Source organism: Hemiscyllium ocellatum, chromosome 2 (genome assembly GCF_020745735.1).
Source record: "Hemiscyllium ocellatum isolate sHemOce1 chromosome 2, sHemOce1.pat.X.cur, whole genome shotgun sequence".
Taxonomy (NCBI): domain Eukaryota; kingdom Metazoa; phylum Chordata; class Chondrichthyes; order Orectolobiformes; family Hemiscylliidae; genus Hemiscyllium; species Hemiscyllium ocellatum.
In genome coordinates, this window is record NC_083402.1 from 94,646,360 (window position 1) to 94,934,717 (window position 288,358).

Below are 288,358 nucleotides of genomic sequence, written 5' to 3' on the forward strand. Positions count from 1 at the left end.
AATATCCCCTTAAGTGTTTGCCATGACATCTCTGTTGATCTTTCATGGATCTGCTGACTGGATGGCTAATTTACAATGCAGAATGATGCCAACAGTGTGAGTTCTATTCCTGAGCTGGTTGAAGTTTACCAAGATGTTGCCTGGAATTGAGAATAGGTTGTATGAGGATAGGTTGAAAGTGCTAGGCCTTTTCTTATTGGAACAGCGAAGGATGAGGGGTGACTTGATAGAGGTTTATATGATGATCAGGGAAATAGATAACCCCTGGGTACAAAGACAAGGGGACATAAATTTAAGGTGAAGGGTGGAAGGTATAGGGGGGATGTCAGGGGTAGGTTCTTTACCCAAAGAGTGGTGGGGACATGGAATGCACTGCCTGTGGGAGTGGCAGAGCCAGAATCATTGGCGACCTTTAAGCGGCAATTAGATAGGTACATGGATAGGTGCTTAAGCTAGGACAAATGTTCGGCACAACATCGTGGGCCGAAGGGGCTGTTCTGTGCTGTATTGTTCTATGTTCTATTCAGGGAAGGCTCTTTTAGATTGGAAAATAGCTACTGTCGTTCCTTTACTCAAAAAGGGAACAAAGCAAATAAGCAGGCCAGTTAGTTGAACATCTGCTAAATGGAAAATATTAGGGGCTACTATTAAAGATCTTATAACAGAAAGCTTGGATAAGTTTAATGTAATCAGACACAGCAAACATACCTTTTTTCAAAAGGAAATCATGTTCCCAGAAGGCATGGTGGCTGAGTGGTTAGCACTACTGACTTATTATGTCTGGGACCCAGGTTCAATTTCACCCACAGGCAACTGTGTGGACTTTGCATATTCTTCCCCCTCTGTGTGGTTCTTTCAGTTTACTCCCACAGCCCAAAGATTTGCAGGTTGGTGTATTGGCCATGCTAAATTGTCCCATCGTGTGCAGGGCTGTGTAGGTTAGGTGAATTAGCATGGGAAATGCAGGGTTGTGTGGATACTTTTCAGAGGGTCAGTGTGGACTCAATGAGCCAAATGGCCTGCTTCCACACAGTACGGATTTTCTCTGTTTAACTTATTTATTGGAGTTCTTTCAAGAAGTAACTTTTACTGTATATTGCGAAGTTGGCATTTAACAATGGTAAAATGGGGTAAACATTGCATGGTCCCTTTAAAAGGTGGTGCTTTTTGGTGCTTAGAGTTAAAATGGATGTCTGAACAGCAGTTAAAGTACAGCTACACAGATTGAAACGTTTTGTATTGAACAGTCAAGCAGCATGATTACCAAAAAAGTTTTTTAAATTTAGCCAATTAACTTACACCAAGCATTTACAGATTGAAAGACAATGAAATTTAAATCTGGTGTTGACAACCTTGAATCAATCCAGTTGTAAAGAAATTAATAGGTTAGCACAGGTATAAAGACAGGAGAAATTGGACACAGAGGGGAGAGCCAACTGCCATCTAAGAAATAAATACCAAGCACTCAAAAGAACATTCCAGCTCTCAGGGGAAAAAAACACAATCTATTCATAAAGGTACCCTGCACTCTTAGACAATACTCCTGACACCAGAAGTCAACAGACAGAGGTGTTCAAAACAGAAAATGTTAGAGAAGACGTCAGAGAAGGCATTTCAGACAGAGGAAAATGACTGAGGGGTGGTTTGGAAAAAGATAAGCAGAAAGGGTGAGGAACATTTCGGAAGACACATTGTGTGAGCTTTGAGAAATTAAGTTTTAATTTATTGTTTTCTTACTTGGATTTGTACAAGTGGGACTTGTATTTATTCTAACTGCACACTATTAGAATCTTGTTTTATTCTGGAATAGGTAGTTAAAGAGGGATTGTTCGGTTTGTTAGTAATTCTATTTAATTTGTTTATTGTTAGAATTAGATAAATAAAGTTACTTGTTAATTACAGAATGGGTAAAAGGCTTCCATTTCATTTAACCTCTCCTTTATAACAGATTGAAGGTAAGAGGTGGGTTATACCACTTTTCACACCTCATCAGATTATGAGGCAAGGTAAGCTTCTCTGGCTGTTTTGATTTTAATTATCAGAGGGATGTCAACCTCTTTTGTAAAATGTAGATAAGGAGGAACCGGTGGATGTATTGTATATAGATTTTCTAAGGGCATATAAGGTGTCAAGTCAGGTAGAATTGATCAGGGTAGTGCATTGATGTTGTCTATATTGATTTTAGAAAGGCATGTGTCAAGGTCCCATACAGCAGACTGGTTAAAAAAAAGCCCATGGAATATAGGGTGATGCATCAAAATCAATTGAAAGTTGGCTTAGTAACAGGAAACAAAAGGTAATGGTATAATCAATTGCTGTCATTGCAAATGGGTGGAGTTCACTTTGGGAAATTTGCAATGACACTGCCTAGTGGATAGTGTAGAGCTATAAGTTGTAAGCTCCAAAATTATATAGATGGATTGGTGGAGTAAGCAGGTAAGGGGCAGATTGAATTCAACTCTGCTAATTATGAGATAATGTATTCAGGGAGGTCAAACTGCAAAAGGGAATTCACAATAAAGAGAATATACTGAAAGGGGTAGATGAAGTGAACAATCAGTGTACAAATACACCAGGTCCCTGAAGTTGGCAATACAGGCAGATAATGTTGTAAAGATGACATATGGACTGCTCTCCATCATTGGCTGAGGTAGGGAACACAAAAGTAGGGATATAAATGATAAAACGTTAAGTTAAAACTGAGGTCATTGTAATTGCTCTGGAGTGTGTGCAGAGATTTACTAGAATGCTACCAAGGCTGGAAAACTATGAGAAGACATTGGTGAGGTTGGGGTTGTTTTCCTTGGAACAGAGAAGGCTAAAAAAGTGATATGATTGAGGTATTCAAAACTGAGAGGGGTACAGATAGAGTAGACAGGAGGAAACAGAATTTAAAGACCAGGAGTCAGAGATTCAAACTAAGTTACAGTAGGATTAGAGGGGATGTGAGGAAAAAATGTTTTTTTTAAAAAAGAGGGTGGTGGGTGTCTGGAGTTCACTGCATGAGTTTGTAGTGGTGACAGAGATCCTAAACTCTCTTAACAAGTACCTGTGATCTGTACCTCAAGTGCTGAAAACTGCAAGGCCATGGGCCATGTGCAGGAAGCTGGGATTAGAATGGGCATCTGGGTGTCTTTGTGTTGGCAGAACCAAAAAATGGCTGAATGGTCCCTTCTGCACTGAGTCATTTCCATGGTTCTGAACGTTCTTTCGGAAAATAAAAACTCATGGTATTGGTTGTAACACAATAACAGATAAAAGATAGCTTGTTCACAGGGATCACAGAGTAGGAACAAATGCATCTTTTCAGGCTGGCAGGATGTCATGAATCTGGATTAGTGGTGCTGGAAAAGCACAGCAGTTCAGGCAGCATCCAAAGTGCAGCGAAATCGACGTTTCGGGCAAAAGCCCTTCATCAGGAATAAGAGTTTTACCAGGAGGTCATGAATGGTGTGGAACTGGGATCTGATCTGGAGCTTCAACTCTTTACAATTTATATCAATAATTTGGAGAAATGGACTGAAGGTATAGTAGCTGAATTTGGTGATGACACAAAAATAGGTAGGAACACATGTTGTATAGAGGACATTAGGTGCCTACAAAGGGAAACAGGTAGATTGAGTAAACAAAGACCGAGCAAATGGAATATAATGTGGGCAAGAATGAAAAAAAAGCATATTAGACAAATGGTGAGAGGTTGAAGAGTTCTGAGATACTCAGAGATCAAAGTATCCTAGTACACAAATCACAGGTTACTGTGCAATTTTGAAAGTGAGTAGAATGTTATGTCTTATTGCAAGGAAAATGAAATGCAGGAATAGGGAGATTATGCCTCCGTTACACAGGGCATTGGTGAAACTGCATCCGAAGTACTGTGTACAATGCTGTCACAGTACTGATGGAAGGATATGAATACATTCACAGCAGTTCAAAAAAGGTTTTCTAGACTAATACTTGGATTGCCTAATGAGGAAAGGCTAGACATGCTAGGCCTGTATCTTCTGGAATTTGAAAAGTCAGAGGTGACTTAATTGAAACATACAAGATCCTGAAGGGACTTGAATGGATGAATGTCAAAATAATGTTTTCTGTTGTGGGACAATGTAGAATGAGGGGTAATAGTTTCAAAATAAGGGGTCACCCATTTAAGACATAGATGAGAGAACCAAAATTCCCTGAGAAGGTTGAGTATCTTTGGAACTCCCTTCCTCAAAAAGGCATTGGATGCAGAAATGTTTAAATTATTTACAGGTAAATAGATTCTAAATGCCAAGGGGATGACAAATGTTTGGGATATGCAAGAATGTAGATTTGAAGTTAAAATCAGATCAACCATGAATGGCATATCAGACTCAAAAGGCTGAGTGGCCTAATTTTGTTCATATTTCATTTACTTCCTCCTTGGGATATTTCATAGTTGTACTCAACTTCAGTACTTCTGCATTTGGTTTGTTAGATGCCAGCCAATTCAGTTGTACAATTATATTTCACAATGATGTGCTTTCAGATGCCGGAGCACCTTTTTGTGAGGTCCTACCTGGCTAATGGTAATGGGGTATCATTTTTCAAATAAGATTGCTGATGTAAAGCGACTCTTGATCCATTCTGTCTGATTTCCAATCCAATGTACATAAAAGGCCCAGAAACGTAACTTGCAATTTTGAATTTTGTTTTAAGCCTATTTATGACAATGTTTTCAAATACACTGCTCCCACCTCAACAAGAAAATAACCTACATGGATGGGAGACCAAAACAAGAGAACATACATTTAAAAAGTGAGAGGAGAAAGAGTTAAAAGGGACCTATGGGGCAACTTTTTCACACATGGTGGTGTGTTTATGGAATGAGTTGCCAAAGGAAATGGTAGAGGCAGGTACAATTACAACATTTAAAAGACGTTTGGACAGGTACCTGAATAGGAAAGGTTTAGAGGGATATGGGTCAAGGACAGGTAAATAGGTCTAATTCAGTTTGGGATACCTGGTTGGCATGGACAAGTTAGACCTAAGCTTGTAACCTTGTAGTTCTTGTTGGTTTCTGTGCTGTATCATTCTAGGACTCTATAAAAGATGCCTAAAAGCTGCCCCTCATGCAAGTAAAATGTGACAGGGGTTGCTTTTAACTGAAGGCAGCTGAATTTTAATAATAATAATATGGAGGTACCGGTGTTGGACTGGGGTGGACAAAGTCATACAACACTAGGTTATTGTCCAACAGGTTTGTCTTAAATCAAAAGTTTTTATAGTGCTGCTCCTTAGTCAGGTGAAGTGGAAGGAAAGCACACAGGCATAGATTATTTTTGATTTTTAATTCATCGGTTCATAGATCATCCCTTGACCGGCTATTCAGCTGTTATTCACACTGCTTGACAGTTATGATCATCTGCAAAGACTTATTACTCAGTCTGTCAGTACTCCACTCACACTATTTGTACTTACCTGTTGACACTCTTAATTACCTGGAATTATCTTGCTACGATCTCTCTACCTATATATTCTGTGCCTGTGCGCTTCCCTGCACTACGTCGGAATGAAGGAGCAACACTCTGAAAGTTTGTGATTTCAAATAAACCTGATGGACTAGAACCTGGTGTCGTGCGACTTCCAAATGTAATAAAACAGGCCTTACTGAGATGTACCAAACTCAGAGGGCATAATTTATGCCATTAAGTACATCTGTGTTCACACAGCACTTGCTGCCTATTTTGGATCTTCCCTCTGGAGCTGATCTCACCGCAGACATGCAGTTTAAAATCAACTGATCTACACTCCCAAACATTTGCTGCTAATAAAACCAAGAAAATTTCAAAAACTGCTTTACCTGCTTTTACATCATGGTGTAAACGCATACCTTTTTTACTTCTTGGTCCCTCACCGTTTCTTCAAAACCTCATGCACTAGCCCTGCTTTAGCCTTAAAACATCCAATCAGGAAAACCTAAGCAATTACGTTTGTTGTTCCTTTCTGGCAACTCTTTGTACACCCAAACCTTTACACAACTGTATCATTCTTGTTTAACATCTTTTGTTAACTTGTCTCTAGTTTGGTCATGGTCACGGATACTTCACGATCACATGGTTTGTCCTAGATGTTTCATCTTGTTAAACTATGTACTCTCGTCTGTCTTCTTTTTCTTTCTGGACTGCTACTGCTTGATTTCCCCCTGTTACAAACAGGATTTATTTCAATGGTTTGTCATTTCTTTCTATGGGCATGTTCACTCCCAAATCTACTCTGAGGTGACACTGTCCACATACAATGCATTCCAATGTTCCAAAAAGATTGTTGCCATTTCCCAAGCTGTAACTTGATTGCATAAATTTAAATTTCACAGATTTTCCAAAATATTATCATTTTCTTCATCCAGCAGCACACCACCACCTTCACCAGAGCAGGCAATAAATATTGGCCAGCCAACACTGCTCTCATCCCGTGGATGAATAAAAATAAACTTAATGCTTTGAATCATACCCAAAACATTGATTACCTACACCTTGAGCATTTCTGGAATTATTTTTCTATTGCAAATCCCAAATTCTCTTCAATACTCAAAATTATCAATAGCTTTTCTATCCTCATTTCTTTTGGTTGTCGCTCTCCTTTCACATTGTCACTTGCAAAATGTATATAAGTGGTTTTGAAAATTTGTTCACACGGTGTTGTCAATTTCCAGTTGTAAATTGCTTCCTTGGTGTTACAAATGGTGCTGGAAAGGTTAGCTTTCTGAATCTGTTTATCTGTAAATTTAATTCCTGTCAAAACTATCAGTCTTCCCTTATTTGATAAGTTGGCACAATTCAATAACTTATCACCACAGATTGGTGAATTTTCAAACGTATACTTCAAGACTGCAGAAGTTACAGAATTCCATTATATGTTCTTCCATGGTACTATCCTCAGTTTATCTAAATTTGTCAAAATCTGACCATACCCTTTAAGCAATCAATAAATTATCTTATGAGTTTTATTCATGGAAGTACACAATCGTCCAAACATACATCAGTGCTCAAATCATCAGGCTCAAAATCCCTAAAAAAAACCTTTGCTTCTTATCCTGTTATAGTAATGGAAGAGATAAGACCATATAGTGTTTCCTGTTTGTTACTCAGGTCTACATTGTAACTTCTTTTTCCTCTGCTCATACCCCTAACATTATATTTTGATTCAATTGCCCTCTACACCAGAAGTTAACCATGTCAGAACTTAGGAATTAGGAAAGACAGCAGGCAATCCAACCCTTTGAGCCCACTCTGCCATTTAACATGATCATGGCTGATCTTTTCCTGGTCTCAACCCCACTCTCCTGTTTGCTCCCCATAGCCCTTTATCCCATTTTTCACCAGAAACATATCCATTTTTTGAATCGGTTAAGTGATTCTGCCTCCACTGCACTCTGGGACGGTGGATTCAACAGATTAACAACCAGAGAAGTACTCAGTTTTGAACCTCTCTCCCTTCTGTATCTATGACCTCTATCTTTAAAAGTCCAAGTTCATACTTTTAGTGAGACCTTTATTTTGGTTAACCACATTCACGAAACTCACTCCACCAATTACTATCTCTCCAGGTTTCTACCAGCAATTCACACCCAATTAACCTTGAATCAATGTATCCATCATCTGAACCCCTGTTCCACTAGGTCTCAGGCATTCCATCTGATCATGTTTGATTACAAAACGAATACCTGTATTGATCATCAAAATGTACAAGTGGATATGGCAGAGTAATGGTTATGATTCTGGATTATTAATGCATCACTGAATTTGTGAAGTGGAGCTGAACAAGTCTTATCATTTTGAGGCTGGTACCAAACGAAATAATCCAGCAAAATGTTTAAAACATGTGTTCTTAATGTTTTTCTGAACAGGAACTCACCTCCATTATAGTCTGATCACACCACATCGTCGATTCTCAACACCTATTAATAATTTGAAGGCCTATAACCAAATGCTTGCCATGAATGTGATTACATCAGTAGTGTTGATTGCATAAACTTTGTTAGCACTACCCATACCCTGTTCAGAAACTCAAAGTAAGAAAACTAACTTGAATAGAGTGCCCAGTTAAGTTTCAAATTCTTTTGTGATTGGATGTTGCATCTTATATTGGATGTTGTAATTATGTCTCAAGCTATCAAAGAACCCCACAGTACAGATAGCAGGTTACAAGTCATGCATCCCACCCAGAACCATCCACCCAACCTTATCCCTGTATTCCCACAGATACCATGACTTAATCCACTTAACCTACACATGCCTGGATACGATGGGGCAATTTAGTATATCCAATCCATCTAACCTGCACATCTTTAGGCTACTAGAGGAAACCGGAGCAAACTCAATACAGTCACTGAAAGCAAGAATTGAACCCAGGTCCCTTGCGCTGAGAGTCAGTACTGCTAACCACTGTACCACCATGTTGTCTTAGGTTGTGAATACAGTAGCGCCTCGACATATGAACGACCACGTTCATGAACAAATCGGTTTACGAACAGGATTGTACATGAATTTCATACATACGTTGAAGCAAAATTTTAAGGTACAAACGTAAAAAGTCAGTGTGCGACCAGGTGGTTTCATTGTTCTGCTTTGCTACGCGCTTATTGAACGCAAAAGCTCTTGGGCCCCATGTGATCTCATTCAGTTCGTCTTTGGCGCATACGCGGTGAACAGCCATCCAAGCATTTTTACGCTACCATGGGAACAATGGGAAAAATTGATTCAGTTTGCAAACTTTTCGGAACTGATTTAGTTCGTAAGTTGAGGTGCTACTGTAATGTCTATATTCATTGCTGTTCAGGTAACTGCACAAGAACTAGATTGGTTTCACAGATGCCTGACTTTTTTTTTAAAAAGTCAACTCTGGACAAATGACTGTCTGAACAATGGAAAATCTGGGGCAGAGTAGATGGGAGTTGTGCATGGGAATCCATGGGGAGCAGATTCTAAAAGAACCACCGAAAGTCTCTATTTAAATCAAAGGATACGTTGGGGTCTGCTGAAATGAAGTAAATAATCATGCAGGAAAAGCTAGACTATCAAATATATCGTCCTGGTTCCTTATAACTACTTAAATGATCAGTCATCCTTAACAAAACCACACCTGCCCCCCCACCCTACCCCAACACCTCCATCTTTGGAACCTATTATTAGTGGTGTGTCACAGTGATCAGTCCTGGGGCCACGATTATTTAGAACATATATTAACAACTTTGCTGAGGAAGATAGCCAAATTTTGCTAAAATTATACAAGACTATAGCTGGAATAGTGAGAACACCTTATTTAATACAAGAAAACTGATATAGCAGGCAGACCAGAGAAAGTTCACGCGACTAATATCAGGTATGGAAGAAATGTCTTACGAGAAGAGTTTGAGTACATTGGATCAGTACTCATTGGAATATAGAAGAATAGAGGGGACATCTTATTCAAGCAAACAGGATTCCAAGAGGACTTGACAGGATAGATATGGAAAGGTTGCTTTCCCTTCTGAAGACTCTAGGACCAGATGGCACATATTGAGGGCAAAGATGAGGAAATTCTTTTCTCTCAGAGGGTTGTGAATCTGTTGAAATCTTTACCAGAGAGGGCAGTTGAGGCTGGGTTATTAAATATATTTAAAGTTGAGATAGGCAGATTTCTAATCAGTAAGTGAATTAAGGATTATGAGAAAAAAAAGCAGGAAAGTGGAATTGAGGATTATCGGATCAACCACAATCTTATTGAATGGCGGAGCGTAGTTGATGGGCTGAATGGCCTACTTCTGCTGACTCTTCTTACTAACTGGCATTCTATCACCACCAACTCAGCCAGCTGGCACCCTGCCATCTCAGCACCCTAACATATACTTACCATAGAAGCTGTCAAAGCAGTTGTCTGGGCATTGAACATTTCAGAATACAGACAGCTGATTGCTGTAGAAAAGGGATGTGGTTTGCCTTGCTCTGACAGATAAGGAATATGGAGGAACTGACTGAATGTAAGAATGGCTTTGCACCACTGAAGCTCTGACAGGATACACAGTAGAAATGTAGAGCTTTCTCATAAAAATAGAGCAACAACCTGCACAAGATTGCCTCCCTTTGGAAAATTGTAACTTAATTGGAAACTGAAACAGTTTTAAACTACAGATAATATTAATAAAAATACTACAATTCATAGTCAAATATTTTGGACTGTCAATGAGTAATGAGGGTCTGGAAATGAGGCACTAAGCCTGCCAAGCTAACAGTAGGTTTACCATTCATAACGACATATTATGTCATTGTCAAGATGATATAAAATCCAGGCATGGAGATGCAAAGGAGAAAATCTAAATAAAAAGCAGAAACTCTTCACATATTGAATTTCAAACATGCCATGGTGAGCATCTTTGGAAATTTCCCACTTTACAAAAAGCAAACTAATTCATCATCAACAGGCCTCAGAGGTCAAAAAAGGTTTTGCAGTATGCATTGTTGCAAACTTAGGATCAGATCTTTACTTTAAACACAGTCCATTTTAATAACTTATTTTGAATTAATATGTGAACTAACCACAATATATTCCATGCACCTGACATACAAGTTCACTTGCACTTGCTCCTAAAAGATTTGACTTCTTAAGAATTAGCTCATTAAATGATGACATATGGTTCGATACTCAGTGGAGAAATAAATGAAACTTAGACCAATAGAGGATAAATAAAGTACAATACAGGAAGATTGTTAGTGATTGAGTCAATGTGGACAATTTCAAAAATATTACTGTCAATAGATAAATTAAGAGATTAGCCACTAAGGGGAGATTTTGATTTCGATGTATGCCATTTTTAATGATGCAAGCACAGTGCAGATCTACATGTAGCCAGCAAAGTTCTTGCTGATTGTAACATATTCCACTTAAATGCATTCTTCTGCTAAATATTGACTTTGCACTTTTGAGATCAGATGGTCAAATGCATTTCAAAATATTATTACCAGGCAGCAAATACATCATAAAATGCACAGTAGGTGTAGTATTAAGAAAATTGGACTTTATGTCATAGTCAATTAGAATGCTATTGAAGAAAACATGACAAAGTCATGCTCATAATTCAGGTGCTAGTCAATGTACCAGGGCTACTTAAACTAGGCACCTAAATTGAACACTCTCCCCACAATCCTATGGATGGATTTCAGAAAAATTGTAGTGTTGGTATTAAGACATTGTAAGTATGATATGCTACATTACTCGTTTTTGGTTCAAAGTTTTTGGATTATATGAATAGGAAATGGAAATCACAATATTGTACCTACAGTGTTAAAACGTGGAGATAAAGTGCTCTAAGGGGTAAGTTGATATGGTAATTCCAATGCTTTTAGACTAAAAGAATTTGAACAAAAAAGTCACCAGAAGGAATTCATCCTAAAGTTGAATCTGAACCTGTGTTGAATAATACACTTGATCGCAGGAACAAAGTGGGATGCAGAAATACAAACGACAGTGAATTTTGGCAATTCAAAGAATGCAGATCTGGAGTGGGAGGACTTTTAGATCTTAACTGGACATAATAAGCCATTAGTATTGCTATAGACCAAAGACCAAATAGCTAAACCATTTTCCCATCATCATCTAACACATGGGACTATCATCACTATCATCACAGAAATCATAGAAACCCTCCAGTGTGGAAGCACACCATTTGACCCATTGAGTCCACACCTACCTTCCAAACAGTGTACCACCTAAATCACACCCCTACCCATGTGACCCTGCATTTCCCATGGCTAATCCACAATGCCTACACATCCCTGGATACTATGGGACAATTTATCATTATCAATCCATCTAACCTGCACAACTTTGGACTGGAGGAGGAAAACGGAGCATCTGGAGGAGACCCACGCAGACACAGGGAGAATGTGCAAACTCCACACAAAACCATTGCTCAAGTGATGGGTTTCTACATATCCTGGGAGTGGGAGATGGGGGGGAAATCAGACCCAGGTTTCTATCACTGTGATGCAGCAGTGCTAACCACTGAGCCACCACCCAGGTCTAATAATTTAACAGAAAAATCTGGCAATAATTTGCAATAGAAAATATCTGCATTCAAAACACAAATCATCATTTATTAATTGATTGTTAAAGGACAACACAATATTAATTCTACCAAAAGCAGATGGTTTCAGAGTGCCTCAGGTTGTCCTCCCAATGGTAGTTCTTTTGAGCTGCGGGTGACATCTTTTCAGAGACTCAGTTCAGAGATATACTATATTAAACAAAGTTGTACAGTAGACCCCCATACCCGCAGGGGATACGGTCCAAGACCTGCCACAGAAGTATGAAACCACGGATAGGTGTGAACCCATTCTTTTAAATGGGAAATGTATCTTCCTGGAAGCCTCCTGGTCCCTGGTTCTGGAACGTCCCCTTTTATGTTTTTTGGGCTGCAGTAAACTGCGGATACCTGAAACTGCGGAAACCGGACCCAAGGATACGGGGGTCACCCTGTATTGAAAGTCAACCTATGGCTTACCTAACACTACAACTTCCTGAGCCAGCTTTTCCTTCTCCACTGCCATAATTTTAGCTGAAAAACTGCTTATGTGTGCAAGCAGATTTCTGAAGTTCAGCCAAGGCCACAATCACTGAGTGAGAGATGTCCCAAGGAAACTCATCTCTTAATCTATTATTGGAAAGTGATAATAAATTAGTTTCAACATAAGAAGCTTAAGATTTGTCACTCAAGAATGATATACAGTATACCAAATACAAATTACATAAAATTTGCATCATTTAACAAATATGTCAGCTGGTGCTTGACTACTTCATGGGGGATCAATTTAGTAAAATCATGTAAGGGAAGGTAAGAAATGTAACTGAATGTAAGAAAACATTGTTTTTCATCTAATTGTACCTGACTAAAGTTTGAAAACGTAGCTATGAACACAGGAACATGCTGGACCACATTAGTTGAAGTAATTATACAAATATTTGTAGCAGTAACAAGCTTTGCATGTAATTAATTCAATGGTGATTCAGTTTTACTTAACGTTAACAAATTTGTCCTCTCCTTAGTCATAGGATCCATTTATGGGGCCATGAAGTATTTTTGCATCCTCTCTAAAACAATTGTTCCAAATTCACATTTAGTCATTTGAACTAACTCTCAACAGAAAATGAATTCACAGTACTCTAGCTATTAATCTATTGCACTTATATTGATCAATTTCCAGTGCCAATAAAGTCTGTTGTCAACTACTTTCTTGTCTCCAAAGGTTTCACCTGATCATTCAGCACTGAGCAGCATAATGCAGGCCACTGATTAGATTACTTACAGTGTGGAAACAGGCCCTTCGGCCCAATAAGTCCACACCTACCCTCCGGAGAGCAACCCGCCCAGACCTATTCCCCTACATTTACCCCTTCACCTAACACTACGGGCAATTTAGCATGGCCAATTCACCTAACCTGCACATTTATGGACTGTGGGAGGAAACCAACACAGGCACGGGGAGAATGTGCAAACTCCACACAGACAGTTGCCTGAGGCGGGAATTGAACCCAAGTCTCTGGTGCTGTGACGCAGCAGTGCTAACTAACCACTGTGCCACCGTCAAACTAACTTCCTGTACAAAAGGAACTTCTATCTTCTTTCTTAATTTTTGGTAACTGTTCTTCCTTTCCAATCAAAAAGCATAGTACCAGGAAATACATTATATCACTCTGCCTCTAAAAGTAAGATAAAAACATCAAATTCAGTTTTGAAAGCAAGTTTTTTTAATATGATAAAAGTCAACAAGTAGCAGAGGTAAAGATTTTCATATTCAGCCAGAACATGCACAATTAAGTAACTATTGAGTGAATTAAATTGATTTTATTTAAAGATAATATATATTTAGAACCATATTGAGTGTCAATCTTGATAACGACAAAGTTTCAAATTTGAATCTCTCAGTAACTATTTTTGTGCTCTTAATAAACAGTAATCTCATCATTAGAGATTAATATTCTTTGTCAGATAGCCAGCCAACCAGAAACAAACACAGTCTTCTTTGGGGCTTCTCCTACTTCATCGCTAAAGCTCCAGCTGAAATAATCCCATTTACATGTGTAAGCAGATATCCAGAGTTCAACCAAGGCTACGTTGACTGAATGAAAGAAGTCCTAAGGAAATTTACTCCATATTCTATTAATAGCATGTAATACTAAGTGTGTTGCAATTTGAGCAACTTTGGAAGTGTGCAATAAAAAATTCAACGATGAGATGTACTAGAAATATCACAATTACGTAATATTGCATCATTTTGAACAATGGTCACAATACATGCACATTTATACCTGCAAAGTACAGTGGATTGTTGATTTAAGTTTTATTGTGCAAGTCTCTGTAAAAACATACTATTTCAGCTTATAATCAAAAGTAATTAATACATATATTCACTTAATAAAAAAAAACCATAGTACCACATATAACAAGCTATTAGCTAAGTGAAAGATATAAAAATGAAAAAGTCTTTCTAGGTCCCAGATAAACTCTGTTTACATTATCATAAAGTACAAAGATTCTAACAGGATATCAGGGACTGGCTTTGAACTTAGAGAAGTCTACAGAATTCCAATATCACCACATGTAAAACATTCTTCCTTGGTAAAGAAGAGGCAAGTTGCTTCAATGCAATTAGGGTGGCCAGGTTTGCCTCTATCCTGCTTCCACTTAATAAAAAGTTAATTACTCCTGTTAGCAGATGGTCACTCACCAATAGCTTGACAGAAGAGGTGAACAGATCCAGGGCTACACACATTAAGTATCTGGTCGCTCAGCAGTGGTGGTAACAGTTGAACCACTGTACTGTCTGCACTGGACCAATCATGAGAAGACCCTTCAGGTGGGGTAATAGCAAAGGGAGAAGATGGACCAGGCCCAAAAGGTAGAGGAGGGACCGATAGGAGTGAAAGGTAAAACAGGAGAAGCTGTGAGACAGAAAGGTACAAAACAAACAGAGTTCTAAAGACACAACAAGATTGATCATGCATTAAAAAGGGATAAAAAAAAAGGCGATAGATTGAGTCAGGCAAAGTAGTAGTGGTATTTAAAGGACTGCATAAACTTTTGGCATTGCAATGCAGATGCAGAAAAACACACAAGGCTCAATTAAATTTTCACTGGTTTAAAATATCTCTGTACAGGACATTTTTGCTGGCTTTAACTTTTTACACAATTAAAAATGAAACTTTACACACCATTTCCTTTATGACTTGTACCACTAAATGTACCACACAGAATGCTCATTTCCCTAGAATTTAGCTCTATATAAAACCTTTTGAGACTTTTTTCTTGAAATAAAGTAATTTCAGAAGGAACATGTCTTTGCTTATATACACAGTAGCAAATAAAGATGCCAGAAAACAGAATGAAATTACTTGTCATGCATAAACTTAAAAATGTTGCGGCAATGGCAGATTAAAAAGCCAGTTAATTACACCAGTGGGTCTTGTTCTAAATAGCAGTTCAGTAGGTTACTAAAATGACTGAACGTCTATAGCAGCAAAACACAGGTTCCAATGTTGGCTTTTTTAGTCTTACCAAAGTCCACTGGATCAGCTTTTTAAAAATCCAGTCTCAAACATTAATGACTTCACAGCTGTAAGAATTCACTCCTTCCAACAATGTAGCCATACAATATATTATAATGTGTCCACAGCATACGAATTTGTCCCATGCCACACTGTTTGGAAAAATTAATCTCTATGGCAATGTGGCTACAATTGGTTGTGTGTTTGGCTGAGCATCAAAAGTCTTCCACAAGTATGAAAAGTCTTGGCAACTAAGCACTCTATTGTGGCATGGCTCAGCAACAGCATATTAAAAATGTTAGTTTTCCCTTTTAAAATGTTTCACCACTCAATCACATTTTTATGGACCCCATGTTTTACTGTAGCATACACATATTGTAAACTAAAGCTATCTAAAGTTTGTACAACACACAGCCTTTTGGCAAGAGACAAGCTAAAGAAAACACATATCTACTGTTCATTGTTTGATCCCTGAGTTGCTGTACAGTGTTAGCATAAACAAAAGCATCAACCTACATTAGATGCAGCAACAAAATACAATAATTTCTAAACAGAATATTACTCCAGATTTTCAGTGCAATACAAAATACCATATATACAGTATATGCAAAAAAAAGATTTATGCTCCAATTTGGACAGCACTTTTGAGATTTACCAATTTGATAAATTATTAATTTCCAATTTGGAATGAAACTCAAATGACCTGTATACTGAGCACATGAAAACAATAGAGATTGCTGAATATAATGCAGGTTGAAAGTGAGATTGATATTCACTTTTAACATCATTTACCAAGAAGTACGCTTATCTAATAAAAACCTTTTAAAGTTTTACATGATTTTTCTCTTTTTTTCTAACTTTCTGTACTCACGCTTGCAACCAGCTGAACTTCAATAAACCTATGAGAAATACAAAAATATGCTAGCAAAGACTCTGAACTTCCTCATCAATGAATTTAATGTCAGGAATATCTGCATCTTTCTCTGCATCAATCGAACCAATGGAGTGGTTTTCTTGGATTTGCTTGAGCTCTTGAGCTTTCTCTGAACTTGGAATTTTGCCATTCCCACAGTCTGATTCTGTTTCATAACCCTTGTCACCAGCAGGAATTTGCTCACTACCTTGATTATCTGAATTGATTTTCACTGCCTGGTGCTTTACCAGCTCCTCAGACACATCATAATCAAATTCTGGTTTCTTTTCATTACTGACTATACACAGACGTAGTTTCAGGCAAGGACCTGGCAAGTATTTCATGTAACAATTGTAACAAATTAGGATTAGGAAAAGAAGTGTAATCACTACAAGTAAAGATAATAAAACTCTATCATTACTTTCTGCAGTTGAAGGCTCACTAATAGCTCGAGTGTCTACTACTGAATTTGGAAGTGGAGGGGCTGAGAATGGGGAGACTGAAGTATATGGCACGGTTGATATGAACATATCAGTTTGAATCTGGGGTGTGAGTGTATGAGGAGATCTCTGTTCTTGATCTGTGCTTGTCCGAGTTGTTGCAGAATTACCTTCCATTTTGGCAAAGGGTGTAGTTGGGGAGGTTGTTACAACTTTAGATGGACCCTCTACGATCAGAGAATACTTTTGCACCAGGTGTTCATACAGGCGTCCCTTCATAGATTCTACTGCCCAGCAATCATAGGTACCAGAATCATCTTCATTTACAGAGAAAATCAGCAAATTGTTTTGAACAAGTCGGTATTTTGGATTCTCACTGAGAGTATTGTTATTTAACTTCCATATAATTTTAGCCAGTTTAGACATGGGTAAGCATTTCAATTCTTTAAATCCTCCTGGATCCACATGATGTTCTTCTGATATTGCAGATTCCACTATAAAATACAACAAAGAAGAAATAACGCATATTTAATTAACATGGTCAGATCAAATTGCTTTCTTAAAAGTACAATCACAAAGGACAATTTGAATATTCAAAATTTATGTGGAGCTCCAACAGTGCAAAATGCACACCAAAGTATTGGCTTAAAGATTTCCAGTTTTGTGTATTTATAAATAAGAATGTAGAGTTTTTCATTTTTTATTATAATCAAATAAATTGCATTATGGTTAATTATAAATTGAAATCAAACTATTATTATATTAAGCATATTTATTGTCATGTTCATTCAACAAATGCCTTAAATGAGCTGCGAACTTAAAATATGAAGATTTGCAAGATTTTAAAATGTCCACCACACACAATAGTTTCTCTTCCTTTCCTCACCTCTTTCATCATAATCTATTTTTCATTCTCAAAACTTGTATCTAGGGACCACTGCATAAAGTTTAGTCAAGACAGGGATTAGAGACTCTGAAATGACTGTGGAATGAGAATTCTACATTCAAATATTCAAAGATAGTGTTTCAATCATTGTATATTTGCATTTGACAAATCACCAATTTTATTTGGCCATTATGTTAATAGAAATTCAAGTATTTTTCTAATTGTGACGAGCCTACTTTCCAAGTTCAAAAACATCAAAATAGACACTCCTTGTTAGATTACTCCAGCTATGTTATATACCTATATATGTATGATATTTGTTTTAAATAATGACAAATTTGAATTTTTCTTGATAGTAGTTCTGCTAGTGGACCATTTTTTTTGTTTCACCAGTCATATATGACTTGAACACAGATTTTAGGTGATAATAAAGAAAAGGACTTTTTGTTCAGAGAAAAATTTCTAAAGTTTTTTTTATTTTGTAAGGGAGAGTCCACCTTTCAGTTATTCCCAAACTATACACAAACCGTAACTGAATGGTCTAGTTATTCCAGGGTCTTCACAAAGCATTACTCTGAAATTGGCTAGTCAGAGTTTGAGTGCAATCTGGGCACTCAGATTTAATACCAGATTTTCCTATCTCCAATTGGAAAGCTAATTAGTCCACAGGGAGTCAGAACTACATTTGAAACTCGGGGTTTGGATTCAATGCCACAGTTATTTATGAAAGTCAGTTGTTTAATTGTCCACCATGAGAGGAGAAGACTCCACAAACACTCCAATTTTGAATGATGACAAAACCCAGTACTTCAAGTGGATAATTTGTATCAGTCTCCTCCTGTGGTCCCCAAAATCAGAGATGAGAACATTCAGTCACATGATATCAAGAAAAATATAAACTTCTTTGAACATAGCCAAAATTATGGATTCTGATCATATTGTCAGTAGCAAACAGAGATTTATACTCTGGAAATAGCTGTGCCCTAAGCTAATCTGCAACATCTACAACACTATCTTCTACTCTAAAACATGGAAAATTGTCAAGGTATGCCCTATCTGAAAAAGAAAGGCAAATCTCTCAAACATCAGCAAATGATGGAAGAAAAGTGTTTCTGAGTGGCACTTACACAGCAATAATGTGCTCAAGAATGTGCACTTTTGAGTTCCTCAAGAATCTCTTAGCTGTCAATCTCATTGTAAATTTGGTCCAAAATATAAACAAAAACGTTGCATCCCAGAGATGAATTACAACCAAGTCAAAAATCAACTGTGGTATCGTGGAGCCTACCAAAACTGAAGTCAATAGGAACTGGGGACACCATCACCAACGGTTGGAGACATAACTATCACAAAGGAAGTCATTTGTGGCTTTTCAAAAGCCAATCACCTCGGGCCCAGGAAATTGCTACAGCGGTCCCTCAGGTCAATGCTCTAGGTCCAACTGTCTTCAATGACCTTCGCTTTAATATAATTTCACAACTGGGAATGTCTACTGATTATTAGAGAGTGTTCAGTTCCATTTGCAACTATTCATATACAAGGTGTGACCAACATTCAGGGCTGTTGGAGGTAAGCAGTGCTCCCTGAATTGTATTTTTTATTCTGCATGGACCTGCAAGATTTGAGCACACAGCAATGTCCAGAACTGGAAAACAATGCCATGATCAGAGGCTGCATGGAATGTAGGACAGGCTGCACATATACACTGCCAAGCAGCTTAGAGGGAATGCTGATTATAAGTGACAAGTAACATGTGCACAACCTTTCTGAAATAATCTAGTAAGCCATTTAGTTGTATCTTCACAGGGATGTCATTGGCCTATCATTACTATGCTGGAAAACAGATCTGACTACACAAATCCCATTTTCCAGCTCTTGGCTCATAGCCCTGGAAGTTATGGAAACAAAAATGAATATCTAAATACTAATTAAATGTTATGAGAGTTTCTGACTCAATCACTCTTTCATAGAAACACAGAAAATAGGAGCACGCGTAGGCCATTTGACCCTGTGAGCCTGGTCCACCATTCAAGATGATAATGGTTGATCTTCCAGTTCAGCACCCCCATTTCCACTTTTCTCAGATATCCTTTGATCCTTTTAGTCCTAAGAACTATATCTACATCTTTATTGAAAGTTTTCAGCATTTTGGCCTCAATATTTCCAGTTGCAGAGGCTCACCACCCTCTAAGTGAAGAAATTCCTAAGTTATACTTTATTTGAAGACTGTGAACCCTGGTTCTAGAATCCCCAATCATCGAGAACATGCCTCTTGCATTTTCCCCATCTAAGCATCTATTCAGTTCATTCAATAAATAATTCATTCCCTATTTCCCCAAAGCCTGACCCTATTGACAAGTTATAGGTCAGGAGTCTTCATTAGGCTGAATGTGTGCAGCTCAGTTGGCACCCTATCCATTACCTTAAGCAATCAGTCATACAGTAAGGATACAGACCTTTCAGTTCAAATCATCCCTGTCGACGAGACATCCCAATCTGACCTATTCCTATTTGCTAGCGTTTGGCACATATCCCTCTAAACGTTTTCTATTCATTAACCCACCCAGATGCCTTTTAAATGTTGTAATTACACCTGCCTTCACCACTTTCTCTAGCAGTTCATTCCATACAGGCACCATCCTATGCATGAAAAATTTCTCTCTCAGGTCTTTTTTAAACCTTTCCGCTCTCACCTTAAACCTACATCTTCCAGTTTTTGACTCCCCTAACCTAGGAAAAGACATTGGCTATTCACTCTATCCACGCTCCTCGTGATTTTACAAATCTTTACAAGGTTCTCCCTCAGTCTCTGATGATCCAGAGCAAGAAATTCCAGCCTGTTCAGCATCTCCCTATAGCTTAATCCCTCCAGTACCAGCAACATCCTGATAAATATTTTCTGCATCCTCTCAAGTTTAACAACATTCTTCCTACAGAGGGACCAGCATTGTATGCATTATTCTAAAAGTGGCCTCACCAATGCTCTGTACAGTTGAAACATGGCATCTCAAATGTTCATTCCTGAAGAAGGGCTTATGCCCAAAACGTCAAATCTCCTGTTCCTTGGATGCTGCCTGATCTGCTGCGCTTTTCCAGCAACACATTTTCATCTCAAATGTTCACTCTATCTACTTGTGACTCGACTTTCAAGGAACTGCACCTTTCAATGTCTTTGTTCAGCAACACTCCCCAAGGCCCTACCATTAGCTGTGTAAATCCTGCCTTGGTTTGCCTTACCAACATCTCAACTCCATTTGTCACTCCTTGGCTGATTGGCCCATCTCATCAAGGTCCCTTTATACTGCAGAGGTGCATGTACAAGATTCACTGTAGCAACTCAACAAACCTTAGTCAGCAGATTCCAAACCCACAACTTTCCAACAGATACAGCATGGATACCATGCTCATTGGCACACTACAACCTGAAAATTCCCCGCCAAGCCTGACACCATTCTGTCTCAAATTTTTATTGCCATTCTTTAACAGCTGCTGGGTCAAAATTTTGCAATTTATTTCTGAACAGCACCACAGGTGAACCTTCACTATAAAAATGGAAGCAATTTATTATGTTGACTAACAATCTCATATAGACACATTATTCTAATGCTCCAAGGTTTCACATCATTGCAACATCAGAATTTTCTGCTCTTACCTAAATGTAATTTTCATTTAGGGTGCTGCTCTATACATGATTGGTTTGTCACAGTCAATACAGATGTAGATCATCCAGATCGTCTAGCTTTTGATGCACAAGATCAATGATACAAACTGATTCATTCGTAAGACTTTTTTTTGGAACACTAAGACTTAATCTGTCAGACATCTAAATGCAGACTTCTAGAATGCTTTGCAAAAATATTGGTGAAAAGCTAATCTGGCTGCTGGCATCAATTTCACTAGCACATTACCATCTGATCTGTCTAGCTGGTGCCAATGAAAAGACATGCAGTTCTTCATGAGCAATATAACTCTTGTAGAATATATTAGTGTCCCTACCTCTGGACAAGGAGGCCTGCGTTCAAGTCCCACCTGCTCCCGAGGTGTAAAATAACATCTCTGATCAGGCAGATTCAAAATAAGTTCTTCATTAGCAATAGTGGGCTCTAGTGGAGCAATGGACATATCCCTACATTTGAGACAGAGAGATCTGCTTTCATGACCCTGCTCCAGAGGTGGGTCATAACATATCTGAACAGCTAGATTAAAAATATCATTCATTATGAGCAGTAAGTGTGGAGCTAATAGAATAGTGTACTATTGCTGGACTAGTCATCCAGAGATTTGAGCAAATCGCCACAACAGATGGAAGTCTGGGTTCAAACTGCATATGCTCTAGAGGTATGTGATAACTTGTCTGGACAGATCGATTGGAAAATATCTAGTATGTTAAGTATCACAATTACTGGTGGCTCCAGAACTCATCAGTACTTGAAAGATATTCGTCATAAGCATCGGGCTCTTGCGGTTCAGTGGTAGCATTTCTAACTCTGACCTAGAAAACCCAGGTTCAGGTCCCACCTGCTCTAGCGGTGTGTAATAACATCTCTGAACAGATTGATTAGGAGAATCCTTTCATTATGTATGAACATCAAAATTTGTCCACATACCATCTTCAGCTCTGCAAGGAACTGTAAATCCATTCAGGCTCTGTATCAAATTGCTGTGGAAAGAAAATAATTCAGATCAATCATTAGTAATTGCTAACTATTGATATCTGGTTATAATATTTAGGGAAGAAAGTAGTCAAAATATATCTATACATTTATCAAGTCTTTCGTCCAGCATGTCACGTGCCAAAGCCTTACTTTCTTGGGCTTCACATTTATATTCAAATAAAAACAAACATTTATAGAATGCCTTTCGCAATCACAAGGCATCCCAAAGCACTGCCAACTCAGTACTTGGAAATATAGTTACTGTTGTGATCTGGAAAGTGCTTCAGCTAATTAGCACACAACAGGATCCCACAAACAGGAAATGACAGTGACTAGATGGCCTGTTTTGTGATTTTGGTTGAGGAGTAAATATCCTGATGAAGGGCTTTTGCCCGAAACGTCGATTTCGCTGCACTTTGGATGCTGCCTGAACTGCTGTGCTCTTCCAATACCACTAATCCACAGTAAATATTGTCTGGCTACCAGCAAAACATTCCTCCTCCCTCCCTCCCCCACCTTTCTTTAAAAAAATGTTGCTGAATCTTTCACATTTACCTAGATGGGAAAATGGTATCGTGCATTAATTTAAAAAAAATGCATTCCCTCTGTATTGTTCCAGAGGTATTCGTCTAGGTTGTGTTGAAGTCTCTGGTGTGGATTTGATTCCACACCATTTGATTAAATGGAGAGATGACTATTGACTGAACCATAGCGAACACTTAATAAGTTAAGTAAGAAGAAAACAGAACTGACCACCATCTATGCAAGAAATGTCAGGAGGAGATTTTCGCCTTTTATTTTGAGCTGGGAGATAGACAGGACATTTAACTTCTGCTCAAAAACGTCTTAACAAATCCAGAGATTTATGGATTGCCTCTGCTCCTGTTGAACCATTGCACCTAAACTGCCCAACAAAGACATCCAGACAGGAGAACACTGAAGAGTTTCAGGTCCAAATTAGGATCCAGTGGAGGACAGGGTACTGCAGATAATATCATTCTGCTTGTGTGAAATTACAATATTCACGGTCACAAAATCACAGAATTGTTACAGCATAGGTCATTTAGCCTATTGGGTCTGCACTGGCTTAATGAGAATTTTTAAACTTAGTGCCAAATTCCTGCATTTTCCCTTTCAAACTGCACATTGTTTCTCTTTAAATGATCATCCTATGCTATCTTGAATCTGACAGTTGAACCCATCTTCACTGCACTTCCAGACAATGCATTTCAAATGCGAAGCACTCACATTAAGAAAGATTTCACACCTTGCATTTTCTTCTTTTGCAAAATGCTTTTAAATTGTATCCTCCGGCTTGCAATCCTTTATAAGCATAAAGTGACTCTTCCTACCTACTCTCATCATTTTGAAGGTTTGTAACAAATCTCTCCTCAGCCTTCTCCTCTTAGAGGAAAACCGCCCAAACTTCCTCCATCTATTTTCATAACTGAAGGATTTTAACCCCGAAACCATTCTCATAAAACACTTCTGCAGTCACTCCGATACATTCACATCATTTCTGCAGTGTCACACCCAGAAAAGAATATTCCAGCTGAGGTCTAATCATTTTGTCCTGCATTAGTTTAGCCTCATGTCTCATACTCTATGTTGCCATTAACAAAGTCTAGAATACTCTTTGCTTTGATAACGTATGCATATACACACACCAAGGTCTCGCTATTCCCGCATACCCTTTAGAATTGTGCCCTTGACTTTGTATTGACTCTCCATTTTCCTTCTACCAAAATGTGTCTTTTGCCACATTTCCATGCTAAACTCGTCTGCAGTCTAAACTTGTATGAAGCAGTTTGTTATTGACTGTAACTACAGGGTGAAGTCAATAAGCTGGGCTTTGATCATGCACACTTCATGGTTATGCAGCAGCAGTGAAAACTACCTTCAGCAATGAAAATGCAGGTTCAGGTAGATTCAACATCCATCCAGATTTAGGTTGAGAAAAATGATTAATAATGCAAAAAAAAAAGGATTTTTTGCATCAGAGAAAAAAAACAAGCAATTGTATCTTAAATGCAAACTAAAAATCCATTATGAAAAGAGCAAAAAGACATTGCATAATTCACCTGTCTCTCCTGATTCAAAATCACTTAATTCAAATGATCTTTTTAATACCATAAACATTCATTTTGCAACGTTATAATGGCTTAAAAATCTTATAATTAAGATTAAGTCCACGAAACAATTTTGATTTATCAACAACAAGGTAGTGGCTCTGGGATGGACAAAGTTGAATGTTAGATAACCGGTAATTCAAATATATCCAAAAGTCATACTGTCATAGAGATGTACAGAAGGGAAACAGACCCTTCAGTCCAACTCTTCAATGCCAACCAGATATCCTAACCCAGTCTAATCCCACCTGCCAGTACCCGGTCCAAATCCCTCCAAACCTTTCCTATTCATATACCCATCCAGATGCCTTTTAACTGTTGCAATTGTACCAGCCTCCACCACTTCTCTGGCAGCTCATTGCATACATGTACCACCCTCTACATGAAAAGGTTGCCCCTTAGGTCTCTTTTATATCTTTCCCCTCTCACTCTAAACCTATGCCCTCTAGTTCTGGACTCCCCCACCCCAGGGAAAATACATCGTCTATTTATCCTATCCATACCCCTCATGATTTTATAAATCTCTAGAAGGTCACACTTCAGCCTCCGACGCTCGAGGGAAAATAGCCCCAGCCTATTCAACATCTCTCTATAGCTCAAACTCTGGCAACGTCGTTGTGAATCTTTTTTTTTTAAGATTAGATTAAATCACTTAACAGTGTGGAAACAGGCCCTTCGGCCCAACAAGTCCGTGCCGAACTGCCGAAGTGCAACCCACCCAAACCCATTCCCGTACATTTACCCCTTGACCTAAGACTACGGGATAGAAGTCACGATACCACTTGAAAGCCTAGAACTTTGTGGGCGGCACGGTAGCACAGTGGTTAGCACTGCTGCCTCACAGCGCCAGAGACCCGGGTTCATTTCCTGCCTCAGGCGACTGTTTGTGTGGAGTTTGCACATTCTCCCAGTGTCAGCATGGGTTTCCTCCCAGTCCAAAAATGTACAGGTCAGGTGAATTGTCCATGCTTTTTTCTGAACCCTTTCAAGTTTCACAACATCCTTCCGATAGGAAGGAACCGAAAATTGTACGCAATATTTCAAAAGTGGCCTAATCAATGTCCTATACAGCCGCAACATGACCTCCCAATTCCTGTACTCGATACTCTGACCAATAAAGGAAAGCATACCAAACGCCTTCTTCACTATCCTATCTACCTGTGACTCCACTTTCAAGGAGCATGAACACCTGAATCTGTCAGCAGTAGACAAGTAGTAAAGTGACTCTTGAGCTTGCCATATGCATATTACTTCACCAATTTTGCTGCCTCGTAATAATGGAGGGAGAAAGTGAGGACTGCAGATGCTGGAGATCAAAGCTGAAAAATGTGTTGCTGGAAAAACGCAGCAGGTCAGGCAGCATCAAAGGAACAGGAGAAATGTCGATTCTCCTGCTCCTTTGATGCTGCCTGACCTGCTGTGCTTTTCCAGCAACACATTTTTGGTGCTTGATAATAATGTCCTGCAGTGCAATCTTTGTATGACATTAAAACTGAACACTGACACCTTAAGAAACTCCACAAGTTAATAAAATAGCTCTACAAATTTAAATATATTTTGTGTTGAATGCACAGACCTCTTATTGGTATGATTTTTCGTAATCCAGTCACAACTTTTGTTTTCGGTGCTCCAAACACAATAGGGATCTCTCGCCAAAATGCAATCCGTGCAGGTTTTATACTTTTCACAAAAAGCAGCAGGGGCTTGAACAACACCAGAATGAGACCCTGCATAAAGATACTTTTTGTCCTATAAGTGAAAAGTCAAATATTAATTTAATCTGTTTAGTGTTATCAATTAAAGTTGTGTTTTTAAGCTGCAAAGAGTATGAATACTATCAAGTACAATCATACTAAAAGTTACTGGCAAAGATCAAAGTAGCATGGAATGCTAAAAATCAAATTCTAAATCTCTCAGCAAAATTCCTATTCCTGAATATGTCCAAGTTGAGCATTATTGCTTGATTACATTTCAAAGAATCCAAAATAGAGGTGAGAGGAAAAAGATTTAAAATTTACATGAGGGGCAACTTTCTTGACACAAAGGGTGGTTCATGTGTGGAATGAACTGCTAGAGAAAATGGTGGATGCAGGTACAATTACAACTTTAAAAGACATTGGATGAAAACTTTAGTAAGTATGGTTTGAGGTTCGGGCTGCGGGGGGGGGGGGGGTGGTGGTGATATGGGCCAAGCGAAGGCAGGTGGGACTAGTTTAGTTTGGGAGGAGTACAGGACTGTATGGACCAAAGGGTCCGTTTTCAAGCTATGACTCTGTTTCTGCCCTTACTGTTAAGTTAGCATTTGATCAACTATCGATGAGCTGTATTAAAATTGAATGGAAATAACAGAAAAAACATCCATTGGCTGAATCATGTTTAGGACAGAGGATAATGACTGTCGCTATTGCAAATCATCCATGACAATTCCACAAAAGTCATTGCAGGAGTTCCTTAGTAATACGTCCACCTATTACTTCATCAATGAACTTCCCTTTGATTATTTCACAATGCCCAGTTCATTTAAAACAGTCCATGCCTACATGTAGCAAGACTTGGAGAATATGTGTGATCAGAAAGATATACTGTCCATGTGCCATGCCATGCTACACATAAAAAGAAATGACTATTCCCAAAATGTTAGAGAAATTAGTTATTCTGTCTTGATTTTTAACAGCAATACCATCACTGAAGCAGTCAGTCATCAACATCCAAGGGATCACCATGGATCAAAAGTGGAATTGAACAAGCAACATATACACTGCAGTTACAAGAGCAAGTCTGTGAATGGATATTCTATGATATGTGACTAACTTCCTAACTTTCTTGCCGTTGAAAGGCACAAACCAGGAGGGGGATAGAAATCTATCCATATATGGTTAAGTGAAGCTACAACACCATTCAACAAGCTTCACATGATCCAAGGAAAAGAAGCTTGTTCAATTCGTGGTCCATTTACCACCCCTTAAAAATCACCATCCAAACTAATGAATACATGGGTTCAACACACTGAAGCAACTAGGCAAGGTTCCTTTAAAACCTTTCAAACCCACAACATCTACTGTCGAGAAGAATGAGGACATAGTGTTTACTCAATCATGTGAAGGTTCCATTCTAAGTCACATGCCACACTGATTAGGAAATACATCGCTGTCTAATCATCATCACTGGGTCAAAATGCTGAACTTTCTTTAACATTGTAAAGTACCTACACCACAAGAACTGCTACAGTTCAATACTAACTTCTCAAAGATCATTTAGGATGGATAATAAACGCCAACCTAGTCAGCAACAATCAAATCGCATTAAAAAGTAAAATAAATGGACATTGTGGGATTGAGGATCCCGCTGCGTGTAGCGACATGTGATGAATTTCCCATATGCAAAGAATTTTCAGATTTGGAATGGCTCTGCTTCTGTTATCATCTGGACGGTAGATGTCATTCATATCCAACACAACTGTATTGAGAGATGCCACGTTATTGGAGGAAAAAATACACACAGAAAAAAAACAGGCAAATGTGAGGGCCTCCAGCCATCATTGGTTGGAAAATGTGCTTCAGTGCACCCAAGGTAACATTCTCTTGAATTAAACAGGTCAAGAAAAACAGAAAAGCTTTCCAAGTAATAATGAGCAATTTTAAAAACAAAAACAACACTTCCTACTGGAATTGCAACAGTTATGAGATTGCTGACAGTAAGACAGAAAGAAGAACTGAGGACCAGTTTTATGCAATGTGGGATTCAGAGATTTCAACACAAGTATAATATCCAAGTAACTCTAATACTGGACCAGCAATTCTGAAATCCTGAACTGAAATCCTACCACAGCAAGTTGTGAAACTTGATGCAGTAAATCAGGCAATTTGTCACATCAGAAAAGTAACTGCCTGATTGGGTCATCAATGTTCTTCATCTGCCATAATTTGGCCATATGACTTCAGTCTCAAAGATCTGAATGACTCAATGCTCCTTTCGCATTTAGTGTAATGTCAATCACATTCCCAAAATAAATATGAAGCAGATAAAGGGCAGCACTTAGATTTGAAAGAAAAATTTTAATCCAACAACAGCTTCCTGGCTGCTTCCATTGTTGGTCAGAATTACAACAAATCCTGCGTCACAAGTGGCTGTGACCTTAAAGACTTTGGTGAAGAACAGATCTAGGTCCTTTGACCAACATTAAAAGTAGGTAGATTTACTGTCCTCTATCCTTTCCTCAAAATTACAAAGCTCAGATTCCAAGATTTTCCTAACAGCAATCATAACATGGCAAGATATTACAACCTACGATCATCAGGATACCCGAACAGTTCAAACTGTACCTTGCATTGTACTATGGTGGTCAACAAATCTTCCAGTTTGACCATGAGACAACACTAAATTAGTTGATCTCAACTGGGTGATGCTGTGACCATTATAGATGCCTATGACATATATGAACAACGGGTTTTCAATTGGATTTCAATGAGAATATTCACATGACATATTCTCAAATAAGAGCAATTTGGGTCTTGGTATTGAAGGGATATCAGTGACATGATCATAAAATCACACTCTTGTCATGAGTCACCACTTTTAGAAGGGCAGATAATTGGAAGCATTGGGAAAAATGAGTAGAAAAGAATGAGGCATATTTTAAAATTAAAATTAGAACTGGGCCAATCAGAAGCAAAGTCAGGAAGCAGTTCTTCTTAAAAAATATAGGTAGTGTGTGTCTAGACATCCCACCTTAATTGATGAGCCTAGGTCAATGAACCTTTCAACTGGTGAATGATTGATTGCTGTTGGCAAGCATCTTGTTAATAGACCATAATGGAGAAAAATGGAGTTCAATAGTGGTCCAGCGGAAAGTGACAGGGAAACATGACATGAATACATTCAATGAAAGATTCGTCCAAAGAAATGTTGGCAGGAGAGATTCATCAGGCAATCATGCAAATTAGCACTGTAATATGCTCTTGAAGTATGATAATAAGGAAACTCAGATTATTCATTTACCAGATTATCGTCACTAATTTAATGATATGATTGTCTCAAGAAGATTATAAAAATTAAGTTTACACTTACCTCTTTGGACAAGAGTAATGTCTGCACAGGCTCAGAGTCAGGGAAAATCTGGACTTCTTCAATTATATGCATTTCATTACCATAGTTAATTGCTTTGTGCAATAATCCTTTGTCTGAAAAACAATGTATATTTTAGAAAATCAATTTTACAATCTGTAAATAAAACCTAGCATTTTAAGTGTTACAGCATTAGAATTGGCACATCATCTATTCCTAGCCTTTTAAAAATATCTTTGCAATTTCTTTTGCAATTTCCTGAACAGGTATGTTCAGGAACTGGGGGAGGCTGGATAGCAATAGTAATTAATCCTCTCTGTGTTGGCATTTTTTGAGTTTATTGTTTGGTGAGCCCAAGGTGGAGGGAACCTTTTTGAAAAACAAGCAGAACAGTGAGATCTCTAACTTGAGCCAATGTCAACTGCTGGGACCTGCACATTCAGAGTACCAACTTATCCTTAACAAGATCCTTTCCACTCCTATTCAGAGATCCTTTGGATCCTAGAATTTGGCCAATCAACCAGTGAAATATCTAATAGTAGAAAATACAGCCTTGAATGTTTGCTTTGGCATCAAGTATTTGGTTTCCAGGCACCATAATTAAACAAAGTCAGCTTGCATGCTGCGATGGTGGAAAGCATCAGCTTAGGATCCTCCACATAAATTTAAGGGTAATTTAAACTGCAAGGTAACACACTACAGTACATAACAAAATCAGAGCATTAGTGATGGACTGCCTTCATTTAAATCATGATAATCAAAGGTTCTATTTGCCTAATGGCTGTATTTAGAAGAGGCATTTAAGGGCATGTAAATAGTCATTGGATAAACTTACGGATGAAAATGGAGTAGTGCAGGATAGATTGGTTCCACAGGTCGGCGCTACATTAAGAGCCAAAGGGTCTGTATTGTGCTGTAATATTCTATCTCCCCAGGCCAATACTTAACTCTTAACTTTTCAAAATTGTATCTGAGTTTGCAGTGTAGAAATTGCTATGTTTCCTAAATTACAACAGTACTAACAATTCAAAAGCAATTATTTTGGCTGTAAATTACTTCAAGGCATTGAGGTAATGAAAGGTGTTATACAATCAGAGTCCTATAGCACGGAGACAGCCCCTTCGGCCCAAACTGGTCCATACTGACCAAAAAGTGTCCATCCACGCTCAGCCATTTCCCTGCACTTGGCTCATATCCTTCTAAACCTTTCCTATCCATCTATTTGTCCAAATGCCTTTTAAATGTTGTTAAATATACCCAGCTCAACAACTCCTTCTGGTAGCTAATTTCAAATCCCTGAAAATTGCTACCTAGGTTAATAGGGATGTTAAGAAGGCATATGGTGTGTTGGCATTTATGGATAGGGGGATCAAGTTTCGGAGCCATAAAGATCATGACTCAGCTGTACAAGACACTGGTAAGGCCGCACCTGGTGTATTGCGTGCAGTTCTGGTCACTGCATTATAGGAAGGATGTGGAAACTTTGGAAAGGGTTTAGAGGAGATTTACTAGGATGTTGTCTGGTATGGAAGAAAGGTCCTACGAGGAAAGGCTGAGGGAACGGAGGCTGTTTGCATTGGAGAGAAGGTTAAGAGATGACTTAATCGAGACGTATAAGATAATCAGAGGGTTAGATAGGGTGGACACTGAGAGCCTTTTTCCTGGTATGGTGAAAGCAAACACGAGGGGACATAGCTTGAAATGGAGGGGTTATAGATTTAGGACAGATATTGGGGTCGTTTCTTCACTCAAAGTAGTAAGGGTGTGGAACGGCCTGACTGCAACTGTAGTAGACTCACTGACATTAAGGGCATTTAAATAGGCATTGGACATACATATGGACAATAATGGAACAGTGTAAGTTAGATGGGCATCAGATTACTTTCACAGGTCAGCGCAACATCAAGGGCCGAAGGGCCTGTACTGCTCTGTAACATTCTATATGCATACCACCCTCTGTGCAAGAGTTGCCCCTCAGGTTCCCTTTTATTTTTTCCGCTTAACCTTAAACTGATGCCCTCTAGTCCTTGCTCTCCACCCGCACCCCTCCCCCCACCCCCAGTCTCCTATACTCTAATGAAAAGAGCCCTAGCTTGTCTCACCTTTCCCTATAACTCAGACCATTGAGTCCTGGAAACATCATTGTAAATTTCTTCTGCAATCTTTCCAGTTTAATAACATTCCTTCTGTAGCAAAGCGACCAAAACTGAACACAATAGTGCAGCCTCACCAACATCCCATACAACTGTAACATTACTTCCCAACTTCCAAACTTAGTGCCCTGACTAGCAAAGGCTAGTGTGCCAAATGCCTTCTTCACTGCCCTGTCTACCTGTGACTCCACTTTCAGAGAACCGTGCACTTGAATTCCAAGGTCCCTCTGTTCCACTACACTCCTTGAGGGTCTACCATTCACCATAAAAATCCGACCTTGATTTGAATTTCCAAAATGCAAGACTTTACATTTATCTGTATTAAACTCCATTTACCACTTATTGGCCTACTTCCCAAGCTGATCAAGGTCCTTTTACAATTTCTGATAACATTCCTCATTAACCATGATACTGCCTACTTTAATATCATCTGCAAATTTACTAATCATGCCTTGCATGTTCTTATCCAAATCATTGATATAGATAACAGCAGGCCTCCAGTCTGACAAGCATCCTTCCCCTATTACCCTTCACTTCCAACTATTCAGCCAATTGTGTATCCAATTTGCCAGCTCACCCTGGATTCTATGCAATCTAACCTTCCAGAGCAGTCGACCACGCGGAACCTTATCAGAGGGCTCACTATGACTACGTCTATTGCCCTGCCCTATCCACCTTCCTGGTCACTTCAAAAAATGCTAACAAATTTGTGAAGCGTGATCTCCCACACACAAAGACATGCTGACTACTGCTAATCAAAGCCGGTCTTTCCAAATGCATGTATATCTTATCCCTCAGAATCTTCCCAAATAGCTTCCACACTGCACACACTATTTTATGTCTAACTTACCTACCCTACTGTTTTGGATATGGAACAGCTAGTGAAGAGGAAGGAGGAAGCTTACTTAAGGTTGAGGAGGCAAGGATCAGATAGGGCTCTAGAGGTTTGGAAGGAACTGAAGAATGGACTTTGGAGAGCTAGAAGGGGTCATGAAAAAACTTTAGCATGTAGGATTAAGGAAAACCTTAAGGCATTCTGCACTTATGTCAGGAACAAGAGAATGGCCAGAGTACGGGTGGGGCCAATCAGGGATAGCAGAGGGAACATGTGCCTGGAGTAGGAAGTGGTAGGGGAGGTCCTTAATGAATACTTTGCTTCAGTTTTCATAACTGTGAAAGAATTTCCCATTTGTGAGGCCAGCATGAAACAGACTGATATGCTCAAAAGGTTGATGTTAAGAAGGAGATTTGCTGAAAATTTTGAGAAACAAAGATAGATAAGTCCCTGGGCCAGATGGGATTTACCCAAGGTTACTATAGGAAGCAAGGGAAGAGATTACTGTGCCTTTGACGATGATCTTTGCGTTGTCTCTGTCCTCTGGGGTAGTAGCAGATGATTGGAGGGTGGCACATGTTATTCCCTTGTTCAAGAAAGGGAATAGGGATAATCCTTGGAACTACAGACTAGCCAGTGTTACATTGGTGGTGGGCAAATTACTGGAGAGGATTTTGAGAGACAGGATTTATGATTATTTGGAAAACCACACAGTTTGATTAGAGATAGTCAGCACGGCTTTGTGAAGGACAAGTCATGCCTCATAAACTTTATTGAATTATTTGAGGATGTGACAAAACACATTGATGGAGGTAGAGCAGCGGATGTGGTGTATATGGATTTTAGCACAGTGTTTGTTAAGGTTCCTCATGGTAGGCTGATTCAGAAGGTAAGGAGGCACGAGATGCAGAGAAATCTAGTTGGCTGGATATAGAATTGGCTGGTCCATTGAAGATAGAGGATGGCAGTAGAAGCAAAGTATTCAGTCTGGAGCTTGGTGACCAGTGGTGTTCTGCAGGGATTTGTCTGTGATCTCCAGTCCTTGTGATTTTTATAAATGACTTGGATGAGGAAATGGAAGGGTGGGTTAGTAAGTTTGCTGTTGATACAAAGTTGGTGGAGTGGTGGATAGTGTGGAGGGGTGTTGTAAGTTGCAATGAGACATTGACAGAGTGCAGAGCTGGGCTGATAAGTGCCAAATGGAGTTCAACCCAGAAAAGTGTAAAATGATTCATTTTGGAAGGTTAAATTTGAATGTAGAATACAGGGTTAAAGGCAGGATTCTTGGCAGTGTGGAGGAACAGAGGGATCTTGAGATCCATGTGCATTAGAACCCTCAAGGTTGCTACCCAAGTTGACAGGGTTGTTAAGAAGGTGTATGGTGTTTTGGCTTTCATTAGCCAGGGCATTGAGTTTAAGAGCTGCTCTATAGAAATCTGGTTTAGATTACACTTGGAATATTGCACTTAGTTGTGGTCACCTCACTATAGGAAGGATGTGGAAGCTTTAGAGAGGGTGTAGAGGAGATTTACTAGGACACTGTCTGGACTGGAGGGCATGTCTTCTGAAGGTTGAGGGAGCTAGGGCTTTTCTCACTGGAGCGAAGGAGGATGAGAGGTGACTTGATAGAGATGTACAAATTGGTGAGAGGCATAGATAGAATGGACAGCCAGATTTGGAGATGCTGGTGTTGGACTGGGATGTACAAAGTTAAAAATCACACAACACCAGATTATAGTACAACAGATGGTAGTGGAGAGCTCAATCCTAACACACAGAATTGTGTGTGTTAGGATTGAGCCATCCACTACCACCTGATGAAGGAGCGATGCTCCGAAAGCTAGTGTGCTTCCAATTAAACCAGTTGGACTATAACCTGGTGTTGTGTGATTTTTAACTTTGGATAGCCAGAGACGTATTCCTCCCAGGCTGGAAATGGCTATCACAAGGGGGCATAAGTTTAAGGTGATTGGGGGAAGGTTTGGGGGAGATGTCAGAAATAAGTTCTTTACAGAGAGAGAGTGGTGGTAGTAGGGTCAGATACACTACAGACATTTACGCGACTCTTTGATAGGCACATAGAAGATAGTACAATAAAAGGGTATGTAGTTAGGTTGATCTTTGAGTAGGATAAAAGGTCGGCACAACATTAAGGGCCAAAGGTCCGATGCTATGCTGTACTGTTCAATGTTCTATGATCTATAGTTTCAAAATTTTTCTTTACAGTCCTTCTTGAACACGGGATAACATTGGCTACCTTCCAGTTTTCCAGGATCTCACCTGTGGCTCATGATGCTGCAAATGTATCAGCCCAGAGCCCCCCACAATTTCTTCTCTAGCTGCTTGCAGTGTTCTTGGATATATCTGGTCAGGACCAAGAGATTTACCCACCTTCATACATTCTAATACATCTAACACCTCCTCTGCTGTGATGTAGACTGTCCCCAAGATAGCACCACTAACTTTCCCAAGTTCCCAAGCCTTCATGCCTTTCTCTACAGTAAACACAAAACAGAAATAATCATTAAAAGAACCTTGCCTATCTCCTGTGGTCCCACATATAAATGTCTACTTTGATCCTTGAGGAGTCCTATTCTCTCTCTAGTTATTCATTTTTCTTTAATATACTTAAACAACCTCTTTGGATTCATCCTATTCTTCTCTGGGGAGACTATTTTGTGGCCCCTTTTTGTCCTCCTGATTTCCTTCTTCAACAAACTCCTGTATCCCCTATATACATCCAGGGATTTCCTTGATCCCAGCTGTCTGTACTGAGCAATAGCTTCTTTTTTCTGGTCAAAGCCTCAATAATCCAGGGGTTCCCTATTCCTGCCAACTTGCCCATCACCCTCACAGGAACATATAGACATTGAACTCCAGCTATCGCACTTTTAACAGCCTCTCACTTGCTGGAGGTCCCTTTGCCTGCAAACAAACTACTCCTATCAACTCCTGCAAGCTCTTGTCTAATTCCATCAAAATTCACTTTTCCCCAATTTAGAACTTAAACCTGTTTTGTCTCTCCCCATGACTATTTTAAAATTATTAGAATTACAGTCACTGGTCTAAAAGTGCTCCCCCACTGTCTCAAGTCAAATGTCCTGTCCTATTTCCCAAGAGTAGGTAGAGTTTTGCCTCTTCCCGAGTAGGACAATCCATATCTTGCTTATTCTAATTAGGTTTGTAAAAAGAAGAAAATGAGCAAGGACAAATGACAGTCCATTACACATGGAAACAGGAGGATTTGTAAAAACAGTGAAAGCAGAAAAACATTTGGTACCCGCATTATTGAAAATACAGAAAATCGTCCAGAAATACTAGCAAACTAAGGTACTTGTAAAAATATGGCAATGAAAGAAATTAATATTAATAGAACAGTACTCCAAATGTTAATTGGAATGAAAGTTGTTAAATCCCTTGGTTCAGATGTGTTGATAGAATCATAAAATCCCTAGTGCAGATCGAAGCCATTTGGCCCATCGAGTACGCACTGATAATCTGAACAGCATCCCATCCAGGCCCGCTTTCCATCTTATTCTGGTAACCCCACATTAAGCATAGCTAACCTATCTAGCCTACATATACCTGGATACTATGGTGGAATTTAGCATTGCCAATCCACCAAACCTGCACATCTTTGGGCTATGGGAAGAAACCAGAACACGTGGCAGACATGGCGAGAATGTGCAAACTCCACAGACAGTTGCTCAAGGCTGGAATTAAGCCTGGTTCCTGGTACTGTGAGGCAGTAGTGCTACCATGTCACCCATGACTGAGGTGTTCATTGCAATATGGATGCGGTGGTCATTACCTTTCAAAATCCCAAAAATTCTGTAAAAGATCCTAATGACTGCAAAGTAAAAATGTAACCCCACTATTCAAGAACTAAAAAGGTCTGTTTATTCGATGTCAATACTAGGGAAAATATTAGAATGTATTATAATGGACGTGATACGGTGACATTTATTAAAATATGATTAGGAGGAATGCACATAGATTAAAAAGGGAATTTTTGGCCTCCTTATCTAAGCTGGATACATTTGCCGTAGCGGGGATGTAATGGAGGTTCACAGAATAATCTCTGGGGAGGCTAGTTTGCCTTACAAGCAGAGGTTGAGGCAACCAGGGCTGCATTTCCTGTAGTTTAAAAAAAAAAATGGGTGGCTGCAGCCAGGATGCTTCCCCTGGCTGGTGAACATATATCCAGAGGACAGACAGAAAAAGGGGTAGAATATTCAAGATGGAGATAGAAGGAATTTCTTTATTCAGAGGGCATTGACTCTGCCTGTGGGCTGTGGCAGCTCAATTACTGAGCATGATAAAGACAGAAGTCAATAGGTTTCTTGAAACTAATTACATCAAACAGTTAAGCAGATAGCATGAGGAAAGTGATGTTGAGGTAGACAACCCGCATTGGTCTAAGTGACTGACAGAAGGTTCAATGGGCTGAAAGGCTTTCTCCTGTTCCCATATTCCAAAACACAGAATTTCTTGACAAGATTTAATATTAACATTTGATCTTCCTGATTCCGTCTTCCATTTTTATTATTTCAGTAATAACTTGAAATTGTTTTAAGTAACAGCCTAAATTTTAAATTAAACTTTCAGATGTCTATTTTGTTAAAATTTGAACATTTATTTGTATCACAAATGCTGCTTGTTTGAACAGTGCCTCAGGCTGGATCATCCTCCTGTATATTTTATATATAGTTAAACATAAAAAATACTTAACTTTTTTTTTCTGGGAGTCATGTCATTAGAGCCATCATCCTAATACTAGCTCAAGCTGAAACTGGGCTTTTTGCTTGCTTCTCACTCAATGTCAGAAGAACAGAAGAAGTGATCATGGACTTCAGGAAGAAAAGACAAGGACATGCCCCTATCTACATCAACAGAGCTGAGGTGGAGAGATTCGAGTGTGTCAGGTTCCTGGGAGTGATGATAACTGACGAGCTGTCCTGGACTTGCCATGTAGATGTGACGGTAAAGAAGGCACAACAATGTCTCTTTCTTCAGGCCATTTAGGAAATTTGGCATGTCCAGAAGGACCCTCACTCACTTTTACAGATGAACCATAGAAAGCATACTAGCCTGGTACTGCAACTGCTTTGCCCAGGGGCCCAGGATCATGAGATATTACAGACTGTTGTGTGCACGGCACAAGCCACCATGGATGACAACCGCCATTTATACTTCTCTTTGCCACAGCAAGGCTGCAGACATCAAAAATCTCTCACACCCCGATAATGCTCTCTTCCAAACTCTTCCGTCAGGCAGAAAATACAGAAGTGGTTATTAAACTGCTGAATGGATCTCTCTGATTTCAAATCTAACGTTGATCTTGCTTTGTTTACCTCCTGTGCAGCTGTAAACTTGTATGCCTCAAGCAGCCAAACCCTTTTAATGTATTTAGGTACATGTGACTACAATATATCAAAAAACCAAAATCACTTTGGAGCTCACATGAGAACTGGTCTTAAACAGTGTAAATAGATAACAGCGAGATCTACTTCTTTATCAACCAGGAACGCCAATAATATCAGTGATTACAGAGAAATTGGTTTCCATTTATTCAGGTTTTAGGCTTCAAGTAGCACGTTGAATTCTATCGTAAACTATTCTATAGTTAACATGGCTGAATATTAACTATAGCGGGTTGTCTACCTCAAGTGTTTCTTTAATGCACAGTAATAGATCAAAATTTATCTTTCTCTCCAATAAAAAGCATATTCTGCAGTATTTTTGTACCAATTAAGGTAATGTTTTCATAGTTTGGGCAGAATCAACAAAATTAAAATACAAAAAGTACAGTAGAAATTCCAGCACATCCAGGAGGATGGGCAAAGACAAAGACATAAATTTGAAATTTAATTAACTGTTTCTTGAATAGCTTAATGAGTACATATGATCATTATTCAATCCCAAATGATTTTAGAGATGTGATAAGGCACTATATTTTTCTAAAGATTAGAAAACTCATTTTTCTATGCAGCATCCCATGCCTTGTTTGGCCACTGCCCACAATATTCTGTAGTTTTCTTTGTCCATAGTTCACTGTGGCGCCCTGTACTTAGTCCCCTAGTGTATTCCCATGACTATGTAGCCAAATTCCTTACAAACACTATCTACAAGTTTGCTGGTGACACCACCGCCAGATATCAAACAATGATGAGGTAGAATACAATGTTATGCGGTTGTAGGTATACCGTACCTTAAAGAGAGTTGAAAGGCTGGCAATGACTTAGCAAACATACAGAGTACTGGAAAATTTTAAATGTAACATCTGGTTGAACAACCAGCAGGAGCTGGGTTACTATGAGACAAAATAAATTCAAATTCGGCCAATCAGCTTAATTATGCCCCAAGATACCACATTCCAATCATGTTTGAATTTAGTATGTTGACAGTATTAAAACTGATGAAATGATCCGAAGTTTCGGGGATAAATATCAGACATTTTGAACAGTTAGCCAGAGCGGCAAAGAGCAGCAAGCCACCACCAAGTACACACTGCCAGCAGAACTGCTCTCGAAAAGGTACCTTTATCTATCAAAGACCTGTGAAATAGAATCCTATGAAGTGGAGAAGACAGAAAAATCTACAGAGGAAACGCGACAAAGCTGACTAGTTTTGAAACGTGATTATGATATTTTGTAAATTGTAATTGGGATTTTTGTTTAAACGGGACTAGTATTGTAGAGGGGGAGGTAAAAGATGAGTTTAAGAGAAAGGAGTTGTAAATAGTTGTTAGTTAATATTCTCTGTTAGACTTAAAAGAATAAAGTTGTTAATTTTTACTTTAAATAGTGACTTTTGCCTATCGAATTTTCATAGATTACAGCATGGGGTGAATCTTACCTGTGTTGCTGATTTAAATTAGCAGAGGGGTTTACCCCGTGTCATAACAGGAAGGAAAGAGTGTGCTTGGTGTCATGATGCAACGATAACATACTCTCTCTCAATGGCAGCAAAACAAAAGAACTGATATTGACTTCAAGAAGAAAAGAAGGAGGACACGCCCCTATCTACATCAATGCCACTGAGGTGGCGAGGGTAGAGAGCATCAAGTTCCTGGGAGTAACGACAACCGACAATCTGCCCTGCTCCTCCACGTAGATATGATTGTCAAGAAGGCACAACGCACTTTTTCCTCAGGCAGCTTAGGAAATTAGGCATGTCTATAATGACCTTGACCAACTTTTACAGTTGCATCACAGAAAGCATTCTATCCAAGTACATTTTGTCCCGGCATGGCAAGTGTACTGCCCAGGACGGTAAGAAACTACAGCAAGTTGTGTGCACAGCCTCTCATTTATGTTCCCCATTTACACTTATCATTGCCATGAAAAGTCTGTGAACATTAATAATTCTTTCCACCTGGTAATGCGCTCTTCCAACCTCTTCCATCAGGCAGAAGATACAGAAGCTTTAACACATGCACTAATAGTTCAAGAACAGTTTCATCCCTGCTGTAATTAAATTCCTGAATGGACTCTCTAACTTCAAATCATACTGATCTTACTTTGCACACTTCCTGTGCAGGTGTAACTTTGTATGCCTCACTCTGTCTAAACACCGCATGATCTGTACTTCTTTGTTTGCTGTGATCTGCCTGTACTGCTCACAAAACAAAGCTTTTCACTGTACTTAGGTATGTGACTACCACAAGTCAAAAGATTTGCAAATTTATGAGCTTAACAGTCACAAAATAAATGCTTAAAAAAATCTCTAATTAGCTCATATTAAGTTGCTAATTGACACATGACAGAATGGCAATATTGGAGCGAAGCAAATTTGACACCAAGCCATGTAAGAACAGGAAGAAATCAGTTTTCAACTTTTTTTAAATTGGAGAATTAGAGATTTAAGAAAGGAATTCCAGAGCTTTGAAGGCTAGAGGAGTGGGCAAGCGGAGAACCTGGCTTGAGTGGTTTCAGCTTCAATTTTAAAAGCTGGAAGTCGAGACACTGGAACACATCAGGGAGAGGAAAAGTTACCTGGACGATTTATCCCAAATAGCAGGCACATCTCTCAGGATAGAGTTTGCTCAGGTGTCAGGGAAAGGAGGATGTGACTTTGCGTGAGCAGGAATGGTGAGTCAGGCGCAAAGGTGTACGAGCTTCAGCCTTTCCAACTACCCAACAGCATTTTGTTCAGTTTAATGGATTGAGGTTGAGGCCTACAAGATGGATGAGATAACTGGGTATGGTACTATGGTACAGAAAGCAATCAAGTCAGGGAAACAAAACGGGATGCAACAATAGTAAAGCGAGAGGGTTTAATACTGTTTACTGCAGCAAACAGCAAGAAACCAATAACCTGTAGTATTTGCCTAGTGCCAGGGCTTGGGACATTTGCTCAGGGCTCAAGGGATATTTACAGTGGGATGGAGAGGATGCAGTACCTTGTGGTTCATGTGCACCAACAGCATAGGCAGGACCAGGAGAGAGGCTCTGCATAGTCAGTACGAGAAGCTGGACACCAAATTAAGAACCAGAACCTCAAAAGGTAATAATCAGTGAAGAACTGCCCGTCATCTGCAAAGTGACATAGGACAAATTAAAATAAGGAAATTCAAGCGTAGTTTAAAGACTGGTGGAACAGAGAAGGGTTCCCATTCGTGGGGCATTGGCAAAAGGAGAACTTTTGAGACATCACCATCTGAATTGTGTGGAGGCTGGGTTTCTGAACCACATATCTGGGGAAGTAAGTAGCCAGGAATCAAATTTGAGAGGTTATAGGAAATCAAAAGAGTACAATAAAGGCCAGAGAGAAAGCTACTGTTACGGAATGATAAACAGACCATGACAGAAAAGGATAAGCACAGATCAAACAGTAAATCAGCAGTTGAGGCTAGAGGTCAAAGAGAATAAATAGGACGATACTAAAGGCTGCTTAGCTGAATGCACGTAGCATGCAAAACAAAAGGAAATTAATTGATAGTGCAAATAAAAATTCATGAGTATACAGATGGAGTTTAATTTAGATAAATGCGAGGTGCCGCACTTTGGGAAAGCAAATCTTAGCAGGACTTATACACTTAATGACAAGGTCCTAGGGAGTGTTGCTGAACAAAGAGACCTTGGAGTGCACGTTCATAGCTCCTTGAAAGTGGAGTCGCAGGTAGATAGGATAGTCAAGGCGGCGTTTGGTATGCTTTCCTTTATTGGTCAGAGAATTGAGTACAGGAGTTGGGAGGTCACGTTGCAGCTTTACAGGACATTGGTTAGGCCACTGTTGGAATATTGCGTTCAATTCTGGTCTCCTTCCTATCAGAAAGATGTTGTGAAACTTGAAAGGGTTCAGAAAAGATTTACAAGGATGTTGTCAGGGTTGGAGGATTTCAGCTAGAGGGAGAGGCTGAACAGGCTGGGGCTGTTTTCCCTGGAGCCTCAGAGGTTGAGGGGTGGACCTTCTAGAGGTTTACAAAATTATGAGGGGCATGGATAGGATAAATAGACAAAGTCGTTTCCTGGGATCAGGAAGTCCAGAACTAGAGGACATAGGCTTAGGGTAAGAGGGGAAAGATATAAAAAGAGACCTAAGGGGCAACTTTTTCACGCAGAGGGTGGTACGTGTATGGAATGAGCTGCCACAGAATGTGGTGGAGGCTGGTACAATTGCAACATTTAAGTGGCATTTGGAGGGGTATATGAATAAGAAGAGTTTGGAGGGATATGGGCTGGGTGCTGGCAGGTGGGTCTAGATTGGGTTAGGATATCTGGTCGGCGTGGACAGGTTGGACCGAAGGGTCTGTTTCCATGCTGTACATCTCTATGACTCTATGACCTAATAGCCATTACTGAGACAGGTTTGCAGGCTGACATAGATTAGGATCTAGCTTTTAAAGATTACGTAATAGTCAGGAAGACGGGAAGCTAGGAAAAGGTGAAGGGATGGGTTTGCTAAATAACAATAGCATTAGCACAAGAGAGAGATGGATGACGTCAGCTCAAGAAATCAGATCATGACAACATATTAAACTACGTATAGACTAAAATTCAGATGGTTGAAAATAGTTTAGGATTCATTAATTATTTCAAACAGCAAACATAATGTGAATTTTACATTCAAGTTTAAGTGAGAGAAGAGTGGGTCCATGAAAACAAAGGAAGCTAAAAAGTGAACTAGCAACATTGGCTTACAAATAGGTTAATAAAGATGCAATAGCAATCACTTTAACATTTTAGAATAAAAAGAGGAGGACCCTCCTCTCATGATTAACTAAAAAAAACAGTAAAAGCTAGGGATCAAACTTGAAAGTTACAAATAGGGAAAATAGGTACTGAAAAAACTGTTGGATCTATGAGACAACAAGCCCTTGAGTTCTGGAATTTATCCTAGGGTCTTAAGAGAAGTGGCGAGTGAAATAGTTGATGCATTGGTTTTAAATTTTCCAAAATTCCGCACATTTGGTTAAGGCATCAATAAATTGGATACCAGCAAATATAACTCCTTTATTCAAAATGGAGACAACACATTAAGCTAACTGGTTTCTATCAGTCAAAGGCAAGATGTTAGAAATACTTATTAAAGACACCATTGTAAAAGGCTTAAAAAACAAGGTAGAGTCAACATGGCTTTGTTGAAGGGGATTGACGTTTAACAATTAATTGAAGTTCTCTGAGGAAGTCAAGTGATATCAATAAAGGATATAATGAACTAGTACCTCCAGAAGATATTTGATAAGGTAGTACATTAACAGTAATTAAAGAGAAAAAAATGTTCATGGAGCAGTGGGTAACATGAGCATGCATAGAAGATTGGGTGAATTCAGGAAACAAAGTTGGCATAAATGGTCAATTTCTTGTTGGCAAGATGTTACAGGTAATATGCCAGAGGGATCAGAGCTGGGGCCTCAACATTTTACAATTTATGTAAATGATGGAACCAAAGGTATGGTTGCTAAAATTCCTGGTAACCAATTTATTCCCGATCTATTTCCTGTCCTTAATATAGCATGTAATTGATTCCCTGTACTAAACAGTCACTCATGTCCATATTACTACAAAAACTTACCTGTACCCACAAACATGACATCATAGAGGTTGTTATCAAGTGCCCTAACTCTGTCCACTACAATCTGCATATAGTTTGCATTCTTCTTCACCAATTTTGGTCTATTTCCAATAGGGTTCACTGGGTCTGCCATCAGAGGGTGATCCTTCACAAACTGAAGAGTTTTGTCAGGCAACATCAGTGAGCTGTTGATATTCAAAGCTCTCGCTTCATTGTTTATACACTAGAAAGGAATAAAGAATTTGAATAATGAAAACTACACTCAACAACCATTATTACACACATCAAATGAGTGCAAGTCACTTTTCAATTCAAAAGTCAGCACAGTTTGAGCAGCCTGATACCTTCTGTGCTCCCAGCCAATGAAATGGTTGAAAAAAAAGTTTTAAAATTAGAATATTTTATTTCCAGACATTCTCATAATTTTTACTAAAGCACACACTTCAGATACAGCTATGTTAGCAACCAAACAGTATCAAAGTATCCAATGCCTGCACATAACTATGAATTAGTTATACTATTGATCCGCTCAGACAGGATTAATGAAGTTTCACCAGCAAATAAAGCTTTTTGTAGGCTGCAGAATCACAAGCTAAGAACTTTTTACATACTATGTTAAGGACACTGTGTGCCCCCCAGTGGCTCAGTGGTTAGCACTGCTGCCTCACAGCGCCAGGGACCCTGGTCCAATTCCAGCCATGGGTGACTCTCTGTGGAGTTTACACATTCTCCCAGTGTCTGCATGCTTTTCCTCCAGGTTCTCCGTTTTGCTCCCACAATCCAAAGATGTGCAGTTCAGGTGAATTGGCCACGCTAAATTGCCCATTAGTGTTAGGTGCATTAGTCAGAGGGAAATGGGTCTGGGTGGGTTACTCTTCAGATGGTCAGTGTGGACTTGTTAGGCCAAAGGGTCTGTTTCCACACTGTAGGAAATCTAATCTAAGTTCTACATCTACATAAACCAAGCCACACAAATCACTGTTAAAATGCAGTTAGAAAGATTTAAACCAGCAAGTAGTAAATTTATAGTCATTATTGAAGTAGAACAGGTGATTTAAAAATGGCCAAATCAAACAAGCAGATATTGAATTTCATTTAAAATAATCAAAAGATGAAAACAAAATGATTATAAATACTCACTGAGCCAGGGCGAGGTTTTGGAACTTGTCCATTGTATCTGACCCATTTTACATGGGATTGTTCAAATGTAGCACTTTGCATATATTTCCCTTTAGAGAAAACATCTTCTACATTGGACATGTTAAAGGCACAGACTGCTGATACTTCCAAATTACTCCTGACAAGGTATTAAAAACACATTTTATTACAATATTATAGAGATAGTCTGCATTTAACATTGCCTCATTTAATGTTAATTCCTTCAGATATTGTTTTATTTTTAAGATCTGCTCCTTAAAGTTATTCTCCTTTTACGTATTGTTATTATGCTGGAGTGCATTAGCACTTCTGATTTTACATCATGTGTTCTGTGTCACTTCATCCACATTTTTGGGCATCAGCACCCAATTAGCACCACGAGAACTTGGCCTTTTTCTGTGTTCCCGCTTCCTATGCTTCTCAACTGTGGCATTTTCAAACTCAAGTTTTAAAACTCCAGTTCTGTTTACACCAGCAACAGCCACTCCAAAGAATGCATAATTTACTCATCTACGTACACTGTATATATTTGCATATTTTAGCCACTGAAGTACGGGAACGTGGAGAGACAGCAAGACAGATGATAAAGTCTGAACTTATAAATAAATGTACATTGTATTTGATATAACTCAATGAATTAATTTATTCTTCATTTAGCTTGTACATCAGACATTTTCTTGCAAAGAAAAGTAAAAAAGATCACAAGAAAAAAAACAGCAGATGTTGGAATTGAAACAAAATCAGAAATTTTGTTAGGTCTGAGCATTGATAGGCAGAAAGCAGTGTTAATGTTTTATTAATAAAGGAACTCAACTCCGGCTTTAATGTAAATTCCTACAGGAATATCTGATTCACTTAAAGAAGCAATTATAGGACAATAAGAAATAGGAACAGGGGCAGACTATTTGACCCCCAAACCTGCTTCAACATTCAATTCTCAGTAATTAAACCAGAAACCTAACTCAGGACTACCTGTACCTATTCTGGACAACATTTTAGATACAGTTTGCCAATGTCACAATCATTAATCCAGATTCACAGTTTCAAACTTCTGCACATCTCTTTAAACAAAGAAGAAGCCAGAATGTGCACTGGTCTTTAACTGACATCAAGTTTTAATTTGGAGTAATACTCTATTTTGAATTCTGAATTCAGAAGCACAGGATACCTTGACTGTTATGTATACAGTTGGATGTGAGCAGCCCTTTTACAGAGTTTGTCAGGTGACCCAAAGACAGAAGCAAGACGACGCAGTCTAAACAGTTGATGGAGCTGAGACCTTCTGTCTACCTCGTGTTCTATTTGTGGTTCATAGCAACTGAGGACAGGAGTGGCATCCGGACCACAATCTGTGTGCGAAAGCTGTTGTTTTTCTGTTGGGAGGAAGGGGATCACCCATAGTTAGAAAACAGCACTGGATTAACCTCGAGGGAAGTGGTCAAAAGTGGACTCAGCCACAGTCAACACTAAAGGGGGAGAACTCTCCCAGGAGCTTATTGAAGTTATCATGGAAAAAGCTTGGGCTGCAGGCAGAGAGAATTCACCAAGGGGTCTTGGGCTGCGACAGCTACTCGAATTGAATGGCAGAAAAAATTCCTGATGGCAAGAAACCAACTGGTGGATCAATTTGGGGTGATGGGATGTTTGATGAAAAGATAAAAACTTGAATTCTGTGCACCAAACATTTTAATATGTATTTATAAGCAAACAAAGACATAACGGTAAGGGTTTTCTTAAGTACCACTGGAAGCAAGACTTTCACGAATCTAACGAGTCTGATGCCACCAGAGAAACCAGTGGAGAAGATACATCAAAAAGACTACATGAAGCGTTGGGGAGTTTTGCACAAAAGCCACTCAACTACCTTGGAACATCCTAATTTTTATAAATGGGTACAGCATGAAGGACAGTCCATTGGCTAAATTATGGTCACCTTGAAGAAGTTGGCAGTACATTGCAAGTTTGGAGAGAGACCTGAATTTTAAGGTAGGTTTGAAATTTCTACCTCAATGGATTTGGTGAAGCAACCCAGTTGAGTGATGACATCCAGCACATAAAATAGTGAAAAATCAGAGCACAGTACCAATCATAGAATGCCACCAATGTGGCATCAGTGGCCACAAGGAGTCAATGTAGTGGACTCAAGAAGCCCAGTGCCGCAGGTGTAAATGATGAGCCATATTGTGTAAAATTGCCAGACACAACTCAAGTAAGAGAAAGGGTGCCTTAAGGTGACAATTCAGATTATAAGACATAACACTCTGTCAGCCAGAGTGTTACTGGGAGCCAGCTGGGTTTGCAGGAGAAGCAGATGGCCCAGAGTCAGCAGAGTTTTGGTTAAGCAATCTGCTGATTCAGGGTGAAGCTGACTGATTCTGGGTTCTTCCCAAATTAGACGGGAAGACAGTAAAGATAGAAGTGATGCCAGTGCAATGGTGTCTTGGATTCCTGAATCAATACAAAGGAAAAAATTAAAGGCACTGCCACTGAAGCCTGTCAAGATTATACTGTGGATATACACACAGAAAAAGTGGTGCCATTGCAGGGCTGTGAACTGGTGAATGCACAACTAAAAGAACCAGTGCCAAACTGTCTCCGTATGTTGGGAAAGGCAATTACCCTGCATTATTGAGCCCTCCTTGTTAGCGAAATTAAAATTGACCATGGGCCACGGTTAATAGGCCTGCAGACTCAAAAACAAGTTTGCAAGAGATTTTGGCATAAAGATGTCTTCAAGGGAACCCTGGGTAAATGAAAAGGAGTAGAAATTGTTTTGCTTGAAGTAGGAGGCTCATGAAAGGAGTTTGAAGACACGACCAGTACTACACGCAATACAGCCTAAAGTGAAGGCACAACTGAAATGGTTGGTGAACCTGAGATAATTGGAGCTAGTAACCATCAGTAAAAGGGTGACTCCAATCATTCCTGTCTTAAAAACAGATGACAGGGTGAAGACTTGTGAAAACATTAATATCAAAGTCAACCCAGCCCTGTATGTAGATCAATACCCACTTCCACTTATTGAGGACTGGTTGGGGGAAAACCACTCTCAAAAATGGATCCAAGCAGGCCTACTTGCAGATGGAGGCAGGGAAGGAGTTCCACCAGTCAATGATATTAGTGACACACAGGGAAATGTTCCATTACAAGCAACTTCCTTCTGACATCATATCAGCACCAGGTCATTTCCAGAGGGCCATGGACCAAATTTTGAGTTGATTGCCAAGTGTTACCTGAATGAGAGTTTAGTTACTGGATTCTCAGAAATGGAGCATTTGAAGACCTAGAAGAAATACTAAGAAGGTTGCAAGAACAAAGTCTATAAGCAAAAAGGAGAAAAATGCAAGTTTTAAGAGTCCACAGAGTACCTGCACCATCTAATCGATGGCGAGGGATTCCCAGGGCACCGAAGAAAATGGAGGCTATCGTGAAGGCCCCTAGACCAGAGAATGTGTCTCAACTGAGATTGTTCTTGGAACATGTAAATTGTTATGGCAGGTTTGTGTCTGATCTGGCAACCATACTAACACCCCTGTTATGGTTGCTGAGAAAAGGGTGGCCGTGATATGGACCCAAGGATTGTAAGAAGGCTTACCAGAAGGTGAAACAAACTCTAAAGAGGTGCATTAACTCATTTTGATCTGAGTCAGCAGATCAGTTGCGGAAAACTACCCAGAATGACCTGGGTGGACTTGTTCATGAGACGAAGGACTTGTCATAGAAACCATCCAGATTTACACCCTTATCTGTCCATGAGGTGGGAGCTGTCCGTACCAGACGGCTGTTTATTTTTAAAAATGAGAGTTGTTATTCCTCCCTGTAGAGGGAAGGTGCTGGAACACGTGCACCAAGAACACCCTGCTTGGTGCGAACCAAGGGAATATCGAGAAGCTACCTTTGGCGGCCAAATGTGGATTCCCAGATTGAGGAAAAAGCAAAAAAGATGCAAAACCTGTGCATTAGTAAGGGAGGCACCACCGTTATCACCCTTTCACCAATGGGAGTAGCCTCAATCACAGTGGCAACAGATTAATGTCGATTTCATAGGACCAACAGAGGTACATACATTATTAGTGGTCATTGTTGCTTACTCAAGTGGTCCAAATGATAGTCATGAAGTCGGTATCAGTGGAAGCACCAAAAACCAACTGGATGAAACATTTGCCAGTTCAAGAGTCCCAGACAAGTTGCAAGTGACAGTGGCCCACAGTTTGTGGCACAAGAGTTCGACTAGTACCTGGAAAATTATGGAGTCAGACATGTGCAATCTGCTCTGTATAATAAACGGCCAGGCTAGATTTGTATAAACCTTGAAGCAAATTAAGGTTGCTTAAAGGCCTCAAAATCCTCAGTATGTTCCAGAACACACCACAGAGAATGACCCAGTGCTTACAGTCATCCTTAATGTTGCACAGTCAGCTGAGAACCAGGTTTGATTACTGTGGCCCGAAGAGACCAGAGAAATGGTAGAGTGAAATCAAGAGGAACCTCAACAGTGAGGTTATTCCAAAGAGGTGAGAATGAGTTGGTCTGGAATTACATACCTGGGATCCCAGCAGTGGTGGTGGCTCAAACAGGACTGTTGTCATATACGATACAGACAAGGGATGAACTGGTCCGAGGAGGCACACAGAACAGCAGGTTGCTCATCTCACCAACAGGGACAAGTCCCTCAGAATATTGAGCTAGTCCAGATGGGACCAGTGGTGTCAACTGAGTCATGTGCCTCCAAGCCAGGGCTGTCCATACCCAGGGAGGACACAACAGCTAATCAAAGCTGGACAAACTTATGGAACAAGAGGAGCTTCTGGAGGTCCAGGAAACATCACTAGAAAAGCTTCTTGGGATGAGGAGATGATGACCCTCAAGGAATCGCCACCCCTCTGAGAGACTGATCATGTCAATCTAAACTACAGGAGTGTACAAATTCCTGATGATGTATACATGTTAACCAGAATGCCTGTATAACAAGTTACAATTGTTCGATGTATATATACTGTTAAAGAGATTATTGAAATAAAGGGTGAAGCGTATTATGTACATAGTTGGGGGGGTGTTGCCCCCTTAAAGACAGCGGGTCAGGTAACTCAGAGACAGGAAGGGGGGGGTGGGGTACAGTATATAAACTGACTGTGAAGCTGAGAAACTAACAATAAAGTGTTTCTTGTTGAAGTTACCCTCCATCTGTCTTGTGTTCTACTTATGGTTCTAGTGAACCTCAAACATAATGTGGTTCGTGGCCTCTTTCTTACTGTAAATCATTGTACAATGATTCTACAAAGTAATGGTTAGGTAGTGATACTGAAGAATAGTTAAAAATTTTTAATTAGATAAATATTTCTGAATCATTCATGATATCCACTTTGTAAATAAGTAAGAGGGATATTTATTTATTCTTAGAGACAACTTGAAAATATTCAGGTATTGAGCAAGGATTGCATTTAAAAACAGCTGAATTCAGCATTATTTGTGCAATCCCACAACTCCATTTATGCAAACTACACAGGATTTAAAATAAAGCCTGTTGTATTTTGTCTCATGGTCAGTAATTCAGCCCAAGTTTCAGAGAAATGCTCACTTCATCACTGTATCACAGTACATAAGGATAACAGTCACATACTCCATCTTACCTCAGATCATTTGGAACACGACATTCTACTGAAGCCTCCCCCTTTGTTTTACACCAATAGCTTAATACTAGCCCAGACACTTGTAATCTGACTAATGCAATGTTTCTATACAAAACTTAGTTGCAATAAATGTCTATTGAATTTTTCAATTCCATTATATCTATGCCGGTTTCTTATATTACAGGAGATAACATAAGCATTGCCAGATCAGCTTAAAAACCCCTGCTGAAGGCCAGCACAGAGCGGAGTTCTTCTTAACAATTCTCTCTATTGTATGCAGGTGAAGCACTTACTCCATGACATAGTGACTAGAGGAAAAATGACAAAGACGTTCTCAAATAAACCAAACACAAATGTGGAATTCGATATTGAAATTTCTACCTTTGAGCTGATTTGTTGATCTTTAATTTTTGATTTGAATTTTTAGGTGCTTACTTCTGATCACTGTGATAGTTCATTTATAAAGATTGCTGAAAAGAAAGTTAACTTATAATAAAGGGAGTTGGAAGATTTGCATTATCCCTTGAGGCACTGTTCCTGGTGAAGCACTATTCACCTTATTGACCAAAGTTTGATTCATTTGCACTGCTCATGTATGTAAGTCAATGAACAGGAGTCTTAGCTGTACAAATGGATTACCAACATAAGCAGTATGTGGATATCAAATGACAATTTTTAACTATAGTTTGTCTTTGAACAGTAAGATATTGCAAGGAGCTTCAAAGATAGGTTAAGAAACAAAATATGACAGCTAAACTCAAGGTGATATTAGTTCAAATGTAACAGGCCTTAATGAGGGCCTGAAAGGGGAAAAAAAGATGGGGAGAGATGAGAGATGATTTAGGTCAGAATTTCAGAGCTCATGGTCAATGCATCTGATGGTACAGTCACCAATGGTGAAGCAATTAAAATCACTGATGCTTAAGAGTCTGCAATTAGAGAAGGTTTAATAGCAGGTTGTAGAGCCTGGGGAAATAACGAGGTAAGGAAGGACCAGACCATTAAAGGCTTTGAAAACAAGAGATGAGAATTCAAAGTTTGTGAGAAGATTTGTAGCTCGGGTGCTCGTTGTTGTGGTTCTGTTCGCCGAGCTGGGAATTTGTGTTGCAGACATTTCATCCCCTGTCTAGGTGACACCCTCAGTGCTTGGGAGCCTCCTGTGAAGCGCTTCTGTGATCTTTCCTCTGGAACTGACAACTGGAAGCGGCAGATTCAAACCACTACAAATGCCGGAGGAATGATCACAGAATAGTTTCACAGGAGGCTCCCAAGCACTGAGGATGTCACCTAGACAGGGGACGAAACGTCTGCAACACAAATTCCCAGGTCAGCAAACAGAACCACAACAGAGATGAGAATTTTCAAGTTAAGGTGTTAACAGGCAGCCTGTGTAGTTCAGCAGAAAAGTGATGGTTAAACAGCATTTAGCTCACTGTTGGACAATCAAAGTAGTGATTTGTATTGATGCTTGTAGTATAGAATATGGAAAGCAGGCCAGGAGTGCATTATAATAATCATGTTTACTGGTAACAAAGGCAGGAATGAGGGCTTCAATAGCAGAAGACGTTGTGACAGGGATGGCAACAAGCAACATTACAGAAGTGGACATTGGTAGTCTTAGTGATGTGGTTAAAAGCTGATCAAGCTCGAATATAACAGCAAGATTGTAAACATTTATGTTCAGCTTCAGTAGGGGGAGGGACATTTGGAAACTGACGTCAATCTCATCAAAATCTAATCGGCGGAGGCTTTGCTCATCCAGGACTGGATATTGAATAAGCACTGAAAAAGGGAAATGGAAATTTTAATCTTTTGCACAAATGTGTTCAGTGCTGAAAACACATCTCACAAAAAAAATAGAGTGAGCAAGAATGTGTAAGAACTGATGGAGGATTAATGTTGAACAGTTAGGACTTGCTAGCTGATGAATTGTTTTACATTTCTGCTCAGCAGCTCTGAAGTGCACACACAGCCTTTGTTTCAGCTCTATCGAAAGAGTAACTGTTGAGACCAAACTAGTTCGTTACCTAATACATCGTGAACTATGCACAGGGAAGAAAGGAATACACAACACTAAAGATAATGGTTTTCTGAATGAAGCTACTTGAAAATGTATAGAACTTAGAATATTGAAAACCACTGCAAAAGATGTCAAATTACTTACCACTGGGATGTAAAAACACCATAAAACACTGTTTCCTTCCAATTTGGTGTTTTCAAAATAAAAACATCCTGTATGACATTGAAGACAAAATTAGACTCAGGTAGATTGCAAATCAGCTTAGCTTTGAGAAATGATGTCCATCTCTTCTGCAGAATTCGTGATCCTCCATTATCACCCTAAATATAATTAAAATGACAATTACTTTAAGGTTAATGCACATTTGCACCAGTTTTGTAATACATGCAGTTAAACAAACCTTGGCAAAGGCCTTGATTAATGAAGAACAATTTAGCTACATGAATTAATTTACTCTCAGTGGCTAACAAAAATTTTCTAAGATCTACCAGTCTTCATTGCCAAACACCAAAGTTCAGGCTTTTTGTTCTTAGCCAACTTTATTTTTTACCCTAAGCGGACTAATTGTTAGGTAGCTTAATGTGACCCACTCATTCTGACATAACTCATGGCTTTTGTTCAGGAAGGGCTGTTGTGACACAGTGCTAGTGTCCCTACCTCTGAATCAAGAGGCTCAGGAATGGCATCTCTCAATAGGTCGACATTTAAAAAAAAAGCTCACACCATTATTTGCATGCGAGTCTTTACACAAAGAGGCAAGAGATTATTTCACCATATTAAGCATTACAGCTTTCAACAAGACTCATAGAAGTGATCAGGAAATAGATTACTATTCCTTGGTCTGGGACCCAAGGCCATGTTGTTAACTTTAGCTGAGATAAAAAGAATAAATGCAATCTATTCTGTACAGCTTCACCACTCATTGATAAGCTGCAAGTGCATGTTTGAAGAATTGTGCTTATATGTATAATGCAATCTCAAAACAGCAAATAATTGTAGCAGATAATGGCAGCCCAAAATGCTGTTAATTCCTCTGGCAAGTTTTAATTTTGAATGGTCTCGAGATGGATTTCGAAAATTAACATCTTGCTTTTCAATTCCTTCAGGCAGCACAGTGGTTAGCACTGCTGCCTCACAGCACCAGAGACCTGGGTTCAATTCCCGCCTCAGGCGACTGACTGTGTGGAATTTGCACATTCTCCCCATGTTTGCATGGGTTTCCTCCGGGTGCTCTGGTTTCCTCCCACGGTCCAAAAATGTGCAGGTTAGGTGAATTGGCCATGCTAAATTGCCCATAGTGTTAGGTGAAGGTGGAAATGTAGGGGAATGGGTCTGGGTGGGTTGCTCTTCAGAGGGTTGGTGCAGACTTGTTGGGCCAAAGGGCCTGTTTCCACACTAAGTAATCCAAAACATTCAAATATTCAACTCTAAACTCTAAGCAAATCGTTAATGTAGGCTAGTATTTGTGCCATAGCTAGACATAACCTTAATTCAGGCAATTTGGACATGAAAGTTATTGGGTTGAGATGGAAAGAAGTCACGAGCAGGAATGATCTACAGTCCCCTGAACAGGAACCACAATGTGGGACAAAGCATTTATAAAAGGGATTGCAATAATCATGGGTGACTTTAATCTACATTTAAACCAGAGAGAAAAAAAGAATTAGATTGGCAATAGTAGACTGCATGAGTTCAAAGAAACTATCCCAAAAATGTTCTTAGAGCAGTGTGTTCTGGAACGAACTAGAGTGGGTTATGTAAGACTTGGCATTGTGCAATGTGAAAAACGTAAATAATGACCTCTGAGGAAAGACACATCTAGGTAACAGCAACCTCAATATTGTTTAATTTTACATAGAACATAGAAAGATACAGCGCAGTACAGGCCCTTCGGCCCTCGATGTTGCGCCGATCGAATCCTACCTAACCTATACTAGCCCAATAACTTCCAAATGCCTATCCAATGCCCGCTTAAATGACCATAAAGAAGGAGAGTTCACCACTGATACGGGCAGGGCATTCCATGAACTCACAACCCGCTGTGTAAAGAATCTACCCCTAACATCTGTCCTATACCTACCACCCCTTAATTTAAAGCTGTGTCCCCTAGTAACACCTGACTCCATTAGCGGTAAAAGGTTCTCAGTGTCGACCCTATCTAAACCCCTAATCATCTTATACACCTCTATCAAATCTCCCCTAAACCTTCTCTTCTCCAATGAGAACAGCCCCAAGTGCCTCAGCCTTTCCTCATAAGATTTTCCTACCATTCCAGGCAACATCCTGGTAAACCTCCTCTGCACTCGTTCCAATGCCTCCACATCCTTCCTATAGTATGGCGACCAAAACTGCACACAATACTCCAGATGAGGCCGCACCAGAGTCTTATACAGTTGCAACATGACCTCAGGACTCCGGAACTCAATTCCTCTACCAATAAAGCCCAGTACACCATATGCCTTCCTCACAGCACTATTTACCTGGGTGGCAACTTTCAGAGATCTGTGTACATGGACACCAAGATCCCTCTGCTCATCCACACTACCAAGTAGCCTACCATTAGCCCAGTAATCCATCTTCTTGTTACTCCTACCAAAGTGAATGACTTCACACTTAGCTACATTGAATTCCATTTGCCACATTTCTGCCCAGCTCTGCAACTTATCTATATCCCGCTGTAACCTACCACTTCCTTCCTCACTATCCACAACTCCACCGACTTTTGTGTCATCCGCAAACTTGCTTACCCAGCTTTCAAGCCCTTCCTCTAGATCATTTATAAAGATAACAAAAAGCAATGGTCCCAAAACAGATCCTTGTGGTACACCGCTAGTAACTGCACTCCAAGATGAACATAGTCCATCAACTACTACCCTCTGTCTCCTTCCAGCCAGCCAATTCCTAATCCAAACCTCTAATGTATCCTCAATGCCATACCTCCGTAGTTTTAGCATTAGCCTACCATGGGGAACCTTATCGAACGCCTTACTAAAATCCATATACACAACATCTACTGCTTTACCCTCGTCCACTTCCTTAGTCACCTTCTCAAAGAACTCAATAAGGTTTGTGAGGCACGACCTGCCCTTCACAAAACCATGCTGGCTATCCTTGATCACGTTATTCCTATCCAGATGTTCATAAATCTTATCCCTTACCATTCTCTCTAAGACTTTGCCCACCACTGAAGTCAGACTCACTGGCCTATAGTTACTAGGGCTATCCCTACTCCCTTTCTTGAACAAGGGGACCACATTCGCTATCCTCCAGTCCTCTGGTACTATTCCCGTTGACAATGACGACATAAAAATCCAGGCCAATCTAGCTTGAAAGGAAAACATTAGGTTTAACACTAGAAATTTTAAACTTAAATATGGCCTCATTTGTCAAATACAGGTAGTTCTCGTAATCACTATAGTCACGTTCCAGAAAAACCTCACTTAACAGAAGTAACGGGGCCTATGGAAAAAAGGAGGTTAGGGCAGACCAGCAAAACATATCACTCATGATCACTAAAAAAAATCACCCAAAAGTCTAATGTGAAGTCTAGCATAGCCTGAATGATTGTTGAAATCATATTTATTCACAAAACAAAAGTAAATTTAACACAGTAAGTTTATGTATTCATGTATTTATCCAAATGGCTTTTCAACATTGTAACCTGCAACCACCACTTCCTCTGGCATTCTTTCTACATACTAAGCACTTTTGTATATAAAACATACATGGCCTTTTTAACTATTTCTCATGGCCTTTTTAACTATTTCTCCTCCCACCTTTAAAATCGCCCACCTTAGGGAAAAGACTTTTGCTATTCAACTTATGTTGTAATTATATCCGACTCCAATGGCAGCTCATTCCATACACATATCACCTTCTGTGTGAAAAAGCTGCCCCTTTTAAAATCTTTCCTCTCTCACCTTAAACTTACACACTCTAATTTTGGACAAACCCCCCCCCCCCCCCCCCCACACACACACACACACACACACACACACACACACACAGAGAGAAATAGACCTCAGCTATACACCCAATCCATGTCCCTCATGGTTTTATAAGCCTCAAAAACTCTTGTGCTCAAGTGAAACAAGTGCTAGCCTATCCATCTTACTTTTATGCCTCAATCCCTCCATTCCCAGCAACATCCTGGTAAATCTTTTCTGAACGCTCTCCAATTTAATACTATCTTTTCTATAACAGGGCGACCGTAACTGCACACAGTACTCCAAAAAAGACCTCACAACCTTAACGTGACATCCCAATTCTTATATTCAAAGGCCTGAGCAATGAAGGCAAGTGTGCTCAGCACCTTCTTAACCACCCTACCTGTGATGCAAATTTCAAAGAATTATGTACCTGAACCCCTAGGTCTCCCTGTTCTATAAAATTACCCAGGGATCTACCATTAATTGTACAAGTCCTACCCTTGTTTATTTCACCAAAATGCAGTATTTCACATTTATCTAAGTTAAATGCAATCTTCCACTTTTCAGCTCATTGACCCAAATGATCAAAATCTCTTTGTAATCTTAGATAACTTCCTTCACGGTCATCTGCAAACTTACTAACCAAGCCCCCTATATTCTCATCCAAATCATTAATATAAATGACAAGCAACAGTGGATCCAGTTCCAATCCCTGTGGAACACCACTGGTCACAGGCTTCCAGTCTGAAAAATAACACTCCAACATCATTCTCCATTTCCTGCCATTATGTCAATTTTGTATCCAATTGACAAGCTCTCCCTGAATCCCATGTGACCTAACTTTACTAATTCGTCAACCATGCAGAATCTTAGCAAGGGCTTTACTAGAGTCCGAGTAAACAATGCCTGCTGCTCAGCTCTCATCAATCTTTTGGGTTACTTCCTCAAAAAACTCCAAAACATTTGTAAGGCATGACTGCCCTTGTACAAATCCATACTTGACTATCCCTAATCTTTCCTTGCCTCTCCAAATGCATGTAAAACCTCTCTCTTAGAATTGCCTCCAACAACCTACCCATCACCACTATCAGACTCACAGGTCTACAGTTCTCAGGCTTTGCCTTACATCTTTTATCAAACAAAAGCACATTAGCCACCATCCAGTCATCTGGCACCTCACCCGTGGTTATAGATGGTACAAATATTTCTGATAGGGAGGAGATTGCAGAGACCCTAACTTCCCACAACATCCTCTGGTACGCTTGAGAGAATAAAAACACTAATAGAGAATGATAAAAGGTCAATCAGGAGAAAGAAATCACAGAATGAAAGGAAGCTAGCCTGAAATATAAAGTCAGATAGCAAGAGTTTCTAGAACTATTTAAAGGCAGCGATTAAATAAAATATGTTGAACCTGTAGGGCGACAGAGAAAAATAGGTTGCTATTACTAGATAACAGGGAAATGGTGGAGGGTATCAACAATTTTTTGCTTCCATCTTCACAATATAGAGGACACAAAAAAAACATTATTGTAATAACTGGAAATCAGGAGGTGGGAGGGACAGAGGAACATAATGAAATTACACTCATATGGGAAATAGTAACAAGCAAACTGATTGAACTACAGGCTGACAAGTTCCCAGGTCTAGATGGTCTTCATGCTGCGGTCTTAAAAGAAATTGCTAATGAGGTAGTGGATGCATTGGTGTTCATTTTCCAAAATTTCCTAAATTCTGGAAAGGCTTCATTGGATTGGAAAGTAGTAAATATAACAACTATTCAAGAAGGGCCAGAAGCAGAAAACAGTAAACTACAGGCCAATTAGTCTGATGGTTGTCATGAGGAAGGTATTAGAATTAAAATGACTTTAACTGTGCATATAGAAAAAGGTCAGGATGAGTCAGTATGAGTCCTTCATTAAAGGAAACCATGCTTAACCAATTTAATTTCATTTTTCAAAGATTTTTTTTTAAAAAGGGAAGTGTTGTAGACAATGGGGTACTTTTGACAAATTGCATTTCCGGAAGGCATTTGATAAGGCACCACCCAAAAGGTTATTGTGGAAAATAAAAATCAGGATAGAGATGACATATTGGCATGGTTTGGCTAGCTGGCAGAAAACAGAGTATTCAGAGTCATACTGGACTCAAATAGTTAACGCTGTTTCTCTTTCCACAGAAGCTGCCACAAATGTGGAGTTTCTCCATCATTTTCTGTCAATAGATTCTTGTTAGGCAAAGGAATTGAAAGTTCAGTTAGATGGGAGAGTGGAATTCTGAACACATTTAGATTAGCCACGATCCTATTGAATTGAGGGCTCAAATGATCGACTTCGGCTCCTATTTGTATATACATTTAACAACAATTAAACAGATATTTAAACCTCAGTAAAGGGTCACCCTGTTTTCACCTGAAAGTTCCAAGTTTCTTTACGGTCAACTTCTGCACTCACTCAATGTTTGTTCATTCATTAGCATTTCTTAAGACCATAAAATATGCTAGTAGAATTAGGCCATTTGATCAAGTTTGCTAAACCATTTGATCACGGCTGATATGTTAGTCAACTGCAGTCTGCTGCCTTCTTCCCATAACCCTTGATCCTCTTAGCAATTAAGGAACGATTTATGTCTGTCTTAAATGTATGCAATGAAATGGCCACACAGTCCTCTGTATCAAAGATTTTCACAGATTTACCACCCTGTGGCTGAATAAATTCCTCCTCAATTCAGTTTTAAAAGGGTCGTCTCCTCACTCTGAGGCTGTGCCCTCAGATCTTTGTCTCATCGACTAGTGGAAATATCTCTCTACATCCGCTCTATCTAAGCATCTCAGTACTGTCTAAGTTCCAATAAGATCTCCCTCAACCTTCTAATCTCCATTGAGTACAGACCCAGAGTCCTCAACCACTCCTCGTATGACAGCTTCTTCATTTTTGTGAACTTCCTCTGGGTCCCCTCCAATAGCAGCACACCCTTCCTCAGATATGGGGCCTAGAACTGCTCACACATACCAAATGCAGCCTGACCAGAGCCTTATACAACTTCAGCAATGCATCTGCTCGTCTTCTAGCTTTCTTGAAATGAGTGCAAGCATCGCATTTGCCTTCCTAACTGCTAATTGAATCTCCATGTTAACCTAAAGAAAATCCTGAACTAAGATGCCCAAGTCTCTTTGTGTCTCAGATTTCCAAAGCCATTCCTGGTTTAGAAAATATTCAACATCTCTATTCTTCCTACTAAATTGCATAACCTCACACTTTTCTACATTATATTCCATCTGTCACTTATTTGCCGCAGTCCTTTTCTAGTTTCTCCACACTACCTGTCCTTCCACCTATTTTTGTGTCATCTGCAAATTTAGCAAAAGTGCCCTCAGTTCATTGATGTATAACCTGAATAGTTGTGGTTCCAACACAAACTCCTGTGGAACTCCACTAGTCACCAGTTGCCAACCTGAAGAACAACCCTTTATCCATACTCTTTGCCTTCTGCCAATCAGTCAATTATCTATCCGTGCTGGTACTTTGCCCCAAACATCATGGGCTCTCAGCTTATTTTGCAGCTTCCTACGAGGCACTTTATCAAAGGCCTTCGGAAAATCCGATAGATTTGGTCCAATGGCTATCCATTGTCTAACTTGCTTGCTATCTCCTCAAAGCATTCAATCGGATTTGTCAGGCATAACCTCCCTACAATGTAGCCATGCTAACTCAGTTGTATTTATCATGCATTTCCAAGTGTTCTGCAAACTCATACTTAATAAGATACTCTAAAATCTTACCAATGACTAAAGGTACACTAACTGGCCTATAATATCCTGGATTCTGGCTCTCTCCTTTCTTCAACACGGATATAACATTAGCCATTTTCCAGACCTCCGGGACACTGATTCCAGCAATTCCTGCATGATCACCACCAATGCCTCTACAAACTCCTCAGCTTTCTCCTTCATAACTCTGTGGAGTAGTCATAAGAGACAGAATCATATGTAAACAGACCTTTTGGTCCAACTCATGCGGGCTGACTAGACATCCCAATCTGATCTAGTCGCATTTGCCAGCATTTAACCAATATCCCTCTCAACCTTTTTTTTATTCATACTTCCTATTCATATACCCATCCAGATGCTTTTTAAATGTTGTAGTTGTACCAGCTCATTCCACACATGCACTCACTTTGCATGGAAACAGTTACCTCAGGTCCTTTTTTAATCTTTTCCCTCTCACCTTAAACCGTGCCCTCTGGTTTTGGACTCCCAAATCTAGGGAAAAATAACTTGGTTATTCACCCTATCTATGCCTTTCATGATTTTATAAACACCTATGAAGTCACCAGTCTCTGACGCTGCAGGGAAAACAGCCCAAACCTATTCAACTTCACCCTATAGCTTAAACCTTCCAGTGCTGGCAAAATTCTTGTAAATCTTTTCTGCACCCTCTCAAGTTTAACCGCATCTTTCCTATCCAAGAGCAACCAGAATTGCGAGCAGTATTCCAAAAGTGAACTGTAGAGCTACACATGGTTTTCTAACTCTTATACTCAATTCATTGATCAATGAAGGCAAACATGCAAAACACCTTCTTCACCACCCCGTCTACCTGCGACTCCACTTTCAAAGAACTATGTACCTGCACCTCTAGGTGCTTTTGTTTGGCAACATTCCCTAGGGGTCTACCTTTAACTGTATGAATCCTGCCCCAATTTGCCTTATCAAAATGCAACACCTTATATTTATTTAAATTAAAATCCATCTGCTACTCCTCAGTCCATTGACCCATCTGATCACAGTCCCAACTGGACTCCGAGTTAATCGTCGATTTAATTCCTCTCCCATTTCTTTGTTCCCCACTACTACTTCTCTAGCCTTATTTTCCAGAGGTCCAATGCTCACCCTTCCCAATCTTCTGAAAGCCAGCAGAGGATAATTTTAAAAAACAATATGGGGGAGAGAAGATGAAATATAAGAATAAGCTGGCTAATAACAACTCTTCCTGAGATCTTTTAACAAGTTGCCAACACAAACTCATTTATTTCTTAACAAGGACTTCTTAAACTGCCTTCTACAGTCAAATATATCTGAAACTTTTGTTTTACTAACATTAAGCTACTCAGGACTTTTTTCCATCTGGCTTGATTAACTTGAAGACAGTTAAACAGAAATCCTGATGTTACAAAGTTTTTTATTTCTGAATAACCTGCTTTTATCTTTGAAAAGAATCTGCCCACTCCCTGATATTTTGGATGGTGCTGTCTCTCAAAGAATTTATTTCTATTGCTGCCTCCTTGTGTCATAGGACAGTTTCGTGCTAGTCATCAGCCCAATTCTGTATCCCTGTTTTTTACTCATGTTTCTAAAGTCCTGAACTGTTCACCTTAAAAAAAAATCCAAATTATTATAGAATAATCATGATCTTTCATCCCACTTGGGACACCTTCTAATTCAACTCTGCAACCAAATACTTCCAAGTAGTTCGGGGTTAATACAAATCGCACTGTCAAGCTATTTAAAACAAATCACATTGATACTTTGAAAGACTCCAAAGAAAACATGCAGTCTTTACATGTTGCTCTGCTTTGAACTGTTATGATCGTTGCTGAAAAATATATCTCTTGGGTATCAACAGCTATTATATAATCCACATTTCAGAAATCAGTCAAAATTTGGGTGGCACGATGGGTCAGTAGTTAGCACTGCTGCCTCACAGCATCAGGGACCTGCATTCGATTCCAGCCTCGGGCAACTGTCTGTGTGGAGTTTGCACATTCTCCCCATGTGTGCTTAAGTTTTCTCCAGGTGCTCCGGTTTTCTCCCACAGTCCAAAGATGTGCAGGTCAGGTGAATTGGCCATGTTAAATTGCCCGTAGTGTTAGGTGCATTAGTCAGAGGGAAATGGTTCTGGGTGGGTTACTCCTCGGATGGTTGGTGTGGACTTGTGGGGCCAAATGGCCTGTTTCCACACTATAGGGAATCTAATCTAATCTAATTCAGAGTAACTGGACAGAAGATCCGATTCAGGTAACAGAATATCCAAAACGCTTCTCGCTCGTCACAGTCATTTCCTTTTAACCAAGTTAAGTTATAATTAATGATTGGCAACAAGAACTGATGACTGCATGAATGTTTTCCTCATACTTAGGTCTTTTGTATGACTTTATTAGAATTAATTGGATACTACTGCCAGATCTTACCTTGCACACTCGAGCTATTCGTGGCACCAGAAGTTTGCTATTAAATTCATATTCAACAGACACTTCAGTGAAGAAGAAATAAATTTTATCACCACCATCCAGACTATTTTCACTGTCTCTTATAACATCGGAGTAGACAAAACTTGGCTCTGCAGAAAAGAACAAACATAACTGGAAAACTATTTGCATATTTTGTGACTAACAAATCCTTAGCAGAAACAAATTTCCACTGGTCTTAATCCAGTAAAAATGGGCAAACTTTTGAGATGTGATTTGTACCAGATATGCATTTAAATATTTTGCTTTAAGAACCTCTTTAATCAAAACAAAAATAATTACATGCTCACTTTCTACACTTTTTACATACATCTAGGGTAGAATTCTGCCAGTTTGTGGGTGACAGGAACAGAGGAAGGAAGAAAGCCAGTAAAACAGCTTGCCATCAATGCCCCACTGCTGGGGAGGATTCCTAATGGGGTTGCAAGGAGCACAGAAAGTTTACACAACTAGGACCCTGATTAGGAACCATTATACTTGGACACCAGTAGTTGGTAGAGCTGCCATCTGACATGTGGGGGTGCCACCAATTTCTCAGAGGCCTTTGAAGCTTGAGGTTGACAGAGGAAGCCATGGACAAGAAAAGCAACCACAAAGGCTTGAACAATTCCTTAGAGATTTCCCCTGTGAGTGCTGTCGTCTATTACCCTCAGGCAGTCAGAATTTAAATTTTATATAAATTTGCTGAAGAGTACCTTCAACTGCCACCAGCCAGCGACACCAACCCACCCCCACCCCATTGGAGACCCATTTGTTGCCCTTAAGTGGACGATGGGTCCCGAGGAAGCTAATTGCCCATATGCAGTAAAAATGCCAAACTACTCGCGTTAGTAATCTGCCATCCCCAAGCCTGTGGTAAAGTTTAACACACAGGGACAAACTCTTCCTACTCTGGTTGAGAGTGTATAGGATAATAAGAAACAGGGGCGGGAGTGCCACTTGACCAATCTACTTGCCACACTATTCCCTAAAATCATGTTTTACATGAGCTTCACTTGCTTGCCTGTTGCCCATAACTCTTAATTCTCTGATTGTTTAAAACTGTGTTCATCTCAGCCTCAAGTACTGTATATTCAATGAACCAGTTTCCACTGTTCTCGACAAAAGAAAATTTCAAAAGCAACCACTCTGAGAGGGAAGTTCACTTCATCTCCCTCGTAATAAGGAATCTACTGATTATATGTGCTCATTGGTTCCAAGTTTCCTACAAAAGGAAAAAATATTCTATTCTATCCACATTTTGAATTCCCTCAAACTCTTCGATGTTTTAAGAAGATCACCTCATTTTTTTAAACTCCAATGGGTGTCAGCCAACCTGCTCAATCGTTCCCCATTAGGCAAACCCTTAATCACAGGAATTAGCCAAGAGAACGTTCTCTAAACTGCTTCCAAATTCAAGTATATCCCTCATAACGTGAGGAGATCAAAACTGTACACAGCACTCCAGGTGCCACCTCACCAGTACTCTGTACAGTTGAAGGAAGATTTCCAGACCATTAAAACTCATTCCCATTGAGCATAAATTTCAGTTGGGGGACAGGGACATATCATCAAGGACACTACTGAAGTTTACCCAGCTAAATCCATGGAGTTTACCAATCCAAAGTTCTGATCAATTGTCAGCTTTTTCACCGAGCTAGTCCCATACCACTGGTTAGAGCAGAAGTTTCTAAGGTAAGACAATCCAACTATCATACAATCGAACAATGCTCTGTATGATGGTCAATGCTAGTGCTTTATCGGGTATCTTGGATTCTCACAATTGGCTGATCAAATCAAATAATGAGAGGTCTGCAGATGCTGGAGATCAGAGTTGAGGATGTGTTGCTGGAAAAGCACAGCTGGTCAGGCAGCATCTGAGAAGCAGGAAAATCAATATTTCGGGCCGGAGCCCTTCATCAGGATTCCCGAAACGTCGATTTTCCTGCTCCTCAGATGCTGACTGACCTGTTGCATTTTTCCAGCAACACACTCAACTCTCAAATAGCACATTCTTTCAAAAAGCAGAGCACAAAATTGTATTCAACCAGCCCACACTTACAAGATCTAAAACATACTGTTCGATTCAATTTCAGTATTGGACAGCACTTGTCCTACAAACTGGAAGATGCAAATTGCTACACTAACATCCAATTTAAAACGATCAGTTCAATTCGCAAGATCATTCATTTATGATAGCTTGAAGCAACATACATTCAAACTCAGGAATATGTTCTTTAAAAATAAACAAATATGCTGTAGCTGTGTACCTTTTTTTTTGACCTACCTGCGAACCAGGGATCCTATAATTCTCCATTGCATACTCCATGGTAACACTTCAGCCAGAGTCAACTTCCAAACATATATTTTTGTGAATTTTTTAAGTTCAGTACTCTAACATTTGGCCTAATGATTACAAAAAGCTACAGCAACATACCTCCTTTTTCAGCAATCTTTAAGATTTCATGACACAGGGGATTCTTTGGTGGGTGGAGGGAGAGTGCAGGGAAGAAAACATAGTAGAAGTGAATATGTGACAAAATATTTTACCAACTCTATTATTAGGTCAGTGGAGCTCGTTTGCTTTAATTTCTGCTTGGATATTTTTTTGTCTAAATACGTGAAATCTGTTTACGTTTAGGTGGCCAGATTTCTCCAAATATTATCAGTCCTTATCAGGATTGTAGTAGTTCAGGTGAGGTTTGGATCATGCTTTAAAATCATGCCGTGAAGTTCAACCACTTGCACTTGAGCTGGCTTTGGAATCTTGGAAGATAAACTGGCAGGATGAAATACAAGATACTGAGGTGTTCATCTGAGCTGGCTTGACAGCCATACACACAATACTGAGATAGTCGGAACAGATGGTCATGCGGCCAGAATGTTTGATAATTACTTGCCGAAATGAATCATCCATGGAGAGCCCATGTCTGGATGGGGCTCTCATGTCAGTCAAAGGATGCATTAGGACATGGAGGGTTTCATCTAGGAGGTTCAATATTAACTTGGAGTCCTAGCAGTAGCTCTCCCAAGATTGTCACATTTGGCCCAACCAAATTGAAATACAAAATGGCATGGCTTCCATCAAAAACTAGTGTTCAAAGACAGAGAGAAAATAGGAGAGGAAAGCCTAGGTCAGTAACCTTTCTGTCTCATCAGTCTGTGGTATCCGTCCAAGTGGCAACCTTCAGGACATAGACTGGCCTTGATCATCTACAGATCCAGCAGAACCTGAACAAACAACTCTGATAACAGAAATGTTTATCTTTACATCCAGGAACAAAAAAGACAAAGTGTTTCTGCTGTTTTCTTAGAAATTGCCTTTTATGACCAAATTCCAACTACAGCAGCTAAACGCCATCGTTGTGTTGCAACGTTGGAAATTCTGCAGCCAACTTGTACACAGCACAGTATTATGAAGTGCAAGGAAATAAATGATCAGCTCAAAATATTTTTGACATTGCTAGAAAAGAACAGCAATAATCCAATTATTGTTAGTCAAGGCAGTACACTCCTTCTGTATTGAAGGACTTGGAAAAACAACCCAAAACAGAATAGAATCTATAACTGAAATACACTTACCATTTAACCAGGGTATTGCATATTCTGTCCGCAAATGGCTCCGTAGAATGACTGTCTCACTTCCCAGGAAATTGAAGACTGTTCCCGAGTAAAGCTCACCATCTGAAGTAGTACAATAGATTAGATTACTTAGTGTGGAAACAGGCCCTTTGGCCCAACAAGTCCACACCGACCCGCCGAAGCGCAACCCACCCATACACCTACATTTACCCCTTACCTAACACTACGGGCAATTTAGCATGGCCAATTCACCTGACCAATTCACACATCTTTGGACTGTGGGAGGAAACCGGAGCATCCGGAGGAAACCCGCGCAGACACGGGGAGAACGTGCAAACTCCACACAGTCAGTCGCCTGAGTTGGGAATTGAACCCGGGTCTCAGGCGCTGTGGGCAGCAGTGCTAACCACTGTGCCACCGTGCCGCCCCCAAAATAAAAGTGGCCTTTCAATAAAAAGCAGCTAATATGTGATCAAACAACAAGTATGGATAGTAAGTATTTAAGTATTGTTTAATCAATTCAGCTATTGGTTAAGAACAATACCTACCCCGTTTGAGTAGGTTTTAAAAGACATGGATTGCCAGAACTATTTCCGAATCAGTTTTCTTTCGGTATTTTTGCTCTCCAACTGACATACTTCTATTCATGGAAGTGAAAGATGTCAATATCGTAGATTTTCTATTTGGCAATGATTGAGAGCTCCCAAACAAACGCAAATATCCTTTCATGTACTTTGACAATATATCAAACCTTAAATGTTACGCAGAATCTCCCGTTTCTACAGTTTTGTGAACTCACGTATCACACAAGTTAATCTTAAAATTAAGAATCTGGGTGAGCGGTAGGTACTATTGAACCAAAACCAAGTACGAAGTGGCTGAGACCATTAAGCTCATCTCACATCAAAACCATACAGCCAGGAAGAAGGGAAAGCTTACCTTTTTTTTTAAAAAGCCCCATTTACCATCTCCAGCAATTAGCATTACTTTCAAAACATGAACGCATAGTGAATGCGTCTTGTGGCCTTTTCCCCAGCAATTGCTGAAAAGAAGGGGATGTGGTGGTATAATGGTCATGGCACTGGACAAAGCATTCAGAAACCAGAGATAAAGATCTGGTGACATAGATTCACATCCATGTGAATCAGATGGTGAAATTGGAATTCAATTTAAAAAAATCTGGTTTTAAAATCCAGCCTAATGACAACTATGTAACCATTGTGGATTCTTGCAAAGATCCAACTGATGTACTAACTTCCTTCTGTAAAAGGACTTTATTCATCCTTACCTCATCTGGACTTTACGTGACTGCATTAGAGAGGTTGATTCTTAACTGCCCTCTTAAGTGATCCTAGCAAACCACTCAGTTCTTGGGTTAATTAGGGACAGCCAAAAATTGCCAGCCCAGCTAGTGTCACTCAATCAATCAATGAATCTTCAATATTTACATCTGTGTGGCGAGATTCAAGCCCAGCTACATAGCAGAAAGATCATTATGTGAATGTACTTTAACGCAATATTTATCCATTGAACATAATTAACTTAGAAATTAAGATTAAAATAATCTTAAGACTTTGTAACTGAGTAGCAATCAATCTTACAATTGCGTACTTACCAACCATAACTGAAGTATATCTTTGAGCAGGATCAAATGGACACTTTCCTTTACCCTCTTCATTTCGCCCTTGCAGAGTAAAATTCCCAATTGACTGAGTAGAAAACAAATTGCTAAATAAGTCGTTCAGTTTAAATTAGCCAAACAAATTTATGAATATTTTACCAACATTAACAATCATACTTACAAGGTAATCACAGGTTGGTTGAAATGCATAAGTTCCACACACATAGAGGCTTTCATTACTAAATTCATGTAAGATGCGTATGTAGTTCAGACACTCAGTCTATAATAAAATAATAGATACATTTTATAAATACATTAAGGAAAAAAGGGTAACTAGGGAGAGAATAGGACCCCTCAAAGACAAGCAAGGCAACTTATGTGTGGAGTCACAGGAGATGGGGGAGATACTAAATGAGTACTTTGCATCAGTGTTTACTGTGAAGGAGGATATGGAAGATATAGAAAGTAGCAAAATAGATGGTGACACCTTGCAAAATGTCCATATTACAGATGAAGTGCTGCTGGGTGTCTTCAAACGGATAAAAGTGAATAAATCCCCAGGACCTGATCAGGTGTACCCTAGACATCTGTGGGAAGCTAAGGAGGTGATTGCTAGGCTGAGATATTTGTATCATCAATAGTCACAGTCACAGCAGACTAGAGGTGGACTAACGTGGTGCCATTGTTTAAGAAAGCTGGTAAGGAAAAGCCAGGGAACTATGGACCAGTCAGCCTGACATTGGTGGTGGGCAAGTTGTTGGAGGGAATCCTGAGGGACAGGATTTACACGTATTTGGCAAGGTAAGGATTGATTAGGGATAGTTAACATAGTTTTGTGCGTGGGAAGTCATGTCTCACAAACTTGATTGAAGTTTTTGAAGAACAAAGAGGATTGATGACGGCAGAGCAGTGGACATGAAGCATATGGACTTCAGTAAGGTATTCAACAAGGTTCCCCATGGGAAACTTGTTAGCAAGGTTAGATCTCGTGGAATACAAGGAGAACTAGCCATTTGGATACAGAACTGGCTTGAAGGTAGTTTCAGACCAGAGGCCTGTGACCAGTGTAGTGCCACAAGGATCAGTGCTAGGTCCACTACTTTTCGTCATTTACATAAATGATTTGGATTTGAACATAGGAGGTGTAGTTAGTAAGTTTGCAGATGACACCAAAATTGGAGGTGTAGTGGACAGCGAAGGAGGCTACCTCAGATTACAACAGGATCTTGAACAATTTAGGCCAAATGGCTGAGGAGTGGCAGATGGAGTTAAATTCAGATAAACGTGAGGTGCTGTATTTTGGAAAGGCCTCCTCCGTCCCATACCCTTACCACCCACGCTTGGAGGAAGAATGCCTCATCTTCCGCTTGGGATTCTCCAATCGTATGGCATCAATGTGAACTTCACCAGTTTCCTCATCTCCCCTCCCCCTCACCTTACCTCAGTTCCAACCTTCCAGCTCAGCACCGTCCTCATGACCTGTCCCATCTGACAATCTTCCTTCCCATCTATCTGCTCCACCCTATCACCTTCACCCCCACCTCCATCCACCTACTGCATTCTCAACTACCTTACCTCTAGCCCCACCCCCCTCCCATTTATCTCTCCACCCCTGAGGCTCTCAGCCTCAATCCTGATGAAGGGTGTTTGCCCAAAATGTTGATGTTCTTGCTCCTCGGATGTTGTCTGACCTGTGTGCTTTTTCAGCATCACTCTAATCTTGATTCTGATCTCCAGCATCTGCAGTACTCACTTTCGCCAAATCAGAGCAGAATGTAGCTACTTAATGGTAAGGTCCTAGGGAGTGTTGCTAAGGAGACCTTGAATGTGAAGAAGGTGTTCTGTATGCTATGTTTTATTGGTCAGCACATTGAGTATACGAATTGGGAGGTCATGTTGCAGCATGTACAGGACTTTGGTTAGGCCACTTTTGGAATATGGCATGCAATTCTTCTCTCTTCCATCTGGAATGATGTTGTGAAACTTGAAAGGGTTCAGAAAAGATTTACAAAAGATGCTGCCCGGGTTAAAAGATTTGAGCTAAAGGGAGAGGCTGAATAGGCTGAGACTGTTTTCCGCAGAGCATCGGAGGCTAAGGGGCGACCTTATAAATGTTTAGAAAATCATGAGGGGCATGGATAGGATAAATAGTCAAGGTCTTTTCCTTGGGGTAGGGGAGCCCAGAACTAGAGAGCATAGGTTTAGGGTGAGAGGGGAAAGATATAAAGGGACCTAGGAGGCAAATTTTTCATGCAGAGGGTGGTACGTGTATGGAATGAGCTGCCAGAGGATGTGGTGGAGACTTGTACAATTATAGCATTTAAAAGACATTTGGAAGGGTATATGAATAGGAAGGGTTTAGAGATATATGGGCCAAATGGGACTAGATTAGGCTAGGATAACTGGTTAGCACAGACGAGTTGGACCAAAGGGTCTCTTTGCGTGCTGTAATCTCTATGACTCCAATAAAAGTGTTGAAACAATGCAATAGGGGAACCACTTATAACAAAATCAATAGATTGGTATGGTTTACCATTACAAGCTCTGAGGGCTTTTCTTAATCTACATAATTGCATCAGGAGATTAAGCAGAACCTTGGAATACCCACAAAAACAGCAAATAAATGCTGTTTACTCCCTTTCTCAGAATTCTGCCAGTGTTACCACAGTTTTAATCATAAAAAGGAAGTTGATAATCTGTTTAAATCCAAATTTACCACTTCGGATTTTCCTTTAGCTGCACATTCCCTCTGTTTTTTCTGTGGGACTTTCCAGAATACCTGAAAGAAGAACATTATAAAACCCAGTTAATAGCTATCGAAAATATGTGCATTCTTGTGAACATAAAAGCACGAATAGCACTGAAATGGATTTAAACCCACAACCTTCTGGTTCAGGGACTAGCGTTCTATCAACTCAGTCACAGCTGATGGTTGAAAATACTTGGGCCTTAATAGAATACAAATGTTAACTATCAATAAAAGTGAGATTCAATATTACTAAAACAGTGAATAAAAGTGTAAATAAAATCATAGTAAAACTGGGATATTGGGCCAGACACTGCAATTAGCATTGATCTAATAGGAAGTTCTTAAATAGGAGCTTAGTGGTAAACTATGGACTGCATGTTCTCATTTCTGAGAAGTTGAAAAAAAAGGTTTTAAAAGAAATTGAAGATGGTCATTGCTAAACCCAATAAAAAGAAGAAAAAAATTAAAATGAATACTCAGAATGTGAACTTGTTACTATAAGTAGCAGTTGAGTTAATGCATTTAAAGTGGAACTCAACAAGTACATGAAGGATGGATTAGACTTGATACACAATAATGAAACTGGCCAAGTGTTAGATTTGGAGATTGGTGAGCACTTTGGTGATAGCGACCACAATTCAGTTACATTTACTTTAGAGATGGAAAGGGATAGATATACACCAGAGGGCAAGAGCTACAGCTGGGGGAAAGGCAATTACGATGCAATTAGACAAGATTTAGAATGCATGGGATGGGGAAGGAAACTGCAGAGGATGGGCCCAATAGAAATGTGGAACTTATTCAAGGAACAGCTACTGTGTGTACTATGTACCTGTCAGACAGGGAGGAGATTGTCCTGTGCAGGAGCCATGGTTTACTAAGGAAGTTGAATCTCTTGTCAAGAGGAAGAAGGATGCTTCTGTAAGAAACATAAAATCCCTACAGTGTGGAAGCAGGCTATTTGGCCCATCAAGTCCACGCTGATCCAATGAAAAACATTCCACCCAGACGCCCAACCCCTGCTCCCCTCACTCTAACTGTGTAACCCACATTTCCCATGGCTAATCCACCGGCATCTGCTCCTCCCTTGATTCTAGGGATTTAGCATGGCACATCTGGTTAACCTGAACATCTGTGGAAGATGGAAAAGAACTAGAGCACGCAAAGCAAACCCACAGAGACTTGGGGAGAATGTCTGTGAGGACTTTGCACAGTCACCTGAGCCTAGAACTGGACCCAGGTGTCTGGCACTGCGAGGCAGCAGTGCGGATGAGATGTGAAAGTTCTGTTAGGGCAATTGAGAGTTACAAGGTAGCTAGGAGAGAGCTAAGATGAGCAAGGACGGGACATCAGAGGTTGTTGGTGGATAGGATCAGCGAAAGCACAAATGATTTCTAGAAGTATAGAAGGGATATAAGAATGACTAGAGTAAGATTAGGACCAATTAAGGACAGTAGGAAGAAGTTGTGCATGGAGTCAGCGGAGATAGGGGAAGCATGTCATAAATATGTTTCATCAGTATTCACACTGGAAAAAGACAAATTTTGTCAAGAAGAATATTGAGAAACAAGATACGAGACTAGATGGGATTGAGGGTCACAAGGAGGAGGTGTTCGAAGTTCTGAAAAGTGTGAAAATAGATAAACCCCCTGGGTTGGATTGAATTTATCCTAGGATTCTCTGGGAAGCCAGGGCCATTTGGCTTTGATCTTTATGTTGTCATTGTCTACAGGAATAATACCAGAAGACTGGAGGATAGCAAATATTGTTCCTTGTTCAAGAAGGGAGTAGGGACAACCCTGGAAAATTATAGACAAATGAGCCTTACTTTGGTTATGGGTAAGTGTTGGAAAAGGTTATAAAAGATAGGATTTATAATCATCTTGATAGGCACAACTTGATCAGGGATAGTCAGCATGGTTTCTTGAAGGCTAGGTCATGCCTCACAAACCTTATTGAGTTCTTTGAGAAGGTAACCAAACAAGTGGAGGAGGGGAAAAAGTGATTGATATGGTATCAATTTCAGGCAGGTAATACTGTGGAGCATAAATCACTGGCGGAGCATAAATCACTGGCTGAGACCAGTTTGAGTAAATGATTCTTTTTATTATAGTTAGGCAGAACAAAGAACAGTCTACAGAAGAGGCCACCAAATGCCAGAATCTTCAAATTAGACACAGAATCACCACACCACACTTCACTAGGAAGACAGAGGATATCACTGAAACACTTCCTCTGTCTACCTGGGGCTTGGTGAGCCTGGTGTCGGTCATGCAGAAGACGGGCCCAAGCCATTATAGTTGTTCAAGTTGATCTGGCTTGGTCTGGGATACTGGTGTTGGTGTGTCTTTCTTCCCAGTGGATTCGCAGGATCTTTCGCAGGCATTGTAAATGGTACTCCTCCAGCTCCTTGAGGCGCCTGCCGTAGGCACACATTTTGGTGCAGGGGAAACTACCACAGCTCTATAAACCACGATCTTGGTGTCTGATCTGATGTCACTGGTCTCGAACATGTTGGTCCTCCAGTAGCTGAAGGCTACACTAGCACACTGGAGACACTGCTGCATCCCTTCACCAAAAGCTGCTTTGGCCAACAGGACATTCCAGAGGTATTGGAAGTGGTCAACTTCCTGTAAGGCCTCCCTGTAGACACTGACGATTGAGGCTCACTCCACAATGCCGAGCCAGGTTGGAGGATGACGTTCATCTTACGGATGTCTAGGGTCAATCCCATGGTCTTGTATGCCACTGTAAAGGTGCTGACAATGGTCTGGCGCACATCCTCTGAGATTGCACATACAGAAGTATCATCTATGCACTACAGTCGATGATATTGGTTGGGGTGAACATAGAACAAAGGACAGTATAGGCGCTTTGGCCCTCATTGTGCTGACCTTTTATCCTACTCGAGGATCAACTTAATTATATATCCTTCATTTTACTATCATCCATGTGCCTATCCAAGAGTCGCTTAAATGTCCCTAGTGTATCTGACTCTACTCCACTGCTAGCAATGCATTCCAACACTCTGTGTAAAGAGCGTATCTCTGACGTCTCCAATAAATCTTCCTCCAATCACCTAAAAATTATGACCCCTCATGTTAGCCATTTCCACCCTGGGAAAAAGTCTCTGGCTATCCACTCAATCTATACCGCTCAACATCTTGCACATCTCTATCAAGTCACCTATCATCCTTCTTCACTCCAATGAGAAAAGTCCAAGAACCCTCAACCTTTCTTCATTAGGCATGCCCTCCAGTCCAGGCAGCATTCTAGCAAATCTCCTCTGCACTCTAGACCTTCCACATCCTTCCTATAATGAGGCAACCAGAACTGAATACAATATCCCAAGTGTGGTCTAACCAGGTCTCAGAGTTGCAGCATAACTTTGCGGCTCTTAAATTCAAACCTCTTGTTAATGAAAGCCAATGCACCATATACCATCTGAACAACTCGATCAACTTGGGTGGCAACTTTGATGGATCTATGGATGTTGACCCAAGATCCCTTTGTTCCTCCACAATGTCAAGAATCCTGCCTTTAATCATATAATCTGCATTCAAATATGATCTTCCAAAATGATTCAGTTTACACTTTTCCAGGTTAAACTCAATCTTGCCACTTACCAGCCCAGCTCTGCATCCTGTCAATGTTCCATTGCAGCCTACAACAGCCCTCCACATTATTCACAGTTCCACCTACCTTTGTGTCATTGGCAAACTGACTAACCTACCCTTCCACTTCCTCATTCAACTAATTTATAAATTCAACTAATTTATAAAAATGACAGAGCATAGGGTCGCAGAACAGATCCCTACAGAACACCACTGGTCACCAAGCTCCAGGCTGAATACTTTCCATCTATTACTACCCTCTGTCTTCTATGGGCCAGCCAATTCCATATCCTGACAGGCCAAATTTCCTTGTATCCCATGCCTCCTTATTTTCTGAATCCACCTACCATGGGGCACTTTATCAAATACCTTGCTAAAATCAATATACACCAATATGCTCTACCTCCATCCATGCGTTTTGCCAAATACTCAAAGAATTCCATAAGGCTTGTGAGACATGACCTGCCCCTCACAAAGCCATGCCAGTTATTTCTAATCTAAGCTGGTTCAAATAATTATAGGACCTCTCCAATCATTTGCCCACCACCAATCTAAGGCAGACTGGTCTGTAATTTCCAGGGTTATCCCTATTCCCTTTCTTGAACAAGGGAAAGGCATTTGCCACCTTTCAATCATCTGGTACTACTCCAGTGGACACGGAGTTTGGTTTTGGCTTGAAGGCGGATGTTCAATAATTTTCCACTGGTTCTGTAAGCTAGCTCCACTTTAGGGTGGAACTTGGTGGCAGGAGGGTGAAGCATTGCAGCAAGATAGATGGAGATTAGAGTTGAAGTGCTGACAAAACCCTGCTTGATACAGGTCTGAAGGGGGAATAAGTTGGTGGTAATCAATTTGTCATTACCATGTTGTCATGGAGGTGAAGAATGGTGACAAATCTCATGGTGCAACCAAAGAGAAGGACACTCCATAATGCTCCCCAATTAACAGTATCAAAGGCCTTTGTAAGATCAAAGACGGCCATGTACAGGGGTAGGTTCTCTCCTCTGCATTGCTCCTGCAGCTATCATGTGGCAAAGATCATGTCCACCATGGTCAAAGGCCACACATTGAAAGTGATTCTGGGAGAATTCCTCAGCCACAGTGAGGAGACTGTTGAGAAGGATCCTGAAGATGACTTTTCCAAAAGGTCAAAAGCAGGGAGATTCAGCTGTAGTTACCAGAGTTAGACTTGTTCACCTTTTTGAAAATACTTTCAATTGTGGTTCTTCCAGGATGCTCTCCTCCTCATAGATAAGGCAGACAAGGGTGTGCAGCTGCAGCAGGAGTGGTTTGCCTCCACATGTCAATGCCTCAGTGTGGATATGTCTGCTCCAGCAGCCTTGTTGTTCTTAAGCTGTTGGACGGTATCTCTAGTGTTTTGGGCTGGGATTTTGCTGACATCTCGGCATAAAATATGCTATTCAGATGTGTTCAAGGATGCTTGGATTGATGACAGAGCCCTGGTTGAGCAGCGCTCTGATGTTCCACCCCCAGTGTTGTTTGATGGCTTCTTTGTCTTTGATAAGAGTCAGTCCGTGCTTGGCCAGCAGTGGGGTGGGGCCTTGGATGTTTGGTCCATAAATGGTCTTAACAGCACAGAGGAAATCTTGCGTATCATGTTTGTTGGCTGTATGTTGGGCCTCCAGTGCTTTCTACACCCACCAACTGTTCTTTGTGTCATGGGCTTTTTGTGGAAAATCAGCCTTCAGTCACCTCAAAGGCCTGCCTTTTCTCTTGAGCTCGGTTGTTGCTTTACACTCAAAACTGTCATGCGCTTCCGGCTGATCAGTTCTTGGATCTCCTGATCATTCTCATCAAACCAGTCTTGGTGTTTCCTGGTTGAGTGACTGACCTAATTATTGCAGGCATAGAGGATGGACCAGAAGCTGGTGGGATCCTGAGACTGTGTCATTGAGGGTCGCTGGGTTTGTGGAGACGAGTTGGTTGTATGAGGTTATTTTTTTCCCAGGTCTTTGAGTGCTCAATGTTGAACTTCTTGCAGCATTACTTCTGTTATCTGCACTGCTGTGGGGCTATATTTATGGTGATCCTGGCTTGGATCAGGTGATGGTCTGTCCAACAGATGTTGGGTCTTGTCACTAAACAGGTGATTTTACTGTCTTACCGATCCCTCACTCTGATGATGATGTAATCAAGGAAGTGCCAGTGTTTGGAACGCAGGTGCTGCCACATTGTCTTGTTTTTGTCCCTTTGGCAGAACAGTGTGTTGGTGATGAGGAAGTTGTGTTCTATGGCATTTGGTCAGGAGATGAGTGTCGGTGAGAACCGTTTCCCAAGTCCTTTGCCAATTACATTGCTCTAAATGTCTGCACTTTTACCAATTCGAGCATTGAAGTTGCAGAGAACAATCAGCTTGTCCACTTCAGAGACCCATGAGAAAGATTGTTCAAGGCTGGAGTAGAATTCCTCCTTGCCCCCAGCTGCTGCATCTGGCACTGGTGCTATGCACGGAATACAGTGGCATATTGGGTCCAAGCAAGGTTGAGTTGCAGTGTCATGAAGCAATCACTCATTCTGCAGGCTCTGTCTTTAAGTTTATGTAGAGTGCAAAGGAAAAGCATTTAAAGCAAGGAATATCAGATTGGTTAGTTGGGGCTCCATTGTGTGGAAACTACTAAATTCATACTATGAAATGACATTAATGAATGATTGCAAAAGAATGGGCCAATTAGGCAGTATGGATTTGTGGAAGGCTATGCTGGACTAACAATTGATATTTTATGGTCAATAAGTAAATATACTAATAAATAACTGCAGGAAGCTTCAACACAAAGACGTGGGAGTACCTGAGCACAAAATACAGAAAGCTAGCACACAGATACAATAGGTAGTCAAGAAGGCTAAATGGAATGTTGGCCCTTGCTTCAAGGCTGTGGGAATATAAGAGTAGGGAGGTCTTACTGCAATTGTACAAGATTCTGGTGAAACCATATGTGGAGTATTGTAAGCAGTTGCCATTCCCTTATATAAGAAATGATCGAATTACATTGGAGGCAGATCAGGGAAGATTCATTAGGATAATTCCAGGTACGCAAGGATTGACTTGAATAAAGATTAAACACATTGGAACTCTACTCACTGGAATATGGAAGAATGAGAGGTAATCTCATTGAAACGGTGGCCCAGTAGTTAGCACTGCTGCCTCACAGCACCAGTGACATGGGTTCGATTCTAGACTCTGTCTGAATGGAGTCTGCACATTCACCCCACATCTGCGTGGGCACCTTACGGGGGCTCTGGCTTCTTCCCACAATCTAAAGATGCGCAGGTTAGGTGGATTGGCCATGCTAAATTGCCCATAGTGTCCATGGATGTGCAGAGTAGGTGGATTAGGCATGAGAATTGCAGAGATACAGCGATAGCATAGGGGGTGGGATGCTCTTCAGATGATTGGTGTGGACTTGATGGGCTGAATGGCCTATACCCACACTCTAGGGATACTATGAAACCTATAGGAATCTCAAGGGGCTTGAAGGGATAAATGATGAGAGGATGTTTCCCTTCTTGGGGAGACCTAGGACCAGAGGGTGTTTTCTCAGAATAAAAGGACACCAATTTAAGATTGACTATGTGGAGGAATTTCTTCTTTTACAGGATTGAAAGTCTTTGGAATGCCTTGTCAAAGTTGTGAGGCAAAGTTCTTATGTATATTTAAGACTGACATAGATAGATAGATTCTTGATCATAATGAGAATCAAGGATTACAAGGAAATACAGGAAAGTGGGCAAGAGGACTATTGGACCACCCGTGACCCTACTGAATGGCAGAGTGGGCCTGAGGGGCCGACAAATCTGCTCATTTTCCTATTTCTTCTGGTCTAATGCTGCCTGACCTGCTGAGTATTTCTGGCAATTTCCTTTTTTTTTCAGATTTCCAATATCCATAGTATTTTGTTTTTGGACTTTGTTTTAGATGTTTGCTTAGGTGCCACATTAAGAGATTTGTTATGAAAACCAAGGCATATAGCATTAAAGAAAATCGGTGCCATGTGACTGGAAGGCTGATTGGATGTAGAAAGCAAAGATTTAGATCTTGCAGGCTGTGAATACCCTTATGGCTCTGTATTGAGAATTCAGTTATTTTTTATTCATATCAATCATGTGGTTCTAAGTATAAGAGGAATATAACATTTCCTGATAAGAAATTATGAATTTTGGCAAAAATGAAAAAGAATGCAGAGCCTGGAGTACGGTTTTAACTATACAGCAAAGTGAGATTCTAGAAGACAGATGCAGTTCAATAGCTAGAAATGTGTGGTCATGTTTGTGGGAAAGCACCAGGCTCAAAATTATTTTCAGTGATCATAGAAGACCATGAAATCTAGGGGTGGATCAATATAAGTATTTAAAGTTGCCATGTTGGTAGAAAAATCACATGAGCAATCACCAGCAATTATTTGAAATAGACCTTTATTGTTCTTGGAAAAGTCTGTAAAATTGACGATAACTGACAGAGCTCACTAGATGACATGTCTGAACACTGCAGAGTTGCAGGGAAATATATACATGTCACTACATTCAGAAGAGAGCAGAAATATTGGGGACAAGGATGGAGGACAAACTAATGACAAGTATAAAAAACTAAAAGATAAAAATGGCTTTTCTGATTAGCGCTTAAAACTATTTAAAAATTATTACCTCATGGATTTTACTTGAAATGTCTGACACGTTCACAGCAAAGATGGCTTCCTGGGCACCTACATACAGCACACCTCGATCTTCACTCAGCAACAATGTTGAATAGTTTGACACTCCACTAGCAGAAAATGTGATCAAAGGCACTTCTGTAAATAATTAAAGTAATTAATAGTCTTTTTAAAAAATCAATATTAATATCTAATGTTTGAATGCACTGGAAGCCTGGGTGCTGCTTTGGATTATTATACTGGAACCCATAATGATTCATGACAAATCTGTTCCTTTTACCATCTGTACATGAAGTAGGTTTGACAAATCTCAATATAGCCTTAGTCAGTACAAGTTGATTGCTGCACTTTGAAAAAAGAATACAAGAATATTTACAGTTTGGAAACAAAGGCCTTCAGACTGGTGTGGTGTAAATTGTTCTTCAGTGAACTGGATAAATGCTTAGTCTGAGCATGGGTATTATTCCATTTTCCTGATCTGGGGAATTGTTCTGTCATCAAGTACAAATGGCCCTTATCTGGACTGTATTTCAAGTAAATTATTAAGACTCAAATTAACTGAGATTTGACTTTTTAAAAAATTAAAGAAGTTAGAAACTGGAGTTTAATGGGCAGTTGATTAACAATTGATAATATTAGCTCGATGCTTTGATGTTTCTGGTATCCCGTATTGTTCAAGTCACACAATCAACCAATTTCTCAGGTTACATTAAAAGGGAAGGTGATGTCAGAGTGGTATTAGCACTTAACTGTTATTACAGAGACCCAGGTAATGTTCTGAACTGTTATTATAGAGATCCAGGTAATGTTCTGAGGTCATGGGGTTTGGAATTCTGCCACTGTAGACATGGACTAGCATACATTTGACTCTAGACCCACAAGCAATGGTTGACTCTTAAATGCCCTCTAGACAATAGTAATGTCTTCATCGTGGCTTAATAAAAAAAACAAATCACAGTCTTTGGCATTATTGAGAATCAGTTTCTGATGTGCAACAATGCTGAATGGCAAATCAATTTGTTCATTTATTCTTATACCCAAGAAACTATTAATATCAGACCTACAGAATTTCAGGCTTTGGTTTATTGTTCTTCATGCAGTTCATAAACGTTTAGCAAAATTAAATTACAGTTTAAAATGTGATTATTTTAATTAAACTGCCTGTCACAGACAAAGATCCTAGCTACTCTTGACTTTTTTTTTTTATTTTCTTCAGTTTTGCAAGAGGAAAGGTATTGGCGGAGCAGAGAATATAGCCACTTCTGATAACGTTATACTAACTGCAATCACAACAATTTTAATTACTTGACACCTACAAATAAAAATTACATTCTCCAATACCAAACAATTTCTTGGTAACCTTCAATTCATTAGTTCACAGTCTAAATGAAAGCTCTCTGTGTTCAATAACATTGCACATACAAACAGTTCATTACACATAACACCGACTGAGCTTCACTGCATTGTATCTATATATAGAACATAGAACAGTACATCATACTGCATGTCCTTCAGCTGATGATGTTGTGCTGAGTATTTATCTTAATCTAAGACCAACCTAACTTACACACCCCTCAATTTACTGCTGTCCATGTGCTTGTCCAGCAGTCGCTTAAATGTCCCTCATGTCTCTGATACCAATAGACGATAGGTGCAGGAGTAGGCCATTCAGCCCTTCGAATACCACTGGCAATGCATTCCACGCACCCACCATTCTCTGCATAAACCATCTGATACTACTCCTGTGAAGAGTGAGGATGCAAAAATCATCAGAGGTGCAACAATCTCATTCCCGTTTCCTGTAGTAACCCTGGATATATCTGGCCCAGCTCTGGGGTGTTACCTATCTTGACGCTTCCCAGAATTTCCAGCACATCCACTTTCTTAATAACAGTCTTGATTTGGATGAGCCAGTATTGAACTGGGGTGGACAAAGTTAAAAGTCACACAACACCAGGTTGTACTCCAACAGGTTTATTTGGTAACACTAGCTCATTCATCAGGTGATTGTGGAGCAAGATCATAAGACACAGAACAAATAGCAAAAGATCTTAATGTCATGCAACTGAAATGACATATTGAACAAACTTTGAGTGCTGTTAAGTCTTTCATCGTTTAGAATGGATTGCAGGTTTTGGTTCTTTAATATGTAAATCCCAGAACTACTCTCAAGTCACATTCTAGAGATAACTTAAGAATTTATAAAAATAGGTGACATCTCAGCTCAGACAATGCATTAAAGGTGTGAGGTTAGAGTCTGTCTGCATCCCAATCTTGAGTCAGACTGGTTCTATTTACAAAGTAGGAATTTATAAAATATTACATCGATTGACTGCCTGTCTGCAAATATAATTGTGCAAATGCAAATTCACCCCATAGACTGATGTGGTTTTACATGCATATGAGAGAGCGAGAGAGATTGCTAAGAGAAAATGAGGTCTGCAGATGCTGGATCTTGTCACTAGAAGGCCACTCCTGGGTTGTATGCTAGCCTCTCCTAAGTTTATTGGCAACCTAAAGCAGGGTACAGATAGGACAAGGTAATTAACCAAATAGAGATAGTAATGAATAGTCGAATCAGGATCTCAGAAGAGATTACAAACGTGGCAGGGAGGCCACATCAGCAATGACCTGTTGAAGAGTTTATGCTCGAAACATCAACTCTCCTGCTCCTTGGATGCTGCCTGACCAGCTGTGCTTTTCCAGCACTGCACTCTTTGACCCACTGGTCTTGCAGCAGACACAGAGGAATTCGTCAAACGAATGAGAATCCGAGAATTCTCCCAAGATGTCAGCAGTGATCCCAATCAGCCAAACGACAATCCAGAACAGTCATTAGAGACATCTATAATGGAGCAACCAAAGGAGTCATCGATTTGGACTCCTCTATAGGGTTGCTGCCCTGGCTTGACATTTATGCTCAAACCGTCAAGAAATGTGTAAATGCCAGATTCATCAGCCACACCCACAGGTAGAGCAAAACATTACCCGATCACAACGCAATGTCATCCATGCTCTCAAAACCAATTGCAGAATGGTCATGAACCCGGCAAATAAAGGAGGAGCCATTGTCATTCAGAATAGAACAGAACCACAAGGAAGTGTACTGACAACTGAATAACCAGGAACACTATTGGCAACTACCGGCTGATCCAAACAAAGAACACACCCGTGAACTAAACACATTGATCATATTTTTCCTCTGGACCAATGGCAAGGAGTCACTGAAACAACTACACAGTAACATTAACGAGTTTCATCTCACCATCAAACTCATGATGGACTTTAGTAGCTGTCTCGTTCTTGGACACATGCATCTCCATCAAGGACAGGCATCTCAGTACCTCACTCTACCGTAAACCCATGGATACCGCCACGATGCTGCACTTTTCATAGATTAGATTAGATTACTTAGTGTGGAAACAGGCCCTTTGACCCAACAAGTCCACACTGACCCTCCAAAGAGCAACCCACCCAGACCCATTCCCCTACATTTACCCCTTCACCTAACACTACAAGCAATTTAGCATGGCCAATCCACCTAACCTGCACATCTTTGGATTGTGGAAGGAAACCCACGCAGACACAGGGAGAATGTGCAAACTCCACACACACAGTTGCCTGAGATGGGAATTGAACCCGGGTCTCTGACGCTGTGAGGCAGCAGTGCTAACTACTGTGCCACCATGCCAGCTTCCACCCTAAACATATTAAAACAGCCATCCCCTCTGGACAAGCCCTCCACATACAAAGGATCTGTTCAGATGAGAAGGAACACAATGAACACCTGAAGGTGCTCAAGGATGCCTTCATAAGAACTGGGTATGATGGTCACCTCGTCAATCGCCAGATCCGACATGTTACACGAGAAACTGTAAGGACATCCTCAAGAGAGGCACTGGATGCAACTGATAGGGTACCTTTGATGTTCCAGTACTTCCCAGGAGTGGAGAAACTACACCATGTCTGCAATACATTATCAATGAGAACGAGCACTTCCCTTCGCCTTTAAACAACTGCCAAATCTTAAACAGATCATTGTTCACAGCAAACTACACAGCTTTCAGGACAACATGGACCACAACGCCGCCATGGCAGCCACTGCAAGATGCGTCAGAGTGTCAATATGGATACCACCATTACACATGGGGACACCACCCACCTTGTACACGGCAGGTAATCATGTGACTGGGCCAACGTTGTCTATCTCATACGCTGCAGGCAAGGATGCGCCGAGGCATGGTACATTGGCGAGACTGAGCAGAGGCTATGGCAACGGATGAGTGGACACCGCACAACAATCACCAGATAGGGATATTCCCTCCCAGTTGGGGATTACTTCAGTGGGACATTCCACCAAGGATCTTCAGGTGTCCATCCTCCAAGGTGGAATTCAGGATATGCAACAACACAGAATGGCTGAGCAGAGGCTGATAGCTAAGTTCAGTACCCAAGAGGATGGCCTCAACTAGGACCTTGGGTTCAACACACACACACCCTCTGTCAGAGGGACACACACACACACACAGGCTTATACTCCATCACACTCAGTTTACCAAGTTTGCGCGCACACTCTCACGCACACTCACATGTAAACATTCATATGCAGTGTGTGATTAATATTAACTTAATACCAATCCGTTCAAGCCTATTAACCTGGTCCACATGTTTTCACTATCAATAAGGTTCCTCTCTCTAGTGAATACTGAAGCAAAGAACTCATTTACGGCCTCCCTGCCTCTTCAGACTCCAGGCACAAGTTCACCCCACTATTCCTGATCGACCCTCTTATTAGAACATAGAACATTACAGCGCAGTACAGGCCCTTTGGCCCTCGATGTTGCGCCGACCTGTCACATCAATCTGAAGCCCATCTAACCTACACTATTCCATACATGTCCATATGCTTGTCCAATGACGACTTAAATGTACTTAAAGTTGCCGAATCTACTACCGTTGCAGGCAAAGCATTCCATATCCTTACTACTCTGAGTAAAGAAACTACCTCTGACATCTGTCCTATATCTATCACCCCTCAATTTAAAGCTATGCTCCCTCGTGCTCGCCGTCACCATACTTGGAAAAAGGCTCTCCCTGTCCACCCTATCTAACCCTCTGATTATCTTATGTCTCTATTGTCACCTCTCAACCTTCTTCTAACAAAAACCTCAAGTCCCTCAGCCTTTCCTCTAAAGACCTTCCCTCCATACCAGGCAACATCCTAGTAAATCTCCTCTGCACCCTTTCCAAAGCTTCCACATTCTTCTTATAATGCAGTGACCACAACTGTACACAATATTCCAAGTGCAGCCGCACTAGAGTTTTGTACAGCTGTAGCATAACCTCATGGTTCCGGAACTCAATCTCTCTGTTAATAAAAACTAAAACACTGTATGCTTTCTTAACAACCCTCTCAACCTGGATGGCAACTTTCAAGGATCTGTGTACATGGACACAGAGATCTTTCTGCTCATCTACACTACCAAGAATGTTACCATTAGCCTAGTACTTTGGTCGGAGTAACCAGAATGCAAAATGAATCACCTTACACTTATTCACATTAAACTCCATTTGCCACCTCTCAGCCCAGCTCTGCAGCTTATCTATGTCTCTGTAAACTACTATATCCTTCGTTACTATCCACAACTCCACCGACCTTAGTGTCGTCTGCAAATTTACTAACCCACCCTTCTACACCCTCATTCAGGTAGTTTATAAAAATGACGAACAGCAGTGGACCCAACACCGACCCTTGTGGTACACCACTGGTAACTGGACTCCAGGATGAACATTTCCCATCAACCACCACCCTCGGTCTTCTTTCAGCAAGCAATTACTGATCCAAACTGCTATATCTCCCAGGATCCCATTCCTCCGCATTTTACTGTGGGGAACCTTGTCGAATGCCTTGCTGAAATCCATATACACCACATCAACCGCTTTACTCTCATCTACCTGTTTGATCACCTTCTCAAAGAACCCCAAGGTTTGTGAGGCACGACTTACCCTTCACAAAACCGTGCTGACTATCCCTAATCAAATTATTATTTTCAAATGATTATAAATCCCATCTCTTATAACCTTTTCCAACACTTTACCAACAACTGAAGTGAGGCTCACTGGTCTATAATTACCAGGATTGTCACTACTCCCCTTCTTGAACAGGGGAACCACATTTGCTATCCTCCAGTCTTCTGGCACTATTCTTGTAGACAATGACGATTTACAGATCAATGCCAAAGGCTCAGCAATCTCCTCCCTGGCTTCCCAAAGGATCCTAGGATAAATCCCATCCGGCCTAGGGGACCTATCCATTTTCACACTCTGCAGGATTTCTAATACCTCCTCCTTGTGAACCTCAATCACACCTAGTCTAGTAGCCTGTATCTCAGTAATCTCCTCGACAACATTGTCATTTTCTAGAGTGAATACTGTTAAAAAGTATTCATTTAGTGCTTCCCCTATCTCCTCTGACTTCACACACAACTTCCCACTACTATCCTCGATTGGCCCTAATCTTACTCTTGTCATCCTTTTATTCCTTAAATACCTATAGAAAGCCTTAGGGTTTACCCTGATTCTATCTGCCAACAACTTCTCATGCCTCCTCCTGGCTCTTCTGAGCTCTCTCTTTAGACCTTTCTTGGCTACCTTGTAACCCTCAAGCTCCCTAACTAAGCCTTCACATCTCATCCTAACATAAGCCTGCTTCTTCCTCTTGACCAGAGATTCCACTTCCTTTGTAAACCACAGCTCCCACGCTGTACAGCTTCCTCCCTGCCTGACAGGTACATACTTATTGAGGACACATAGTAGCTTTTCCTTGAATAAGGTCCACATTTCTAATGTGCCTATCCCCTGCAGTTTCCTTCTCCATCCTATCTTCCTAAATCTTGCCTAATCGCATCATAATTGCCTTTCCCCCAGCTGTAACTCTTGCCCAGTGGAATACATCTATCCTTTTCTATCACTAAAGTAAACATAACAGAATTGTGATCGCTATCAAAGTGCTCACCTACTTCCAAGTCTAACACCTGGCCGGGCTCATTACCGAGTACCAAACCTAAGGTGGCCTCGCCCCTTGTTGGCCTGTCTACATACTGTGTCAGGAAGTCCTCCTGCACACACTGGACAAAAACTGACCGATCTATAGTACTCGTACGTAGTGTTCCCAGTCAATATTTGGAAAGTTGAAGTCCCCATGACAACAGCCCTGTCTCTCTCATGACAGTGCAAATGCCTTTGGGTTTTTTTTAATTCTTCTTGCTAAGGCTTTTTCGTGACTCCCTCCTAGTTCTCCTCAGTCCATTTTTTATACTCCACAGCTTTTACCTAATAGCAGTATAATTTCCCTCTTCCAATTAAATACTTTCCCATACAGTCTGTTCCTATCCCTCACCTGGTAAAGGTGAGGCACTTGTGACCACTGTCACCGAAATGCTATCCCACCAAGACACCTGGCCTGGCTCGTTGCCTAGCACCAAATCCAAAATGGCCTCCCTTCCAAGTCAGCCTATTTACATATTGAAATCAGGAATCCTTCCTGGACACACCTGACAAAATCACCTCCATCCAGACTGTATACAATAAGGAGGTTCCAATCAATATTGGAGAAGTTGAAGTCACTCATGACAACAAACAGTAACATCTACACCTTTGCCCCAGTTTAGAACTTTAACTGTTAGACAAGGTCTATCTTTTTCCATAATTAATTTAAAACTAGTACAATTCTGGTCATTGGTCTGAAAGGTCTCCCTTATTAAACACCTCAGTCTCGCGCCCTCCTTATTTCCCAAGATAAGATTGAGTTTTTTGAATTTTGCTACTTCTCTAGTAGGTACATTTACATATTGATAAAGAAATTTCTTTAGAATACACTTAAATTCCTCCCTATCCAAGCTCAACACTATGGCAGTCCCAGTCTGTTTGGAAAGTTAAAATCCCCTACTATATCCCTATTATTTTTACAATATCGGTGACTTCCTTACATATTTGCTCCTCAATTTCCCACTGAATATTGGAGCCCTACAGTACATTCTCATCAAGGTGATCATCCCCTATATCTCAGTTCCACCCATATAACTTCATTTGACTATCCCCAGGAATAACCTCTCAAAGTACAGGCATGATGTCTTCCCTAATCAAAAACACCACTTCTCCATCTCTCTCGCCTCCCTATCACTCCTATAGCATCTGTACTCCAGAACATTGAGCTGCCAGTCCTGTCCCTCCCTCAACCATCGTTTCTGTAACATCTATGATATCCCAGTTCCATGTTGCCATCCATATCCTGAGTTCACCTGCCTTACCTTACATTGAAATAAATGCAGTTTAATTCATCAATCTGCTTTGCAGAACACATACACTGTCCATTAAAATAACACTGAGCTTCTGGTTACTTGCCACTCAACAGGCCACCATGTTCTCTGGATGACATATCTATTGCAAGCTTGCTGCAGTCTCAGTGCAACCTGGAACAGCAGCACCTCATTTCCCATTTGGGGACTCCTATAGCCTTCAGAACTCAAAATGGACTTTAATAATTTTAGAGCCTGAACACCTATGTTCCTTTACACTCCTAGCCCTGTTATTACATGGGCTGCTTTCAGCACAACCAACTCATTTTCACCTACAACACCCACTATCAGCTCTTCTTCATCCCTAGCTTACCATTATCCATCCATCCATTTGTTTACCTCACATTCTGTCCCTCTGGGCCCCATCTCCACCTATTCTCTCTCTGCCTTACTCCAACCCTTATTCACTGTCTTCAGCATTTATACCATCTTTTCCTAGCTACTATTATTTCTAACAAAGGGTTCACAGGACTCAAAACCGTGACTCTGCTTTGTATCCAAAGATGCTGTCAGACCTACTGAGTTTCTCTACCAATTTTAGTTTTTGCTTCAGATTTCCAGCATAAACACTTGGTTTTATTTAACCCATGGAATTAGTGATCATCCTTAGATTTAGCTTTTTTTTAAAAAAACATTGCAAAAATATACTTCATTTATAAACAAAAAAAAGTTGACTGCACCCAAACAAACCAAAGCTTACAAGACTATGTTTACATACATTTAAGACAATAGGAGATTGCACTAACTGAACAGACCACAATTGAACTTCATCTTTCTTGACTGTGCCTTGGTGACAGCTGCCCAAAGTTTTACTGCATCCCTCAGCACATCGTCCTGGGCCTTGGAATGTGCCAGTCTGCAACACTCGGTCAAGATCAATTCCTTGTTCTGGAAGACCAAGGAGTTTCGGGCAGACCAAAACATGTCTTTTACTGATTTGATGGTCCTCCAAGCACAGTTGATACTTGTCTCTGTGTGCATCCAGGGGTACAAACCGTAGAGAACAGAGTCCTACATCATGGAACTGCTTGGGATGAACCTCAACTAAAACCACTGCACCTTTCCCCAGACTTCCTTTGCAAAGACTCATTCTAGACAGAAATGTGTGGCAATCTCAAATCCCACCTCCCTGCAGCTGCTTCAAGACACAGGCTCACAGTTAGCACTCTTCTCACCACCAGCCAAGTGACATCTTGGTGCTTGTTGCAAAGTTCTGGTCATGAGGCATTCTGCCCAAATGACTTTGACAGTCTGCTCAGGGAATCATGCCATAGGATCCACCCTCTCCTTTCCCCACAAGTTCTCAACAATATTACATGCTGACCACTTTCTGATGGACTTGTGGTCAAAGATGTTTTTCTTTGTAAATTTCTCCATGAAGGACAGGTGATACAGAATGGTCAAACTACTTGGAGAGTTCCGCTGCAACAAGAGCAGTCCCATCCTTCAAAATACTAGGGTCGGGTGGAACCTCAGTGTGTAGTGAGACTTTGTGTTTACACACTCACTGTCTATGCACAGCTTCACGCAATCACACAGAAAGGTTGCCATCATCTTTAGATTTAGCCTTCCAACAGAGGGCATATCGATCACCTAGATCTTGGAGTTGAACTGCTGCTGCCCATTGTGTCACACTCAGAGCAGTGCTGTCAATGTCATAGTGCGGAGCCCCTGGGCTATAATAGTGATATGATGTTCAGATCTGTCAAGGGGTTGTCCATGAGGGTCCAGATGCTCCACGTGCACTGGACACATTGGAAGGACACACAGGCACACACCCTATTTCCCTGCTCCACCTCCAAATATTATAATAGCCTGCAACTGGCTCGTTTGTGAGTTGAAGCAAAGAGGGTCTTCCAGATTGGTAAGCTCCTTTATTTCAAAGTCAATTTCTGCTACAGTGGCATGATCCAAAATCGGGGCCAGCCTTTTCCCCACTATATTCTCGCCATCTCTGCACCAGTTTTATTAGTTGTTGGTTTAGCTCTTCCTCTCTGCTTCTCTGTTGTTGTCTTAAGAGTCAGAGATGTACAGCACAGAAACAGACTCTTCGGTCCAACTTGTCCATGCCGACCAGATATCCCAACCCAAACTAGCCCAGCACCACATCCCTCCAAACCCTTCCTATTCATATACCCATTCAATTGCCTTTTAAATGTTGCAATTGTACTGGCCTCCACCACTTCCTCTGGCAGCTCATTCCATGCACGTACCACCCTCAGGTCTCTTTTATATCTTTGCTCTCCCACCCTAAACCTATGTCCTCTAGTTCTGGACTTCCTCACCCCAGGGAAAACACTTTGCCTATTTATCCTATTCATGCCCCTCAATTTTGTAAACCTCTAAGGCCAGCCCTCAGCTTCCGATGCTCCAGGGAAAACAGCCCCAGCCTATTCAACCTCTAAGATGTAGGTTTGCTCACTTGTCACTTTTGCACAACTTTTTTTTATTATTGTAAAGCAGCAGTTTTTGCATGTGTACTTGTGGCAATTTCTAACCCATTTCACACAAAAATTCTAAACAAAATGCAGATCACAATGGATTACTAACAGACTACCCAACAGTAGAATTCCTATTTTGGAAGTGACTCTCTGAAGCTCAACTTTAGACATTACCTGCTCCACACATTATCATCCAAGTTATAGAATCATAGTCATACAGCACAGAAACAGACCATTCGATTCAACCAGTTCATGCTGACCATAATCCCAAACTAATTTAAAAGTATGTGGGCGGCACGGTGGCACAGTGGTTAGCACTGCTGCCTCACAGCGCCAGAGACCTGGGTTCAATTCCCGACTCAGGCGACTGACTGTGTGGAGTTTGCACGTTCTCCCCGTGTCTGCGTGGGTTTCCTCCGGGTGCTCCGGTTTCCTCCCACAGTCCAAAGATGTGCAGGTCAGGCGAATTGACTATGCTAAATTGCCCGTAGTGTTAGGTAAGGGGTAAATGTAGGGGTATGGGTGGGTTTCGCTTCAGCGGGTCGGTGTGGACTTGTTGGGCCGAAGGGCCTGTTTCCACACTAAGTAATCTAATCTTTCTCCCTCCCAATCTATTTGAACCCCCCACCCCGTACAACTCTGACATAGCATTATTCCTTCAACTCTGACCTCTTAAACCTCGTAATGTTTAATCGCTACTATTGAATCATGATTCAATATTAGACATTTAAAATTAATTAATTATGTAATTGCAAATTTCTGTTCTCTAAATTTTACTAAGAATCCCCTCAGAAAAACTTCTAAGTATGTTAAGCAGTGCAGTAACTGATATTATTATAGAGATTCTCTGCAACTATCCAAGTAACAATAATCATATATGGTAGCTTAAATATTTCATAAATTAAACCAATTTGAGGAAGCTAGTTTTTCAATATTTAACAAATGCTTTCAAAGGTTGTATGGTGTGATGCACATGATATTGTATTTCTTGCAGTCAAGATACATACACATGATGAGCCCACACAATTCACAGCCAGCTTTTTGGAAGGATCATCAAATGTAGAAAAAAAGTGAAAGATGATAGTCAAGTGATATTGTATGATGAATTAAAATATCGCCAATACAGTAGATGGGATGTAGGTTAATTTCACTCAATTGCAGCACAGATGCAGAAGTCAATTGAAATAAGTCAGGCACTTACTATAGCGAGTACAGTGATATGTGACACTGTAAGCTTTAATGGAAGGCAGATAGTCAGTGCACCTCCCCACTATGATGTGATTCAGTTTTCAGTGTTCCAAATTCAATCCTTTACAAACCAGAGAATTGCTGTAATACAGAATGAAGGGCTTTTGCCCGAAACGTCGATTTCGCTGCTCGTTGGATGCTGCCTGAACTGCTGTGCTCTTCCAGCACCACTGATACAGAATGTCATGTGACCATTGCTCCTGCATCAGCTCTCCAAATGAACAATTCACCAGTCATTCCTTCATCATAGAATCACAGAATCCCTACAGTCTGGAAGCAGGCCATTCAGCCCATCAAATAGTCAGCACTTCTAAGAGCATTCCTCCTTTACCCCTGTAACTCTTCATTTCCCATGGCTAATCTGCCTAGCCTGCACAATCCTGGTCACTATAGGGCAATATAGTAAGGCCAGTTCACCTAATCTGCAGATCTTTGTTCTGTGGGAAGAAACTGGAGGCACCCGAAGGAATCCCACGCAGACATGGGGAGAACATGCAAACTCCACACAGATAGTCGTCAGAGACTGGAATCAAACCGGATTCCTGGGGCTGTGGACAACAGTGCTAACCATTGAGCCACCATGCCAGGTCTAAAATCCTTCTTCCTTTGAAAATAATTTGATTTCCTGTGAATGCCCTAACTGAATCTACCTCCACTACTCTCTTGGACAGTGGAGTCCCTCAAGCTTTACCACTCGAATAAAATTGTCTGTTGCAACTCTCCAAAACAAACCAAGTGACAAAAGATTAAATTCATAAAATACAGTCACAGGATTTACAATTCTGTCAATTTGACTACAAATCTTCAGGTAATTGGAGAAAAGATCCATCTAGGCCAGTAATGTGGAGCCTACTTTCAAGTGGAAGTGATGAATAGAGTTTGTCTTTGCAGGGAACAACAACAAATTTGAAAGCATGAGAATAATGAGCCAAATAGCCTGCCCTGTGCTGTAACTCTTCAAATATTTGCATGCTTAAAAAAAAACACATCGCATGAAGAATATGGTGATTGATATTCCCAAAAGCATAAGAAATGTGGTGAGAATTTGACAGAAGGGAGAAGCTGTTATTTAAACGGAATTATCTATGGGGGCAGCATCAAGACAATGAAGGGGCACTTCTGTTCCAGGATAAACAAATCTCAACAGTGAATACAGTGGCACTAACCAGCTGTGCAGCTTGAGTACAGACTTACAACAGAAAAATATCTAGTTACTTAAATTGGCCACAAGTGCAAATTCCATCTAAACCGTGGTTAGCACTGCTGCCTCAGCGCCAGGGACCCAGGTTCGATTTTAGCCTTGGGCGACTGTGTGTGGAATTTCCATTCTCCCAGTGTCCAGATGGGTTTCCTCAGGAGCTCCAGTTTCCTCTTTCAATCAAAAGATGTGCAGGTTAGGTAAATTGGCAATGTTAAATTGTCCACAGTATTCAGGGATGTGTAGGTTAGGTGCATAATGCAGGGGTAAATATAGAGTAATAAGGTAGGGGAATGGGTCTGGGTGGGATACTCATCGGAGGGTCGGTGTGGACTTGTTGGGTCGAATTGCCTGTTTCCACACTGTAAGAAGTCTAATCAATTTCCTTTCTAATCACGATAAAGATAATCTATTTAAATTGGAATGACTTTATTTTCAAAAGTAACAATTTAACCTTTTTGGTAATATAAGAAATACCAATCTCCATGGAGAACAACATTAATTGTGACTTTTAAAAAAAAATCCCCCCCCAAACAGATTCCTGTACCAGGCACAGAACTTTGTCTTTTGTTCTCAGTTGATTGAAATACCAAGTTTCGTATGTGCTCTTTCTGCCACAGCTGTGTTTCTTTTAACAATGTAAATGGTTGCTTTCAATTTGTTGCCAAGCAGCACTTAAAGATGCATTCACAGAAAAACACATTGGTATTATGCAAAATGTCTTGAGGTCAAAGGAGAGGACAAGGGAAAGTTCAAGCTAAACTGATAGCCCAAGCCCAGTGTGATATAACTATCCAAGAGTTAGCAATGTAGAAGTATTTTTTCCCTCTTCCAGTGCTTTGCGCACTCTAGAATTCAAAAGCAGAATACACTATTAGCTAAAAACGCACCATGATCATAAACTCTCAACCACCAATGTAGAGCAGCACGCTTTTATTCCTCACAGTTATTCTTGCAGGTTAAACTTAAAAAGGTTATTTTGCTCATTACTAAAAACTCATGCCAACACACAAAAATATTCTGTTTGTCCTCAATGTTGTAGGAGGAGCTCATTGTGAACAAATTGACAGTGTGTTTCCTACATTTGAAATGTTGTCACTGTTGCATTAAGACTGCCATTGATGGAACATCCTTTGAAATATTCAAAAGATGCTATATAAAGGAATGTTAGGCTCTTCAGTAGTCTGGATCCATTCTTTTCTTATACTTACGACTAAAACTGACTGTCTTAAATGGAATATAAAGCAATACAACAATGCTTTCACAGCACCTTTTAAGGGAGTTTACCACATTAAATTCTGGTTGTGGAATATCTGGATACAACAAAGGGTGGGATAGGCAGGAACCTCATTGAAATTTTTAAAACTTACTTGGCTGTGCACTTGGTGTATCACAACCTATAAGGTATATATCAAAAATTGGAAAATACAAGTCAGGCTGGTTAACTTTACTTCACAGGCATAATGAACCAAATAGCTTCGGTGTACAGTTTTGCTCGGGCCCCTTGAAGTTGCACACAGTCGACTGAAGCCTTGATGTCAAGAGCTGTCACTCTCCTCACCTTTGGAGTTCAGCACTTTCGTGCATGTTTGAACCAAGGCTGTATTGAATTCAGGAGCTGAGTGGCTCTGGAAGAACCCAAAGTGAGCATCACTGAGCAGGTTATTGCTGAGCAGGTGCTGCTTGATAGTGTGTTGATAACACCTTCCATCATATGATCTTCTTCAACAAGATGTTAATAAATGTTCTGAATAATTGAAACAGATTTCTCTTTCACAAAACCATGCTTGATTGCACTGTGATTTTCTAAATGTCCTACTACTACCAGCACTTTAGTAATTAATTCTGGCATTTTTCCCAATGACTTAATATCTCTGTGCTACTCAGCATCAAATTTTGTTTGCTAGTACTCCTGTTATTGCTGTGCGTTTATTAATGTTACAATGCTTATATCCCTGAATAAAGTTATCCACTAAGTTACTTAATTCAACAATTTTTTCAAAAAAAAAGCTAATTACAGTTTTAGTCCACTGAGTCATTAATGTTGAAGAAAAAAAATGAATATTCTTTTTATTAAACTTATGAAGTTAGTTGAACCATTTTAATTACAACACCTCAAGAAAGTAGGTGTCTTGATAATGCTTCTCTTACCATTTAAGATCTTGAAACAGTAGCTTAGTTTTCTTTCCTTGAAAGCAAGCATCACTGCACTCTGTTTGGATGAACTCAGTAGACCCACCAACACATAGCTATTGGAAACAGTTAGCCTGCCGAGAATTCCCTCCATGACCGGGCACAAACCTACCTCGTTACACTCAATGTGCATTCATGACATATATATGGTTCAGAGTCCTCTCACATTTAACTAGTATTTTGAATTCCTGGAGCTCAAATCATTGATAAAAATATGCACAGGGACGTGTTGAGTAATGCAGGGAAAGGAATTCTTGATCTAGTATGTGAATAAACAAAAAAAAAAGTTTCTATATAATATAATATTAAATTATGAGATTAAGATGGTGGTCAATTTGAAGGTGAAGCAACTTCATTTCGCACCAGGTACCAAATGGGAATAACAAGAAAAAGTAAAGATTAAACCAAAAAGATATTAAAAATGATAAAACCTTGGCAATATAAAGATCAAAATTCCAAGATATGTTTTGAAAATATTGTAAATGAATTAAATGACAAATAACAGCTTAAAAAGGAATCAATTATTCTCATATTTCTTTGGGTTCCTTTCAATCACATAAAAATGGTCTTGTAAACAGTAAACACTGCAAACTACAGGTTTTGTACTGCTGTTTTCATCTCCTGTAAATTAAGCATGATGATTTTTAAGAATGTTGTAGTGTTTCATTTACAGCCAGGGATGAACAGAAGCTCCAGCTCTAAAGTTATCCTACTATAACTGACAGAGGAATAATAGACAAATTGATTTTGCACAAATCTGGAGAAAACCAGGACATTAATGCATTTAATGCAAACTAAGTGTAAGGCACACAAATCAGAATGACATAGAACATAGAACATAGAAAAATACAGCGCAGTACAGGCCCTTCAGCCCTCAATGTTGCGCCGACCGAATCCTACCTAACCTACACTAGCCCAATAACTTCCAAATGCCTATCCAATGCCCGCTTAAATGACCATAAAGAAGGAGAGTTCACCACTGATACGGGCAGGGCATTCCATGAACTCACAACCCGCTGCGTAAAGAATCTACCCCTAACATCTGTCCTATACCTTCCACCCCTTAATTTAAAGCTGTGTCCCCTTGTAACAGCTGACTCCATTAGCGGTAAAAGGTTCTCAGTGTCGACCCTATCTAAACCCCTAATCATCTTGTACACCTCTATCAAATCTCCCCTAAACCTTCTTTTCTCCAGTGAGAACAGCCCCAAGTGCCTCAGTCTTTCCTCATACGATTTTCCTACCATACCAGGCAACATCCTGGTAAACCTCCTCTGCACTCGTTCCAATGCCTCCACATCCTTCCTATAGTATGGCGACCAAAACTGCACACAATACTCCAGATGAGGCCGCACCAGAGTCTTATACAACTGCAACATGACCTCAGGACTCCGGAACTCAATTCCTCTGCCAATAAAGCCCAGTACACCATATGCCTTCCTCACAGCACTATTTACCTGGGTGGCAACTTTCAGAGATCTGTGTACATGGACACCAAGATCCCTCTGCTCATCCACACTACCAAGTAGCCTACCATTAGCCCAGTAATCCATCTTCTTGTTACTCCTACCAAAGTGAATGACTTCACACTTAGCTACATTGAATTCCATTTGCCATCTTTCTGCCCAGCTTTGCAACTTGTCTATATCCCGCTGTAACCTGCCACATCCTTCCTCACTATCCACAACTCCACCGACTTTTGTGTCATCCGCAAACTTACTCACCCAGCTTTCAAGCCCCTCCTCTAGATCATTTATAAAGATAACAAAAAGCAATGGTCCCAAAACAGATCCTTGAGGTACACCGCTAGTAACTGCACTCCAAGGTGAACCTATACCATCAACTACTACCCTCTGTCTCCTTCCAGCCAGCCAATTCCTAATCCAAACCTCTAATGCACCCTCAATGCCATACCTCCGTAGTTTTTGCATTAGCCTACCATGGGGTACCTTATCGAACGCCTTACTAAAATCCATATACACAACATCTACTGCTTTACCCTCGTCCACCTCCTTAGTCACCTGCTCAAAGAACTCAATAAGGTTTGTGAGGCACGACCTGCCCTTCACAAAACCATGCTGACTATCCTTGATCACGTTATTCCTATCCAGATGTTCATAAATCTTATCCCTTACAATCCTCTCTAAGACTTTGCCCACCACAGAAGTCAGACTCACCGGCCTATAGTTACTCGGGCTATCCCTACTCCCCTTCTTGAACAAGGGGACCACATTCGCCATCCTCCAGTCTTCTGGTACTATTCCCGTTGACAATGACAACATAAAAATCCAGGCCAATGGCTCTGCCATCTCCTCCCTAGCTTCCCAGAGGATCCTAGGATAAATGCCATCAGGCCCAGGAGACTTATCTATTTTCATCCTTTCCAGTATTCCCAAAACCTCTTCCCTACATACTTCAATGCCATCCATTCTAATCACTTGTGACTCAATATTCACACCAGCAACAGTGTCCTGTTCCTGAGTGAATACTGACGAAAAGTATTGATTTAGTGTCTCTCCAATCTCCTCCGCCTCCACGCACAACTTCCCACTACTATTCCTTGACTGGACCGATACCTACCCTAGTCATCCTTTTATTCCTGACATACCTATAGAAAGCCTTTGGATTTTCCCTAATCCTATCAGCTAAGGACTTTTCATGTCCCCTTCTCGCTGCTCTTAGCTCTCTCTTTAGATCCTTCCTGGCTACCTTATAACTCTCAATCGCCCCAACTGAACCTTCACGCCTCATCTTTACATATGCCGCCTTCTTCCCTTTCACAAGGGATTCCAATTCCTTATTAAACCACGGCTCCCTCACAAGACCCTTAACTCCATGCCTGACTGGTACATACTTATCAAGGACACTCAGTAGCTGTTCCTTGAACAACCTCCACATATCATTAGTATTCTTCTCTTGAAGCCTGTTTTTCCAATCCACGCATCCTAAGTCATGCCTCACCGCATCATAATTTCCCTGCCCCCAGCTATAACTCTTGCCCTGTAGTGCACACTTATCCCTCTCCATCACTAAAGTAAAAGTCACCGAGTTGTGGTCACTGTCCCCAAAGTGCTCACCTACCTCCAAGTCTAACACCTGGCCTGGTTCATTACCTAGAACCAAATCCAGCATAGCCTCACCTCTTGTTGGCCTGTCTACATATTGTGTCAGGAAACCCTCCTGCACACATTGGACAAACACCAAGCCATCTAACGACCTCGAGCTATAGCTTTCCCAGTCAATATCTGGGAAGTTAAAGTCCCCCATAACAACCACCCTGCTATTTTCACTCTTCTCCTGAATCATCCTCGCAATACTATCCTCTACTTCTCTCGGACTATTAGGAGGCCTGTAGAAAACACCTAACAGGGTGACCTCACCTTTCCTATTTCTAACCTCAGCCCAAACTACCTCAGATGGCAAGTCTTCCTCCATCGTCCTTTCCACCGCTGTAATACTATCCTTGACAAGTAATGCCACACCTCCCCCTCTTTTACCCCCATGTCTGACCCTACTAAAACATTTAAACCCTGGAACCTGCAACAGCCATTCTTGCCCCTGACATTGCCAAATTGATCCAGACCAGAAAATCTGCTATGCCAACAGCAATTGGTGTCTCTACGGATGCATACCGTCAGTCAGTGAACATGTAGGGTCACAAGTAACCAACCCTTTCTGTGGTATAAGTACAAATAATGGGTTTAACGTCAATCATGGGAAAAATCACCAATATGAATATCACGAGGAATTACTGGGAAGGCAAGACAACCAGCTAACAGGAAACACATGGAAACATTAACAAAAACAAGACAATGCTGATAGCATGAGTTAAAACAGTTTGATAAACAATTCTTAAAGTAATGACAAGTCAAAATTAAATGCTTGGAGGAAGTGGGGAGAAAAACCTGTAACTATAAAATTAGAATCTATAAGTAATAGTGCTTTCATTTATACTGTAAAGATTAAATCAAAACATGTAAAGTTTCCTTTCAATGATTCTAATTGAGCTCCACTTTATTGTAAACCCGCAGAAAACTGGAGCATGGGTCAGAAATAAATGAACAGATAACACATGATGTCATGATGAATAAAGAAAAAATGGTGAAATCATTCTAAACTGGCAAATCATCACAACAAATTCAGATTTTTAAAAACCAAAGTTGCTTCTGTAATTAAAGAAAACAAAGTTTGGAAGCACTGAGCTCTATCAGAAAATTTCAAGAAACACTGAAGTGTGGTAACCAGCATGATGGAATTATATAATGAAAATGTCACTTCCAGTTTTGCAAGATTTAAAATTAAAATACTAGCACAAGCATTGAATCAATGCTTTATACAGCACACATAAGAGACTCCTCAGGCCATTGTCTCATCAAATATCTGTCTGTTCTAATTCAATTTTCCAGAACTTGGCCCTCAGCATTGTATCGGTAAAAACAAATGACTGCTGATGCTGGAAACCAGATTCTGGATTAGTGGTGCTGGAAGAGCACAGCAGTTCAGGCAGGTCCACGCCCCCCCTACAACCCACCCTCCCATCCTGGCACCTTCCCCTGCCACCGCAGGAACTGCAAAACCTGTACCCACACCAGCTCCCTCACCTCCATCCAAGGCCCTAAAGGAGTCTTTCACATCCAAAGTTTTACCTGCCCACCCACTAATATCATTTATTGTATCCGTTGCTCCCGATGCGGTCTCCTCTACATTGGGGAGACTGGACGCCTCCTAGCAGAGCACTTTAGGGAACATCTCCGGGACACCCGCACCAACCAACCACACCGCCCGTGGCCCAACATTTCAACTCCCCCTCCCACTCTGCCGAGGACATGGAGGTCCTGGGCCTCCTTCACTGCCGCTCCCTCACCCATAGACACCTGGAGGAAGAACACCTCATCTTCCACCCCGGAACACTTCAACCCCAGGGCATCAATGTGGGCTTCAACAGTTTCCTCATTTCCCCTTCCCCCACTTCACCCTAGTTTCAAACTTCCAGCTCAGCACTGTCCCCATGACTTGTCCTACCTGCCTATCTTCTTTTCCACCTATCCACTCCACCCTCCTCCCTGACCTATCATCTTCATCCCCTCCCCCACTCACCCATTGTACTCTATGCTACTTTCTCCCCAACCCCACCCTCCTCTAGCTTATCTCTCCACGCATCAGGCTCTCTGACTTTATTCTTGATGAAGGGCTTTTACCGAAACGTCGATTTTACTGCTCCTTGGATGCTGCCTGAACTGCTGTGCTCTTCCAGCACCACTAATCCAGAACCTCAGCATTGTATGTTATGGCATTTAAAGTGCTCCTCTAAATAATTCTTGAGGGCCTCACTCTTCTACCGCTCCTTTAGGCAGGGAGTTCCAGATACACAGGTGAAAAAAAAAGTTTCCTCAAATCACTTCTAAACCTCCTCCTCCTTACCATAAATTCTGTCCCTTGGTCACTGACCCGTCTACAAAGCAGGAAGTTTTCTCCCTATGTCTGTGTCTTTTCTCCTGATTAGATTTAGATTAAATTAGATTCCTACAGTATGGAAATACTCCCTTCAGCCCAACAAGTCCACACCGACCCTCCAAAGACTAACCCACCCAGACCCACTCCCCTACCCTATAATTACCCCTGACTAATGCACCAAACACTATGGACAATTTAGCATGGCCAATTCACCTGAGGGAACTGGAGCACCTGGAAGAAACTCACACAGACACTGGGAGAATGTGCAAACTCCACACAGATAGTCACCTGAGGCAGGAAGTGAACTCGGGGTCCCTGGTGCTGAGAGACAGCAGTGCTAACCACTGAGCCACCGTGCCGTCATCTATCAATGCCCCTCAGAATGGTGTATACCTGAATCGATCAGAATCCTCCTCAGCCTTCTCCACTCTAAAGAAAACAAGCCCACCTGATCTCATCTCTTTTCATAGCCAAATCGCTCCAGCACAGGCAATAACCTGGTGAAATCTCTTCTGCACCCTCTCAAGTGCATGTACATTCTTCCTTTAGGGTGATGACCAAAATTCCACACAGTACTCCACTATGGAGTGAACGAACATTATAAAAAACTCCATCACAGTCTCGTTGCTCATGTTTTAAATGCCTTCACTAATAACAGCAAATATTGCTGCTGCCATCTTAACTATCTCACTTGCAAGTCCTGTTGAATTCAATAATCTACAGACATGCATACCAGGATCCCTCTGATCCTCTCCTTACTTGGGTCCTTCCATTCAATGTGTATTCCCTTGCCTTGTTAGTTCTTTCAAAATGCGTCGTCTTAGACTTTTCAGGATTAAATTCTATTTGCCACTGTTCAGCTCATCTGACCAACCTGTAAGTATTGTATATATTGTACCAGAGTCTAAGGTTTTCTTACTTGCTATTTACCACACCATGATTTTCAGGTCATTGGTGAACTTATTGATCGTACTTCCTTCTTTCACATCAGAGTCACACAGCACAGAAACAGACCCACCCAATTGATGCTGACCATAATTCCAAACTAAACTGGCCCCACCTGCAAACATTTCTTATCCATGTACTTACTGAAATGTCTTTTAGACATTTTAACTGTACCCACATTCACCACTTCCACTGGAAGCTCATTCCACACACAAACCACTCTTGGGGGAAAAAAAAATATGCCCCTCATGTCTTTTCTAAAATCTAAAATCTTTCTCCTCTCACCTCAAAAATATGCTCAGTTTTGAAATGCCCTACCCTAGGAAGGTGCCATTTACCTTATCTATGCACCTCATGATTTTATTAACTTTAAGTTCATCCCTCAACTTCCTATGCTCCAGTTAAAAACGTCCCAGTCTATCCAGCCTCTCCTTACAATTCAAACAATCCAGTCCCAGAAACATCCTAGTAATTTTTCTCTAAACTCTCTCCAATTTTATAATATCCTTCCTATAACAGGGTGACTAGAACTGGACACGGTACACCAGAACAGGCCTCACTAACATCCTGTACAACCTCAACATAACGTCCCAACTCCTATACTCAAGGGTCAGAGCAATGAAGGCAAGTGTGCTAAATGTCGTAACCACCCTATATGTGATGCAAACTTCAAAAATGATGTACCTGAGCCCCTCTGTTCTACAGCACTACCCAAGGCCCTACTTTTCATTGTACAACCTTGCCCTTGTTTGTTTTATTAAAATGTAATCCCTTGCATTTATCAAAATTAAACTCCATCTGCCACTGCTCAGCCATTGATTCAATTGATCAAGATCGCTTCATAAATTGTTAATAAACTTCTTCACTATCCACTACATCACCAATCTTTATCCCATCCACAAACTTCCTGACCATACCTTCTACATTCTAACCTCAATGAGAAACAAAATTGGACCTAGCACCCAAGCCGTGAGAAACATCATTAGTCACAGGCCTCCATTCGAAAAAATAACCCTCCATCATCACTGTCTCCTGCTGTTAAGCCCATTGTGTCCAACTGGCAAGTTCACCGAGAATCCCATATGATCTAACTTTGCTAAATTAATCTACAATGCGGAACTTTGTCAAAAGCATAACTAAAGTCCAAGTAAACAATGTCTACCACTCTGCCCTCAATCTTCTTGGTTACTTCCTCAAAAAAGTTTACTTGACCCAAAACGTTAACTTTGATTTGTTTCCACAGATACTGCCAGACCTGCTGAACTTTTTCAGTATGTCTGGTTTTTGTTTTAAATTATGACATATTGGTAAGTGTGAATATACAAGAGGGATCTAGAGGTCTTTCTACACCAGTAAATAAAAGGTAAACAGGCAGGTATTGCAATCAAGTAGGGTAGCTGTTTGATTAGATTAGATTCCCTACAGTACGAAAACACGCTCTTTGGCCCAACAAGTTCACACTGACCCTCCGAGGAGTAACCCACCCAGACCCACTCCCCCTACCGTACATTTACCCCTGACTAATGTACCTAACATTATGGGCAATTCACCTGACTTGTACATCTTTTGAATCATAGAAGGAAACCGGAGCACCCAGAAGAAATCCATGCAGACAGGGAGAGTGTGCAAACTCCACACAGACAGTCACCCAAAGTGGGAACTGAACCTGGATCCCAGACGCTGTGCGGCAGTACTGCTAACCACTGAACCACCTTGCTGCCCCAAAATGTTATGGGGAATCAAGGTTTGTGCAAAGATTTGTAGCTCAGGTGCTCGTTGTTGTGGTTCTGTTCGCCGAGCTGGAAGTTTTTGTTGCAAACGTTTCGTCCCCAGGCTAGGTGACATCATCAGTGCTCTGGAGCCTCCTGCGAAGCGCTTCTTTTATGTTTCTTCCGGTATTTATAGTGGTCTGTCCTTGCCGCTTCCGGGTGTCAGTTTCAGCTGTCCGCTGTAGTGGTTGGTATATTGGGTCCAGGTCGATGTGTTTGTTGATGGAGTTTGTGGATGAATGCCATGCCTCTAGGAATTCCCTGGCTGTTCTGTCTGGCTTGCCCTATGATAGTAGTGTTTTCCCAGTCGAATTCATGTTGCTTGTTGTCTGAGTGTGTGGCTACTAGGGATAGCTGGTCGTGTCGTTTCGTGGCCAGTTGATGTTCATGTGTGCGGATTGTTAGCTGTCTTCCTGTTTGTCCTATATAGTGTTTTGTGCAGTCCTTGCATGGTATTTTGTAAACTACATTAGTTTTGCTCATGTTATGGGGAATCTTTAATTTTCCAAATATTGACTGGAAATACTATAGTTTGAATACTTTAGATGGGTCAGTTTTTGACTAATGTGTGCAGGATGGTTTCCTGACAGTATATAGACAAGTCAACAAGGAGCGAGGCCACATCGTACTTGTTTCTGGATAATGAACAAGACCAGATGAGCACTTTGGTGATAGTGACCACAATTGGGTTATGTTTACTTCAACGGTGGAAAGGGATAGGTATATACTGCAGGGCAAGTGTTATTGCTGGGGGAAAGGCAGTTATGATGCAATTAGGCAAGATCTGGATGTATGTTTGCTTGCTGAGCTGGAAACGAACCTTCAACTCAGTGAGCAAACCTCCATCCAGAACCTCAACCGGAGTTACAAATCTTCTCAAACATCATTAGCCAAGACTTAGGATACATAGGATGGGGAAGGAAACTACAGGGAATGGGCACAATTGAAATGTAGAGCTTATTCAAGGAAAGCTACTGCGTGTAATTGATAAGTATGTACCTGTCAGGCAGGGGGAAGTGGTCAAGTGAGGGAGCAGTGGTTTACGAAAGAAGTTAAATCTCTTGTCAAGAGGAAGGCGGCGGCTTATGTTAGGATAAGACGAGAAGGCTCAGTTACAGCACTTGAGGTTAGCCAGGAAAGACCTAAAGAGAGAGTTAGGAACACCCAGGAGGGGACATGAGAAGTCATTGGCAGATAGGATCAAGAAAAACCCTAAAGCTTTTTATAGGTATATCAGAAATAAAACAATGACTGGAGTAGGATTAGGAGCAATCAATGATAATAGTGGGAAGTTGTGCGTGGAGTCTGAGGAGATGGGGAAGCGCTAAACGAACATTTTTTGTCTGTATTCACACAGGAAAAAGACGAGTTGTTGAAGAGAATACTGAGACACAGGCTACTAGATGAGATGGGATTGAGGTTCATAAGGAGGAGGTGTTAGCAATTCTGGAAATTCTGGAAAGTGAGCTGGATGGGATTTATCCTCGGACTCTCTGGGAAGCCAGGGAGGAGATTGCCGAGACTTTGGCTTTGATTTTTAGGTCATCATTGCATACAGGAATAGTGCCAGAAGACTGAAGGATAGCAAAAGTTGTTCCCTTGTTTAAAGAAGGGGAGTAGAGACAACCCTGGTTATTATAGATCAGTGAGCCCTACTTTGGTTGTGCATAAAGAATTGGAAAAGGTTGTAAGAGATGGGATTTATAATTACCTAGAGAAAAATAAGTTGATTAGGGATAGTCAACATGCTTTTGTGGAGGGTAGATCATGCCGCATAAACCTGAGTTCTTTCAGATGGTGAGCAACAGGTGGATAAGGGTAAAGCCACTGACGTGGTGTATATGGACTTCAGTATGGTGTTTGATAAGTAGTCTATTGAATAATATATGGAGGCATGAGGTTGAGGGGGATTTGCAGCTTGGTTCAGAAATTGTCTTGTCTTGTGAAAGAAGTCAGAGGGTGGTTGCTGTTGGGAAATGTTCATCCTAGAGCTCAGTTACTAGTGGTGTACTGCAAGGATCAGTTTTCGGTTCACTGCTGTTTGTCAATTATAAAAATGACCTGGATGAGGGCGTAGAAGGATGGGTTGGTCAATTTGCGGATGACACTAAAGGTCAGTGGAGTTGTGGATAGTGCTAGAGGATCTTGCAGGTTACAGATGGACAGAGATAAGCTGCAGAGCTCAGCTGAGAGGTGGCAAATAAAGTTTAATGAGGAAAAGTGAGAGGCAATTCACTTTGGAAGGAGTAACAGTAATAAAAAAAAAGTACTGGGATAATGGTAAGATTCTTGGTAGTGTAGAAGAGCAGACAGATCTCTGTGTCCATCTACACAGGTTCCTGAAAGTTGCCAGCCAGGTTGATATGGTTGTTAAGAAGGCATACAGTGTGTTAGCTTTTATCAGTAGAGGGAATGTGTTTCAGAGCCATGAGGTCATGCTGCAGCTGTGCAAAACTCTGGTGCGGCCGCACTTGGAATATTGCGTACAGTTTTGACCACTGCATGATAGGAAGGAGGTGGAAGCTTTGGAAAGGGTGCTGAGGAGATTTAGTAGAATGTTGCCTGGTATGGAGGGAAGGTCTTGAGAAAAGGTAGAGGGATTTGAGGCTGTTTTCGTTAAAGAAAAGAAGGTTGAGAGGTGAGTTAATTGAGTCATATAAGATAATCAGAGGGTTGGATAGGGTGGATAGCGAGAACCTTTTTCCTTGGATGGTGATGGTTAGCAAGAGGGGACATAACTTTATATTGAGGGGTGACAGACATTAGGACATATGTCACAGGTAGTTTCTTTACGCAGAGTAGAAGGGCGTGGAACGGCTGCAGATCTGTAGTAGACTCACCAACTTTAAGGGCATTTAAATGGTTATTGAATAAACATATGGATAAAAATGGAATAGTGTTTGATCCTGGGTGCCCAGAACATTATCGGAGTCTCTAGATTATTAGTCTAGTGAGAATACCACTTGGCCATCATCTCCCTATGAGGTGCACATGAAGAAATATGTCTACTCTTAGAGGTTAGTCAATCTGTGGGATTTGCGACCACAGAAGAGAGTGTAGACCGGGTCACAGTGTATTCAAGAGTGAGATAGATAATTCTTTTTACATATTAAAAGGCACCAAAGGGTATGGAAAGAAAGTAGGAATGTGCTGTTACAATACAATCATACTGAATGGCCTAGCAGGCTTAAGGACAAAATATTCTAATGGATATGTACTGATCCTTCTACAGGCATTCTACCCAGATCCACTACTGCAACATTAAACCTATTCCTGTAACCCTGCATTCACTATGGTTAATCCATCTAGCCGCACATCCTTGACACTATGGGGCATTTAGCATGGCCATCCATGCTAAATGTTTGGATTGTGGTGGGAAACCAGGGTACTTGGCAGAAACCCACGCAGAAGTATAGAAAATGTGCAAATCCAACATAGACAGTCACCAAGGCTGGAACTGAACCTGGGTCCCTGGCACTGGGAGGCAGCATTACTACCCACTGCGCTGTGCCACCCAAAATCCCTATTCCTAGTTTCTATATTTAGACAAAATGTAATACAATACAATACAGCACAGGAACAGGCTCTTCTACCCACAAAGTCTGCATCGATTCCTAATCCTTATTTTGATCGATTACTTATTGCCATGCATGGCTTCTATCTCTGTTTGCCTCCCATTCATGAGTCTATCAAGATGTGCCTTTCTTCCACAAAATCCATTGGTAGTGTATTCCAGGTATCCACCATCCTCGGTGTGAAACATTTTTCCTGCACTTCTCTCATATACTTTTCCCCCTCTCACCTTAAACCTGTGTCCTCTTGTAGTTAAACTGTCCACTCTGGGGAAAAGAAACTTCTGAGTATCAACCTTAACTATGCCTTTCAATTTTGAAGACCTTTATCAGGTCACCCCTTAGCCTGTCTTTCCAGTGAAAACAAATCTAAGTTTATCCAACTTCTCCTCATAACTAAAACCTTCCAGGCCAGGCAATATCCTGGTAAAACTTTCCTGCATTCTCTCCAAAGAATCCATGTCCTTCTGGTAGTGTGGTGACCAGAAATGTATGCAACATTCCAAACGTGATCCAAAAGTTTTGTACGGCCATTACAATTTCCCAGCTTTTAGACTCAATGCCCCAGCCAATTAAGGCAAGTGTGCTGGATGCCTTCTTGACCACCTTATCCACTTGTGTTACAACTTTCAGAGATCTGTATCCGTACACCAGGATCCCTCTGTATGTCAATGCTCCTAAGGGTTCTGCCATTTCTTATATAATTCACACTTGAATTTTAACTTCTAAAATGCATTACCTCATATTTGTTTGGATTAAACTCGATCTGCCATTTCTCTGCCTAAATCTGCAATCTATCCACATCCCTCTGTATCGTTTGACAACCCCATCCTCCAATCTACAACTCCACCAATTTTGGCGTTATCTGCAAACTTACTAATCAGACCACCTGCATTTTCCTGCAAATTATTTGTGTACATTACAAACAAAGGTCCCAGCAATGATCCATGCAGAACATGACTAGTTACTGATTTACATTCCGAAAAGCACCCTTTCACCACTACTCTCTATGACCAGACAGTTTTGTATTCATTCAGCCAGCTCACCCCGGATCTCATGAGACTTCATCTTTTGTACCAGGCTGCTATGAGGTACCTTATCAAATGCTTACCAAAGTCCATGTAGACATCATCCTTCCCTCATCAATCATTCTTATCACTTCCTCAAAAACCTCAAAACAAATTAGTGAGATGTGATGACCTTCTCTGCACAAATCTATGCTGCCTACTGCTAACAAGTCTATTCGCTAATGAGAGACTTAGGCACAAAAGGTCCATTGCAGTACATCTCTACAGACATTGACAGATTAAGACTAAAGACTGTGAAAATAGAATACTTACACTGGATTAACAGCACAAAATCCTTAGTCTCAGTCTCTCTCTGTACCAGTCTTGCACTCTGACCCCAGACTGAGTACACAGAGATGATTGTGCTTCCTTCTTCGTATCCTCATTCATGATTGGCACATGGTGCTGGAGGTGCCATTACAAACAATTATTGGAAGTAGGTGGGAATCAGCCATGATCAATTCATAGCAGGGCCAAAGGCTTATTCCTGGTTGACATATTTATAACGTTTCAGCACAGAATAGTTACAGTGGAAGATGCTCTAGCTCAGCATGATTAGAAGCAGCTCTTAAAATTTACCTGAAATTTTAAACGCTGCCAAAAGGGAAGTGGCATGCTGAACAACAGAAAAAATTCCAATCTGTTATACTAAAATAAAATTCTGAGAGGGGAAATGCCCTTGACAAGCCTCATTCTATTAAACATAGCTGGTTCGCACATTGTACCCTCACTAGCTTGTAGCACTGGGACTAACAGGAGGATAGAGCAGATAACGGCGTTGCTGAGGAGCTGATGCATGGGAGAAGGGTTCACATTTTTGGATCAATGGAATATCTTCTAGGGTAGAAGTGACCTACACAAGAAGGATGGATTGCACTCGAATTGGAAGGTTACCTCAGATTACAATGGGATCTGAATCAGATGGACTAATGGGCTGAAGAGTGGCAGATGGAGTTTAATTTAGATAAATGCAAGGTGCAACATTTTGAAAAAGAAAATCAGAGCAGAGCTCATGCACTTAATGGTAAGGTGCTGGGGAGTGTTGCTGAACCAAAAGACCCCTTGGAGTGCAGGCTCATAGCTCCTTGAAAGTAGAGTCATAGGTAGATAAGATAGTAAAGAAGGGGATTGATATGCTTTCCTTTATTGATAAAAGTATTGAGTAAAGGAGTTGGGAGGGAGAAAGTAAGGATTGCAGATGCTGGAGATCAGAGAGTCGAGAGTGTGGTGCTGGAAAAGCACAGGAATCTGATGAAGGGCTTATGTCTGAAACATCGATTCTCCTGCCCCTCAGATGCTGCCTGACCTGCTGCGCTTATCCAGTACCACAGTCTCAACTATAGGAGTTGGGAAATTATGTTTGGACGGCTGTACAGAATGTTGGTTAGGCCACTTTTGGAATATTGCATGCAATTCTGGTCTCCTTCCTATCGGATGTTGTGAAACTTGAAAGGGTTCAGAAAAGATTTACAAGGATGTTGCCAGGGTTGGAGAATTTGAGCTATAGGGAAAGGTTGAATAAACTGGGGCTGTTTTCCTTGGAGTGTCGGAGGCTGAGGGGTGACCTTATAGAGGTCTATAAAATCATGAGGGAAATGGATAGGGTAAATAAATGGTCAGTCTTTTCTTTGGGGTGGGTGAATCTAGAACGAGAGGGCATAGGTTTAGGGTTAGAGGGGAAAAGTTATAAAAAGGGACCTAAGGGGCAACTTATACACACAGAGGGTGGTGTGTATATGGAATGAGCTGCCAGAGGAAGTGGTGGAAGCTGGTACAATTGCAACATTTAAAAAGTATCTGGATGAGTATACGAACAGGAAGGGTTTAGAGGGAAATGGGCCAAGTGCATGGCAAACGGGACTAGATTCGGTTGGGATATCTGGTCGACATGGACAACTGAAGGGTCTATTTCTGTACTGTACATCACTATGACTCTAATGGGAAGAATGTCTCTAAGTTGATGCTACAGTTAAGATAGGATACATACACCTCTAAGGCTCAGGAAATTTGGCATGTCAACAATGACTCTTATCAATTTTTATAGATGCATCAGAGAAAACATTCCTTCTGAATGCATCACAGCTTCATATGGCAAATGCTCTGCACAAGACCACAATAAATTAGGAGTTGCGAACACAGCCTAGTCCATCATGAAATCCAGCCTTCCTTCTGCTTACTCAGTTTATAATTCCCCACTGTCTTGGGAAACCGGCCAACCCAGGTATACTCTCTTTCACCTTCTTCTAGCACGCAGAAGATACAAAAGCTTGAAAACATACCAACAGATTTAAGAACAGCTTCTTCCCGGATATCAAACTTATGAATGGACCTCTCATATACTAGAGTTGATCTTTCTCTGCACTTTTCTGTAGCTGTAACACTATATCCTGCATTCTATTACCTTGCTGTATTTATATAAGGTATGATTTGTAATGTTTGTAGGCAACACAATACTTTTCACTGTATCTCAGTACACGTGACAATAATAAATCAAATCAAAAAATTGTCAACTACATGGCATTTGTTTGGGAGATCTCAATTCAGTCTGAATAAACATGGACATTCAGCAGAAAACCATCCCTAAAATGACACCAGTTTGAATTTTTTAATAGTTATTTTTGTATAGGCACTGGCAAGGCTGGCATTTATTGCCCATGCAAGATGCCATTGAACAGAATGGCTTTCAATGCCATTTCCAAGAACAATCAAATCAATAACCATGTCGTTTAGAGTCTGGAATCATATGTAGGCTGGACAAGGATAGCTGGTTTCCTTTCATGTTAAAAGAATCCGATTTTTTTTAAAACAATGGATAACTGGTTTTCATTAACTAATTTTTACTTCTAGTCCAGTGAGATTAACTTCTGCCACAGAGGCAGGCTATAAACAACTACAGAGGGAAATGGAAAAATAAATGGTGCACAAATGTGATAGAAAATTTTCTAAGGTTGAAGCTGAGGTATACTCTCAGCTTATGGATGGGTAATATCTGATTTAGCAGCATTCGATACCAACTCTGGGTGCTGGAGATAGGAAGAACATCATTTCCCAGCACTGTCCTTAACTAGAGTAAGAATTAAGAATGGAGAGAATAAGTTCATTTCACTTTGAAGGAGAATGTAAAGAAAGGCAAGAATGGGAAGAAAATCATTTAGTTCATTGAAATTCATGCCTTCTCATAGTCCTAATCAAGTCAGTCAGCCTTTAACTGTCCTTTAATGAACATATTTGACTCCAACACCCGGTTAAATGACTCTTCATTTTCAAAATCATTTTGTAAACACACCTTTAAAAAGTTACAGAGCTGGCAATTTATTGTAGTAAGATCAAGACAGTAGATGAACTTTTAACTAAGTCCATCTACCTCACCGATATTCTTCCCACTAAAGAAATTCTGACAGGAGGAGGAAAGGAGACTGAAAAGTATGAAAATAAAAGGGAACAGGAACAACATTCAAAACATATATAGTGTAACATTGTCAATAAATATGTAGATGATTAAAAGATCTTACCTTTCTAAACTAAATGACGCTAATTTAACAACAGAGCGGCTCCAGGCCTGCAAAACCTTTTCTTAAAAACAGCTTTTCTCAGCATTACACAATTTCTGGGCACGAAAGAACTCAAACTAACATTACATGCCGTTTTTAAAAAAAAAAGAGAATCTGACATTATGAATCTTACCTCCATATTGCCAAAACATCCTTGGAATAACTGGGTCTGACCATGCAGCCGAAAGAACAACAACCAGGTACAATATTACAGATGGCATATTCAACCTTATCCTGTGGAAGCTTTAGATTTGTCAAAAGTTGGAAATATCCAGGAATTCAAAAAACGTGCGTAGTTAGTCAGTCATTTCGAGCATGAGAAAAAATGATGAGCCAATGATTGAAAACATAGGTATGTATTAAATGAGCTGGTCACAACTGATGTAACACTTGCATGTCTTGCAAATCTTCCTGAAACTTTGAAGCTCCAAAATGCAGACCTGTGGGTTGGGCATGGCAAGGGGAGAAAAAGAGAACCCATGTTAACATTAAGAATTCTTTTCAAAGAAGTCATTCACAAATACTTAAATTTAGAAAAATATACTAGTAAGCTGTTATTTATTACAATTATTTGCTGCACATTCATGAAATAAATATAGCTAATCTCCTTCTTCTCACCAATCTTTGTTCTTTCTTCCGTGAATGCCTTCACTTCTTTTTGGGTTAAAATTCCTCAACTAACAGTTGTCTGCTGGTATTGGTGTGTTGACTGCAAGGTTGCCAGATCACAGCTAAGCCTGATCCAATTTTCACCCTGATGTCTCCACGAGTACTGGGTAATGATCAATATCAGAACTTTGACTTCCCTTCTCTAAACCAGAAATGTACAGGCACCACTAAAGGTTCACTGACTGAGAATAGCTAACAGAGATTGGACCTTGAGCCCTCTAGTTATTCACTGGTAAAACTTGCTCGTCTATCGTTCTAAGAATGTCATCTTGTAAAACTTTCTTACTGACCACGCAATCTTTTGGCAACAGCACCCAATCTAAAAAGGTATATAGTAATCAAGCCAGAGGAAGTGGAGGAGGCTGGTACAATTACAACATTTAAAAGGCATCTGGATAGGAATATGAATAGGAAGGGTTTAAATGGATATGGGCCAAGTATTGGAAAATGGGACTAGATTAATTTATGATATCTGTTCAGCATGGACAAGTTGGACCGAAGGGTTTGTTTCTGTGCTGTACATCTCTATGACTTTAAGTTGCAAATGTTACCCTTGCAGTGCACATTTAACTCTTTAAGAACATGGTTAACTAAATCAGGCAGTACTAAAGTGATTAAAATGAAGAGGACACTTAACTTAAGGAATTTTTAAGTCACTATTCTAGGCACACTAACGCTTATTTTGACGTATCCAAAGAAATCAGCTTCGAAATCTCACCATCAGAATAATAACCTCAAAATTTCTTAAATTCCATTTAGAGAGAAATTTCCAAAGTTCTGGTCGATGCTTGAAACAGCATGAAACTCCCGTACATTATGACATTATCAGTATTTTTGTAAATAAAACGTGAATTGAACAGAAACCAATTGCCAAAGTAGAAAGCAGGGCTGGAGACTGAAGCTTGGTAACAGACAACGCTACAATCCAAAGCAACAGTCAAATAATTCTATTTGCAAAATCGCATAGAGTCAAATTATACAATTCAACATTTCAATCATTGAATCCTTAGTGTGGAAACAGACCATTTGGCCCAACAAGTCCACACCAACCCTCTGAAGAGTAACTCACCTAGACCCATTCCCCTACCTTATTACTGTACATTTACCCCTGACTAATGCACCTAACCTACACATCCCTGAATACTGTAGGCAATTTAGCACAGCCAATTCACCTAAACTGCACATCTTTGGTTGTGGGAAGATACTGGAGCACTCGGAGAAAACCCATGCAGACAAGAGGAGAATGTGTAAACTCCACATTGGCAGCTGCCTGAGCTTGGAATAGAATCCAGGTCCCTGGCGCTGTGAGGCAGCAATACTAATCACTGAGGCTAAACCAGAGGCCATTCACGATGGTATGATTTTGCTATTAAAAACTTAATTATATTGTTAAAGCGCTCTCAAATTTACAAATTTCTATTTTTAATTGGATCATCTTCTGATTGCGTTCAGCAATAACATTTTCAACAGATCCTCTGAACAATTGAAATGGATTTACTAAAATAACTCTTTGCCTACTGCTGCTAACTTTCTGTCAGCCTAAGCACATCAATCAGATTCCCCTTAATTTTGACGCTCTGCATACATCGTGTATTAAATTGCATAGTATGTATCTTTTTTTAAATTCAAGTTATTCTCCACTTTTGTTCTTCAGTGTTCAATTTACTGGTCACAAGTATTACAGATACTATTTATTTAGAGCAATAGATAGCTGTTAACAGGATCTTTAAAAAAAACTGGAAAAAAAGATCTTTTGCTATTCTGTTTGTTTGCACTTCTCCGAATTTAATCTTATCTGTAGATTCTGATTATTTTTTTTAAATGACTGCAGTATCATCAAAAGAATACAAGGCAGCTACCCAAGCAGCATAAATCAAAAATCCTGTGAAAGAGCTTGCTGCAACACTGGAAAAGATTGCAAAATCTGCTCTGCAAACAGGACAAATTTAAAGTCATTCAAAAATTGTTCTTATCTGGAAGTGGCTAATATTCTACTGGTTTTGAACTTATTAAAATTTACGTTTATCCTCAGTAAAAAAATATATAGTTTTGGAACAAGTTAGAATGAGGCAGTGAGTCACAGGTGCAAACAAAATCTACAATCTTGAGAGATAAAAATGGATTTATTGGGAAATGGAACAAAACATCAATACAACTTAAGCACAGAAGAGGAGTTAGTGAAACACGCAAAAGACATTTTCTCACCGATTTTTTCATGTTCTCGTACAAACAACTTTAGCGTTTCAAGTAGCAGCAAAGCGAACATATAAATTAAATAATTAACTCAGCAGTAACGCAAAACAACCAACAATTTAATACCGAACTCATACAGTGAACAGCTTCAAAATACAAGCCTTAAGTAACCCTTGAAACAAACTTCAACGGATATGGTTGACCCAATGGTGTGTTACTCCAAAACGGCACAGGAAATGTCTTACACACTGTTCAGATATAAGTTAACTGTCGACAGTGTGTTAGATATTTGGTCGTGTAAAGGATTAATTTTTTTTTTCTATTTATAATTTCAATATCAGTTAGCCAGTGTTAGAGGAGGAGTTTATTGTTAGAAATTCAAGGTCAATTTTGCAGACTCTGTTGGATTGCAGCATAAAAGGGGTGAGTAATCTGCATCCCTCCATTGCAACTGCCAACCATATGTTCATAAATCAGTTTGAGCTCTCAATTTCACCCAGTCACCTAAACGTGAAAACAATACTGTAGCAGAGCTGGTGAAGGAAAGAGGCTGTGAAACTAAAGAAACATGAGAAAATGCTGTGGTTGTGTAAGACCACAGACTTAACAGAAAAGGAAAATTACACTTTAAAACAATCCAGCTCTTGAAATTCAAACACACAATTAATGAATAGTATCCTAGATTTTTTTAAACAAAGATCCAGTTTAAATTTCCGTTCCTGTTACACGCATGGTGATTTTACCATAGCACTTTTCTTTGATAAAATAAATGCTTTCATTAAACAATGTGTAAAGTGACACTACCGCCACCTGTAAACATACAATGCTTCAAAAGTGAATGCAACAAGATTGCTAGAGTTGTGTGCAAGTGCATTAGCATTTCATGCTATATGAAGTTCCATATTTCAAATAGCTTTTTTGTTTAAAATGAATAAAGCAGTTCAAATCAATTAACAGGACATTATCAGACAAATTTCAATATTAAGCCACGTGAGGAGACATTAGATCAGGTGATCAAAAGTCTAGTCATAAAAAGCTTTAACAAGCATCTTAAAAATGAGGAGATGGTGCAAAGGCAAAGCCAAGGCTATCCAGAGTTTAGGGTCCTGGCAAAAAGGGTTGTTGACAACAAATTTAAAGGATAGGAACAGAACTTGAAGGAAGGGAAGTTCTAATAACATCAGCTAATGTCAGGGCCAAGAAAGTAAATTCACTTACTAAAATAAAGCAAGCAGTAGTCCTTGTGAATAGGAAGAGACCAAAAAGCGTACAATGGGGGGAGACTAGAGAGGTAAAAGAAAGATGCAGGCTCACTGCTAGGAAGAAGAAACTTAAGTGAAGTTTGGCCTGGTGAACTACAGAAAGGGAGAAACTCAGGAAGCAGCTGAACAGAAGGTCTTAATCTTAGCAATAAATATGAACATACCACAATCACCTTTTCGAGCACGTTCACACATCATGAGATGGTTCAAGAATATTAAATGATGAGCACTTTCCTGAAATGGTTAGCAAGTATCTATAAAGTACTTAATCTCATCTCAAAACTAAAATAACAGCATTCGGCACCACTTCCAGGTCTATTATCGTTCATAAATATTCCTGTCTCTTGCCACAAGATTAGCCATTGTACGAAAATCATAACACCTACCAGCACAAGCCAATGCAACCAGACACTTGGAGCTCTGCAATTCATCCACGACTCCGGTACCTTCTATACTGTTGAACATTTCATTAAGCTCTAATACATTTAATTTCCACTGCTCTTTTCATGAAACCTTTCCAACCAAATATTACATTGCCAAAAGTTTTACACTGGTGCATTACACCCAATGGGCTGAATGGTCTACTTCTGTTTCTACATTTTATGGTCTCACGGAAATTAATTAGTGTTCTTTTTTCTTTTACACAGACAATTTGGTATCCATGTCATCGAGCATAGAACATTACAGTGCAGTACAGGCCCTTCAGCCCTCGATGTTGCGTGGACCTGTGAAACCAATCTGTAGCCCACCTAACCGACCTTATTCCATTCTCATTCATATTCCTATCCAGTGACCATTTAAATGCCCTTTAAGTTGGAGAGTCTACTACTGCTACAGGCAGTGCGTTCCACATCCCTACTACCCTGAGTAAAGAAACTACCTCTGACATCTGTCTTTTGCTATCACCCCTCAATTTAAAGCTATGTTCCCTCATGCTAGCCATCGCCATCTGAGGAAAAAGGCTCTCACTGTCCACCCTTTCTAATCTTCTTATTATCTTACAAGTCTCAATTAAGTCACCTCTCAATCATCTTCTCTCTAATGAAAACAGCCTTAATTCCCTCAGCCTTTCCTCATCAGACCTTCCTTCCATACCAGACAACATCCTAGTAAAATCTCCTCTGAACCCTTTCCAAAGCTTCCACATCCTTCCGATAATGCGGCGACCAGAACTGCACGCAGCCTCACCAGAGTTTTGTACAGCTGTAACATGACCTCATGGCTCTGAAACTCAAGCCCTCTATTAATAAAAGCCAGTACACCATATGCCTTCTCAACAACCCTATCAACCTGGATGACAATTTTCAGGGATCTATGCACATGGACACCAAGATCTCTCTATTCATCTACAATCCCAAGAATCTTACCATTAGCCCAGTACTCTATATTCCTGTTCCTCCTTCCAAAATGAATCACCTCACACTTTTCTGCATTAAACTCCATTTGCCAACTCTCAGCCCATCTCTGCAGCTTATCTATGTCCCTCTGTGACCTGCACATTCTTCGGCACTATCCACATCGTACCTACCTCAGCGTCATCCACAAATGTACTAACCCATCCTTCTACAGCCTCGTCCAGGTCATTTATAAAAATGACAAACGATAGTAGACCCAAAACAGATTCTTGCAGTACACTGCTAGTAACAGAACGCCAGGATGAATACTTCCCACTAATCACCACTCTATTCTTTCAGCTAGACAATTTCTGACCCAAATCATCAAATCATCCTCAGTCCCATGCCTCCGTATTTTGTGCAATAGCCTACCGTGGGGAACCTTATCAAACGCTTTACTGATATCCATATACACCACATCAAACACTTTACCCTCATCCACCTGTTTGGTCACCATCTCAAAGAACTCAATACCTTTTGTGAGGCATGACCTACTCTTCACAAAACAGTGTTTACTATCCCTAATCAACTTGTTCTTTTCTAGATGATTATAAATCCTCTCTCTCACAACCCTTTGCAACACTTTACCCACAACCAAAGCAAGGCTCACAGGTCTATAATTACCTGGGTTGTCTTGACTCCCCTTCTTGAACAAGGGAACAGCATTTGCTATCCTACAGTATTCTAATATTATTCCTGTAGACAATGACGATGTAAAGAGCAAAGCCAAAGGCTCACAATCTCCTCCCTGGCTTCCCAGAGAATCCTAGGTTGAATCCTATCCAGTCCAGGGGACTTATCTATTTTTACACTTTCCAGAATTGCTAACACCGCCTCCTTGTGAACCTCAATCCTACCCAGTCTAGTAGCTCTTATCTCAGCATTCTCCTTGACCATATTTTCTTTTTCTCGTGTGAATACTGATGAAAAGTATTTATTTAGCGCTTCCACTATCTCCTCCGATTCCACACACAATTTCCCACTACTATCCTTGACTGGCCCAAATCTTACTCTCATCATTCTGTTATTCTGGATATACCTATAGAAAGCCCTAGGGTTTTCTTAAATCCTATCCGCCAATGACTTCTCAGTCCCATGCTGGCTCTTCTTAGCTCTCTCTTTAGGTCTATCCTGGCTAACATGTAACTCTCAAGTGCCCTAACTGAGCTATCACATCTCATCCTAATATAAGCCTTCATCTTTCTCTTGATAAGAGATGCAACTTCTTTAGAAAACCACGGCTCCTGCGCTCGACAACTTCCTTCCTGCTCAACAGGTACATACTTATCAAGGACCCTCAGTAGCTGGTCCTTGAATAAGCTCCACATTTCAACTGTGCCCATCCCCTGCAGTTTCCTTCACCATCCTATGCATCCCAAATTTTGCCTAATCACATCATAATTGTCTTTTCCCCCAGCTACAACCCTTGCCCTGCAGTATACACCTATCCCTTTCTATCATTAAAAGACTGAAGAGTCTGCTTCCATGCTGTTCATCTCTATGACTCTACAACAGAATTGTGGTCATTATCACCAAAGTGCTCACCGACCTCCAAATCTAACACCTGGCTGGGTTCATTACCCAGTACAAAATCCAAAATAGCTTCACCCCTTGTTGGCTTCTCTAATACTGTGTCAGGAAACCCTCCAGGACACATTGAGGAAAAGCTGACCCATCTAAAATGCTTGAACTACAGTATTCCCAGTCCACATCTGGAAAATTGAAGTCCACCATAACAACTATCCTGTTAGTCTCGATCCTATCAAGGATCATCTTTGCTATCCTTCCCTCTACATCGCTGGAGTTATTCAGAGGCCGATAGAAAATTCCCAACAGGGTAACTTCTCCTTTCCTGTTTCGAAACTCAGCCCATACTATCTCAGTAGATGTGTCCTCAAGCGTCCATTCTACAATTGTAATACTGTCCTTGGCTAACAATATTACACTAGCCTCCTCTTTTGCAATTTCCTCTGTTTTACTGAAACATCTAAATCCCAGAACTTGCTACAACCATTCCTGTCCCTGCTCCACCCATGTTTCTGAAATGGCTACAACATCAAAGTCATGTACCAACTCATGCTGCAAGTTCACCCACCTTATTCCGGATGCTCCTGACGCTGAAGTATACACACTTCAACCCACTTCTTGCTTGCCGGTGCCTTCTTGCGACCTTGAAACCTTAGTTCTGACCTCACTATTCTCAACCCCTCTGTATACTCAAACTACAATTTTGGTTCCCATCCTCGTCACCCCTGAGCCCTTTTACAGGTGCCGTAACTTTGTTGACATGTCCACATGCAGCACCTTACGAAAATGGCTTTTGGAAGTCCATAGGTGAAAGTGAGGACTGCAGATGCTGGAGATTAGAGTCAAGAAGGTAGGGCTGGAAAAGCACAGCAGGTCAGGCAGCATCCAAGCAGTAGGAGAATAGACATTTCGGGTAAAAGCCCTTCATCAGGGATGAGGCTCTGAGTCGAGGGGGTGGTGAGATAAATTGGAGGGGAGTGAGACTGGGGGAAAATAGCTGAGAAGGCGATAGGTAGATGGAGGTGGGGGTAATGGGGATGGGTCGGAGAGCAGGATGGAATGGATAGGTGGGAAGGAAGATGGACACATAGAACAGGTCATGTGGGCAGTGCCATGTTGGAAGTTTGGAACTGGGATAAGGTGGGGGGAGGGCAAATGTGGAAACTGGCAAAATCCATGCCGTGGGGTTGGAGGATCCTGAGGCGGAAGATGAGATATTCTTCATCCAGGCATCAGATGATTGGGAGTGGTGATGGAGGAGGCCCCTGCATGTCCTTAGTGGAGTGGGAGGGGCAATTGAAGTGTTTGGCCATGGGGCAGTGGGATTGGTTGTTGCAGGTTTCCCAGAGATGTTCTCTTTTGGAAATCCATGTACACCACCTCAACAGCATTACCGCCAATCCTCTATTACATCAAAAGAATTAGGTTAGTTAAATATGATTTGCCTTTTACAAATGCATCATTGCTTACATTAATTAACTACAGACATTCAATGGCATTTCCATTGCCGAATCCCCACTGTCAACATCTATGGACCAGCAACTGATCTGGACAGGCCATTTAAACATTATGGCTACTCGTGTTGGTCAGAAGATAGGACTTCTGCAATAAGTAACTCACCTCCAACTTTTCAAAACTTGTCTATCACCTTTAAGGGTTGAAAAGTGTGGTGCTGGAAAAGCGCAGTAGGCCAGGCAACATCTGAGGAGCAGGAGAATCAACATTTTGGGCATAAGCCCTTCTTCAGGAATGAGGTTGGTGTGCCAAGTGAGCCGAAATAAAAAGGTGGTGGGGGGCGCTGGGAATACGATTATGTGGAGGGAGGTGAGGGTGAGGGTGATAGGCCAGAGAGGGAGTGGGGGCGGAGAGGTCGGGAAAAGGATTGCAGGTCAAGAGGGCAGTGCTGAATCTGGGGGTTGGAACTGAGATAAGATGGGGGGGGGGGGGGGCAAGAGGAAATGAGGAAGCTGAAGAAATCTACATTCATCCCATGTGGTTGGAGGGTTCCTAGGCGGAAGATGAGGTGCTCTTCCTCCAGGCGTCGTGTGGCTAGGGTCTGGCGATGGAGGAGGCCAAGGACCTGCATGTCCTTGGCAGAGTGGGAGGGGGAGTTAAAGTGTTCAGCCACAGGGCGTTTGGGTTGGTTGGTGTGGGTGTCCCAGAGGTGTTCCCTGACATGTTCTGCAAGTAGGCAGCCTGTCTCCCCAATGTAGGGGAGACCACATCAGGTGCAGCGGATACAGTAAATGACGTGTGTGGAGGTGCAGGTGAATTTGCGACGGATATGGAAGGATCCATTGGGGCCTTGGAGGGAGGTGAGCAGGGAGGTGTGGGCGTGAGTTTTGCACTTCTTGCGGTTGCAGGGGAAGATGCCGGAGTGGAGGTTGGGTTGGTGTGTGTGGGGTCCTGATGAGGGAGTCATGGAGGGAGTGGTTTGTTAGGGGTGGGGTGGGAAATATATCCCTGGTGGTGGGGTCTGTTTGGAGGTGGCGGAGATGACGGAGGATGATACGATGCATCCAGAGATTGGTGGGGTGGAAGGTGAGGGCCAGTGGGGTTCTGTCTTGGTCCGGAGTTTGGTGGGGTGGAAGGGGAGGACTCCGGAGATAGGTGGGGTGGAACCCTCCAACCACACGGAATGAATGTAGATTTCTCCAGTTTCCTCATTTCCCCTCCCCCAATTTTTTCTCAATCCCAACCCCTGGATTAAGCTCCGCCCTCTTGACCTGCAATCTTCTTCCCCACCTCTCCGTCCCCAACCCCTCTCTGGCCTTTCATCCTCACCCTCACCTCCTTCCACGTATCGTATTCCCAGTGCCCTTCCCGAAAATTCCACCCCCCCCCCCCCCCCCCCCCACCTTTTATCTCGGCCTGCTTTGCGCACCAGCCTCATTCCTGAAGAAGGGCTTATGCCCGAAACGTCAATTCTCCTGCTCCTCGGATGCTGCCTGGCCTGCTGCGCTTTTCCAGCATCACACTTTTCAACTCTGGTCTCCAGCATCTGCAGTCCTCACTTTTTCCTATCACCTATAAGGCACAAGTAAGGAGTGTAATGGACTATTCCCCTCTAGCCTGGGTGGCTGCAGCTTTAACAACATTGCTGGAGCTGAATCTTCAACACTCAACAGAATCCAGGACAAAACAGCTGATTGTCTATGTTGTTCAGTATGGTGCCAGTCATTCATACTCTCCACACTGATACACAGAGATAGCAGTGAGTGCCATCTACAAGATGCACTACAGAAATTCGTCAAGTTTCCTTCGACATCACTTCCAAACCTACAGCCTTAGCCACTAGATGACCAAGAGTATCCGACAGACAGGAATGTCACCACCTTCAGCCCCATACCCCAGACAATTCGTGATTTGTACTTGGAAACATATTGCAATTACATCAGTGCCACTGGGTCAAAACCCTGGAATGGCACTATGGTTGTACCTGTGGACTGCAGCAGTTCAAGGCAGCAGCTTACCATCTTCTCAAGGACAACTAGGATTAGGAAATAAATGCCCACCAGCCTGCAACACCTACCTTCCATGAATCATGTAAAAAAAATCCCAATTGACTATCAATGGTGTTTTAAATCATTATTTTAGAAGCTTCCAAAACTGACTGGCCTGCAATTGTTGGGCTTATCTTTCCAACTTTTTGGAACATTTGCAATTCTTCAAATCAACTGCTAGCATCAGAGTCTAAAACAAGATTACACTCAATGCACCGTTTTTTTTTAAAAAGGCTGTGCTCTTGGTTATCATATTATATGGACGTATTATCCTGAGGCAAGGACTTGTAAAGAGGAATATTTTATTCCAAATATAACCAAGCCTTTATACCACTCAATAATTCTCCTAATAAAGATCCTGTGTAACTATCACAGGAATGTTACATATTCTGTAATTATATTTCTTTTCCGTAATGTCTTTGGGAAATTCTCCTCTGCAAACATCATAAAACAAAATGCTGGAAATACATGGATCAATCTGGGAAATGTGACACACACATTGTTCAAGCTCAAAATCTAAACATAAGATCCTGGGGCATGTTGCTGAACAAAGATTCCTTGCAGTGCAAGTTCATACTCCTTGATAGGAGAGTCGCAGATGGACAGGGTAGTGAAGACGACATTTGGTATGCTTGCCTTTAAATCGGTCAGAACACAGAGTATAGGAGCTGGGAGTTCATGTGGCTGTACAGGATATTGGTTAGGCAACTTTTGGAATACCGACTGCAATTCTGGTCTCGCTCCTACAGGAAGGATGTTGTGAAACTTGAAAACGTTCAGAAAAGATCTACAAGGATGTTGGCAGGGTTGGAGGGTTTGAGGTAAAGGGAGAGGCTGACGAGGCTAGGGCTGTTTTCCCTGGAGCATTGGACACTGAAGGGTAACCTTATAGAGGTTTATGAAATCATGAAAGGCATGGATAGAGTAAATAGACAAGGTCTTTTCCCTAAGGTGGGGGAATTCCACAACTTGAAGGCATAGATTTTGGGTGAGAGAGGAAAGATTAAAAATGGGCCTCAGGGGCAAATTTTCACAAAGTGGATGGTGTGTATATGGAATGAGCTGCCAGTGGAATCAGTGGATGCTGGTACAGTTACAAATATTTACAAGGCATCTGGATGGATATATGAATATGAATATGAATTATGCATATGAATATGAATAAGAGGGATATGGACCAAGCGCTGGCAAATGGTATTTGATTAATTTAGGAAATCTGGATGGCATAGATCAATTGGACCAAAGGGTATGTTTCCGTGCTGTACATCTCTATGACCGGAGTACAAGCCAGACGTAAACACAGTGATGAAATTACCACATTGCTCCTGAGAAAAGAGAAGTGCACAACAGGATTGTTAAAAAGGGATGAATCTATTTGATTAAATTCACAGAATTCTTTCAAAGGGTAGACACTTTAAAATCGGCTTTCCTTCATGACAAAAAAAAAGTGATAATAGAGTAATGCATCAGAGTAGTTTAAAATTGCAAGAATGTATGCAGCCAATTTCCAGTAGTAGTCCAACAATAATGTGAAATTATATGTAAGTGATTTAGCTTCCTTCCTTAACTGATGCAGACATTTGGACTAGAAGTAGGCTTTTTGACCCTTTAAGCTGCTCTGCCATTTAATTATGCCTATGTTTGACTTTAGAATTTCACATTCCCATCTACCTGCTCACAATGACATTTGATGTCATTGTCCAAGAAGAATCTATCTTAAAAGGTTAAAATATTCAATGACTCCTGCCTTCGATGGTAAAGTTCCAAAGATGCCTTATTCTCCTCATCTGTCTCCTAAAAAGAACAACTGTTAATTTTTAAACCATGCCTCCTATTTCTGGACTTGCCAAAAAGAAGAAATCTTCTTTGCACTTCCATCTTGTCAAGACCATTCTGTGTTAGATACTTGAATCAGTCATGCCTCATTCTTCCAAACTGCTGTGGAAGCAAAAAAAAAAGTCCATCCAACCTTTCCTCATAAAACAGCACACTCATTCCATGTATCAATCTAGTAAACCAATTCTGAACTGTCAACGTGTTTACATCCTTCATTAAAGGACATGACCAAAACGGTACACAATACTCCAGATGTGATCTCACCAAATTGCCTACAAAACTGAAACATAACAACCAACATCCATGCTCAATTCCTCTCATGATAAAATATAGCATTCCAACTCCTTAATTACTTGCTGCAACTGCAAATCACCCTTTTGTGAATTGTGCATTAGGACACAAATTGTTCTGCAGCCTGAATTCTGTTGTTCTCTATTAAAGAGATAATTTTTTTTATTCTTCCTGCCAAAGTACACCATTTAAAATTTTCCCAGATTCTACTCCATCTACCAAATATTTGGATTCAATCAACCAACATTTTTCCATCTGCAGATTCTTCTCTTTTATATATCCAACAGACCTTGTTTTTGTCCATGGAGGAGAGCTGGTTAGTTTGTTACATAACTGCAAGGGCGGAGGCTCCTGCACTATACTATTCTTGGACTTCTTACCTGCTTCACTTGTGGTCATACCCTCCTGTCCCTTTCTACAGCTGGAATCAGACTGCCCAATCCTAAGTAGTGTAACCAGCTTCTAGAACAACATGTCTAGCTATCTCTTCCCCTCACTACTGTGTCACAATGTATTCAACTTTGTCTCTAATTCAATAACCCTGAGCTGGAGCTCCCATAGTTTCAGAGATTTCCGATTGATGTGTTTGCCTGGTCTTACTTCTGGGGTCACAAGCACCCACATTTTGAAACAGCAACAACACTTACTCACCACTATCTATGTTTCTGTGCATTAAAAGTCATTGATTAATTTAACAGTTGTGTTGAAGTAATTACTTTCATTGACCAAAATTTAACTGTATCTATTAACATGGCATCAATTACAGCTGAAAATTATACAGGCAGTCCTCAAGTTGCAAACGAGTTCCGTTCCAGAGTCCATTTGCACGCAATTTGGAACATAGCAGGATAATAAAACAGTCGTTCATAAATACAGGAAATGATCATATGACAGATGTTAAAAATTACATCCCTGCGGGGGATTGCATTTGTACATATGAGCATTTGTAAGCTGAATGTTTGTAAAAGTTACATAATCTCAATTTGAATAATTTCATTTGGCACTAAATGCATAGTCAAGAGGTTTAACTGCATCCTGTATCTAACTCCCTGCAAATCAAAGTTCAAATACAACATTTCACATCTTAAACTTGCTAACACACGTTGCCTCATTAATGCTTGGTGCAAAAACATTTAGGCATTGTGCTTTTTAAAACTAACACAGCCTCAACAAAGAACTGTACAGTACAGGAACAGGCCTTTCGGCCCAGCAGGACTATGATAACACATGCCACCTTTCTAAAGCCTTTTACCTCTATGTAGTCTATATCCCTCTATTCCTTACTTACCACCTCCATCACCTCCTCTGGTAGTGCACTGCAGGCACTAAACCACTTTGAAAAAAAAACTTGCTTCTCACACCTGTAGCCCCGAGTAATTGACATTTTTAATCTGGGAAGCCAACTCCAATTACCTATTCTATCCATGCCTTTCATAATTCTGTGAATTAGGTCACTCCTCATCCTTCCATGGTCAAGTGGCAACAATGCAGGTTGTTCAATCTCTCCTCATACATAATACCCTCCAAACCAGACAACATGTTGGATAACCTTTTCTGTAGTCTTTCCAAAGTTTCCATGTTCTTCTTCTACTGTGGTGACCAGAACTATACACAATATTCCAAATATGGCCCAACTAAAGTTCTATACAACTCAACTTGCCAATTTTTATATACTCTATATCAGTGATTCTCAACCGCTTTTGGCCACGGTTCCCCAAGAGCACTTCTCAGCTTCCAGGGTCCTCCTTTCAAATAGGGATACAACACAATCAGATAGACAGAAAATCATTTATTATTGTACACCAAGAAAACTTGAACATTCCAACATACTGAACAAAACAAAAACAAAAGACTGCATGAAATTAAACATCTATCAGGCCAAATTTGCTCCTTGAGCTTAGTGATTTTCATGATATTGGGTTCCAAATGACAGTTGGAGGTCACCTCTTGTTGTGATATTAATTTTGTTCCTGGATTTTCTCAAAGAAACGACCTTGCAGAATCTGCTCTCAACCAAATATGCGGAGGGGAAGGCAATAAAAAATATTTGGGCCTTTTTCCCTAGTGTTGCAAATGTATTCGGCAGATCACTCTTGACCCAAAACTCTTTCTGAAACTGACTATAAATAGGAGGGAAACTATTGACTCCAATGAAGGTTGTTGGTTAAGTATTTCATTGATTCAGTTACCAGGGTACCCATAAACACTTGGGATACCCCTTCACACAATTTTCAGTCTGTGGCCCCTTCAAATGTTCCAGGGCCCCTAAGGGTGCCATACGGCACCTGTTGAGAATGGCTGTTCTATATCCTGATCAATGAAGGCAAGAATGTTAAGCAGTCTTGACCACCTTATGCCTAGATCCTCTTATATATTGATGCAAAGGATTCTGCTAATTACTTTATACTTCCCTCATGAATTAGATCTTAAAAAATGCACTACCTCACATTTATCCAGATTAACCTCCATCTGTCATTTCTCCAAGTCTCCATCCTATCTGCATCCTGCTGTATCCTCCAACAATCCTCCTCACAATTCACCGCTCCCACAATTTTTGAGTCATCTACAAATTTACCTATCATTCTCCTTCCAAATCACTCACAGAAATTGTCGAAAACAGGGATCGTAGCACTGATCCCTGTGGAACACCACCGGTCACAAATCTCCAATCAGAAAAATCACCTTGCCAACAGTATTCGCCATGTTCATTGACTAAATCAGCTCTCCATAAATCTAATTAGCTTACCACTGATCCCAAGTGGATTCAACTTTTGTGTCAGCTGATCATGCCTTACCTTGTCAAAGTCCATATAACATCCACCACGCTGCCCTCTGTCACTTTCTCAAAACTCTCAAATCAATTTTGTGAAACAATGTTCCATCCACATAGCATTCATCATTGATTTACCAGTTTTACCTAATTCGAAGTAAAACATAAACCTATAGGACTTCTGATAAATTATGACCTAGACGTTTCGCAGCATTCACTTAGAGACTTCTCATCATTGAATGCTAAAGTCTGGACTGAAATGCAATGCCCTAGGACCATGGGTACTGGGTGCCTTGGATGCAAGCAAAAATTTCAAGAAGGTCCAGAAGCCCTTTATTTGCATATGTCAATGCCCCAACCACATATGGGTAAAAAAAATCTAGAATTGTGCCCATATAGTGTTGGCATCATTTTGGATGCAAAATAGCTCTCATAAATCCAAAGACCTAGGCATGATGGAAGTACGTTTTAAGAAACGGTAGAGAGTGTGAAAATAAAACTATAACATTCCATATGTATGTGCTGAACGTTCCTAACATTCAATTTTATTGAAACATTGTAGCCACTAAAATGACAAGAAAAAATGAATTTTTAAATGTTTCTGTTGAAAATTTTTCTAAATCCTAATTTGACCAGTCTTCCTGAAATAGGTCTTCAGCAAGCTACAACATATTCTGTTGTGTAAAACTGTATTACATAGAGCACACTTCTCTGCTGTGCCTGTCACGTTAAATGATAACTGTCAAATATTCACTCACTCATCAAGAACGGATTAACTCTGGATTAATTCACAGCCAACCAACCGATTGGTGTGTGTAGCTTTCACTATCAGGCAGAGTTGCAGCATTAAGTATTCAAAGCTGAACTCACTAAAAATCAAGATCTACATAGAACACCAAAAAGCAATAAAGCAGACATTTAAATATGTATGTTTTACATCTGCACATAGTAGCCAAGTGCATCATCCAGCATGCAACACAAATCAGATTATCCTCCAATAAATCATCCATTAAACACAGCAGTACCATCTGTTTACTAATTATTGCACTCCATACCAGTCCCATTGACCATGTGTAATCCAGGAATGTTAGTGCTCCGTTCAAATTGTCTTGACACCACACATTGTTCTCATACGACACCTGCTCTACCTTTCAGAACTCATTATTTCAAATTTACAAATTACATTGGGGTCTCTATGGTGCAGGGGTAGAACACTGAACATTACAGCGCATTACAGGCCCTTGGTCCCTCGATGCTGCGCCAACCTATGAAACCAAATCTGAAACCCATCTAACCTAAACTATTTCATTTTCATCCAATTGTTTATTCAAAGACCATTTAAACACCCTTAAAATTGGCAAGTCTATGACTGTTGCAGGCAGGGCATTCCACACCCCTACTACTGAGTAAAGAAACTACTTCTGTCCTATATCTATCACCCCTCAATTTAAAGCTATGTACCCTTGTGCTAGCCATCACCATCCAAGGTCACCTGATCGACCCCTCTGATTATCTTATATGTCTTAATTAAGTCACCTCTCAACCTTCTTTTCTTTAACGAGAACAGCCTCAATTCCCCGAGTCTTTCCTCACAAGACCTTCCTTCCATACCAGACAACATCCTAGTAACTCTCATCTGAACCTTTTCCAAAACTTTCACATCCTTCCGATAATGCGGCGACCAGAACTGCACGCAGCCTCACCAGAGTTTTGTACAGCTGTAACATGACCTCATGGCTCTGAAACTCAAGCCCTCTATTAATAAAAGCCAGTACACCATATGCTTTCTCAACAACCCTATCAACCTGGATGACAATTTTCAGGAATCTATGCACATGGACACCAAGATCTCTCTAGTCATCCAGACTACCATTCAGTCCAGTACTCTATATTCCTGTTCCTCCTTTCAAAGTGAATTACCTATCACTTTTCTGCATTAAACTCCATCTGCCAACTCTCAGCCCAGCTCTGCAGCTTATCTATATCCCTCTGTACTCCACCGACCTTAGTGTCATCCACAAATGTACTAACCCTTCCTTCTACAGCCTCGTCCAGGTCATTTATAAAAATGACAAACATTTGTCATGCTATCCCTACTTCTGGGCCAAACAGCCCAGGTTCAAGGTCCACTTGTTCCGGGTTTGTTATAATACATCTGAGCAGATGAATATTAAAGAAAATTATTTAAAGATCTACACAGCCCTACATGGAAATCAAGAACATCTTCAAAACGGTTTCAACACAGCAATGAAGCATAAACCAAAGAATTCAATTGATTTGCTGAAAACTCATTATAAAAGTCATTGCAAAATACAGAATGTGATACTGTATCAAACAAAATGTTAAGGTTGTGGCACTTTGTCTAATTTTTTTGCATGAAGTTTGTTCTTGTATTTAAAAAAAGTGTTGTTGGTGGTTCTGCCAATTGCAGGTGCCCAGATTAACTCTAACAGTTAAGGTTCAAAGAGAATTATTATATAGATGCTATTTGACAAGCCAGGAGCATTCATGTGAAGTAAGGTAGAAATAGTTTAATTCCATTTTGTATATTTCTATTTTAACGTTTTCTACCAAATGTGACTGAAGCCCTGATCCACTTAAGGGAGGAGTTCAAACAGGACTGAAAAGGCATATAGTCAAAGATCAACAGTGCAAAAAAAAAGGTCCTTCGGCCCATAACTTCTAAGCCAGTCAAAAACAAACAATTGTTCTCATCCAATTTTCTGGCACTTTGCCTGTAGCCTTAGCATTGCAAGTACACGTCTAAATACTTCTTAAATATTATGAAGATTTCTGTGTCTACAAGCCTTCGAGTTCCAGATTCCCATCCGCCTTTCGGTGAAAACACCTTTCCTCACATCTCCTCCAATCTCTTACAACCTCTTCTGTCGGGCAGAAGATAAAGCAGCTTGAACACAACCACACACACGAACATTCACAGGTTCAAGAACAGCTTCTTCTCTGCCATTATTAGACTGATGATGATAATAATGATTAGACTGATGAATCTAACTTCAAATAATGCTGATCTTGTTAATGTTGATTTTGCCTAGCACATGTCCTGTTGAAGGGCTTATGCCCAAAACATCAATTCTCTGTTCCTCAAATGCTGCCTGACCTGCTATGCTTTTCCAGCACCGCATTTTCTGACTCTGATCTCCAGCATCTGCCATCCTCACTTTCTCAGAGTACGTCCTGTGCAATGTAACCTGTATGTCTTATTCTGTCCAAATTTTTTTTCACCCTATGATCTGTATGTCGTTGTTTACCATGACCTGCCTGTACTGCTTGCAAATAAAGCTTTTCACTGTACTTAGGTAGACCTGAAAATAAATCAAATCAAACCTAATCTTTTGCCCCTTGCATTAAATCTACACCTCCTGATCATTGATCCCTCTATCAAGGGGTAAAGTACCTATCTTCCTCGTCTATCCAATCTATAATGCCCCTCAATTTTATATATCAAAGTATACCATTTGCCATCTTAACCACTTTATCCGCCTATCCAGATACCTTAAGGAATCAGTGTATATGCACATCAAGGTCCCTTTAGTCCTCAGTGCTTCCTAGGGTCCTACTGTTCATTTTTCCCTTGCCTTGTTTGTTCTGCTCCAGTGCATTATCTCAGACTTAGCAAGATGGAATTCTATTTGGCACTATCAGCCCATCTGACGGGAGATTTTGTGGTCAGGAACGGGGCTCCCGGAAGGTGTGTTACCTCCCTGGTGCCAGGGTCCAGGATCTCGCCGATCGGGTTTACAGGATTCTGAAGGCGGAGGGTGAGCAGCCAGAAATCATGGTAGTCATTGGTGCCAATGTCATAGCCAGGAAAGAGACTGAGGATCTGAAAAGTGATTACAGAGAGTTAGGTTGGAATCTGAAAAGCTGAACAAGTGGAGTAGTGGTGATCTCGAGTTTGCTACCAGTGCCACGAGATAGTGAGGTGAAGAACAGTAAGCGAGCACAGCTTAAGACGTGGCTGCAAGGCTGGTGCAGGAGGGAAGGCTTCAGATACTTAGACCATTGGGATACATTCTGGGGAAGGTGGGACCTGTACATGAGGGAAGGGTTGCACCTGAACTGGAGGGGCACAAATGCCCTGGGTGGGAGATTTGCTTGTGTGGTTCGGGAGGGTTTAAACTAATTTGGCAGGAGGATGGGAATCAGAGCCACATATCTGACGGGGGACGGGTTGCAGTTGCAGATGGGGCAGTGACAGGATGTAGTGAATCTATAAGGAAGGTTTCTCACACAATGAAACACGGTTAAAAAGTGTGTCTGTTTTAACACAAGGAGTGTCAGAAATAAGAGTAACAAACTTAGAGCATGGATCAGTACTTGGGGCTATGATGTTATGACCAAAACAGAGACGTGGGTTTCACAGGGGCAGGAATGGTTGCTTGATGTTCCAGGGTTTAGAAAAGAATAGTGTGGAAAAGAGGGGGGTGTAGCATTGCTAATCAGAGTGCATCACAACTACAGAAATGAAGGTCATTGAGGAAGGTTGGTCTACGAAGCCAGTATGGGAGGAAGTTAGGAACAGCAAGGGAATAGCCATCTCACTGGGGGGTTTCTACAGACCCCCCAATAGCAGTAGAGAGATTGAAGAACGCATAGGTGGGCATATTTTTGAAAAATGGAGATGTAGCAGGGTTGTACGTAGACAGCGCTGAAAATGTGTTGCTGGAAAAGCGCAGCAGGTCAGGCAGCATCCAAGGAACAGGAAATTCGACGTTTCGGGCATAAGCCCTTCATCAGGAATCTGTATGTAGACAGACTGACGAGGGGAGAGGCCATTTTGGATTTGATACTCAGCATGAGCAAGGACAGCTGTCAGATCTCGCGGTGGGAGAACAACTGCCTCACATTTACCATAGCTTTGGAGAGGGAAAGGAGCAGTTACCAAGGGAAGATATTTAATTGGGGAAAAGTAAATTATGACACTATCAGACAAGAGTTAGGAAATACAGACTGGGAGCAATTGTTCCACAGAAGGGGCACAGCAAACATGTGGAGACTGTTGAAGGAGCAATTGTTGCGAGTGATGCACAAATTTGTTCCTCAGACAGGTAAGAAGGGGTAAGATTAAGGAACCTTGGATGACAAGAACAGAGAAGCTTCTCGTCAAAAGGAAGGCGGCAGCTTACACAAGGGAGGAAGCAAGGATCTAGCACAGCTTTAAAGGATTACAGTCTTGCTAGAAAGGAGCTCAGAACTGGAATGAGGAAGGCCCTTCCTGAAGAAAGGCTTATGCCAGAAACGATGAATCTCCTGTTCCTTGGATGCTGCCTGACCTGCTGCGCTTTTCCAGCAACACATTTCCACCTCTTTTCAAGAAGGATAATAGGGAAATCCCTGGCAATTACAGACCAGTCAATCTTACATCTGTGGTCAGCAAAGTTTTGGAAAGAATTCTGAGGGATAGGATTTATGACTATTTGGCAAAGCATAGTGAGATTAAGGAGAGAAAAAGAGTTGATGTTTCAAGACTAACTCACCCTTTGTCAAAGCTAAAAAAAAAAGGAGAAATAGAAAGGTATTTATACTAGGCTGAGAGAAGGTGAGTCATGGCTCCAGAAGCAAAGATAGCAATAAAAGAGGTGATAATGACAGCGCAGAGAGAAATTATAGGGAGATTAGGAGCTATGAATGACCAAGGCTATGTGACAAAATACGTGGGGGATGGAGGGGATGGGTGAAGCAGAGACAAAATGGAAACAGGGGAGAAGAGTAGCGAAGGGGGAAGGAGGACAGGAAGAGGAGAGGAAAAAGGTGATGAGAGAATGGGGAGCAAGAAACAAATCAAGAAATAAGGAGGTATAGAACAGTGAAAGAAATATTAAAAATTATAAATAAAATAAAATTACGGAGTAGAATGAAAATCAAGAAATAAGAGGGTTTAATGCTCCGTAATTTTATTTTATTTATTTATTTTTAAATATATTTCTTTCACTGTTCTGTACCTCTTATTTCTTGATTGTCTCTCTTTCTCTTGCTCCCCACTGTCTCATCATCTTTTTCCCTCTCCTCTTCCCCCGTTTTCCATTTTGCCTCTGCTTCACTCATTACTACCACCTCCCCACACATATTTTGTCACATAGCACTGGCTTCAGCCTTGGTCATTCACAGCTCCTAATCTCCCTATGCACTGTCATTATCACCTTTTACTGCTACCTTTGCTTCTGGAGCCATGACTCACCTTCTCTCAGCCTAGTATAAATACCTCCCTTTTCCTCCTTTTAAACTTTGACAAAAGGGTCGGTTAGACTCGAAAAGCCAGCTTTTTTCTCTCCTTACAGATGATTAGGTTACTTAGTGTGGAAACAGGCCCTTCGGCCCAACAAGTCCACACTGACCCAATGAAGTGCAACCTTCACCTAACACTACAGGCAATTTAGCATGGCCAATTCACCTAACCTGCACATTTTTGGACTGTAGGAGGAAACCGGAGCACCCGGAGGAAACCCACACAGACACGGGGAGAACCTGCAAGCTCCACGCAGTCAGTCAGTCACAAAGATGCGGACTTACTTAGATTCTCCAGCATTTTCTCTTTTTTGGTTCTAGATTAGAGTGGTGCTGGAAAAGCACATCAGGTCAGGCAGCAAAGATCTACAATCTCCCCTGAACAAAACCATGTTGACTGTTCTTGATTAATTGGGTAAAAAAATGAGGTCTGCAGATGCTGGAGATCACAGTTGAAAATGTGTTGCTGGTTAAAGCACAGCAGGTCAGGCAGCATCCAAGGAATAGGAAATTCGACGTTTCGGGCATAAACCCTTCACCAGGAATGAGGAGAGGGTGCTAGGCAGGCTAAGATAAAAGGTAGGGAGGAAGGACTTGGGGGAGGGGCGATGGAGATGTGATAGGTGGAAGGAGGTCAAGGTGAGGGTGATAGGCCAGAATGGGGTGGGGGCGGAGAGGTCAGGAAGAAGATTGCAGGTTAGGAGGGCGGTGCTGAGTTGAGGGAACCGACTGAGACAAGGTGGGGGGAGGGGAAATGAGGAAACTGGAGAAATCTGAGTTCAGGTTTCAGAAATCTGAACTCAGATTTCTCCAGTTTCCTCATTTCCCCTCCCCCCACCTTGTCTCAGTCGGTTCCCTCAACTCAGCACCACCCTCCTAACCTGCAATCTTCTTCCTGACCTCTCCGCCCCCACCCCACTCCGGCCTATCACCCTCACCTTGACCTCCTTCCACCTATCACATCTCCATCGCCCCTCCCCCAAGTCCCTCCTCCCTACCTTTTATCTTAGCCTGCCTGGCACCCTCTCCTCATTCCTGGTGAATGGCTTATGCCCGAAACGTCGAATTTCCTATTCCTTGGATGCTGCCTGATCTGCTGTGCTTTAACCAGCAACACATTTTCAACTGTTCTTGATTAATTCCTGCCTCTCCAAATACAGCTCATTTCTGTCCTTCGGAAATATTTTCAATTGTTTCCCCACTACTGGGGTTAACATAGAACAAAGAAAAATACAGCGCAGTACAGGCCCTTTGGCCCTCGATGTTGCGCCAATCCAAGCCCACCTAACCTACACTAGCCCACTAACCTCCATATGCCTATCCAATGCCCATTTAAATGCCCATAAAGAGGGAGAGTCCACCACTGTTACTGGCAGGGCATTCCGTGAACTCACAACTCACTGAGTAAAGGATTTACCCCTAACATCTGTCCTATACCTACCACCCCTTAATTTAAAGCTATGCCCCCTCGTAATAGCTGACTCCATACGTGGAAAAAGGTTCTCATGGTCAACCCTATCTAAACCCCTAATCATCTTGTACACCTCTATCAAGTCACCCCTAAACCTTCTTTTCTCCAATGAAAACAGCCCCAAGTGCCTCAGCTTTTCCTCATATGATCTCCCTACCATACCAGGCAACATCCTGGTAAACCTCCTCTGCACCTGTGCCTCCACCTCCTTCCCATAGTCTGGCGACCAAAACTGTACACAATACTCCAGATGCAGCCGCACCAGAGTCTTCTACAACTGCAACATGACCTCAGGACTCCGGAACTCAATTCCTCTACCAATAAAAGCCAGTACGCCATATGCCTTCTTCACAGCACTATTTACCTGGGTGGCAACTTTCAGAGATCAGTGTACATGCACACCAAGATCCCTCTGCTCATCCACATTACCAAGTATCCGACCATTAGCCCGGTACCCCATCTTCTTGTTACTCTTACCAAAGTGAATCACTTCACACTTACCTACATTGAACTCCATTTGCCACCTTTCTGCCCAGCTCTGCAGTTTATCTATATCTCGCTGTAACCTGCCACATCCTTCCTCACTGTCAACAACTCAACCGACTTTCGTATCATCTGCAAACTTGCTCACCCAACCTTCTAGCCCCTCTTCCAGGTCATTTATAAAAATGACAAACAGCAATGGTCCCAAAACAGATCCTTGTGGAACACCGCTAGTAACTGCACTTCAAGATGAACCTTTACCATCAACTACTACCCTCTGTCTTCTTCGAGCCAGCCAATTCCTAATCCAAACCTCCAACGCACCCTCAATGTCATACATCCGTATTTTTTGCAGTAGCCTACCATGGGGAAACTTATCAAACGCCTTACTAAAATCCATATACACCACATCTACTGCTTTACCCTCGTCCACCTCCTTAGTCACCTTCTCAAAGAATTCAATAAGGTTTGTGAGGCATGACCTGCCCTTCACAAAACCATGCTGACTATCATTGATCACATTATTCCTATCCAGATGTTCATAAATCCTATCCCTTACAATTCTCTCTAAGACCTTGCCCACAACAGAGGTAAGACTCACCGGCCTATAGTTACTAGGGTTATCCCTACTCCCCTTCTTGAACAAGGGAACCACATTTGCTATCCTCCAGTCTTCTGGAACTATTCCTGTAGACAACGAGGACATAAAAATCAAGGCCAATGGCTCTGCAATCTCCTCCCTTGCTTCCCAGAGAATCCTAGGATAAATGCCATCAAGCCCAGGGGACTTATCAATTCTCACCCTTTCCAGAATTTCCAACACCTCTTCCCTACATACCTCAGAGTCATCCATTCTAATTAATTCTGACTCAATATTCACATCGGCAACAATGTCCTGTTCCTGAGTGAATACTGACGAAAAGCATTCATTCAGTGTCTCCCCAATCTCTTCAGCCTCCACATGTAACTTCCCACTACTATCCTTGACTGGACCTATTCCTACCCTAGTCATTCTTTTATTCACAATCATATAATTTATATCAGGTCACCCTGCCAACCTCCTGCGTTCCATTCTTTTATTCCTGACATACCTATAGAAAGCCGTTAGTTGGTAGGATTAGGGAAAACCTAAGGACTTTTCATATCCCCTCCGTGCTGCTCTTTGCTCTCTTCAGATCCTTCCTGGTTACCTTATAACTCTCAATTGCCCCAACTGAACTTTCACGCCTCATCTTTACATAGACCGCCCTCTTTCCTTTAACAAGAGATTCCAATTCCTTATTAAACCACGGCTCCCTCACACGACCCTTTCCTCCCTGCCTGACAGGTACATACTCATCAAGGACACTCAATAGTTGTTCCTTGAACAAGCTCCACATATCGATTACGCCCTTCCCTTGAAGCTTACTTTTCCATGCCACGCATCCTAAGTCACCGCATCATAATTTCCCTGCCCCCAGCTATAACTCTTGCCCTGCAGTGCACACTTATCCCTCTCCATCACTAGAGTAAAAGTCACCGAATTGTGGTCACTGTCCCCAAAGTGCTCACCTACCTCCAAGTCTAACACCTGGCTTGGTCCATTACCCAGAACCAAATTCAGTATGGCCTCACTTCTTGATGGCCTGTGTGTTAGGAAACTCTCCTGCACACATTGGACAAGCACCGACCCATCTAACGTACTCGAGCTATAGCTTTCCCAGTCAATATCTGGAAAGTTAAAGTCTCCCATAACAACCACCCTATTACTTTCACTCTTCTCCTGAATCATCCTCGCAATCCTTTCTTCTACATCTTTAGGACTATTAGGAGGCCTGTAGAAAACTCCTAACAGGGTGACCTCACCTTTCCTATTTCTAACCTCAGCCCAAACGTCTTCATCCATCGTCCTTTCCACCGCTGTAATACTATCTTTGACAAACAATGCCACACCTCCCCCTCTTTTACGCCCATCTCTGACTCTACTAAAACATTTAAACCCTGGAACCTGCAACAGCCAATCCTGTCCCTGTTCTACCCATGTCTCCGTAATAGCCACAACATTGAAATCCCAAGTACCAACCCACGCTGCAAGTTCACCTACCTTATTTCGTATACTTCTCGCTTTGAAGTATACATACTTCAAGCCACTTTCCTGTTTACAGGCACCCTCCTTCGAGACTGATGCCATGTTCCTAACCTCCCTACACTCCGGATCCTGCACCCTAAAGCTACAGTCTAGGTTCCCATGCCCCTGCAGAATTAGTTTAAACCGTCCCAAAGAGCACCAGCAAACCTCCCCCTAAGGATACTGGTGCCCCTCAGGTTCAGGTGTAGACCATCCCATTTATAGAGGTCCTGACTGACCTGGAGTTTCCTGGTTTATCCCTTGATTCCCTCTTGAACAACAGTACCACATTGGTTACGCTCCAGTTCGCGTCTCTCCTGTGACCAGACAGAGTCATAGAGCTGTACAGCATGGAAACAGACCTTTTGGGTCCAACTAGTCCATGCCAACCCAATATCCTAAATTAATCCAATCTAGTTACATTTGCCAGCATTTGGCCCATATTCCTCTGAACCCTTCTTATTCATACACCCATCCAGAGACTTTTTACATGTTTTGTACCAGCTTCCACCACTTCCTCTGGCAGTTCATTCCATATAGGCACCACCCTTTGCATGAAAAGATTGTCCCTTAGGTCCATTTTAGATCTTTCCCCTCTCAACTTAAACCTTATACCCTCTAATTTTAGACTCCCCTACCCTGAAGAAAAGAAGAATTTAACTTTTTTTCTAAGTGCCTCTGTGGTTTCCTTCTTTGCCTCACTCAACAACCTGTGATATATTTCTTCACGTCCTGGGGATTTATTTACGAATCGTAGAATCCCTACTGTGTGGAAACAGGCCTTTGGCCCAATAAGTCCACACCGACCCTCGAAGAGTAACCCACCCAGACCCATTCCCTCACCGTATATTACCACAACTAATGCACCTAATACTATGGGCAATTCAGCATAGCCAATCCACTTAACCTGCACACCTTTGGATTGTGGGAGGAAACCAGAGCATCAGGAGGAAACCCACGTAGACATGGGGAGAATGTGCAAACTCCACACAGACAGTTACTGGAGGCTGGAAATGAACCTGGGCCCCTGGCGCTATGAGGTGGCAGTGCTACCGCTTTGAGGGTGGCACGGTGGCACAGTGGTTAGCACTGCTGCCTCACAGCGCCAGAGACCCGGGTTCAATTCCCGACTCAGGTGACTGACTGTGTGGAGTTTGCACATTCTCCCCGTGTCCGCGTGGGTTTCCTCCGGGTGCTCCGGTTTCCTCCCACATTCCAAAGATGTGCGATTCAGGTGAATTGGCCATGCTAAATTGCCCGTAGTGTTAGGTAAGGGGTATATGTAGGGGTATGGGTGGGTTGCGCTTCGGCGGGTCGGTGTGGACTTGTTGGGCCGAAGGGCCTGTTTCCACACTGTAAGTAATCTAATCTAACCACAGAGCTGCCATGCCACCCCAAAATAAGCCTGTCAGACCATTCCAAATCTCCTCTCAATCTGTGCTAATTTCTTCAAATATCTCTCATAATACCTGCAAATATTTCTTAAAGTCTTTCACCCTGATTTCTGTACCAATATCATCCATCTCACAGGTGAGTAGTGACTCAAAGTATTCGTTTAAAACCCTAAATACAACCTCTGGCTCCATGCCCAAATTCCCACTGTGATCCTTAAAGAGTCCTACTCTTTCCCTTTTTATCCTTTTACCCTTAACGTACCTGTAAAACAACGTAGCATTATTCCTTTATTTTACCAGCCTTTCATACTCCCTTTTGGTTCTCCTAATCTTTTATTTTTAAGTCCACTCCTACACATTCTGTACTTATCTAGGGTTTCTACAGTTTTGAGCCCCTGGTACTTGCTAAAATGTTCCCTTTTTCATTTATTCCAATGTTGTATATCTCTTTATATCCAGAATTCACAGGATTTGATGATCCTATCATTTTTATTTATTAGTACACGTTGGCCCCTTATTTCTTATTTGAATATATTCCCCTGTTCGGAGACAGAATTACCTGCAAGTATTTGCTCCCAGGCCATTCTAGCCAAATCATATCTCATTAAAGTCAGCCTTCCCTGTGTTAAGTATTTTGATTTCATGCTCATCCTTGCCCTTCTCCAAAACTCCATTTGATTTATAATTGGTATGATCACTTCCTGAAAAAATGTTCCCCTTCTGATACTTCAATCACTTGCCTGGCTTCATTATCTAAAATTAAGTCCCCTCTCTGGTCAGGCCTTCCATGTGTTGATTTAAAATGTTGCCCAAGACGCATTTTAAAAATTCTGTTCCCTCCAAACCTTTCACACAATTAACTACCCAGTTAATATTGGGGCAAGTTGAAATCCCCATATATCACAAACCTATTACTTTTACAATTACCTAAAATGTGCCTACAGATTTGTTCTTTTATTTCTCACAAACTATCAGAGGGTAGGGGGGTGCTATTGTATAGTTGTATCGGGCTTGAAGCATTGACAGAGTTTCTCTCTCTCTCTACAGATGCTGCCAGACTTGCTAAGTCTCTCCAGCATTTTGTTTTTATTTAGGACATTTTCACTCATCATGGAAACAAACCAACTGTTGCTTATCTGATCTCGGAATAAAATTCTAATTAAATGCAAGCAACACTCGTTCATTATTTTAATTTTCAAACTTGACTTTTTTTCCCAGCTATTTTCGCAGTAATCGCGGCTTTAGGTTGATCACTGAACTCTAAATCCAATCTGGATGAAGAACAGAATTGCACACCATGGGGAACAGCTGACTGGATTACCCAGAGAATCACTGGAATTTTCTCTTTGGCCAGTACATGATTCAAGCAAAGCTGAATAAAATCAAAATGAATTATGTTAGAGTCATCCCAAGTGAATTGATATTTGAGATAAGAAACTAAGCTTTAGCTGAAAATATCCCTAAAAACTCTTAGAGTACGACACATTTAATAGATCTTCTAGATGGGACTTTTTTTATGAGGGTTTCTTGGAACTTAGTAATACAGTATCCAAATACAGGTCTGTGCTTCTATTCTTGGCATTGTGAGAAGTGTACAAACCACTGTCTGAACAAGCAAGATGTCTTGTCCATTTGTTTTTTGATGTCTGAGAGCAGCTGTTTGAGAGAGGTGAATGTGAATCTCTCATTTCCAGCAACTTTATCAGCTCCAACTGAACAGCACTCTTCTTACCCACTGCAACATATACAGTTCAAAAGTTTACAAATTTCTAAATATATCAATGAATTACGTTACTTTTCTGTAGAACTAATAGCATTCCTTTATCTGTGTTAACACATTCGGACACCAAGCCACATCAGGAAATACCAAATGGGCAATCAACTGTCTCGTCAAAGAGATGGGTTTAAGGAGAGTTTTAAATGAGATAGAGGTAGACAGTTAGAGATTTTGGGAAGGAATTCCAGGAAGAAAACATTTTGATCTATTGACATGAAAGCAGTAGAGATTAGCAAAGTGGATAAATCAAGCATTCTCTTTTCTCAATGAAAAAAAAACTTGGTATTTGCAGGCAGTTCATGTAAGAATTTAGAAATGAAAAATAATGCTGTAATTAACTAATCTTTCTACAAATTCGATTGACTAAAATAAAATAATTCTATCGTTTGGTTTTATTAAACCAGGGTTGGAGGGTTTGAGCTAAAGGGAGAGGCTGGTACTAATTTCCCTGAAATGTCAGAGGCTGAGGGGTGACCTTATAGAGGTTTATAAAATCATGAGGGGCAGGGATAGGGTAAGTAGACAAGGTCTTTTCCCTGGGGGGAGGGAGTCCAGAACTAAAGAGCATAGGTTTAGGGTGAGAGGGCAAAAATTTAAAAGGAACCTAAGGGGCAACTTTTTCAGGCAGAAGGTGATAAGTGTATGGAATGAGCTGCCAAAGGAAGTGGTGAAGCTGATACAATTACAACATTTAAAAAGGCATTTGGATGGGTATATGAATAGGAAGGGTTTAGAGGGATATTGGTCAAGTGCTAACAAATGGGACTAGACTAGTTTAGGATATCTGGTCAGCATGGATGACTTGGAACAAAGGGTCTGCTTCTGTGTTGTACATCTCTATGACTCTATGACTCAAAACTCTTAAGGTGAAGGGGCTTATGTTAAGCCAGCAAAAGAAATAGTGTCTTTGCTCAAAGCACACAAGCGCTTGATCATTCCCTTCATGGAGTGTGGAAAAGAACTCATTGTGGTCTGATTTGGAGGGTATTTCTATGACAAGAGCCATAAGTTTAAAAGACACTTACATGACTAGGAAAGGTCTGGAGAGATATAGGCCTGGAGGAGATCAATTGGACAAGTTTAGCTTGGGATTACATTTGGCATGGATTGGTTGAACCAAAGTGTCTGTTTCTGTGCTGTATGATTTAATGTTAAAACCTTAAATGAAAGTAATGAATATAATGGATAAATTCAATCATAGCTTTACGATGAGATAATTCAGTTAGGCATATAAATTTTAGTTACTGAGAACAAAACTGTTGACAAAAAAATCTTTAAAAAACCTATTAGATAATTTCACTACCTTACTTTAAAAAACTTCATTGACCCATTTTCCTCACTAACTCAAAAACTGCCTACATTTTTAACTGCCTACATGTTACTGTTTATCAGTTAGAAATGAACAAAGCGAAACAACGAAATAGCAGACAAAGTAAACTTGACATTTATAAAGAGATATCTTCTACATGCAACTCATGTTTATCCCAATGAGTTACCACGACAACTTGTTCCAGATAATATCATCGAAGTTCCCAAAGTGGATTAGTTTGTCTATTATAAATTGACTTTTTGCTTCAGTAAAGTTGCAAATGACTCCCAAACTATTGCCACCTACTCAAAACAACGTGAATAATCATAAGAGTTAATTTCACATATTTCATTAAACTATACTTGACTACGACAACATTTTCCTCTCAGTAAAGGTGTTTCTGAAATGAAATTAATGAAGTATAGTGGAAAAATGACGAGTGCCAGGTACTGACGTACAATGAACTTTTAGTCAATGAAACAGACTATTTAAATGGCCGCTACAAATAATGTGACCTTTGGCATTCTGAGCTCCAGACAATGCTGAGTCTCAACAAAATACCTAATTAAACATGAAAATTCAGTGACCCGGGAGATTCACACTTTTTGTTTAAAAGAATAATCATCATCAAGATAACTATAGTATTCTAGTTTCCTGTTCAGTTTTCCATGTTTTCCTGTTTCACCATGGACAAAAGAAACATCAAAACTCAATTGGTGTTAAATAAATCAATTCCATCAACCATTCATTGTATTATAATGTTCTTCCTCATACGTGGATGCATTAGTTGAAGTGAAATTTTGAAAAACAGAAAATTTCTCAGTTTTCCCTCATCCAAACTAGGCTGGGTGCATCCCAGGGTGTCGAGTGACAACATAGATGAGTCATCAGCTCACCATCTTTTTCCATAAAACAACTTTAAACTTGTACAAGTTATATTGCGAGGAAGCCATTTTATTGTCTAAACATTCAGCAAGATAGAGTTCCATCAGAAAGCTACTGACTAAGCAAATACCATCAGAAGAATTAAAAAACAAAAACTGCTGGAGAAATTGAGCAGGTCTGGCAGCATCTGTGGAGGTAAACAGAGTTAACATTTCAGAACATTCTTCAGAACAGTGTGAAGAAAACTTCTGGTGAGTCACTGGACCAGAAACGTTGACGTTGTTTTCTCTCCACACATGTTACCAGACCTGCACAGCTTCAACAATTTCTATTTTTGACTTCCATCATCCACAATTCTTTTGTTTTGGAGTAACATAAGAAGCCAAGGTAATAAAAAGTGGTATCTTGGAGACAGAGAAGGATTCCAATAAGCCTGCTCCGAATTTAAGTTTGCATCAACCAAACTTCCGGAAATTCAACTGGACACCTGGCATCTTATTGAGAAATTCGGTTTTGCAAACTATTCATTTTCAAATAAAGCATCAACACATCTAGAAAACTATAGGCCTCTCATTAAAAAAAAAGAGACTGAGAGGACCATACATTGTGTTTTTATTACTTCTTCATCTTCATCATCTTGTCTAAATTATTTGCAAGTGATAACGTGAGAATAAGTCTTCATGGTATAAAACGTGGTAAATTATCTGTGAAATCTTTTAAAGGAATTAATAAAAAAGAATAAAAAGGAATTAAAGAAATTTAAAAAAAGCTTGCTGTTGGAATTATTCAATTGAGACAATACAAGTAAGAAAATTCAAACAATGTCCTTATCAGTAGACACAATGTTCCTAAGCAGTAAAGAAACAAAATTGATATGAAAATTTTCTAGATCAACTGAAATAACTTAGATGAACCTGATTTAATTCTGTTTTTTCTAAGTAAGCACCATGTCACTTTAATTGTAAGAAATGAAAATATGCCAATGAAAAGCACTTTTGCACATTTAATCTCCCAGCTGCCATGAACTGTCAGACATTCTGACCGCATGAACAAATAAAGTTAATATGTACGTCAGATGAGGAAAGGGTCATTTACAATGTTCTCCAGTGCAAAATAGTTCAAATGTGAAGAGCGACAATTTGACTGATGCCAACAGCACTAGCAAGACCGACAACTATCTTTGTTTGGTGAGGCAGGGGATCGAAAGATACTGAAGATTGCAATGGAATATTTTTGGAAGACGTTTCATGCCATTTACAATATAAATTGGTTTGCAGAAGCAGCTTCGTTCATTTGTTATTTTGCACAGATCATGCAGTCCTTTAAAGACAAGAAGTGGAAGCAGAGTAGGCCATTCAGCCCATTGAGCTGTTTGGAAGCATTAGCTTCCAAGATACTGCCTCTTCATCATCACCAACCACCTAATAAAGAGGCAATAACCTGGTGTTGTGCAATTTTTAATTTTGTCCCTGCCAGTCCAACACCGGCACCTCCAAATTATGAATAGATGATACGATAATGCTTAGCTTCACCTTTTTGTCTTTTTCCCGTGAACCCTTGATTTCCTTACCAATTTTAAAAAAACTATCTACCTGAGCCTTAATATACTCAATGACCCGGCCTTGACAACCTTCTACGGAAAAGACGTCCACAGTTTCAACACCCTCAGAGAAGAGGTTCCTCTTCATCTCTGTCTTAAATATGTGACCCCTTTTTCTGAGATTAAGCCCTATAGTCCTAGACTCTCCCAAAAGCAGAAATCAGCCTTTCAGCATTCCACAGTGAAGCCGAAGAATCTTGCATGTCCCAAAGGTTACTGCTTATTCTTAATTCCGAGTACAGACCCAACTTATTCAACCTGTCCTTATAAGGCAATCCCACCATAGCTGATGTCAGCCTGATGAACCTCCTCTGGATTACCTCCAATGCCAGTACATCCTTCCTTGGTTAAGGGATCCAAAAGTGTTCACAGTATTTCAGCTGTGGTCACACTACCACCTTGTGAAAGTTTAGCAAAAACCGCTTATTTTTACACTTCATTCCTTTTGAAAACAAGGCTAACATTCCATTTGCTTTCCCTATTATCCACTGAACTTAGTTGCTAACTTTTTGTGATTCATGGATGAGGACGCCCAAATCTCGGTTTTGTAGCTTTCTGCAGTCTTTCCCAATTTAAATATATTTCGCTTCTATATTTTTCCTGTTAAAGTGCATAACTTCACATTTCCCCAGGTTACATTCCATCTACACTTGCTTGATCTGCTTAGATCTTTCTGCAGATCCTGCCATCCTCACTTGTCTTCCCACCTATTTTTGGTGTTTTACAAATTTAGCAGATTAGAAAAGTGAATGTAATACAAAGTCATTAACATAAGTAACTGTGGCCCCAGCCCTGATCCCTACTAATTTGCTAAACAAAAAGAGACCTTGCATGCAGATTTATAGCTCCTTGAAAGTAGAATCACAGACAGAGAGAATAGTGACTGAAGCATTTGGTATCCTTGCCTTTATTAGTCAGTGCATTGAGGATAGGAATTGGAATGTCACATTACAGCTATGTAGGACATTGGTTGGGCCACTTTGAAAAGTGCGCCCAATTCTGGCCTCCCTGCTATAGGAAAGACGTTGTTAAACTTGAAAGGATTCAAAAAAGATCTACAAAGACGTTGCTGGGGTTAGACGATTTGAGCTATAATTTGAGGCTGAATAGGCTAGGGCTGTTTTCTCTGGAGCATCGTAGGCAGAGGGGTGATATTATAGACGTTTATAAAATTATGAGGGACATGGATAGGATGAATAGCCAAGGTCCTTTCCCCAGGGTTGGGGGAGTCCAAAACTGGAGGGCACAGGTTTAAGGTGAGAGGGGAAAGATATAAAAGAGACCAAAAGGACAACCTTTTCATGCAGAGGGTGGTATGTGAATGGAATGAGTCAGAGGAAGTGGTGGAGGCCTGACTAATGCACTTAACCTACACATCCCTGAACACTATGGCCATGCTAAATAGTCCAATTTACCTAATCTGCACAGAGTCATAGAGATGTACAGCACGGAAACAGACCCTTCGGTCCAACTTGCCCATGCCGACCGGATATCCCAACCCAATCTAGTTCCACATGCCAGCACCTGGCTCAGATCCCTCCAAACCCTTCCTATTTATATACCTACCCAGATGACTTTTAAAATGTTGCAATTGTACCAGCCGCCACCACTTTCTCTAGGAACTCATTCCAAACATGTACCACCCTCTGCATGAAAAAGGTGCCCCTTAGGTTTCTTTTATATCTTTCCCCCCTCATCCTAAACCTATGCCCTCTAGTTCTAGACTCCCCCACCTCAGGGAAAAGATTTTGTCTATTTATTCTATTCATGCCCCTCATGATTTTATAAATTTGTGGGAGGAAACCAGAGCATTCAAAAAGAAACCTGCACAGACACAAGGAGAATGTGCAAACTCCACACAGGCAATTGCCTGAGGCTGGAATCAAACCTGGGTCCCTGGCGTTGTGAAGCAACAGTGCTAACCACTGAGCTATTGTGCCACCCTATTCCTGATTCCATGAAGATTGTTAAAATTGCATCCCCATCTCTGTCGCCATTTCCTTTACTATCCTCAGATGCATCCAAACAGGTCCAACGGACATATTGGTCTTTAGCTCATTAGTTTTCCTTGCAGTTTTCTCTAGTTTTATAGCTTTTATACTTATTTCATCTCGTCCTTTTTCCCTTTGAATATTTAATAATTTTGGAATGCTATTAGTGCCTTCTACTTTGAAGCTGATGTAAATCAAGAACAGGCAGTCAGTCTAAGCACCCAATGTTCCCTTCCTGTAATGAAATCAGTCCCTCTATCTCAGTTGTCCCAAGTTCTCTCATGTCCTGAATACTTCTGGCAGCATTCTGAGAATGAATATTTGAGTCATCAATCTGAGTTTTCTTTCTGACAATATTTACACATCCATCAGAAGGCAGCTGCAGGAAGATAGATATAAGGTTACTAGCTAACTCCTTACAATTGAAATGTAGACAGACCCCTTGACATGGCACTTTCATTTCAGCTTGATGATTTCTGGAAAGACTGCACAGAGCCTGCAACCAAGTGTAAATCCAATCTGCATTGGTCCAGCCAGTGCCAGTAGTACTAAATCGATGTTCTGGTCATATAAATATGTTGTGAAAACAAATTTAATAGAAAGTATTATTTAAATCAAAGACGATTTAATACAACTCTGCGTTTGTTTTTCCCGAAAGTAGTAAAATAACATTTATCAATGAGTGTAAGAGTCAAAATCTATGCATTGTCAAGATAAGAGAAATGGACTTACCTGGTTTCTTCTGTACACTGCATTAATCAATTTAAAACCTCTGACAAAATGCAATGTGAAATTATGATTTGAAAATAAACCTTTTGTAGCTGTAGCTTAAAACACATACACTGAATTCATTTCCACTATCAGAAGACTGGAAGACTACAACAGCTAAGTGCTATGTTTGACTGAAATGTAGGAAGTGGGGGTTCTGGTTGAAATGCAAAGGGTTCCTCAAAACTGAACACGACAAATATCTGGTCAAAGTAAAAAGATTAAAAATATAGGCCTCATATTCATTTCTTCTTCCCATGACCAGTTTGCATTTCATTTTGTAAATTTACATCCAGGACCTCCGTTACAGCAGCAACTTGGTTTAAAAAAAAATTAGAAATGGCTATGCAATACAAGTATTCCACGTGCAGGTGCAAACTGTTGAACATCTATTCACATGGTTGCACTGATAGAACACAAGCCTTTGTTGTCCCATTTCCCCCCATTCCCTCAGTCGAAGCAAAATACTCAGAGAGACACTGTAGTTTTTACCTCCTTCATCTTTATTCTGGGCCGTGGAAGGAGAAAGAACAATTGCCCATGTACACAGAGACATGAGTTCACAGTCTTCTCAATGAACTTAATTCAGATAAATGCATGGTGCTGCATTTTGGGAAAGCAAATCTTAGCAGGACTTATACACTTAATTGTAAGGTCGTAGGGAGTGTTGCTGAATAAAGAGACCTTGGAGTGCAGGTTCATAGCTCCTTGAAAGTAGAGTCGCAGGTAGATAGGATAATGAAGAAGGCGTTTGGTAGGTTTTCCTTTATTGGTCAGAATATTGAGTACAGGAGTTGGGAGGTCATGTTGCGGCTGTACAGGACATTGGTTAGGCCACTGTTGGAATATGGCATGCAATTCTGGTTTCCTTCCTATCAGAAAGATGTTGTGAAACTTGAAAGGGTTCAGAAAAGATTTACAAGGATGTTGCTAGGGTTGGAGGATTGAGCTACAGGGAGGGGCTGAACAGGCTGAGGCTGTTTTCCCTGGAGCGTCGGAGGCTGAGAGGTTTACAAAATCCTGAGGGGCATGGATAGGATAAATAGACAAAGCCTTTTCCCTGGGGTTGGGGAGTCCAGAAGTAGAGGGCATAGGTTTAGAGTGAGAGGGGAAAGATATAAAAGCAACCCAAGGGGCAACTTTTTCACGCACAGGGTGGTACGTGTATGGAATGAGCTGCCAGAGGATGTGGTGTAGGCTGGTACAATTGCAACATTTAAGAGACATTTGGATGGATATATGAATAGGAAGGGTTTGGAGGGATATGGGCCGGGTGCTGGCAGATTGGGTTGGGATATCTGTTCGGCATGGATAGGTTAGACCAAAAGGGTCTGTTTCCATGCTGTACATCTCTATGACTCTATGATAACTATATAGTCATTTTACAGGGAGGAGCATCCAGATAAGGCAACATACATGCTGATTGTAACGGTCACGCAATTAATAAGTATCAATTGCAGAGACCAAACCTTTTACTGCTTTACAATGAATATTCTTAACCTTGTTAACTGGATTCATGCAGTGGATACTTTTCCCCTTGTTAGCTGATCTTGCATACTGAATGCTTCCAATATTGTTAAATGGTTCTACATAAATGACTGTTTTCCACCTTGTTAACCCATTAACCTTACCTCCAGCACCCCATTAGTTGTACGTTATTTTCTTACCTGGTCTGAATTATGCTCAGCTGAACCTCTTGTTTCATAAAACTCAGAACCTAACTCTTTCCCTGCCTGCTTATTCCCTATACATATTCTCACCTTCATATCGCTAACTTTCTCTGTGGTTGGTTAAGCTTTGTTCAGAAAAGAACAGAAACATTAAGCTTTATTTATTATTATGCCAAACAACGAGCAACAAGCTTTTCTACTTTAAAAGGATGAAAGTCAGATACTTTCTAAGAATAATCCTCACTTTCAACACTCTGCTGGCAGTCTAGCTTCCAAACAGCTTTCCAGTTACGAAAGTGGGTAAATGGATTTTAAAGCAACACAAAAAGCAGTAGGAAAATTTAGCCATATGGCAAGTTTTGGAGGTTGTAACAATCATTCAAATCTTTGATTAGGTTGCACCTAACTCAAACTTAGATGATGTCCAGCCAAGTTCAAATCTGTCCTCTTATAATTTTCTGGTGGAGGAATCTCTCGGAAGGTTTATCAACTCCTTAACCAGGAGAAAATGAGAACTGCGGATGCTGGAGATCAGAGTAGAAGAGTGTGGTGCTGGGAAAGCATAGCTGGCCAGGCAACATCCAAAGAGCAGGAGAGTCGACGTTTCGAGTATAATAGAAAAAGCTGCATTTGTTTTATTTGGTTTTGATTTAAATATCATACCTACAAATCTGGGTATAATGAAACCTGCTTATCCTCACTCTCAGGAAAGACAGGGAACTAGCTCCTAGATTTTCCAATCTGCACTGTGCTGCACTACCCATAGATGTAATTGTATACTTCTCAAATGAGCATCTCAAATTTGTTAACAGCACAAATTATGACTTATGTTATCAGAGGAGACCACACTTTTTATTAACCACGTAGGACTGCTTTTAAAAATTTGACGAACTTCGAGTTTGCTTTGTCAGAGTACACAAGTCATCAAGGTACACAATTCTGAAAGCTATACACCATTCATACCTGCACTTGAAAATTCAAAACTAACTGAATTTTACACTGAATGAATAAGTCGTCTTTTGGACATCATTTTTATCTGCTGTGCCTTGGTGGAATGCAGTCATTTTACCTCTATTACTCCCCCACACCACATTTATCAAATTTGTTGCCTGTTATGATACAATATTGCTAAAACAATGAAAAGTCTAGCTTTACATCACTCCTAGCATGAGTTGACAGGAAACATTTGATCCTTTTGCTACCTCATCAAGGCATATCACTGAATGATTTTTTTTAAATACAGAAGAACGCTATTAAATCATCATAGCATTTGGAAGTGTTTAAAAACCCTAATTTTTTTTTTACAAGAGCAAAACTCTGCTTCAGTTCATACTTCGGAGCAAAGATTTGAGACATTCATCTCTTACATGTTCTTTTTCTCATTCGGTTTGCTACTCCTTGGTTATCATTTTTACCATACGTCAAATGTTACAGGATAAAACAACGCTTAAAATGAAACTTCAGTTAAGAGTTATAGAGATGTACAGCATGGAAAAATTGGACTTCAGTTTTTGACAGAACTCCTTTTTCACAGCAAAAATTGCAATTAGAACTAATGCTCGAAGGCAGACAATTAGAATACTGCCTATAAAGGAAAAACAAGAAAAAAAATTCTTCCACAAATTCCAAATATCAACTACCGAACGAAGCCACAGAAAATAAATTTATTTCATAAAACAGATAGACACAGTGCTGCACTTTAAAGTTAACAAAAATACCCACACTCAGTGTAGGTACTTGGCAAGTAAAGAAGTGTAGGAAGGCAAATGCAACTCTGGCATTTATTTTGAGAGGATGTGAATATAAAAGCAGAATGTACTTGATGCTCTAGAATGTTCTGATCAGGCCACATATGGAGTATTCTTAGCAGTTTTGGGCCCCATATCTCAGGAACGATGTACTGGCCTTGGGGCAGTTCAGAAGGCGACTCATGAGAATGGCCCCAGGAATGAAACGCTCAACATGAGGAATGTTTGAGGACTCTGGGTTTGTACACGAAGTTTAGAAAGTTGGGGGGGTAGGGAGCTAATTGAACTTACAGAATACTGAATGGCCTGGACAGAGTGGATGTTGAGGAGGTGTTTGCATTGGTAGGAGAGGTTAGGACCAGAGGGCGTAACCTTACAGTAAAGGGAAGACCTTTTAGAACGGAGATAAGGAGAAACTTCTCCAGCCAAAGAGTGATGAATCTATGGAATTCACTGCCACAGAAGGCTGTGGAGGCCAGGTCATTGGAAAATGGAGATAGATAGGTTCTTGATTGTCAAGGGATCAAGGGTTATGCGGAGAGAGTTGGAGTGGGATTGAGAAATGTATCAGCCATGATTGAAGGGTGGAGTATATTCGATGGACTGAATGGTCTAATTCCTGCTCCTCTGCCTTATGGTCTTATGTCAAATACCATTGAACCAAAAACTGAAATTTAGTTTATTTTGTGAAGAAAATTAAATGTTTTGCTTATTTCCTTCAGAGTCAAGATATAATGCAAGAATAGTTAGCTATTTTTAACAGTTGCTAATAACTTATTGTTATACATATTTATTCTGGCTCTATTTTAATTACATAAATTATTTAAAAAATGCATACAAAGTTAAGGCAAATTTCATTTTTTGTTCTAATCATAGCTTCTTGATTTCCTAAGTGGCAATGGGATACACCTTGCTCCACAGCCACCAGAGAGTGGTCCCTGACGCTGCAAACATCAAGCAGGCAGCACAGTGAAGCAGCCCCACCATCACTGACCAGACACAGAACATTGCCTCTGCCAAAAACTGCCCCTGAGGCCTCAACACCAAGGAGGAAGCATGCTGAAGCAGCTATCATTGCCACTGGCCAGACCCAAAATGTCACCTCTGCCCAAAGCCACTGATAGTCCAACTACCGACATAGCTAGGAAACTGCCCCAACTCTCAGAGTGGGATCCATTCTCAACTTCCAAAGGTCAACAGATCATCCAAATTAACTACAGAGGATCTCAACATCACTCACTCTGCTGCTACTCCAGACTCCACCAAAACACTAAACTAAAAGAACCGACCCCAATCCATCAATGTTGGGACAATTGCTTAAGCCGAGACCACCATGGCCATGAGAAATGGACCGGATCAGCTGGTCAATAGCTCTCCACCACCGCAGCGAGGAGGAAAAAGTGAATTTGATTCAAAACTCCCTTTAGAAGCAACGGTTTAAAAGTTGTAATCTACAGATTTGAAGAGGTAGCAATTGATACATTTTCCTGTCTTATTTAAGGAACAAAGAACACTACAGCACAATAACAGGCCCTACGGCCCACCAACACTGCGCCATCATATGATTGATGCTTTTCTAAACTTTTTATAGAACTCTTTTGCCTCTATGTGGTCACTATCCCTCTATTCCCTGCCTATTCATACATCTAGCCTCTTAAACATTGCTATTGTATATGCCACCACCACATCCATGCATTCCAGGCACTTATCTTCTTTGTAAAACAAAAACTACCTTCTCACATCTCCTTTAAACTTACCCCTTTTCACCTTAAACCTATTTTCCCTAGAAATGGAAAAAAGTCTCCAACTATCCATGTATCTCATAATTTTGTAAAGTTCTGTCAAGTCACTCCTTGTCCTTTAACATTCAAATAAAAACAAAGTTTATTCAATCTCTCCTCAGAGTTAATACCCTCCAATCCAGGAAACATTGTGGGACACTTTTTCTCTGCCCTTTCCAAAGCCTCCATGTCCTTCTGGTAATGTGATTCACAATTTTAAATTTGACTTTGCAGGTGTAAAGATTTGCAATTATAATTTTGCAACAAATACAAATTTTACCGAGAGTTGCCTTGCATTAGGTCAGATAAGATAGGATCAGCTGTTAACTACTATATATACACTAGTGCATAGGTCTTCTCGTGTATACGTCAACCCCTTATTTTTGGCCAAAACTTTGGTATTTTTCATATACAAGTCAACCCTATTTTTTTTCAGGGGTCTCTTCCTACCATAAATGCAGCCTTAAAAGTTCATAATTTGCACATTTTTGATTCAAATGCAATATCATCATGTCATCATGTTACGCATATATATTTGCGTAACTAGATTTTCAAATAATTAAAGTGAATGTTGATAACTATACATAGAGTCAGAGATGTACAGCATGGAAACAGACCCTTCGGTCCAACCCGTCCATGCTGACAAGATATCCCAAAACAATCTAGTTCCTCCTGCCAGCACCCGGCCCATATCCCTCCAAATCCTTCCTATTCATATACCCATCCAAATGCCTCTTAAAATGTTGCAATTGTACCAACCTCCCCCACATCCTCTGGCAGCTCATTCCATACACATACTACCCTCTGCGTGAAAACGTTGCGCCTTAGGTCTCTTTTACATCTTTCCCCTCTCACCCTAAACCTATGCCCTCTATTTCTGGACTCCCGTCCTCAGGGAAAAGACTTTGCCTATTTATCCTATCCATGCCCCTCATAATTTTGTAAACCTCTCTAAGGTCACCCCTCAGCCTCCAACGCTCCAGGGAAAACAGCCCCAGCCTGTTTAGCCCCTCCCTGTAGCTCAGATCCTCCAGCCTGGCAACATCCTTGTAAATCTTTTCTGAACCCTTGCAAGTTTCACAACATCTTTCCGATAGGAAGGGAAAAGATCTTCTATTTACCCTATCCATGCCCTACATTTTCTAAACCTCTATAAGGTCGCCCCTCAATCTCTGACACTCCATGCAAAATAGCCCCAGCCTATTCAGCTTCTCCCTATAGTTTAAACTCTGCAACCCTGGCAACATCCCTGTAAATCTTTTCTGAACCCTTTCAAGTTTCACAACATCTTTTTGACAGGAAGAAAATTGCACGCAGTATTCCAGCAGTGGCCTAACCAATGTCCTGTACAGCCACATCATGCCCTCCTAACTCCTGTACTCAATACTCTGACCAATAAACGAAAATATAACAAACGCCCTAGAACCTTACCATTAAGTGTATAAGTCCTGCTAAGATTTGCTTTCCCAAAATGCAGCACCTTGCATTTATCTGAATTAAACTCCATCTGCCACTTCTCAGCCCATTGGCCCATCTGCTCCAGATCCTGTTGAAATCTGAGGTAACCCTCTTCACTGTCCACTACACCTCCAATTTTGGGGTCATCTGCAAATTTACGAACTGTACCTCTTATGCTCGCATCCAAATCATTTATGTAAATGACAAAAAGTAGGGGCCCAGCACCAATCCTTGTGGCACTCCACTGGTCATAGGCCTCCAGTCTGAAAAACAACCCTCCACCACCACCCTCTGTCTTCTACCTTTGAGCCAGTTCTGTATACAAATAGCTAGTTCTTCCTGTATTCCATGAGATCTAACCTTGCTAATCAGTCTCCTGTGGGGAACCTTGTCGAACGCCTTACTGAAGTCCACATAGATCACATCTGCTGCTCTGCCCTCAATCTTCTTTGTTGCTTCTTTAAAAAACTCAATCAAGTTTGTGAGACATGATTTCCCACGCACAAAGCCATGTTGACAATCCCAAATCAGTCCTTGCCTTTCCAAATACATATACATCCTGTCCCTCAGGATTCCCTCCAACAACCTGCCCACCACGGAGGTCAGGCTCACCGGTCTATAGTTCACTGGCTTGTCTTTATCGCCCTTCTTAAACAGTGGCACCACGTTTGCCAACCTCCAGTCTTCTGGCATCTCACCTGTGACTATCGATGATACAAATATCTCAGCAAGAGGCCCAGCAATCCCTTCTCTGGCTTCCCACAGCGTTCTCGGATACACCTGATCAGGTCCTGGGGATTTATCCATTTTTAACCGTTTCAAGACATCCAGCACTTCCTCCTCTGTAATCTGGACATTTTGCAAGATGTCACCATCTATTTCCCTACAGTCTATATCTTCCATATCCTTTTCCACAGTAAATGCTGATGCAAAATATTCATTTAGTATCTACCTCATTTTCTGTGGCTCCACACAAAGGCCGCCTTGCTGATCTTTGAGGGGCCCTATTCTCTCCCTAGTTACCCTTTTGTCCTTAATATATTTGTAAAAACCCTATGGATTCTCCTTAATTCTATTTGCCAAAGCTATCTTATGTCCCTGTTTTTCCCTCCCGATTTCCCTCTTAAGTATACTCCTACTTTCTTTATACTCTAAGGATTCACTCGATCTATCCTGTCCATACCCGACATATGCTTCCTTCTTTTTCTGAACCAAACCCTCAATTTCTTTAGTCATCCAGCATTCCCTATACCTACCAGCCTTTACTTTCACTCTGACAGGACTGGCTCAAAAGGTAGAAGACAGAGGGTGGTGGTGGAGGGTTGTTTTTCAGACTGGAGGCCTGTGACCAGTGGAGTGCCACAAGGATTGGTGCTTGGCCCCTACTTTTTGTTATCTCATTTCTGAAGGTTTCCCCTTTTCCAGCCGTCCCTTTACCTGCAAACATCTGCCTCCAATCAGCTTTCGAAAGTTCTTGTCTAATACCGTCAAAATTGGCCTTTCTCCAATTTAGAACTTCAACTTTTAGATCTGGTCTATCCTTTTCCATCACTATTTTAAAACGAATAGAATTATGGTCGCTGGCCCCAAAGTGTTCCCCCACTGACACCTCAGTCACCTGCCCTGCCTTACTTCCCAAGAGTAGGTCATGTTTTGCACCTTCTCTAGGAGGTACATACACATACTGAATCAGAAATTGTCTTGTACACACTTAAGAAATTCCTCTCCATCTAAACTTTTAACACTATGGCGGTCCCGGTCGATGTTTGGAAAGTTAAAATCCCTTACCATAACTACCCTATTATTCTTACAGATAGTTGAGATCTCCTTACAAGTTTGTTTCTCAATTTCCCTCTGACTATTGGGGGGGGGGGGGGGGAGGGGTGTAGAATACAATCCCAATAAGGTGATCATCCCTTTCTTATTTCTCAGTTCCACCCAAATAATTTCCCTCGATGTATTTCCTGGAACAGCCTCCCTCAGCACAGCTATATGCTAATATAGACACATACTGTATATATTTACATAATAGTTACATACATATATTTGACTTGTGCATTCAAATACCTACAGTACCTTATAGCCATCCTCAACTTTGTCTTCCCGCTGTTGCCTCAGTTATACTCTGAATTTATTGTAAAACTCCCTCAAAATTCTCTGACAAAGTGGCATCACGAAGAAACAAGTATACAGCAGTTTAACATACAAGTTATTGACGTTGTAGAGAAGAACAACAAGACCATAGCTGCAAGGGAGTTCTGTGTTTCTGAAAAACTTGCTCAAGATTGGAGGAAAAAATCCACACAGTTAAAGGCGATGCCAAAACCGAAGTATGCCAACTGAGGAAAGCTGAACACGTGGCCACAAATAGGAGAAAAGATTGCTAACTGGGTCATTCAGGGTCATCAGAACAGAAGCATGGCGACTTGACAATATATAAGAATACGTGCAAAAAATGAAGCAAAAAGAAAAAGGATTCAGTGATTTCAAAATCACTGCTGGATGGTGCAGTAGGTTTATAAAAAAAGGTACGATTTAGTGCTTAGACAGAAAACCAAGATTGCCCAACATCCACCAGCAGAACTTAATGACATGTTAATTAGGTTCCATCACTTTGAATTATAAGTCGGAAGAAAAACAGCTACAGGCTCTCACGCACTGGCAATATGGAGGAAACTCCGATGAACTTTGATATGCCAGGGAACAGACCAGTGGACTATATTGGAGCAAAAACAAACAAACAGTTTTGGTTAAGACTGCTGGCCATGAAAGGAGTCGATTCACTGTGCTACTTGGTTGTATGGCAGATGGAACAAAGTCAAAGTCTATGGTGATTTTCAAGCAGAAAACTCTACCCAAACAGGAATTTCTGAAAGGCATTAATCGCCCTCATCCATGAAACCGGGTGGACGGATGAAGGTGGCTGCAAGATTTGGATCAGGGAGGTCTGGAATATGTGACCAAGTGGACTTAAAGGAAAAAAGCTTACTGGTTTGGGATATGTTCAGATCACACAGAGTGAAAACTGTTATCAGTGAACTGCGAGCTAACAATACTGGCATTGTAATGATTCCTGGAGGCCTTACGAGCATGATACAGCCACTGGATGTTAGCATCAATAAACCTTTTAAGGACTTCGTATGAAAGAAATGGGTCACTTGGATGCAAGAAGGAGAAAAAAGCTTCACAAAAGGGTGGCAACATGCATGCTCCACTACTTGCAGCTGTATGTGAGTAAATTGTTGAATCCTGGAAGGAGATGAAAACTGAAATTATTGTGAAAGCCTTTAAGAAATGTGGAATTTTGAATGCTTTACATGGTATGGAGGATGACTATTTACCATCAGATGGAAGTTAGGACAAATCAATTGACGATCCTCTTGAGTGTGCAGAAGATGATCCACAGGACGATATGCTTGACCCAGATGACTGGAATGAATTATTCAGTGGTGCAACTAATGAGAACAATGAATTTGAAGGATTCTAAATGGTCCTTTGCATGTACCGGTAACTTTTGTTTTAAGCAGCTATCCCATAATATTTGTGATATACGGTGAGAATCAGTTTTTTGATATAAAGTGTTTATAGTACATTATTAACAGTTTCATACGGTCTTTTTAAATTAAATACTATGTCTTTTTTTGTCATTTCTACTGCTCCTCTGTTTTTTTTCTATGAATTGTGAGTTATACAAATACCCCCGGTAGATGTCCTGACCATCTGCTGGTATGCTGATTAACTTTTGCACATGTGTAGGCCTACATGCACTTTACGGTATTGGTAACTGGAATACAGTATGACAGTACCATTTTACCGTACAGGCAGAATGAGACAGTTATTTTGTAGACAAATATTCAATAATAGCCATAATTCTTTTTCCTTGTGTTGCTTATTATTTTATACAGAGATCTGGCTCAGGTTTGTCCATTTATTGACTCATGCGAAGCACGAATTTCATCTCCCTGAAAACAATATCTCATGTACAAGTCGACCGCCTAAATTTCAGCTTAAAAAAAAGTCTTCAAAACATGACATATACACGAGTACATATGGTAAACCATAAATCTCTTCCACTCTTCCAGTTAAGAATTCCACACGATATTCCCAGATCAAGCATGTTAAATCACAGAAGGTCACAAAGTCAAAGGGGAGAGATCATTTGACATAATATCTGTAGAAAACTGGTTTTAAAAAAAGGAGTTGGAATGTTCAAAGTAAAGCTAGTTAAGAATGTGATCCAATAGTGAACTTGCCATTGGTCAGTGGAAACCAGGTCTAAAAGTCATTCCTTACTCCAACATTACTGGATTTCTAAACATAAATCAGAATGCACACGACCAAACATCAAGATACCACAAAGAGTTGGATTCACATCTAGGTTTTTGATGACATAACTCAGAATTGTTATAGCACAAATGTTGTGTCTGCACTGACTCAAAATGTGTTGTTCACCAAGCACCAATCCCCAGTCTTCTCCCAGTAATGCTCCCAACCCTATCTGCATTCTGCAGGGACCATTTCCTCTGTGACTCTTTTGTTATGTCCATGACCCCCACCTACCTACCTTCCACTCCGGGCACCTTCCCTTGTCACCACAAGAAGTACAAAACCTGCACCACATCTCCCTCCTCAGCTCCGTCCAAGCCCAAAAGGATTAGATTAGACTAGATTAGATTAGACTTACAGTGTGGAAACAGGCCCTTCGGCCCAACAAGTCCACACCGACCCGCCGAAGCGAAACCCACCCATACCCCTACATTACCCCTTACCTAACACTACGGGCAATTTAGCATGGCCAATTCACCTGACCCGCACATCTTTGGACTGTGGGAGGAAACCGGAGCACCCGGAGGAAACCCACGCAGACACGGGGAGAACGTGCAAACTCCACACAGTCAGTCGCCTGAGTCGGGAATTGAACCCGGGTCTTCAGGCGCTGTGAGGCAGCAGTGCTAACCACTGTGCCACCGTGCTACATTCTTCCACATCCAACAGAGATTTACCTGTACTTCCACACGTCATCTACGGTGTCTGTTGATCTCGATGTGGGTCTCCTCCATGCTGGGGAGACAGGATGCCAACATATGGAACATTTCAGAGAACATCTCTGGGATACACAGACTAAACAACCCCACGGCCCTGTGGCCGAACACTTCAACTCCTCCTCCCATGCTACCAAGACCATGCAAGACCTGGGCATCCTCCACCGCCAAACTCAAGTCACCCGACGCCTGGAGGAAGAATGTCTCATCTTCCACCTTGGGACCCTCCAAACACACATGATCAATGTTGATTTCACCAGTTTCCTCATTTACCCTGCCCCCACCTTACCCCAGATTCAACCCTCTAACCTCAGGACCACTCTCTGGAACTGTTCTACCAGTCCATCTCCCTTCCCACCTATCTGTTCCACCCTGACCTATCACCAACACCCCCCAACTTCATCTACCTATCGCATTCCTAGCTACCTTCCCCCACCCCATCTCCCCCAATCCCATTTATCTCTCAGTCCCCTTGTGGCCCCCCTACTCCTACATTCCTTAAGAAGAGTTCAGGCTCGATATATCAACTCTCCTGCTCCTCAGATGCTGCCTGATGTGCTGGAAAAGCACAGTCATACATTTTTCAACTCGGATCTCCAGCATCTGCAGTCCTCACTTTTTCCTAAAAGGGTTAATATTGAAATGTGCCATCCGCACTACCTACTATAATGATTTCATATAGAATTGTGGACATAGCAGATTAGGATCTTGAAGAAGACCAAACATCTGGTAGTCTTCGAACACTAACCATGTAACATGTAACGAATTGCTAAGATGTAAAAAAGGTTAATTACTCTTTTGATTAAACCAGTAAGCAGGTCTTCTCTCCCAAAATCACACAGAGATCCTGTAATTTCCTACATTAAAAGGAGAAAATGGCAGCAATGGTCATGACAACAGCTCATAACAGTGTAATAAGAAGAAACGCCCATACAACAATTTTCTTATTGAAGTCTATTCCATTCAATTAGCTCTTGCCAATCACAAAAATAAAGGAAGGGGATAGTCTAAAAACAGTGAAAGACAGAAAAATCTGAATGGGAGAATGATAGCCCTAGAATTTAGGAGGGGGAAAACCATGTGGCGTTAAAGATTGATAACTCTTCAAATGATGAACCATAATTCTGAAAAAAGAAGACTAGCACCACTCTTTGGAAGAATTGCAATAGTTTAGTTTGCTTCCTAGACAACTATTTGGCATTATCAGCATCTCTAGAAAAGGCCTGTACGCTATTGGATGTCAGGATTATTTGAGCCTTAACAGTCTCTCTCTCTCTCTATCAAATTATGTTGGGCAACAAGATTCATCGGAATGCAACTGCATTATGGTATCTTTTCCAAAATCTAAAGGCATCATCACAGGAAGTTTTCAAACATGCCCCACTTTTCTGTGAGAGCGCTATCAATGGTAGAGATTCTAGAAAAATAAGACAGTTTACAAAGCAAATAAGCAAAATATTGAGAATCACTAGTATTCAGAAGAATTAGTCACAAGAAAGTTCACTGTACTCATCAGATCCACATCTTAAATAACTCTCTCCTGAAGGACTGCACAATAACAGTGCGACTTCTCATTGTGTTCACACATGCCCCAAATGAAATGATTTCCAAAAAGCAAGTGCCCAACTGTCTTTAAATTGTCTTCCATCTACGATATAAATTAGGTAGTTTTTAAAGCAGTATGAATAACAAAGAAATTGGGAACAAATGAGGTTTTGACAGCAGCAAAGAGTAGGAACAAGTGAGACATTTTTGGGATGATAAACAAAAGTAATGGCCACAGCAAGTATCAGTGCTTGGACCGCAACAATAATAATCTATATCAATGACGTAGGTAAGGAGATCACATGTAGTTCATCCAATTCTGCCAATGACAGGGAAAGTAAGCTCTGAGGTGAATGTAAAGCAGCTGGAAGAGATGGAACTAGTCTCTCAGTAAGAAAATGGTGAATGAAATATAATGTGAAGCTATGCACTAATTCTTTGAGGAGAATTTGAGAAAGTTAAACCAAGAAGAGCCAGTGGATGTGATCTAATTGAATTTCCAGAAGGCCTTTGACAAGGTGCCACATAGGAGGCTGCTAAATAAGATAAGAACCCATGCTATTTGTGGCAAGGTATTGGCATAGATCGAAGATTAGCTGATTGACAGAAGACAGAGTATGGATAAAAAGATTTGTTTTGAGGATGGCAGCTGGTGACTCATGGAGTTAGGCAGGGTTCAATGTTGGGACCACAACTATTCATGTTATACATGAGCAATCTGGACCAAGGAATTGAGGGCATTCTTATTAAGTTTGCAGACAAAATAGGTGGAGGGACAGATGGAGTTGAGGTGGTGGGGAGGCTACAGAAGGGTTTGGACAGACTAAGAGAGTGGCCAAAAGAAGAAGTGGCAGATGGAATACATTGTGGGAAAACATGAGGTTATACACTTTGAATGGAAGAATTAATGTGTAGATGATTTTCTAAAGGGAAAAAGCTTCAGAAACCTAAAGCACAAAGAGAATTGGAGCCTTAGTTCTGGATTCTCTTCAGGTTGACATGCAGGTTCAGATGGAAGTTGGGAAGGTAAATGCAAAGGTAGTACTCATTTCGACAGGGTCGAATAAAAGAGCACAAATATATTGCTGGGGCTGTATAACGTTCTGGTCAGACAGCATTTAGAATATTATGTGCAATTTTTGGTCCCATATAGTTCCACGGTGATGATGTGTTGGCTTGATGTGAATGCGCAAGTAATAGTGGATAGGCACATGAAAGATAATACAATGAAGGGTATATAGGTTAGTCTGATCTCAGAGTAGGAGTAAAAGGCCATAATAAAGGCGGCACGGTGGCACAGTGGTTAGCACTGCTGCCTCACAGCGCCTGAAGACCCGGGTTCAATTCCCGACTCAGGTGACTGACTGTGTGGAGTTTGCACGTTCTCCCCGTGTCTGCGTGGGTTTCCTCCGGGTGCTCTGGTTTCCTCCCACAGTCCAAAGATGTGCGGGTCAGGTGAATTGGCCATGCTAAATTGCCCGTAGTGTTAGGTAAGGGATAATGTAGGGGTATGGGTGGGTTTCGCTTCGGCGGGTCGGTGTGGACTTGTTGGGCCGAAGGGCCTGTTTCCACACTGTAAGTCTAATCTAATCTAAACATTGAGGGCTGAAGGGTCTGTGCTGCACTGTTCTATGCACACTTACAGAAGATGTACATGTAACACAAGATAGACAGATTTCAGGGGCACGCCACTTGAATTTAATTAGCAGGAAAGCCAATAAACATTAGTCTTTTTGGCTTAATCAAACCATGTTCCCTTCAACAAAAACACTTTCAATTTTTTTTCCCCTGCCCCCAAAAGATGGAAAATAATAAACTTCCAGATCACTATGTACACAACTAAAATTATTTACCAGCTAAATATATTTAAAGTGGAGACACAGCAAAATGTATAGAACTGTACGCACAAATCTTGCATTAGCCAAAAGAAAGTTAGGGCTATCTTATCTAGAAGCACCTACAAGTCAGTAATTTGGCAGATCAATCCTGGTGTTTTTATTTTATTTTATTTTGCACATAAATTTTACTTAACAAAAATTGTTGGCACGTGAAAAAACTCAAATCAAATGCTAATACAATCTAGCACAAAGCTTACTTTTCCTAAGCCATGCTACAAAACTATACTTTGTGTTTATTAATGTGGTCATGAAAATGAAATATCTTTTAAATATCTAACATAAAGCACAGAGACAAGAATTAGTGGATAATTAGCACTTCGCATTCTAAAGAAAACACAAGTTTTGTGTTGGCCAGTGATGGCACAGAATTAAAGGTGTGGAGATGAAAGCAGTTACCTTTTCAGATCGGTCATTGGGACTCCATAGCATTGCCATGGAAAGCAGAAAAAGCGATGGGAACTGAGACTTTGAGCAAGAGTCAGAGACAGAACATTCAAAACAGGAAGGTGAAATGCATAGAGGTTACTGTGGACAGCAAAGTGACGAGAATATTAATGTACTTTAAATGAGACTCACAGGCCAATAACAATAGCCCCAACAGTGCAAACACTGAAATAAATCGCCACAAAAACAAATTTGCAGGCTGAATTAAATACGTTGGAACTGCTATATCAACAAACACGATGAATACAATTTATGCCTAAAATGCACAAGGAATAGACACCAAGTTTTAAAAAAGCATGCTGGAAATCCAAAACAATTATGGAAAATCCATGAAATATTCAAAGGTTCAAACATTAGAGGAAAGAACAGGCAAGAAACTATTACTATTTTACAGATGTTAGCTTATTTGTCTGGCTCACATGAAGTACCTACATTTATATGTAGGTAACAAGTTATGCCTTTTTCAGTTTGCTGTTCAGCATATTTTTGTTCAAATGAAATAAGCTGGTGGTGATAGTTAGGATAAGTATGTCAGCCATTAAAAATCATTATTACCTATAATGATTTAATGCTAAGGAACTAAGACCAAGGGTAGGTTTTCACAAAGTCAGGAAGACTTGTGAACTTTTGAAATGGTAGACAGTATCCCGATCCTGTTGTTTCCCCCCTTACTTCAAACGGATTCCGATTTTGCCAGTTGGGGAAAGAGGCAGGTCATGATTTCCACAAATGAATCTCTAACTCGATGTTGCAAAGAGCCTTAACCCCACAGTGGAATTTACAATTTCACAATGTTGACATGTACATTCCATAAACAAGTTGAGCTCTGGTAACTGTCATGATCCTTTATGAAACCAGAAAAAAAAACCGGTCAACTTTGCCAATGACTGTTCAAAACCAAAATCCTCCATTGGTCTGCTTTAGAGGATCCACCTGGTAAAGCATCTGTTCAGACAGCATTTGTTGATATTTCCCTCAAGGTTATTATGCCAAGCAATTTTGCCTGAACCTCCAAAGTTAGTTATCTCAGCAGGGTGTCTTAAGTTCACAGTTCAACTGACAAATGAAAGAGTATTAAAAGGATTTTTAATGTGGGTTCTGAGAAGAGGTTTGGTTTTTAGACAATTAGAGTCACCTGAAATTTTAAAAGGTTTGAGTGAGGTTTGCATGTGTTTTTCTATTATTATGTCTGCATGAGTGGGAGCTATATTTGATAGTCAGGAATTTGCTTTTTTAAGCCCACAAAATTAACCCATAGTAGATATTATGTGGGATGGCATTGGAGACAGCATAGGAAAGGGTTGGGGTGGAGAGAGGTAGGTGAGATGACAGATGAGAAGTTGAGGAATTAACTGCTTTTATTACAATGGGTTGGACTCCAAAGAACAGAATTGGGCCATTCAACCACCCTACTTTGGCAGTCACCCGTTTGCATGGTGACCTAGAATATGCTTCCAGGGTCAATGGGTCTGACTTTGTTCTACACTTGCAAAAAAAGGTTTGTGACCAGGTGTAAAAGATTTATTGAAGCTAACCATCTCAGCTACAAAACCCCTGCCCTAAATGTTTCAGTTATTGCTGATCCAGAAAATTCCATGATGAATTCATTCCATCTCATGAAATGGGATTAACACTCCAGCTCCTTGGTTTCACACTTTAGTGAGAGTAAAGAATCAAAGCATTGCTACAGATTATAGAGACAGACTACAACACCACCTATTTTGAAGAAATTAAAGCACTGCAAGCAAATCTACAGCAGCACGAGATAGTGTCACAGAGAGAACTGAAGTCCATGCATGCTACTGACTGGCTAATACAATTAATATGAAAAAGAAATTGCTTTGCTTTATTTGTTATCATAATTGGAGGTGTAGTGGACAGTGAAGAAGGTTACCTCAGATTACAACAGGATCTTGATCAGATGGGCCAATAGGCTGAGAAGTGGCAGATGGAGTTTAATTCGGATAAATGCAAGGTGCTGCATTTTGGGAAAGCAAATCTTAGCAGGATTTATACACTTAATGGTAAGGTCCTAGGGAGTGTTACTGAACAAAGACCTTGAAGTGCAGGGTCATAGCTCCTTGAAAGTGGAGTCACAGGTAGATAGGATAGTGAAGACGACATTTGGTATGCTTTCCTTTAATCGGTCAGAGTATTGAGCAAAGGAGTTGGAAGGTCATGTTGCGTCTGTAGAGGACATTATTCCAACAGTGGTCGAACCATTGCATGCAATTCTGATCTCCTTCCTATCGGAAAGATGTTGTGAAACTTCAATGGGTTCAGAAAAGATTTACAAGGATGTTACCAGGCTGGAGGATTTGAGCTATAGGGAGAAACTGAACAGGCTGGGGCTGTTTTCCCTGGAGCGGAGGCTGAGGGGTGACCTTACAGAGGTTTACAAAATTATGAGGGGCATGGATAGGATAAATAGACAAAGTCTTGTCCCTGGGGTATGGGAGTCCAGAACTGGAGGAAGTGAGGACTGCAGATGCTGGAGTACCAGGGTTGAAAAATGTGGCGCTGGAAAAACACAGCAGGCCAGGCAGCATCCGAAGAGCAGGAGAATCAAAGTTTCGGGCATTCCTGAAGAAGGGCTTATGTTCGAAACGTCTATTCTCCTGCTCCTCGGATGCTGTCTAGCCTGCTGTGTTTTTCCAGCACATTTTTCAACTCCAGAACTGGAGGGCATAGGTTTAGGGTAAGAGGGGAAAGCAACTTTTTCATGCAGTGGGTGGTAAGTGTATGAAATGAGCTGCCAGAGGAAGTGGTGGAGGCTGGTACAATTGCAACATTTAAGAGGCATTTGGATGGGTATATGAATATGAAGGGTTTGGAGGGATATGGGCCGGGTGCTGGCAGGTGGGATCAGATTGGGTTGGGATATCTGGTCGGCATGGATGGGTTGGACTGAAGGGTCTGTTTCCATGCTGTACATCTCTATGAGTCTCATATAATTTCCACTAGAGAACTTGAACAAAATCTTTGTTGTATGAGTACATGCTATATGTTAGACTCTGCTCTAAGAGCTCTCTCATTTCAGTTGCATGACACTGTGATCTTTTGCGATAAATTCTGTGTCTTATGATCCTAGTCTGCAGCTACCGGATGAAGGAGAAGCGCTCCGAAAACTAGTACTTCCAAATAAGCTTGTTGGACTATAACCTGGAATTGTGTGATTTTTAATTAAGAACTCGAGTAAAAGCAAATCAACAGCAATCTACAGATTGTTATGATTAAATTTCATGGAACACAAATATTTATCATTGCGGTATGAGCTGATCCTACCAGCACTAACAAAATGAGATGCATTGACAAGTCATAAAAGGATCTTAATTGTTATTCAGCAAATCTTTAAAGAGAACATAATATCAACCTTAGAAGGATGAAGCATTTTGATTATATTTATGTTTAAAAAGAAATGTGATTAGATTTACAACCTCAGTACTACAAGATGGCACATAAGAGTGAAGCAGCAATTAAATTAACACATTCAAATTTGTGTTTTAATAACTTAAAACTATTTCAATTTAGACAAATCAAATACAGTTTGTCTGACTGACACTTCCTACTTAGTAGGCTTTCCCTCAAGAGTACTTACCTATGTTTCTCACCACATTTTCCCAACTTGAAAATTTAGCAGTAAAATGTTTTTACTTTCAGGTGAAAAATTGACTTGAGAATTTAATTTGGATTTTCAGAGAGAATCATTACAACCAATAGTTTTGACTGGCTAATGTTGCTAAATGCTACTTGCTAGTTAATATGAACCAGTATAAAGTATAATTTCATGATGTGACAATTGTCTGCACTACTTAATCAAATCTATTTATACTTAGATCCAACATTTAGGAAATGCTCCTACATCACTTACTTATGCGGCTTCTCAATTCAGTGGGAAAATTGCAGTCTTAATTGTCCTCAATGTAATCATGCCTCACATTCTAGTTGGCATCTTTTATTACAGTCCTTTGTTCGTATAAAATTAAATGTTTACTGTTGTTAATATTACTATCCAGCAGGGTCTGGCAGGGATTCCTGAAGCCAAGTTGAACTGAGGAACAGGTGATGGACAAATGTTAATTGTGTATAATTATGTGAAAACTATTATTTGTCATATAATGCACAAACTATCATTCATATTTATACATTTATTCCTATATGTATTAGAGTTTGTGTTGGGGGAAGAGTTGGAATAAATGTCCTAAACAACATTTAAATCACTGGAGGTTAACAGTTAACGTGTCACAACTATTCTCACTAACTGCATCAATTAGGATGCAAAAGTCAAGACAGTCACAGTCTTCAGTTATAAATTATTCATCAGAATTTTGTTTGGACGTCTTAAGACACACCTCTGGCATGGGTGTGACTCAAACCTGATTACTGGCAATAATGTAATTGTAATGGTGCAATGTGTGAAACACTTTGACAAGTGTTCCTTGATATAAAAAAAAGTTTTATTATTACAGCTGAAATATGAACCAAAAAGAATTGTATTTACTATTCAACTTAAATTAGGGCAGAGTAAAAGAAACCCAGATTTTCTTGAAAATTGGGCCACCCTCTCAATATCTTTGCCTAGTAACAAAGAAACTCCCGCCTTTCCCTAATGCCATACAGAAGGAAACAAAATTACTTCAATAATTGAAGAAATGCAAACATGTTAATTCACAACTTGTTGCTAGTCCCTCTTACACACAATACAAAAGCAATACCTGGATTAACACCTTATCCTGATAAATACTCTTGCCTATAAAAATATACAACAGCATAATCAAATCAACAAATGCAGTGGAGGTTATAGATTTTTAAAAATTCTCAATGCTTAAAATTAACAGGCAAATTATTAGTAATTCCTTGAACTACACATGATTCGCTAAGCAGTCCTTCAGTTTAGGTATGCAAACAAGTCAGTCAATGAGTAAAAGCATCAACTAAAATGGTATTAAGCCACAAAAGACCAGACAAAAATCGGAGTTACAATACTTAACAATGGTTAGTATCCTGGATTTTTAACAGAGAATGAGGGCCAAATTTAGGCACAGTTGCTCCTCTTCCTCATTCTCTAGTACAGTGAATATGTGTGCATGTTGATGATAGGAAGATTAGATCAGATTCTAGTGCATTCATAAGTAAATAGGCTAACAATAATGTCTTCTAAATTCACATACGGCACGTCACCAGGTTGAGACACAAAGGGTTTGCTATCATTTGTCAATGCTGCATCCCAGAACAAGTCACTGCATTTAAACTAATGGAGAAATGGGAGACTAGCCAGGGAAACACTGGGATAGCTGATTCTGCAGGTGATAAAAGTATGAATGGCTTTCAGTGGCAGATGGGCAGAGGGAGATGACGTTTTAGGAGGTGAGATAAATATCCTTGCCAAAATTACAACATTCAAAGCTCTGTTTGAGTCAAAAAAGAAGCTGCGATTGAAAATAAGACAAAAAAACCCAAGATTTTAGTAGCTGACTTCCAAATTCAGTCCCACGTCAAAATGCCTGAACCATATGCTGCACTATTTTGCGGATAAAAAAAAATGGTTTATAACTGTCACCAAGGTGAAATATTACAGATTCTCCTTCCCCTGTGCTTTCAGTAGTAACCCACCACCGGTGACAACATAATCTGTGATACTCACGGTATTCCAGAATATTAAAAAAGCTAATTTTAATGCACATAATTGGATTATCTCGGTGCCTTTCCCATAGTGCCTTTCATTTCAGCTGCCAATGAAGAGTACTACTTTGATTTTTTGGTAGCTCTCCAGATTACTGCATCTTGTTTGTAAGAAGGAAAATTGATATGTACTTTATAAATAGTATAGATAGGTATCCTTCCTTCTTAAAATTTAGTTTTATATTGTGCAAGAGTTTTCCTGATTTGCTCACCCACATCAGTTCCTGATGTACCAACTTGTAAAATTTTGGTGCTTGAATTCACATCTGTCAAAATCTCACCATTTCCCATGCTAACCTGTTTAGCCACAGAGTTTTCTATGCATCTTGCACCAATTTCAAATGCAGAATCAAGGTACACTTACATGAAAACAAAAGTTAAAAAAAATCACAACACCAGGTTATAGTACAACAGATTTATTGGGAAGCACTGCTCCTTCATCAGGTGGTTCATTTAGCAGCGAGTGCTTCCAAATAAACCTGCTGGACTATAATCTGATGATGTGCGATTTTTAACTTTGACCAATCCAGTCCAACACTAGCACTTCCAAATCACGTAAGCAAAAGATTTTTCAGCTTTCAACTGTAAAGACAATCCAGCCTTATGAAGGGCTTTTTCATTGTAGGATAAAGAAAGTTCAACAATTAAATTATGAAAACACATTTTGAAAGGTAGGTATTATTATTTTGAACCTTGAAATGCAGTAGATACTGCCATAGGAACAAAAATGTGATCTGGTCTCCAATGCCAGGTCAGCATGGCCCTGGAAGGCTTTCTGAAGTACAACATACCATGCTTTGGAAGAAACTAAACTGGAAGTTTGGGCCAGGCATCTAGAGCTCCAAGACAGGAGTGGAATGGCTATTTGATTAGGAGTGTCCTGCTTGGTCACACCTAGCCCATTGCAGCATTTGTGACCACATGACCTTTACAGTCAATGAAGGATCTTTGAAGCCACAGCTGCAATATAGAAGACTAAAAGCCATTTTTCACATACTGTAGCAGTTTGTCTCTGACGCACAATGTGATGATTTTTTTTCCAGCAAGGTTAATTGAGGTATATTTTAAAAATGACCAATACACCAGGGATAGCACACCTGCTTTTCTTCAAATAATATTATAAGATGAGATCATTTATGTCTGCCCTGTGTATAGACAGAACCTCAGTTTAACATCCCATTAGCAGAGTACAGATGGAGCAGGGTGCAGATAGAACCAGATACTTAACCAAGTGGAGATAGAAAGCACCTCTATCAGAACTGGATGGTCAAAGTCTGATCATGTCTGACTGCCACATTCAAGACTTATGAGTTTGATCATATACAGACATAGTACGGAATCAGACTCTTCAGTCCAACTCGTCCATGTGGACCATGTTCCCAAAATAAACTAGCCCCACCTGTCTGCGTTTGACCCATAGCTCTCCTAACATTTCTCATTCATGTATCTGTTCAAATGTCCTCTTTAACATGTTACAGCTGTATCTGCATCCATTATTTCCTCTGGAAGTTCATTCCACACACTAACCACTCAAAAAAAAGTTACCATTGTCATTTTAAAAATTTTTCTCCTATGCCCTTAAAACAGGCACCCTAAATTTTTAATTCCTCCAATTTCAGGAAAAGATCTTTGTTATTCATCTTATCTACGGCCCTCATAAATTTTACAACATCTATAAAGTAATCCCGTGACCTCCGACGCTCCAGTGGAAAAAAAAGTCAGCCTTTGTAGTGTATTTGTATATATTAAACCTTCCATTCCTAGCAACGTGCTGGTAAGTCTTTTCTGAACCCTGTCCAATTTAATAATATCTTTCCTATAAGAGGGCAACTAGAACTGCACATGAAGATCTTGACCCACAGCATGTATGGGTTGGACTGAAGGATCTGTTTCCATGCTGTACACCTCTATGACTCTAGTTTGTCTCTCTTTTACACATATGTAGTTAAAAAAAAAGTTTAATATTGTTCAGTAAAGATACTTTTCAAACTTTTTGCCTTCCACCCATCAAGACACAATTTTAAGAATACCACATTTCAAAAGGGGAAAATTCTTACGCTGCAGCAGAAGAGGCCGTTGCCTGGAAGAACAGATGTTGGCAACATTTTCGTGGTGATCACACCACAGATCAGTTAACTTCCAAGTTTTTTTTTAAATTCACACCAAATACAGCATTTAAAAACTAAATCATGTGTTTGCAGATGGGCACCTACTGCTAACTGCAGCTTCGTGGCTCTTTTATGCTTTTCAAAACGGTAGGTAGTGTTCAAGCTCGGAGCCCATTCAAGACCAGTGGCATCGTTTTCTTTATATTTCTCATCTTTTTCCTTCTCTTCTTCCTTTCTTCATCTGAGGCCGGAGTGGTGTCAGCGAGGCGATGGCTGCAGCATCGACAGTGTGGATTGCGACTCCATGCAGGGGCAGCGATGCCTGGAGCTTGGATTCTTGGTGGTGGCGGTGCCCAAAATGGGGACACCGGTGGCAACAGACAGAGTCTGGACTCTTGGTGGGATTGACAAGCTGGCAGCAGCAGAGCCGGGGTCTCCTGTGGCATTTGGTGCCATTGCAGCTGTTTCCGGAGCAGGACTCCTTGAGGACCAGAACACTTAGTTTTCTGGAGGTCGGCCAACGTGGTGCCACTATTTACAAAAAGGTGGTAAGGAAAAGCTAGGGAATCTTGAGGGACAGGATTTACATGTAATTGGAAAGGTAAGGACCAATTAGAGATAGTCAATATGGCTTTGTGAGTGGGAAATCATGTCTTACTAACTTGATTGAGTTTTTATTAAAAGTAGTAATGAAAAGGACTGAGGAGGGCAGAGTGGTGGACTTGATCTATATGGCTTTCAATAAGGCATTGAACAAGGTTCCTCATGGTAGACTGGTTAGCAAGGTTAGGTCACATGGGAGAACTAACCATTTGGTTACAGAACTGGCTTAAATGTAGAAGACAGAGGGTGGTGGTGGAGTGTTGTGTTTCAAGCATGGAGGCCTGTGACTAGTGTTGTACCACAATGATAACTGCTAGGTCCATTGCTTTTGTATGTTAACATAGGAGGTGTAGTTAGTAAGTTCGCAGGTGATACTAAAATTGGAGGTGGTGTTGTGGACAGTGAAGAAGGTTACCTCAGAGTACAATGGAATCTTGAGCTGATGGGCTAAAGAGCCAAGGATTGGCAAATGGAGTTTAATTTAGATAAATGTGAGGTGCCGCATTTTGGAAAAACAAATCAGGACAGGTCTTATACACTCACTGGTAATGTCCTGAGGTGTGTTGCTGAACAACGAGATCTTGCAGTGCAGGTATATAGCTCTTTCGAGTCACAGTAGACAGGATAGTGGAGGCAGTGTTTGGTATGCTTGCCTTTACTGGTCAGTGCATTTTTGAAAGTATTGCATGCACTTCTGGTCTCTCTCCTATAGGAAGGATGTTGTGAAACTTGAAAGGTTTCAGAAAAGATTTACAAGGATGTTGCCAGGGTTGCAGAGTTTAAGCTATAGGGAGAAGCTGAATAGGCTGGGGCTGTTTTGCGTGGAGTGTCAGAGATTGAGAGGTGACCTTATAGAGGTTTAGAAAATGATGAAGGGCATGGATAGGGTATATAGAAGGTTTTTTGCCAGGGATAGAGGAATCCAAAACGAGACAGTATAAGTTTAACATGAAAGGGGAAAGATATAAAAAGGACATAAAAGGGCAACTTTTTCACAGAGGGTGGTGCATGTATGGAATGAGTTGCCAGAGGAAGTGGAGAAGGCTGGTACAATTGCAGCATTTAAAAAGGCATCTGGTTGGGTATCATGAATAGGAAGGGTTTAGAAGGACATACACCAAATACTGGCGAATGGGACTAGATTAATTTTGGATATTTCATCAGTTTGGACAAGTTGGACCAAAGGATTTGTTTCTATGCTGTACCACCTCTATGACTTTATGACGTTGCAGAAACTCTGAAGCCATGCTTTTGACCCAAAGTTGAACAGAAGATGAACACTTATGTAAGTACTCTCTTCTTAACTTTCTTGTAACTCAAAAATGGCAGCAATTTGTGGTGACAAAACACCTTTCACTGGATCTTCAAGATATATGCGACAATAAATCAATCATTCATTAAATCACTTGGCAGGAATACTGAATGAGATTTAATAAGCAATCAGGCGATGGAGATTCTTCATAGTTAAATAATGCATAGAGGAAAATAAAAGGTATTAAGGAATATCGGCCAAACGGGTATACGCAGCAAAACCAGAAGTTGCTGCAGAAAGCTCAGCAGGTCTGGCAGCATCTGAAGAGAAATCAGAGTTAACATTTCAGGTCCAGTGATCCAGTTTAGTACATGTTGTGGACTAGACATCAGAATAACGACTCTTTGGTTCACTTCATTGGGTGGCACAGTGGTTAGCACTGCTGCCTCACAGCGCCAGAGACCCGGGATCAGTTCCCACCTCAGGCGACTGACTGTGTGGAGTTTGCACGTTCTCCCCATGTCTGCGTGGGTTTCCTCCCACAGTCCAAAGATGTGCAGGTCAGGTGAATTGGCCATACTAAATTGCCCGCAGTGTTAGGTAAGGGGTAAATGTAGGGGTATGAGTGGGTTACGCTTCGGTGGGTCGGTGTGGACTTTAGATTAGATTAGACTTACAGTGTGGAAACAGGCCCTTCGGCCCAACAAGTCCACACCGACCCGCCGAAGCGCAACCCACCCATACCCCTACATTTACCCCTTACCTAACACTACGGGCAATTTAGCTTAGCCAATTCACCTGACCCGCACATCTTTGGACTGTGGGAGGAAACCGGAGCACCCGGAGGAAACCCACGCAGACACGGGGAGAACGTGCAAACTCCACACAGTCAGTCGCCTGAGTCGGGAATTGAACCCGGGTCTACAGGCGCTGTGAGGCAGCAGTGCTAACCACTGTGCCACCGTGCCGCCCACCACGACTTGTTGGGCTGAAGGGCCTGTTTCCACACTGGAAGTAATCTAATCTAAATGATTTTAGAGATGTAATAAAGCCACTATATCCTTCGAAAAAGATAAAAGAAAACTAATTTTTCTACACTTTATCTTGAGTCTTTTTTTGGCTACTGCCCACCACTTTCTGTAATTTGCTTTGTTACAGTTCAGACTTCGGAAGCTCGTGTGGGAACCGGTCTTAACAGTGTAAATGGATAATCGCAAGATCTATTTCTTAATCAGCAAGGAACAGCAATAATGTCAGTAATCAGAGAGAAATTGGCTTTCCATTTACTCAGGCTTTCAAGTGGTATCGTGACTTCTATCGTAAACTATTCTATGGTTAACATGACTGAATGCTCAAGTGTTTCTTTAAAGCCAGGTAATAGGTCAAAATCTCTCCAATAAAAAAAGCATATTCTGCAGTAATTTCATACCGATTAAGGCAATGTTTTCAGAGTTTGGGCAGAATCAACAAGTTTTAAATAAGTACAACAGAAACCCTAGCTTATCCAGGAGGATGGGCAGAGACAAAGACAAATTTGAAACTGAATGAACTCTTACTTGAAAAGCTTAAGGATTAAATATGATACCGCAATAAACTATATTTGATCCTTCATCTGCACTGAATTTGTTGGTCCCAACAAACAAGAAAATGGCACAGTGGCTCAGTGATTAGCACTGATGCCTCACAGCACCAAGGACTTGGATTCAGTTTCATTCGGAGTCTTACCAGTCTCAGTCTCTCAGTCTCTATGTGGGTTTCCTCTAGATGCTCCAGTCTCCTCCCACAGTCCAAAGATGCACAAGTTACGTGGATTAGCCATGCTAAATTACCCATAGATGTCCACAGATGTGTAGGTTAGGTGGATTAGCCGTGGGAAGTGACGTTGGGGGGTGAGTCTGGATGGAATACTCTTCAGACAGTCAGTGTGGACTCGACGGGCCAAATGGCCAGCTTCCACACAGTAGGGGTTCTATGAAGACTTTTTTTGTACAACGTCTAAAACAGAGCAAATGATCCTGAGAACATACCAGAGCAGAAAGAATGAATAAAGCCCCTACAGTGAGGTTAGAACAGGTTACCAAAGTCACAGCTTATTCTTAAGGCTTTGGAAAAGCATTTATAGAAATGTGTGTGTGTATGCACATCCAGTTGGCCTGAAACTAGAGCGGGAAGTAAATAAAACTTAGTTAGTGGCATTCCTGCTACCTATCCAGCTGAAACCCTCCCGGGGTGGGTGGGGGCTGGTGGTGGTTTCAAGAAACATGTTCAAACTTGGGTCTTTTGAAAGACAGGGGGGTTATAGAGATAAAGTTCTGCATTAAATTAGTCAAGTCACCTTGAAGTTCTGCCACTGATCTCTCTATATTCCACCACTGAACTTCAAAGGGAATGAGGAGGAGAGTTGAGATCACTTACAGCTTTGTGAACATGGTATAAGAGGATCAACTGCCAGCACCTAAAAATCATTTTGATTTGAAGTTAATGGTGTTTAGCCCAAGAGAAACAGATTGCCCTCCCTGTAATGTTAAAAGCTTAAAATTATACTCTCTCTGTGGACATTAATGTAACGTTAAATGGCACTGAATTTGGATGGGGGCAATATTCATGCAGGAATGGGGATGACTCACCCTTCACTTGAGCAGCCATTTACTACTACTCTCCTGCTATTATCAAATTAAACTCTCATTCAGTCCCTTCCATTCAGGAACGCTTTCATAACCATCCCCCAAAGCTAGGACTTATCATACTTACATTGTCTTGGGGAATCACAGAGTCAGGAAATCATTTGCATAACGACTCCCGAGGATTACAACATTTTCATTTACATGATCTGCAAGAAGTTCATCCTACCATTGTACCTGGGGTAACCTGTGGTTTCAGGGGGCGGGGAGGTGGCCAGAGTACCCGCACGCATTACCAACTGACCTATACAAAGGGGTTTTCTTTGTTCAGGGCCTCTTTCGACTCTACTTTGTACGCCTGGGAGGAGAGTCAAGGGGAGGGGGGGGTCACCTAACTTGTACAAGTTTTAATAACCTTTAACCATTTTGCAGAAGATGGTGTGTTGCATCTCGCGTGAAACTTCGGGAAAAGATATAATAGCATCGGTGGGATTCCAACATAGACAGAACTTCCAGGCGGACTGAATAAGTGATCGCCCGATGGTTGCGTGAGACAGAGGGGCCTATAAAGGTAAGATTCGCTTTGATCTCTCTCTCGCAAACACGAGGGGTCGACCCCTCATCTCCTGGGACTTGGTAGTGACAGAACCTTTCAAGTAACTCACACACTTGCGCAATAACGAGTCGCTTTGCACAAAGCTGGGTTTTAAAAGGGTTTTAAGAGTCCCCAAGGTTTTGATTGGGGTTAGAGCCCCCAGACATATACAGAAAAAAAAAAGGGTTTGAGTCCCTGTCAGAAGTAAAGTGAGAACGGGGTTAGAGTCCCCTAAGTCTTCTACTGACACAATGTTTGAGGCTCCGGAGCATAAATAAAAATTTAGAAACCAGGAACTTCAAAGAAAAACATCTAAACAAAATTTGGTACTTCTTAAAAGTTATTGCCTTTGTCCCCCACATCTCCCCTTAGAAGTACTTTTGGGACAATATGGCATCACCGTGAAAAAGGGGAGAACGTGGAGCCGGTCCGCTGGGATCTCGACAGTGAAGTGTATGGACTGCCGAGGAAGCTTTGTCCGAGGTTTTGTTGTGGGACTCTCAGCTGTGGACTCGACTCGCCACAGCGAGTTCTGGGGGAGGGAGTGGCTGAGACTGCGGTGCCTTGTGGTCCGCTGTGAGGGTTTTCTCTTTTTAATGAGTGTAATTTCATCAAGATGATGCAAAAAAAAAGAAATGCTGAAATTAAGTTTGTTCTATTACTAATACTGGTTCCGGTGGGGAATGTTTCAATGTAAATTGTACCGTGCTCAAAGTGTTCGATAAGTAAACATTTTGGTCTGTTAAAATACTGGTTCAGAAATTCCTTTGAAGTGTTTTGCTTTATTTGAACCAGGATCTCAATTCAGTGTGTTTTGTGGGCTATTTAATAGGGCAGATTTTGTTTTTACATTAATATTACACAACATTTTGTCCTTTTTTTAAAAAATCAAACTTAACCTTAAAACAAATTGACTTAAGCCTGATTTGTTTGAAATTCTACAATGCCTGTTTCAAAAACCAATAGTGTCAGTGGTCATGCTTTAACTAGATGAGAGTATTGAACTATAATATCTTTGCTGATGTGTTTTTAATGCAGAGTGTTCACAGAAAGAACAGTGCATTTTAATTTTGATGTTTTGTTCAGATTTTTGTGAATATTAGAACTTGAAGCTGAGCTATTTCAGTTCTTTCAATTACCATTAAGACTTCATTAGCCCACTTCATGTTACAAATTCAAAGAATGTAGATCTTTACCAAAGTTACCACTGTAATTCTGACTTTTATTTGGGAAGTTTCATTTGGAGAACATATTTTAATATATTCTGCATTTGTTTCCCGCGAATATTTGAGATTTAAATCGGAACTGAAACTGCCTCTTCAATGGCTAAAGCACTGGAAATATTTCATTGTTTTTTTGCTGTTCCAGATTTTGGAAATATTTTTCCTGACAGCTTTCACACTAGCCAAGTATTAACTTATTAAAGGAAAAGAATTTTTGAATAGCCTAAATGCCCACCCATCCCAGAGTTTGATTTTAATGCCACTGACTGTTGTTTTTAAATGACTGAATTATTTAGGCAGTACAATCTAAGAGTTTACGGATTGTATAAAAGTTGACAATGTCATCGTGATCAGAGTAACAGACTACAAAGAGGACTGAGAATGTTGAAATAGGCAAACACAATTTAGTGTAACTAAATGAGTGACTGTCTTCATACTGATAGCCACCTTAGCAAGGTAGGATTGAGAGAGGAAATGCAGAGATACCTTCAGCAGCTAACATTGAATGGAGAAACTCTAGAGACACAGGTAAAACCACCGGACCATCACCCCTTCACAACCCGATCCAATGAATTCAAATCAGCCCAGTCATGAGCATGAAAAGTGAAGAAGTTAACAACAGTGAAGAGGAGTTCAGTACACTTTTTGTCAGTGGCTTTCCTGTGGACATTAAATCACGTGAGCTTTTCCTTGTCTTTCGATCATTTAAGACAGAAGGTTCACTGATCTAGCTGACATCCAAACAGCCAGTTGGATATGTTACATTTGAAAACAGAGTGGGAGCAGACACAGCAAAGAATGCAGTGTTCACCAAGCCTGCTGTTGCAGGTGCACTGCACACTCAGATGCACAGATATCCTCCATCTGAAGCATCTCTGCAAGGATGGAAGTCTCATCCGTTTTGTTATCTATTTAACTGCACTTATCCAAGAATTCAGATTTCTCCGTGGAGTGATGCAGAAGGATAGACTGGATTTTGTTTTCTCGGAGTCAGGAAATCATTTGCATAACAATTCCCCAGGATGAGGGCATTTACATTTACATTATCTCCGAGGATAACCTCATCCTACCATTTTGCCTGGGGTAACATGTGGTTATGGGGGAAAGAGTGGCCGGAGTACCTGTGAGTATTACCAACTGACCTGTATAAAAAAAGGGGGATGTGTGTTGTTCAGAGCTTTACTTTGACTCGACGTCGCATGCCTGCAAAGACATGCACCTTGTTTGTACAGGTTTTAATAAGCTTTTAACTGTTTGCAGAAGTTGTTGTATGCGAATCGCATCTAGTGTGTGAAACCTCAGCAAAAGAACCTAACATGCCCAAAGGGCCTAAAGCTCTTCAAAACAGCTCCACAGATTTTCCCCTCCCACAATTATCAAATTTCCGCAGCATTCATTTCAGGCTGGTCTATTTTGTCTGCATGAGATCTGATCACAAAATCAAAATCAAAACTCTAGGCTGGTTTATGACAGCTCAATTCAACAGCAAGCTCAACAGACAATTACCCATGCCTTTAACCAGCTTAAAAACTCATTAACGGAAAACTGCAAATCTAGACAATTAGCAGATTAAAAAAAAGTTAAACCCCAATTAAAAACAGGTTTGGGTCATAAGTTTTACTTTACTTCCTCATTCTTCTTCAACCAGATTTGTTCTCATTTTACTAAAAACCACAGGCTAATTTAAAACGCTGATTATATCTAAAAAGCAGCCAGCATAAACATGTCTCTATTAGTTCCAAGTTATAGACTGAGATCAAAAGTATCAATTAGTCATGTGAAAATATCACTGGTGTGATCACTGCAATCTGACATCAAGAAGTACTATACATTTGCAGGAATTGCCGAAGGTAGCAAATACGGGGTTTCCCAAAATATAAACACCTATTTTTTTGCCAAAGATCTTAAGATTTAAACAGGAACCTGTTGTTAAGTGTAACAGCAAGAAGGGTCAGTGAGAAAAAGAACTACAATGAATACTCCAAATCATTCATCTTGCTTCAGCAGAAGCAAGCATATTAGAGCCTATTGATGGCTGTTTCCCAGAAATGGTGGTTTTGAAGAATCAGGACGAGGACCACTGCTGTCATCGATCCATATTAAAATGGCCTAGATTCAGGTGCGCAGAGCATAAATTCAAAATGTGTGGATAAATCAAAATTTGGATGTATGTGAATTATAAAAAGGTTAGTGATAGATCTCGAGATCAGAGATGGGCTAGTAGACTTGACAGGCATTTGCTAGATAAAATTTATTACAGTGACATGTGAAATTATATATTTTGGCAGGAAGAATGGGAAAAGGCAATATACACTAAAGAGTATGAGCTAAAGGAGGTGTAGAATAAAGTTTTGGAGTATACTGGCACAAATATACACCATGAAGGTTTACAGCATGGCAGGTCAAGAAAGCAGTCGGTAAGGCAGATAGGATCCTACACTTTATAAATAGATGGTAGCTATGATGTGGAGGTGCTGGTGACGGACAAGGTCAAAATTCATACAAACGCCAGGCTATAGTCCAATGGACTTATTTGAAAACACCAGCATTTGAACTGCTGCTCCTTCATCAAGAGCTAATGAGAGGAAGACCATACACACAGAATTTATTAGGAAAAGATCAAAGGGTCATACAACTCATGCGAACAAACTGAACGCACCCAAGATGGTTCTTAAAATCTTTAAGTAAAAAATGAGGTCTGCAGATGCTGGAGATCACAGCTGCAAATGTGTTGCTGGTCAAAGCACAGCAGGTTAGGCAGCATCTCAGGAATAGAGAATTCGACGTTTCGAGCATAAGCCCTTCATCTGGAAGTTCAGGTTTCAATTGATTAACATGCAAATCTCAGAATTTCTTTCAAGTCACTGTCTTAAGAAAACTTAATATAAGGAGGTGACACCTCCAGTCAGACTATGTATTTTTGGCATAAGTCTTGTTTGGAGTCTGTCTTAACCTGGAGTCAGATTGGTTTTATTTCCAAAATAGGAGTTTATAAAATGCCATATTGACTGTCTACAAATTTTGTGCTTTTTGAACAAAATAGAATGTAAGACATCATGAGGTTACCTATGGGCTAGCGTTAGAGTGAGATACTGAGGTTAGACACTTGTATCTCCACCACAACAGACACCTCAGTACTTCATTTTACCATAAGCCCATGGATAACCTCACAATGCTTCAGTTCTCTAGCTTCCACTGTAAACATGTTAAAGAAGCCATTCCCTCCAGACAAGCCGTGCACATAGAAAGGATCGGATTAGATGAGGAGGAAGACGATGGACACCTAAAAGATGCTGAAAGATGGTTTTGTAATTACAGGATACAATGCTCAAGTCATCGATTGCCAGTTCTAACATGCCCGGCAAATAATCACAATGACCTCCTCAGAAGACAGACACGATGATTAGGGGTTTAGATAGGGTTGACAGTGAGAACCTTTTTCCGCTAATGGAGTCAGCTGTTACTAGGGGACACAGCTTTAAATTAAGGGATGGTAGGTATAGGACAGATGTTAGGGGTAGATTCTTTACTCAGCGGGTTGTGAGTTCATGGAATGCTCTGCCAGTAGCAGTGGTGGACTCTCCCTCTTTATGGTCATTTAAGCGGGCATTGGATAAGCATATGGAGGTTATTGGGCTAGTATAGGTTAGGTAGGCTTTGGTCGGCGCAACATAGAGGGCCGAAGGGCCTGTACTGCACTGTATTTTTCTATATACGACCGATAGGGTGCCCTTTGTCATCCAGTATTCTACAGGAGCAGGGAAACTAGGCCACGTTCTTCACAGCCTTTAATGCATTATTGATGATGACGAACTGCCAGCTAAGATCATCCCTACGCCTCCAGTTCTCACCTTCAAACAACTACCAAATCTTGAAACAGACCAACACACAGCAAATTACCCAGCCTCCTGGACAATTGACCACAATACCACACAACACTGCCATGGCAACCTCTGCAAGACGTGTCAGATCACTGACATGGATACTGCCATCATACTTGGGAACATGACGCAATACTTACATTAGATACTCCTGTGATTCAGCCAAATGGTGTCTAACTCACACCACAGAAAAGGACATCCGAGGCATGGTATATTGGCGAGACCATGCAAATGCTACAACAATTGATGAATGGACACTACGCAACAATCGCTAGACAGGAATGCTGCCTTCCAATCGGGAAACACTTCAGTGGACAAGCCTCCAACCTTCGGGTAAGCATCTTCCAAGGCAGCATTTGAGATACACAACAATGCAGAATCACCAAGGAGAAACTGATAGCCAAGTTCCATACCAATGAAGACCACCTCAATCATAATCATGGGCTCATGTCACGTTACATGTGATCCCACTGTCTAGTTCTGCATTTGTAAAATCCTCCTTACTTTCCTGTTTTGACACCACTACTTTGATAACTTATGATCTATCGGCCTTAAAATTAGTTTGTACATATTTGGTTCGCTTGTTACTTCGGTTGGACCCTCAGTATGAGGTTCTTATACCGATCATATTTTTCCAGTCATTTGATTTGTCACCCAACACGACCTTTTTAAAAACTTTTTGTAATTTTCTCTGACTTAATTGAATTTTAGTTCATCCTTTCACTTGTTTTTCAGATATTTTAACACTTTATTCACACTGTCTGACACACTTGATCACCTGCAGAGAGACCTATTATTCAGCTTGTTGACACTCCTACCATTTGTACAATCTTTTGATCTCGGATAATAAAAAACTCTGTGCCTGTCTTCTCAATTCACCTGACGAATGAGCAGCGCTCAGGAAGCTTGTGATTTCAAATAAACCTGTTGGACTATCACATGATGTTTTAGGACTTTGGACTTTATTCCCCCAATCCAACACTGGAACCTACACATCATTATCATTTACACCATAGACATTACAGGACACAGGATCTTCAGGCAAACAGGGGAGGGTGCACAAGTTGAAGCGGTGTCAAATTATTAGTTAGGGAGTCAGTTACTGCAGTAAGTAGAGTTGATTAGAAGGGTCATCAAATGAGGCTTTGTGGGTAGAATTTAGGAATAAAAAGTGGGCCGTCACGCTGTTAGAAGTATATCACATGCCCCAAACAAAGTCAGCGGATGACTGAGGAACGGATATATAGTTAATTAATTAAGGCATGTAAAAATAATAATAGGGTAAGTATATTAGGGGATTTCAATGACTTTATACAATGATAATACTGATGAATATTAAAGAGTTGGGAGTCGGGGGTGGGGGGAGAGCAGGGGCAAGAGAGAACAAAGTCCCCTGTACACATTTCATGCTAACAGGTTGATGGTCCTGCAAGAGACAGTGAAGTGCAGTGCTAAATCTGAAACTGCACAGATGTTTCAGTTAACGGGGACGTGCATTTTATAGTGACAGCAAACACAACACTGTACACTTAAGTTTGTCATGGACAAGGAGAAAGATGGCCAGCAAAACAAAAAAAAAGAAGAACTTTTGGATTGGGGTAAGGCACACTTAATTACAATAAAGACAGATCTGGCCAAAGGATACTGAGAACAGAAACTGGAGAGTAAATCTACAGCAGAATAGTGACAAGTGTTTAAAAAAGGTACCAGGGGAAGTACAGGCCAAACATACTTCCTTTAGCATGAACTGTAGGAGCAACAAGCCCAGAGGACCATGGATGTCTAGCAATATTCAGAACTGAATAAAAAGGAAAAAAAGAGAGCTAACTAACAGGAATGAAATGAAGGCCGTAGATGTTACGAAGTGGGGGCAAAGGGGAACTCAAGAAAACAATTAGGAGAGCAAAAAGGGGCTATGAGAAAATGCTGGCTGGCAAGATTAGGGAGAATCCCAAGTTATTCTGCAAGTACACCAAGGAACACAACAAAGGAAATAATGGATCATATTAGGGACCAAAGGGGCAAAGGGGCAATCTGTGAGAGAAGCCAGAAGACACCTGCACAATGTTAAATGTGTACTTCTCATCTGTCGTCTTTACTCGGGAAAAGGAAGATGCAAGTACAGAGTTCCAATGATGGACAGTGAAGTTCTTGAGTAAATAGTTATAAGAAATGAGATGCTGGAGGTTTTGGCAGATTTAAAAGTGGACAAATCCCAATTCTGAGTGAATTGTATCCCAGGCTGTTGCAGGAGACAATGGCAGGAAATTAGAGGGGCACTAAACCAAATTTATGAATTATTTTTGGCCACAAGGGAGATGCCAGAGAATTGGAAAACCACTAATGTCATTCAACTTTACAAGAAAGGTCATAGAGATAGACTAAAGGACTATAGACCAGTAAGTCTAACATCAGTGGTATAGAAACTATGGAGAAAATAGTGAAGGATAAAATTAATCGCCACTTAGAGAGGCAAAGTTTGATCATGGATAGTTGGCATGGCTTTGTCAGAGGTAGGTTATGTCTAACAAACCGGATAGAATTTTACAAGGAAGTAAGTGTTTGAGTGAGGTTGGAGCAGTTGATGTAGTTAATTTGGATTTCAGCATGACCTTTGATAAAATCCCAATTGGGAATTTGACAAAGTTAAAAAGGTCATGGGATCCAGGGTAACATAGCAAGATGGACTGAACATGGTCTCCTGTCACTAAGCCACAGACTACACTCGTTTGTGTGACTGAAGCCTGGTGTAAAGTGGCATATCACCAGAAATCAGTAGTGGGTTCTTTCTTGTTTGTGATCTTCCTAAGTGATGTAGATTCATTCAGAGGGTGGTGAGAGTATAGAATGAGCTGCCAGAGGAATTGGTGGAAGCTGGTACAATTACAAACATTTAAAAAGGCATCTGAATGGGTATATGAATAGGAAGGATTTACAGGGATATGGGCCTGGTCAGCATAGACTAGTTGGACCAAAGGGTCTGTTTCCATGACTTCACCTGATGAAGGAGCAATGCTCCGAAAGCTTGTGATTTCAAATAAACCTGTTGGACAAATAAGCTGGTGTCACGTGACTTCTAAGTTTGCCCGACCCAGTCCAACATTGGCAACTCCACATCCTGATGTGCAAAATGGCCTAGTGCTGTTTCTATATCTTATTAGTCTGTGTAGGACACTTCCTGATGAAGGGCTTATGCCCGAAACGTCGAATTTCCTGTTCCTTGGATGCTGCCTGACCTGCTGCGCTTTTCCAGCAACACATTTTCAACTCTGATCTCCAGGATCTGCAGACCTCACTTTCTCTTGTGTAGGACACTTCACAACTTTTAAAAAAAAAAGAGCTTGGTTGAGTTCTTTAAGTGTCACGAATATTCAAGACTATGTGCTTAGTGCAGGAAAGCATAACTAGTGTAGGTAGTATATTTTTGTCAATACAGACTTGATGAGCCAAAAGGCCTCTTCAACACTATGATTCTAAAGGAAGGTTGAGAGCAAATTTAATAAAGATGTTCAAAATCGTAAATTGTCCAAACAGAGCAGATACAGTCTGTTCTGATATAACGTAGGAGTTCTGTGCCCAAGCAATGCCACGTCATAAGAGAATCATGTAATAACAGCACCATTTAAACCAATGAGACCAGAATTGCGTTATAGCCAATGCAGGTCGGGAAAGTTCACATTCTACAAATAGTAGCCTAAATTCTTAAATTGGATTATAGCCAATTAGCATTGAAGAAATGCGTGTTATAGCAAAACCGACTGTTGAAGAAAAGCTGTTCATTTTACTGGAGGGGATAAAAACCAAATGATACTGATATAAAAATGGTGATCGTGAAAAGATGACAGGTGACATTTTTAAATTTACAGCTTATTTTACCTGGAATGCATAACACAAATAGATGGCGAAGGCAGATTCAATCATGACTCCAAAAGGAAGGTGGACAATCATCAGATAAGATTTTGCAGGGTTACAGGAAGATGGCACAGTAATGCAATTCAGTGAAATGCTATGGTAAAGAACTAGTATGCGCTCAATGAGCTAATTGATCTCCTTCAGTGCTATGATTCTATGATAGATCAATATCAGCAATTCTATTCAAATACTGCAATTCCTAAAAGGAACTTGATCTCACTTGTTTAATTCCCAAGCTTTTTGTTTTATTGTCTCTTTGCTGAAAATGTTTCTTTTTTCTTGGTACTCCATTTAAATTCCATGTTAATGACACAAACTTTACTTTCTCTATGTTTGTCTTCTATTTGTCTCTCAAGTGGGACCAGAGATCTCCAACTGGCACTGAAGTCACTCATATCCAACTGGACACAACAGCATGAAAAACTGTCAGAGGCATTGGCCAAACGTGAAAGGAAGCCTGGAAAAAAGGCACTGAGGGCAAACATCGACAGAATAACAAACAGAAATCAAGAAAGGAAAAGCTTCCAATGCAAGTGAAAAAGGATATGACTTTAACAGCTCCAAAGACAACTTACTATTTTACACAGACATGGAATCTATTAAGATATGGCCTACAATCTACTGGCCAACCAATCACAATGTAGTAAATAATAGGGACATGCAAAGTTACAACCATTTAAGATGCTCTCAAAATGTTACAATGCAGTTTTCAAATATTCCAACAGAAAAGTACATAAGATTGTTTTACAAATTATATTTCTTTCAATAAGGTTTGCCCTCAAATCGATACAGGCCAAGCATCAATTACCAAAAGACAATATAGCAAAATGCTCCCAGAAATCTCCTTATGTTTTTCTAAACCAGCCATTTGAAATAAGCCTGGAAATAATACAGCTCCACAGAAGTATGTACTAGCTTCTCTTCACAAGGCACGGCTGATAGAGTTATGGCATCTCAGAATGCAGAGTAAATCTCCTTTTATTACTCATCCATTGCTGACGATGGCAGATGTTGAGTTACACCTCATGGTCAGTGTGCCACAGAGATGCTCGTATCATCATCACTGTATCACAATGATGAAAAACCTCGACTGCATCTTGCCTCAGATCCCTTGAAGCATTACACTATTACAAGCAGCTTCTCTGTTGTAATTGTGTAACTTGATATTAGCCCGGACACACACAGCTGTGAAGGTAAAGTTTTTACATGATATAGATGTAATAAATGCCAATTAGATTCTGTGATTTAACATGGATAACAAGAGATATACAACATTGGAATAAGTGAAAAAGGGGACTTTTTAGTAAGTACCAGGGGCTCAAAACTGTAGAAGCTCTAGAGGAGTATAGAAGGTGCAGGAGTAAACTTAAAAATAAAAGTTGAGGAAAACTAAAAGGGAATATGACAGGATATTGGCTGGTAAAATAAAGGAAAATCCTAAGTTGTTTTGCAGGTACATTAAGGGTAAAAAAACGGAAAGAGTAGGACCCATTAAGGGTCACAAATCAGAATTTGTGCTTGGAGCCAGACATTATATTTAGGGTTCGAAATGAATACTTCGGGTCACAGCTCACCCGTGAGATGGATGATATTGATATAGAAAGCAGGATGGAAAGACTGTAATATACTTGAAGAAATTAGCACAGATAGAGAGGAGGCTCCGAATGGGCTGACAGGCTTATACATAGATAAATCCCCAGGAAGAGATGGAATATATCTCAGGTTGTTGAGTGAGGCAAAGAAGGAAACTGCAGGGGCACTTGAAAAAAAAATTCCTCTTTTCTTCAGAGTAGGGGAGTCTAAAATTAGAGGGTATAGGTTTAAGGTGAGAGGGGAAAGACCTAAAATGGACCTAAGGGACAACTTTTTCATGCACCACTCTGTTTGTGTAAAATGAACTGCCAGAGGAAGTGGTTGAAGCTGGTACAAAACATTTAAAAAGCCTCTGGATGGGTATAGGAATAGAAAAAGTGTTGAGAGAGATATAGGCCAAACTGCTGGCAAATGTGACTAGATTAATTTAGGATAGCTGGCTGGCATAGACTAGTTGGACCAAAGGGTCTATTTCCATGCTGTACAGCCCTATGACTCTATAATAGCCAACTTCTTTGCCACTTTGGGGAAAAATGTACCCTATGGGGAGGCAAACTCTCACCATGGTAACAGCGGTGACCGTCTCCAAAAAGATTCCAATGTCTCTGTGGTAAATGTTTGGAAACTTAATTGAAGACCAACTGACAGCAGCTTTGGATAAGAGTTCAGTCAACAGAGAAGCTCTCATCACTCAGCACCAGATTCTGAGAATACAGACACCCATCCAGATCCGTACAGAAAGCTGACAAAGTTAATTTCTTTCTGATTGAAATTTAAATTGATTCAAGATTCCAAAACTTCTAAGAGTGCCTTACTTAAAAGTAAAAAGACTGAAGTTAGAAATACAGCTAGAACTAAAAGGCTATAGAGCTGAACCACAGCACAGCAACTACTCTACCCCTCTATCTTTACTTTTTTTTAAAATAAAAAGAGACCATTGGCCTGATTTTAAAACAAAAAAAAACTAAATCATCCTTAAAGCACCATCCAAAAGGCACTCTTAAAAAGAGTCCAAGCCAGTGGAACAGCTGCTTTCCATTTACAGTGACTATGTCAGAAGCACACAGTTTAACATGGTACCACGGATAGCATAAACCTTACAGATTGATTGGGCATTCAGCAACGCCTTTACTGAATGACAACATTGAAATAGAACTGGGCAGGTTGTTTGCAAAGATCAAACAATGGATGATTACAAGAAAAATGACAGGGGCTTTGCAGAAATAACACATCCAAATCTTTCCATGAACAACCAAACACAAAAAAAACAATCTTGAAGGTTCTTGAAGACCAATTCAAAATAAGAATTAACTGAAGGATTAACATACTCCAACTCAACATGTATGACACCAGAAGATATTGGTGTTTTAAAGGTCAAGCCAGACCCAAGGACAAAGCACAGATGACCAAAACAGTACTTGTGGTTCAGAGTCAACAAAGCAGTAGAAGGTAAATATTAGCAGATGACTGTACGCTGTCATGATTTGATGAACCTCTAAGGTCCCCCCTTAGTCACCTATGCCTCAGGGAATTCAGCTGCAGCCTACTCAGCCTCTCCCTATAGCTCAAACCTTCCAACGTTGGCAAAATCCTTTGAAATCTTTTCTGAACCATTTCAAACTTCACAACGTCCTTCCTATAGTAGGGAGACTAAAACCGCATACACTATTCCAAAACTCGCTTAACCAATGTCCTGTACAGCTGCAACACAACCTCCCAACTCCTATATTCAATGCACTGACCAATAAAGGAAAGCCTACCAAACCCCTTCTTCACTATCCTATCTACCGGAGATTGCACTTTCAAGCAACAATGAACTTGCAATCCAAGGTCTATTTGTTCAGCAATATTCCTTATGATCTTGCCATTGAGTGTATAGGTCCTGCCCCAATTTGCCTTTCCAAAATGCAGCACCTCACATTTATCTAAATTAAACTTCATCTGCCACTCCTCGGCTCATTGGCCCATCTGTTGAAGATCCCATTGTACTCTGAGGTAACCTTCTTCACTGTCTGCTACACCTCCAATTTTCGTGTAATCTACAAACTTACCTACTATGTTAACATCCAAATCATTTATATAAGTTATGAAAAGCAGTGGACCCAGCACCAATCCTTTTGGCACATTATTGGTTACACGCCTCCAGTCTGAAAAGCAACCTTCCACCACCACTCTGTCTTCTACCTTCAAATCCCTGCAAGTGTATGTGATCAAATCTTGCTAACCAGTCTACTATGAGGAACCTTGTCAAACGCCTTTCTATAGATCATGTCCACCACTCAGCTCTCATCAATCCTCTTCGTTACTTTTTCAAAAAACTCAATCAAGTTAGTGAGATACGATATCCTTAGCACGATGCTATGTTGACTATCCCTAAATCAGTCCTGGCCTTTTCAAACATATGCAAATCTTGCCCCTCAGGATTCCTTCCAACAACTGGATTAGGGTCTCAATGTGAGAGTGATTAAAATTTGAGATGTTTAAGAGAATTAGTGGCGTGCAGATATCTCTGCAGGTCATGGGGTAGGTTATTAAAAACGTACAGAGGGACAAGGCAATGAAGGAATTGAAAAACCAAGATGAATATATTAAAAATCAAGCCATTGCTTTATCAGGGCAAACCATTCCATGAAAATGCATTTCATAAAATGGATCTTGGCTTCCTCAAGATTATCTACCAGGCAGGTAACAGCCAACTGGCTGTCCAATATGAGTACAGTTGCTTTGTTCCAGAGTTGGAGTGAACAACTGCTGATGGCAAATGCAGAAGATGACCAACTACAAAAAAAATTACTAAAAAGTTCTCTAATACTGTCAGGCCATCACTGGGATTTTAAAAAAAAAGGTACTAGAGATAGTTCATCATTTTGGCCGTGCAAAGACAAATTTGGGATAGCATGCTAATTTTCTGTGTCAAACATATCCAGAAATCAAAGTAGTTACACCAAGATATCATGACCATGTTACAACAGGGGCAAAGAGTTTCCTGTCCATTGTGGTTGACAGGGCCCTCAGCTGCATCCGACCGATCATCTGGGCTTTTGGCCTTTCCCCTTCCCATCACTCACAAAGGCATCCTCGGGTCCCCCTGGTTCTCACTTTTCAGCCCACCAGCCTCTGCATTCAAAAAGGTCATTCTCTGCCATTTCAGACAATACCAGCAGATGCTAGCACCAAACACATGTTCCCCTCATTCATCACCTGCAGTTTGCAGGGATCATTCCCTCTGGGACACTCTTGCCCATTTTTCAACCACCAACTCCACTCCACCTTCATACAACTGCAGAAGGTGCAACACCGGCACCTTCACCTTCCTGCTCACCATCCAACTCTTTCCAGGTGAAGCAGCATTTCACTTCTCCAACCTTGTGTACTGTATTCACTGCACCCGATGTGGCCTACACTACATTGGAGGAAACAAATACTTCCAGTCCATGTGCAAGTAGGACCTAAACTTTCCCATAGCTAGTCATTTTAACACCGCAGTGAAAACTAGAGAAGCAACATCTTATCTTCAAACTAAGTATTTCACAACTTTTTGGTCTCAATATTGAATTCAACATATTCAAATTGTGAACCAATTCCTTCCCTTTCTTTTAGCTTTGCTTGTTACATTGTCTGTCATCATGTCTTCGCTCTCCTCCAGACTCCAATGGGACTGTCTGTTCTTTCCAGTCTGGCAGTTAGACCCAGCATTGTTCTGCCATTCTCACATTCCAATCATTTAATCTGAACTATCAACATCCTTTCTCCCCCAGCACTCCAAATCTTCCTACCTACTGTTGCATAAATACTGCCCTCTCCATACCACTTCAGCCCTGATGGGTCATCTTGATTCAAAATTAAAAATCACGCAACATTATAGTCCAACAGGTTTGTTTGGAAGTATAAGATTTCAGAGTGTTGCTCCTTTGTCGAACCTGGTGTTGTGCAATTTTCAACTTTGTCCACCCCAGTCCAACACTGGCACCTCCACATCATAGACTGAAATGTTAGCTAGCTTTCTCTCCATGGATGCTGCCTGACTTGCTGTGATCTCCAGCTTTTTTTGTTTTCAATGTTGAACACACAAGATGGCTTACGGGTAGCTCTCAGACAATGAAAGTTCTGGCAATGCAATTTGCTTATAATAGCGCTGAGTCATAGTCAGAATGGAAACAGACCTTTCGGTCCAACCGTCCATGACAATCAGATATCCCAACCCAACAAGGTATGGTATTTTCAAAAACACTTACCCCTGATTGCAATAGAGCAATTCCACATGCACTGATGTCCCCACTGAAGTCTGGCAAATATTCTGCACATGCGCCTGTGTCAGCTGCAAACAGAGCAGCTTTCTGTGAGGGGTACTGTACACAACAGCTTTCTGAGAGAGATACATTGAGCAACTTCCTGTGATAGGTACAGTACTTGTAGATTATCCCTCTCCTTTTTTTGAGTAAATGAAAAGGCATAGCGACAAGAATGTTAACAAGAAGCATCCTGATGATAAAATTGCAGCTGGTGATCACAAAAGAAACACTGGAAGAGAAGCTAGATATCAAAGTGTTTTGGGCATGAAGGAGAGAATATGTGATATAACTCACTTAACAAGCATGAGGGAATCTACCTTACACACCATGATGACCCTCTGTCCCTGCATTAACAACATATTTTAAAATGTACTGTATTAAATTTACAGTTGTTTTATTGATAAATAGGATTCCAATTTTCATTCAGGCTGTGCTATACTTTGTATTAGACTTTTGGGCAATTTTTGAGTGATCAATCATTAGTGATCAATTTCACTGGTCTGTCCCTAACCCCACTTTTCCTGTAGACCCCGTTGTTTATAGTAAGCGATTTTCTATTAAGCAAGATTTTGCTGGAATGCAACTACATTGTTATAGGACAACTAACTGCACACCAAACCTTTACATCAGCCAAGGATATAACAGAGTATTCAATGGATTTAGGAGTTGATGTGAGGCATGTCAGAGATATCAACCTCAGCAGTAGATGCCTTGATATCCACAGCATGTTTCATCCGCTTCTTGAACAAAACTAGCAACAAACTTATTCACACTGCGTAAGGAAGGTTTCCCAGTGCTCAACTGAGCAACACAATACCCACAACTATCACTGACATGATAAGTCTCATTTTTAATTTCCCAGTTCAGGTAGCAAAACAATGAAACACAGTACACTGGCAAAACATTTCATATATAATCAAATCAATGAGCATGAAGTATTGAGTAACAAAGCAAGTAGTTCACATTGTAATACTGCATTTTTGTGCACCATCAAATGGGGGCGGGGATTACTATCCCTAATACTATCTATAACTTAAGCTTGGAAGGCATAGATTTTGCACAGCAGCAAATTATTTAAGGATTCCGAAACAGAAAATAATCTTCACAGAATCACAGACATGCTGCACTACAGAAATAGGCCATTCAGCCCAGATACCTGTACCAGTTTGTTAAATATGCATCGTTATTGCATGCCAATCTCCTGCTTTTTCCCCCATAACCTTGCACATTATTTTCAATCAAATAATCACCCAATATTCCCTTGAACTCCTTAACTGAGCCTGTCTGCACTATACTTCCTGGCTATGCATTTTGTACCCTAACTACTCAGAGGGAAATTTGTTTTCCTCCCTTTATTGTTGTTTTTGCAGACCACCTTAAATCTATGCTGTCTTGTTCTTGTTCCTTTTACAAGTGCGAAGTTTCTCCCCATCTACTGTATCAAGCCTATTCATTATTTGGAAACCACCACCAGATCTCTCAGCCTTCTCCACTCCAAGAATAACAGTCTCAAACTTCTTCAATTTATCCTCATAACTGAAGTTCCTCATCTCTGGAACCATATTTGTAAACCAGTTCTGCATGCTCTCGAATGCATTCACATCCTTCCTGTAATGTCATATCCAGAACTGTAGACAATACTCCAACCAAGGTCCAATAGTGTTTTATACAAGTTGATTGCCTCTTTGCTCTTATATTTTATGCCACTATTAATAAAGCAACATTGTATGATTTACTTGCTGTAATATTTTCAATGATCTGTGCACATATATACCCAGATCCCACTGCTCCGGTACTCCCCCTTACAATCTGCACCCTATTGCCTTTCAATATTCTTCCAACCAAATGCTCATTTTTCTACATTAAAACCCATTTGTCACCTATTTACCCACTCCATCAACTTATTTACATCCTTCTTGAGCCCAAATAGAGCCCCAGTACTGACTCCTAAGGAATTCTACTTCAAACATTCCTCCAGTCTGAAAAATAACCATTGACCTTGCTGTTTCCTATCACTATCAGTAAGCCATTTTGTACCCATGTTACATCTGACCCTTTTATTCCATAACCAATAACTCTCCTCAAGTTTGTCCTCCTTGAAAAACAGAGGAGAATGAAAAAGATCCACTTGCTCATTCATTGTGTAACAAAGCTACCAACTCTTGGCTCGGAGTAAAAAGTGAAAATTGGTATCCACGTATTTTTTTTCTAAGGTTTTCAGAATATGCAACCAGCCCAGATCATACAAAGTGGATTAATGATCAGTGTTACATTGCAAAAAGACAGAAGCTAGTTCAGATCAATGAACACCTACTAATTAGGTAGAAAGAAAGAGAGAGATAGTATGAGGAAGAACACCCCAACGATAATTATGCAGTAATGTGAAGTGACCAAAGCCAGCAGCAAGACAACAAGGTTGTCAAACCAATGCAGAGAACAATATGTAATTTTCCAAAAGGAATTATGATCGCCAGATCAGGAAAGTTGTCAAGCCTCCAAAATCACATAATGAAGGTTGAAGTAGCGGTTTTATAAACTCTGTATAATTATCAAATTGACAATATGTGCCTATATACAGCTGAGTCTCTGCTCGAGATAAATTTTGGAAAAAAAAAAGAGGGAAGTTGTGTTATGTATTACAAGGAGTATTATGGTCAGTATGAAAAAGACATGCTCATAATATCACCACCGTAATGCAACCTGTAATCTGAGTAGAAAAGGTCTCATACTCTCCTGTCTTGCCTCAGATCACTGAAAGCATGCTGCTCTGTTGTCATCTACTCACAGAAAGTTAGCCCAGACAAGCATGCCCCAGGCTCCAGCATCTGCAGACCTCTTTTTACTCGAAGATTTTAACCTACTGCGAATCCTCTTACAAGGATGCCTTCCTTGAAGAAGCTCTCCTCCTCCCTCTCCTGATGAAGGGCTTATGCTCGAAACGTCGAATTCTCTATTCCCGAGATGCTGCCTGGCCTGCTGTGCTTTGACCAGCAACACATTTGCAGCAATGTTTATACTTAGTCAGGTGCAATAAATGTCTGTTAGATTGTCCATTACCATGATATTTTTGCTCAGTTGCTTATATTACAAGCATTGTTCCATCAGGCATAATACCCTTTGGAGGTAAATTCTCACCATCAGCCTCTTCTTGCTAAGATGCTCAAGTACACATTATCATTCCTTAAAATCTCAAATTTACCATTAACATTCACTTAAATTTTGTACACCACTGATCATACTTCACACTGCACAACTCACTCATTGTGATTGTGTGTGTGTTGGGGGGTGGGGGGGCAGGGGAACCTCATCCTCAATGAAGGGTGAGCCAAATCATATTAGTACAAAAGATAAAACTGAAACAAGTCACATAAATCTTCAGCCAAAAGTGCTGGTTGCATGATCCACCTTGGTCTATTCCAGATGCCCACAACATTCCTGACGCCAGACTTTAGTCAATTCCACTCATTTCATGTGGCATCAAGAATGATTGGAAGCACTGGACATCGCAAAGGCTGCAGGCTTGAAATATTCCAGCAATAGCAATGAGAACTTGCCATGCAGTACAGCTACAGTTCCGGTATGCCCGGTTCACAAAAAAAAAGGCAAATCCCTTCAGGACAATCGCTGCCCCCAGCAGTCTACTCTTGATCAACAGTAAAGTGATGGAAGGAGTCGTCAAAAAAGTGTTAAGGAGTACAACAATCTACTCTTTGAAAATTGGTTTCTATCATGATCTCATTACAATCTTGGTTCAAACAGGGGCAAAAGAGCTGAATTCCAGAGGGGAGGGGAGAATGACTGCCCTTGACAGAGTGCATCAAGGTAACTTAGCAAAACGAGAACTAATGAGAATCAAGGAGAAGGCTCTGAGCTAGCTGGAATTATACCTGACACAAAGGCAGGTGATTATAGTGATCATTCATATTAGTTCGAGAACATCTATGCACAAGTACCTGATGTCAATATGTGTGGCTCTAATCATCTTCAGCTGCTCCATCACAAAAAGGTCAGAAATGGGAACATTCATTGATGACTGTACAATGTTGAGCACCATTCAGGAGTCCTTAGGTACTGGATTAATTGATGTTCAAATGCAGCAAAACCTTCAGGTTTGGGATGAAAAGTAGGTGGGTGTCAAACAATAACAATCTACAAGAAGAGAGAATCTAACCATTGCCCCTTAACATTCAGTGATATGACATTGCTGAATCTTCCACTATTAACATCAGAGAGGTTTACCATTGATCAGAAACGGAATTAGACTAGCCAAATAAATAATGTAGCTTCAACAGCAGATTGAATCATGTAATGAGCAACCAATCTCCTGACTCCCAATGCCTGTTCACCACCTACACAGCAAAAATCAGGAGTGTGATGAAATTCACCCCATTTGCCTGGATGAGTGCAGCTCCAATAACATTCAAGGAGGCTTGACACCATCCAGGGCAAAACAGCTTGCTTGATTAGTGCCAGATCCACAAACATCCAGTTCTTCACCCCTGCTCCACATTGGCAGCACTCAGTACCATCTATAAGATGCACACCTGAAAGTCCATAATGATCCTTTCCAGACCTACAATCACCACCATCTAGGAGAACAAAGACTGCAAATGCACAGGCAGTTACCGCCCTGACTTGGTTTCTTCTCTGCTGCTGGGTCCATTTTCTGGAACTCCCTTTGTAATAGCATGCAGTTTACACCAAAGGTTTTGCAGTAGTTCAAAAGGTAACTCACCCTCACTTTCTCCAGTGCAATTAACAAAGAGCAAAAAATTATGGCTCAGCCAACAAAGTCCACATCCTATGTATGAATAAAAAGACCGCTGTATGTTTACGGGTTTCGAATGAGTCCAATTAGCAAACAGTTTCACTCACTGCAAGATAAATAGAACCTGATATTCAACAGTCACAACTTGAATGTATATTCACTGCAGCCTATTTGCATGGTCAAAGAAGCAGGTTCTGAGAAAAGGGTCTTTAAAAAAGCAGAATGACAGGTTAAAACATTAGAGTTATAGAGACGTCCAGCACGGAAACAGACTTTTCGGTCCAACTTGTCCATGCCGGCTAGATATCCCAACCCAATCTCATCCCACTTGCCAGCACCTGGCCCATATCCCTCTACACCCTTCATATTCATATATATCCATCCAAATGCCTCTTAAATGTTGCAATTGTACCAGCCCCCACCACTTCCTCTGGCAGCTCATTCTATATACATACCCCTCCCCATCTGTGTGAAAAAGTTGTCCCCTTTGGTTTCTTTTATATCTTTTCCCTCTCACCCTAAACCTATGCCCTCTAGCTCTGGACATCCTGACCCCAGGGAAAAGACTTGGTCTATTTATCCTATCCATGCCCCTCATGATTTTATAAACCTCTATAAAGGTCACCCCTCAGCCTCCAATGCTCCAGGGAAAACAGCCCCAGCCTATTCAACCTCTCTCTGCAGCTCAAAACCTCCAACCCTGGCAACATGCTTGGAAATCTTTTCTGAACCTTTTCAAATTTCACAACATCGTTCCGATAGGAAGGAGACCAGAATTGCATGCAATATTCCAAAAGTGGCCTACCCAACGTCCTGTACAGCCACAACATGACCCCCCCAACTCCTACACTCTGACCAATAAAGGAAAGCATACCAAATGCCTTCTTCACTATCCTATCTACCTGCGACTCTACTTTCAAGGAGCTATGAACCTGTACTCAAAGGTCTCTTTGTTCAGCAACACTCCCTAGGACATTACCATTAAGTGTATAAGTCCTGCTAAGATTTGCTTTCCCAAAATGCAGCACCTTGCATTTATCCAAATTAAACTCCATCTGCCACTCCTCAGCCCATTGGCCCATCTGATCAAGATTCCGTTGTAATCTGAGGTAACCTTCTTCGCTGTCCACTACATCTCCAATTTTGATGTCAACTGCAAACTAACAAACTGTACCTCCTATGCTCACATCCAAATCATTTATATTAAAAAATATGAAGAAAACTAGTGGACCCAGCACCAATCCTCGTGGCACTCCACTGGTCACAGACCTCAGTCTCAAAAACAACCACCATCTTCGAGCCAGTCTTCCATCTTCGAGCCAGTTCTGTATCCAAATGGCTAGTTCTCCCTGTATTCCAAGAGATCTAACCTTGCGAATCAGTGTCCCATGGGGAACCTTTTAAAACAATCCTGAAGAAATTCCAGAAGTTTAACCCTCATCAGCTGAAAGCAAGGCTGCTGCTGCTGCTGCTGATGGAACACAAAAGGGGAACAATTAATAGGATGCTGAAAGCTGCGTCAGGATTGCGGTGTTTGGTAAAAGAAAGGAGCAAGGAAATGGAGGGATCTGGACACCACGCAAAATAAACAAAGATTATTTGACAAACATGCTGCCTGGTTAAAGATTGCTTTTAAAATAGAAACATAGAATCCCTAAAGTGTGGACACAGGCCCTTTGTCCCAACAACTCTACACTGACCCTCCAAAAAGTAACCCACACAGACCCATTCCCCTATCCTATTATCCTATATTTGGCCCTGATTAATGACCCTGATCTATACATGCCTGAATGCAACGGACAATTTAACATGGCCAATTCACTTAACCTGAACATATTTGAGATTGTGGGAAGAAACTGAAGCACCCAAAGGAAACCCACGCAGACATAGGGAGAATGTGCAAACTCCACACAGACAGTCATCCGAGGTTGGAATCTGTGAGGCAGCAGTGCTAACCACTGAGCACTGTCTCTCCACAGTAAGACAACATAACCGTAAAGTATAATCCAAGATGGAAGACAGGAAAAATTTCTGGTTGGAACAGACTGCTCCTTGATGTATTTTAAGTATTGGAGGCGATTTCCTTGAATTCCACAAGCAGAAATTACTGTTTTATATGCTATTGCATTGTTTTGGAACTGGAGGAAAAAAAAAGTCAAAACAACGGCACTTTTAGAAGGGAGAGGAAGAGACAAAGGCAGCATATGAGAGAGCGTGAGGGTGAGAGCGAGAAACCCACACTGCTAATTGACACAGCAGTGAACCTGTGCAGTTCCTGCCTTTGCTGTTGAATTCATGTACTGCTGGACATCAGAGTGAGTCTAAGAAAATTAACAAACTGCAAAATTCACAACTGATCTTGGGGGAACCTGTTTTTTTTTGGGGGGGGGGGGGGGGGGGGGGAAAAAAAGTCCACAGCACAGAAACAGATGAGTGGATATTTTAAGTGTGGCCTTGCTGTAAGTCTGCAGTAGTGAGTAGAGTGGGTTCTTTCTTGATTATATGCTTTATTGAGATATATGTCTCCTCCTTAAACTTAGAATTATAAGCCATTAGTATTAAGTTAGCCTGGAGCACAGTGTTTTATACAGGAATAAGACAGTGCTAATTGCTGGGTCTGCAGATTGGACGAATCAAAAATGGCCCTCAGTCGAGTGATATGCTCTTCTTGTCGGATGAGATGATGAGGAAAGAGATCGATCTGAGACGGGTACAGCTGAGAACAGAAGTGAGTCACAGTCAGGGCAGGCATGGACAAGGTAGGACTAATGAATTAAACTGCATTTATTTCAATGCAAGGGGCCTAACAGGGAAGGCAGATGAACTCAGGGCATGGTTAGGAACATGAGACTGGAATATCATAGCAATTACACAAACATGGCTCAGGGATGGGCAGGACTGGCAGCTTAATGTTCCAGGATACAAATGCTACAGGAAGGATAGAAAGGGAGGCAAAAGATGAGGGAGAGTGGCATTTTTGATAAGGGATACCATTACAACTGTGCTGAGGGAGGATATTCCCGGAAATACATCCAGGGAAGTTATTTGGGTGGAACTGAGAAATAAGAAAGGGATGATCACCTTTTGGGATTGTATCATAGACCCCCACAATAGTCAGAGGGAAATTGAGAAACAGACTTGTAAGGAGATCTCACTATCTGTAAGAATAATAGGGTAGTTATGGTAGGGGATTTTAACTTTCCAAACATCGACAGGGACTGCCATATAGTGCTAAAGGTTTAGATGGAGAGGAATTTGTTAAGTGTGTACAAGACAATTTTCTGATTCAGTATATGGATGCACCTACTAGAGAAGGTGCAAAACTTGACCTACTTTTGGGAAGTAATGCAGGGCAGGTGACTGAGGTGTCAGTGGGGGAGCACTTTGGGGCCAGCGACCATAATTCTATTCGTTTTAAAATAGCGATGGAAAAGGATAGACCAGATATAAAAGTTGAAATTCTAAATTGGAGAAAGGCCAATTTTGACAATATTAGGCAAAAAACTTAGACTTTCAAAAAACTGATTGGGGGCAGATGTTCGCAGATGACTGGAAAATGGGAAGCCTTCAGAAAGGAGATAACAAGAGTCTTGAAAAATGTCATATTACAGAGGAGGGAGTGCTGGATGTCTTGAAATGCATAAAAGGTGGATAAATCCCCGGATCTGATCAAGTGTACCCTAGAACTCCGTGGGAAGCTAGGGAAGTAATTGCTGAGCCTCTTGCTGAGATATTTGTATCAACAATAGTCACAGGGAAGGTGCTGGAAGACTGGAGGTTGGCTAACGTGGTGCCACTATTTAAGAAAAGTGGTAAGGACAATCCAGGGAACTATAGACCAGTGACCCTGACGTCTGTGGTGCGTAAGTTGTTGGAGGGAATCCTGAGGGACAGGATGTACATGTATTTGGAAAGGGAAGGACTGATTAGGGATAGTCAACCTGGCTTTACGCATTGGAAAAATCATGTCTCACAAACTTGATTGAGTTTTTTGAAGAAGTAACAAAGAGAGTTGATGAGGGCAGATCAGTAGATGTGATATATATGGACTTCAGTAAGGCTTTTGACAAGGTTCCCCATGGGAGACTGGTTAGCAAGGTTAGACCTCATGGAATACAGGGAGAACTAGCCATTTGGATACAGAACTGGCTCAAAGGTAGAAGACAGAGGGTGATGGTGGAGGGTTGTTTTTCAGACTGGAGGCCTGTGACCAGTGGAGTGCCACAAGGAGCGGTGCTGGGTCTATTACTTTTCATCATTTATATAAATGATTTGGATGTGAGCATAAGAGGCATATGACATCAAAATTGGAAGTGTAGTGGACAGTGAAGAAGGTTACCTCAGACTACAATGGGATCTTAATCAGATGGGCAAATGGGCTGAGAAGTGACAGATAGAGTTTAATTCAGATAAATGCGAGGTGCTGCATTTGGTAAAGCAAATCTTAGCAGGACTTATACACTCAATGGTAAGGTCCTCGGGAATGTTGCTGAACAAAGAGACCTTGGAGTGCAGGTTCAGGTAGAGTATAGGAATTGAGAAGTTATGTTGCGGCCATACAGGACATTGGTTAAGCCACTGTTGGAATATTGCGTGCAATTCTGGTCTCCTCCTTAAATCGGAAAGATGTTGTGAAACTTGAAAGGGTGCAGCAAAGATTTATAAGGATGTTGCAGGGTTGGAGGATTTGAGCTATAGGGAGTGGTTGAATAGGCTGGGGCTGTTTAACCTGTAGTGTCGGAGGCTGAGGGGTGGCCTTGTAGAGGGTTATAAAATCATAAGGGGCATGTATAGGATAAATAGACAAGGCCTTTTCCCTGGGATGGGGGAGTCCAGAACTAGAGGGCATAGGTTCAGGGTGAGAGGGGAAAGATATAAAAAGAGACTCAAGAGGCAATGTTTTCACGCAGAGACTGGTGCATGTGTGCAATGGGTTGCCAGAGGAAGAAGTGGTGGAGGCTAGTACAATTGCAACATTTAAAGAGGCATCTGATGGGGTATATGAATAGGAAGGGTTAGGAGGGATATGGGCCGGGTTCTGGCAGGTGGGACTAGATTGGGTTGGGATATCTAGTTGGCATGGACAAGTTGAACTGAGAAGGGTCTATTTCCGTGCTGTAAATCTGAGTCTCTATGACTCTAAGATATTAGTTTCCCATATTCATCTGATGGGAAAGTACAAAGGGTTTCTGTTAGCATTATCAGGGCTTAAGGGAACAAAAATGAAATTTTTTTATTGAATGACAATATTTAGATATTGCAAAAAATTCCTGTTGGGGAGGAGTTTAAAACCTCAGTAATCATCATGCATGGTTCTAAAACACAATAAATTATGCTGATTAAAATATTTCTGCATTAGTAATATAATACCCAAGAAAGCACAGAGCTCAATTCTTGAAGGGATGTGGTCAACATCAAATGATACATTTCTCATTCCAACTTCTCTGGGGATTTCCAGCAAACAGCAATTGAGTGTATCAGTGGGCAAAGGGTACTTCTCATTTTCAGAGGGCATACTGCTTAATAGTATAATATGAGTTCCTCATACCAGCTTCCAAGAGATTAGGTAACTTTTGTTTCATCCTGTTTTTCTGCTTTGATCATTCTACAGTATAATGTAGCTTTATCGCAACATTTAAGTAACAACAAGGTGCACTTGCAAGCCAATTTGTTTTGCCTCATAATGACACCTTGTCCTTAATCTATCCAGCATTTTAATGTAGTAGCTTCATTGACACCTTGGTAGCCATTTTTTCTTACTTTCTCTTTGCTCCTGTCCTTTCTTTCAACTGAATGATTCCAGAATGAGAAACACTTGTGATGATAGATTTTAAAAAGATATCGTTACATTTAAAAGACATTTCGACAGGTATATGGATATGAAAGGTTACTTGATATGAACCAAATGCAGAAAAATGGGACTACTATAGTTTGGGAAACATGGTCGGCACGGACAGGTTGGACCAAAAAGTCTATTTCCGTGCCATATGACTCCAAGTTGGGACTGTTCTCCTTGGAGAGAAGGATGAGGGGAGATGTCAGAGATTTTCAAATCCTTAGCCAGGCCGGATACAGAAGATAGGGGGATAGGTTCCTGTTTGTGAAAAGAACAAAACTGAAATGGTATAGATTTAAAATGATGCAAGGAAGAAAACATTTTGTCCACAGCAAATATGGAACATTACCTGGAAATGTGGCAGCAGGATCAACTGAGACATTCAAGACGACATTGGATAATTATTGGGATAGAAATAGTGTGTAAGGGTACTGGGAGAAAGCAGAAGATTGGTACTTGATAATGCACATTTAAAGAACCAGTGCAGGTAAAATGGACTGAATGGTCTCTTCTTACATTGTAACAATTGAGATTCTTTCCCCTCTATTTCTCACAGTGCAACTATGATGCTCAATCTATTCTACTTTCCTTTTCAATTCTTTTGTCATTTCCAAGGCCACAATGACTTGTTGCCTTCAATAAGCCACAATTAATTGACTGTGCAACTAAAAAGGTGGAAAATACTAAAAACAAAGCTGTTCCCAAAAAAATTGTGAACTGACTTTGATACCTGTAAGATGATCCCTTCCAACAAAATTTAGGCCAACGATTCTTTCCTCTGTTTATTTCACAACTTGCGCAATTAAAGGGCAGAAAATTTTTATATAAAGCATAGGATGTCAATAGGTCACCACTACACAACTTCAACCCATCAGCTGCAAACGATAATACTAGCCAAAAATCTACAAATAGATTGTCTTTACTTCTTCTTTGTAATAAAACACAAATGCTCTCTATACTCTAAAACATAGCCTGCAACATGCAGCATTTGTAAAAACATTTTCCCAGAAGTTTTTAAATGCAAAACACTGAGACAAACGTGGTTAATCGGAGTTTCAGAGATTAACCATCTGCTTGTGACCCCAACATTTCATTTGCCAATCTCAACTGGGGACCCATTTCCATTTTGGGATGGCTTACTGAAGAATCAAAGCTAAGCCTTCCTTTTTAATAAATCACATTGAAGCAAGACCAGATTTCTTTTGTTAGAACATCATGGTGATTTGTTATAGACAATTCTACATAATGTAAAGCCCCTTAATTTCAGATTGGAGATAGTCTAAATCAAGATCAGATTAAGAATCCTAACCAATCCAAAAGAAAATCTGACAAAGAACTGTTCAGAACCGAGGTAATGGTCCCTTCAATACTGGTATCATTTCAAGGTTGTACAGAATTTGAAAGGATAGCACCTGTACATTTGTAAACTATAAACAGCAATCTTCAGTAAATGTGTGACATCATAGCTGTTTTATAAAACATAACTGAGAAGTGGCAAAGGAACATTTAAGGGGCAATTCTAATAAAATGGTGGGGAGATGATCGTCTTGTGATATTACCTCTAGACTATTAATCCAGAAACTCAGCCAATGTACTGGGGACCCAGATTTGAATCCTCTCATGATAGACTGTGGAATTTGAATTCAATAAATATCTTCCTGATTAAGAGCTTATGCTCAAAACACGACTCTCCTGTTCCTCAGATGCTGTCTGACTGCCTATGCTTTAGCAGCAGGACACTTATGAATCCAGAATTAAGAGTCTATTAATGACTATGAAACCAGGGAACCCCCATCTGATTCAATAATGTCCTTTAGAGAAGGAAACTGCCATCCTACATATAACTCCAGAACCGGAGCAATGTGGCTGACAATAAGGGATAAGTAATAAGTGCTGACCTGGCCAGTGATGCCCATAAAAGCTCGTAAAGGAATAAAAAAAATAATTTTTACTGGGACTGTCAATTGAATAACAGAGCAGAATACATTTTAAATACATATCAAAATATATAATCATCTACTTGTCAAAAGAAATTATTGCCCTGAAACACTGTCTAAAACCCATGTTTGGAATGAAAGCACTGTGCAGATCAACACAGTGGAACATGCAACCCAGCTCTAATCAATACAAGGACAGTTAAAACAGGGGAAATAATCTTCAAATTCTTCTGCAGTAAAGACTGGACAGTTGTATTTTTTGTTCACAATATTTGAAGCCTTTTGAGGCAAAAGAAAATCCTCACTTATAGGCGTGCAATGAGATCTGGACAAGGTACACCGAAAACGTTCAATGCAGTCGAGAAACAAAAAAAAATGATTGTGATCCTGCGTGTATTCTGAAGCTGGCAGTTGAGAGAATTAGCTAACTGAACAATTGTTACATAGGCACAAGTCTGTTTCTGTACCAGAATCACACAGGGAGACAGATCCAATACAGGTGATTTTCAACCCACTGTGTACCCTACAATTGACTCTACACTACACCGTTAATTTTGATCAGGGCTGAGAGAGACTTGGAGCTACTTTCTCCAGTGGCTGCTTTCGACGAGGCAGGCGAGGAATAGAGCCGATGTGTCAGATATGGTTGGGAGCAAGAAGTGGAAAGATTTTATACTGCAAACTCCAAATAATACCCTCAAGATCTCACATCAGAAGATCCATGTCTTTATCCATGGAATTGTGACCAGCAAGAGAGTGCTATCGCTGGGAACTGAGCCAAGATTGGGAGTTTAGACAAGTGGGGGAAGGGAGGCATTGCTTTATCTTGTTCCAGCTATTTTCGCAAGGGGCTGTTTTATGGTCAAGATGCTGCTGGTTAGATCTAAGCTCGGGCCTACATATATATCAGGCTTAGTTGATGAAAGCGAGCAGCTACAAGACCAGAGTAAATCCTTTTTTCTTGCCCTCTAAGACTGCCATCCCTGTCCGTTTAACAACTAGCAGTCAGTACAGTGGTATGCTCCTCCCACCAGATGTGAGAGATCAGGGAGCAGTCCATGGTCACTTCTGACTATGCTGCAGAAACGCTGTCCGGCTGCAGCTTCTCTCAGACCACAGATCAATTGGAGCAGCAGTTGGATGCACTGAGGAGCATACAGGAGGCAGGCAGCATGACAGATCGTAGCTTCCCGGAGGTGGTCACATACTCACACTGTAGGTACAGGTCAGGTTGATAGGTCACCACCAGGAGGATAGGCAAGTAATGCAGGAGTTCTCTCTGTCTATTCCCCCTCTTAAACAAGTAAAACATTTTGGTTACTGTTGTTTGGGGTGGGGAAAACAGTGTCTGAGGAAAACAACAGCAGCGGCCACTAGATCTTTGGCACCACGACTGTCATACCTTGTTTACAGCAGAGCCAAGCGTGCAATCGAGAGAGAGAGTACTCTCTAGTCAACAGATGTTTCTGCAGCTTGGAGCATGACTCCAGGATGGTGTGTTACCTCCCTGGTGCCAGAGTCAATGATGTCTCAGAGTGGGAAATTCTTAAAAGTGCAGCATGAGCAAAGAGAGGTTATCATACACATCGGTACCAACTGCACAGGTAGAAAAAATGATGAGGCCCGACAGAGTGAAATAGGGAGTTAGGCAAGAGGTTATAAAGCAGGATCTCAAGGGTGGCAACTTCTGGATTACTCCCAGTGCCATGTGCTAGTCAGAGTGGGAATAGGATAGGAATAGGAGGATGGGGCAGCATGGTGGCTCAGTGGTTAGCACTGCTGCCTCAGTGCCAGGGACCTGGGCTCAATTCCAGCCTCGGGCGGGTGTCTGTGTGGAGTTTGCACCTTCTCCTGGACTTGCCGAAGGGCTTGTTTTCCACACTGTAGGGACACAATGATTATGTGGCTAAGGGATGTGTGTGTGTAAGTGTAAGATCCCAAGAGGTAGTCAGACAAGAGAGAAGGATGAGGCTATTGGTGGGAACATGAGACTGAATATCATAGCTACTAACACAGAGACATTGCTGAGGGAAAGACAGAACTGGCAGTTCAACATTGAGGTACAGGTGCTATAGGAAGAATAGAAAAAGGGAGGCAAAAGAAAAGAAATCAGGGGAGTGGCGTTTTTATTAGGAAAAAACATCGCAGCAGTATTTAGAGAGGATATTCCTTATGAATCTCCAGTGAAGCTATATGGGTGGAACTAAGAAATAAGGGGCTGATCTCATTGGTGGGATTTCTTTTAAAATTCACTCAAAGGATGAGGTTATGCCAGCATTTATTGCCTATCTCTAATGCTCAAAAGACAATTAAGAGTCAACAACAGATGTGGGTCTGGAGTCACATGTAAGTCAGACCAGGTAAGGATGACAGTTTTCTTCCCAAAAGGATTTTAGAGAACCAGATGGGTTTTTTTTCCCTGACAAACATTGACAATGGATCTTAATTCCAAACTTGTTTTTTAAATAGAATTCAAATTCCACAATCGATCATGTTGAGATTCAAATCCAGGGTCACCAGAACATTGCTGAAAATGTGTTGCTGGTTAAAGCGCAGCAGGTCAGGCAGCATCCAAGGAACAGGAAATTCGACATTTCGGGCAAAAGCCTTTCATCAGGAATCCAGAACATTACCTGGGTCTCGAGATTAACAATTCAGTGATAATGCCAGTAGGCCATCAACTCCCTGTAATAAAGGCCCCCCTTCCCCCCCCCCCCCCCCCCACCAAAAAAGAGTAAGTGGGAAATTGGAGAGCAAGTGTCTAGAGAGATATCAGATATATGCAAGAATAATAGGGTTGTAATTGTAGGGGATTTACACTTTCCAAACATAGACTGAGGCAACCATAAAATGTTAAAGGCTTGGTTGTGAGGAATTTGTGATTTGTGTTCAAGAACATATTCTTCATCGATATGTAGATGTACATAGCAGAGAAGGGGCAAAGCTTGAATTCCTCTTGGGAAACAAGGCAGGGTAAGTGACTGTGGTGTTAGTGGAGAGCGCTTTGGGACCAGTGACCATAATTGCATTAGTTTAAAAAACATCTATGGAGATGGATAGGTCTGATCCACAAGTTGAAGTTTTAAATTTGGGCAAAGCCAATTTTGACAGGACTGGACAGGAACTTTGAGAAGTTTATTGGGGGAGGCTATTCACAGGTAAAAGGGAAGTCTAACAGGTTTGAGGCTTTCAAAAGTGAGGTAATGAGTGTTCAGGGGCAGTATGTTCCTGCTCAAGTGAGGGGCAAGGCTGCTAGGAGTAGGGAACATTGGATTACTAGAGATATTGAGGTTCTGGTCAATAAAAAGGCAGAGGCATATGTGGTTTTGACAGCTGGGATCAGTGAATCTCTTGGAGAATATTAGGATTACACTCGAGGGAAATCAGGAGGGCAAAAAGGGGATGCAAGATAGACTTGGTAAGATAACGTATTTGTCTTCTCTTTAACCTTAAGGGCAAAACAGTAACTAGGGAGAGAATAGGACCCCTTAAACATCAACAAGGTCATCTATGCGTGGAAACACAGGAGATGGAGGAAATACTAAACAATTATTTCACATCAGTATTTACTGTGAAGACAGACATGGAAGCTCGGGCACTCAGGGAAATAGTGATGTCTTGAAAACAGTCCGCATTACAGAAGAGGTGCCAGAGGTCTTAAACATAAAAGGTGGACAAATCCCAGGTCAAGTTGTGGGAAGCTGGGGAAGAAATTGCAAGGCTCTGCGAAAAGATATTTGCATTATCGATAGCCATGGGTGAGGTTGGAGGGCTACTAATGTTGTGCCATTATTTAAGCAAGGGTGCAAAGAAAAGCCAAAGAAGAGTGAGCCTGAGATCAGTGGTGGGTAAGTCTTTGGAGGGATTCTTTGTGATAGGATCTACAAGCATTTGGAGAGGCAAAGATTGATTGGAGATATTCAGCATGGCTTTGTGCATGGAAAGTCGTGTCTCCCTAACTTGATTGAATTTTTTGAAAAGGTAACCAAAAAAAGATTGATGAAGGCAGAGCAGTAGACATTGTCTATATGGACATGAGCAAGGCTTTAGACAAGGTTCTACATGGTAGACGGTTTAATAAGGTTACATCATTTGGGATCCAAGGAGAGCTAGCAAACTGGATACAAAATTGGATTGATTGTAGAAGGCAAAGGGTGGTAGTACAGCGTTATTGATAGGAGTTCACATTGATCGCCCCCTCTTTCACACAGTTTCATCTGTGCTCGGGTGTCCCTGGAGTGGGAGCATACAGTGTTCACTGGTATGGTGGAGGCTTTCATGACTGATGTACACCGCGGGACTGGAAGGTATTATCAGTTAAAAGGGAGAACTGCAGATGCTGGAAACCAGAGTCTAGATTAGATTAGAGTGGTGCTGTACTAGCACAGCAGGTCAGGCAGCATCCGAGGAGCAGGAAAATCAATGTTGCAGGCAAAAGCCCTTCATCAGTTTGTATAAATGATATTTTGATTTAGTAAAGTTTCTGTTTGACATTTTCGTCTGTCCTTGATTTTGTGACCAAGAGAGGGCTGTTTTGTCTTTTTGTGTTGATTTTGGACCCTTTGGAAGGGCATAAGAGGAGACATTTATTTGAACCTTATACTGTCCCTGCCCCAGATCTGCTTGATCGAATAGGTGGCAGGGGAGTTTTTTTTTTTTTAGTTAAAAGTGAGGAAAGGAGTTTGCAAGCCTGGTTATCCCTGCCCCAGAGGAGCATTCAATGGGAAAGGAGCAGAAGGGATTTATTCTTTTTTTCCCCAATTTTCTTTAATGTTGAACAGCCGAGGAAAGTTTATTTTCGATTTTGGCACCTTGTAGTTCTAGCCCCAGGAGTGGATGATTGGGATGAAGTCAAGGAAGACCCATTTTTTGTTTATTTATTATTTGTTCTTCCTCAGAACAACAGGGACTTTAGTTTTGTTTAAGAAAGCTAGAAACTTACTTTCTGTTTCAGTCAAGTACAGTGCACTTAACTCCATATTTTATCCGGTGTTGTCCCTATCCCAGGGAGTGTCTGATGGGAGGCTGTGTCAGTGGCAGGAGATCTTGACTTTTTCTTTTCTATCTTTTGTTTAAAAGAGGCAGTAGTTCAGACTGGAGGTCTAGGACCAACGGTATGCCAGAAGGATCGATGTTGGGCCCACTATTGTTTGTCATTTATATAACAATTTGGATGAGAATTTAGGTGGCATGGTTAGTAAGTGTACGATGACACCAAAACTGGTGGTATAGTGCACAGTGAAGGTGAATATCTAAGCTTACAACTCGTTCTAAGTTTACATTGCGTTCTCTCGGCTGAGCTTAGGCTCAGCCGAGAGAACGAGATCTTTCTGGACAAGACTTTCAGCGAGGTTATTACACCAATCATGCCAGAAGAGAGCAGACAATGAGGAAGGCAGAGAGGAGACCCCAGGAGAAGTACCTGTCAGGAACAAGTTGAAACTTTTGGAAACAGTAGAGACTGATGACACTGCCAGTTCACAAGGTGGCCAGGTCTGTCAATCAAAAGTTGGCGCAGAGGCAGAGCGGAACAGTCGGACATCGCACAGAGCCATGGTAATAGGGGACTCCATCGTGAGAGGAACTGACCGGGGTTTTTGTGGCAGCAGACAGGATTTAAGGATGGTGTGTTGCCTTCCTGGTGCCAGGATGAAAGACATTGCGGACAGAGTGCGGGAAATCTTCAAGGACGTGGGTAAAGAGCCAGAGGTACATGTCGGCACAAATGATATCGGGAAGAACAGGAGGAACATACTACAGCGGGACTTCGGAGAACTAGGAAGAAGGCTGAAAAGCAGGACGTCCAAGGTGGTTATCTCCGGTTTGCTTCCAGTTCCTCGGGCTGGTGTGGCCAGAAACAGGGAGATAATGGACTTGAATGTGTGGTTGGGGAACTGGTGCAGGAAGCAAGGATTTAAGTTCTTGGATCACTGCGGTATATTTTGTGGTAAGCATAAATTCTATAAGAGAGACGGTTTGCACCTTAATAGGTTAGGGACCAGCATTCTGGCAGGCAGGTTTGCTACTGCAACACCGCTACATTTAAACTAAGTAGCGGGGGGAAGGGACAAACTGGATGTTTAAAAAGGAAATTGAAGGGAAAGTTAGAACAAGGGAAGTCAAGAAAGACAACTGTATCAATGAAGCAGAAAACTCGGAAAGGGATCATGCTGTAAGGTTGAGTGAAATAGGGGTTGATGGGAAGGGTGAGAGCAGTAACAAATACTATATATGAATGCACGAAGCATTAGACATAAAAGATAGATGAGCTTGAGGCTCTTTTTGGAAATTGGCAGATACGATATTGTGGGGATAACCGAGACATGGCTTCAAGTGGACAGGGCCTGGGAAATGAATATTCAAGGCTACACGTGCTATCGTAAGGACAGACTGACAGGCAGGCAGGTGGGGTGGCCTTGTTGGTAAGGGAGGATAATCAGTCCCTTGCACAGGGGGACCTAGAGTCAGGGGATGTAGAGTCAGTGTGGATAGAGCTGCGAAATACTAAGGGTAAAAAGACCCTCTTGGGAGTCATCTACAGGCCCCCAAACAGTAGTCTGGATGTTGGATGTAGGATGAATCAGGAGCTGAAATTGGCCTGTCGCAAAGATGTTACTACAGTTGTTATGGGGGATTTTAACATGCAGGTAGACTGGGAGAATCAGGATGGTATTGGACCTCAAGAAAGAGACTTTGTGGAGTGCCTCAGAAATGGATTCTTAGAACAGCTGGTGCTGGAGCAGACCAGGGAGAAGGCAATTCTGGATCTAGTATTGCGTAACGAACCAGAATTGGTCAGAGACCTCGAAGTGAAGGAGCCATTGGGAAGTAGTGACCATGATACATTACGCTGCAATCTGCAATTTGAGAGGGAGAGGATACAGTCGGAAGTGACAATATTTCTGTTGAATAAAGGGAGCTATGGAGCTATGAGGGAGGAGCTGGCCAAAGTTCAATGGTGCAATACCTTAGCATTGGTATTGATGACCGTGGAGGAACAATGGCAGATATTTCTGTGTATAATGCAGAAGTTGCAGGATCAGTTCATTCCTAAAAAGGAAGATCCCAGGAGGAGGCATGGGTGGCCAGGGCTGATGAGAGAAGTTAAGAAACATATAAAGTCAAAAGAGAAAAAGTATAACATAGCAAAGATAAGTGGGAAAACTGAGGACTGGGAAGCTTGTAAAGAGCAACAGAGGATTACTAAGAAGGAAATACGCAGAGGAAAAATGAGGTACGAAGGTAAACTGGCCAATAATATAAAAGAGGATAGTAAAAGCTTTTTTAAGTATGTGCAAGGCAAAAAAATGGTTAGGACTAAAATTGGGCCCTTGAAGACAGAAACAGGGGAATATATTACGAAGAACAAAGAAATGGCAGAAGAATTAAATGGGTACTTCAGATCTGTGTTCACTGGGGAAGACACAAGCAATCTCCCTGAGGTAACAGTGGCTGAAGGACCTGAACTTAAGGGAATCTATATTTGCCAGGATTTGATGTTGGAGAGACTGTTAGGTCTGAAGGTTGATAAGTCTCTGGGGCCTGATGGTCTACATCCCAGGGTACTGAAGGAGGTGGCTCGGGAAATCGTGGATGCGTTGGTGATTATTTTCCAGAGTTTGATAGATTCGGGGTCGGTTCCTGAGGATTGGAGGGTGGCTAATGTTATACCACTTTTTATGGAAGGTGGGAGAGAGAAAGCAGGAAATTATAGACCAGTTGGTCTGACCTCAGTGATGGGAAAGATGCTGGAGTCTATTATAAAGGATGAAATTACAGCACATCTAGATAGTAGTAACAGGATAGAACAAAGTCAGCATGGATTTATGAAGGGGAAATCATGCTCGACTAATCTCTTCTGGAATTTTTTGAGGATGTAGCTCTGAAGATGGACGAGGGAGATCCAGTAGATGTAGTGTACCTGGACTTTCAGAAAGCTTTTGATAAAGTCCCACACAGGAGGTTAGTGAGTAAAATTAGGGCGCATGGTATTGGGGGCAAAGTACTAGATTGGATTTAAAATTGGTTGGCTGATAGGAAACAAAGGGTAGTGATAAACGGCTTCATTTCGGAATGGCAGGAAGTGACCAGTGGGGTACTGCAGGGATCGTGCTGGCACTGCAGCTTTTTACAATATATGTTAATGATATAGAAGATGGTACTGGTAATAACATTAGCAAATTTGCTGATGATACAAAGCTGGGTGGCAGGGTGAAATGTGATGAGGATGTTAGGAGATTACAGGGTGACCTGGACAAATTAGCTGAGTAGGCAGATGTAGTTTAATGTGGATAAATGTATGGTTATCCACTTTGGTGGCAAGAACAGGAAGGCAGATTATTACCTCAATGGAATTAATTTAGGTAAAGGGGCAGTACAGAGAGATCTGGGTGTTCTTGTACACCCAATGAAAGCAAGCATGCAGGTACAGCAGGTTGTGAAGAAGGCCAATAGTATGCTGGCCTTCATAACAAGAGGGATTGAATATAGAAGCAAAGAGGTGCTTCTGCAGCTGTACAGGGCCCTGGTGAGACCACACCTGGAGTACTGTGTGCAGTTCTGGTCTCCAAATTTGAGGAAAGACATTCTAGCTATTGAGGGAGTGCAGCGTAGGTTCATGAGGTCAATTCCTGGAATGGCAGGATTACCTTACACTGAAAGACTGAAGTGACTGGGCTTGTATACCCTTGAGTTTAGAAGACTGAGAGGGGATCTGATTGAGACATAAAAGATTATGAAAGGATTGGACACTCTGGCAGCAGGAAACATGTTTCCGCTGATGGGTGAGTGCCGAACCAGAGGACACAGCTTAAAAATACGGGGTAGGCCATTTAGGGCAGAGATGAGGAGAAACCTCTTCACCAGAGAGTGGTGGCTGTGTGGAATGCTCTGCCCCAGCGGGCAGTGGAGGCCCAGTCTCTGGATTCATTTCAGAAAGAGTTGGATAGAGCTCTATCAGATAGTGGAATCAAGGGTTATGGAGATAAGGCAGGAAGAGGATACTAATTAGGAATGATCAGCCATGATCATATTGAATGGCGGTGCAGGCTCGAAGGGCTGAATGGTCTACTCCTGCACCTATTGTCTATTGTCTAACAGGATCTTGATCAGTGAGCCAAGGAGTGGCAGATAGAGTTTAATTTAAATAAGTACAAGGTGTTGTAGTTTTGTAAGACAAACCAAGGCAGACTTATACAGTTACTGGTAGGGTCCTGGGGAGTGTCATCGAATAGAGAGGCCGAAGGGTTCAAGCACATAGTTCCTTGAAAGTGACATCACAGGTAATGAAGAAGAATTTCAGCACACTTGCCAGAGTTGGGATGTCATGTTGTGGCTGTACAAGACATTGATAAGGCTACAGTTGGAGTAGTGCTTACAATTCTGGGCACCCTTCCAAAGGAAAGAGGTTATTAATTTGGAAAGGGTGCAAAAAAGATTTACAAGGATGTTACGGAGAGAAAAGGGTTTAAGTTATAAAGCTGGATAGGCTAGGACTGTTTTTGCCCTTGAGGGCAAGAGGTTGAAGAGTGAGCTTATAGAGGTTTATAAAATCATGAGGAGCATGGATAAGGTGAATTGCCAAGGCCTTTCTCCTGGGGTGGAGATGTCAAAGAGAGAGGGCTTTAATGTGAGAGGGGGTAGATTAAAGGGACCTAAAAGGCAGTGTTCTCACACAAAGGTGGTGCGCATATGGAACAAGCTGCCAGAGGAAGTGGTAGAGGAGAGTACAATTACAACATGTAAAAGACATTTGAACAGGTTCATGGATAGGGAAGATTTAGAGGGATATGGGCAAAATGCAGGCAAATATGACGACTACAGTTTAGGAAATCTGATCGGCATGCTCGAGTTGAACCAAAAGAGTCCGTTTCCATGCTGTGTAAGTCTATGAGTTGGTTGGAGGCAGTTGAGGACAGAGGAGTCTTACCTTCAGACACCGGAAATTTATGCGGTCAACAGCAGAGAAAAAATGCCTCCATACGGGAAAGGATCCTGCTGCATCAGGCTTCACATAGTTAAGGCTCAGTAAAAACCCAAAAGAGAACAGTAGGTGCAGCTAGGAGTTGAAGGTTAGGACGCAGAATAAGCTCAAGACAACTAATGGTTCAGTGTAGTCAAGAATGAGGATGAAGCAAGTCCACAAGCCATATTTGCTAAGCATAGCTGAGAAATATTGGAACTCAGAAACTGGAGGCAATGCTATCACGAATTTAGCAGTCCACAAAAGAGCTGGAATTGTGTCAATGTGAGGATGCTGGACTATGTTCCACTACATATCTAAAACCAAAGAGAATGAAGAGAGACTGTGTCTGAACAACCAGAACATCCTGACTACTTAAGGTGATTGACGTTTCGGGCAGGAGCCCTTCTTCAGGAATCGATTCTCCTGCTCCTTGGATGCTGCCTGACCTGCTGCGCTTTTCCAGCAACATATTTTCAGTTCCGATCTCCAGCATCTGCAGTCCTCACTTTCTCCTATTCAAGGTAATTAGCAAATAAACCAGAAACAACACAAGGGAAACCTTTGCTGTACAGTGAGTGGTGACATTTTGGAACTTGCTGTCTGACAGTGAGATGGAGGCTGATTCCACATGGGCCTTCATAATGGAATTGGAACATTATCTGAAGAGAAAAGATTAGCAAGGCTTCAGGGAAAATGAAAGGTTTGAGTTATGAGCAGAGGCTGAATAGGTTGAGATGTTTTTCATCGGAGTGTAGGAGGTTGAGGGGTGACCTTATAAAGGCTTAGAAAATCATGAGGGACATAAATAAGGTGAATAGCCAAGGTCTTTTCCATTGGGTGGGGAATTTCAAGACTAAGAGGCATATTTTTAAGGTGAGAGGAGAACGATTTTTAAAAAAGACATGGGGCATTTTTTTTGTCTTACACAGAGTGGTTTGTGCATAGTATGAACTTCCAGAGGATGCAGGTACAGTTACAAATGTTTAAAAGACATTTGGATAAGTATATGAATAGGAAAGGTTTGGAGGGACAGGTGGAACTAGTTTAGTTTGGGATTACGGTTGGCATGGACTGGTTGGACCAAAGGCTGTTTCCATGCTGTATGACTATGAGCAATCACTGAGGCAATAATGACAAGGCTGCTTTTGAGGGAGTTCCAAAACGAGATTTTTGAATGTAAAAAACTGGAATTCTTGTAATGTTTTAAAAGAAATTAGATGACCAGTGTCATTTACATCCTGGGAACTGTTCAGAAATCTGTGAATGTCTTGATCAGAATTGTTTTTTGATGTGGTCTGTGGAATATTAACCAATTTGTCTACTATCCACATTTACTGCACATTAATTTTGAACATTCAACTGTATACTGAAATATAGATTGTTTTACTTTTATAACTTTATACACGAAAGCCGATTTTTCCTCATTCAAGCCATGGAATCTTATATCATTATTCTCTTGGTAACAACCAAAGATCTCAAACAAAGTTTACTTTATACAAAAATACTACTGGTTCCCAGGCAGACTACAACATACGTTTGACAGTCTCATCGGGATGCAACTAGAGGGAGTGCAAACATCAGAAAATGTATATTTTATGAAGCAAAATCATGAAAAATCAAGATTAAAACCAGCACATGGCAAAAGAAATACAGAATCAAAATGGAGACAGAGTTCATGATCTGAAATTGTTGAACTCAATGCGGAGTCCAAAAATAGGGTGCTGTTTCTCAAGTTTGCACGGTGCTGTTTCTCAAGTTTGCACGGTGCTTTCCTGGAATACTGCAGCAGTCTCAGCAAAGAAATGCAACTGACAGAGAAAAGTGATGAATTAAAATGACAAGCAATGAAACACTGGCTGACCACTTTGCAGAGCACTTCAATCTAGAGAAGTCTGCATTTTGAGCAGTAGTGAGCCACATCACCTGGAAATGGCATTTGGGAACTCTGAGAAGAAGCAGAGAAGAGGTGAAAGGGCAGTTGTTATACCTCTTGCGATTGAACAGGAAGGTACTAGAGTTGTCGGAAGTGTGCCATGGAGGAAATGTCCCTTAGGCACATTGATAGGGAGGGAAGAGAAAGATGTACTTTGTGGTGGTCTCACAATGAAGTGGTACAACTCAGTCCTCTGCCTGTTTCTCAACTCCCACGTCCAGGTTCTGCACAACTATGCTGTTTTGTCCTATTTTATCTTCTGATATTTACACAAAATAGTCAAGCAAACATGGAGTAAAAGCAGAAACGTCTTCAAATCTGAATAAAAAAAGGAAAACACTTTTCTGTTAGCACCCCTCTTTAATAACTCCTCCTAATGTGCCACCTTTTAATTTAAACATTAATCGGTGGCAAACAAAGAGTTAGATTATACTTACACTGAAAGACAAGGGTCTACTGTATTGTCTTTTGGGCAAGACATGAAAACCAAGTACCACTTCCAGTAAACTCGTCTGCTCCACTCCTTTTTTTCTCCCTTCTGTGGTTTACTTCTATTCTGTCTTCTTGGACTCTCGGCCCCAGCCCCTGAAGCAAGGTCGGTGACCCGAAGGAATGCTGGCAGTGGCTCAATGCAGAATGTGGTGGCAGTGAACTGGTGCAGAGCATGGTGGCAGCCAGCAGCCAGCAGCCAGACTACATAGAGGCCCCCTGCACTGGTGTGCTGCCAGAAAGCATTTAGAGAGAGACTGTGATGTTGGTCTTTTTAAACTTTGCTTCTTGTTTTCTGACCAATGGTATTACTGTGTATAGCTGTAAATGTATTGTTTTTCTTCGTCATTTCTCTATTCTGTAACAAAGGATTGCACCTGGGTACTTTGTACTCAAGAGGCTATACCTAGATATCTTTATATTCAAGATGCTGCTGTAAGTGGCGACTGATGTACTTTAATGAGTACAGTGAAAAGTCCATCTGTCCGTCCATTCATACATTCCCTGGTGCGCCTTTTCAGGTGGATGTTTTGGTACCACTTTCAAGAGTAGAAAGGTCTCCTAAATGTTCTGGTCATTATTTATCTTTCAAGCAACAATGAAAGTCAATCACTGGCCCAGATTTTCTGACAACCAGGTAATTGTTTCTATGGGACAGATGCGAGTTGGGAATGGAGACAACACAGCAGACTCAGAAGGATTTGCCAGGAAATTGAAAATTTCAAACTGAAGAATGCAAAGAGGACCCTGGAGTCTCTTCTCTTCTACCTATAATCATTGTAAACCCGTACTCTACCTTCAAATCCAAACAGTAAGTTTGACGAGTTCATGGGCTTAGTGTCAATGTTAGTGACAAACATGTGATTAGCTAATTTTGCTGCTGCTTTCTCTTCCATTAGCTCTTCAGACATCACTTACTTCAGAGAACCTATCACCATACCTTACCTCCACCCTAGCAGTGACCTCACTAGTTCCTTCCTTTCCCTTTGTGTCCTCTTGAACTCATTTTGATCTGGAGTGCTCCTTTGAGCCTATTCCTTCTAAACCATTGACCACCCAAGTTACCTCAACCATTTTCTCTTCAGGTGATGCTCATCTACAAAATCAGTCAGCATCACCTCTCTCCTCACAAAACAACACTACAAGAGTCAGATAATTAAGCCAACACCCCATAATTTTCAAATGGTATTACCATTACTGAATCCCTGTCAACATCCTGACAGTTAAATCGTTGACCAGAAACTTAATTGAACAAACCAACAGCCTGCCCACCATCTACAAAACCTAAAAGAAAGTGAGGACTACAGATGCTGGAGATCAGAGTCGAAAAGTGTGGCGCTGGAAAAGCGCAGCAGTTCAGGCAGCATCCAAGGAGCAGGAGAATTTACATGTCTGACATAAGCCCTTCAGGAATGCAGGGAGGGAGTGCAGGGGCTGAGAAATAAATAGGATAGGGGTGCACCTGGGGTAAGATAGTGTAGAAGATGATAGGCAGATGCAGGTGGAGGATAATGGTGATAGGTCAGAGCAGAGGATGGAACGCAACTGTCCCACCTGTCCATCTTCCTTCCCACCCTCCGCTCCAGCACATCACCATCACCCTATCTACCTATCACCTTCCAAACTACCTCCCTCCCAGCCCCACCCTCCCATTTAACTCTCCACCCCTTCCCCCCCCCACCCCACACATTCCTGATGAAGGGCTTAAGCCCGAAACATTGATTCTCCTGCTCCTCGGATGCCGCCTGACCTGTGCTTTTGCAGCACCAAATTTTTTGAGCACCATCTACAGGGCACCAGTCAGGAACACAATGGAACAGTCCCCCACTTGCCTGGATTGGTGCAGTCCCAAAAACAGTCAAGCAGCTGACCCATCCATGACTAAACAGCCTGATTGATAGTGAAGAGAACGAATATAGCAATAATCAATGCTCATTAGCAGCAGTGTGTATGACCTACATGATAAACTGCAGAAATTCAACAAGGCTACATAAACAGCACCTTAAAACCACCTAACTACTTCCATCTAGAAGGACAAGGTAGCAGACACATGTGGACCCCATCACCTCCAATGATCTTGAGCCAATCACCACTCCTAACTTGGAAATGTAATTGCCATTGTTTTAGTGTGTTGTTTGGTCAATATCCTGGAACTTCCTCCCTAATGGCATTATAGTGTACCTACTCCACATGGACTTCTGTGGATCAAAAAGTCACCTCACCACCACCCCCATGACCTTCTCAAGGCAACCAGGGGTGGAGAATAAATTCTGACCCAGTCAATGACATCCACATCTCATGAATGAATGAATGAATGAATGAATCAAAAGAGAAATGCCCTTCAGCAGTGAGATGCATGGCAATCTGCTGCAAAGTATGACAGGCTATGAATTGAGAATGAAATGGTGACGATTGTGTGCTATGGCAGCCAGTACTCCAGAAGATATTAGAGAGAGATATTTTTGGTTTTGATATTTGCTGTTTTCTTCAGAAATGCCCAGAAGATCAATGCTTGATCTAGTTTCTCTAAAGGTTATTACATTGGGATCATACTTTAGTTTCCAGATAACGTAAATACACAATACTTCTTTGATAGTGTCATTATGGAGGTGGAATACACTGGAAATGGTCTTAGATGGGTTCAACATGAAACACCATATGTTGCAATCTTCCGTCAATTTTGTAACATCTTTGTTAAGGTGGCACAACAGATGTCATGAGTGTAGATGAATTTGCAGGTTATTGACAGACACACACACACACACATGTTGGACAGGTTTAGGGCCAGCACTGAGCCCTGGTGTAATTGGTTCATCAGTCTTCTCAATGCACTTCTCCATTGGTGATGCAAGTAAAAAAGGTCTACAAAATTTGCCTTATTAAAAATGATGAGTTATTGCAAGGAGATAAATTTTTTTGTCTGGAATAGAGAATAATTATGGAGGTAAAAACAATGACTGCAGATGCTGGAAACCAGATTCTGGATTAGAGTGGTGCTGGAAAAGCACAGCAGTTCAGGCAGCATCCCAGTAGCAGGAAAATCAATGTTTCAGGCAAAAGCCCTTCATCAGGACTGAAGACAGGAAGCCTCCAGGATCTTCAGTCCTGATGAAGGGCTTTTGCCTGAAACATTGATTTTCCTGCTACTCGGATGCTGCCTGAACTGCTGTGGTTTTTCCAGCACCACTCTAATAGAGAATAATAATGACTACTACAGGCCCATGTCAAAATAAAATATTAGATTAAGGCAAATATTGAGGTTGCTTCTAAATGAACAAACTTTTAACACTTCAGATACAGCCATCCAGTCAGAGTCAGACAGCACAGAAACAGACCCTTCGTTCCAACCAGTTATGGCCGAACATAATCCCAAACTAAACTAATTCCACCTGCCGGGCCAATATCCCTCCAAAACTTTCCTATTCATGTACTGATCCAATTTCATTTAAACATTGTAACCTTGAATACATCCACCAATTCTTCAGGAAGTTCATTCCACATGCAAATCACCCTCTGTAAAAAACATTCCCCCAAGTCTTTTTTAAAAATCTCTTCTCTCACCATAAAAATTTGCTCCCTTCTCTTGAAATAGCCCATCTGAGGGAAAAGACACCTATTAACCCTTTTTATACATAACCCTCATGATTTTATAGACATGTCGAAGGAACAAGGATTCATTGAAATTCAATTCAAAATGGGAATGGAGCACATGAATTTTCTTGAATCCAGTATTATAGGGAAAGGACAGGAAAGTGGACATGTGGAATATCAGATCAGCCATGATCCCACTGAAATGGCAGAGTTGGCTCCAGGTGCCAAAAGGCCCATTCCTGTTCCTTTTTTATGGTTTTTTTGGCCAGAGCGATATTACGATTGGGGAGTAAGTGATTGAGCAACAGGAAATGATGTAATGGGTTGACAGATGTCATTTGAACACACATTCACTGATCTTGACCACCTGCTTAAGGTCTCTGAAGTTATTTTAACACTCCTGCCAGTTTTTTGGACCAGACTCTGGGAGTTGACTTTCCTGGCTCACATGCTTCCTTTTTTTTCTTGGGATTTTCCTAATGGAAGCCCCGCCACTCCCAACAGGAACTGTGCTTCTTTCCTTCTGGGTTAAGGCCTGCTACGCTGTATCCAAGAACAATAAAGCACAAATCAGGAGTGTGACAGAATTCTTCCCACTTTCATGGACATGTTCTGTCTGTCTGCAAAGTGGAACCAACTAAGGTTGAAGGCATTTCAAATCTAGCTTTGGGCACTGAGGCATGGGACCAGCTCACCACATCTTCTCAATTGCAATTAGGCCCAGCCAGTGAGGTCTACATCCCAACAGTGAATAAACAAAAAACCTTGCAAATTCACTCTCGAGCCTGTTCCTTTACTTCTATTCTCAACCACTTCCACAAAAGGCAATCAGCATCAGCTTCCTTCTAATGAATGCAACGTCCCTTTAAGAGGGGATGAACTGTCTTAAAGAGGTGTTGTAATATGTGAAGGCCATGAGCCTTATATTCAGGATTCAGCCAAACAGCAGTCTGGCTAAACACTACAACCATGGAAATGACAAGACCAGGTGAAGTTTTTGTGCTGAAACAAAAACAGTGCTGGAGAAACTCAGCAAGTCCTGCAGCATCTGCAGAGATAGAAACAAAGTCAGCACTCCCAACCCACTACGACCTCTTCAAAAATGGTTCTGACTAAGGATCACTGGACTTCAAACATGAACTCTGCTCCTCGCTCCACAGATGCTGCCAGACCTGTTGAACCTCTCCAACGCTTAGTCTTTGAACTACCGATGCTGAAAGTCTGAAACATTGTTTTATTTAAGTTTCCGCTCGAAAGTTACAGCTGCATTTTCAGCTTGGCTCAGTCAACAGTATTTTTTGCCTATGAGTCAGAAGGCTCGAGTTCCATTGTGAGATTTGGAGGTTATTAGAGTAGAAAAAAGGGTAATCAAAAGCGAGATACCTTGGATGAGATATTAAACCAAGACGTGGCAGCATAGTAAGAACAATGAGCTCACTTGATAATGTGACCAACATCCATGAGCAAACATCACCTTGTTGCTGGTGTCAGCTGGTTTTGCTTTCAAAACACTACCATGATAACAACCTTTGCTTTTTCAAATAATTCAGTCTACACCCAATAAAAGCTAAGTAGGCATCATATAAATTATTTATTTCTGGTATAATTTCATAAATCTGCACATTATTTAGTAAACCTGAAGTGTGAAACAGGGTCTTAACTGTTTTTTATTAAATGGAGATTATATTTTTACATTAAGTACATATCATGCAAGTAATAATTTCTGATCAAGTAATTATGCCAGAATCTGGTAGGATAGCAACACATGTATTCCATTGTTCAAAATCTACGATTAGTGTTAATATCAATACTAAAAAAAAGTACATATCTTTAACATTCCACAATCTACTAATCCAAACAAATACTTTCTTTTAAACTCAATACTCTATTTAATTTATAGCAAAATTCCAGGCAAGTCCATTCCTAATTTCATTACACAACACATGTATCAAGTTCTCTCATACAATTCCCGACAAATTTATTTAAAATGTGATCTGCTTTGTAAAGATTGCGACAGATCTCATCAAGTCTGCCAGCTTCCTTACTCTGTCCATTTATACAAAATGGGAAAATGGAAAAGGACTCTTTCTACCATAAACTTTGTAAATTTATTACTGGAGCCTTCACATTGCCAAAATAAACTAATTCTCAAGTCAGCTATTCCTAACTAAGCCATATTAGATAGGTACTGCTGAAAATGCATTGCTGGAAAAGCGCAGCAGGTCAGGCAGCATCCAAAGGCAGGAGAACCGACGTTTCAGGCATAAGCCCTTATACCCAAAACGTCGATTCTCCTGCTCCTTGGATGCTGCCTGACCTGCTGCGCTTTTCCAGCAACACATTTTCATCTCTGATCTCCGGCATCTGCAGTCCTCACTTTCTCCCATATTAGATAGATAGAAAACAACAAGTGGGCCATCATTGCCATATTTAATATATCCAGAAATTAAAATTTACAAGAGGCAGAAGAAATTAAATATGCTTTCTAAATCTATATTTGAGCTGATACAGACAAAGTACGTAGAATCATAGAAAATAGATGCAGGAGTGGGCTATTTGACCCTTTAAGCCTGCACTCCCATTCAATACAATCATGGTTGATCTCAGTATCCCACTCCAGCCCTCTCCCAATATGCCTCAATACCTTTAACTGCAAGAGCCACGTTTAGTTCCCTCTTGAATATATTCTAATGAACTGGCTCCAACAGCTTCCTGTGATAGAGAATTCCCCAGGTTCACAATTTTCTGAGTGAAGAAATTCTTCCTCATCTCATTCCTGAAAGGCTTACCTCTTATTCTGAGACTGTGGCCCGTTGTTCTGGGCTTCCCGAAGATAGGGAACATTCTTCCCTCATTTGGCCTGTCCAGTTCCATTAAGATTATATATGTTTCTATGAGATCCTCCTCATTCTTCTGAATTCCAGCGAGCACAAGCCCAGTCAACCCAGTCTTTCCTTATATATCAGTCCTGCCATCCCACGAATCAATCCGGTAAACCTTTGCAGGACTCCCTCAATAGCAAGAGTGTCCTTCTTCAGACTATGAGACCAGAACCACACCAATACTTGAAGTGTATCCTCACCAAGGCCCTGCATAACTGCAACAAGATATCTTTACTCTAATACTCAAATCCTCTCACTGAAGGCCAGCACACCATTAGCTTTCTTCACTGCCTGCTGTACCTGCATGCCAACCATCAGCTACTAACCCTCCATGACACCCAGGTCTCGTTGCTCTTCATCTTTTCCCAAAGTCACCATTCAGATAAGAATCTGCCTTCCTGGTTTTGCAACCAAAGTGGATAACCTCACATTTATCCACATTATATTGCACTTACCAAATATTTGGCCAGTCAGCCAATCTGTCCAAGTCATCCTGAAGCCTCTTAGCATCCTCCTCACAGCACACATTGTCACCCAGCTTAGTGTTACCTGCAGATATGGCATTCAATTCCTTTGTCCAAATCATTAACAGACATTGTGAACACCTGAGGTCCCACCACTGAACCCTGCAACACTCCATGCATCGCTGCCTGCCACTCTGAAAAGGACCCATTTATTCCAATTCTCTGCCAACCAGTTCTCCATCCATGTTAATACATTACCTCCAAGTCTACGAGCTTTAATTCTGCTTACTAATTGCTTGTGTAAAAGATCAAAAGCCTTTTGGAAGTCCAGATACAAAACATGTACTAACTCCCCACTACCAACACTACTAGTCACATCCTCAAAAGATTCCAGAAGATTTGTCGAGCAGGATTTCCCTTCAGTGAAGCAATGCTGACTTGGACCGATTTGGTCATAATTTTCCAAATGCTTAGTTATTAGATCCTTGATGATTTGATTCCCCAGCATTTGTCCAATACTGACATCAGCCTAACCGGCTTATAATTCCCCATTTTCACTCTCCCTCCTCTTTTTTTTTTAAAAAGAGTACGGTTATATTAACTACCCTCCAATCCATTGGAATACTTCCAGAGTCCACAGAATGCTACTTCCTCAAGTATTCTGGGATACAGAACATCAGGTCCCGGGGACTTATTGGGTTTTAATTCCATGAATCCCCCCAGTACCATTTCCTGACTAATAAGGATTCCCTTCAGTTTCTCCTTCATGCTTGACCCTCTGTCCCCTAGCATTTCCTGAAGGTTACTTAGATCTGTCTTCACTAAGAAGGACATAAGGTATTTGTTCAACTGGTTTGCCATCTCTTTGTTGTTCATTGTGAATTCACCTGATTCTAACTGCAAAAGACTTGCATTTATCTTCACCAGTCTTATTCTCTTCACATATCTACAGAAGCTTTTGCAGTCAGTTTTTATGTTTTCTGCAAGCTTACTTCCATATTCTATTTTCCCTTTCCAAATTAAACCTTCTGTCCTCCTCTGCTGAATTTTAAATTTCTCCTAGTCCTTGGGTTTCCTGCTTTTTTGCCAAGTTGTATGCCTCCTCTTTGGCTTTAACACTATCCCTGATTTCCCTTCTTAGCTACAGTTGAGCAATCTTCCCGGTTTTACTCTTACATCAGACAGGGATGTACAATTGTTGAAGTTCATCCATGTGTCTGCCATTGCCTATCCACTGCCAATCCCTCAAGTATTCTTGGCCAGTTTGTCCTAGCCACTGCAGGTCTAATATTGTTGGTACCTATATGCACGACAGCTGGCTGTTCAACACCTGCCACCCCCCCCCCCCCCCCCACCAGAATGTTCTGCAGCTGCTTAGAGACATTCTTGACCCTTGCACCAGGGAAGCAATGTGATATTGAAGAGTTAAATGCTCTGCTGACATGCAGGAAATTGGGTGTCCAGAGGCTAGGGTGGGATGCCGCTGATTTAGAGATAGATTGTAAGAAATTTACATCATCATCTATTATTCAGAGTCATTTACATGGCCATTTCCTTGCTAGTTCAGAGACATTCATGTTGTCATCTCCTACTATTTCCATTTTCATCCCCTATTCAGAAATGAAAAGGAGCATTGCAGTTGGAATTTGATCACCAATTGGTTACAAAAAAAAATACCATTCACACCAGATCTGGTCATTAACAGATGATTTGCATTACATTGTTTCTGGAGATGATGTGATCACTGTATTGTGTCTTGAGTGGCATGTGACCGTGAAGGAGTGACTGGGGTTGTCTTGTGGACATTACTGAATGTGATGTAAAGATTTTGTATAAAGGAAGGACTATATCCTTTGTTCAGAAAGAGCTTTGACAACTCCATAAGCCCTGAGGTGTGTGTTAAAAGGTTCCTCCAGAAAGCTTGTACCGTAAAATTTTGCTTGTTCACAAAGGTTAGTGCATTGCAGTTGCATCAAGTGTGTAAGAATCTCAGGGAAAAAAGAACTTAATGGCAACATATGCTCCTGGAGTCTTGTTTGTGGCCGCAGAAAAAATTATCTATTCCCAACAATTGAATCCCCTGTCCTGCTGTGCAGCAGACGCAGCCATGGTGCCATGAACCTGGCTGCTGCCACCTTCCCTGGTGAGCCATCTCCCCTAGTAGTATCCAAAACAGTGTACCTGTTTTGGAGGGAGATGACAGCAGGGAACCCTGCGCCGCTTTCCTAAACATCCTGTGACTGTTGGTCACCCATTCCCTTTCTTCCTCAGTAATCTTTATCGGAGGTGTGACCAACTGACTGAACATGCTATCCACACTTCCCTCAGCCTCGTGGATGCTCCAACGGCAGCTCCAGAGCTGTCAAGCGGTCAGACAGGAACTGGAGCTGCACACACTTCCTGTACGTGAAGGAGTCAGGGACACTGGAACAGTCCCCGAATTCCCACATCGCACAGGAGGAATATAATATGGGTCTGGAATCTCCTGCCAGGGTGTAACCCTTAAGTTTACAACAGTAGCAAAGCAAAGAAAAAAAAAAATGAGAGAAGAAACAACAGTCACTCACTTGCTACCTGTGACTTCTGTTAAACTTCCTTCCACTTCTGTTTTACCCTCACGTCTTCAGCAGCTACAGTAGTTTGCACCTCCTTCAACTGTCTTACCTCACTGCTGCTTGCCCTCCACACAAAGCCTACACTTCAGTCTCCAGCAGCACTTCAACCACAAAGAACAGAAAACATGTAGAAAAGGCAAAGTTAGTAAGTATGGAGGGACTTCAATATGCGGGTGGATTGGGTAAATCAGGTTGGTAGTGGTTCACAAGAAAAGGAATTTGTGGAATGTCTATAAGATGTCTTTTTTGGAGCAGCTTGTGGTGGAGCCCACTAGGGATTACTAGGCAATATTGGATTTAGTGTTGTGCAATGAGGGAGGCTTGATAAGGGAGTTTAGATGAATGAGTCCTAATGAGGCAGTGATCATAATATGATTGAATTTACTCTGTAGTTTAAGAGGGAAAAGATAGAATCAGCAGTCACAGTATTACAGCTGAATAAAGACAAACTACAGAGGCATGAGGGAGGAGCTGGGTAGAACTGACTGGGAGGGGAGGGGAAGGGAGCCTAGCAGGAAAGACAGTGGAACAGCAATGGCAGGAGTTTCTGGGAGCAATTCAGGAGATACAGCAAAGATTCTTCCGGAGGAAAACTAAACATGGTACAGGGAGGATGAGGTAACCATGGCTGACTAAGTCAGTCAGGGATAGCATAAAAGCAAAATAAAAGCATATAAATGTGGTGAAGGACAGTGGGAAACCCAAGGATTGTGAAGCTTACAAAAAGACCAAAAAAAAGTGAGGAAGAAGCTTAAATAGGAGGGTACGCTGGCCAGTAATATAAAAGGAAGACTGTAAGAGTTTCTTTATAATAAAAAAGGAGAGAAAAAAAGTGGATACTGGAAATTGATTATGGAGAGATAGTAGTGAGGAACAAGGAAATGGCTGAGGAACTGAATAATTACTTCGTGTCAGTCTTCATGTTTTAAGATAAGTAATAACCAAAAGATTCAAGAGTCAGGGGGCTGAGCTGAGCATGGTGGTTATCACTAAGGAGAAGGCAGTAGAAAAACTGAATGGCCTGTAGATGAATAAAATCACCTGGACCAGATGGACTACACCTCAAAGTTCTAAAGGGAGATAGCTGAAGAGATAGCAGAGGAGTTATTGGTGAACTTTCAAGAATCGCTATAGTCAGGCAGGGTCCCAGCAGACTGGAAAATTGGTAACGCTACACCCCTGTTTAAAAAGGGAGTAAGGCAAAAAACTGAAAATTACAGACCGATTTGTCTGGGGGGGGGGAAATCTAATTGAAACTTACAGAATACTGATTGGCCTGGACAGAGTGGATGTTGGGAAGATCTTCCCAATGGTAGGAGAGACAAGGACAGCCTTTAGAGTAAAAAAGGAAGACCTTTTAGAACAGAGATGAGGAGAAACGTCTCCAAACATAGTTCACTGTTTCCATATTCACTATGGAATTCACTGCCACAGAAGGCTGTGGCAGCCAGGTCATGGCGTACACTTAAGACAGAGATTGATAGGTTCGAGATCAAAGATTATAGGGAGAAAGCGGGAGAATGGGGCTGAGAAAAAAAAACTTATCAGCCATGATGACTGAATGGTGGAACAGACTCGATGGGCTGAAAGGCCTAATTGCTGCACTACACGCAAAATATTCTCTAAGTTGTTGAAAGTTGGACAAATTATTCAATTGGGGAAAGAGGAAGAAGATGCGTTGAACTTTAAACTTTTTATGAGGCAACACAGACTTAATGGACCAAATCTCCTCCTCCTGTACACTCTTATTTTTGGATTTGGTGCTGGGCAATGAACAATACATGTGTCAGACCTCTCAGTGGGAGAGCATTTAGGGTTATGATCATTATCACCTTTACTATATTCATGCAGAGGGATAGGAGCAGATGTTATGGAAAAGTATTTAACTGGCGGGGGGGAGGAGGGAAAATGTTTAGCAGGAATTGAGGCGCCTAAATTGGGAATGTATGTTCTCATGGAAATGCACAACAGAAATGTGGAGGTTGTTTAGGATTTGTCCCACTGAGGGAAGGAAGGGGGTGGTAGGTTGAAAAAACAACCTCCCCTGTCATCCAAAGGTTTAACATCTAGTCAAGAGGAAGAAGGAAGCTACTTAAGGTTGAAGCAGCAAGGGTCAGACAGGGCTCTAGAGGGTTACAAGGTAGCCAGGAGGAAACTGAAGAATGGACTTAGGAGAGCTAGAAGGAGGAATGAAAAGACTTTAGCAGGTAGGATTAAGGAAAACCCTAAGGCATTCGATACTTAGGTAAGGAACAAGAGGATGGCCAGAGTGAAGCTAGAGGGCACCAATCAGGGGCAGTGGAGGGAACTGGTGTCTGGAGTTGGAGAAGGTAGGGTAGGTCCTTCATGAATACTTTGCTTCAGTATTCATTGACAGAGATCTTGCCATTTGGGAGGACAGCATGAAGCAGACTGATATTAGGAAGGAGGATGTGCTGAAAATTTTGAAAATGTAAAAGGATAGATAAATCCTCTGGGCAAGGAAGGATAAACCCCAGATTACTGGAGGAAGTGAGGGAAAGAGATTGCTGTACAATCGGTGATGATCTTTGCATTCTCACTGTCTACTGGAGCAGTGCCAGATGACTGGAGGGTGGCAAATGTTATTCCCTTGTTCAAGAAAAGGAATAGCGATAATCCTAGGAAATGCAGACTTGTCAATCTAACATCCGTGGTGGGCAAAGTGTTGGAGAGGATTCTGAGAGATAGGATTTATGAATACTTGGAAAACCACAGTTTGATTAGAGGTAGTCAGCATGGCTTGGTGAGGGCAGATCACTAGGGCTGTACTGCCTTATGATCTTAAAGCTGCTCTCCTCAAAATGACTGTTCAGCTATAGCTTGCCTTCCTTTTATTTCATCCTGAGCAGTGACGGAAATGACTGGTTCCAGAATCTTTCTCAGTAGCATCCTCAGTTGGATGCCCTCACACAGTTCACTAACACCACCTCTTCTGCACTCCCCCCTTGGTTGCAATGACTAAGATCACGCCTCTTAGAATCCTTCTCAGCAGTTACTAAGCTCATTTGCTAGGAGCTTGGAAAGCCTCAATCTAGATCCAAATGAATACAAGCCGACAGGATAAAAATTGTCCCAAGTTCAGCAAAAATTGGCACTGTTTCTTAAAAGCCACAAAGATGGCTTTTGTGGGAAATGTTGCAATGGTATCATAGAAAGTACATTTTGAAGTTGGGGATAAAGCACATTGTCGGCAGAATGGAATGAGCTTTACCCTGCATCTATCTTGTAATACAGAAGTTTATGTTTGTTGGCAACACTAGATGCCAAGACAATAAACCATTTCACTTCTCCATTTCCACTTCTTTCATGAGCACAAAATTCATCCGAAATAGAGGTCTAGATCAGGTTTTTCTCTTCAAAAGGATTAATACATGTAGCAAAGCACCAAAACAAAACACTACAGAATTTTAAAATCCTAATTCCACAATAAAACTTATACAACACCTCAGGATATAGAGCATCCTAAAGGCACTTTAGGGGAATGTTACAAAACGACAATTTGCACAGAAGGGGATTATCATTTCAGGTAGAATCTAGTGTGGAAGCAGACTCTAGAGCCCATTGAAACAACATTGATCCTCTGAAGATCATCCTACTCAGACCCACCCCATCCCTGTAACCCTGCATTTCCCATGCCTAACTCACCTAGCCTACACATTCCTGGACACTATGGGCAAGCTAGCATTGGCAATCCACCAAACGCACATCTTTCGGAGATGGGAGGGAGAGATGAAACCGGAGCACCTGGAAGAAAGCCACTCAGACATGGGGAGAACGTGCAGATAACCAAAAGCTTGGCTGAAAAGTCAAATTCCAAAAGGTGCGTCATAAGGAGAAAGAGGATTTGAGTTAGAGAAATTTAGGGAGTGAATTTCAGAGCTTAGGGCTTTGACAGATAGTAATTCCTTGCCATCCTCCCATCCTCTATATTCAATCAATAAAAAAAAAAGTGAAGGAAGATGTCATCAACAGTACTATCAAACAGCACTCACTTAGTGCTGAGTGACACCCTGTTTGGGTTCCACCAGGGTCACTCAGTTCCTGACCTCATTACAACCTTGGTTCAATATGGACAAAAAAGAGCAGAATCCCAGAGGAGAGGCAAGAGTGGCAGCCCTTGACATCAAGGCTGCGTACGATCAAGAGTGACATTAAGGAGTCCGCACAAAACTAAAATCAATGGGAATCTGGAGGCAAACCCTCCACCAGTTGGAGTTATACCTGACATACAGGAAGATAGTCATAGTTGTTGGATGTCCATCATCTCACCTCCAGAACATCTCTGCAGGAGGCCCACAGGATAGTGGCCTAGGCCGTACCATCTCCAGCTGCTTCATCAATGACCTTCCCTCCATTATACGATCAGAAATGGAGATGTTTGCCAATGATTGCACAGTATTCAGCGCCATTCATGTGTCCTCAGATACTGAAGCGGTCCAAGTGCAAATGCAACAAGATCTGGACAATATCCAGGCTTGAGTTAACAAGTGGCAAATAACATTCATGCCACACAAACACCAGACTATGACCAATCTAATCACCACCCCTAGACATTCAATGGTGGTGAATCCTTCATTGAATCCCACACAGTCAACATCCTGGCGGTTATCATTGACCAAAACTCAGCACATAAGCAGTGGCTGCAAAAGCAGTCAGTCAGAGGGTAGGAAAAGTGCAGCAGGTTACACACTTTCAGATTTCCCAAAGCCTGTCCACCATCTACAAGGCATAAGTCAGGAGTGTGATGGAATACTCCCCACTTGTCTGGATGTATGCAGCTCCAACAGCATTGAAGCTTGACACCATCCAGGCCAAAACAGCACACTTGATTGTCACTCCATCCCCTCTCTTCATACTTGACACGTAGTACTGGTAGTAGTAGTAGTAGTAGTAGTAGTAGTAGTAGTAGTAGTAGCGTGTACTACTACTACTACCTACAAGATGCATTGTAGAAATTCAAAGATCTTCAGGCAGCACCTTCCAAATCCATAACCATTTCTGTCCAGAAGGACAAGGGCAGCTGATCTATGGGAACACCATCTTCAAAGCCACTCACCATCCTGACTTGGAAATATTCACCGTTCCTTCACTGTTGCTGGGTCAAAAATCGTGGAAGCCCCTCTAATGGCATTGCGGATCAACCCAAAGCAAGTGGTCTGCAGCAGTTCAAGAAGGCAGCTCACCACCACTTCTCAAGGGCAACTAGGGATGGGCAATAATTGCTGGCCAGCTAAAGCCCACATCCCAGAGAAATGAATTTTTAAAAAAATTGTCTAACAAAATAATTTGAACAAAGTTGCAATAATTGGTTAACATATGGCAAGCTATTGCACAAAATATGGAGGCATGGGATTGAGGATGATTTAGCAGTCTGGATCAGAAATTATCTAGCTGAAAGAAGACAGTATAGGGTTGATAGGAAATGTTCATCCTGGAGTTCAGTTACTAGTAGTGTAATGCAAGTTTCTGTTTGAGGGCCAGTGCTGTTTGTCATTTTTATCAATGACCTGAATGAGCACATAGAAGGATGGGTGAGTTAATGTGCGGATAACAGAGTTGTGGATGGTGCTGAAAGATGTTGTGGGTTACAGAGGGACATAGATAAGCTGCAGTGCTGGGCAGGTGGCAAATGGAGTTTAATGCAGAAAAAGTGGGAGGTAATTCACTTTGGAAGGAGTAACAGGAATACAGAATACTGGGCTAATGGTAAGATTCTTGGTAGTGTAGATGAGCAGAGAGATCTCGGTGTCCATGGACATGGATCCCAGATAGTTGCCACCCAGATTGATAGGGCTGTTAAGAAGGTATATGGAAATGTTAGTTTTATTAGCAGAGGGATTGCGTTTTGGAGCCATGAGGTCATGCTGCAGCTGTACAAAAAACTCTTGTGCAGTCATACTTGGAGTATTGTGTACAGTTTTGGATTATATGAAGGACGTGGAAGCTTTGGAAAGGGTTCGGAGAAAATTTACTAAGATGTTGCCTGGTATGGAGGGAAGGTTTTATGAAGAAAGGCTGAAGGACTGGAGGCTGTTTTCGCTAGAGGGAAACAGGTTGAGAGGTGACTTAATTGAGACATACAAGATAATCAGAGGGTTAGATAGGGTGGACAGTGAGAGCCTTTTTCCTTGAATGGTGACGTCAAGCACAAAGGGACGTGGCTTTAAATTGAGAGGTGATAGATGTAAGACAGAGGTCAGAGGTGTTTCTTTACTCAGAGCAGTAGGGATGTGTAACGACATGCCTGCCTGCAACAGTGGTAGACTCGTCAACTTTAAGGACATGTAAATGGTCACTGAATAAACAGATGGGATGTAAATGGAATAGCTTCAGCTAGATGGGTTTCAGATTGTTGCGCCACCTTTACACACACAAACACGCAGTCAGTAATATATAATTGTTTCTTTATTCCTCTAAACTATTCCAAAATACACAAATAAACATGGCTCAAGGGAGGGATAAAGAAATTTCTTTAGAGAGAAATCAGATTTCTGAAATAAACTTTGGCTAATGGGTTATGCTTGAAAGCAAGAGGTTAAATAGTGGATTGTTCTGGAGTTTGTTCCTCAGATGATCTGGCACAAATGATCAACTCACTGATCATGCTTATCTCAAGTCTTGTGAACTCTGCTTGTTTGGGAAACAATTCTGGGATGTTCTTTCAATCACACTTTCTAAAGAAAGAATAGATTTTACTATTAAATAATGCGAAGGTTTTAATTTTCAGAAATGGAAGTGATCAGCTGGGCAGATTGTTCACAGTACATTTTCCTCTAACTCAGCTGGTTATTAGCAGGCTTTTCTCCAATTCAGCTAGATGAAACAAGGATCTTATCAAGAGGTCACAGATTAAAACAATCCCAGCAGGAGTTCTCAGCTAAAACCAGTCTTAGGATTTCTAGAAAGCCTGGTTTTAAAAAACTCCAAAGTCTACAGCTAACTTTCATTGACCCCCTTTAAAGGGACCACTACAGATGTTCACAGCAGTTGAAATAAATTATATTTGATACAATCTCTCAAAAACTTGCATCTTGCAAGCAACTCTAAATAAAGTGCCTTTGTAGTGATGGATTGTAAATAAGCACAGTGACATCACCAATGTGCAGTTTGAAGACTTTCCTAAAGTCCAAGTCAAATGCCAGACCAAGACTGCTGACAGCTTGTTCATCATCAGGCAGTTCACAGAGATAGGAAAGAAAAATCAGAAGCTTTGGAACAGAATTTGAGGCAGGGACCTCAGTCTATTCAAAACTTAACTCAGAATCCCAAAAGCTATTCAGCTCATTCAGTCAACACCGACCCTCCAAAGAGCATCCCACCCAGAGCCACTTCTCTATTATTTCCCTATAACCTTGCATAGCTAATCCATTTAGCCTTTTTTTAAAATTCATTCAAGGGAATGTGGGTGTCACCAACTGAGCCAGCATTTATTGCTCATCCCTAAATGCAGTTTTGGGTCAACCACATCACTGTCGATCTGGAGTCACTTGCAGGTAAGGATAGCAATTTCTTTCCCTCAAGGACATTAGTGACCCAGATGGGTTTCTCTTGACCATTAATGGATTGATGATCAACATTAGACCCTTAATTCCAAATTTTTTTTTATTATTGAATTCAAGTGCCTCCATCTGCCACGGTGGGATTCCAACCAGAGTCCCCCAGAACATATTGCTGGACTGTTAATCCAGAAACCCACTCTAATACCACTATCCCTGAACACTATGGGTAATTTAGCATGGCCAATCCACCTAACCTGCTCACCTTTGGACAGTGATACAAAACTGGAGCATCAGGAGGAAACCCACACAAATATGGGGAGGATGTGTGAACTCCATGCAGTCACCCGAGGGTGGAATCAAACTCAAGTCTCTGGCGCTGTGAGCCACTCTGGCACTGTGCCAAAGTTCCAAGATGTATCTTAAGAAGGAAACAAGATCCGAGTTAGAGTGATTCAACCAAAGATCTGCTCATCCAGAACTGGATGTCAGATAAGCAGCATGATAATTTAGCAACAGCGAATGAGTCAAAAGAGGTTGCAGTGAAGGGAAGATAGGTGTCATTAGTTTTCACATGTAAGCTCATGCTTCTAGGAATGACGAGAAGGTAAAATAAGAAAATGATGAGGTATTGGAAGAGAGGCCACAACAAATTATTCTTTGTTAAAAGAGACAAGATAGGAATGAAACTAGGTACATAGTCCTACCCATTAAACAACATAAGCACTTGCAGAGATAGTTTACAGTCACTTTCACAGGTGATGCAATTTGTGACTTTAAGAACAGTTTCAGCATTTATACAAACACTTTAATACAGGAAATGTCAAATTCAAGCAAAGGTCACATGCCTCAAAAGGAATATACTGTACAGAGATCTTGTCATCTTGTACAGGTTGTTCTGGTATAAATGCATGTTTCGTCAATGCGATTTGGCTATAATGCAACTGACAAGTTGTGGACATTGTTTGGATAACACAAGTTTTCAATTAACGGGTATAACAACTTTCTATGACAAACTTCTACAGTACAATTTTCAATATCGGTTTCCCATAAGCACATTTTTTAAAAAAAAGTGAAAGGTTGCAGAAGAATGCAACCGTCACGTTCTAGCAGAATGCACTGTACACACCACTGACAGACAAAAACTGGTCTGTAACTCCACACCATCACAACTGAAGAGACTGGGAAGAAGAAAAAAAAGATGATAAATTAAAAACAAATGAATCACTTCAAAATGTCGGTACTGAATGGTGTCAAAATGCAACGTTTTCCATGGGACCATCAGTGCCAATGATTTGGCGTGTGAAAGAAATTTTCCAGGCACCATCACCACGGTCCCCTCATGCATAGAACAAGAACAACATTCTTCTAAATCACTATGCAGTAGTCAGGCTTGACATTTTTCTCACTGTCCTGGCCAGGAGTAAGATTTGCTACTAAACAAGAAACATTCAGAACAAAAATTTAAATCACCTGACTCTATATAGCTGCACAAAAATTCTGAAACAGAATGTCGACTCTATTCATAAACATTTAATGAGTCTCCAGAAGGTTCCCACAAGGCGTGCTTTGCATTGTGGAAACGTCCTGAATACTAAGAAGACACTAGTTTTTTAAAAACTTTACAGAAAACTGATCTGGTTCACAAACAAGTAAACTATGCTTCAGTGGTGTTTTCAAACCACAATCCAAGCATTTATTTCAAAAAAGGTACAGATGATTAGTTATTTCAAGACAGCTATTTTGGGACTGTGAAGTTGCTTTCTCATTCAATGTGTACATGGCTTGATAAAGTGTGTGTGTACTTATTTGGCTTGTCCAGCTCAGGTTTTGGCCAATAGTAACCTGAGATGTTGGTAGCGGGAAATTCAGTGATGGTAATGCATTGAATATCAAGGGAAGATGGTTAAACGGAGGTTCTTAATTTATACAGATTGCGCAGTGCTTGCCAGTTTATTATGAGAAAGAATTTGAGGTATTGAAGAGATTGCAAAGGACAAATTTTTCAATGGCTAGGATTAAGCACAAGTTTTAGAGAGATTAAATGAATTTTGATAATCAACAATGAAGCAGCAGCTCAAGATGCTAGTCAAGCAAAGATAAAATTTTAAAAAGTGTTTAAAGGGCAGTCATTTGAACTCAAAATGCTGTTTCTCTTTCCACAGATATGGCCAGACCTGCTGAATTTCTGCTTTTATTAAAATAAGTCTTAAAATTGTTCATACTGTGAGGCTTTTGAAAAAAAAACAACCATAGAATTCATTTTAATTTGGTATCTGAAATCTCAGTTTACCCTCTGCCCTTGAACACACACTAAATCCACAGTCGAGGTAGAAAACAAATAAGCATCATGCAGTGTATTATACATGACATAGCTACAGAGACAAATCAATTTTCTAACATTGCCAATTTGTTATTTAAAAAAGTGATTTAAAATAATACTCATTCTGTATTCACATACTTCTTCCCTTTTCTCAGAGCAGGAACTTAAATGTACTAGTGCCTGGCACCACTAAACATACTCTTCCAAATGATCATTCACTAGATGCAAACTGAGGGATATCTTCCCACCTAGTATCATCCACCTGTTCTCTACCATGCAACTGTTGTTCATATTCCTCCTCAATGTCACAGCTCATAACATTGCTCACCATTCATGTTGTCATAGCAAATTCCATTCAAAATAAATTGCTAAGATGACCTAGTGTGTCAAATTTCAACATTCTAAGTAAACAAAAGGTACTGTAGATGTTTCATCTATTTATACTACAATCCAATAGTGAACTAGCTCTCAGTTGAAAAAGTACAGCATGAACCTGCTACATTCCAGTTTATTCATCCAACTGACAACTGACCCGCATCCAACAATTCAGTTCTTAACCAATTTTGTGCTTTGTAAATGTAAGAGCTACAATGCATTGCTCTTGATACTGCTCAATGATAAGTAATTAGGGCACACACAAGCAGGTCACAATCACCCATTCTAAGGAACTGGCTGTTAAATTTTGAGATTTGCACTGGACATAAGCACAGCAGACAAAGGATGTGATTTTTGGGCCAACAGCCATGAAATGTATTTGGAAGCCTGCAATGTACTGCTGCCACTTCCAAAACGCAATGCAGAGGAACATAGGATTATTTACATTACGTACAACAATATCCAGTGCATACAACATTCTATCATACCAGCTTTCAGTTCAAAAACTTAAGTGAACAATACTCTTTGCAAATGATGCAGCCAATTTTGTTACCAATATCACAAGCAAGCTGCAATGAAGAAGAAATGTTTTTCAAGTTACATTACAGAAATATTGGAAAATTAGAAAAAACATAGAATGTTAGTCAGCTTATATTTATTGTTATGTTTTTATTTAACACGATTTTTCACTATACAATAGGAATTGGCAGGATTACATAATTTGAGATCAGATTATTACCCAAAGCAGATTTTCTAGCATTTAAAGCTGCAAAGAAGAAATACAAAAATGATAAATCCAAGTTTATAAAAGATTTGTAACTTTAAGATGCTGATTATACCCCTGGACAGGAATATTGAATGAATGATTTACTAATGAATTATTTATTTATTGCCACTTGTATTTTGCAGTGAATAAAAGCTTTCCACTGTATTTTAGTGAATACTGTAAAATACAGTGAAAAGCTTTAACAGGTGCCAGAATCTGGTACCATTTTGAATAGTTTAAAAATAAAAAAAAAGATAAAAGCTATAACTGAAAGACAGTCTTGAACCCTGCACCAGCTCACCAACGACACTTGCACTCGATTTGTATTAATACTCACCATTTGTAAATTGCTGTGAATGAATTACTTTTGTCATTTTATAAAACAAAACGGATAGAAACAAATCAGTGTTTTGAAGTAGGTCACCTTCCAGTCTGATTTTAACTTCCTCCCCCACCCGCGTTGCCATTACTCTTTAAGCATCCAACTAACCCCATAAAATGCTGAAAGCAAGAAAAGCAGCAAAGTTTCCTGTGCCTCGGCCTTTGTTGATGTATAATTCAAGCTGACTATTCGTAGTCATGGAAGAACAATATGGATCGATTTAGAGAAAGGCACTTAGGGTCAGCCCACAGACTCGGTAACTTAAGACTGCAAATACTACTGGGCAAACTAATACACAAACAGATTTTATTCGTAGCGTCATGTACAAATTCATGTCTTGGACTGTTCTTTGGTTTTAGTTTCAGTTAAATAAATCAAAAAGGAAAAAATGTTTCTTCCCAATCCTTGAAAAAAAGTGAAAAGCTATGACATTGTTAACTGTAAATGCCTGTGCACAGATTGTTTTTTAAATAATAAACCCCATACGTGTTTATTAGAATCAACTATTTCTAAACATAACATCTTTAAAAGAAAATTAATAATAAGTCTCAATTCCGAAGAATCGAAAAATCTTTTTCGTTCTTCTACCTTTCCGAAATTATTTCAATGAAAACGAGGAGTTAATGATTAGGGGTCACGGTGGAACCATCCTCACTCAGCTGATAAAGCCTTTCAATTCTCAGTTTATACCTAATACGCCAGACCTAGAAGCTGAACCCTGGAGTCTAAACAACACGAAGTTGATGTTTGAGCAACTGTTTTATTTATCAAAAGGACCGTGGAATGTAAAATTATCTCCACAAAAGACACAAGCACACAAAATGTAGCATGTCCTGAAACCAAATCGGAAACTGTGCGTTTAAAGTTTTTTTAATGCGCCAACAAACGTGCATGATTTCAGCAAACTCCACATTGCAGAGAATCAGCGCAGTTACTTTTTGCAAAGTACTTCAAGTCGGCTGCAGACAAACCGAGACTAGCTTTCTTTACTCGGAAAGCGACACTATTTTTAAAAGGACCACCGCTCAGCTGAAGTTGTGCTGCAACCGCCGACGCCAGGGGAAAGTTTTTTATTAAAAGAAATGTTTTTTAAAAAAAAGCGGGCGCTGATATGTGACTTACCGGAACAGTGTACAGGAAACGTGCAGCTCTGCCTCTTGCAACAAGTCCCAAAGCCGCCTGGCAGCAGAATGGCGGCCAACCTTGGGCCTGGGGTTCACTGCAGCTTGGTCCCGCCTGCCCGCCCCCTGGCCTGCCTGCAGCCCCTTAACCACAGCTCCAGCCTGGCACCCTCTCCAACTCCTTTCCCCTTTCCCACAGCACCGGTAAAGTAAGCAGCTGGGAGACCTCCCACAGCTGGATTTACCACTTAACGGCTGATCTGATCAATTTCGCATTCTTGTACAAACCTCCCCCTCCACCCCCTTCACTCCTGTTAATGTTTGCTGCTTGAAGTGCGAATCTTCCACGCAATGGAGAATCTTTATTAACCAGTAAGACCCACGAGTCAGTTATTTTCAGTTTCGTCTTTTCGTTTGTTTTTTGACCTCTGATTTTAAACATCATACTTTTTTTTAATCTGCCAATGCGGAGCAAAAGATTGATGAATATTCTCGGGAACCTCCAGCCAATATTAGATTATTGATTTAGTTTCTTATTAAGTGCATTAACAATGGCTGGAATGAGTAGTTTTCACTTCCTAATACTGAGCTCATGTTGGACACTGCTCACATTTTGTTACATGCAAGAGTTCGCCCAATACTACACACGTGTGAAATTCTGCTTCCAGCCTTAAAATAAAAAAAAATCTCTAGGGCGGGATTTGATTCCAGGTTTCTATCGCTTTGGTCTCACAGCTACAGACAAATGACATGATAGCTGCAACCTAATACAGGAGGATTTTTGTAAATTAGGTTACACAGCAGAATTGCAGTTATGATATTAAGAAATAAATTTCAACTGAGTGGATGACGCCATCACCAAACTTAAAATATTTGTTTGTGTTCATGAACGATAGATCAGAGCACTTGGACCACGTGTTAGAAACTGGCCTTGCAAAACAAAATATTGCTGTAGTTGCTTTCAAAACATGCGTTTTTTTTTTGAACATTTTATTGTCCTTTATGTTGTGTAGAATAAAGGAATTACATTTTAACAGTAATTTTGGAACGCAGGTCGAAAGGAATTTATTTCATAAACATTGCTTCTTGAAAGTAAACAATTTTAGGAAAAAACATTTGAGAACAGCAGTGTGGATCTATATTGAAATGAGGTTATTTATAGAAGGAGTAAAAAAAAACAGCATAAAGAAATTTGGGGAGACTACCAGTATTTCTATTTGACAAGTATTAGTATACCTAGTGAAAAAGTAAAGAACAAAGAAAATTTACAGCCCAGAGACAGGCCCTTCGGCCCTCCAAGCCTGAGCCGAAGCAAATATACTGTCTAAACCTGTCTGTCAGTTCCTAAGCATCTGTGTCCATCTGCTCCCCACCTACTCATGCATTCGTTCAGACGCATCTTAAATGAATCTACTGTGCCTGCCTCTACCACATCTGCTGGCAACACATTCCAAATGCCCACCACCCTCTGTGTGAAGTACCCTCTGTGTGTATCTCCCTTAAACTTTCCACCTCACCTCGAAAGCGTAATCTCTCGTCGTTGAATCCTTCACCCTGGGAAAAAGCTTGACTCTATCCACCCTGTCTATACCCTTCATGATTTTGTAAACCTCAATCAGGTCCCCCTCAATCTTCTTTTTTCTAATGAAAATAAACCTAACCTACTCAACCTTTCTTCATAGCTAGCACCTTCCATACCAGGTAACATCCTCGTAAACCTCTCTGCACCCTCTCCAAAGCGCCCATATCCTTTTGGTAATGTGGCGACCAGAACTGTACACGGTATTCTAAATGTGGCCGAACCAATGGCTTGTATAGTTTTAAAACGACTTGCCCAGTCTTATACTCAATACCCCGTCTAATGAAGGCAAGCATACTATATGCCTTCTTGACTACTCTATCCACCTGTGCAGCAACCTTCAGGATACAATGGACCTGCACTCCCAGATCTCTCTGCCCATCAACTTTTCCGAAGGCTCTTCTGTTCATTGTATAATTCAATTAGTCTTGCCAAAATACATCACCTCACAGGTTGAAAACCATCTGCCACCTTTCCGCCCAACTCTCCAGTCTATCTATATCCTCCTGTATCCTCTGACAGTCCCTTATGCTTTCTGCTACTCCACCAATCTTCACGTCATCTGCAAACTTGCTGATCATACCAACACCCCCCTCTTCCAGATCATTTATGTATATTACAAACAACAGTGGCCCCAACACTGTGGAACACCACTGGTCACCTTTCTCCATTTCGAGAAACTCCCTTCAACTACTACTCTCTGTCTCCTGTTGCTCAACCAGTTCTTTTTCCACCTCGCTAGAACACCCTGCACATCATGTGACTTCACTTTCTCGATTAGTCTACCATGGAGAACCTTATCAAGTGCCTTACTTAAGTCCATGTGTGTGACATCAACAGCCCTTCTTTCCTCTATCAACTTGGACCATCCAAAGAAAGCCAACGTAGACATGTGGAGAATATGCAAATGTCATACAGCCAATTGTTCGAGACTACAATTGAACCCAGGTCCCTCGCGCTGTGAGGCAGCAGTGCTAACCACTGATTTACCAAAATGCGGGCAGGAGAAAGGAGCAGTCGACATCTTTAATGGTTGTGTTGTAATGGTGTTTGGACCTTTGGTAGGACAGCAGACCTATTGATGGTATCTTCGTAGAGTCATAGAGATGTACAGCATGGAAACAGACCCTTCTGTCCAACCCCTCCATGCCGACCAGATATCCCAACCCAATCTAGTCCCACCTGCCAGCACCCGGCCCATATCCCTCCAAACCCTTCCTATTCATATACCCATCCAAATGCCTCTTAAATGTTGCATTGAGATTGGCCTGGTTGAAGTCACCAACTATGATGAACAAGACTTTGGGGTATTACGTCTCAAGGTTATTTATGGCAGTGTACATTTTATTACATGCGCTCTTCACTTCCGCGTGGAGTGGGTTGTAAACTGTTGTCAGGATAGATTCCCATGACTGGTAGTAGAGATGGCATGTTACCATTAGATATTTTAGTCGGGGGAGCAGTATCTTGTCAGGGTTGCCATGTCTGAGCATCAAGAGGTGTTGATCAGAAGGCAGACCCATCTGCTCTGCGGTCAATCCAGTGGATTGAGAAACCCTCAGGTAATAAGGCACAATCAGGTGAAGCAGGAGTGAGCCATGTCTCTGTAAAACAGAGCACAAAACTTCTCTTTGCTAGGCGGGTATTTCACCATATGGTGTACACCTCATCCAATGCTGGTCCAGCACTACCACTCACCATAACCAGAAGAAATCATCACTGTCAGGACATCACAGACTGGACTGGCTTCCCTGGTGCGAATGTGGACTTCAAAAGACCATTGTGTGCTGAGACAAGCACAGTTGGTCCAGAACTATCCTGCATAGTTCTTTTTATTAGCTTTAAGATAATGATGGAAAAGGATAGACTGGATCCAATCAGATGTTTCAGTAAGAACAGAGAAGATGGTAAAAGACGGGGAGGTGTGGCATTGTTGATCAGGGACAATATTACAATTGTAGAAAGGATGTTTGGGGACTCGTTAACTGAGGCAGTATGGGCTGAGATAAAAAACAGGAAAGGAGAAGTCACCATGCTGGGAGTTTTCTATCGGCCTCCGAATAGTCCCAGAGATGTAGAGGAAAGGATAACAAAGATGATTCTCGATAGGAGTGAGAGAGGCAGGGTAGTTGTCACGGGGGACTTCAACTATCCAAATATTGACTGGGATCACTACAGTACGAGTACTACAGATGGGTCGGTTTTTGTCCAGTGTGTGCAGGAGGGCTTCCTGACAAACTATGTAGACAGGCCTACAAGGGACGAAGTCACTTTAGATCTAATACTGGGTAACGAGCCTGGCCAGGTGTTAGATTTGGAAGTAGGTGAACACTTTGGAGACAGCGATCACAATTCTGTCAGGTTTATTTTAGTGATGAAAAAAAGTTACAGCTGGGGGAAGGGAAATTACAATGCAATTAGGAAAGATTTAGGAAGCGTAGAATGGGGAGAAATTGCAGAGGATGAGCACATTAAAAATGTGGAGCTTATTCAAGGAAAAGTACCTGTGTGTCCTAGATAAGTATGTACCTGTCAGGCAGAGAGGAAGATATAGAACGTGTGAGCTGTGGTTTACTCAGGAAGTGGAATCCCTGGTCAAGAAGAAGAAGAAGGCTTATGTTAGGACAAAGTATGAAAACTCAGTTAGGGTGCTTGAGGGTTACAAGGAAGTCAGAAAAGACCTAAAGAGAGAGCTCAGAAGAGCCAGGAGGAGACATGAGAAGTTGTTGGCGAATAGGATCAGGGTTAACCCTAAGGCTTTCCATAGGTATGTCAGTAATAAAAGAATGAGAAGAGTTAAATTAGGGCCAATCAAGGATAATAGTGGGAAGTTGTGTGTGGAGTCAGAGGAGATAGGGGAAGCACTAAATAAATATTTTATGACTGTGTTCACTATAGAAAATGAAAATGTTGGCGAGGAAGATACAGAGATACTTGTACCTAGACTAGAAGAGATTGAGGTTCACAAGGAAGAGGTATTAGAAATACTGCAGAGTGTGAAAATAGACAAGTCTCCTGGGCAGGATGGGATTTATCCTAGGATCCTCTGGGAAGCAAAGGAAGAAATTGCCAATCCTTTGGCATTGATCTTCAAATCATCATTGTATACAGGAATAGTGCCTGAGGACTGGAGAATAGCAAATGTGGTTCCCTTGTTCAAAAAGGGTAGTAGAGACAACCCTGGTAATTACAGACCAGTGAGTCTCACTTCAGTTGTTGGTAAAGTGTTGGAAAAGGTTATAAGAGATATTATTTATAACCATCTAGAAAATAATAATCTGATCAGGGACAGACAGCACAGTTTTGTGAAGGGTAGGTCGTGCCTAACGAATCTAATTGATTTTTTTGACAAAGTGACAAAATGGGTAGATGAGAGTAAACCAGTTGATGTGGTGTATATGGATTTCAGCAAGGCATTCGATAAGGTTCCCCACAGTAGGCAATTATACAAAATGTGGAGGAATGGGATTATGGGAGACATAGCAGTTTGGATCAGTAATTGGCTTGCTGAAAAAAAACAGAAGGTTGTAGTTGATGGAACATGTTCATCTTGGTGTCCAGTTACTAGCGGCGTACCACAAGAGTCGGTGTTGGATCCACTGCTGTTCATCATCCAGGATGGTTCAGAGTGAGTGAATGTGAGGAGAGCAAGTCAGTAGCCCTGAGATGTAGCCTTGAGGTGTGTACACATATAAAATGTCCTTGCAGCAACATTGCATTAACAGATATATGTATCCACTTTAGCCACAGGTGAGGTCCCAGAGGAATGGAGAATAACCAATGTTGTCCCATTACTTAAGAAGAATAATGCAGAAAATATAAGGCCCATGAGACTCACGTTGGTCATAGTAAAATAATTGGAAAAGATTCTTAGACAAGATCTACATGCATTTAGAAGCAAATGGACTTATTAGTGATAGACAGCATGATTTTGTGTGGGGGAGGTTGTGTCTCAATAAGTTGGTTGATGTTTTGAGGAGATGACAAAGATAATTGATGAGGGAAAAGTGGTTTATGCTATCTGCATGGACTTCAGTAAAGCCTTTGACAAGGTCCCTCATGACAGATTGGTACAAAAGGTGAAGTCACATGGTATCGGGGTGAACTGGCAAGATGGATACATAACTGGCTTGGCTGTAGGAGACAGAGGGTAGTGATGGAAGGATCCTTTTCGGAATCAAGGGCTGGGAGCAGTGGTGTTCCACAGAGATCAGTGCTGGGATATCTGCTGTTCATGGTCCACATAAATGATTTGGAGGAAAACATGGCTGGTCTAATTAGTAAGTTTGTGGATGATACAAAGATTGGTGAAGTTGTGGATAGTGTGGAAGGTTGTCATAGGGTGCAGCAGGATATAGATGGAGGCATGGGCAGGAAAATGGCAGATTGAATTTAACCTCGTCAAATGTGAGATGATGCATTTTGGAAAGTCAAGTACAGGTGGTAATTATATAGTGAATGTCAGAACCCTCAGGAGTATTGATATGCTGAGAGATCTGAGTGTGCAGTTCTGCAGATCATTGAAGATGGCAGTGCAGGTAGATAATGTAGTAAAAAGGCCTATGGCATGCTTGCCTTCATTGGAAAGGGCATTGAATATAAGAATAGGCAAGTTATGCTGCAGCTTTATAGAACTTTAGTTAGGCCACACTTGGAATTTTGCATACAGTTCTGGTCACCACACTACAAGAAGGATGTGGATGCTTTGAAGAGGGTACAGAAAAAGTTTACCAGGAGGTTGTCTGGTATGGGGGATTTTAGCTATGAAGAAAGGTTGGATAGACTAGTTTGTTTTCACTGGAACGCTGGAGAATGAGGGGTGACCTGATAGAAGTTTATAAGCTTGTATTTGGCATGGTTAGAGTGGAAAGTATCAGGTTTTTTTCCCAGCGTGGAGGGGTCAATTATGAGGGGACACAGGTTGAAGGTGTGGGGGTGGCATGTTTAAAAGAGATGTGACAGGTGGGTTTTTCATTCAAAGGGCGCTGTGTGCCTAGAATGAGCTGCCAGAGGAGGTGAACGCAATAGCAGCATTCAAGAAACACCTGGATGAATACATGAATAGGAAGGGAATAGAGGGATCCAGATCCTGTAAGTGAAGATTTTAGTCAAGACGTGTGGTGCTGAAAAAGCACAGTCAAATCAGGCAGATCCGAAGAACAGGAGAGTCGATGTTTTGGGCATAAGCCCTTGTGTGGATGGGCAAAATATGTCAGCACAGGCTTGGAGGGCCGAAGGGCCTCTCCCTGTGCAGTATTGTTCTTTGTTATTTGATGGTTGCTAGTGTGTCTCGAAGTCCAGCATGGTAACACAGAAGCATATTGTAAATGGATTGGATATCTGCCATGGTGATTTGGGGAGTTTGGCACTTGTCAGATGCCAGCATCCAATGACATCTGTTGAACTTGCAGCTGCTGCCAGGAAGGGTGATGTCCAGATATGCAAACAGCAAGCTGAATTGCCAAGTACTCACTCTGAGTTTCACATCGGGAATTGTGGACATTTAGTTTCCTTGCAGTGTGTCATAGAATAGGAAACTGCATATGAATGAGGTGAGATTTGTATTTAATGAGGTTGACAACAAGTAATAATCCCCTTTAGTAAGCATTCCAGTGAGAATCTCATCTCAACTCCTAGAACCCTGTTTAAAAATGCAACATTTTGCTTCCGATGTCACGTAAGCGTCATCTGACCTCTCCATTCTCCCAGATTTCTAGCCACAACCCAAGTAGAACATAGAACTATACAGCACACAATGTTTGCCGAACATGACGCCAGATTAACCTAATCCCTTCAGCCAGCCCTTGGTGCATATTCATGTGCTTACCTAAAAGTCCCTTAAATGCCCCTATTGTATAAGTCTCCACCACAACCCTGGTAGCATGTTCCAGACTCCTATCACTCTCTGTGTAAAACAACTTGCCTCTCACATCTCCTTTGAACTTTCCCCTCTCATCTTAAATGAGATCCGTTGTGATTTAGCCGTATGGATTCAGGAATGGCTTGCCCATAGAGGTCAGAGTGTAGTGGTGGAAGCGTATTTTTTGGCTCGAGGCCTGTAACTAGTAGTGTTCTACAGGGATCCATACTGGAACCTCTGCTGTTTGTGACATGTATAAATGTCTTAGATGAAAATCAACTCTGGGAAGAAGATTCTGACTGTCAACCTTATTATAGCATTTTTATAGATTTATTTTATAGATTTCTATCAAGTCTCCCCTCAGTCTCTGATGCTCCAGGGAAAAAGTCCCAGCCTATTCAGCTCAAACCCTCCAAACCTGGCAACATCTGTGTAAATCTTTTCTGAACCCTTTCAAGTTTCACAACATCCTTCCGAGAAGAAGGAGACCAGAATTATACGCAATATTCCAAAAATGGCCTAACCAACATCCTATACAGCCGCAACATAACTTCCAAACTCCTATATTCAGTACTCAAATCAATAAAGGAAAGCATACCAAATGTCTTCTTCACTATCTGTCTACCTGGGATTCCACTTTCAAGGAGCTATGAACCTGCACTCCAAGGTCTCTTTGTTTAGCAACACTCCCTAGGACCTTACCATTAAATGTCTAGATTGGAGTGGTGCTCATTCCCCTCTGACTAATGCACCTAACACTATGGGCAATTTAACATGGCTAATTCACCTGATATGCACAGCTTTGGGGTGTGGGAGGAAACCGGAGCACCCGGAAGAAGCCCATGCAGACATGGGGAGAATGTGCAAGCTCCACACAGACAGTCGCCCAAGGCTGGAATCGAACCTGGGACCCTGTTGCTAACCACTGAGCCACCGTGTCGCCACGTTATCTACTTACGGGGCCACTTTCAGGGAACAATGCACTTAATAACCGAAATTTTCACTGTACTCAATGCTGTTCAGGGTCCTCCCATTAACTGTATACTTTTCCTTAACATTTGATCTCCCAAAGTGCAGCAGCTCACGCTTACCCAGATTAAACTCCATCTGCCATTTCTTTGCCTATATCTGCAACAGTTCTGCTCTGTCCTTCGACAACCTTGAACACTACCCACAACTCCACCGATCTTTGTATCATCTGCAAACTTACTAACTTATCCATTGACATTTTCATCCAAGTTATATATACATGTCACAAACAGCAGAGGTTCCAGTACGGATCCCTGTAGAACACTACTAGTCACAGGCCTCCAGCCAAAAAATACGCTTCTACCACTACACTCTGACCTCTATGAATCCATGTGGTTAAGTCACAACGGATCCCATGCATCTTAATGTTCTGGTTGAGCCTACCATGTCGAAATATTGTCAAAAGCATTACTAAAATGCATGTAGATAACATCCACTGCTCTATCGATTACCTTCATCACCTCCTTGTAAAATTCAATTTAGAAAGACATGACCTGCCCTACAAAAAGCCATGCTGGCTGGCCATAATTAAGTTATGCTTTTCCAAATTCACATACTATTTCCACAACACGATGGGTGTGTTCTTGTGCAGCCCTGCATTACAGAAAAATTGCACTTTAGAAACAGTGCTGAAAGTGTTGGCGATATAATCGCATTACAGCCAGCACACGTTTTAAAAGATCATGCTTTTTCAACCACATTTCAGTGAATTTGCATTAACGAAATGCACTTATAGTAGAACAACCTATAGATCCTATCCCTAAGAATTCTCTCCAATAGCTTCCCATCCACTATTGTGAGACTCACCTGTCTATAATTTCCTGGATTATCCCTATTTCCCTTCTTGAACAGAGGAACAACATTAGCTACTCGCCAGTCCTACAGGACCTCTTCAGTGGTTACTGAGGATACAAAGATCTTGGTCAAGGCCTCAGCAATTTTCTCTCTTGCCTTTCTCAATAACCAGGGGTAGGTACCATCAGGCTCTGGGGACTTATCACCTTAATGCTCTTCAAAAGACCCAACATCACTTCTTTCTGGATCTCAAATGCCCTAGCATATTAGCTCCACATTAATCTCACTATTCTTCTTATCCTTCTCCTGGGTGAATATTGACACAAAGTATTAATTTTCGATCCCATCCGTATCCTCTGCCTCCAAAAACAAGTTCTGTCCTTTGTCCTTGAGTGATGTTACCCTTTCTCGAGTTGTTTTTAATAAATGTATAGAATGCGTTGAGATTCTCTCTAACCTTACTTGCTAAGTTCATTTCATGGCCCCTCCTTGCTCTCCTAATTCCTTGCTTGAGTACTTTCCTGCTTTCTTTATATTCCTCACAGGCCTTGTCCAATTTTAGTTTCCTAAACTTTATGTATGCATCTTTTTTTCTTCTGATTAAATTCACAATTTCTCATTATCCAAAGATGCCGTCTTTGTCCTTCCTCCTGAATGGAACATGTCGGCCCTGAACGTCATCAGCAGGTCTTTAAACGATTCCCACACATCAAATGTGGAGTTGCCTGATAACAACTCCTCTCAATTAACACTCCCTAGTTCCTGCCTAATACTAATGTAATTTACCCTCCCCCAATTTCGTACCTTGCCGCAAGGTCCAGACTTATCATAGCCATCTTAAAACTTAAGGAACTGTGATTGCTGTTTCCAAAATGCTATCACACTGAAAGATCAATCACCTGGCCAGGCTCATTAGCCAATAAACGGTCCAACGTGGCCCTTCCTCCAGTTGGACAATCCACATACTGTTTCAAGAAATCCTCTTTAATGCACTTAACAAATTCTGTTCTGTCTAAGCCTCCTGCTCTAAGGGAATCCCAGTCCATATTGGGGAAGTTAAAGTCACTCACTGTGATAACTCTTTTTATTGCATCTTTCCATAATTGGCCGACATACTTGTTCCAAAAATGTGTTGCTGGAAAAGCGCAGCAGGTCAGGCAGCATCCAAGGAGTAGGAGAATTGACGTTTCGGCATGAGCCCTTCTTCAGGAATGATGAAAGTGTGTCCAGCAGGCTAAGATAAAAGGTAGGGAGGAGGGAGTTGGGGGAGGGGCGTTGGAAATGCGATAGGTGGAAGGAGGTCAAGGTGAGGGTGATAGGCCGGAGTGGGGGTGGGGCGGTGAGGTCAGGAAGAAGATAGCAGGTTAGCAAGGCAGTGCTGAGTTCGAGGGATTTGACTGAGACAAGGTGGGGGGAGAGGAAATGAGGAAACCGGAGAAAGCTGAGTTCATCCCTTGTGGTTGGAGAGTTCCTAGGCAGAAGATGAGGCGCTCTTCCTCCAGCCATCGTGTTGCTATGGTCTGACGATGAAGGAGTCCAAGGACCTGCATGTCCTTGGTGGAGTGGGAGGGGGAGTTGAAGTGTTGAGCCACGGGGGGTTGGGTTGGTTGTTCCGGGTGTCCCAGAGGTGTTCTCTGAAACATTCCGCAAGTAGGCGGCCTGTCTCCCCAATATAGAGGAGGCCACCTCGGGTGCAGCGGATGCAGTAAATGATGCATGTGGAGGTGCAGGTGAATTTGTGGCGGATATGTAAGGATCCCTTTGGGCTTTGGAGGGAAGTAAGGGGGGAGGTGTGGGCGCAAGTTTTGCATTTCTTGCAGTTGCAGGGGAAGTTGCCGGGAGTGGAGGTTGGGTTTGTGAGTGGTGTGGACCTGACAAGGGAGTCACGGAGGGAGTGGTCTTTTCGGAACGCTGATAGGGGAGGGGAGTGAAATATATCTCTGGTGGTGGGGTCCGTTTGGAGGTGGCAGAAATGATGGCGGATGATATGATGTATATGGAGGTTGGTGGAGGAAGAGCGCCTCATCTTCCGCCTAGGAACTCTCCAACCATAAGGGATGAACTCAGATATCTCCAGTTTCCTAATTTCCCCTCCCCCCACCTTGTCTCAGTCAAATCCCTCGAACTCAGCACCGCCTTGCTAACCTGCAATCTTCTTCCTGACCTCTCCGCCCCCACCCCCACTCCGGTCTATCACCCTCACCTTGACCTCCTTCCACCTATTGCATTTCCAATGCCCCTCCCCCAAGTCCCTCCTCCCTACCTTTTATCTTAGCCTGCTGGACACACTTTCCTCATTCCTGAAGAAGGGCTCATGCCTGAAATGTCGATTCTCCTACTCCTTGGATGCTGCCTGACCTGCTGCGCTTTTCCAGCAACACATTTTCAGCTCTGATCTCCAGCATCTGCAGTCCTCACTTTCTCCTACATACTTGTTCCTCAATGTCTCGGTTGCTGTTAGCGGGGCCTGGGGAGTATAATCCTATCAGAGTGATTGCACCCATCTTATTTTTGAGCTCTACTGATATTGCCTCAGTGGATGGGCCCTCTAAGATACCCTGTCTGAGTGCAGATGTAATATTCTCCCTGATTAGTAGTGCAACTCCTCCAACCCTTTTACCTTTCTCTCTATTTCATCTAAAACAAAGAAACTTTGGAACAGTGAGTGGCCTGTCCTGTAAACCAGGTCTCTGGAATGGCCAAACATCGTAGTGTAATCCAGGCTTTAAGCTCATCTCCCTTACCTATAACACGCTTGTGTCGAAATAAACATACTTCAGCCCATTAGTACCATTGTGTTCATTTACCTGTCTCTGCCTGTCCTTTATTTCTGATTTACTGGTCCTAATATTTACATCACCCTGAATCCACTTGCTAACTACTGCTCCAGTTCCCAGTCCCCTGCCAGTCTAGTTATCACTCAGACCCCTATAAGATTCTGCCCATGGATTTAATACGTATCAAACATAAGAAATACATTTGTAATAGAGCATATTAAATTACCTTTGATGTGATGTACTGGTGTTCATCTCATTATATTTAATGGTGTTTACAAAGCCACAGCAAGAAATTATGATCAGGTATTAACTGATTTTGAAAAGCATAGATTTGAAATGATGAGAAGAATCTGGAGGAAAGTGAATTTTAAGCCATATTTAAAACAAAATAGATAAATACATGTAGTTAAGACAGGAAAAGTAGATAAGGGAAATAGTACATTCTACTTCCAAAAATGGAGAAACACAGCAAGACCTAAATCATTGTGGTTTCTTAAGGATGTTAGTTAAAATATAAGCAGAAGTTAGAGATATTAGTCTCGAAAGTATGATATCTTTAACAGGAAATAAATGATTCTGTTCGCTGAGCTGGGAATTTGTGGTGCAGACATTTCATCCCCTGTCTAGGTGACATCCTCAGTGCTTGGGAGCCTCCTGTGAAGCGCTTCTGTGATCTTTCCTCCGGCATTTATAGTGATTTGTCTCTGCCGCTTCCGGTTGTCAGTTCCAGCTGTCCGCTGCAGTGGTCGGTATATTGGGTCCAGGTCGATGTGCTTATTGATTGAATCTGAGGATGAGTGCCATGCCTCTAGGGATTCCATGGCTGTTCTCTGTTTGGCTTGTCCTATAATAGTAGTGTTGTCCCAGTCGAACTCATATGCTTGTCATCTGAGTGTGTGGCTACTACGGACAGCTGGTCATGTCGTTTCGTGGCTAGTTGGTTTTCATGGAGGCGGACCAGTAGCTGTCTTCCTGTTTGTCCTATGTAGTGTTTTGTGCAGTCCTTGCATGGGATTTTGTACACTACATTGGTTTTGCTGCAGTACACCCAGAACTGCAAAAAGAGGAAGAAGAACACCTCTACAATGTATTCGCCAAAAACGGATACCCCCGCAATTTCATCAACAGATGCCTAAGGGAAAGACAACAGAATGAGGACATGCCACAACCCAAAGGACTACCATACATCAAAAACATTTCTGAACTGACAGCCAGACTACTGCGACCACTAGGACTCATAACAGCACACAAACCAACAGCCACTCTCAGACAACAACTCACCAGGACGAAGGACCCGATACCCAGCATGAGCAAAACCAATGTAGTGTACAAAATCCCATGCAAGGACTGCACAAAACACTACATAGGACAAACAGGAAGACAGCTAACAACCCGCATCCATGAACACCAACTAGCCACGAAACGACATGACCAGCTGTCCGTAGTAGCCACACACTCAGATGACAAGCAATATGAGTTTGACTGGGACAACACTACTATTATAGGACAAGCCAAACAGAGAACAGCCAGGAAATTCCTACAGGCATGGCACTCATCCACAGATTCAATCAATAAGCACATCAACCTGGACCCAATATACCGGCCACTGCAGCGGACAGCTGGAACTGACAACCGGAAGCGGCAGGTACAAATCACTATAAATGCCGGAGGAAAGATCACAGAAACGCTTCACAGGAGGCTCCCAAGCACAGGATGTCACCTAGACAGGGGACGAAACGTCTGCAACAAGTTCCCAGCTTGGCAAACAGAACCACAACAACGAGCAACTGAGCTACAAATCTTCTCCCAAACTAGGAAATAAATGAATTCCTGCAAAATTAGACTGCTCAGACATTCAAAGATGGAGTGCAATTTTTAAGGAAGTTTGCATCACCTTTAACTTCCCAAAATCTGTATCTATAATAAGAGTACCTTAAATAAACATTTTATGGTTAGATTTCATTCATGGCTAGAGTTTTTAATGAAGACAAGTGTTTGAGAAATGTCATTGCCCATCTCCATCGATGTATCCAGTCCATAATACTACCTTTATATTGGTATTACTGGTTTTAGGCACAAAATATAGCATATTCAGTCAGTATTCACCCAGGAGAAGGATATGGATGATAGTGGGAATAGTGTGGAGCATGCTAATATGCTAGGGCATTTTGAGATCCAGAAAGAAGTGGCGGTGGGTCTCTTGAAGAGCATTAAAGTGACAAGTCCCCAAAGCCTGATGGTACCTACCCCTGGTTATTGAGAAAGGCAAGAGAGAAGATTGCTGAGGCCTTGACTAAGATCTTTGTATCCTCAGTAACCACTGAAGAGGTCCTGCAAGACTGGCGAATAGCTAATATTGTTCCTCTGTTCAAGAAGGGAAATAGGGATAATCCAGGAAATTATAGACAGGTGAGTCTCACATCAGTGTTTGAGAAGCTATTGGAGAGAATTCTTAGGGACTGGATTATGCATATTTGAAAAGCATGGCCTATTTAGGGACAGTCAGCATGTCTTTGTGCAGGGCAGACCATGTCTTACTAACTTGACTGAATTTTTCAAGGATGTGATGAAGGTGATTGATGTCAGTAGAGCAGTGGATGTTGTTTACATTGATTTTAAAAAGGCTTTTGACAAGGTCTCTATGGTAGGCTCATCCAGAAGATTAAGATGCATGGGATCCACAGTGACCCAGCTGCAGGGATTCAAATTGGTTTGCCCATAGAAGGCAGAGGGTAGTGGTGGAGCTGGAGATCCATGACTAGTGGTGATTTGCACGAATCCATACTGGGACCTTTGCTGTTTGTGATATGTATAAGTGACTTGGGTAAAAATGTAAAAGAGTGAGTTAGTAAGTTTACAGACAATACAAAGATTGGTGGTATTGTGGATAGTGTAGAAGGTTGTCAAAGGATACAGCAGGATTTAGATGAGTTGCAGATATGGCCAGAGAAATGGCAGATGGAGATTAATTTGGGTAAGTGTGAAGTGCTGAACTTCGGGAGATCAAATGTTGTGGAAAAGTGTACAGTTAATGGCAGGACCCTGAATAGCATTGATGTACAATTGGATCTTAGGACTTAAGTGCATATCTGCCTGAAAATTGCCATGCAAGTAGATAAGTTGGTCAAGAAGACCTATGATAATCCCGTCTTTGTAGGTCAGGGAATTGAGTACAAGAGTCAGTATATCATTGTTACCTCTGTTATTTTGGTTAGGCCACACTTAAAGTGTGGCATTCAATTCTGGTTGCTACATTACAGGAAAGACGTGGAGGCGTTGGATAGAGTGCAGAAGAGGTTTAATGGATACTGCCTAGATTAGAGGGTATGAGCTGTAAGGAGAGGTTCAAAAAAACTTGAGTTGTTATCTCTGAAGCAGTGGAGGCTGAGGGGAGATTTGATAGAAGTCTATAATATAATGAGGTGTTATAATAGGGTTCATGGTCAGAATCTTTCTCCCAGAATAGAAATGTCAATTACTAGGGGGCATGCATTTAAGGTGAGAAGGGGGAATTTCAAAGGAGATGTAAGGGGCAATATTTTTGGGCAGAGAGAGGTTGGAGTGTGATGCACTCTGCAAGGGGTAGTAGTGGAGGAAGATATGTTTGAGGCATTCGAGGGATTTTTAGATATGCACATGAACATTCAAGGAATGGAGGGACATGGTCCCACTTTCTCCACATACACTTTGATCCCTCCCATTAGTCCAAAGAGTCTTATCAACATCTTTCTTGAAAGTCTTCAATGTTTTAACCTAAATAGTTTCCAGTGGCAGAGAATTCCACAGGCTGCTCATTCTCTGAGTGAAGACATTAGAGTCATAGAATTATACAGGAGGATACAACTTTTAATCCAGAGACCAAGGCAATAATCTGGGGACCTGGGTTCAAATCTGAGAAATTCCAGAAGAGAACTCCAGAAGGCTCAAAACTCCATGGCAGTGGTGGAATTTGAATTCAATTTAAAAATCTGAAACTAAGAGTCTAATAATGATCATGAAACTGTTTCAATTGTTGGTACCTGTCTTGGTACCAGAAACTTGACTGTTCTTGCTACATTCCCCTGAGAGTCCATCACCTCCTACTTTTTCCAACACAGCATATTTGTTTGAAATGGGGATAGCCACAGAAGACTCCTGCACTACCTGCCTACACCTTCTACCTTTCCTGGAGGTAACCTATTTACCTGACTGTATCTGCGGTTTTTCTCCCTTCCTATAACTGCGATCCATCACAACCCCTAGCTCCTGTAAATTCCTCATTGGCTCTAACTGCCGCTCCAACTGATGCACGCAATCCGATAGAATTCATAACCAAACACATTTTGGAAAGGCAAATCAGGGCAGGACTTATGCACTTAATGGTAAGGTCCTAGGAAGTATTGCTGAACAAAGAGACCTTGGAGTGCAGGTTCATAGTTCCTTGAAAGTGGAGTCATAGGGAGATAGGATAGTGAAGGAGATGTTTGGTATGTTGCCTTTGTTGGTCAGAGCATTGAGTATAAGAGTTGGGATGAAGGTCTTATGCCCGAAACATCAATTCTCCTGCTCCTCGGATCTGCCTAACCTGCTATGTTATTCCAGTGCCACACTTTTGGACTCTGATCTCCAGCATCCGCATTCCTCATTTTCTCGTGTAATGTTGTGGCTGTACAGGACATTGGATAGGCCACTTTTGGAAAATTGTGTGCAACTTTGGTCTCTTTCCTATTGGAAGGTTGTTGTGAAACTTGTAAGGGTTCAGAAAAGTTTTACAAGGATGTTGCCAGGGTTGGAGGGTTTGAGCTATAGGGAGAGGCTGAATAAGCTGGGGCTGTTTTCCCTCGAGCATCAGAAGCTGAAGGGTGACCTTATAGAGATTTATAAACTCATGAGGGGCATGGACAGGGTAAATAGACAAGGTTTTTTTTTCCTGGGGTGTTGTAATCCAGAACAAGAGGGCATAGGTTTAAGGTAAAAGCGGAAACATTTAAAACGGAACTAAGGGGCAACATTTTCAAGTCGAGGGTGCTACGTGTATGGAAAGAACCATCAGAGGAGGTGGTGGAAGCTGGGACAATTACATCTTTTAAAAAGCATCTGGATGGGTATATGAATAGGAAGGTTTAGAGGGATATGGGCCAAGTGCTGGCAAGTGGGACTAGGTCGGCATGGATGAGTTGGACCGAAGGTATATTTCTGTGCTGTATATCTCTATGAGTCTAACATAGCTGTTAGTCTGTAGAAAAGACCTTTGTCATTTGTAACTGGTTACTAGTCTAGATACTAAGCTCCTACTTGTTGCCAATCAAAGCTCTATTTGTACATAAAACTTTCTAGTTTATCTGCATCACCACTGTAACCTACGGTTGAGCAAACAATGTTCACAATCAATCACATTGCTGATTTAAAATCATGCAGCAATCCTTGTAATCTCTGGTTTTAAAAGTTATTTTTCACTTCAGTCCACAATTGAAAAAGAAATAAAAATCAGATGATATAGTATTTACACAAGCAGTTGGTCAAATCAGTTATTTGTCCTCCCTATAGAACCAGAATCATGTGTTGCACAGTTTCTTTATAAAGTTGAGGTTACAAATTTCTTTTCCCAGTGGACATATCATCGTGTTCACGGCTGTTCCTGCTTTCTCTTGCATCGATTAACGTGTGCTGCCATCTGCTGGCTTCCTTGCTGAAGTTGTTTCCTCTCGTGTCATAGTTGAAAATGTGTTGCTGGTTAAAGCACAGCAGGTTAGGCAGCATCCAAGGAATAGGAAATTCGACGTTTCGGGCATAAGCCCTTCATCAGGAATGAGGAGAGTGTGCCAAGCAGGCTAAGATAAAAGGTAGGGAGGAGGGACTTGGGGGAGGGGCGATGGAGATGTGATAGGTGGAAGGAGGTCAAGGTGAGGGTGATAGGCCGGAGTGGGGTGGGGGCGGAGAGGTCAGGAAGAAGATTGCAGGTTAGGAGGGCGGTGCTGAGTTGAGGGAACCGACTGAGACAAGGTGGGGGGAGGGGAAATGAGGAAACTGGAGAACTTTGAGTTCCTCCCTTGTGGTTGGAGGGTTCCCAGGCGGAAGATGAGGCGCTCCTCCTCCAGCCGTCGTGTTGTTATGTTCTGCCGGTGGAGGAGTCCAAGGACCTGCATGTCCTCGGTGGAGTGGGAGGGAGAGTTAAAATGTTGAGCCACGGGGTGGTTGGGTTGGTTGGTCCGGGCGTCCCTGAGGTGTTCTCTGAAGCGTTCCGCAAGTAAGCGGCCCGTCTCCCCAATATAGATGAGGCCACATCGGGTGCAGCGGATGCAATAGATGATGTGTGTGGAGGTACAGGTGAACTTGTGGCGAATATGGAAGGATCCCTTGGGGCCTTGGAGGGAAGTGAGGGAGGAGGTGTGGGCGCAAGTTTTACATTTCCTGCGGTTGCAGGGGAAGGTGCCGGGAGTGGAGGTTGGGTTGGTGGGGGGTGTGGACCTGACGAGGGAGTCACGAAGGGAGTGGTCTTTGTGGAACGCTGATAGGGGAGGAGAGGGAAATATATCCCTGGTGGTGGGGTCAGTTTGGAGGTGGCGGAAATGACGGCGGATGATACGTTGTATACGGAGGTTGGTGGGGTGGTAGATGAGAACCAGTGGGGTTCTGTCTTGGTGGCGGTTGGAGGAGCGGGGCTCAAGGGCGCAGGAGCGGGAAGTGGAGGAGATGCGGTGGAGGGCATTGTCGATCACGTTTGGGGGGAATCTGCGGTCCTTGAAGAAGGAGGCCATCTGGGCTGTGCGGTGTTGGAACTGGTCCTCCTGGGAGCAGATGTGGCGGAGACGAAGGAATTGGGAATATGGGATGGAGTTTTTACAGGGGGCAGGGTGGGAGGAGGTGTAGTCCAGATAGCTGTGGGAGTCATTCGGTTTATAGTAGATGTCTGTGTTGATTCGGTCGCCTGAGATAGAAATGGAAAGGTCTAGGAAGGGGAGGGAGGACTCTGAGACAGTCTAGGTGAATTTGAGGTCAGGATGGAAGGTGTTAGTAAAGTTGATGAACTGTTCAACCTCCTCGTGGGAGCACGAGGCAGCGCCGATACAGTCATCGATGTAGCGGAGGAAAAGGTGGGGGGTGGTGCCAGTGTAGTTGCGGAAGATGGACTGTTCCACATATCCTACGAAGATACAGGCATAGCTGGGGCCCATGCGGGTGCCCATGGCAACTCCTTTAGTTTGGAGGAAGTGGGAGGATTGAAAAGAGAAGTTATTCAGGGTGAGGACCAGTTCAGTCAGTCGAAGGAGGGTGTCAGTGGAAGGGTACTGGTTGGTGCGGCGGGAAAGGAAGAAGCAGAGGGCTTTGAGTCCTTCGTGATGGGGGATGGAGGTGTACAGGGGCTGGATGTCCATCGTGAAAATCAGGCATTGGGGACCGGGGAAGCGAAAACGTGAAAATAAGGCGTTGGGGTGTCAAATATAATACACCCACTTTCCTACAATGTCAAGAATGCAACTACATAAACAGAGTGTAGTATCTTTCAAAAACTACTCTCTGAATTCAGTTCAATAAACTGTAAAACAGGCTACTGTAACTTATCAAGTCTAAGCAAAAATTTACCTTAATGGAAATTCTGACAAAGACTCTGGATTTAAAATGTTAGCTTTCTTTTTCTCTCCACACATACTGCCAGACATGCTGAGTTTCTCCAGTGTTTTCTGTTTTTGTTCTCGTCTTAATGAAAATGGATATCCTTTTAAATAGAGCTTCTGCAGCATACTTGCCATCTGTTAGGACAATTACTTCCTTCATTTAAGATCCAGCAAGTTCAAGAGAACAAATACCTCAGCTTTGTCAACTAAAATAAAGTCATTCTCCTGACAGCAGGTCTTTTGATGGGATCCACATTAAACCTCATAGAATCTGATGAGAGAGAAAACATATACATCAATAGTTTTTTCCCATACTATAACTGTTAAATGATTCTATGAAATAACCTTCAACTTTTTTTCCAAACATTTCAAATATTTTCTATTTTTGCTATGTGAAAGGAGAATGTATTAGCTCAGAGATAAGTTTGAAAACATGCACCAACAAATTCAAGAATAGCTTCTTCCCAGTTGTTCTCAGAATTTTGAATGCACCTCTCATATATTAGAGTTGATCTTTCTCTAAGTTGAAGTTTCAGGGAACTTAAATCAACATCATGTACCTTTTTTTTAATATTATTTATTCTTCTGCAGGGATAATGAACAAGAACAAAATTTTAAAATAGGTACAGAAGGTAGTGTTCTATAATTCAGATTTAATGAATATGAGAACATTCAGCCCATTAAGATTGTTCTTGCAAACTGACCATGTACAATTTCTGCTTAAATAGGATTCTCTAAAACCATTTAATAAATTGAATGTTAAATTTTTGGAGTTCTAAACTTTACAAATATCTGTTTCATTCCAATTGATAAAATGGTAAACAAGGAAAGAACTTGCATTCATTTAATACATTTTATAAACTGCACAGGTTCAAATATTTCTGTGGAGTCAGCAAGAACCATGGTCTTAAGAAAATGGTAGAAAGGACCTGATTCCAGGATTTCCCCTCTGTCCCTGACCAATTTTTGGTGCAGCAAGGCCACACCCTTTATTTCTAACTTGGCTGACTCAATTATGGGGCTGGGCCTGACTCAGCTTTTGTGGAATCAGAACAGCTTCTCCAGGGCTCCTGGTTCATCGTCCATCAAAGAAGACCATAGGCTGGATGACAGAACATCTGGAAGATAACATTAAATGCTTTTATGCGCATTCCCCCATACTAACTTATGCCCCGCAAACCAGTGATCCGTCATTTCTTCCATTCCAATTCATAGCATTTCTACACCCATTTACCCACTATGTACAGAACCAATGAACCCATCGTAATAATGTTGTTTAAATAAGCTTAAAATAGAGCCAGTTATACATTTATTGTTAAAAATATAGTCTTAATACAAACCTATAAAAGCATCAATCAACCAAGCCTTTGAAGAATCAATAGCAGAAACTATAAGCATTTGCTATCTTTTCATCTTGTTAAATAAACATTGAATGGAAAGATCAAAGCTGGGGCGGTGTGAAAAGTCAGCTGTGCTGGGCTCTGTGCCATACCCTGGGCAAGGTGGATCACTACCCTCGCCACCCAGAAGAAAAATTGGGAGCACAAAGCAGGCAAAGTGCCAAAAACCTCTTAAATTTTGATTTGGAACCTCTGTGATTGATATGAAGACAAACACAGGAAAGGGAGCAAAAGGATCCTGACAGGCAGGGCATTCCCCTGTGTCGGTTGCAGTTCCAGCTGCTGCTTCGACTCCTACAGTGACACTTTTGAAACCGGCTGAGCAGCAGCATTTACTCTAGGAGTTTACAAAACTCTGAGAAAACATTGAAACAGTGCTGGAGCTGATCTCAGCCATGCTGAAAAAATGTGAGCAGGAGATTCAGATGTTGGATCGATGCATAGAAGCAGTTGAGTAAAGGACCGCAGCCTTGGAGACCATGACAGAGAATACAGAGGGGTGGATACGAACTCTGGAAGGCCACGTTCGGACCCTATTGGAACAGGTAGATGACCTCAAGAACCGAGGTCGGAGGAAAAATGTACGGGTCATCAGTCTTTCGGAGAGTGAGGAGACCATAAGACTATAAGACATAGGAGTAGAAGTACAGCCATTCTGCCCATTGAGTTCACTCTGTAATTTAATCATGGCTGAAGGGTATTTGAACTTCACTTAGCCCTTAATTCCTTTCAAAATCAAGAATTTATCAATCTCTGCCTTGAAATCATTTAATGTCCCAGCCTCCACTGCACTCCATGGCAATGAATTCCACAGGCCCACCACTCTCTGGCTGAAGAAATGTCTCTTCATTTCTGCTCTAAATTGACCCCCTCTAATTCAAAGGCTGTGCCCACGGGTCCTGGTCTCCCCACCAACAAAAACAAATTCCCAGCATTCACCTTTTCTAAGCATTTTCTTGAAAGTTTCTGTTAGATCTCCCCTTGACCTTCTAAACTCTAATAATCCCTACCATTCCAGGGATCATACATGTGAATCTCCACTGGACACACTCCCGTGCCAGTATTTCCTTCCTGAGGTGTGGGGCCCAAACTTGCACACAGTATTCTAAATGGGACCTAACTAGAACTTTATAAAATCTTAGAAGCACATCGCTATTATATTCCAAACCTCTTGAGATAAACGACAACATTACATTTGCTTTCTTAACCATGCACTCAACCTGCAAGTCAACCTTTAGAGAATCCTGGACTAGCACTTGCTGATCCCTTTGTACTTTGGTTTTATGAATTTTCTCACCGTTTAGAAAATACAGAGGAACCTCAATTATCCGAATATCAATTATCCGAATCTTGGATTATCTGAGTATCAGATTATCCGAAGGTGATCTCGAGGTCCCGATAGAAACATTACATCAAAGACATGTTTTCAACACTGATCGCATCTTTTGTTTACGGTGATTAAAAGTGAACTTGGTTTAGTGCAATGCTGCTGAGAACTTTCCTGGAGTGATAGGAGTCCAGGTGCTGTCTCCAAATAACTGACCTCCTGCCCTCTCTCTCTCCCCACACTTTCCCTGGAGTATGACACAGACGTGTACCCTAAACCCCGTTCCCCAAATAATCTCTCTAATATTGTCCTGTGCAGGGCAAAGGTGGAACCTGTCAAAAAGGTGCAGTAAAAATTTGTGTGCGTGTGCGCACGCGTGTTATTTGGAGACTCACCCTACAAAAGGCAGCGGCAGCAGCAGCTGTTGTTGGTGTCCAGTCCAGCTGGCCGGAGAGGGGGCAGGATTGATGGGTTGGGGTGAATGGCGGTGGATAAAAGCAAACTACTGCAGATGCTAGATTCTGAAACCAAAAGAGAAAATGTTAGAAAATCTCAGCAAGTCTGGCAGCATCTGTAAGGAGAGAAAAGAGCTGATGTTTTGAGTCTGACCCTGAGTCAAAGTTGACAAAGGGTCAGTTAGACTCAAAACATCACCTCTTTTCTCTCCTTACAGATGCTGCCAGACCTGCTGATATTTTCCAGCATTTTCTCTTTTGGTAAAGGAGGGTGGTGTTAGATGGGGTTGGGAGGCTGGCAGGGTCGGGATTCGACAGGGCTTGGAGCAGGGTGGGAGCGGTGTTGGACGGGATTGGAGAGTGAGGGTGGATGGGGTTGGGTGGGTCAGGGGTCACGCGCAGTATGCTAATGTCTCCTGAATGGGAAGTGGACTTAACAGAAAACTCCGAGCCCCAGAGGGGAGGCATTGAATCAATTAACCAAATAATCAATTATCCGAACGAAATAGTGCCCACCCATCTTAGAGTCATAGAGATGTACAGCATGGAAATGGATCCATCGGTCCAGCTCGTCCATGCTGACCAGATGTTCTAACCTAATCTCGTCCGATCTGCCAGCATTTTGCCCATATCCTGCTAAACCCTTCCTGTTCATATACCTTTTAAAGATGCCTTTTAAATGCTGTAATTGGACCAGCCTCCACCACTTCCTCTGGCAGTTCATTCCATACACATACCACCCTCTGCAAGAAAAAGTTGTCCCTTAGGTCCCTTTTAAATCTTTCCCCTCTGACTCTAAACCTATGTCCTTTAGTTCTGGGCTCCCCGCAAGCACCAACCATCACCATCACCACCACCCAAACTCCCCGTAGGATTTTATAAACCTCTACAAGGTCGCTATCTAGCCTTTGATGCTCTGGGGAAATCCGCCCCAGCCTATTCAGCTTCTCCTTATAGCTCATAGCCTTAAACCCTGGCAACATCCTTGTAAATCTTTTCTTAACCCTTTCAAGTTTTGTCTGTTACATAACTGGGCAACTGTTCCAGATGAGGAGAAAGTTCAATTCTGTGGGATAAATATTTGTCAAAGTGTGCACAATGTTGGGAGCAGCACCAGTGGTGATATTATCTGCAAGTCAGCTGGGATTTAGTTTCTGGGCAAAGAATTGTGCAATGGACCTGTAACAACTGAAATCATATGACAACACTTTGGTTGCTACTACATATTTTCTATCCTTTGCATGAGAAATTCTTGAAGAAATATCATTATCTCCAAGATCCCATTAACCAATGTTAGTGTGCAGATCAGTGGGATATCAACTGTAGTCTAATTACACAAAGTCAAATTTCATCAAATATTTTGAAGCATATTAGCTGCATTACTTAGGTTAAATTACCTCACCAATCTGACTCCTTTGTTCCTCTTCAAATGCATTTACTTGAAGTTACACATGATACGCTGGTTAGTAAAGTTAGGTCACATGGGATGCAGGGAGAGAAAGCCAATGGGATATAAATTGACTTGATGGTAAAAGACAAACGTGGTAGTAAAAGGTTGTTTTTTTGGACGAAGGCATGTGACCAGCAGTATGCCTCAAGGATATGTTAGGACAATCAAAGTTTCTCTGTAGTCCATGCCTGTATTCTTTTTTCCAAAGTGCAAGACCTCAGACTTGCTCACATTGAATTTCAGCAGCCATTTCCTGGACCGCTCTCCTAAACTGTCTAAATCTTTCTGCAGCCTCCCCACCACCTCAGCACCATTTGCCTGTCTGCCTAACTTTGTATCATTGGTGCACTTTGCCAGAATGCCCCAGTCCCTTCACCCAGATCATTAATATATAAAGTGAACAGCTGCAGCCCCAACACTGAACCCTGCAGGACACTGGTTGTCACTTGCTGCCATTCCGAAAAAGAACCTTTTATCCCAACTCTCTGCCTTCTGTCAGAAAGGCAATCCTCAATCCATGCCAGTAGCTCACCTCAAACACCATGGGCCCTCACCTTACACGGAAGCCTCCTGTGAGGCACCTTATCAAAGGTCTTTTGGAGGTCTAGATAGATAATATGGAAATCTAGATAGATAAGTCTAGATAGGAAGGCGAGAGTCTGATAGGATTCTTGGAACAGTGGGTCGCGAATTTTTTGGGGCTGGAAATTGAGTCGGGCCATGTGTGTGTGGAGCAGGCCTACCAGATCGTTATGTGCAGGTCCAGGTTGGATCAGCATCCCCGCCCGGTCCTAGCGTGAATGCAGCTCTATAAAGCGAAGCAGTTAATAATGGAAACTTGCAGAAAACCCGGAAGAGATCCATAGGCCCTGGTGCATAAGAGTCAAAGAATAATGTTCTTTCAAGACTTTGCTGGGGCCATAATTAAGAAGAGGAAGTCTTTTGATGATGTTAAGAAGAAATTAAGAGATTTGAATGTTCAATATTCTTTGATGTACCCGGCAATACTACGTTTTAATCATGAGGGATCTGTTTACAATTTCAACTCGGTAGAAAAAGCAAAAGAATTTTTGAACTCTCTGAAATAAAGATTTGGGCCAGGGGTGGGAATATTAAGATAATTATGGACAATGGTATAAAAATTTATTTTCTTTCTTTGTTCTTTTCCCTTTTGTGGATTTTGGTCCTGTAGGCTTGGCATTGCTTTGGTGGAAAACTTTGTTTGTTTAATATTTCAACCATTTGGAAATTATCTGTTATGTCATTTTATTTTCTCTGAGTGAGGGGTGATTACTTTTGTGTAAAAATGAATGGGGATGAGGCGTGGAGGGGAAGGGGAGGGCATCCATTGTTAATGTCCATGAGTGTAAATAACATGTTTTCTTTGTCTGTGCATTGCTTGGGTCTGGGGCTTGGCCTTAGCTGGAAGGAACCAGGATGGCTGTAAGGTTTGGAATGAATGCCCCCTATGAGCAGGGGGCATGGGGGGGATCTCTAGTGATTTGTGGCTTATATGTTTATTTGTTTAAGTTAAGCGTAGTGATTTTTTTTTAGTTTTAATAACATTTGTTGGGATAGTTTTTAGATTCTATACAGGCTGTGTTTTCCCACTCACCACACATTGAATAAGCGGTGGTGGACCACAGGTGGTCTTGCTAGCAATCTGTTCAGTTGGTGCATCTGGAAAATAAGAGGGAGCTATTCCACCATTAAAAGAAAAAAGATATTCTCAAACCTTACAAAGGAAAAGATTGACATTGCTGCTGCAGGAGACACACTTTTCTGACAATTTGAATTATAGCAGGGAGTATACAATAAGGTATTCTTCCCCTCCTTCAACTCTAAATGCAGAGGAGTGACCATACTGGTACAGAGGAACCTCCCATTTCAGATAATTGATCAAATCAAGGATGAGTGCGGGTGGTTCATCATTCTCAAGGCTCTGATACATAGAGAAGAATATGGTATTCTGAACATTTATTGCCCCCCATGCACCCCCTCAAATTTTTAATTGATGCACTCTCTAAATTAATGACTCTTGAGGTGTGCCATACAATCTTAAGAGGAGACTTTAATTGTCTCATGGACCCCAAAGTACACAGGATACCAAGGGGTCTATCGGGTACACCTCTGATATCTAGACGGCTAGTGGACTTGTATAGGGAATTGGGGCTAGTGGATGTATGGAGGTGTCTCCACCCTATTGGGAGGGCTTTTACCTTCAACTCCAACCTGCACAAGTGTAACACGAGAATTGATATGTTCTTTATTCCATTGGTTTGTTTGGACTCAGTATTAGCCTGTAGGATTGGGAACATAACTATTTCAGACCATGCGGCAGTGTACTTGGAAATCAAGATTGAGTGTAGTGGAACAGATACACGTCTCTGGCGCATGAATACATTTCTGTTGAGGGATGGCATCTTTGTGGAGTCCATTACACATGAGTTTAGGGCCTTCTGGGGCATCAATTGGGGTACTGCTAGTAATCCATTGGTGTTTTGGGAGACCACCAAGGCGTATTTAAAGTGTTTGATTATCTCATTCAGCAACTAGAAAGAGACAGAGAGGGGAGCAGCAGCAGATGCTTGAGGCCTGGCTGAATGCAGCCAAGTTGGCATATTAAAACAGACCATCTGTGGTTAAGTTACAGCAGGTCACAGCTCTCTGGGTTGCTCTGGACTCAGTGCTCACACAAGCAGTGAAGAGACGGGTCTCCTTTGCAAAGCAAAGGTTGTATGAATATGAGGGTAAACCTGGCTTATCTGGCTAGGAAGAAAAGTGCTCCACATTCCATTGATCTATTGTAGCTGGTACCATCTCCCTCTAGCTGAAAAAGATTAATGTCAGATTTCGGGAAATCTATGCAGAGTTATACTGGTTGAAGGGCTGTGAGAATGGAATCTTTTTTCGAGAACCTGGACCTCCCTGGTATAAATGCAGGTTAGGCCTCCCTGATGAAGGCACAAGAGGCAGTAAGGCATTTCCAAGTGGCAAAGCACCTGGCCCAGATGGGTTCCCAGGTGAGCTTTATACAGAGTTTATAAACATTTTGGCTGAGCCACATCTAGGGGTATAGTCACTTATACAGTCAGGACTGCCTCCCACCCTCCCTTAGGGAGACCAATTTCTCCCTCATTTTATAGAAAGGGAAAGATCGATTGTACTTCATACAGACCTATCTCGTTGTTGAATGTAGACTTCAAAATTTTATCAAAGGTGCTGGCCCTGAGGTTGAAAAAGGTGCTGCCTATTATTATAAAAGAAGACTAGATGGATTTTATTATGGGCTGTAGCTCTTCCAATAATACCAGGAGGGTACTGAACATAGTGCAAGTTTGATTCTGGATGTGGTAGTTTTCCTGGATGCGGAAAAGGTGTTTGATTGGGTGGAATGGGCGTATCTCTTTGCTGTTCTAGATCATTTTGGTCTTGGGGTTTGGGGGGGGTGGTGGTGCTTCACTAGATGGGTGGCTATGTTATATAACGATCCCAAGGTGGCGGTCATTACGAATGGTGTTAAGTCAGATAATTTTAGTATTGGGAGAAATAGCCAGCAGGGATGTCCTCTCTTGCTGAAAAGGATGGAACGTAGTTTCCCTTTCGGTGGTCACAAAATGATTTTCTCTACCTGGGAATTTTTATTATCCCTGTCTTCCATCAGCTGTATACAGCTAACTTTGCTCAAATGTTTGATAAGATAAACAGGACCTGCAGTGGTGGGAGGGGCTAACAATATCATGGTTAGGCTGAATAGCCTTAATTAAAATGGATGTTCTTCCTCGGCTACCATATCCTATGAGAATGCGCCTATTGTTGCTCGCCAGACAGGTGCTGTGGAGGTTTACCGGATGGTTAGGGTCCTTTATTTGGTGCCATAGGCACCCCTTAATTAAAGTTACCAAACTGAAACTTCTGCAGGGAATAGGGGGTGTGGATCTTCCAGATCTGAGGCGATGCCAAATAGGCGCCCTATTGCCATATATGGGTGAGTGGCTGCGTAAGGACTCAAGGTCGATATGGCTTGATATTGAGGCCTTGCAGGCAAGGTGTCCACCTGTTAATTTACTGTTTATGGACAAGATGAAATCTGTGGCTGAGCATTGTGAGAGCCCAATTATTTTAAATACAGTGGAATCATGGAGAATAATGTGGCAGGGTGAGGGCAATTTGCTTAAGACCTCACCGTTCAACCCCCTAATGGAAGCCCCAGGATTTAGGCAGGGTCAAAGGACTCTGGCTTCAAAGTAAGGGAGGGTAAGGGAGTCTCTTGTTTGGGACACTTATTTCAGGGAGAGGTCTTGATGTCTTTTAACCAATTAAGTCAGAAATATGGGCTACCTAATAGGGATCTCTTCCAATACTTTCAGGTAAGGGATTACGTACAGAGTAGGACCACGCTCTTGGCTCAGCCCTACAAGACCGACATAGAAGAGTGCTCTGATGTGTGAGCGCTCTCTCGGTCAGTACCCTAAGCCATTTACAGAGAGGGAGCGCCTTGGGAGATATGGAGACACTCCATGGGATCTGGAATCAGCAACTAGGAGAGGAAATTTTATGGGAAACATGGGAGGATATATGGGAGAATGTGAAAAAAATCTCTATATGCAATAAAGCACAAGCTATGCAATTGAAAATCCTTCACAGGGCCCATATGGCACCAGAGAGGTTAGCAAAGTTTAAGGAAGGATCTTCTCTAGGATGTCCTAAATGTAAAATTAGTACAGGCACCCTCCCACGTTGCTTCTGGTCATGTTACAAGATTCACGGATACTGGGATGCCATAGTGAATGAACTGAAGAAGATCCTGGGAATTGAAGTTAAGGTATACCTGGTAACCCTTCTTTTGGGACTGTGGAATCTGCCCTCTCTGGGTGAACACAGGAAGAGGTTATTTAACATTCTTGCACACTGTGCAAGAAGGATCATTCCAATGGACATCAGAAAACCCTCCAGGTCTTATGGGGTGGTGCAGACTCGTGATGGAGCATGTCCTCCATGTACAATTATGGTGCACTGTAGAACAGAACAATTTTATATACAGAACTGACTAAGGTAGAAGACAGAGAGGGGTAGTGCTGGAGGATTGTTTTTCAGACTGGAGGCCTGTGACCAGTGGAGTGTCACAAGGATTGGTGCTGGGTCCACTACTTTTCATGAATAATTGACTAAATAGATTCAAGGAACCAACTTTGAGCTATCGATTAAGCACTGTTTTTTTCTTTCTGAACATCTATTTCAACAAATTTTTAGGAGTCTGGGCTCTCATCAAAGCATGCATCCCACTATCAACATTGCATCCCTGAGGTGGATGGATGATCTTGTCAGTTGGAACCCTCCTGTATTTAATTCAATGTACCCCCATGAGTTATTGATCCTGAGCATGGATTGGGAATGAAACAGGCAGAAATTTAAACATGACTGCCTCTTACATTTAATAGACTGGGCACCAAGTCTACCTTCCCTGGTACAGTTCCTAATAACTGAATACCTGGGATTGAGATAGGAAGATGATGTAGATTTGCTGTCCTCCTTTAGCTTTATTCATGCACTGGATTTGTACTTCACTGGCTGGCCAGTATTTATTACCCATCCCTAGCTGCCATTCAGAAGGTACTGGTGAGCTGCCTTTTTGAATTGATGTAGTCCATGGGCTATAGGTTGACCCACAATGCCCTTACGTAGGGAATTCCATAACTTTTGCCCCATGACAATGAAGCAACGGTCATATATTTCCAAGTTAGGATGGTGAGGGCTTGGAGGAGAATTTGCAGGTAGTGGTGTTCTCATTTATCTGCTGCCTTTGTCCAAGTAGATGGAAGTGGTTGTGAGTTTGGAACGGGCTGTCGAAGGATCTTTGGGGGATATCTGCAGTGTGTCTTGTAGATAGTACATACCGCTGCTAATGAGTATTGATTGTTGGAGAGTGTGGGTACTTGGGGATGTGAAGCCATTCAAGCAGGTTGTTTTGTCCTGGATGGCATTAATCCTCTTGAGTGTTGCTGGAGCTGCACTCATCCATGCACGTGGGGAGTATTCCATCACACTCCGGACTTCTGCTTTGTAGATGGTGGCCAGGCTCTGGGAAATCGGGAGGTGAGTCCCTCCTTGCAGTATTCCTTGCCTCTGATCTCCTCTTGCAGCTGCTATATTTATATGTGTGTCCAGTTGAGCTTCTGGTCAATGGTAACCCCTAGGTTATTGATAGTGGGAGCTTCAGTGATTGTAAAAACCATGGAATGTCAAGGGGCGGTGTTTAGATTGTCTGTTATTGGAGATGGGCATTGCCTGGCATTTGTGTGATGTTTCTTGCCAATTGTCGGTTTGAGCATGGATATTGTCCAGATCTTGTTACATTTGAACATGAACTGCTTCAGTATCTGAGGAGTCATGAATGGTGCTGAACATTGTGCAATCACCAGGAAACATCCTTACTGCTGACTTCCCTTCTCACTTAGAATGGAGGGAAGATCATTGATGAAGCAACTAAAGATGTTTGGGATCAGGACACTACCTTGAGGAACTCCTGCAGATAATTAACTCCCCTTTCACATGCAGTACAAGTTATTCTGAGGTTCTGAAGAAGAGTCATACTAGACTCAAAACATTAATGCTGTTTCTTTCCCCACAATTGCTATCAAGTTTCTCCAGCATTCTCTGTGTTTGTTAATATAAATTATTATTCCAAAAGAGAAAATGCTGGAAGATCTCAGCAGGTCTGGCAGCATCTGTAAGGAGAGAAAAGAGCTGATGTTTCGACTCTAACTGACCCTTTGTCAAAGCGGGAACAAATGCAGCGGAGGCGAAGGAGCTGAGAGAAAGGTTTCGAGTCCTTAAAGGACGTAGGGTGAGAAGAGCTGTAGTCCAGATAACTGTGGGAGTCAGTGGGCTTGTAATGGATATTAGTGGATAGACTATTGCCGGAAATGGAGATAGAAAGGTCAAGAAAAGGAAAGCAAGTGTCGGAGATGGACCAGGTGAAGCTGATGGAGGGATGGAAACTGGAAGCGAAGTTTATGAATTTTTCCAGGTCAGGACGAGAGCATGAAGCCACACTGAAATAGTCATCGATGTACCGATAAAGCAGTTGTGGGAGGGGACCCAGGTAGGCCTGGAACAAGAAATGTTTCACATACCCCATGAAAAGGCAGGCATAACTAGGACCCATGTGGGTACCCATTGCTACACCTTTGATTTGGAGAAAATGGGAAGAGTTGAAGGAGAATTTGTTGAGAGAGAGAACAAGTTCAGCCAGGCGGAGGAGAGTGGTGGTGGATGGAGATTGTTTGGGCCTCTTTTCGAGAAAGAAGCGAAGAGCTTTCAAGCCTTGGTGTGGGTTGGAGGTGTAAAGAGATTGCACATCCATGGTGAATAGAAGGTGGTTAGAGCCTGCGAATTGAAAGCTGTCAATGTATCGCAGGGCATCAGAGGAATCCCGGATGTAGGTGGGAAGGGAGTGAGCCAGAGGAATAAAGATGGAGTCAAGGTAGGAGGAAATAAGTTCAGTGGGGTGGAGCATGCTGACACAATGGGCCTGCCGGGACAGTCCTTCTTCTGGATTTTAGAGAGTAGGTAGAAACGGGCTTTCCAGGGTTGGGAGACTATGAGGTTGGAAGCTGTGGGAGAGAGGCATCCGGAGGAAATGAGGTCAGTCACGGTGTTGGAGACAATGGCTTGATTCTCAGTGGTGTGGTCATGCTCCAGGGGGAGGTAGGAGGAGGAATCTGAGAGTTGGCGCTCAGCCTTTGCAAGGTAGAGGTCAGTATGCCAGACAAAAACAGCACCCCTTTTGTCAACAGGTTTGATGACAAGGTTGGAGTTGGACCTAAGGGAGCAAAGGGCAGAAAGTTCGGACGGAGAGAAGTTGGAATGGGTAAGAGGGGCAGAGAAATTAAGGTGGCCAATGTCCGTTGACAATGAGGGCAGGAAATTGTCCTGGCAGGGGTGTCCAATTAGAGGTGGAATGTTGGATGGATGTGAAAGGATCTGTGGAGCGGGGGGAGGACTCTTGCGCAAAGAAGTAAGCACAAAGGCGAAGGAAACAGACCAAGAGCTCAGCATCATGTCGAGCCTGGAATTCATTGAGGTAGGGACGTAAGGGTACAAAGCTGGGTCCTTTGCTGAGAACAGTACGCTCAGCCTCAGAGAGGGGAAAGTCAGAGGGTATGGTGAACACATGGCAAGGGCTGGGGTTGGAAGAGATGGGGTTTGAGGGATTGGGACTGTTGGGAGGTGAACGGTGGGCAGGGGTGTGGATGAGAAATTGAAGCTTGCGTTCTTTAACATCTGAAAGAAACAGGAAAAGTTTGGAGTTAAGGCGTGGAATAATACAAAGGATGAAATTAAACTGTGGACCAGGACAGCTTTGAGAGAGAGGAAGTTCGTGCTGCTGGAGAGAGGTGTCGAGTGCTGTCATGTGACTGCGCATAGCCCTGAGTGTGGCTTTTAGGATGTGGCGAGAACAGCAGTTGGAAAAAATGTTGTATATCGTGCAAGTACCTGTAATCCTGGAGGCTGCATGTAGGGTGGAATTTGAGTTGAAATCCATATGGAGTAATTGGAGGTGAAGATAGTCACTGAGGAAGGAAATATGGCTGTGGAAGCGAGTCTTAGTACATACCTTGTCTAACACTGAGAGAGAAAAGGAAAGCAGTGAAGGTGGACAGGGGGAGAGAGACAAACGAAAATCCTGTTGGAGAGAAGAGCAGTACTTCTTCAGGGTAGGCATTCCTGGAAGAGAGGTGGCAGTGGGTTAAACACTGGGTTAAAGCAAATTACTGTGGATGCTGGAATCTGAAACCAAAAGAGAAAATGCTGGAAAATCTCAGCAGGTCTGGCAGCATCTGTAAGGAGAAAAAAGAGCTGACATTTCGAATCTAACTGACCCTTTGTCAAAGCAGGAATTATTGGTCCCTTTGAAATTTATCATTCTTCCATCTCTCCTGAATAGTACAAGACAGGAAGCTTTTAGCAGCATGTCTCTTTACGTAGCAGTATTGACAATATAGTGAGCAGTTTGTTATTTGTGAGAGTATATTTAAAACTGGGTTGGTTAACTCAGTTGGTTGGATGACAAGTTTGTGATACAGTGATGCCAACATTGCAGCTTCAATTCCTTTCTTTATGGCAGAAGTTACCATAAAATCACAACTTTGCCTTTCATTTGAGGTGTGGTGATCCTCAGGTTAAACCACCAGCAATTGTCACTCAAACAAGAGATTGGTCCTCTGGGACTATAGTGACAGTGACATTATCTATTTAAAATGTAATTGTACATCTATCCAGTAGATGGGGTCTGTTGATAGAGGTAACACATCCTTTGGTCCTTAAGATGATTTTATATCAGCTTATTCATGTTACTTTCTTTTAGCAATTATAATTTTGACTTGAAACATGAATTCTACAAATTAAAATAAAATATTACAGATGCTGTAGATTAGAAGTGAAAACAGAAAGTACCGGAGAAATTCAGTGGGTCAGACAGTAACTGTGAGAGAGAAAAACAAGGCTAATGTTTCTTGTCCAGTATGACTCTTTTTGAGAACTGAAAGGTGCTTGAAAATAATAGTTCTTATGCTGTACACAGAGAGAAAATAGGAACAAGTGAAGCAGATTGTCAGGGTATGCAAGAGGAAAAGGCAAAGTCAATGATAATGGCAGTAAAGGAGTTGTTGTGCTTTAATGATAATTGCTATATTTGAATAGGTTGGAAAATCATGTCCGGTACTGGTCTTACTATCTTCTAGGTATTGAGACCAAAGCGTTAAATATAGTTTTAGTTTATAAATGGCAACTGAGCATGTGTGTAAGAGCTATGTCAGAGTGATGTCAGATCATGTGTTGTCCATGATAATGATTCTGAAAGGTTAATGTCCAAACCTACATTAAGCTCCACCTAATCTGATAATGTCCTATGGTCTAGGTTTGGGGAAAGAGGAGTCTCACTTGAGATTCTGATTAACTCAGCTGTGTCAACCTCAGATCTGATAGTATCAGCCATTATATCCAATTAGCCAATCCAGCTTGTATCTATTGCTATCAGGCAAGAAAACACATCCAATTCTTAAGACAAGTTCCTCTTCTTGTTAAGACTCACTCTTGGTCCATCCTTGACCACAGTTAACGAAAAAAACCCTATGATCCAGCACAGAAAGGAGGATTGATAGCTCTACAACAGACATTAGCTGGTAGCCATTCTACAAAGCATAAGCATGGACCCTTGGTAATTGAGGTGTAAGGTTGAAAGGTATCAGATGTCCTGTTTTACCGTTCCTTGTAAAAAGCCTGTCAATGTTGACTGACCTGATGTTACTTACAGGTGCTGCCAGACAAGGAACACTTCCAAGAAAAGAGCAAAGTCAGAAAACAGAATGTCCACTATGTGTAATATGGATTATAATGAACGAAAAGGTCCGAAAGGTAAAGGAAGATCAGGAACAATGGGCTTAGATTTATAAAGAACATGTCATGCTTGACTAATTTCTGTCCAACAGTGTGACTGCAAAGCAAATAAGGTTTCAGGTAATATTCTGCAATCACTGGGAATAATGTGAAAAGTATATTTTTAGAGTATATTAAACTCTTGATAGTCTGTACTCAAGCATTGTGTCCACTTTTGGTCTCTGCAAAGAAGGATAAAGGATAAAAAATTTTAATTACAAGAATAGGCTCCAAGAATTAGTATCATTTACTTCTGAGAAACAAGGCTTGGAAGATAATACGATTGAAGGTTTTAAAAAGATTATCTTATTTAGTGAATTAGAACTCTGACAGCTAAGCAATAACTTTCTCATTTACTGAATTTACTGAATGGTGCTGGCAGACCATTTAGTCTGGAGAAGGGACACTCCTTAGTAATGTGCAGCATTATCTATCTATGACTGAAGGCCTAGCTGTGAAGGATAGGCTGCACAAGGACTGTGGCTTCATCTAAACCTGTTTAGCAAGGACAAGTCTTACTGTGCTAGCTCAAAGTCATGGGCAGCATTTCTGCCCTGTTAGCAATTGAGACTTTTATGCAAACAATTTAATGTCCTCATTGCAACATTGCTTTTTCAACCTGCCAGGCAGGAACTCTGCCATCCAGGGAACATGACAGACATAGTTTGGTCTATCTGCTTGCTTACTGGCTCACAGGGGTGCTTTTCATTCAAAAGTATTCGGTACATGATTGAATCAGGAAGTACTGATTCAATACTACTGGCATCAGGAAGTAGGGAGAGGAGGGGGCTGCTAATAGCCACCCTCTCTTCTTATTGCTGATCCCTTCCTCAATGGCCCAGACCACCCCATTTCCCTATCACTTTTCTACACCTGGATCACTCCTCAATCCAAAGAATGTAATATAAACAAAAGTCACCACCACTGGCTTTATAGATGTGACTTCTGTCTTGATGTCATTGATCCAGCTGCTGGCCTGCGAAATGTCAGAGTGCCACAAGATATAGTGGACCTTCATGAGAAGAAGCAATGTAGTGGTCTTGCAGCTGCCAGCCGAGACCTGTTGACTCCAAATGATTCCCCCATTTACCTTCTGAAGAGAATATTCTATTATTATATCATTAAGAAAAGAAGGATAGGACATGGAAATGATTACGGCTTCTTTTGAGAGAGACATCTCTGTTCAGGTGGATGACTTGGACTTCTATTGTTGGCCTTCCAATTTTTGTCCTAGATTCCTGAACCCCTGCAGACTTTGCCAAATTTGCCTGTTTTCATTTCTACTTACTTTGCCTTCATAATCTCAGCTATTTACACATTCCTTTTTTAAAGTTTTATAAACAATACACAGTTTACAAAACAATTAACATTAACAGCTGTATACAGAAAAACAGCAATTTTACAAAGGAGAGGAGCAGCAAAGCCAAGCTCCAAACTCTACTGTTCAACCAGTTTTCAGGAAAATGAGGACAAACCTCAAATTACATATAAGACAGTCCAATTACTTTTAAAAAGTGTATAAAATACAGACACCCAGCAAGCCCCTCCCTCCCACCTTACATGTTCCTTTATTTGGTCTCATTATTCACCCAAATGACTAGTTAATTTCACTAAATTATTCATTTAAAATTGTTTCCGGTACTGAGAAATAGTCCATACTTAGAATGTTAACTTATCAGTTATCTCTAGAGAAGCTGTCTGCCCTTTTCACTTCTTTGACAATTTCTGCTTTCATTTCAACTAAACCATGAGCAGAACTTTACAGTTCTGTGCTGGCAGATCTGCAGATGAAGGAGGCCTATATAATTCTTGTTTAGCATTCCAATTGCTGTCCTATTTACCAAGCTTTCTGCAATTTTAGGTGGGTCGTTGAGGCTGACAGTATGCCACCTGCCCTCTCCCCATTTGAAAGTATTAGCTAGCCAGAGTTACACAGGTCTATTCCATAGAAAAAGGTCTTTCAGCCCATTTAGTCTGTGCCAGTCAAAAACAAACACCTAATAATTCTAATCTCATTTTCCAGCACTTGACCCGTAGACTTGTATGTCTTAGAATCACAAGTGTACGTATAAACATTTCCTAAATGTTATCAGATTTTCTGTCTGTAAAGGCCTTCTATTAGCCTCCGACTAATAATATAGTTATAGGGTGGTTGGCATTGCTGGGGTTGCATTCCTCACAGACTTGTGTGTGCGTGTGGTTGGATGGGAAGCCCTGCACTCTGAAAGATCTTGGCCCATGTCTCTTTTGGGTCTTTGTCTGTTTACAGTATTGTGAGGCTGAGAATGCTGTGAATAGCACATCTAGAGAGCTGGCCATACCACAGATAAGGGCTAAACAGCCAGAAGAGTGTTGGCAGCCAAAGGAAGTATGGGCACCCAGTACAGCTGTCCCTATGGCCATTCCCCTCTCAAACAGATATACTGTTTTGGATATAGTTAGAGGTGATGCTCTCATAGGGGAAAGCAATAGCAACAGCAGATCAGTGGCACCACAATGGGGGGGGGAGTGGTAGTACCACAGCAGGGAGGGTGGGAGCACAGGTGAGCAGTAGTGACAGGGGACTATATAGTCAGGGGCACAGATAATTTTTTTTATACGCTTGTGGGATATTGATAGCGCTGGCTGGTCAGCAGTTTTATTGTCCATTCCTTGTTGCTCTTGAGAAGGTGGTGGTGAGCTGCCTTCTTGACACACTGCAGTCCACATACTGTAGCTTGATTCACAATGCCATTAGGGAGGGAATTCTAGAATTTTGATGCAGTGACAATGAAGGAATTCATTGTGATATATTTCCAAGTCTGGATGGTGAGGTTCTTGGAAGGGAAGTTACAAATGGCAGAGTTCCCATATATCTGCTGCTCTTGTCCTTCTAGATGGAAGTGTTCATGGTTTTGAAAGGTGCTGTCTAAGGACTTTTGGTGAATTTCTGTAGTGTATCTTGTAGATAGTACTTACTGCTGCTACTGAGTGGCATGGTGGAGGAAATGGATGCTTGGGGAAGTAGTGCTAATCAAGTGAGTTGCATTGTTCCTGTGGCCATGAGAAAGACTCCAGGATGCCGTGTTGCCTCCCTGGTGCCAGGGCAAAGACATCCTGAAAGTGGAGAGAGCAGCCAGAGGTCATGGTCCCTATTAGGACTACTGACATGCGTAGAAAGAAAGATGGGGTCCTCTAAAGGAAATTTAGGGAATAAGGTAAGATGGTGAAAAGCAGGACCACTGGGGTTGTAATCTAGGGAGTAACCTGTGCCACGTGTTAGTGAAGCCTGAAATAAAAAGGTAGTATATTGGAATGTGTGATTAAAGAGCTGGTGTAGAGGAAGTGCTTAAGATAACTGGGTTATTGGAATTTTTTGCTAAGCAAATGGGACCTGTACAAGAAGGACATGTTGGACCTAAACTAACATCCTTGCAGGGAGGTTTGCTAGCGTCACTCAGGATGATTTAAACTAGTGTGGCAGAGGGTTGGGAACCAAAGCAGTATCATAGAATCCCTACCGTGTGGAAGCAGATCATTCAACCTTCTGAAAAGCATCCAACCCAGACAGACTCCCATACCCTATTCCTGTAACCTTGCATTTCCCATGGCTAATCTGCCTGATGAAGAGGTGAAGCTCCAAAAGCTTGTGATTTTTAATGAATCTGTTGGACTATAACCTGCTGCCATCTGACTTCTGACCTTGTCCACTTCAGTCCAAGACCTCCACATCACAGCCATCTTACTTGTACACCCCTGGACACTATGGGCAAGTTAGCATGGCCAATCCAACTAATCAGCACATCCTTGGACTGTGGGAGGAAACCTACGCAGGCACAGTGATAATGTGCAAACTTCACACAGCCAGTTGATTGAGAGTGGAATTGAACCCAGATCCCTGGCAATGTGAGGCAGCAGTGCTTACCACTGTGCCATTGTGCTGCCCACAGGTCAGCACATGAAGTGATTGAAGAGAAGGTCAATGTTAGATCAAGTAAGTCTAATAGGAAAACAAGCAAGGTTAGGTTAATGAACCCACTGGACTGGCAGCCTGTGATGTATTTATTTTATTGCAATGCGTATAATAGATAAAGAAGATGAGTTTAGAGCCTGCTTCGTACATAGGATTACAATGTTGCAGCCATGACAGAAACTTGGTTGAGAGAATATTGGATTGAGAATCAGCATTCCAGGGTTTAAATGTTTGGGGTGAAATAGAAAGGGGTGGGCACTTACATTGTTGATTGTAGAAAATTTCACAGCTGCACGAAGACTGGACACCTTGGAGGGCTTGTCTAATGAGGCCATAAGGATAAATCTTTGGATTAGGAAAGGTGCAATCACTATGATGGAGTTAGACTATAGGCATTCCAGGAGCTAGTGGGAGATAAAGGAACAGATATGAAAGTAGATCATGGAAATATGTAAAAATAACAGGGGACAAGAGAAAGATTTGGCAAACAGGGTTGAAAAGAATCCAAAGGGATTTTACAAATACATGAAGAACAAAAGAGTAACAAGGGAGGGTATAGGCCTCCTCAAACATCAGCAAGGCAGCCTATGTCTGGAACTGCAGGAGATGGGGGTGGGGGAGGGAATACTAAATGAGTATTTTGCGTTAGTGTTTACTGTGGAGAAAGATATGGAAGCTAGAAAATTTGGAGAAATAAATAACAACATTTTGAAAAGTGTCCATATTACAGAGGAGGAGGTGCTGGCTGTCTTAAAACACATAAAAGTTGATAAATCCCCAGGACATGATCAGGTGTATCCTCGACTTCTATGGGAAGCTAGGGAAATGATTGCTGGGCCCCTTGCTGAGATATTTGCATCATCGAAAGTCACAGGTGAGGTGCCGGAAGACAGGAGGTTGGCTAATGTGGTGCCAATAGTTAAGAAAGATGGTAAGAAAATGTCAGGGAACCATAAACCAGTGAGCCTGACATCAGTAGTAAGCAACTTGTTGGAGGGGTCTTGCGGAACAGGATTTTCATGTATTCGGAAAGGTAAGGACTGATTAGAGATAGTCAGCATGGCTTTGTGCATGGGGAATCTTGTCTTACTAACTTGTTAGAATCTTTTGAAAAAGTAATGAAGAGGATTGATGAAGGCATAATGATGGATGTGATCTATATGGACTTCAGTGAGGTGTTCAACAAGGTTCCGCATGGTACACTTGTTAGCAAGGTTAGATCACATGGAATACAGGGACAACTAGCCATTTTGATGCAGAACTGCTCCTATGGCAGAAGACAGAGGGTAATGGTGGAGGGTTGCTTTTCAGACTAGAGGCATGTGACCAGTTATGTGACACAAGGATTGGTGCTGGATCCACTGCTTTTGTCACTTATATAAATGCTTTGGATGTGAATATAGGAGGTGTGGCTAGTAAGTTTGCAGATGACACAAAAATTGGAGGTGTAGTGGATAGTGAAAAAGGTTACCTCAAAGTACAACAGAACCTTGATTTGATGGGCCAATGGGCCAAGGAGTGGCAGATGGAGTTTAATTTTGATAAATGTGAGGTTCGCATTTTGGAAAGGCAAATCAGGCAAGAGTAGCAGGTATAGGGAATACTGGATGAGTAGAGAAATTGAGATTTTGGCCAAGAAAAAGAAGGAAATATATGTCAGCCATAGACAGAAGGATGAATCCCTAGAAGAGTGTAAAGGCAGTAGAAATATACTTAAGAGAGAAATCAGAAGGACTTATATATTCAATGGTAAGGTCCTAAGGAATGTTGCTGAACAAAGAGACCTTGGAGTGCAGATTCATAGTTCCTTGAAAGTGGAGTCTCAGGTGGACAGGATAGTGAAGAAGGTTGTTTGGTATGTTTGCCTTTATTGGTCAGTGGATGGAATAAAGAAGTTGGGAGGTCATTTTGCAGCTGTACAGGACATTGGTTAGGCCACTTTTGGAATACATGTAGTTCTTCTTTAACGCGATGTTTGCAAACCTGCATCATAGAAAAATCATGCTTTAGAAACAGCGCTTAAGTTGTTGGTGATGTAATCATGATACAGCCAACACACATTTTAAAAATTTGTGCTTCAGAAACAGTGTTCCCAACTCATCAATCGTGTTGCAGTGAATTTTTATTAACGAAATGCGCATTATAGCAGAACAACCTGGACTCATTCTGTTCTGGTCTCCCTGCTGCGGGAAGGATGCTGTGAAACTTTAAAGGGTTCAGAAAAGATTTACAAGAATATTGCCAGGTTTAGAGGGTTTGAGCTGTAGGGAGAGGCTGAGTAGGCTGGGGCTATTTTCCCTGCAGCGTCAGAAGCTGAGGGGTAACTTTATAGAAATTTATAAAATTATGACGGTAAATAGACAAGGTCTTTTCCTTGGGGTGTTGGAGTCCAAAATTAGAGGACACAGGTTTAAGGTGAGAGGGGAAGGATTTAAAAGGGACCTATGGGCAATGTGTTTTCACATGAAGGGTAGTACATGTGTGGAATGAGTTGCCTGAGAAAGTGGCGGAAGCTGGTGCAACTACAGCATTTAAAAGAAATCTGTATATGTATATGAATAGGAAGGGTTTAGAGGGATATGGGACAAATGCTGGTAAATGGGACTAGATTAATTTAAAACCAAAAGAGAATGCTGGAAAATCTCAGCAGGTCTGGCAGCATCTGTAAGGAGAGAAAAGAGCTGATGTTTTGAGTCTAACTGACCCTTTGTCAAAGCTAAAAAAGGGGGAAAAATAGAGAGGTATTTATACATGGCTGAGAGAAGGTGAGTCATGGCTCCAGAAGCAAAGGTAGCAATAAAGAGATGTCTGGTTGACATGGACAAGTTTCCATGCTGTACAGCTCTATGATTCCAAGAGGTTGGTCAAAGGAAAAAGGAAGCTTTAATAAGATTTAGAAAATTGAAAGCAAGCAAGTCCCTTAAGGAATATAAAAGAAGCAAAAAAGAATTTAAACAAGAAATTAAGAGGGCTAGAAGGGGCCATGAAATGTCCCTAATCAGTAAGATTAAGGATGATCCAAAGGTTTTTTTTATCCGTATTTTAGGAGCAAAACAGTAAGTAGGGAAAGAAAAGGTCTACTCAAGGTCCAAGGTGGAAATTTATGCATGGAGCCAGAGGAAGCGGGTGAGGTCTTTAGTGAATACTTTATATTGGTATTCACCAAAGAGAATGATATAGATGATGGTAAGATTAGGGAGGGACCTGTTCATTTTCTGGGATATGCCAATGTTGCAAAGGAGGTGGTGTTGGGTATCTTGAAAACACTAAGGTAGGTAGGTCCCCAGGGCCTGATGGGATTGATCCAAGGATACTGAAGGAAGCAAGGGAGGAGACTACTGGGGCCTTGACAGAGATCTTTGTATCTTCTTTAGCCACAGGCAAAGTCCCAGAAGACTGGCAAATAGCCAATGTTGTTCCTTTGTTTAAGAAGGACAACAGGGATGGTTGAGAAATCATTGGAGTGGATTCTTACAGACAGGATTTACTTGCATTTGGAGAAGAATAGATGTATTAGGGATGGCTTTATGTGGGGGAGATCTTGTCTCACAAACTTGATTGAGTTTTTTGAGAAACTAATGAAAATGATTGATACGGATAGGGCAGTGGATGTTGTCAATGTGGACTTTACTGAAGTAATTGACAAAGTCCCTCATGGCAGATTGGTCCAAAAGGTTAAATCACATGGGATTCACAGTGAATTGGTAAGCTGGATACAAATTTAGTTTGGTTATAGAAGACACAGGGTAGTTGTGGAGAAGTAGTTTTCTGACTGGAGGTCTGTGACCAGTGGTGTTCCAAAAGATCAGTGCTGGCACATCTACTGTTTGTAATTTTAAAAATTCACTTGTTGGATATGGGCATAGCTGGCTGGACAGCATTTATTGCCTGTCCCTAATTGCCCTTGAGATGGTGGTGGAGAGTTGTCTTCTTGAACCGTTGCAGTCCATCTGCTGAAGTTGATCCACAAAACATTTGGGAGAGAATTCCAGGATTTTGACCCAGCAACAGGGAAGAAGTGGCGATATATTTCCAAGTCAGAATGATAGGTGGCTTGGAAGGGAACTTAAAGATGATGGTATATATCAATGATTTGAATGAAAATATAAGTTTGCATTCTGGATTGTGAGGAAGGTTATCAAATTGTATATAAAGTGTTGGAAAGTTGGACAGAGAAATGACAGATGGAATTTAATCTGGACAAGTGATACATCATGAGAAGTCAAATGAAAGAGGGAAGTATATCATAAATGGCAGGATTCCTAGGATGATTGATAATCAAAAGAATCTTGGAGTGAAGTCCATAACTCCTTCTAAGTGGCATCACAAGTAGATAAAGTGGCAATGAAGGAATAAGTCATACTTACCTTCATCAGTCAAGGCATTGAGTATAAAAGTCGGCAAGTCATTTTGCAGCCCTATTAGACTTTACTTAGGCCACATCCAGAATATTGTGTACAGTTCTGATCACAACACAATTTGGAGGCTGTGGAGAGAGGTTACAAGGATGTTGCCCGTATTGGAGTGTAATACACTACCTCTTTTAGAGATAATAAAGAGAGGTTGAGTAAACTTAGATTGTTTTTGATAGGGTATTGAAGGCTGAGGAGCGACTTGATGGAAGTATATAAAATTATGAGAGCAATGGATAGGGTTGATAATTAGATTCTTTTTTCCAAGGGTGGAAATTTCAAACACTAAGGGACATAGGTTTAAGGTGAGAAGGAAAAGATTTAAAGGAGATGTGCAAGGAAAGTCTTCTTTACAGAGGGCGATAGGTACCTGGAACATTCTGCTAGGAGAGGTGATCAAGGTGGATATGACAGCAATGTCTAAGAGGTAGTTAGACAGACACATGAACAGGCAGACAATACAAGGATATGGACCATGAGCAAGCAGATAGGATTAGTTTAGAATGACACCATAAGAACATAAGGAATAGGAGCAGGAGTAGGCTGTTTGGTCCGTCGAGCCTGTTCCGCCATTCAAAAAGATCATGGCTGACCTTCTTGTGGATTCATCTCCACTTTCCTGCTCATTCATCATAACCCTTAATTCCTTTATTGTTCAAAAATCTATCTATATCTTTGCCTCAAAAACATTCAACGAGGTGGCCTCAACTGCTTCACTGGGCGGGGAATTCCACTGATTCACAACTTTGGGTGAAGAAATCCCACCTCAACTCAGTCTGTACCCCATTATTTTGAGGCTATGCCTATAGTTCTAGCTTCACCCTCCATAGAAACAATCTTCCTGCACATAACCTCCCTGCTTCTATCCTATCTATTCCCTCCCTAATTGTATGTGTTTCCATAAGATTCCCAATTCATTCTTCTAAATTCTAATGAGTATCATCCCAGTTTATTCAATCTCTCCTCATAAGCCAACCCTATCAATTCAGTGAAAGTCCTCTGCACCCCATCCAGTCCTAATGTATCCTTTCTCAAGTAAGGAGACCATAACTGTACATAGTACTCCAGGTGTAGCCTCACCAGCAACCTCTCCAGCTGCTGCATAACCTCTCTATTTTTAAACTCTATCAGTCTGGCAGTGAAGGACAATATTGCATTTGCTTTCTTAATTGCCTGTTGCACCTGTAAACCAACATTTCGTGATTCATGCATAAGGACATCGAGGTCCCTTTGCACAGCAGCATGCTGCATTTTTCCCCATTTAAATAAGTCTATTTTTCTGTTATTCCAACCAAAATGGATGACCTCACTTTTACCAACATTGTACTCCATCTGCCAGACCCTTCCTGCTCATTTAACCTATCATGGTTCGGTACAAACAAGGTGGGCTGAAGGCCTGTTGCTTTGCTGTACTGTTCTATATTCAAAAGTGGCATAACTAATTTCTGCTTAGAGAAATCCATAGTAGATGTTCAGCTGAGGAAGTCTGCTTCAAATATATCCCTTCATTTATACATTTTCAGACACAAGTTCTTCAGAAAAAAGAAAATCTCTAACTTGCTTACGCTAGTTGATAAAAAAAATATACTGAATTGAAGGAATACTTATATATTCTTACTAGATTACCATCACCACATTACCAATATAACATTACAAACTGAACACATTTGCACTGCATGTGCTTGTGGGTCTTCAGTCTGACCACCGTAACTCTTATCAGGCAGTGGGGTAGATCACAAGCTGGAGGCTGTCTCTAAACGAAGGACTTTCTCACTCTTGACAGTTTAAACCTCAGTGGTGAAATAGTCGCTGAAATGTTCTCTCTTTCTGGAACAGATGGTGTGATGTCTGCAAAATATAGTGAACAGCCATTAGTAATATTTTAAACATAGGTAGTATTGTAGCATATAAAACCTGGCAGTATGTTTTTTCATATGTGATTAATTTTGATGTCTTTACTAATTTATTTTGGAGAACTTTATTTAAGCTAGAAAAATCAATTTGACTATAATAAATATGATCACTAGTAATTCTAATGAATTAATTTAAGAAATAGTTCATAAGAAAGCGCAGCAGAAAAGATTATTATCTTTCATACTTAGGTAATCTCATCCATTTAGTAGCTTAAAAAAATCTTATTGGTTCTTCTTCAGTATACTTTGTGAAAGCAGCAAGGCAATTTCTAGCAGTTTCTGGAAACTTCTAGTTCTACACTATACAAATTTTGTAAGGTTTCTTTTTGGCATTGTCAGGGTGCCCACAGCTAGTCTGATGTGCTTCATATATATCTAAAGAACTGATATGTCAGCAGAGGAGGCAACTTGAGATTGATAATATCAGCCCTTATGAGCTTTGATTTAGCCCATTTAATCTATGTTCCTGTTTTCATTCTGTAAGGGCCTTGCTTTCAGGATTGCAACAAGTTCTACAAGTTAATTGTGAAATTGGTTATCATGCTCCTCTATACATTATTATGAACAATTAAGCTGATTGATTCATGTATAATACCTCAACTGTTAGTTGTTTTTCCATGGGACACTCTTAGCAAGATTTCAGGACAATGTGATCTCTGCATGAAATCTGTATGACAAGATAACATTGTAGAAATTCAGGGATAACACACAGTGTTCAATGGTTTTAAATGCCATATTATTAATGATGCAAGGTAGTGCATATTCAAAACAACTCAAGTGTACATAAACATTTCTGGGTTTCAAAAACAGAACAACAATGTTGGATTGTTTTAGATGTGTATCCCTGCTTATCTATGGTAAAGTAGTTGTTACCTATATAAGCATTACATTGTGCTTTCAGCCAAACATGAAAATGCTAAACTTCCATTCAGGAGACTCAAGGCTAACTCTAGCCTCAGTTCACATTCTATGTCAGCTACCTTCTGTTATTGTGTTTCAACAGTTCTCACCCAAACGTTTATAGATAGATGGCTTATGGTTATGCATCCTGTACTTAGCAATTAAAATCATCCTGTCACAGAATTCATATTTCTTTGGACAAAATGTATACATTTTGTATTGACTACTAGTGTCATGGACCAACACCAAAAATATTTCAGTTCTGACTATGTTGCATCAAAATTTAAAATTAAAAAAGTTTTTGGATTGCCCCATAATGTATCATGTATCAATGTAATGGATCTATAAGCATTGTTGCAGTGGTATATTCAAGAATGTGGAATCCATTATCTGACTGAAAGTTAGATAACATTAAAACTTGTTTCCAAGCAGTTTATTCTTGTTCCAAGCGGTGGCACGGTGACTCAGTGATTAGCACTGCTGCCTCACAGTGCCAGAGATCCGGGTTCGAGTCCCATCTTGGGCCACCGTCTGTGTGGAGTTTGCATATTCTCCCTGTGTCTGCATGGGTTTCCTCCAGGTGCTCCAGTTTCCTCCCACAATCCAAAGATGCGCAGGTCAAGTGAATTGGCCATGCTAAATTGCCTATAGCGTTAGGTGTGTTAGCGGTAAATACAGGGTGGGTTGGGGTGATTTGTCTTTCATCTTGTTAGTTTCTCCAATGCCATTTACCTACCAAGAGCAATCCTAATTTCTTTTAGTTCCTTCTTCCCATCAGACGCCATGTTCCCTCATTATTTTGACTTGTTATTTGTGTCTTCCTTTACGAAAACAGAATTAAAGTATGCATTTATTTGGTCGGTCCTCTTTTCATTCCCTATTGTGAATTCCCCTTTTTATGACTGTACTGGACCTATATTTGTCTTTATTAATCTTTTTCTCTTCGAGTACCCATAGAAACCTTTACTATTGACTTGAATGCTCCCTGCAAGCTTATTAGCATACTGTTTTCCTCCCCCTTAATTAGTGTTTTTATCTCCCAATCTATTACTTTTTTTTTGGTCAATTTGCATGCATATTTCTTGTATATTTAATGTTATTTTCTAATTCCCTTTGTTCGCCATGGTCTAATCACATTTCCCACGTTATTTTTAATTTGTTTTTATTAACCTATTTTTTCCAATCAACCTATTCAGAGATGTTATTAGACATCTCTGGAGCAGTTGGGACTTGAACACAAGCCTTCCAGTGCAGGGGTAGGAATGCTACTACTGCACTACAAGAGGATTGCCAGACTGGAATGAAAACCTTGAACTCAGTTACACATATCACACAAATACCAGGCAATGATCCTCTCCAGTAAGAGACAATCTGACAACTGTCCCTTGACATTCAACAGCATTACCTCACTGAGTCAAACACTACCAGTATCCTGGGGAATTACATCAACTAGAAACACAAATGGACTTGTCACATAAACATAGTGGCTACAAAAGCAGGTCAGAGGCTAGGAGTCCTTGGTAGTAATTCACATCCTGACTTCCAATAGCCTATCCACCATCTACAAGACACAAGTCAGGATGAAATACACCCCACTTTCTTGGAGAGAGCAGCTCTAACATCACTCAAGAAACCTGACGATATCCAGGAAAACACAGCACGCTTGATTGGCACCATAACCACAATCATTCATTCGCTCCATCACTGACACTCTTTAGAAGGATGTGTATTATCTTCAAGATGCATTGCAGAATTCTACCAAATTTCCTTAGACAACACCTTTCAAACCCATTTAAACCATTTCCCATTTAGAAGGTCAACAGCAGCAGAAATGTGGGAACCCCACCATCTCCAAGTCTCCCACTCCAAGCCACTCACCATTCTGATTTGGAAATATATTCCTTCACTGTTGATGGGTCAAAGTTCTGGGATTCCTTTCCTAGGAGCATTGTGTGTCAACCTACAGCAGGTGGACTGCAGCAGTTCAAGAAGGCAGTTCACTACCACCTTCATAGGGCAACTAGGGATGGGCAATACATTTTGGCCAGCCAATGACACCCATGCCTCACAAGAGAATAAAAGAAAACTCTCAATTCAGCATCACAAAACAAATAATAATGGAACCATGTCAGAGTAATTCCACCCAGCTGGATGACATTGAAGTATTGGAGGATGATGTGGTTAATCAGGTAGATTAAGAAGGATGAAGAGAGGTTGTTTAATTTTGTCACAATCACATACTTTATGACTTTGCTGAAATAATTTTCTGTACTGTCAGGATGAAAACCTGATTGGAGGGATTCAACATTGAATAGAGTATTGTTTGCTAATGGATTGTTTATTACTGATTATAATACTTCAAAATTTATCATTCCATGGAAATTTTGATTAATGGAATAATACACTGATATGTAGGTCAGGAACGCCTTGAGATTGATCTTTGGTGCATTTCACTGATAGCAACAATTGAAATCAGTGTTTCTGTGCTCGGCAATGAAGAAACAACAAATGTTCCCAACCTCAGTTGATGCAGTAATTCTGGAAAATACCATTTGTGGACAATAAACAACGTTAAGGCCAGACTGGACTGCACTGGTTTCTATGGTTGCGGAAATGCTCCCGACTAACATGGCTCCCTGTTAACATTTCAGCAAGAGAAAAAAACTAAGTAGAAACAGGTCAGAATTGCTTGTATGATCTATGTGCATGCCACTGGATTAACACTCCTTCCCTTCACCTCCTTTATTACATTGGTAATCTACAAAATGCTTCTTCTGCTAACACCAGCATCAATAGGAACAAGACTGGATGTACTCTGAATCCATGCATCATGTGAGTTGGGCATATATACTTATTCCTTCACCACAGAATCAATATTCTGGAATTTGCTACTTGTCTTCATTGCTAGAGTACCATTTCCACAAGGACACCAGTAATTACAGAAGAGGAATCTTCACTATCTTCTCCAGGCAATGAGGGCTGAATAAAATTTGACCTCTCTATGGTCACTACAAATACTTTTTGTAAATTGTACTATTTGTCATTAACTGGAGAATTCTAATATTCTCAAGCTATACTCTCAAATAAAAACCGAAAGAACTGTGAATGCTATAAATCAGAAACAAAAATAGAAATTGCTGGAAAAGCTCAGCGGGTCTGGCAGCATCTGTGAAAAGAAATCAGAATTGACTTTTTGGTTCGGTGGCCCTTCCTCAGAACTGATGGTAGCTAGGAAAATGTCAGCTTTTATGCAAAAAGATAGAGCCTGAAGAAAGAGAAGAATAATTGGACTAAGGAATGGATAATGATTTGGCTAGGATGGTGAATAGCTGTTAATGGAAACTGTAAGTGGCGAACAATGGGTTGTGTGTAAAGCAGACTATGTGAAAACAAGGCTCTGGTGTGTGGAGGTGAGGGCTACGACATAGGAGAGTTCAAGCCCGAAAGTTATTGAACTTAATATTGAGTCCAGAAGGCCTGAGACAGAGATATTGACCAGGCAACAAGGTGGTGTGTTGAAGTGGCGGGCAATTGGAAGCTCAGGGTCATTTTTGCAGGAAGAACATAGGTGTTCTGCATAACAGTCACCAAATCTATGCTTCGTTTCCCAAAGTAGAAGAAACCACATTGTGAGCAGCAAATGCAGGAGACTAGATTGTATGAAGCGCAGCTTCATCTGGATGCTTTGGTCCTCAGTTCCGAGGAAGTGTCACCGAACCTGAAACATTAACTCTGATGTGTCTCCACAGATGCTGCCAGACCTGCTGAGCTTTGCCAGCAATTTCTGTTTTTCTTTCTAATTTAAAGCACCTGCAGTTCTTTTGGTTTTTAGTCATGATTTAACTCACTGGCGCATCTCTTCTAGGTATGCCCACCTTGATGGAGTTCTGCTGCTCTCTCTGACGAGATTTCCGTTCCAATCTTCTTTCTTGTCCGCCATTACTGTCTCTCCTATATTTGACCAGATATTTGCTAAAACTCATTTCCACAGACATATTGATTTCTCAGTGCCTCCAGTTCAGACTCACCCCATGTGGATTCCAACTCAAGCTTAATCCCTCATGTTTAGAATCCAGGTATGTCCACAATGTTCAACGTTCCATGGACATTTGTTCTCGCCGCATCTGGAGATCCACCTTCAGTGCCATGTGTTGTCATAAGCACACTCTTGACCTCTGTCTCTCCAACATCATCGCAAAATGCTGGCTCAAAACTGCACTACTGCACAGTTCCACTTCGTCCTCAGGCTCATTCATCATGCTAACAAGAACCATTTCTTTTCCTTTCAGGCATTAAGGCACATAAGATTCAAAAAGTCAGAGATACCCATGGCCCTCTGGAACCTTCCTCCCCTCCCCTTCTCTTTGACTCCATCCCCTCCCCCAACCCCACCTCCTGTCAGGTATTCACCATTCCTCCTAACTTTCTGCTCTCTAATGCTGAACATTCTGTATTCAGCAAAGATCTCAGATTTATCCCTTTGCATTCCCACCTTAATGAATTTTGGGCACAACATGACAAGCTCATTTTTTTGGACAAGAGTTTGCTTCCCATCTCACAGACCCCTTTGCCCACCTCCAACACTGTCCCTCCATCTGGACTCCTCCCTCTGGCCTTCTACCTGCACTTGACCTGTTCATTGAGAACTGTCAACATGACTTTGGTCACCTGAATTTCTCTGCCGCCTCCCCACCCCAACCCATTCCAACCTATCTCCCCACAAAGTGACTGCGCTCTGTGTGCTCATATCCAAGCGTGGCTTTGTTATTAAGCCTGCTGATAAGGGTGGTGCTGTTGTCATCTAGCATACTGACCTCTACAGGACAGAGGCTGAGCGCCAGCTCTCAGAAACCTCCTCCTGTCTCCCTGAACCATGGCCCCATCATGGAACATCAGGCCATTGTATGGTCATATCTGGTGATCTCCTCTCCTCCCACTGCCTCCAAGCTGATAGTGTCGCAACCCCACACAGCTTGCTTCTAGCTCCTTCTGAAAATCCACAAAGAGGACTGCATGGCAAGAGCCATTGTTTCTGCTTGCTCCTGCCCCACAGAACTCATCTCTTTCTACTTTGACTTGTCTTTCTCCCCTGTCCAGTTCCTGTCCATGTATATCCATTGCATTACATGATGAATTACTCCAGTTTCGGAATTTCCAGTTTGCAGGCTGCAACCACCTCCTCTTTACCACAGACGTGCAATTCCCCTTATACATTCATCACATCTCTCCACTTCTTCCTGGAACAAAGGCCTCAACCATCCTACCAATCACTATCCACCTTATCAGCTGCCGAAATAACTTCTCTTTTAATTCCTCTCATTTTCTTCAGGTCAGAGGGCTGGCAGGGATACCTGCATGGTCCCTAGTTATGGCTGTATCTTTAAGCATACATGGAACATTCCGTGTTCCAGTTATATTCCAGCTCCTATCCACAATTCTTTGACAGATATATCAATGATATCATCAGCACTGATTTCCTTCTCGTATGGAATTGGAAAGGTTTATCAACTTCCAATTTCTATCCTGCCCTCACTTTCACCTGGTCCATCGCTGACTCGTCCCTTCCTTTCCTCAACATCTATTTCTATTTCTGAAGATAGACTAGCCACTAAAAGCCACTATAAAACCACTGACTCACACATTTTCCTGGACTATACATCCTTCCGCCCAGCTTCCTAAAAAGATTCTATTCCATTCTCCCGGTTCCCCCATCTCCGTTGCATATGTTCCAATGATGTCAACTTCAACAAGGGAGCCTTTGAAATGTCCACCTTCTTCCCCGTCTGAGGACTCCCCAGCACTGTTGTTGGCAGTAGTCTGAACTGGGTCTGACTCATCTCGTGCACTTTGGCCCCTACGTCCACTTTTCCCTCCCACAATACTGATAGGGTTCCTCTTGTCCTACTATCCCACCAGCATCCATATCCAGAAAATCATTTGCTGCCATTTCCATCATCTCCAGCAAGATACCACTACCAGACACCTATTGCACTTCCTCCTTTGTCCGCCTTTCACAGGGACCATTTCCTCTTGGACATCCTGCTCCATTCTTCCTTCACTCTC

The 288,358-nt window shown here is 41.2% G+C and overlaps 1 protein-coding gene across 2 annotated transcripts; it reads right to left on the reverse strand.

The window, feature by feature from the left end:
* Window positions 1–16,249: 16,249 nt before the first annotated feature.
* LOC132824274 (semaphorin-4D-like) lies at window positions 16,250–236,498 on the reverse strand. 2 transcript variants are annotated; one of them, XM_060838614.1, is made up of 15 exons: window positions 236,413–236,498; window positions 110,758–111,064; window positions 78,822–78,967; window positions 70,516–70,578; window positions 67,981–68,079; window positions 67,794–67,887; window positions 66,179–66,280; window positions 62,561–62,709; window positions 52,587–52,762; window positions 44,775–44,931; window positions 43,635–43,857; window positions 29,631–29,743; window positions 26,140–26,312; window positions 22,387–22,439; window positions 16,250–17,387 (listed from the first exon to the last, which is right to left on the reverse strand). In XM_060838614.1, the coding sequence occupies exons 2-15, from the start codon at window positions 110,843–110,845 to the stop codon at window positions 16,462–16,464; spliced, it is 2,562 nt and encodes an 853-aa protein (XP_060694597.1). In that variant the 5' UTR covers window positions 110,846–111,064; window positions 236,413–236,498; the 3' UTR covers window positions 16,250–16,461. The 2 variants fall into 2 exon arrangements, with proteins under 2 accessions (XP_060694597.1, XP_060694606.1); XM_060838623.1 differs by lacking the exon at window positions 236,413–236,498 and adding an exon at window positions 111,243–111,319.
* Between the last annotated feature and the right edge of the window lie 51,860 nt (window positions 236,499–288,358).

Bases quoted from the DNA above. Each gene is read 5' to 3' on its own strand.
- LOC132824274 (XM_060838614.1), bottom strand. From the start codon at position 110,845: ATGCCATCTGTAATATTGTACCTGGTTGTTGTTCTTTCGGCTGCATGG. The intron at 78,968-110,757 runs GTAAGATTCATA...AATTATTTACAG, and splicing joins GATGTTTTGGCAATATGGAG to AAGTGCCTTTGATCACATTT. The intron at 70,579-78,821 runs GTAATAATTTTT...TTCTTCTTTCAG, and splicing joins TTTCAAGTAAAATCCATGAG to GTATTCTGGAAAGTCCCACA.